General features: G+C 34.8%; 6 protein-coding genes and 1 long non-coding RNA gene across 21 annotated transcripts in view; 3 read left to right on the top strand and 4 right to left on the bottom strand.

The window, feature by feature from the left end:
• how (protein held out wings) overlaps nt 1-2,704 on the bottom strand; it is a 291,175-nt gene extending 288,471 nt beyond the window's left edge. For all 7 annotated transcript variants that reach the window (XM_085945046.1, XM_085945051.1, XM_085945048.1 and 4 more), the window contains exon 1: nt 2,393-2,704. In XM_085945046.1, coding sequence (XP_085801172.1) covers nt 2,393-2,519 — 127 coding nt within the window. In that variant the 5' untranslated portion in view covers nt 2,520-2,704. The remainder of the gene's footprint in view (nt 1-2,392) is intronic.
• A 63,801-nt stretch (nt 2,705-66,505) lies between these two features.
• On the bottom strand, nt 66,506-70,968 carry LOC147073413 (uncharacterized). The gene is made up of 3 exons (XR_015070451.1): nt 69,943-70,968; nt 69,200-69,356; nt 66,506-68,918 (listed from the first exon to the last, which is right to left on the bottom strand). It is a non-coding gene; the product is annotated as an uncharacterized LOC147073413 (long non-coding RNA).
• A 9,646-nt stretch (nt 70,969-80,614) lies between these two features.
• pit (probable ATP-dependent RNA helicase pitchoune) lies at nt 80,615-134,879 on the bottom strand. Its single transcript, XM_085945334.1, has 12 exons — nt 134,708-134,879; nt 134,521-134,625; nt 129,763-129,909; nt 128,206-128,466; nt 124,308-124,457; nt 123,343-123,507; nt 122,572-122,713; nt 121,015-121,174; nt 117,905-118,057; nt 116,272-116,442; nt 85,416-85,593; nt 80,615-81,048 (listed from the first exon to the last, which is right to left on the bottom strand). The coding sequence occupies exons 1-12, from the start codon at nt 134,805-134,807 to the stop codon at nt 80,873-80,875; spliced, it is 1,908 nt and encodes a 635-aa protein (XP_085801460.1). The 5' UTR covers nt 134,808-134,879; the 3' UTR covers nt 80,615-80,872.
• Nucleotides 134,880-153,199: 18,320 nt separating this feature from the next.
• On the top strand, nt 153,200-223,635 carry LOC147073411 (cadherin-AgCad1-like). The gene is made up of 32 exons (XM_085945646.1): nt 153,200-153,278; nt 154,494-154,634; nt 157,396-157,667; nt 158,209-158,442; nt 162,573-162,771; nt 164,354-164,430; nt 165,688-165,885; nt 167,470-167,643; nt 171,505-171,701; nt 174,530-174,752; nt 176,025-176,194; nt 177,343-177,521; nt 179,958-180,132; nt 181,356-181,542; nt 185,038-185,176; nt 187,213-187,401; nt 190,758-190,879; nt 193,133-193,357; nt 194,326-194,451; nt 196,621-196,738; nt 198,943-199,040; nt 202,649-202,781; nt 204,225-204,332; nt 205,403-205,590; nt 206,896-206,994; nt 208,729-208,921; nt 211,722-211,831; nt 213,811-213,968; nt 215,623-215,832; nt 218,407-218,571; nt 218,720-218,810; nt 223,084-223,635. The coding sequence occupies exons 1-32, from the start codon at nt 153,200-153,202 to the stop codon at nt 223,138-223,140; spliced, it is 5,034 nt and encodes a 1,677-aa protein (XP_085801772.1). The 3' UTR covers nt 223,141-223,635.
• Nucleotides 223,016-239,326, top strand: LOC147073410 (potassium/sodium hyperpolarization-activated cyclic nucleotide-gated channel 1-like). 7 transcript variants are annotated; one of them, XM_085945040.1, is made up of 11 exons: nt 223,016-225,466; nt 227,882-228,080; nt 229,124-229,351; nt 233,757-233,931; nt 234,721-234,943; nt 235,064-235,162; nt 235,495-235,568; nt 235,661-235,778; nt 235,998-236,218; nt 237,066-237,193; nt 238,321-239,220. In XM_085945040.1, exons 2-11 carry the CDS (start codon nt 227,956-227,958, stop codon nt 238,460-238,462), a joined length of 1,533 nt encoding a protein of 510 aa, XP_085801166.1. In that variant the 5' UTR covers nt 223,016-225,466; nt 227,882-227,955; the 3' UTR covers nt 238,463-239,220. The 7 variants fall into 7 exon arrangements, with proteins under 7 accessions (XP_085801166.1, XP_085801167.1, XP_085801169.1 ...); XM_085945041.1 differs by having other exon boundaries at nt 223,016-225,474; XM_085945043.1 differs by lacking the exon at nt 237,066-237,193 and having other exon boundaries at nt 223,016-225,474; nt 238,321-239,326.
• Nucleotides 239,327-240,444: 1,118 nt separating this feature from the next.
• kud (oligosaccharyltransferase subunit 5 kud) lies at nt 240,445-241,483 on the bottom strand. The gene is made up of 2 exons (XM_085945057.1): nt 241,404-241,483; nt 240,445-241,317 (listed from the first exon to the last, which is right to left on the bottom strand). Exons 1-2 carry the CDS (start codon nt 241,407-241,409, stop codon nt 241,078-241,080), a joined length of 246 nt encoding a protein of 81 aa, XP_085801183.1. The 5' UTR covers nt 241,410-241,483; the 3' UTR covers nt 240,445-241,077.
• Nucleotides 241,484-255,674: 14,191 nt separating this feature from the next.
• Tace (ADAM 17-like protease Tace) lies at nt 255,675-287,949 on the top strand. Of its 3 annotated transcripts, XR_015070428.1 has the most exons (16): nt 255,675-255,835; nt 255,929-256,168; nt 259,378-259,499; nt 261,501-261,639; nt 264,382-264,641; nt 267,879-267,938; nt 268,754-268,888; nt 269,819-269,972; nt 274,472-274,707; nt 276,938-277,076; nt 277,262-277,331; nt 281,447-281,685; nt 282,337-282,452; nt 282,528-282,793; nt 283,855-284,151; nt 287,416-287,949. XR_015070428.1 is itself a non-coding variant. In XM_085945036.1 (15 exons), exons 1-15 carry the CDS (start codon nt 255,778-255,780, stop codon nt 287,636-287,638), a joined length of 2,262 nt encoding a protein of 753 aa, XP_085801162.1. In that variant the 5' UTR covers nt 255,675-255,777; the 3' UTR covers nt 287,639-287,949. The 3 variants fall into 3 exon arrangements, 2 of the variants coding, with proteins under 2 accessions (XP_085801162.1, XP_085801161.1); XM_085945036.1 differs by lacking the exons at nt 269,819-269,972; nt 283,855-284,151 and adding an exon at nt 271,587-271,725 and having other exon boundaries at nt 287,596-287,949; XM_085945035.1 differs by lacking the exon at nt 283,855-284,151 and having other exon boundaries at nt 287,596-287,949.
• Nucleotides 287,950-288,358: the final 409 nt, after the last annotated feature.

Raw genomic sequence — 288,358 nt, 5'->3', positions numbered from 1 at the left:
TCATTGGATTACTCATCCTAGATTTTAGAAGGCATTTTCAAAAGTATTTGCTAGACACAGTGTTCATAATTTTCGAATACATAGTTCATCCCATCCATCTTAATTCTATTACAAAAAATAGTTATTAAAATTTCAATACGTGGTCAGGTAGGAAACAGAGCTGATTAGGTATATTTTTCGGCATGTACGTATTCGAAAAGCATTAAAAAAACTAGCTTGTAGGTATAGTTAGGTATGTTCATTATGTTCAAATAAATTTCCTAACTTATGTACCTGTTTCTACATAAGTATATACGATCTTCTCTAAAGTCTAAATCCAAATAATCACTGAAACTAATGTTATCATTAACAAGTAAGTACCTAAGCTAGGTAGGTACCTACATCAAATTGAATTCTGAACCAGTACACAACCATCTACAGTAAGTATCTACCAACTTATTCACTTTCCTGTAGATACATAGTCATACCTATCGAAAGAAAGTTTGTACCAATGACAAGATTAATGCGATTTTTTGTGTTCCCTGGTTTCTACGGCTCATATGTATTTGGACATCGCAATTCTTCGCCTAAATTCCTTCTCTCAGCTACATGAGTCATTGACGCTTGAGCCCAAGTAAATGAAATCTTCACTCATTCCAAAGGGTTGTTTAGTCTCGGTTTGATCGACAATCATTAACTTCGCCTTAGATTCGCCCAGGAAGGCACAATACAGCGCTTGTTTGTTCAATCAGCCCAAGGAGATCGCACATACTAGTAGCTTAGTACTTATAAATAAGATAAATCCAGGTAAATGGGAATAAATGTATCAGTAATAGTAAATAATAAATAAAAGTAAACGCGAAGATATCGACATTTTTATTGTTAAATAGCTACCTAATAGTATTTAGTTACAGTAAGTAGGTAAATACATCGACAGCTAAGTAAATATTATATTTATTTAGAGACCATAGTGACAACTTACTGATTTCACCAGAGGTAACTAGTTGATAGGTAGATGAACTCCTCCCCCCTTATGTATGTCAATATGATTAATAGATAAGAGATAACAAAACCAACTAGTGCACCTAAACTACCTATATATTATACAATATGATATGATAAGTGATATCTAGATAACACACACTTATAAATTTTGTCCACTGTACTTATATGCCGGATACGTAAGTGGATTTATATAGATATCAATATAATCCATTATCTATTCGTAATATAATAATTTGTTTTATCTACATGATGCAGTAGTGGGTAGTGGTGTACTCACAATAATTCATGATGGGGTGAAATTAATTAATAATATTTATTGAAATGCTAGATATTTTGTAAAAGCTTACATGTATATTAGGTAAATTAGGTTATACCACTTTCATCGTGTTATTGTCAGGATCTACTTACGATTTTTATATTATCAGTTATCTAACAAAGAAAACAGCTGTTAAAACAAATCTAAATACATATATACCTACAAAGGTATTTCTGGCATTTTGAGTTGAAAATAAGTACATTCACAGTTTCATTTGACAAAAACTTTATTATGGTCGTATCGAAAGTAACTAGGTATAAATAGGTACCTACTTACCTAATTATTATAACATTAATGGTCAAGATTTCAATTTAGAAAGAATGCAATTATTTACTAGTAAGTAGTAGCTAGATTGTATTAAACTCAAATTCTTCAATAGTTCATTACATTGATTAAAATGGCTTTCCTGCAAACATTTTCTGACTCCTATTGTAATGATTGTTGTACCTATGTAATTAATATAATGTTGATAATATTTAGCTCACACGTGATAAGAAGTATTGCTTTTATTCACAGCCAATACTTATTTACCTACCAGGAGTTCGAATGAAAGTTTAATCAAATTGAAAGTATATAGGTACTTAAGTAAGTATAGGTAGGTCATGGAATGTGATAAATATAAAGGGATATATTGACCATTCCGTGATCCGTCGATGTATCAGTGGGTAAAAAGAGTACATAATAATCCGCGGCGCGTGATATCTATCGGTAGGTATTATATACAAGCGAAGTTGAATGTTTACTGCCGACTGCCGCGGTACGCCTCACTTCGGCCGAGATCGAAATAACATCGCAAGAAAAATAGTAAAAGTATCGCGGCGTCACGCCCCAAAACCCGGGACACAATAATTTATACAAAACGCTTTGTTTATAAACCCGATTCTAAACATTATCGGCTTTGGCGAGAATTTATTTACACGGACGAGTGTCCGTCTGGCCGGGCCGACTTGACGATTTGTGCCGCTAAAACTGGGTGCGTTGGAATGCTATGCTACGCTCTGCCATAACCTCAAACGGCCAACTGGTAACTCCGCGGTTGACAGCTCTCTGCGGACGCGACTTTCGGTGAATTTGACAGTCGCTGATGCCTACCTTCGTCTAGGAGTCTCTCCATGTGCATGAAGACATTGGGAAATGCAGCCAGTTGCTTCCTGTCCTTTAGCAATTGGGCCAGGTAGTCCGCTATACTTTGGGTCGTCGGATTGTTATTATCACACATTTTGGCCGATTCAACAACCGTATTGCACGTTAAAATTATCGAGTATTAATGTTTTAAGTATTCACACCCACGCCGCGTTAATGGAACGGACCCGAGAGGTTTTAATAACTCTAATAAATACGATTAAGTTTTGTTAGAATTTGTTACACAACACGAGCGAACACTGGTGAGTTTGAAGCACTACTACTGGTTCTCAACTTTTGTTCGTATTGGAAGTATGACAAGAGGTCGGTCGCGTTTCTCAGTGCGCGCGCACGCTTCTCCGCGATGATGTGGGTGTAATAATTATAGATATGGGCGTCTCCCTCTCACTCGTTCTGCGCAGGCGGGCGGCGCGAGCTCTCGGCCGCAGCGGGCAATGCGCAACAGATGAATTTTATTAGGGCCTGTTTACATTCTGCAGGATATGTTGCAAAGCGCAACCGGAATTTAATTAAATATTGTTCTCGACTCATTTTTAGTTACCTAATAATTTCGTAAATATACCAGCGATGGCCGAGTGGTAACATACCCGCTCGGTAAGTCCAGTATCTCAGGTTCGAATTCCAGTTCTGGCAAAATCCACATGTTGTGTTTTAACGTGTCTTTGAACCTAGAGCATGGACCCAGCAGGTCGATGTGAGTGGCTAGCATCTAATATCTCGTAAAAAATCTGTTACGAAACCTCTTCGTGAGGCGGCCAAGATCCACACCGGATTGTAGAGCCAATAAAAAAACCACCAAGTTCCTATGAAACCAAAATTGATGAATCGCCCTTTCTAAAAGCATAATGAAATTATGTTAGGCACCTACGAATATACCGGTGGCGTACGTTACCTACATAATAAGTATATTCCGTGGATGTAACGCATGCCTAAATAATTCTAAGAAACATGCCGATTTATTAATAAGCACCTTCGGCCTGTTAACACGTTTCGGTAACAGAATTCAAGGGATATAACAAAGGCCTGAACAAAAGCGAACCATAAGTGCGAATGTGAAAGCATTCGGCACGCTTATATCTCCGCAATATACCTACGTTAGGGTAAGATAGAATTTCGACGGCTAAATTAAATATTTCTTGGAAACGTCGCCGGTAAATATTAATTTGAATGATATCATTCATTTAAAAACTGCGAGCATGTGTTGCTGAAATTTATTGTTTTTTTGGTTAAATATAAAGTTAGTGGTAATTATTTTTAGTTAATTTGGTAAAAAATATCTTTAACTATGTTGTGTTTAAATTTGGTAGCCGTACTGAGAAGCAACATGATGGTATAACGTTTCATAGTTAAGTTAATATTAATAAAATTGACGTTCTACTGTTCGTTATACGCGAGAAACACGGCTTCATTTTGAGGAACAATATCCACTTTCTTTACACTATTACTCTGAGGATATAACCATTTTTAATAAAAATTTACTCTACGCACGCCATCAATGTGGTTGGTTGGTGGTGACAAGCTTTCGTGATCCTAATTTATACTTAGTAAGTTTTAGTTAATTTACTATAGAATCAATTTATCTACTTGTAGGTGTTTTTTATTATATTAGGACCATTCATCGATATATGTTTTTTATTATTAGTAAATAATTTAGTGAGGCAGTAGATAAGTATAGTGTTAATGGACCTTTAGAATTTTTCATAATGAAATTTAATTCAAAAATAGAATTTTGATGCACATAGACATGGCGGAACTCACTTGGTACCTAAGAATAAACATATAAATTGTTTTTGCACCAAAATTTGTAAAGGAACACAAAACCCGATATAGGACTATGCTATAGAATAATATAGGTACTTATTTACCTACTTCTTTCTTTTATTTTCTTTTTTAACACTAAAACGGACCTAGAGACTCAATGACATTAGTATATTTAGTAATAAAAGTGAAACAATCACAAATACCCAGGCTTTAAGAAAATCACATACTTAAATATAATATTATTGTGTTCTCACTGGGCACCCTGATGAAAAGCCAGCGTCTTACGCCCTGCACCATGACACTGTAGACCAGTGGTCGGCAACCTACTACCCGCGGGTAATTGAATTACCCACTACAACATTTTGAGTTACCCGCTAAGAAAATATGATATTATTTTTTTCAAATTATTATTTGTATAAAATTATTTATTTATTGAAAATACCAATAAATAGACAAATACATTTAAAGATCTTCGCCAGCATCTTGAAAACATAGAACACGATCACATGAATGCAATATCATCATGCTGGGCGTCATTACCACAAAAATTTTCATGCTTAAAAAAATTGCATTTGCTCTATTATCAGCATTTGGTTCAACATAACATTCTTGTGAGCAAACATTTTCTCAAATGAAATGTGTCCAGAATACTCTGCGAAATCGATTAACACGAGAGAATCTTGATTCCTGTGTTCGACTTAAGACAACTGCATATTTGCCAAATGTTGAAAAACCTCAAAAAAATCAAAACCAAGGAAGCCACTAAAAAAATATTATAGGTATTATACCTATATTATGTATGTTTTTAAAAAAAAAATATTTACACATACATATGCAAATATAGATTTGTATATATTATTTTTTTTATAAAAATTAAAGTATTTTTTAAAAATAATAAAAATTTGTTTCAAACTTTTACCCACTAAACAAATAAATTTTTCAAAATTGATTTTTTTACCCAGTCTCTCAAAAGGTTGCCAACCACTGCTGTAGACTGTTGTATGTAAAAATACCTATAAACCTCCCGACTATGCCTACCCAACTCACCGTCAGCAGTGGCGGTTTTAGGACGTGGAGGCCCGACGCTCTGATTGATTTTGAGGACACTACAAAAAAATTAAATAAAAGCCATGAATTAACATTCCAATAAACCTACTAAAAATATCAATCTACCTCTTTCTTAGAATCACGTCATGCAACTAAAAATAATTATTAGCTATTAAAGATGACAATGATGCAATGCTGCCACATAATATCTAATACCTATTACTGGCTTATTTCTTAGTGTAGGTAGGTACATATATATTTGAGACCTCCACGTATCTACCTAAAACTATCACTGTTGTGTAGGTTAAACAATAAAATAACTACATAGGTACCTAACGAATTTGCTGACAATTTGAAACTAAATAATTACAAGATAAAAAGAACTTTTAATATACGAGGGTGGGTCAATAATTCCTTAGAAAAAAGCATTTAAAACAGTTTTTTTTTTATTTTTTTTTTCTCAACATAATCTCCTTGGAGCTCAATACACTTGGTTAGACGTTTCTCAATTTTTTTTAAACCGTCAGAAAAATAAGTTTTCGGAAGGTCCTCAAAATAAGCATTTGTCCGATCGATGACTTCTTCATTTGAAAAAAAACGTTGTCCACTTAGCCATTTTTTTAAGTTTGGGAAAAGGAAAAAGTCACTGGGGGCTAAATCTGGCGAATACGGTGGGTGGTCGACCAATTCGAACTTCAATTCTTCAATTTTAGCCATTGATCGTAAACATGTGTGAACACGGGCATTGTCCTGATGAAAGAGGATTTTTTTCCTGTTTAAATGAGGCCGTTTTTCTTCAATTTTGTTTTTTAGCTGGTCCAATAAAGATGCATAATAATCCCCTGTTATTGTTTTTCCTTTTTCCAAATAGTCAACAAAAATAATTCCACGTGCATCCCAAAATACAGTAGCCATAACCTTACCAGCTGATTTTACGGTTTTCGCCTTCTTTGGACATGGTTCGCCTTTCGCAATCCACTGCTTTGACTGTTCTTTCGTCTCGGGAGTATAGTGGTGTATCCATGTTTCATCTACAGTCACAAAGCGACGAAAAAATTCATCCGGATTGCGTTGCATGAGCGACAACAGGGCTTTAGAGGCCACCACCCTATTGCGTTTATTGTCGACTGTGAGCAAACGCGGCACCCATCTTGCAGAATTTTTTTTCATGCCCAATTTGTCATGTAACATAGAAATGACGCTACCTTTTGTGATCCCTGTAACCTCAATTATCTCACTCAACTTTAATCTTCGGTCACTTAACACCATATCGTGGATTTTATTGATCATTTCTGGTGTAGTCACCTCTACAGGACGCCCTGAGCGTGGTTCATCCTTTGTTGATGTACGACCACGTTTAAATTCATTTAACCAGTTATAAATAGTTGCAAGTGAAGGAGCAGATGTGCCGTGAACTAAATCCAACTCATTTTTTATTTCCTTTGCTGTTAACCCTTTTATATTAAAATGTTTAATAACAGCTCTAAACTCAATTTTCTCCATTTTTGTAAACAAGCAATTTTTTTTAAATGTACGAGAAACACACAACAACCTGACCAATCTGATTGAAACTTCGCAGCATACTGAATCGGTAGTGCCGCTGCATGAAAACAAACCGCTTACAGTACTAGTCGCGCCACCTGTCGGCTTTTCTAAGGACTTATTGACCCACCCTCGTACCTACAACATTTTTAAATATTCTGTTGAATTATTATGCTCAAGATGCTCAAACTTGTACTTGATATGAAGTAAATAAAAAACAAACAAACAGACAAATAAAATACTGAAATGTTATTTTGACATTTCATTTATATTTCCATAGTAATGCAAGTATATATTAATAATTTAGTTGCTAGGACCACCCCCTTAGCAACCAATAATAGTCTTTTACTTTTTACGGATTTTTCTGAAATAACTTTCCATACAAAACAGAATTAACTGAAAATGAACTCAATTCTGCTTAAAGATGGCTAAACGTATTAAAAGAATGCATTGGCATCGTGTTCTGATAGGTATATTCTAAAAGTTTCAAATGTCTCTAGCTAGTCGGGAAGTTAGTTAAAAATCGATTGCAAGATTTGTACTGGACAAACAACCACCGGACAAACAAGAATACGAGCTAATAAAAACGTTGTAAAATGAAAGAGTGTGGCACTTTTCCGAGGGACGACACTGATATAGGCCTTCGTTTGACATGATTTATCCGTAGTAGTATTCCGTTTTATTAATCTTAAAAAGTTATTGGAAATTGCCATACACTGTCAACGCTTCTCAACTTCGCTCGTTATATTATACTGGTCAGTGCTCGAAATGGAAAATTTCACGAACAGGAACGCTGTATAATTTTCCGAAACTAAGTACTTATGCTAATCCTTTCTTTACGTACGTACGTACTTTTGATATGAAAATGCAACAATAAACTTTAAACTTCTTACGTAGATCTATATTGGGCAGGTTGGTAAGGATTGTCAGCGCCGCAGGCGAAATAATCTTGTTTTAACAAAGTATACCGTCAAAAATTGTATTATTCTTTATTCTTACTTTATCCACCACTATAACCAGTGCATGATACCTCTACCACCACTCGTCACTGATTATAACTTAATATATTACTGTCTCATTTGGGATAGATAAGTTTGTAATTAATTAGTCATAACAAACAACATATCCACATAAGTACCTTATAGATTCAAATTAAAAATTTATTTACGTACTTATAGAAAACTTTACAAATTCCATTTAAATACGAGCACAGAATATCAAACATCAAGAAATAGTATTTAGTGTTTAAAAAATAAAGAAATAGTATTAGAAAAAACAGTAAGTGCCTACCTATACCAAGAATTTATAAAACAACGTTCACATAAACTCGTTCTCACGCAGGTGGAATATACGATTATCCGAAGCGATTTGGTTGAACATAGTTATTTCCTGCCCAATTATCATTAGCAATTATTGCACCTTGGCAGAACAAACAACTTAGATTATCAAGAAAGTTATAAAATAATATATAATAAAATCAATACTAAGTACCAATAATGGCAGAGTTCTCATTTGTACTGGGTAGATATAAGTTGGAAAAAGTACGTAGCCTAAATACCTAGTTCTCTTTTTACTTTCAGAATACAGTATGTAAGCATACGTCTTGAGAAATCAATCGGATAAAACCATGGATAGTATCCACTATCCACACAGCTTTAAAGGATTCTCAAAGATTTATTTTGAACCTTCTCCACTATAAGGGGGCATAAGGCCGTACCTACTTTTAAAAAAAGTTTCAAGTCATCCAAACAACGTTAACATAGCATTATTTGTAATTAAATTACCAATTGTGTAATTTTCATTTATATAAGATTATACATGACGGAAGGTGAAAGTCAGGTTGCTAAGCGCGATTCTTATAGAATAATATAAAATTGTCATTAATTAGTACCTACTATATTCAACATTATAAGGACTAATATTGTATTGTATGCATGTTAGGTTACAATGGTGATGCTTTGGTTACCATTATTGTAATATACATCTACCACCGTATTTATTTAATAATTTATGACTTAATACCACCTAAAATAATTAGATGTCCGCACTGGATACATAGGTACCTAATTTGTTAGTACCTACTTATTCTAAACGATTTAATCTATGTTGTTTGTCCTTCCCTACTCACATTATTATTGCCATGGAAATGATAATAGGTACCTACATACAATAGAGATATTATGATAGTCGTACATTTTTATTGCAGGATATTCCTATTTTTTTTTAAACAAATTTATAAACAAAAAATAAGTAAAAGTTCTCTACACACTACCTATGTATTATTTCTATTATTTTTAAAGTCACAAGCTACAATGCATGTAATAATAATCGTAATACAATAGGAACGTCCCAAATAAATAAACTCTGCAGAAGGCTATTCAATATTTTCTGCCCAAACCGTCAATGGCCCAAACACATTTTTGTAGAAAAAATCATATTATTCATTGTAAAAATTGGGTTTTACGACTTATCATAAATATTTTTTTAACACGAGTCAAGTTGTTGAGATGATAATAATTATTGAATCACAGAACAGATGTTGCCACTGTATTGTCCACCGGAAAGAATTCCTAATGTTTTAGCAGATTTACACGAAGTACCTACTACGTAATTAAGCCTTCATTATTTTTATAAATATCCACAAAATTATCAAATTGTGCGTGTGGCCAGAATTATCTTAAATCAGTTTGGATACCAGCGACAATAGTATATATGTATATAATATGTAATAATATAATTATGTAAAAATGGCGAATTTGTATCCCACGGGAAAGTACTTATTAAAAACGATAATTGTAAGGGTGATTATCCACTTAGTGTTACGAATAAAAAGCGAATTTAACATAATAGACTTTTTTAAATATTATATTATAAAGCCTATTATAAGGACAGTATTCATCCACAGGTAATTAATAAATAAATGTCAAAGGCAGGGACGGCTCTTGTATAGGAGCAAAGGTGCACTGATCTCCCAAATTATTACGTAACTATGTAATAATAAGTACGTATTCAAATACCTACATATTGTATGAATTAATTATTGTAAAATATCTTTAATTTGTCGCCCGTCTGCACGCATAAAATGCGCGTAATTTCTGGCGGCCTGCATGTATGCGTACGTACGTCCTTCGTAGTATTAATTGTGCAGGAGAGAAATCGAACCGCCTGGCGATGATTTTTTTTTCACGCTGCCGATAATGTGGGCTCAGTTGTGATCTTTTTTTATTTCCGAACGTGCAATATTTACCTCACTTGGGACACTGTGCCTCCCAATCTGAGCTTACGAGCGCAGACGACATTTCACGACAATGCTGTGTTTGACTGGCGCGAATAATAACAACTCACAAACGCTTTTGAAGTCGGTACAAGATTCCCGCGTAATATTTCAAATTATTATATTATGATTTCGTACGTTATGAGGTAAATGCTACGTTGTTTGCCATATAATATTGAATCGATCAAAATATCGATTAGAGTGATATTGTGTTCATTAAGGTAGGTGTAGCAATCTCAACATACAAATACCAATTTTATAATTATTTTACCTTTAAAAATTAAATAATTTTATTATGCCTAGAGCAAAGTAAACTTGTAAGTAAGTAATTGATAAACTATTAATAACCTTTACATAATATAATATACATACTACAATTTTTTACGTACCTACTTATACTACTCTAAGAGAAGTAGTTATTTAACAAAAGCGTTACATTGTAACAATTTCTACAATATTAGGTATTTCAATAGTGTATGTGGAGTATGAGCGTTATTTTGAACGTAAAAGAGGATAAAATATTTTTTAAGAAGATGAACAAAGCAATTTTCCAATGTCAATTATTGAAGAAAAGAAATATAAATTATTCTATCAAATACAATATTCGTGTTACCGAAGTATTTTTCATTTTGAATACGTCTTTCAAATCAGTCCCATTTGGAGTGCAATTCTGGAGTTGAGGTGTACAAAGTATTAGCAATTTTTTAACAGATAGTAACTATATCCCGTTGAAAAATCACCGATCCATAGTATTTATCAAAATGATACAGCGCGTAGGTAGGTATATGCGGAGAATGTGGGATGCAAATAACCGAAAGGGGAGTATATGTATTATATATTTAAGCATAAGCCTACCTCCACTCTGAAGGCTATTGCCGATTTTTTTCAATACCACAAAAACGAAAATGCATGTCTTTGCATGCACTCCCTAATTTTATGATCACCGGCCGCCACTGGTCAAAGGTTAAAAATCCTCCTCCTGTAAAATATTATTTTGGTTAATTCGCCCATTTTACAATACACCGACGATATAAAGGTATTCCTATCGCCTGCTGAGAATTTCAACCAACTTTTAAGAGAACAAATTGTTGTTAAAAAATATGTTCAACACAAAGTTAAAATTAAAACACAAAACTTACCAGAAGCAACAAAATTCACTTACAAAAAAGTATACTCATCATAACCTATGGCAAATAAATGAATGAATGTAGTAGTTATATCACAAGATTTATTGTACTATAGTCGCAATTCAACAATAATGTAAATTACAAAACAAATGTTTTAAAGATCGTAAAAATAGGGGTCATAAACTTTTTTTAACAAAAGTCAATTGTTGAGATGAATACCATCTGTTGCCACGTCAATGGTTATTGGAGTGAATTCCTAATGTAATGTGATTTTAGCAGATTTACACGAATTACCTACTAGTTTATTATACCTTCATTATTTTTATAAATAACCACTCAATATCATTTTTTTAAATGATCAAATTGTGTAGGTATGTGGCCAGCGTTACGTTACCTGCGACAAAATATTTTTCAATAGTTTCGGTTAACACGTTTCGCCTGATGACATTTTTGACCCACTTTTAGAACAATTTTTTATTAAAAAATCAAGTTAAACACACAGTTAAAATTAAAACACAAAACTTACTAGAATGTAGCAAAAAAAACACCAAACTAATAATATAAACAATTTTGTTTAGAAACGTATTTATATCTTAAATAATACAAAATATTTTAAAAGGCAACTAATAGGAATATTATAGCGTAATTGCACGAGTCAAATTATCAAACTTTTTTGTATTAATTTATCCACCGAAAACACAATTCATTCACCCGAAAATAAATGGCGAAGTAATATTTTTTGTCACTCCGAATAAAATAATATAATAAATTAGTAGGCAAGTAAATTAACAATGCGCAATAGTCAAAGGAAAGGCAAGATTGTATTGAGATTTGAAATGTTTCATCCTTTAGAAATTATTAAACAATGTATAATTTATTTTTTAAGAGTTTTCAAATAGTGTCAGCAAGGCACATTTTTTTGGGTAATAAAGTAATTTACGCTTGCAGCTGGTTGTTTCTTGTTATTTAGACAATGCATTTAGGCATGGACATATCGACACAAAATAAGAAGGTTGAAAGAAATTTAGGGATGTCATAATTTTTATTTTTAACCCTTGCACGCCCGGCATAACATAACTTCGTTAATTTTTAATTTTGAGAAAAACTTTAAAAGATACATTCATATATAATTATCTCAATCTAACGAACCGCAACGCAATTTTAAATGAATCCACGAGCCGGAACGGTATATTTTGGAATTCCACGAACCACAACGGCGCTCCGGTGCGTTCCTGTCCATTCCGAGCGCTGATACTGGTTCTCAGGGTGGATACTCCACTCATTCGCAGTAAGCTACAAAAATAAGCTCCGAGTACTGTTGATCGTATTTGGATTTGATAATTTTCTAATTCAAGGATACCTATTACATTACGCATTACGTATTATTAACGTGACCATTTATTTTTCCCCCAAACCGGGACACCTAAAAAAAGGTAGGTACTTATCCATTTTAGGCGCCTCACATTTTCATACAATACAATTAACAAGATAGTAATGTTTTTTCATGTCATATTAGATTACCTATTTTATTTATTTATTTGAAGTTTATCGGTAGGTATGTTTGAATAGGCGCTTACAACGCTTGAGTTCCTACATATTATTTTATTTATTAATGAAAAGTACACACAGGTATGGAATACATGAAAATTTATCTGATGTTATATTTTTCCGAAGAAAAAATTTAGTATGTGTTGACTTCAAAAACGAATGAAAAGCTTGGCAGGATTTTTTCGAATTGACTTTTATAATTAACATTGCTTTAAGGACATCTACTTTCAACTGTGTTTTTTCACTCGTCTACGACTTATTCATAAGAGGAAAGAAAGACCCTTTCTACTGGTGCATTAGTACCGGGCAGACATAAAATATATTCAATAATTATACGAAAATTTTTGTGATCCTAATTATAGGCGAGAAAGTGTTTGAAAAACTCCACCCAACGACTTTCGGTTGAAACATTCCCAGTGTTTCATTCAGACACTTCTGGGGTGTAATGTAATTAGAAAAAAGTGAATACTCTTCAAATATTTCTGTATCTCGGTCGCAAGTTTCTTTCTTTTCGAAAACGGGACATTTTGGCATCCCGAAGTTGTTGTGTTCAGGGACACCGAGACACGCCGCCTGAAAACGGGACGTCTGGTCACATTAAGTAAGCTACAAATAAGCTCCCAGTGTTGATCGTATTTGGATTTGATACTTTTCTAATTCAAAGATACCTATTACATTACGCATTATTAGCATAATATTACGAGTAAGTTCCTACCTAAGTACCTACCTACGTAAATTATCCCGTCGTATTCGTTTACGCTAATAATATGCCTTTATTGCTTTATAGTTATATTAAATCTATGCTTATATGATAATATAAAGGATTCTGAATGACTATTTTTTTATAAAAATGAAATAATAAACAAACCTCAATATTCACGCAATCACACGAATAAATCGAGCCATGTCTCAGCTCCCGTTGCATCGAGACAATATCAACATTTGTATGCCTTCAACTTATACTCGCATGACGTGACAGTAGCGAAACTAAAAACGTATGGTCACAATATTCAAGTTTTCGCCTACTTCTAAAATTTTACCGTCATACAAAATCACCGCGATAACAGGTCGTGACAAAATAAGAAATAATTATGATTTAACTTTTATTTATTAAATTACTATTTTAGGAATTATTTAATATTAACCACAGATATTTGAATATTTTTGATGTGACATATTATACAGGTTTTAAAACAAGCATTGCTTTCTCTGTCTATGTATTGGGTAGGTATAGCTTTCATTCTGTTTAGTATATCTTGTCGAAATACGAAGGTCCCTCCCGCTGGAGTGAACAAGCTAAGGAATCCATCCTTGGAAATGCTGGTTATAAACGTCTATAAAAGTCTAAGATACGATTGGCAAAATATAGCGTCTATTGTGTACTGACCATTGCATGTCGTAACCCTCGCCAATGAGGATATTCTATGTACTAAAGAAGAAACATAATAATATTTTGTTTTGTACTTCCGTATTGGCATTGATTTAAATAAAAGTACTGGAACACGTCATATTTTTATGTTCTTACCTGCCCTCCCCACATTTTATTTAAGTACTTATCTGATTATTCTTAAAAATAAAATCTGGATCAGGACTATTGCAAAAACGTTGGTTTTTTTTTGCGTTGGTTTTCAAATCAACGCAAGACGAATTTTTCATGTAGCCTGTCTATTGTCTCTTGAATCCTTTGATTGAGTTGTCGAATAGGACAGCGTCATCGGCGTATTCCAGGTCGCACAGCTTCACCGCGGGGGTGGCATATTGTATCCCTCTGTTAGGTGGGATTGACATTCGTAGTATGAGGTCAAAGAGGGTGATGACGAGAAACGGAGCAAGGACACAACCCTGGCCGACTCCGGTATTGACCCCGAACCATTCCGTAACAGTATCACCACAGTGACACAGCATTCGCTATTTACTAGAACTAAAGCTTGTGTTTTATTTCGTTTTTCTTTTTCGTTTCTTGAGAATCGACAATTCCCGAATTATAAGACGGTAAGTATACTTATTCCTTCTCAAGAACCAAATTTAACAATTGATTTTATTATCTAGCTTACTTGAGCTTTTATAATTTTCATATTTCTATTCAGACGTAGGATGTAGGCGTAGGGCTTTTGTTCGACATCGGAAAGTTTATTAGATCACAGTCATCTATCGATATTCGATGTCAGTAGCGATAAGCTACTTTGTAATATCCCTAATTTAACGAACAATACAAATTACGTATTGAAAACTCGTCATCACTCAAGTGTTGCAGATTCCAGAAGTTACTAATTTATCTTCACGTAGATAAAATAAATATGACGTACCTAAATAAATAATTAGTTAGCAATCTGTTGCAAACAGTAATGAGTTGGTAGCGCGTCATACTCTGAGTGACTCTCTTGAGATCTGACCCATCTGGTAAACACATTTTCTACACTCGTCTCCCTACACATGTGGGTCTGCTAGCCTATTGCGGATCGCAATACATTTTATTATGTAATCCTACTGTATGTACCTACCTACGACACGATGGGATGCCGTAACGTGATATATTCTTAACACATGAGTAGGTAGGTACAATATTAGGTATTCACTATTTCGGAATAGTTTACTCGGAAATAAATAAATAAACTTGAGTCTCAGATTTTAGTAGGTAGGTATCTACTTGAACCGTGTTCATAAAAATATGTAGGACCGTTAATTACAATATGCCTACCTAAGCACCTACTACCAAAACTTACAGGTCTAATTTTGAGAGAAAAGTAAAAATAAAAACGGAGTGGGATGTAAGTACCTACCTACCTACCTAGTTGGTCCTGTCCTTGGTCGTGTCCGGAAACTTGTACGTATGCAGTTCGCCGTATCACACTTCACCTTGAAATGTTGTATCGGAAATATATGGTCGTATATTAAAGACCGTCCAATCTCTTTCTTCAATTCATGTCTAAATAAAACACGGTTCTTGTCAGTTTACACTTTACAGGAAGCCAGCAGCAAACAGAATTTGAAAATAGCCGATATACTGTTACGTGCGGTTAGGTTAGATTTTCATGAATTTTGCCAAAATCAGCTATGAAAATTGAATTAATGTTCATATTGAATCTAATAAAAATGGAGACCGTATAGTAGGTACTAGGTATATGGTCATCTCTTTCCGATAGAAAGCTCACGGCGAACTGTGCCACGGTGAAATGTTTTACGTATAATTTACATCTAACCGTCCTTGGTTGGACTGGTCGCCCATGATTGCCGAGGTGCACGTAAACCAAGGTCTTGGGAGTTTGCACACCTCTGAAGGGCGCATGACGTTTCTTGGGTTATATAAAACTATTGATTAATTATGTCGTAATGAGATAGGACGCACATGACTAAATTGGTAAATCGCATTGTCGCGAATCCAGTGGATTTTTATAGGTATCTGAGGTTTTTCAAACTATGTATGTTTAATGTTATATATAACTACTCTCCAACTGCATAATATCTACTCAATAAATTATTTCTCTATTTCTATCAATGACCTGACAATATACCTTCCTACTTAGGTGGGCTTTGACTTCGAACTAGGTAAGTACCTACTTAGGTACTAACCTAGTTAGTTTTTTCGATCGTTGTATTTCATAAATAGTTGCCTAAGTATATTATCATTGAATTTTTATTCGTGCACAAGAACACGGCCTTCATGCAGTAGTGAAATTTTAATTTATATAGTTTTACAGTGTGTGTGTCTATATAAATTCCAAAAAAACTATATTATTTTTAAAGTGTCATCAGCGCGGAGAGATCGTTAGTAATTTCCATGTTTGGTTTAAATTGCCTCTTCCTTGTCATTTCAAATACGAAATGATATTTTATTGAATGTTAATAGAATCATTATAAACAAACAATCTCCAAACTTTTCCGCCAAATTTACCAGCGTAAAAATTACAATATTGTACCTATTTTTCTATAATCTAAGACTGTACCAATAAAATACGTTCGTACTTATATTGAAATAATAATATATTTTTATAACAAATATCTTAATAGGTAGATAATTAAATTTCTAGCTTTATGTTATTTGAAATTATTGCACACAGAACTATTTAACTTAGGTATCAAACAAAATGACAAAATAACAAAAAACCGCGCGGCTTAAGCGTTGGACCATAAAGCCGTGGGTCCCAGGTTCGAATCCTGGGTCTGGCAAGTACACATATTGTTTTTCTGTATTATTTGTGTGTGTCAGGGTATGGACCTAATAGGTGGAGCAAGTGGCTGACATCCATTTCTCGTAAAAAACAAAATCTGTCAATACAAACCTCAACTCTGTGGAGACCCATATGATCCTATCAGGATCGGACATGGTCGAAAAGAAAATAAGAACAAAATTATTATAAAGATTAGGGACTTATCATCTTTATTTAATTAATGACAGCTGTAATCGTATACTTTTGTCAACATATACCTACTATCACTTCCCTCCATTTTGAATGTGAAAACAAACTGTCACTTTTATTTTCTAGTATCTGGTTTATTTTCGTCTGGATTCGGGATGAAGGTGGATAATTAACACACCGGAATTGTTTCGGAAACGACGAGGTTTATTTGATGATAATATATACTAGATTACTACATTTTATATAATTTATTTTTTTGGATGACGAAATATGCGTAGCGCGCGCTAACAGTGTTTTCTGCGTGCTGTCAAGGAAGCTTCTCCCCGCCAAAAAAAACCGTCACACTTGCGAGCTGTGCACAAAATGCGGCGTTGCCATACGTATTTTTTTTTTTGACAATGTTGCCGGTCAGATATTTATTAGACAGATATTAAACATTATTTAATTATTTTCGCAATCAGCCGTTATTATTTGTTGGCTTCGATACCGATTCGGGCCTCTCAAGATACACAAAGACATCTCCAAATGGGGACCATACGGGGGTGTCATACTACATAGGTTGCCACCGTAGATAGGTATATAGTATCTACCACCCTCTTTCCTGAATGGTTGCTGTAACAAACTATGTATCATTATGTAGGTATTTACGGTTTTGAACTAATTTAGTCTTGGCGGAAGGGTGATGACATGTACCTATTATGTGTGGTGTTGCGGAGTGGTAGCCCTGCGATATTCTAAAAATATGTACGTTATAAATAATACAGAAATATTATTGAAATAAAGTTAACCAAGATTACCCTGTTACAAATTCACAATAAATACATCATATTATTGCATGGTACTTTTTGGACTATTTATAAGGATGCTGCGCATCTACAGCATATTCCGCACGCCACTGGTATCTACCAAGATAATATTATATTTCTTCCGATGGCACTACGTCTCTATTTGAGCTCTGTCCTCCAGCCGGCATGATCCTCTGCCCCTTCGCTAGTAATCGATGATATGAAAATAATCTCGAATGCCACTTCACTCCCTCCTCCCAACGTATCCGTGGCTATCAGGCCGTGGCTGTATAAATAAAATATGACGGGTGGAAAGTCAAGTTATCCTTCACCCTGAGTTACAGACAAGTACCATTTTAGTAAGTAATAGTTCAACCCTTGCAGTTTTATGAAGTTTCAAGTACTGGTACATGCAGTAAGTACCTAGGTACACTCTTACCATTGTACACCATTTTACACACATGTACATACGTATATTGACCGCAGATTTTTTTCAGACGTGTCGAACAGTGCAGTTGCTTTCAATAGCCAACAACTAGCTTCTGTACCTAGGTACTACAATTTTATGAAGATCCGAATTCGTAATAAATGTAGTATTATGCCTATATCTTATATTATAATATTGTCTATATTCTTCAGTTTGTTTTATTGTGTTAACTGTCAATTCATGGTGGAACTGCATTGTTTTATTGATTAATTTAATAAAACGCATACGCGATGTTGAAAATGTCCCTTTGAGGCGGACGCAACCGGTCCAAATTTATCAAATAATAAAAGTAGAATACTTAAGTACTAAAAAAATTACGTTTCATTAAACCTAAAGAGTCACTAAGCCCGCCGGATCGACGATCTCATAAAGTTCGATGTATGTAGGTAAGTACGAGCGAAGAACTAGGAACTGGGGGAGTGGAAGGAGCTGGGGAAGGTCTACGTCAAACAGTGGATTAAGCCCAGATGAAGTTGATGATAATACGATTATGGAAACTTCGCACTAGATGAGCACTGCATTTTCGGCACAATTAGAGGTGACTTTTGTAGACGGTAAAAAACACTTGGCCACGGTGGCCGCGCGGCTTAAGCGTTGGACTATCACGCCGTGGGTCCCAGGTTCGAATCCTGGGTCTGGCAAGTACAAATATTGTTTTTCAATTTGTGTGTGAGTCAGGCTATGGACCTAATAGGTTGAGCAAGTGGCTGACAACCATTTCTCGTAAAAACAAAATCTGTTAATATAAACCTCTACTCTGTGGAGGCCCATATGATCCTATTAGGACCGGACATGGTCGAAAGAAGAAAAGAATATTATATTATATCCGTGACTGTATGTTTTATGAGTGAATATTGCAATAATTCTGAAGAACTATGTATAACTAGAGTGCCTAGACTTAGAATCAGTTTCTTTTATATTGTATTATGTCTTCTGCCGATCTATTCGCGCATACCCGAGGATTGACTTTGTCCAGCATTGACTTGAATAACTGTAAATATGTCTTTTCTATTTTGGGCACCAAGGAAATGAATGTTTGAGAAGCCTTGTATGCTATTGAATTAAATTAACTTAAATAAATAGCGGAGAGATCGCAACAAAGACAGAGCAGTGTTGAAACATTGAAAGATCAGCCACAAACCGCGCGAGGTGAGGATGGCCTTATAGGGAGTGTCGTAGGCAGCCCGGAATCATTGCCGGGGCCCACGCGGCAAGTCCGCCCCCTGTTTGAGGCTCAACTGCCTCTACTGCCTACTGCCCACTCTGTTTACTTCACGCTGCAACAAATGGAACCAGGCTAGAACTGAATTTCATTAATAAAATAATATTGTACTTAGTTCGATCAGAGTCGATCGTTATGACTGCTAACTTACTCTTCTTCTGTAAGTGCCGTCTCCTCTACGAAGGTTTGCAATCATCAAAACGATATAAGTACACTAGTACACATTTAAGACCGCTTACCGGAATGACGCAGTTGTATTGGTATTGACTATATAATATATTTTAAATATATAGGTACCTACTATTGAAAATATATAGTAGAAGAGTTGGGTTTCAGGAATTTCCCGACGTAAATTCTCGAGAATTAATTAATTGAAAAAACGATTTTCCATATGAAAAAGGTGGACAGAAAACACAAAACGTTCAAAGACTGGTCGGGGCATTAAACACAATCAACCAACGTCGACTCAAAATGAGGGCAATTTTTGCAACATCAGGGAATTTTGTGTCTCAAAAGCGTAGGCGATTGACAGTCAGTGTTTTTTGAAATTCTATTTTAATAAGTAATGTTTTGAATTATTTTTGTTTTCCTACTTCGATTTTGTTACTACATGAATAAAAAAAAAATTGGAATTTGTCTGCTTTTAGGATTTTTAGAGGTTTTTTTTTTAAATTTCCCGATATCTCGAGAATTCTTTTCTGGAAATCCCGAATCTCGAGAATTCAAAATTTCATCATTTCTTGTAATCCCGAATCTTGAGATTGAGATTTTCTCGGGAAATACCCAACTCTAGATAGTAGTATGAAATCTTATTCAATCAATAAGTAGGTATATTCGCCTTCAGCCGGGACCTCTGATTCGTAGAGTTCTCGTTTGTATAACGCAAATGGGGAAAATGACGCTCTAATCAATCTGAAATTTTTCTAATCGTTTCTTTGTTGTATGTTTTCAGATAGAAATATGACATCCATCTACTTTCTAAATTGCATTACTTCACTACTGCATGTATTTCTATCTCCGTATTTCGCCACGCCGCCTCCTCTGGGCTTTATCACAAATATTGATATAATCATATATTGATTAAAAATATTGATATATATATATATAAACGTCATAATTTAATTGCGACTATAGCGCGAAATATATTATGGTGCATGTCACGGACCATCACGTGACGTCACAGTAAGCTGCTGCTACGGGGAATAAACGTGTAAAATGTCGTTTTTCTAGGTGTTGAGCACGTTTCGTAGCACATTTTGAACCTTTGAACTTAAACGAACATTGTCAGTTGATAAAATTTGCCGAAATCACCATATCAAAAATGAGGTCACCTCACGTTCAACCGCACCGCATAGACACCTGCATGATGTTTTGAACGTTTTTATCATTTTCGACATGTCTACACTTTTTAGAATCATGTCAAAATCACGTTTTTTGTTTTTAGTGGTTGGCACTATGTATTTTCTTTAAGAATATTGTTTACGTATAATGCTGTTGCCATGGGTCTGGTGGTTTGGTTCACCACAGCTTCGATCTCATCCCAATCCGAAGAACTAGTTGAGCTACTACTTTCCATCATCGAATTTACAGAGATAGTGAACGTTCAAAATATTCTGCGGAATGACGAAACCATAGACTAAATTTATTGTCATGACTTGACACCACGTGATAGTACGCGACATGAATCTCAATTCGATCACAACTGAAATAGGGATAATATGATATGAATATGATGATAAATGCGAACCTTTTATTAGTTTTATTTGTAAAATTTGTATTGTTTTTATCTTAATTCTTAATTCAATCCTGCGCACATCTCGCGCGTTCTGATATAATCTGCGCATGTCTCCGCTCTATTCAACAGACTAATGAGGCGTACGTCACAAGTCAAAAGTTGCTTTACCCAAACGCTTTTCATACACGCGAGTCGCGACACGTCCATTTAATTGAAGTATTAGACACAAATAATTGTTTCGACTTGTAAACGAATTTGTTTTCAGCTAATCTCCGCCTAATTGTGTCTTAGGGCTATGGCACGAAAGTTTAATCTGATATTTAACTGCCTTTTTACCTCGGTACATTACATAGGCGTCTATAATAAAGTAAACCCATGTGTTTTACCTTTCTACATAATGTTTGTCTGTATAAATGCAATAATTTGTCCTTCGTTACGGTTTGATTGTTAATTGCATTAGCAGCTGTTTATGTAGGTAGGTACATAGGTATCTACCGCATGCGTTTATCTATTTTGAACACATTAATAGTAGGTAGATATTTTAATCATAAGATCACCGCAGATGAATTACATTAAGTATATATATAACATAAGTATATAACTTGACGGGCCCCTCGGCTAATATGCCTACATATTTGGGGTATAAATATTATTTTTGTTCAGTAAAATGCTCAAATTCAAGTTTTATAGATATGGCTGTTGTAGGACTTTTTTTTAGGTTACCTACTACAGCCTACCCACCTTCAACAGGCACCCTTCACTACTGCCATAAAGAGAAGACTTTGCATGTTGAGTACTGGTGCCCAGAGATGATATACCTAAAATTAACACGAGTAGACTATCCTTCATGTAACCTTGCCATAGTACACAGTGACAAGGATTTGTGTGTATACGCAACCGTATAAATGTTTTAGTAAAAGCCGGGCACTCGATTGGTTTACACAAGTACGCCGTATAATTGTATTAGTAAATTCCAAACATTCGATTGGTTAATTCACGCTTTCATTCAAAAACATCTATTCCAAATGGCAAGGTTACGTGACAGAGAGTCTACCTCATGAGCCCCACATCCTGAAGCGGGCCCTTAGGCTAAGATGTTTGGCGGGCCCCCCTACCTATCGCTAAGGTTAAAGGCAGTGTGACGCGGTGCAGTAGCGTTTTCCAAATGGTGTACATGGTAAAATTAAGGTGTATTTTTAGCGATTTTCTGTATTTTTAATGTACATCCATTAAAATACAGTTAAAAATTGCATTGTACAAAGAATATTTTTAATTATTAATATCAATGTAGTAAAATAGCACCGTAGGCGACTTTTTTTACTATTAGAGCAAATTTGTGATCCATGTTTATCTCACTTATCCGGTCGACTCGTCACGCCGGGCCCTTCCTGAGCCCGGCCCGCCAGGTTAGAGCCCTGTCAGCCCCTTGTGGGGGCCATGGTCTACCTACACCCTGTACTACCCCCACCACCTTGGAAAATGGCGGACGAATTTTAGTTTTCATTCATCCTTCATTGACGGCCGAAAATATCTGATATAGGTATTTCCAATAACAAGAACAATAGAAATACACATTTTTAATAAAAATATTTTTTATCCTATCCGCAAGGGTTTCCTATATAGTTGTTGGATAGGAAAGAACGTACAAGCGGATGATTGAGACAAGACACTTTTTAATTCCCTGTGAATCTCGTGCATTCTTACTTTAAATGGCTGAAAAATTGAAAAAGTTCGCTGCCGTTTTCCAAGATGGCGGCGGTATCATTTGTTTGAAACTAGTGGTATCCATAATACGCAAAGCCTGTCTTTTATGGAAAATTATTTTCGGGTAAAATGTTTATTGTAAAAATATTCCAAGATGGCTGCCGTATAAGAGTGTTAATTTAAGTTAACTATGAAATGTGTCAAAGCCTCATTATAAGGGGAATTATTTCCAGGTAAAAGTACAACACTATCTGACCTGCTAGCTAAACTCACGGGACGCCACTGTGATATTATAATAATTCCAATGCGGTTACCTACTGCTATAGTGCGGATTTCAAATTTTTTTTTGATATTCAATAAACATGATTTGCCACATTGTATTCTCAGATTTTCCTCTCATAATTTATATCATTGGAAAGTATTTTTCAAACTTTGTGGGTTACCAGTCAATCGTTCATCTCCGAATTATTGACAATGAATCGGTTTACATGTCATAATATTCATATATTATGTACCTACCAACATATATTTTAAAATATCAACCGTGATGTACTTAAAATTAGTTATAAGGTGTAACAAAAATATGTGTACCGTATAACTTGACACTTTATCCTTTTTTTAAATAGTGACAACACAAACATAGACCAATCCAAACCAACCGCCCCGCATCACACTCGGTGTTAATCGAGCGCATCACGAGGCCTTACGTTTGAAGTGTAGCATCAGCAGTTTTTTTTACATTTGGCAATGTCTCAGGAGTAGACAACTAAGACTGAGGTCTCCACGCTCTCAATTCAGCTTTGACTGAATTTACTGATTGACGTAGCTACTTAATTTAATAAGAATGTGCCATGAGAGAGAAAGGCACGGAGAATTAACATACCTACACAAATGAATTTCATGGTAGGTATATATAATATTATATACCTAATACCAAAAACAAAGCTAAAACAATACGGACATACAAAAACTATGTGAAGAGATCTTCATATCCCCAATGAGACGCCTGCAATTTTTTTAAATGCTAAAAAATTGGCTTTTGTGGCGACCAGGTCGGACGGCCCGATGGGGTCAACAGCTGTTGAACCGACTGAGCATCTCTTCCTTCTCGGAGGACATTCTCGGACATTGCCAGAGGATGTGACTTGTATCCTATTGTTATGGACAAGTTGGTCGGGTGACGAATGAAATAGCAATGATGGAGGCAACTATGTGCGAAAACATCTTCTTGGCTAAGTTTCTAGGCGCTGTTGTTTACTTAATAAGAGGAGCTTGTTAGTTTATAATGGAAGGCGTTTAAAAATGGGCGGAGCATGTTAGTTCACAGTTTTAACACGTAGCCAAGAAGATGTTTTCGCACAGTACTAACATACCGATCAAACAATAACACACGTATTATATTAATTGGCCTCGATTATTCGCTTATATTTTTAAATCTGAGAATATTACCTAGGTATGTAGTTTGCGTAGAAGGTATTTATAAATATTTCGTTTTATCTGTTTCGATTGTAGGCGATGGTTTGAATCGATTTTTAGGTCTGCGGATAATAAATTCCATGTGTGTTCCTATACCATCTTCTTGAATTTAATGCAATAAAAGTTGATGGAATCTTTATTCATAGAATAATAAGATACTCGTACATTGTACAATTCATTGTATAACTATTCAACTGTCTGCATAATGCAACGGGCATTGCTTCAATTTGTCTGCGTCTATCAACATCAAAGAGATGCTGACAGGACAATCCAATATAGCACAGTATTGTAATTTATAGCCCTGTACATAACTATTATTATACTTACACAATATGGCAGTAGGAACGTATGTAGGTACCTGCATAATAACGTGGTCATTGGTCAATTTATGATAAATGTAAAATCGGCTATTTCTTTAACTATCGATATAATATCTAGTATTTAAATTTAACCAAACACCAATAATTACATGTTGTTTTTTAATATATAGTTCATCCAGAGAATGGGTTGGATGAATGGCTATTCTTCATAATTTTATATTGATATAACCTCAACTCTGTAGAGACGCAAGAGAGCGAAAATAGTAATGTACATACTTCTTAAATCGCATAAATTAAATTAGGTAGATATGTATAATATGTAAAATAAAATGATGACATATTTTTCTTCATTAATTCGATTGAGTTTGTCTGGCTCTAAAGTAGGCGTATCCAATCCGCGGCAAGAAAGATTTTTCTTTTATTTAAATAATCGTATTTTTGAATTTAAAAACAAAAGCTGTCTAAGAGATTCTGGAGAGAATTCTTAATGTTCAGCGGAAAAACTGATGGTACGTAGAAAAAAGTAGTCGTCTTGTTTTTTTTTGGGTGGAATTTAAAAAAAATGAGTTAAAATGTTTTGGCAGAAAAACCTAAAACGGCTGAACCTCAAACGGCTAAAGGCTTTAACTTACCTTAGCGGCTCAATTCCGCTAAGGTAAGTTAAAAGATTGGACATCTGTGCTCGAGAGTCATGACTCTAAAATAGGACAACAAATTTAATTTAATCCTTCATCTGAAAGCAAATGTGAATACATATGGTGAATACAAAATGGATAAAACAAATTATATTTTTAGGTATAATAAAAATTACTAAACGGTCCTTGAAATAATATAGTGCCTAGGTGAGTTGTCAGAACAAAATTTATGATTTTAATCGAGTAGTATCTAAATCTAAGTGTACCTATACATATTTTAGAATATTATGAATCTACAGCCCACATCACTATAAGCCCACATGTTATTGACATAAATATTATCATTATTTCTAATGTAATAAATACCTGAAACTAATATAAGTAAATATTGTTTTGAATGTTTAATAAATGTACCTTAATTATTCTAATTATTAAGTAACATTCATTGGCACTGATTAAAACCATTCAGTGATTCGAAATCTAGACATGCCTACTAAGTAAACACACAGTTTTCCGCACATACATAATATTATATTGGGCTGTTCACAAATAGTTTGGGTTGGGTTACAATTAGAGAGAATTATATGAACTGTTTCTGTTACAATGCTTGATGGCGATGCCAAAACGTTGTTCGACTAGTTGAATTGGTAGACATGGAAAATTTGCATTCTGTAAATTATTGCATTAAAAAATGTCGGCTACAAACAATGTAACGGCCTGTTTGGATATTTCGTTAAAATGTAAATTTACACTTAACTGTTGTTTGCGATTTTTTGTGATAAACTTAATTTCACGAAATATGTTTAGAATATTTGCAATACCACATATCATACATACTACTTCATAAGCTGCTCGCAATGATTCCATTACTTAAATGTCCTAAATAGTTACATATAGTACCTATATATGTAGCAAAAATGATTTTTTCAAACAGAATCACTACAAAATAATCACCGCACGACACTGATATTCACATATAATGATATAAACATGTAGGGCCGTTGGTTCATCGACGCTTTTGTGTCTTTTCCCATATCGAATCTTCAGTCGTAGCCGCACGAGTAAAGTGTCGTCTCACCAAGAAACCTGTGAAAGGAACATAACCATGGGAGCATCAGGGAACACAATATTTTTTATCTATTCTGTGGGGGCATAATATGACAATACAGGCCCCAATTCTAAGTCTAGCCGCTAGAGTCTAGCACTACGGAACAGTATCTTTCCAATGGTTGTAGCTTGTCTTTCTTTCGTAGAAGAAGAAGTTCCGAATATGATCATAGATGATATGGGAGTATATTATGTTTGTCTATCTAATCGTCAATCAAAACAGACATTTAAAAAACATCCAGCGTTTCTATAAAAATGACCGTCATCTTATTTACATCACACTCTTAGGAGCCATCCCTTATTTAAAATATATAATAATATATTTCATAATAATTATTGTCATACCGGGTAGTCCCAGAAGTATCCGACCTGACTTATAGATAGCAGTTGTTGTTTGAAAATAATGACCATGATAGAAAGTACCAACCTTATAAAGCCTAAGTTTGAAGTTTGACGACGCTACGTTGTTCAGTAATTATTTGTCAGCCATCAACAGTGAACGCTCTCAGTGAATTTGTAAACATGGAAAAAATTAGTCATAGTTATGTGATACAATACTTTCATTTGAAAAGCTTCAGTCTAACCAATATCAAAGCGGCGCTAGATTCTACTCTCGGGGTGTCTGCTCCTTTGTTTACAATAGTAACATATTGGGTGGCTGAGTTTAAACGAGCTCGGACGAGCTGTCAAGACGAACATCGCAGTGGTCGACCAAATGAGGTGACCACGCCAGAAATTGTGACGAAAATCCACAAAATGGTATTGGATGAACATCGAATGAAATTGCGCGAGCTAGCAGACATGGTAGGCATTTCAAAAAGTGCTGTACATCACATATTGACTGAGAATTTGGACATCATGAGAAAGCTGTGCGCAAGCTGGGTGCCGCGATTACTCGCAATGGAACAAAAACAGCATCGTAAGGATGTTTCAATCGAGTGTTTCGAAGCAATAAAGCAGAGTTTTTGCATCTATTCATAACCATGGATGAAACATGGGTCATCACTTCACACCTGAGACGAAGGAACAGTCAAAACAATCGGCTGAAAGGGGAGAATCGGCTCCAAAGAAGGCGAAGACAGTTGCAAGCAAGGTTATGGCGTCAGTTTTTTGGGATGCGCGAGGGGTAATTTTCATTGATTATCTTCAGAAAGGAAAATCAATCAACGGCATGTATTATGCAAACTTTTTGCAGCGTTTGAGTGATGAAATCAAGAAAAAACAACCGCATTTGGCGAAAACGAAAGTTTCGATTCATCAGGACAATTCATCAGTTCACACATCCGTTATCGCGATGACCAAAATCAATGAGTTAAAGTTCGAATTGCTTCCTCACGCACCCTATTCGCCAGATTTAGTCCTCTCGGATTATTTTCTGTTTCCAAACTTGAAAAAATGGCTCGGTGGTAAAAAATTTGCCAACAATGAAGAGATGGAGTCTGCGGTCGATGGCTATTTTGAGGAGCTCGACGATTCTCACAGGGTAGGGTATAAACAGTGTATCGAAGTTATTGAACATCGCTGGGAAAAGTGTATCGACCTAAAAGAAGACTACGTAGAGAAATAAAAATATTTTTTCCCATTTTTATGTGTTTTCTTTGTTAGGTCAGGTACTTCTGGGACTACCCTCGTAAAACATGTCAGCTGACAAATTATAAAAAAACACATCATTTTTACACGGCGGCCATCTTCGATATTTCGCCACATGGACTTGAAAACAACATTTAGAGCCTTTTTGCGATGTCATAATCCCCGAAACCATATAATTGAATAATTAATCAATAATTTGAATTTGATGGGGACATTAAACAGGAAACATGGCTGACATTTTGTTGTGCGGATGAATTTCAGGTGGTTTACCTTGATGTAGGTACCTATTACCAAGCTTGGTGCTCTCCTCAAAAAGTGCAGTTTCCCGGTAAAAAAAAAACAGTGCTTGTACGAGCGGCTGGTAAGTACAACATTGTGCCTAATTTTGATTTATGACTAGGATATCCCGGACGAGACGATTTTAAATGTGCGACAAGGATAAAAACTGACCTCGACCATCGCTGTTCCATGAAACTGCCGCTTTATTATTTGAGTGTAAAGTGTAAATATTATTACCGTATTTGAATAAATAAATTCTATAATATGGTCCATTCTGTATCACTTCCACTTTTAATCGGTTTAGTGCGTTATTAACTTATCACCTTCGGTGCTATTGCAAGCGGCCATTCGCAACGCTTGCCATCAAAAGGTGTACAAGTTTAGTTACTCAATGAACCTGGTATTAATTATTATTATACTATTTGAAGTATCGAGACTATACATCACCAGCTACCAACGCAAATCTCCCACACATAACCTACAAATCTATTCAGCCGTGTAAATTATACGACAGCCATTAAATATATAAGTAGAAGGGAAGTAATATAAACATACACTCCAATATATAAACGTAATATATAGGTTGGTACTATTATTGAAAGCAGGGGTGTGTATTTTAATTTATTGAAAAATCCTTATTTTTTGAATTCATGAACGTGGTATTACCAAAACAGTTTTGTATGTATTTACTGTAAGCTGTAAGTGTAAGCCAAAACATACAGTCCTACACGATATACATACATATTACTTTGTAGGTTGAATGTATGTACGAAATATCATCAACATCATAAGTGGCACAACAATCCAGGGTAGTTCCTAGCCTCTTTCTCCATCTCCCCTTATCCTGGACCAGTGTCTTCCAGGTGTCTGTGCCGGCTGCTCTATTATCCCAACCACCGGCAATTGACTTCCGACAGTTCGGCCTGTTATCCAGGATGCCCCCAGGTGTTTGAGCACTGTCCATTCTTGCTACATGGCCCTCCCATCGGCCCGAGTCGACAAAGTTTAATGAATGCTGATATACATTCCTCTAGGTAGAGCTCCTGCTTATCCCGAATACCTACGCCGATCTTCTCCTTCCAGTATGAACCCATATATCCGATATGTATGTGCGAATTGTAGATAATTATTATATAAATAAGTGGAAACGCAAATTACACTTCTTATGATAAATAAATTAGCCTTAATGCAATGGATGTAAACCATTTATTATTGATAATCACTCAGTAATCAACTAATCGCCAATTTAAATAAAGATAAGTAGGCACATATTATATAAATACCTACATACAATAATATATATTACTTAACGGCCCACATGCTCACATGGAGCTTTTATGGAATTTTCAGAGCATAACCCTGGACATTCTTTAAACGTTGTAGATAATCTATTTATATAAATTTGAAGCCTTATTATCCTTTATATTTATTTTAAACATTTGATGACTGCATAAAGTATTTTTATTACATAAAATAGTATTCTTTTAAACCTCTCGCTCTAATATTTTAGAATATAGTCATATTTCAGTACATCCATGTGCAGTGGTGTTAAGATTTTTTTATATTTATTAATTATTAAACGCATTTACAAAACTATTAGTAATATTAATGTTAACATTATATAGTGAAATATCTACGATACAAAATTATATTTTATAATCTTTGTGATCCCAAACTTGACAAGAATTAGGCATTTTATTATTCAAAAAATGGGCACGATTAAGTCATTTGAAGATAATTCTAAAGACACTGATTATAAGCTAAACATTCTACGAATAATGATTGTTTTATAATAATTATTGCCCTAAGAATAAGGTAGTATTTTTTTGAAATACGCTATTTCTATTGGCATTTCCCAGTGGCTAAGCTACAACATACGGCCGTAGCCATAAATTGACAAACGATAAATGAAGTAGGGAGTAAGATCATGTTAACGCGCGTGTTTTAACATGTACCTAACCGATTTTTTTAAAATATATACCTATAAAATCACATTACGAATAAGTACATACGCGTATGCTTATATCACTAATATGACCGAATGCTTCAATTTTAAAGATACGAGCATTAATTTGATATTATAAGTATTATGTCTTTTGACACTTCTAATATTATTATTGAAAATGGGGTAAAATTGCTAGGTACCTATTGTCTGTAGTGTAATCTTGGCAGTGCAATGAAAAAGTTATGAAATATTAAGAAACCTTAGAACCTAGTACCAACTGATATGAAAGTAAGCAGGGCAATTTTATTGTATCTTCGTTTTAGAATTGTAGATGGTTCAATATGGCGTAGGTACTTTCCCTTATAGGTAGCTACATATTATAATAAATATTATTAAAGTCAACAATCTGCACCTCTTTTGAAAACTCTAAATTAGAGAGACGCATACACGCGTAGATCCACTTATGTACTTTTCCTACTCTATGCAGAAAACTGTATTGTTGCAACAGTGGCGCACCCAGGGGGGGAGCCAAGGGGCCCTGGCACCCCCCAAAAAAGAAAATTATCAGAATGATTTTAAACATTGAAATTGAAAGCCAATAAACTATACCTTTGAGCTTAGACAAATAAAAACACGGCAAAAAAATGATTTGTAATAATTCTCCAGCACCATTTTTAGAAAAATTTCTTAGATTTTAATTTCTAACACAAAAATTTCGAAACACTAATGTCAAGTTTTTTTAGAAACCCAATCCCTAATGGAACTGTCAAAAAATTCTCGGTGTCCACCCGAATACCGGAGTGGTGTAGGTCATGGCTGGGGAGGGCTGACAGGGCTCTAGCCTGAGGGCCCGGGCTGTGGGGGGCCCGGCGTGTCGGGTTGACCAGATAAGTGAGATAAACACACATCATAAATTAGCTTTAATAGTAAAAAAAAGTCGCCTGCGGCGCTATTATACTTCATGGCCATGAATATTTTCAATTACTTATATAATTGTGCAATATATTTTTTGATTATTATGTGTCGGTACTCGACAGCTCCATTATTAAAGTAGATGTATTAAAAATCGCCAATAATTCACTGTATAAGTACCTACCCTTAATTTGAACTAAAACACAATATGAAAAACGTTAATGTAGTGTTTCACACTGCCTTTAATCTTAGCGGTAGGTAGAGGGACTCCAAATATCCTAGCCTGAGGGCCCGTTTCAGGATGTTGGGACCATGGTGTAGGTACACCGAGTGCAATAGACAAAAGACCGATAAACGAGAAATTAGGCTGTGAAGAAGAAAAAGAGCTTATAGGACTAATTTACATTCTCTTCCTTGGCCCCCCCCCAATATTAAATCCTGGGTGCGCCACTGTGTTGCAATATCCCATTAACAATGTAACACCCTGCTATACCTTGCCTGCGGTTGCTAATAAATAAGTTATATTGGAGCGAGGTGTTATTGGTTTAAAATAAATAATAACCATGGCTTTGTAAACGAGGGGATGTGCTTGAATAAATAAATCTTGTAAACACGAAGGCTCTGTGTAATTTACTCACATAATATAGGGTGCATAGTAAATACCTACGTTTCTTTGTATATACGTACCTGTCTACATTATAATTAAAAACTTTAAAGAGAATATCGCTAATCCTTAAACCAAATTTACCTACTATGCTTTAGGACATTTTAGGTAGACAAAAGTTGTTAAATATCTCGGGGATATGACATTTAGACGTTTATTATTTGTGTTAGAATAAATATAAAAAGAATACAGTAGATTAATTATTAGTTATTACATATTATCTTGGTCGATGTTTGCTATTCGCCATTTTTTGATAGTAGGTAACTATTAAATTGTATACAGTGTAGCAATTTTATATAATACTAATGGACGTAAGTATATAATAGTTACTTACGTCTTACAATCAATGGTAATTATTCTTGTACTTATATTTATTTAATACGCCGTGCCACTTGACTTTGTTCCACAGGATTTTCATTACGACTACGGACAACCTTCACAAATTGAATACAGAACTTTTGTGGTAAGGGGACATTGATTTATGTCAAACAAAAAGTAAATTTGTTTGTTATATGAATGTTTGATTGAGTGTGATTATGATAACTCTTTTGCATTTTATTGAAAAAATAAAACTACAAATTATCTGTGAAATATGTTCATTTTACCTATTGTTTATCATGTCATATTATGGAATTATGTATATACCTAGTATCTACAAACGTACATATCACTGTTACTATTTATACACAGATAGGTCATTATGTACAAGGTGAATGCATAAGACAGGGACCTGTAAAAGTGTTCAACAATAAATACATTAAAATTGTTTTGAAAAACCTCAGCAGCATACACATTAGAAAAAAATACAAAAAAAAATAGTTCGATCCTTTGTATCTATAGTCTATGTTCGATCCAGTCGAATAATTTAATTAAACATATTTATGTTCTATTCAAAACCATTACATAACAACATTACCTATATATTGTCATTAATTACAATTTAGCATTCTTAAAGCCAGATAAATTTGTTTATTTGCTATAAAAAGATATTCCTAGGTACAATTCACAAAAATATATTATGGTCTATTTTTTTATATCTATCAAGTAGGTACCTGCCCAGTGACAGGTTTAAGAGCGTGGAGACCCGATGAACTGACTGATTCTGAGGCCCCACGAAAAAAAACTACTAACCTACCTACCAGCTCAGTAAAATATCAATGTACCTATCTCTTTCCTATAATGAATTCTGTAACTAAAAATAACTATGGCATAGAAATATTTTTGGCTTAGTTTTTTGTGTAAAAGTAACTACATACGTGTCTGTTAGAGTGATTATTTTTATAAGCTTCTTTGATGGGTATTTTGTTATGCTTTGGATAACATTGTAAAGGTAGGTACCCAATTTGTGAGAATTGCGCATATTTTTAAGATTTTGGTGCTTACCTATAATTTAATCATTTTATGACTGATTTGAACTGTTTTGAGACCTCATTTTATTTTTTCTGACGAATCGATGGCGTCACCTGCGTCAGAGGAAATCGCCGCACTAGGTACCTACCTACCATTTATCGATTAGGTATATCTATCCTAAAAATAAATAATGACAGTAATTTTTTTTTCAATTATGAAAATCGTAGGTATTACATAAATAATAATAAATTTTCTTTACGATATGTAATAAATATCATAATACATATATGTCATATACATGCCAAAAAAATCTCTCTGGTTTTATTAATACAATGAATCATTTTTATTTTCTAAAAACTCATTTTATTACAGTATCAAATAGGTAGGTATTAACTATAAATGAAATTATTATTTAGGAAGTGAAATATGGTGATTTTTAGTAGAAAAAATATTACTTATATGGATTTGCAAGTGGGCACATTATTTTTGTTATGAATGAATGAATTTCGTCATAATGCGAAGGCTTTGAGTTTTTCTCTATACATAATGAGGCGACAATGTTGTTCGTTCCGTTCACTTTTCAAAAGCTTATCTACCTAACTGTGCTATGAACTGTTGGTTAATTGTATGCAAAAGTTTTACGTGATATTATAGTCCTACACACTATGGCTAAATAAACTAGTTAACTATTACGTTTATAAGGTAATCACGTGACCATAATTTGAATGAATTTACTCCGGAGAATTTGTAATTCGATATCCATTGACGGGCCAAAAGTGCGAGGACGAGAAGTCATCAGCTTTGTCTATGCTCTGCTACTGACCAACGGATGATTAATCAACGGCTTAGTAAAAAAGTCGAACTTTGACAGTAATGTTGTGATAGGTTGTTTACATAAGAGATAGGAGGCAGGATTTTCATAAAATAATATAGGTGTGAACACAACATAGATTTAACGTTGTTTTTTAAGAATAAATTGAAGGTTCCACCGAACAACGATCGCATCTTCAGTTAAGTATAGAACAATGTTATCCCTGTGAACGTTTTAATAAGGTAAGGTAGGGTAAGTGTAAACGTGAGGCAAGTGAAAACTCACCCTGATTATTATATTTAAAAAAGTTATTTAGTGGTTCCATCCATGCCCCCCACAAAGAGGGGCTGACAGGGCTATAGCCTGGGGGCCCGGGCTCAGGAAGGGCCCGGCGTGGCGAATCGACCAGATAAGTGATTTAAACATACATCACAAATTCTCTCAAATAGTAAAAAATGTCACATGCGGCGCTATTTATATTCAATATTATTATTATTTAAAATTGTGTGGTTGTACGATACAATTTTTAATTGTGTATCGATACTCGACAACTACATAAGTCAAATAGATGAATTCAAATAAACGAAAAACACTAAAACACATTAATTTTACTGCGTACACCATTTTTTGGAAAACGCTTCTGTAGAGCGTCACACTGCCTTTATCTTTGGCGATAGGTAGGGGGCCTGTCAAAGATCCTAGCCTGGGAGCCCGCTTTAGGATGTGGGGGCCATGGTTCCATCTGTTACAATCTGTTGAAAACGCTCACACCATTCAAGTGTATCGATAGAACAGAAAGCTGCCCAGTCGGTTCCTGACGAATAAGCATTATTGTGGTTGGACCTTTTGACGAATCAACACATAATTGACAGCGTCCTTTTCAACAATTCGAATTTATTTAAAATCTAAACTCAGGTTAGTTGAAACTATTTTTATTGTATATAAGTTGAGTCTATTTGTAGTCTAAAAGTAAGAACAGGATATTCAATCCATTTTTACTAGCATAAACAAGTGGGTTTACACTTCCCTCCCATAATATGTCATGTGAGGCAAGTGAAAAGGTAAAAGGATAGAAGAGGAAGATTAACGACCCAAGTCTAAAAAATGTGTTATTTATTAAAATATTTACATGTTTTACAATTTATTGTTAAATAAGTAAGTGCTTAACTTTGTTTAACCTTATATTCACTAAATAAGTATATATTTTTAAGAATATTGATGTTTTACGATTTCTATTTTTTACCACACAAAACAGTTTGTAACTTTGGTGTTTGTGAATGTATTTTCAAAAATTTAAATATACTTTAAAGTTTACAATCTGCTATATTTAATACACTTGCCTACTTTTTCATAAATGCTATTCATGGCCCCCACAAGGGGGGCTGACAGGGCTCAGGAAGGGCCCGGCATGACGAGTCGATCAGATAAGTGAGATAAACACAGATCACAAATTTGCTCTTATCCTAAAAAAAAGTCGCCAGAGGTGCTATTTTACTTCAGTGATATTAATAATAAAATATTTTTAGTTGTACGATGCAATTTTTAATTGTGTGCCGACACCCGACAACTTCATAATTCAAATGGATTTACAAAAATACAAATAATCGCTAAAAATTCACTTTTATCAAACTGCCTTTACCCTTAGCGATAGGTAGGGGGCCCGCCAAACATCCTAGCCTTGGGGGCCCGCTTCAGGATGTGGTGGCCATGATGCTTTTATTAAGAGAATATCAAATGAGTTTACTCTTACCACACTAGTGTGGGCAAGTGTGAACGCAATACCCTTGTGCCAATAAAAAATCATTTTTATTGAATGGATTCGCATATAAAAATTATGATTATAAGAAATTGTTGCGAATAATATGTTTACATAATGGTAAAAAAATAAACATATTATATAAATCACAAAATTGAATATGAAAAAGCATTCACACTTGCCCTGCCTTATCTTATATCGAAAAGGTTTATCCTTCACTCCTCCTTGTAGATAGTGCTGTAAGGTTTTGAAAACTTTATTGAAGAACAACGATTAGCAGAACAAAGAAGACAGTGGCATAAATCAATTTAAAAAAGGAAGATAAACATCGAAGATGCCGGGAAACCATATATTTGCAAAAGGGGAGCCTCAGTTACAGGGAAGGAAACAAGATCCAAATGAAATGAGCAGAACAATGCTAAACGTATTTTGACATTTAAGACACAAGAAAAAAATATAATATAATATAAAATAAAATATGATAATATATGATTTGATAGACATGTGCTAATATCTGCAACCAAACCATGTTCGACTCTATCAAAATTTGACTGACCAGTAGTTTTAAAAACTTTTACTAACCTAACCCAACCGAACCTAAAGTAACCCAAACTAACAAATAATCCAGTATATCGGGTATTTTCAAAATGTATTTTCCGCCGTATTCCGTATAACCGAACAGTACAGTTATTTGTTTTATTTATTGTTATACGATTATTTGATTTATTTTTCATAATGTACATTGATATTCTGTTTTCTATAAAAAGTCTTTCAGCGCTAAAGGCGCGCAACCATTGCTTGGACATTATATATAATTAACATGATATTTAAATGTGGTAATTAACTAGTAATTATCTGGTCAGCAGTGAATATCAATAAATAAAAAATATTACTTTCCTGTATTTTTTTTTCTGATTAAACGTTTTTCTTCATTCCTCAAATTTATTGTAATGTGCCCCTTGGTCCTTATCGTTGTTCAGGGGTGCCTTCAATTTTATAAATTCAAATTTAAAAAATCTATTTAAATCTCTAATTCTGTATACTTATATAAAATGTATGTAATTTAATAAACTAATCAATAAAATAATTGAACAAATTACATATTTTTTTCGATCCGGATGATTGTGTATCAGTTTGAACTCACGTAGTGGCTAATGTATGAATTCTGACGACTCTGCGTGTAAAATATCAAACACGTTTGACATATTATTATGTAGGTGTAACGAGCATGCTCAGAGTTCTCCAAATTTGGGATGCTCAACGAAAAAAAGTCAGAATACTGTAAATCGTTTGACTTGCGTGCCAATGGAGCAGGGGCACTAAGGCTTTCCCAAAGAAGTAGGTACATGTAACATGTTAAAACGTTTACATTTACATTACATGAATGTATTTTTTAACATTACAACAGGCCTTGTCTGCCAATGACAGTGGCGTAGTGTAACAGTAATGTAGTAGTAAAACTGCATTAATCAAATACCCAGTCTTAGAGAAAATCACATGATTTATAATCTCACCGGGAATCGAACTCGAAAGTCAACGAATATTAATATCGTAGAATTAAGAAAATAGATGGGTTAGTTGGTTTTAAAATTTTAGTTAAATCCTGAACAAAAAAACACGGATAGATTTTAATTTTATTTTTTGAAGTACTGTACTACATTAAAACTTTGTTGAAAATATCTAATTTTTAATTATGAAAGTTGATAATGAAAATGTTACGATAATTTGCCAGTAGATGATTTTCTATACAGAAACGTGATCAATTTACACTAATTTACAGTCTCTGAAAGCATGCGTATTGGTGGTAAATGTACGAAGCAGCGCATCCGTAGGTAGATTTCGTAGTCTGATACTGATGCAATGTAATATATTGTTAATTACAATGTAATTAACGATATATTTTTTATTAAAGTAGGCTCTAAAATAATCGCCTTGTAAGGACTGTTTGTCACTGTTCGCTACACAGTGATTACGTGAGATCTTATAAGAGAGCCGCATGGCTGCTTCTAAGTTTAGACGTGTCAGCTGGCTTCGATATTTGTTTTTATGAAGTGCATTACACTGAATGATCTATCACAGTTTACGGTAGTAGAAAAAAATGTCAATATTAATAAAGTAATTGTTGCCAATTCTATGAATTGACTTTATTCTCAGAAACCAATGACATTAATATGGACGAATCACCTGGGGAAAAAAATGACACTCACTTTATTGTCGGGTCTGCCGAATGGCATAATCTGTTCTAACGCCATTACAATAAAGGTGATATTGCTATAAATTCCTGATGCTTTTTGTTGGATCTGCCGGATGGTTCGGTTCGAACGCGTTCGCTCAAATGAACATTGACATTAGAAACGATGCTCTAACGCCATTACAATAAAGGTCATATTGCTATAAATTCCCGATGCGTGATATCGCATAATGGAATTGCGTGACGTCTACCTATACATGCGAATGCGCGAATTTACTTGCTAGCTACTGTATTGAGTGCGTCGTCCATTAATAATGTCATTGTCAGAAACGGACTATTTCACAAATGATCTCGTCACGAAACACACTATGAATCATTTTTGAGCATGGAAAGAAATTTAAAACAAGTCATATGTAATCAGCCAATTTCATAATTTTATAAATACATTTGTGTAGTAGCCGATATTCGATACATCATACTAAAAATCATATATATATTTTTGTACGTTTTGCTCTTTAGCAGTTTATTTAGCGCTACATAAGTATTATTAAATTTATGAGCGATTCTGCTGCTGTTCGGGTATCTGGCATCCGTCAACGATTTCGCAAGTTCTACCATTCACAAAAACAGCTCACAGAGTTTACAATTTTACATTCTGAACATTTCATTCAGTCAACTGAACCGACTTGTTGCACAACCTGATCGTAAAATAGTCTCCTCGCCATTGACTGACAAGCTACCTGTGCTTACCTGTGATCTGATGTCATAGTAATAAAATAATAATTTGAGTTTGCCAACTTCACGACATCAACTTGACATTGACTAGGTATTATCCTTTCTGAACTATATTATAATATATATAGGACAGGGATTGGCAATTGTAAGGATCGTGACATCTGTAGCTCGGATAATCTGACGAGGATGCGATCCCACACTTGAAGCCCTTCTCCCAAATATAAAAATATTTTTATAGGAATACATAAGACATGGAAAAATATGAAAGAACTATCTGTTTTCATCAAAATATTTATAGTAGGTAATTATATCAAAAGATTTCTCATATTTTTACATGCTTATTAAAAAATATAAAAATATTTCAAAAATAATGTTGTATGTTATAAACGTAAGCACTTTAGTTAACTTTAAGTAGTTTGATATCATGAAAGAAAATTGCACATAATGCGATTTTTGTATCTACTATCGATGTAAATAGGTAATTCGTGAAAAAAATACGCTTTCTCAGTCAATTTCCTAACGCATTGTGCTTCACAAAGAATAGAATTTTGGCTGATTTTTTATTCTTCAATAATTATGTTAAGGCAATAACGATTCCACTATGAAGATATTGCTTTTAGATGTACTTGTATAAAACTGTGATCTATCAGTCCTAAGTCCGAGATTAATATCCAAAATGGGAATATCATTATGTATCTCTGTTTTTCGTTAATCCGCGTCTCAAATAATACGATGCATTTTAGTTACATAATAAGATCTTTTTTTATATATTACTCGTAATATGTATAAATTAATGGCCCCACCAAACCGCAGCCCCACACAAGTCTTAATCGTGCTTATCACAATTCACATTACCCTACGTTTGGATGTGCAGCAATTACTTTTTATGACTGGGAATGTCTCAGAAACAGTTACTCAAGACTGAAGTCACCATGTGCTCAAGTGTGCCTTGACTGAGTTTATCCATATGAGAGGGGAGCCAGTGACGTCCCGTAGAGGTAGGCAGATTGAGCGTCGCTTGGGGGCGGCAGTTACTTGAAGGGCGGCAAATCGAGTAGAATCATTCGGTATATATAGAAATAGCTACATAAACTTAGTAATTACGAAAATATTTTATATATTTAGTGGTATACATGTTGTTGGTAATGTATCCATACAACACACTTCTTAGATATTGGAGTCTCATGAAAGGATGATAAAAAATACACTGTATAAACAAATGAGGCGGCATTTCGGCACTGCTTAGGGGCGGCATTTTGTCAGGGACGTCACCGAGGGGAGCATGTAGAAGCAAAATTAAAAATTGTTATAAGTAAAAAAAAGTTAATACTATCAAAACTGCCGACCAATCTAAGTGAAGAGATCTTCACGTTCGCAGTATGACGCCGCGAATGCAACAAAATAAACCCTTGAGTTTACCAGGTCGGACGGTTCTATGGGCCCAACAGCTGGGACCTATTTGAGTAGCTCTTCGCTTTCCATACACATTGCAGGACATTCCCAGAGAATATGGTTTGTATCCTATATTTAGCCACAACGAGAACGTGTTGGACGAGTGACGAGACTCATAGACATAGAGCTTGCCAGAGAAGCCACCATATCTAGTCAATAATTGGTTTAATGATCTGAAATCAAAGCGGTTATCTCCTTTGACCTTTTAGTTTTAATATTTGGAAAGAACATAACATTATGTGTGCCCGCCTCTAGTGAAGGTATAACACGTCTTTCTGCCAGGTCTTCAACGCTGCATTCAGCGTTATTAGACGTATAGGCGACTTCTTCATAGATAGTTTTTCACGAGCCGGCGAAATCGCAAGTAACAAATTGAGGATAGTCAGTCTAATGGCCATAGTTGAATCCGTACATAGTACCTACGTATATATCGTTCACTTCCTGGTTTCCTTGCATTGTCACATTTAGTGGCATGTACCTACCTATATAAATTGGGTAGAACAGTTTATAACGGAAGAAGAAGAACTATAACTTATAATTACATTATTTTTTATTAGCATAAGACTGTATTACAAGTATTACCTATTTGTATCCCAAGTTCAACTTGTAGCGCCATTGGCAAACTATTTCAGGTGATTGGATCGTAAATTATTTAAATCTGAAGTGACTTGGCTAATCGTGAGCTTCAAGAGCTTTATTTACGATGTAAATAATGTATTATACACGACAAGGGTATAAAATTGTATTTAATTTAATGTCAATTGAACTTTGTTGGTAGGTACATATAACTCACCTGCATGTGAAGCTGTCGAAGATATCAATAAGGGAGAGGTAAATAATATAACCACGTAATCGTGACAATGGCGTAACATTAAAATATAATAGGAAAATAAACGTATAATATGATTTTTTTAACAAATAGCCAACCTGTGAAGTATCTATGTACTTATATAATTTTTATTTAACAGTTTTCGTATAAGAATTAATTGCCAATACGTAAAACCAAATCACGTTTCACGTGAATTACCTACTATTTTCGGGAGCTTTATTATCTGCTTCATACTAAATATGTATTATAATTTTCTAATTTAATAGGTATCAGACAGCATCTAATTCTTATGCATTTACTTCATGTATATACAAACCTACCTATTTCAAATGTATTGCATACTTGACTCTGGTAGCATGAATAAAATACAATCAATTATTAAAAATTACACGCATTAGGTGTTAATTAATAATAATATCAAAAAAACTGTGTAGAATCTTGGTGCATCAGTGACTACTTATAAATTTAAACGGTCGTGAAAAATCATGGACACAAAAAATAATTCATTTGAATCCTAATTTAAAACAGGTCTATGATACTTGGTAATTACTAACCAACTAAGTATTAAAACTTTTTTTGTATTAAGTGTTTTTATTATAGTCTTTTTAAGGAATATTTCTGTTAATTGGAAATAAATTAAAAAGTAATATCATGATACTAAGCTTCTATTCGTGCCGTATGAATCATTTCATGACCGGAAAACCGATTTGATACAGACATTAAAATATTTTTATATTTTCAAACTTAAAACATATTTCATTGGAAACAACTTGTTAGAAGAGTGTTTGGACTAATATTCCTAATTAAAAAATAATTACAAGATAAAAAGAAATTTTTATATACCTACAACGTTTTTAAATTTTCTGTTGAATCATATAAACTTGACTCGACTAGCTTAAACGATCAAAAAATTTTGTACTTGATAGAAATAATACTGAAATGTCATTTTGACATTCATGTTGATTTCCATAGTAACGCACGTATATATTAATAATTTAGTTGCTAGGACCCTAGACCAATAATGGTGTCGAAATAACTTGTCATACAAAACAGAATTAACTGAAAATGAATTCAATTCTACTTAAAGATGGCTAAAAGTATTAAAAAAATGCATTGGCATCGTGTTCTGATATATTCTAAAAGTTTCAAATGTCTAGCTAGTCGGGAAGTTAGTTAAAAATCGATTGCAAGATTTGTACCGAACAAACAACCGCCGGACAAATAAGAATACGAGCTAAGAAAAACGTTGTAATAATTAAAACTACAAATAATTTTTCTAAATAATATCTACCTACTTTCCTACCTATATAAAATCAGAACACATTTGGTCCAACCATAAGGAAAATTATTCTAAAGCAGTAAAAACGTGATATGAGCAATATAAAAGTGATACACATTGTTTTTAATCATGTGCTAATTTTGCCCACGATGTCCTGGTTGTTAGAGCGGTCGTCTGTGAACCCGTAGGTCGCCTGTTCGATCCCGGACCTGACAACAATCCATGCTGATTTTTCAGTGTGTGTTTGATCCAGTGCAAGATCCTAATCATTTGTGCTATGTGCTAACAACCATTCTTCGTTAAAAGGCATGTTAGGCCCATATACCTAGGTATTCTGTTTAGGAGCGAATATTGGAATTTACTTATTCTACCCACCGTGTTCATGACTAGAATTCAGCAGCATATGGTTGCTAGTGACTATGTATGTACCTATAGTAGATACATACATACATAATTTATCATTAGGTACTTACCTAATTGTTCTTACGTACATAGACGTTTGTTGATGCTTTTCTTGTAGATGGGTCCTTCTAGAACAGGGATGGCGAACCTATGGCACGCGAGATGATTTTGCGTGGCACGCGAATGTTTCATATTTAAAAAATGTTTTTTTTTTATATAAAAAAGTTCTACAAACAAATATATGAGTGGTACTTACTTATATAATATAATATTAAAAAAATAATGACGACATAGCCATGTGTATTTTCTTCGGTTTTTCATATTGCGTTTACCAATCGATCAAAATTCATGCATAAATGACAAATCGCATTGTATAAAAAATAGCAGGCAAATCCTTTTCAAGAACAATCATTATGCTTAATGTAAAATAATATACAATATTTCATAGGTCGGTCCTTATGATTGGACAATTAAAAATAAAAATATTCAATCAACAAACCTTATGAAATTAATTATCAGCAGTCATTCAAAGATAACTGCTTGTTATTTTGCCTCAAAAATAACCTCTAAAAATGGAAAACGGTTCAATGATGGAGAATATAAGATGAAAGAAGAGTGGTTTAAATGCTTCCGCGATCTCTTTGAGAATTTTGAAAACATGGAACAAAATATTCGAAGAATAAAAGATATGCCTTCGGGTAGAAATAGAAAGATAGAGTATCAAGAACTCAATTGTAATTTTTAAGCTATTTTAATAAAATTCTTAAAAAACTATTTTTTTTAGAAAACTTTAAAAAAAGCTTTTATTTCGCCATAAAAAACTGCTTGGCACGTCAAACAGCGAAAAATATTATTTGGGAAATTTTGGCACGCGTACGTAAAAAGGTTCGCCAACCCTGTTCTAGAATAATCCCGATGGGACGATTTACTGTTTTTTTATGAATAAAATATTTTTAATTTACGACATAGTTCATCTTCTGTGATTTTTATATTATTCTAAATGTTGATCCCCGAACAATTATTATAAAATAATTTAAGTATAATAAATGGTAAACAATTCTATCGATATGTCGGTAGGTACATACTTAGTTAGTATCATAATATGGGAACGGAAAAAATCGATTTTATGGTTGATTATTGATTTGAATTTATAGCAAGTAGGTGCTTTGAAATAAACAAAAAATATGAATATGGCATCACCGGATATCGTAGGAGTCGTTTGAAATCAATTTTTGAAGCTGTGAAATAATTTAAATAATTACTAGGTACCTATAATCTACAATAATCGGTATGTACCTACAATGTGGCGAAACAATAATTGAAACGGCAAAATATAAGCCAGGAATGTACTCAAAAGAATTACATCAAAATCTCTTTTTTGATCGATTGTGGACATGTCAATATTGTGAAGACAACATTCGATAATTAATATGTTTAGTTAGGTACTAATGTTTATTGTATATATTATGCCTATGTCTCTATGTGTAAGTATATGCTGTACATATTAATACTAATTTTTACGTACCTACTTATATTTTAATGGCAGAACCATAATTGGCTTGAAATGTTCAAACAATTACCAATTTAAATACTTATTGAATAAAATCGGAGATACGGTACATTGCTAACAATGGGATAAGTGCAGGGGAGTGGCTGACGGAAAATGTCTCTATCGCGTAAGTAATCGTAGATACGGGCTTAATAAGTTATGCAAGACATAATTTCCGCCATTGACGTGACCGGAAAATTTTACTGTGAGAATTACAAATCTTATATGCGTAGGATGTTCATTAATAATTTATATATTTCAGTACCTACACAAAAAAAAATGAGCGCCGTGAAACAAATCCGTGCATGATGTGCAACAAGGCATGCAGCATACGGGTCCTCGCGTGGTTACATGTAAATTGTACGTAAAACATTTCACCGTGGCACAGTTCGCCGTGATCGTTTTTATCGGAAAGAGATTTCATAAATGAATTCAAGAATGAAAACCTAACCTAACCTAACAAATAATCCAGTAAGTATGTCGGCTATTTTCAACATTTGTTTGCTGCTGGCTTCTTGTGAAGTGTAAACCGACAAGAACCGTGTTTTATTTAGACAATTGAATACTACTAGTACTATACGACCCAAAGAGGTTGGACGGTCTTTAATATACGGCCATATATTTCCGATGAAACATTTAATTTTTAAGTTTCCGGACACGTACACGCGTACGCCTTTATTAATAAACTGATCGATTTAGAATTTAGAAGACCGCTGCGACCGTGTTAAAATGTCTTACCACGGAAGGGAAGAAGTCAAAGTTCATATAGTGCAGGATCCCATAGACTTTTCGTATACATAATATGCGGAACGCATTCTGACAATTGGAATAGGTTTTTGGGGTCACAAAGATATATAATGTCGATGTTGCCAGGCGATATTAGTGGTCAATTTTTTTTTATCGGGGTTTTAATTTTTTTTTCTTATAATCCACCAAAAATTGTTCTGAGTTCTTCAATAAAACTAAGACCGAATCAGGAATTGATGAATTGAATTGATGAATTGAATGCAACAATTGTACCATGCCATCGGCATGGTCGTAGAACGGTTCATCCCATTTGAAAAAATAAAAATAGCGGGTAGTGCAATGTGTTCAAAATTATCGATTCTTAGGATCCTCCTTGGCTTAAATTATTTTATTTAGTAATATTTTTGTATAGAATCACCCAGATTGGTTTCTTTACCATATATATGCATATGACATTAGTTTTAGTATAATGGTCAATCCAGAAACAGTATAGGTTGCACATATAGGTAGGTGAATAAATGAAATAACGAAAACCACTAACCACACTAAGTGCACTTTATTAAAAAAAAGAAACAAGTCAAGTGTTCAAACTGCTTTAAGTATCATGATCACAGTTTTTACAAACACTACTTACAGATTTGCACAATGATAAAGATGTCAAAGCCGATTTCTTATAACTACATGATAATGTACGGCAGTTAGAATTACATTTGCATGGTCTAACTAAATAATTTGGTAGAGGTTCATTCGTCATTATTTGTATTGGATACAAATTATTTTCTCGTAACTCACAGCCAAGTTGTAGAAAATCAACAGGCTCAAATAATGGATCAGATGAGCTTTTCCATAAATAAATTTGTGCTAAAGCCCTTAAACAATGTAAATACTTATATTTAAATTCTTATTAATATGTAAGTCTTGGAGATTGTCCCTTAGATGTGGTGGATTAATTACAAAGATTCTTTTGTGAGCCCTCAAAATAAATTACAGCTTGTTGAATTTATTTGAAAAAATCCTCCCACATTTGCAAAAATCAACGAAGAAAGTGAGCTGTACATTTGTGGTGTATTTGACGACCCCACACAATGGTTTACATTGCAGGGATCAATTTTCACTGACGCCATTGATTTAAAATCAAAATCATTTAGAAGCAGACTCTAGATTCTAGAATGTTCTGTCATATATTTCATGCTGTAAAAATGCAAAATTTGGAGATTATCACAGTCCCGATACAGATGTTTTAATCTTAGGCATTTATTTCTGGAATAAACTTGAAACGATTGGTTGCCGTGGATTATAGTTTGAGGGATCTCAGAAGAAATCCCGTGTTTTAGGACGCATTTGGCAGCTGAATCTCTTGGCGAACATATTTGTAATATTTTGCCAGCATTACATTCTTTAACCGGCTGTGGCACCACTCGTCGCATATGTACAAAAAACAAGCTTTAACCATCTCGTCAATGAGTTTTGTTCAGGATGCACTTTCAGCGTTAGGAAATGTATTGTTGGAGACCACAGCAGTTTCAAGACCTGGAAAAAGTTTGCACTTACTTATTATGTAAACAAAAAACAAAAGCGGATGAACTTCGATATACATTTATTTCCCAAAATATTGGATTTAGTTTAAATTTGTCAAGAGTGATATGAACATATGATTCATTGTATTTACACTGTTTATAGGCTTCAGCACAAGTTTATTTATGAAAAAGCTTATCTGATCCACTATTTGAGCCTGTTGATTTCCTACAACTTGGCTGTGAGTTACGAGAAAATAATTTGTATCCAAGACAAATAATGACGAATGAACCTCTACCAAATTATTTAGTTAGACCATGCAAATGTAATTCTAACTGCCGTACATTATCATGTAGTTATAAGAAATCGGCTTTGACATCTATATCATTGTGCAAATCTGTAAGTAGTGTTTGTAAAAACTATGATCATGATACTTAAAGCAGTTTGAACACTTGACTTGTTTCTTTTTTTTAATAAAGTGCACTTAGTGTGGTTAGTGGTTTTCGTTATTTCATTTATTCACCTACCTATATGTGCAACCTATACTGTTTCTGGATTGACCATTATACTAAAACTAATGTCATATGCATATATATGGTAAAGAAACCAATCTGGGTGATTCTATACAAAAATATTACTAAATAAAATAATTTAAGCCAAGGAGGATCCTAAGAATCGATATTTTTGAACACATTGCACTACCCGCTATTTTTATTTGTTCAAATGGGACGAACCGTTCTACGACCATGCTGATGGCATGGTACAATTATTACATTTTCAATCAATTCCTGATTCGGTGGTTTTATTGAAGAACTCAGAACAATTTTTGGTGGATTATAAGAAAAAAAATTAAAACCTCAATAAAAAAAAATGACCACTAATATCGCCTGGCAACATCGACATTATATATCTCTGTGACCCCAAAAACCTATTCCAATTGTCAGAATGCGTTCCGCATATTATGTATACGAAAAGTCTATGGGATCCTGCACTAATAAGCGTATTTTGGTAATTTATAGAGAATCTGTTCAATCAAGTGGGGTAGAGGGGCTATTGAAGACGACTGTCATACTTGTCAACATCCGAAAAAAAATGCATGAAAGTTGAAAGCTTAATTTATTCAGATAGGTGACAGAAGGTTTCTATAACTGATAGAATGTGCATATTCGAAGATAATTTATGAACAATTTGGAGATTTTGGTATATACAAGGTCAGTGGGTGATAAGTCACACGGATGTTGACACAATTAATGGAAGATACCAGGTGCCTATGCTGCCAGGAGAATTTGGAGTCTGGACAAAGTTTTTACCGAATATAACATGAAGTTATTTTTTAGCCTGTAAGAAGCATTTATGGAATATTCGAGCTCCAAGAAAAACAAAGCTGTATCTCTCTATCCTGCCTGGAAAACGGATAAACGCCGGAGGAACTGACCGATGATGATGGGAGATGACTTGTCTGGAGACAGCATCTTGGGGCATTCAAACATTCTCTTCTGTGTCAGCCCTCGATCTTTTCACCGAAATACATTATTGGTTTTCCTCTTGGACCAGGGAGGAAAGTAATTATTTGGAAAGGCTCATTGTGTGAAAGTGAAAACATCAAGGGTCAAAATGGAAAAGAGTGTCGCCTACGCGGTGGTCTGACCAAGTAAAGGAAGTTATGAGCCTGTCAATAACTTTCAGCTATGTATAAGGCGGATATAAGGATTATTTATTATTTATATTGAGACAGAACTGGGACATTTTATAGGAGTCACACTACTACACCCTATCATATTACAGCATCGGAACATACGGAAATTTCAAGGTTACACCATTCCCTCGGTTAATCTCCACATATATATATATTTTTGTTTTTACTTTTTATTTAGTAAATGTCGATAAATAGTATAAAATCTAAAGTAATGAATGGAATCATTCTTCCAGTCGGTGTGAAACGTCACTGTTTCTTAATATACTTAGGTGAGTATATTTAAATTGATTTAATAGTCAACCACCATCAGATTAGAGTTTGTTTATAATAATTTACAATCAATAGTCATTATTTATTATTACTTCTTCAATCTTGATAAAGAATGTTGAAGAATCACTTAACTACTATTAGGTATGTAGGTACGTCTATTAGATATTACGAGGAATGATTTATGTAAGGGAATAAAATTAATATAGGTACCTAGGTAAAAGTCTATTATTGGCACTAGAAGGGAAAAGGAGTGGACTATGTAGATGTAGAAGAAGTGTAGAAGAAGACACATCAATATCATCCCTTAAAGAGATGGAGGGAGCTTACGACAAACAGAGGAGAGTAGAGACATTTCGTGGAGGTGGACAAGACATCTATTAAAATTAGTACCGATGATGTAGATCTAATAGTACGGAAGTACCTATACTTTCTCCATGAAGTATTTATATATTGATCAACTTTATTATAAAATGGTATTTTCTCTTAGGTACCTACTCATTTAGGTTTCAAAGACTTCATGTAGGTAACGTTTTTGCAAGATAAACTAGGTACTTACATAAAACCGAAGGAAATTTGGAAGGCTTTCACTCGGCACTGGTATGGGAGATATGATAATTGGAAATGTTGGAGGTACCAATATGTTATGTATCTTTAATGACTTAACTATTAACATAATATTGGACTCGTAGTTTATAAGTAGGAGAGTAGATAAACACGACATATCTACATGTACATATGTATGCCCAATCACGACTAGCAATGCCCTTAGGGGATTTCGTCCAATTACATGATTATAGAAAATTAGCATATAGTGATAATTTATAATGGTATTTTTTTGCAAATTGCATCACTGGGTTGGGTTACAGTCAAATTAGGCTTAGTTAGGTATTGAAAAGAATTAATTTAGTGTGTTCATTACATAATTTTATAGAGACAGCCACTTGGTCCTGTTTAACCTAACAGGTCCATACTATGGATCCAAATACACATCGAGAAAAACAACATGTAGAGTATAATATACTGCATATTATGCTGTATAACTTTGCACTCTGACTTTAGGATATCTTCTATATATTCTAAAAATATTTTTATTACATACCTATATTATATATTTGTTTATTTATTACTACACATATTAATACAAGTGAATATCATTTGATCTAATTTTATGCGATGTAATCAGGTAAAGAGGCGTATCAGTGTAGTAAAAAGTGTAAAAAAAAGTGTAAAAAAGTGCAAATTTATAAAACGTATAGGTACTTTACGTAATGTTTTGCCAGGCCTGTATTCGAAACCGGGATCCACGACATTATAGACCGACACGTTACCGCTCGGCCATCGTTATATGGATTATCTAATAAGAGTACCAACTGCTAATACTTATAATACGATGGTTCAAAAATGGAATTCAACCTTTCTTCTATTATACACTTATCTAGGTACGTATTACATACAAAGTAGGTATTTAAATTATATACGTAGCAATTGGGTATGTAGGTACGGTAGCCGGGTGTAGTTAGATGTCGTAAGGGCTGGTGGATTTTGCTTCTCGGTGACGCCAAGATTGCCCTGATCTGAATTGTGGAGAAAAGGGTAAAGATGGGGTAGACCAATATTTATTATAAAAAATTGAAATAACAAATTCATCAATTGCAAAATAGTTGTAAAACAGTTTATGCCTGAATTCACTCCATTTTTGTTTAATAGTAGCATAACCACAAAATAATATCGGTATCAACTTTTCTTTTGTACAGGAAACGCCATCGAGATAATTCAGTTTTTCTTTTGAAACACTTTGAAATTACAATTTTTCTTGAGATTGATTTATTAAATTAATATTAGATAGGTACATTATATATTGTGACTGATCATTTTGTGATAAGTAATTAGGATAGTGTTAAATTATTTTATTTATTATGTTAGTTTGTAATACAATGGCCAGGTAAGCACATAAATACGTGGGAAATTAGCAGGTAAATTGGTGGGTAGTAGGTACATGTGCTGTATCTTTTTGTTCAAGAAAAATATGAACGGTAATTCACCAATATGAATAACTTTGGTATTATAGCTATTATGAAACTGAGCAGGCGTTTCACATAATGATATTAGATCACCTGAAGTCACGGTTGACTATCGATATGTGTGATACCATTGTTATATGATGAATATAAAATAACACTCATTGGAATGGATGCATCATGATTGCGAGAAATACTTTGTTAGAAAATCATCCATTAACTTAAACTCTATTCAATCTCTTCTTGGAAAAGCATCCTCAATACGCGAATTATTCACAATAGTAACGATTTACCATAATATGAAGTTTCCGTTAAGTGCTTTATTTAATTGTATACCTATATATAACGGTAGGTAAGTATTTAGTAAGTATGTCATCTAGCTCTAGTTAATAGTAGGTGAGAAAGTATATATCTAATTACATTAATAAATTATATATCGTACCTGGCAGGTATATTATTGAATTCCTTTACACTACTATTACTAATATCAATAACATTAATTAAAATAAAACACAATAGGTATCTACTGAATATGTACTTCAGTATAATGTATTTTAAATAATACAATGTCTGTACCAAGAATTGACAATTAATATAATTTTAAATGGTCAATCACATTGTTCTTACTTTGAAACACTGGTAAATATTTCACAATTTATGTTGAAAATACTACATACAATGGTAAATATTGCAAATAGGTAAAATATAAACCTACTTACCTATTCAAGTATGTGGTGGTAGAAACTACGTTTAGGTGCAATTCCATTTATATTATTTTATGATTTTAAATTGAATGTAAATGTAAATACCCACGGTGGCCGCGCGGCTAAAGCGTCGTGGGTCCCAGGTTCGAGTCCTGGGTCAGGCAAATACACATATTGTTTTTTAATTTGTGTGAGTCGGAGTATGGATCTAATAGGTTGAGCAATAGGCTGACATTCATTTCTCGTAAAGACAAAAAATCTGTTAATAGGTACAAACCTCTACTCTGTGGAGGCCCATATGATATTATTAGGATCGAACATGGTCAAAAAATGATTACATTTACGTTGTATTATATTTTATCTAATGTTAATTTAAGTAGATAATAGATATTATGCTTTTATATTATAAAGTTCTCATGACAATTATCCAATTCAAACACCACTGTTTCACAGTGGCTCTATCAAATAATTTAAATTATCTTTCAATGGTTGTGTCAAAAAAAAGGATGAATGAGATGTTTTCCACGTGTATCATCTACCTACTTAATTATTAATGACGTAGGTAACCCAGTTATGTCCCGTGGGGGTAGGCAGATTGGGCGTCGCTTGGGGGCGGCAAATCGAGGAAAATGATTTGGAATATATAGAAATAGCTACATAAACTTAGTAATAGCGAAAATATCTTTCCATAAAAAAATTCAGCTCACTGGTTTTGTCGGGTTCGCGATATCTAGTTTACTTCTGTTGCCCTTCTACGTCCTTGGTGACCAGAAACTACACGTGCAGATTTGCGAATAATTAGTCTGATATTTTGTTAGTAACCATACAACACATTTCTTAGATATTGGACTGATGAAAGGATGATAAAAATAATGTATACAAAATGAGGCGGCATTTTATCTAGGGATGTCACTGAGGTAACCTGAACCACAAGACCGGGATGGCCTTCCAGAGAGTTGTATGGCTGGCGATGGATGAGGTCTAAAAATAAGGGCACTTGAATAGTCTATGACGCATTTTTATGGGGTCGTTGCCTATGCTGCTAGTGTACATATCTGTAGTGGCCAATGACTTCTCGCCTTCTCAGCAGTATTTCGACAGTGTAAGAATTAGCAAATCATTTAAACTATCGCACAATAGTCGCATCTATAGTCAGCATATTCTACACGTGTGACATCGAAGTGCAATAATCCAGAGACCAGCAGATTTCTTAATTGCAAACTTCATCAGCAATGACTCGCAATTTACCGAATATTCATGCATATAATTAGCATGTCATAGTTGATTAGTTGCTCAGTCTAAATACCTATTAGTATCAATCATAATCTCCGTCCGATCTGTAAGCTTTGTGTAAGTCGCTCCTGTCTCAAGAGTTCGGACCTCGGCACAATATCATAATTCATAAGTATTGTAACATAACGCTCTTGTAACATACTCTAGTACCAACTGTTTACGCTGCAACTAAAACTCGCTCCTGCATCCATCGGAGCAACCACCACCAAAATCTCAACTTCTCATCTCTCCTCCAAACGACTCTCCATCTACACCTCTTGGTCATCCCCAAACACAGCGGTCTCGCCCCTCAACAACGAGAGACCCAAAATATCCATAAAAATATTTAAGATTAGATCTCTTCTTCAAGTGGGCCGCGCTGTGCGCTCTTGTCATTCACCAAAACCCAATCCTGTCAGGGATTCTCTCTCTTGACCTGCAAACACCTAGACGTACGCCGTGCATAGGCGATGCTTCTCCAAGGCAATAAGTTGTTGTTTAGTGATACCACTGAGGAAGCGGACAGTACAATAACGCTGGATACGGCGTCGAAGACCTGGAATGAATCTTCCAAGGGCAGGTAACACTTGTTTTTTTGCCAAATGTGCAATGAAGGTAATTAGATTGACTACTGGCTACCACGGTCACGGCGGGTTCGAACCGGACCGGACCAACATGTCCATGTGGCGGAGAACTACAGGATGCAAACCACATCCACTGGGAATATCCGTGAATGTGCTCCGAGAGGAAAGCGATGCTTAAGTCGGTCCATATAGCTGTTGGGCCTATTGGGCCGTCCGACCTATTCGCCACAATGGCCTATTTTGTTACGTTTAAACGTTTTACGTTTGCGTCTTATTGTGGACGTTCTCTTCACATAGTTTTGTATGTCCGTATTGCTTTAGCTTAGTTTTTTGTACTAAATATATGTATATTTATTAATTAGAATCATTCATTTTTGTTAGTTCACCGTTCTCCTTTCTCTCATGGGCAGTTTTTATTAGATAGGTAGTATCAGCAAACTTAAGACAAAGCACACGTGAGTGAGTCAACCTGGGAATCTGCTCCTGAAACATTCCCGGGCGTAAAAAACTGCTGATGCTCCACATCCAAACGTAGGACCTCGTAATAAACTAGATTAAGACCGAGTGTGCCGAGCATGGTGTGGAGTGGGTTGGTTTGGAGAGGACTGTGTTTGTGTTGTTATAGATATATTTATTAACAATAATAACATACAAAATCAGAGATCTTTGTTCAAAAATAAGTAAATGAGTACCTAGGTATTAGTATTTTAGTTAAAACAGCTGTTAGAAACTATTATTAAATTTATCATAAACATGAAAATTCTTCGCAATATCACTAATTGTATTTTATTATTCTATCAATAAATTACTATTTCTATAAATCACAATTATGTCAATTTTATGGTCTCCGATGAGACTGAATAAAATGGTTTCGTACAACGAAGCGCATAATAATATTCTCTATTCTACATTCTGTCACGGGCAATAAGAAATAGCTCGGTAGTACACCTTCATAATAAACTTATGAAACCTGTGGGTTGAGGTTCAGGGCTGGTGTGGGAGGTACCTACCTGTTATTACGTGTGCCTAAGATTGAATAAAAATCAGCGATGGGAAACTTGTACATGGCCAAAGATAAAGAGAAGTAAGAAAAGTAGGTACTTAACTGAAAAAGAGAATTTGAATTTTGTTTCATTTTCAGTATTTTACTGATATAGGTATTTCACTAAAAATAAAACATGCACTAAAATAATTACAAGATAAAAAGAACTTTTTATTGAAATTTTCTGTTGAATCATATAAACTTGACAATTCTATGTATTAATAATTTAGGACAAATAAGGCAATTGTCAACAAATCATTTTTTTGCTATTTTGCAACAAAAAAACAATTATAGAATACTGAAATGTCATTTTGATTTCCATAGTAACGCACGTATATATTAATAAATTAGTTGCTAGGACCACCCCCTTCGCAACCAATAATAGTGGATTGGATTACGGATTTCTTCCGAAATAAATTTTCATACAAAACAGAATTAACTGAAAATGAATTCAATTCTACTTAAAGATGGCTAAAAGTATTAAAGGAATGCATTGTCACCGTGTTCTGATATATTCTAAAAGTTTCAAATGTCTAGCTAGTCGGGAAGTTAGTTAAAAATAGATTGCAAGATTTGTACTGGATAAACAACCACCGGACAAACAGAATACGAGCTAAGAAAAACGTGGTAATAAGTCATGTCAAACCGCGAGTCGAACTTGCGCTAAAAATCTACGGCTTCATTTTAATCAAATTTCGTATCTAATACACAGCCAGTATAGAATCCCCCGTGCGTGAAATGACGTGTAGGTAGGTAGGTACATATTATTATCGACCATGTCCGATCCTAATAAGATCATATGTGCCTCCAGAGAGTGGAGGTTTGTATTAAGAGATTTTGTTTTTACGAGAAATAGATGTCAGCCACTTGCTCAACTACAGAACAGATAATACATAGAATACCGATAGGCTATGTTCAATACGCCACATGCTGATGCAGGGTTTTGAATGTGTGAGTGTCCTACGAAAATGAAACACGCATTATGCACGTGCAATAGTGTGTGTAATACACCAATATTAAATGAGCGTAAATGCATAAACCGAGAGCAGTTTTCAGTGTTCGACGTATAACGTATTCTTGACACGTGCTTAAATTTATTCCGTATTCTTCCTTACTCGAGATCGGTTGCCTGTTTTTGCTTACCCGTTAGGTATTTCAGTTCCCATTATTTTCCCTGTGCTCAACCTATTAGGTCCATACTCTGACTCATACACAAATTGAAAAATAATATGTGTACTTGTCAGACCCAGGATTCGAACCTAGTGATATAATACGTATTATGATTTCAATTTTTCACACTGTCCAATATTTCTGGTAAAAATGATAGGCTAAAATACCCACAGCATCCGAGCACGCTTCTAGCATCGTGTTTTTTTACAAAACGTATGTATGTTTTATATGCATGAATTAGGTACCTACTCCAAATATATCGGACCCTGCCTCGCTGGATCTCTTATTGTGTTGGTTTATATTTTATTTTATACGGTAGGACAAGTCCATCTAGGTAATTAGAATAACAATCAATTTACAATACGTATGTACCTACTTAGGTAGGTACACGTTGATGCCATTGGTAGTAAGCAAATTAAATAATTGTCGTACAGTATAATATAATTAAGTTATTATTTAAATAGGTAACAAAACAATATTTCTCCTAGTATATCGTCTTGACCACTGATAAATACTAAACTATGCACGTTACTCTGCTTGTCAGAAGTACCTAAGTTCCTATCTTATTTTAAATATTATTAGGTATGTACCTACCCTAAAAACGATCTGAAAAATATTTGAATTGTTAATCATACAATAGACGTCAAAGATCGAGATAGAGGTGGGGGACGAAATATGTTTAATCTTCTATACGGAGCTTTATGTGGTTTCCTTATAAAAGTCGCTAAAGCAAGTTCCAATAATTAGTTGTAATTGATTTGCATGCAAAAAAAGAGGTTGCAGAGGTCCTTTTTTGGCTAATATTCATATAATATGTACTGTACTCTCAATAGAAGAATGCTTTCAATAACATCGTTCAGTGGGATGTATTGCAGTGAATGTAAATTCAATGTATTTTTTTAATAAGTGACAGATATCGCTAGATCGATTTGTTTCATTCATTGTTTTTAATATGTACCATAGAGATAAAACACAAACAAAATATGAAATTTTGAGGGCAAAAATAAAATAATAATTTCTATCTTAATAAAAAAAATGACCACCGCTGATTTTATCTTAGTGGCGTTTCTGTAATATTTGAGTGTGGGAGTCCTAGAAACATATTATTTTTGTTCGTTGTAACTTTTTTTTATTTAAGTATTCTGGTGCAATAGCAAAACAAATTAAAATTATATGTACTTATTATAAACTCATTAAAGCTTGGGTGTTCATAATAACAAAATTAACTTGCGACCAATTAACACATTGGGAATAATCAATGCCGAGATTGGTCTAAGTATAATTGTACTTATATCAACTCTGTTGAAACCGTTTAATTTAATTCAATAACTGAAGGTAGGTACCTACATAATATTTTTTTAAACAGAATAAGTAGGTAGTTATGTAAAATAATTTCATTTTTTTTCAGGTAACGATCTGAATGGCTGGCTGATGTTTTCGCTGCCCCAACCCTGACGAGCAGTTGGAAACAATCAGAGATCAGTTAATTCTCGGAGACTTAAAGTGCTTTCAGATCACTCGGATTGTTGCCAATCAGCGGTCAAAGTGACAGATGGCATAATAAAAACACGAACTATAAGAAAGTCAATGCTGCAATTTTAAATTATTACATTTTACATTTAATGTACACCGTTTAGGTTTAGACTGTTTAGAGGGTTCATTTATTATATATATTTAATACTAACGTTACAAAGAAAACATACAGTTTTACAGGTTGACACAAAACAAACTGTCAAGAAAATTTTATTCTGGGAGTTTTTTTTTTGCATCATATACCTATTGTTATATATGTGAAAAATCCAATGGCGTCTCTAGATAAAGTGTCGCCTTTAGGCAGATTTAAAATTCTGCCCCCTTTCCTTGTTCATGTAAATTTGCTAGGTTAGGTTATTTATTTTCGACTATCAGACAAGTGTAACAATTAATCTCTTTTAAAAAAATACATATAGGTACATCATTTACTGATTTTTTATTTGCTGTTTACTTCAATAAATTCAATTTAATTTATTTACTGACATTTTCACAAAAAATGCTCTCAAACAGCGGTGGTTTTAGCCTCAGGTACTTGGAAGGTCTGAGATACACTGAGAGGTTTGGAGGCTCTCTTGTGAAAATGTTGCCTTTGCGATAAACCGCCATTGAGTATTACAATACAAAAAATAGTAAACATTACCAGGATTTTTTATGCTTTCAGTATTCTTTTAACTATGATCACTTTCTAACGAAGCGACTGCATCATCTGGATCATGAAGAACACCCGCTGCTCTCAAAAATTGTAAAATTCGTATTCGGTCCTTCGTGTGCCGCCCTTTATAATATGCCGCTCCTAAGCAACACATAACTGCCTACCTCCACGGAACGTCACTGGAAAAAATCATTTTATTCATATCGGCTAAATGACCACCCCCTTTTTGCGCTTAAACATATTGTGCTCTTCTCACACCGTTCTTCGTGGTATATGGTAGGTATAAGAGCTTTGGAAGATATTGATTACAGTCTCAATTATGTTTTCTTTTAGTTTGACTTTAGAGCCTCCATGATTTGAAGGTAGTGTGAACTATTATATATTACTCTAATTGGTGATTGTCGCTGATTAGAAAAGTTAAAATAAAATGGTGTAGGTACCTACATATATTATACCCAAGTCCGAGACCGTCAGTGTAGTAATGTAACTAATAAAGTGAGTAAGTAATGAAATTTAACAGAGTTTTCACCATACGGTACCTGCTTTTACGGTATACTTAAACAAATCTAATGAAAATGATTTTCCCGTTTCTATAAAAACAATAACATCAGGCATAAAAAATCCAAAATAATGTAGGTATACAGTCCAGCAGTTTTGTACGTTTTCATAATTAAATTATACAAGGGCTACTTAACTATTACCAAAAAAATATAGACCTGAATATACAAGCCAGCTTGTGAGTGGGTCGATTGTTTGGGCCCCGCATCAGTTGAAATACGACCTTATGGTGGAGCGACTTCAAAAGATTTTTTTTTAAAGAATCCTTCAGTTGAGGTTATAATATGGATACTATCCGAGGCTTTATCCAATTGGCTTTCTCTTAGGTATGCTTACATAATGTAGTTTAAACACTAAAAGATATTTATATTTGGCTACGCATTTTTCCGACTTATACGCGGTGTATATGAGAACTCTGCCATTCTTGGTAGTATTGACTTGTGTGTGCCTGATAACTGTCTTAGAAATCGAGAGTATCAGTTATTTGTTCTCCCAAGGTGCAGAACTAATCTGCCACTGGTGGTGCCAATTAGGAGTGTATTAACTCTGTTGAACCAAATCATTTCGGATGTTGATATATTCTATCTATGTGAGGATCAGTATACTAAGGTGCATTGTTTTATAAATTTTTAAAATAGGGTCTACTTAGCTCATTCGGTGTACTTATATTTATTTAAGTGTTAATGTTTATTATTTATACTGTTTTTATAATACTGCACATTATATTTCTTTGTTATTTAAACTGTTTTAATAATATTTCTTTGTTTTTTAAATGTCACGTTGTGAACGTCTCTAATTTATAATTTGTTAAGTTCACTATATGTAAAAATAAATAAATTAATTTGAATAACTAAAAAACGATATGATTTTTTTACGCCAACGTGTATAAAACACTAGTCATCTATAAATTACACAATTTTCAAGTTACTAATTTTCAAACTTCAGTAAATAATTTTGGATACGCCACAAATAATAATAGCTATGTTAAACGGCAAACCACTTTGTGATAATAATACGTAGCGGGGATAAATGTAATTAAGTTGTCATCAAAAATAATGAATTAGAATAATATTCGATTCAATTCTAAAAAAAACACCACCCTTGCATAACACTACTATAAGATAAATTTTACAAAAATGCGATATATAACCTAGTAAAATTTGTAGCATTCATATGATAGTATTATCAACTTTAAGAAAATTAAATTATTGCCTACGTTCAGTGCCGTCCCGTGTTGGTAGGCGGGTTATGCGTCGTATATGGACGGCACATTATAAAGGGTGGCGAATGAAGGAACGAATACAAATATTACAACTTTTAAAAGTAATGGCGATTTTCTATGAACTAAACGATGCTATCGCTTAACTAGAAAGTCCCTATCGATATATTAGTATAAAAAATAATCGAAACATAAAAATTCCTGCAAAAATATCCATTATTGTACGTATTGTATGTAATACATAATACTGTAATGGCGGTTTATCGCACAGGCAAAACATTCACAAGGGTACCTCAAACCATCACTGTTTGAGAGTAGGTTTCGTGGAAAATTTTGAGCTGGCAACTGGGCGGCAGCTACCCTTTTCGCAGCCCTGTCTAATCGTCTAAACTCTTTTCATGAGAATTTATGGACTATTGATTTCATGACTGCAAAATGAAAATATCCAAAATACTCTCAATTGAAATAAGTACACAATATGATATAAAAAAGTCTCAATATCTAAGTTTAACTTTATGACAGTCAGACAATAAAACCCATGAAACATAAAACGTCTCGAATGTCCTCAAATATTACCAATACTGAATGCGCGATTTGTTTACGTGACAAACTGTACTGTATGTTATTATATAGATGTAACTAATGAAAATTACATAATATGCTACGCGTGTTTACATTTATCTCTTATTTTTCCACACTATATATTTGAACCTTGTTACAACCTCACTCAGACCGACATAGTCCATCAATTATGTACGGGGTTGACCAGCTTTTCATTTACCTTCATGCTTACTGAAAAATAGTTGATGTTTAGATATATTGTGGGCAATGATACATTGTTATTATTGAGATATAAAATTAATTGATGCAAATAAATCAGATTTCTACATAAAATAGGTACCTGGGTGCCTACTGATGCTTTGAGGAGTCAGATCGAAAATAACTACGGTTTTGCGTGGTTATTTGTCACGACTTCTGGTACCCACATAATAAGATCCACACATGGTGGTACTATATCTATTAGAAATCATTTTATAACACAAGGTAGATGAGACATATTATTATGCTGCAATAAGAATGGGACAAATTTATGAAAGGGTAAGAAAGAAAAGTCTATAAATAATCTTTATTTACTTTAAATCCTCATCAGGCATCTCCAAACTATTTCCATTGCTCTTAGTTCTGTGTTACCATACACTTCCATAAAATAGGCATCTATTCAATTTAGTGACTTCTAGCTCTCAGACGTATTCTACCTTTTGCGTAGGTACCACCAAAATATGTATCATCGCATACTCTTGTTTCCGATATACGATAAAATATGTACTCGATCAGTATAAACATTACGCCCCAATCAAGGGGTTGAAATAATAGATGGTATTTTTTAAATAAATTATTTCAATTCACCAAAACGACTCGAATGCATACTTTTCCAAAAAACGAAGCCTGACATTCGTATGGGTCTTCTACGCAGTTCAAATTTTAAAAACGTTATTTTGAAGTCGATGGCAAAAGAAAATACCGTTGCTGTCACTCGTATTATGCCCTGAAAAAATTTTAATTAAATTATACGTGCGTAATAAAATAATTGGGAAAATTTGCAAAACATTCTTATAGGATTTAGAAGACATATCGGCCATTTAAATGACTCTATTAATTAATAATTGTAGAAAAATAATACTTTTACATACCTACACGACAAGACATATTCCTTGGTAGTGGTAGGAAAAATGATTAAGTGGGAAACAATTTAATAGTGCGTCCTTGGGCAATATTGTTATGCTATTTTAAATTATAAATGCTAGCTTGAATTTTTCCTAATAATTAAGAAGATTTTGAATATTCTTTCATATAGGTATTCTTGGATGGGTGTTCCACCTAGTTGATGAATGAAATAACAATGACATCATTTACAACCATGATGAAGATCATAAAAAGAAAACTACTTGGAGGTGTTGTTGCAAAGTTACTGAATTTGAGTTACGATGTATGGATTTAGTATCTGATCGTTTAAATATTATCAATATTCTTCTCATATTGAAGGGTAGCTATTTTATGGTAGTTGCACCTTTAACCTAGACAGGTGAATCCAAGATCATTAGAACAAAGACTGACCTTTGAGGGATACATCAAACCTTTTTGCTTCATAGCCTTCTGATGATAGTCTTTTTACACAATTACCCATCAATAAATAATGCATTAATGACTGCTTGAACATAAACAATACGTTTTAATGGTGATGCAGTCGTGACAGATTAATTTTTTAACGTTTTTCACCATCGCGCCTAGATGGCTTGATTGATGATTGATCTGTGAACTGAACACCGATTGGCTGAAAATATAAATGGAATTATCTCGATATTGAAATCGCCAGCCAATAGAAAAGCTGATTCTGAAATAATATTGCAGTATTTTTGCGTGGTAGGCAAACCATGCGACTCCTAATTCGATGTTGTGATTATCTTTTGTTTAGATGTTGTTTTTTTTGTTATATTCGGAGCAAGGAGCGAGCCAAAAACGTTTAGCGAGTGGGCTGGATAGAAAAAGAATCGTTTTCAATATCGCAAACAGAGACGAAGTGGATTGATAATATGCTTAAATGCCATTTCCACTGTGAAACTGTTGGCAAACATGAGAAAAGTGTATAATTTTATGCATTCGTTTGAATCTAATAACCTACATACAGAAAATAATGATTGTAGGTATTTGTACCATATTATTAATTTTATTATAATTAATCGGTTCAAATGGTGTTTCCGTGCTACGCAAAACTATATAGCTACTCGATTATATATAATGTTGACAAGAAAACCACTTTGTTAATTTTACAATTTCGATTTGAATATTCGAAAAATGGGGTCGTTTTACTATTTATTTAGTTAGAAAACAGAATTAGCTGTTGCCAGGTGGGTTAAAGGTTAAATATTATATTGCTGTCACTTTTAGCATCCACAACTAGACTTTTTTCGACCATGACCGATACTAAAAAGATCATAATATGGGCCAGTGGAAGTTTGTATTAACAGATTTTTTTTTGACGAGAAATGGATGTCAGCCACTTGCTCAACCTATTAGGTCCATACTCTGACTCATACAAAAAATTAAAACAATATGTGTACTTGCCAGACCCAGGATTGGAACCTGGGACCCACGACGCTATACGGCGACGCTTAAGCCGCGCGACCATCGTGGGCGTAAGAAATTTTAGATACATAAAAAAATCTCCATCGAATAATAAATCTGAGGAAATTTATAAGATTGTAAAATAGTAGTGTACTTTTTCAATAGTAGTAGATATAGACCAGGGATGGGCATACATGAGGTCAACTAGAGCTACATTCTGGATGTGCATATATATAAAGAGCCACACCACAGTCACGTTCTCACGTAGTATCTATTAAATACACAAATTCAAATTTAATTACATTTCTACACACATCTTAATTGCTATATAAAGTATAAAAATTCATATAGGTATAAGAAAATAAAAAATGGGAAAGAAAACACAAAATAATTACTTAGTTCAAAAATTATTTAATAAAAATAAAACATAATAGAAAGTTTATTTATCATTTTTTGCTATATATCTAAAATTTTGTGTAAAATTTGTTACAGCCGTTCGCAGCAAATCTGTCAAATAATCTTTTAGCTGTGAACGATGTTTTGATTTTACAAACTTCATAGATGGGTATAACGATTCACAAATATTATATTATGTTGTACTGATAATGGAAAATAATCGGCAAGCAGCCTTCTTTAAATTAGGACATTTGAAATCTGGCACAAGCTTCCAAAATTCAATTATGGTATTTAACTTGTGCTAGAAAATACCTAAGTATATTTTTATCAAAAAATATTGGGAGCCGCACTTAACCCAACAAAGATCCGCATTTCCCCACGTCTGATATAGACAATGTATTCTACGGTGAAGTGTTCAACGAAGAACTCGTCATTTGATTAAATGATACACGAACTCATGTTTCACGTACTGCGGCGCACGAATAAGTGTCCCACGATGAACTGCATACGTACAACTTACATATAACCATATTTTATACCTATTCCTACACTCAATTTTCCATTAACAAAATTTTTAATCTCTAATGCTGCGAATAAGTGTCATGCGGTGAACTGTTTACGTACAAATTTCCGGATACGATAAAATATCATAATATCTATGTAAATGTTACAATTTATAGAATACTGTATGAACCTATCACTTGGATTAAGGCATAGTCATACAACCCTCAATTTCCTCATCGACACACGATTTTACGAGAGAATTTTCGTCGCCACTCCGCCCCTGATTCCAATATCTAGAATGTTCTCGTAATTTATTATCTCTTAAATAAACGTCTTATTATTGTTCGACAAAATCATGAAAATAATCGTTCCCCAAGATGCCAAGGCCAGCATCAGCCAATAAATTTACAATTAATATTTTTTTCTATAAATGCAGTCTTAATTAAATGAATAAAACCCTCCCACTTGTTATTATTTATAACATTCGTTTTGTAGCGATATATGACTGGTTAGTGGTTAATCAACATGTCTTGTCTTTAAAACTGCGGATACATACATAAACGAATCACTATCAAAATCCTTGTTGTTTCATAATATTATACTTACATACAAACTTTTAATAGTCTAGGTCAGTGGTCGGCAAACTCATTAGTCAACAGAGCCAAATATCAATAGTACAACGATTGAGATTTCTTTTGAGAGCCAAATTTCTTAAACTTAAATTATATATGTAGGTACACTGTTTATTAACTTTAGTTAAAGTTTTAAGTCTTAATTAAGCTATAAGCACACTGAATAAAACTTGATAGCATACGTAATAATGATCTAAAGTATTGATACAAATTAAATTGTACGTAAGGTATCCATAAAATTAAATCATGATAATGACTGACAAACACTCAATGTGAATAATGGTCTTGAATCTCCTTGGAAAGTTTGGGTGAGTCAGGTTTGTATTTTGTTGTTTTTAATTTTAAGTACGATTCCAGATTCTCATACATGTAATAATAAGACGACTTCTCAATTTACTATGATTTCCTCTCTAGAAATCTCTTTACTAACCACAAAACTTGCTATATTAACATTATTGGAAGATTGTATTCAGTAATTAAATACAGAACTTGATTTTTCTTGACTCTTCTAAAGATCCTCAACTGCTTTCATTCTTGCATCACCGACAGGATATTTAGTGAGAAATGACACGTGTTTGTTATAAAGTGTCTCTATAAATTTGAATGCGCCAAATTTTTCCGACAAATAATACAGGTCGGTAGGCCATTTAAGTTTTGAATAAAGTCCCGGTCCATTCAACTTTAAATTCACGGTTTTCGTCTTCCATTTTTCTTTGCTTCTTCTTTGTAGCCATGTCAAATAGGGGACAGGGCATTTGTGGTGGAGCCGCACTCAAGGGGCCAAATAATCGCATATGGCTCGCGATCCGCGGTTTGCCGACTACTGGTCTAGGTATACTGGAATCTTTCTACAGTGGCACCGTAGACCGTAGTACGGCAAAATCGTGTTGCAGTTGTATTGCTTATATCACAGACTATACCTTTCCTACTTAATTAACTAAAAATATTTACCACTGACTTTATGTTTAACACAAAAAATAGCAAATTTAGCAACACGAACAACACGCTACGTGAAGCGATTCAGCACAATTTGCCGGCGATATTTTTGGAAACCAACTTAAAAATATGTAGACCTTTTATCTTACTCTAGCGCGTGTCGCAGACTCGCTCACTCGCACTCGTGCATCGTTTTTGTTCAGGCCTTGGCTTATATAGTTAGAAGTGCGTGGTAAATTTAATAATTTTATCACAACATATTATATGTATCTACATAGGTACCTAATACCGGGAACTCAGAAATAATGGGAACTGAAATTCCTAACGGGTAAGGAGTAGCAGGTAACCGATCTCGAGTAAGGAATAATCCGGGATAAACTTAAACACGTGTCAAGAATACGTCATACCTACGTCGAATACTGACAACTGCTCTCGGTTTATGCATTGACGCTAATTTAATATTGGTGTATTACACACACTATTGCACGTGTATAACGCGTGTTTAATTTTCGTAGGACACTCACACATTACACGAAACCTTGCATCAAAATGTAGTGTATTGAATATTGCCTATCGGAATTCTATTTATTATCTGTTCTGTGTTCCTGACAATAACGCAAATTTACACATATGTTTTTACTACCCACATATTGACAAAATCATATATTTTTTTAAAATTAATTAACATTAATTCGAACGTCGTCTGGGCTTCCTATAGCCGAGTTAGGTGACAAGGCAACGCTCACTACTGGGAACTATATTTATATTATACACATTATATACATGATAAGATACTTTATTGTTTAAGAATTTCCTTATATGTCCTTACTGCATCAATTGTCGATAATATAATATCCATATTATTTACGACGATCGCATCGTCATGGCGTGAATTCCCTTATATGGATTCTTCTAAAATGCAGATTTCAACGGATCTTAGAAAGTAGAGACGTTGGCAAGATAGTAAGGCCAACAATAAGCGAAGGTACATTGTCATTATTTTAAACAGATAAAACTTTAATCAGTTTAATTTCGACTAAGATAGTACCTAGGTATATCATTCAATAAAATATGTAACTTACGAGTTAAAACTAATTATTTTTTATGCTACACTACGGTAGCCTCATATCATATTTGCGCATACAAAAACCTTTTCCACTTCATCACTGTAGGTAGTATGTCGATCACTCTTGTAGTATCGTTGGAATGTGAGGGGTTTAGCCACGTCGGTAAGCTCTGCACGGTGATAAGGTCAACACCAACAAATGATAATACATTTAATGGTATTTGTATTGTACCTACCAGCAGTGGCGAAGGGTGGAGGTAGGCCATGGAGATCTAACATAAATAGTGCACAATGAACTTTGTCAGACACACTTATTTGATTTCATTGAACTAAGAATACTAATTGCAAATGGTGTTGGTTAGTTTTTACAATTCAATTAAACCCTAACCAAACCAAAATAATGGAGGTAAACTGTGGAGTTCCGACAAAAATAGTGTACATTTTGTCAATCATGCTTATTTGATTTCATTAAGGCGAATTCTTTGCCTCAATTTACGATCAAATGTGACTTCAACGCCATCTAAAGGCATCTACAGGCATCTACCATGAATTTCTAAAAATGTGTTACTAAAAACTTTCGTCGATCGCCACCAGATGGCAATAAAATATAAAATTAAATATTGTGTGTCGCCATATATTAAAAATCATAAGCTTGATAAAAATGCATTTAAATTTATTATATATTTACTTACCTATGTAAAAATATTTACAATTAATATTTTCCCCATAAAATATTTACAATTCTAACATATCTATTTGATTTGATTTAAAGTGTTTATGATTTTTACATTTTGTTTACCGTAGTTTTTTTTACAGTGGCAATACAAGGGTATCCTGTCCAGTCAATGAACCAGATTTTTTTACGTTGTCAATACGAATTAATATAAATATTTTTCTACAGTAAAATTCATTTATAGTAGTAAATGAACATTTAAGTACAAATGTTTATAAGATTGAGTTTAATCTTGTACAATTGACAATTACATCGAATTTCTACTAGAGGTGGAATAAAAGAATGATATGAAATGAATAGCAAAACAAATGCCATTCGAATTATTATTAAACAAAATAAGGAATATACAGTTGTACTTGGTTATTACTAGGAAGGTTGGACCGGCTGAATGTGCTCGTTATAAGCGGTACTCGTTATATCAGAGAATAGGTATTTTTATTGTCGGCGAAAACAACAATTAGACACTTAACTAGTGTCATAAACGTAATCTGTCCCCGGCGGCATCCTGTCCGATCGGATTTTATTGCTTAGGGTCGAAATGTCTTTAAACGATCAACACATTACCAGTATTTTAGCTCGGTATATCCGATAAGTATCTCGTTATAACAGTGAATAAAAATGTACGGAGAAAATCATATACCAAATGTCAACGACTGTTTCCTCATTACATCCGAGATCTCGCTATGTCCGAGATTGTAATAACCGAGTTCGACTGTAGTTATAATTATGACAATGTCGATATTATATAGACATCCCAATTCATTTCGTTTCAACCATGTCCGATCCTAATGTACTATATATGCTACCAGGTCACACTGCAGATGAATATTACCTACTCTATAAACTTAGGGAAGGTAAAGAAAACAACTTGTCATAGGAATGGTCAATTTTAATAGAACATTACACAATAAAAACAATACAAAAACATTATAAATAGGATAATTAAATATATTTACACTTAAAATTAGTTAAAATTATGAAATAAAACCCTAAATATCTACTTTAAAATTGCTTTGAGCTGCATCCTATACTGTGTGATACAGCTCAAAGCAAAATTTTGTGCACACGTATATATTGCATTTTATGCAAATATAACTGGTGCGGGACTTGCATCCAGGGTATCTGCACACGGATGCTGAATGGTGGCCAACGCTGTCCAAACGTACCTCAGCGATCGGTTGGGGGAAAACCGTTCTCCTGCGAGCTGGTGGCTCTGTGTCTACCTGCGATGTCGACATGTTTCTTGGCCGACCTCGTGCTGGCAGTGTTAAAATGTTGGCTACCCGATCTTCATACCGAATCATAGCTTTCGCTAATCTGATTCAGTACGACAACAGTCCCATAATATCCTTTCGGGGTACATTTTCTAGTTTACAATTCCGCATATACATTAGCCAACAGTTTACTACCGCCAAGACCACAAAGTGGTTAAAAACCCTCACAGGCCTTATCGTTTTTTTAATTTCTTAATCACATCGCCGATTCTATTACTTCTGACAGTTCCAGTTAAGAATATTTTGTCTTGAAGTAACGAATCGGCGAGCTTCAAACTAGTGAAAAACGATCAGTATAGACAATGCAGGAGGATTGGGGAGAGTCCGGCAGAGTAACTTGACCACACTTGCGCCCAGACCGAACTGCTTCATATCTCCATCTGATACCGTTCCCTTCCCTACATATATGTGAAAATCTATCACTAATCCATCTCTGGCCGCGAGAACAAAATTTTTAAGGCCTACAGGATTTGGCTTGTTAAGCACAAATTGCCTGTGTCTACAGCGGCCAGTGAACGGCATCATTTGCTCGTCGATGGAGTTATGAGCAGGTCTGGGCAAAGTATGGCATTTTTTTAGAACCTCACTTAAAAAGGGACTAATCTTCCAAAGTTTATCAGTGTTATCTGCAAAATGAAAGTGATTCCGCAGTTCGAAGTACCCGTCTCTGGGCATTGCTTGATTAATGATTGGAATGCTTAGATCATAAACACCAGTACATTCGAGTCTGCGGAAACCTTAATGTACCCATCATAATTTGGATGACGGTGAATACGAATTTCGAATTCGTATTCACCGACCACAAGTCCCTTTTTTGTGCTGAATATAAATTTGTCTGCTCAGCTATTTTTTCGAAGAGAGCGAGGTTGAAGTATTCGAAAAAGGAGCTGAGTACATTGTCAGCAACATGCCCTCTCGCCAACAAATCTTCCTCCAATTCCGGACCAGCATTCGGCATACTGAAACAATAGGAAAAAAATATTATTACATAATCCATATTTCCTCATTAATTCAAGTATTTAGCAGTAAAAATACAAATAATGATGGGCAATAATATGTTTTGATTGAAGTTTACTATTCAAACCATCAACTCCTCATTCGAGACAATCGCTACATCATGTGTACAAGATGTAATGAATTCTTGTTTTTATGCCAAAGCATGTAATGAAAATGAATCTAATGTATGACTGGATGGTATATAAAACCAATAAATATATTATTAAGAAAATTGTAAACCTACCATTTTGTGAGCCAGGGAAGAACCCTGGATTGTGATGTCGAAGGTTGTAAATGTCGAATGTAAATGTCGTCGCTGTTGTCGGACTCGTAACCGTCGCCGACTTCGCAGTCACTGTCGTCCAATATTTCGTCGAGTTCATCAGTATTAAAAGATTTATCTATATGTAAACAAAAAAACATAACCTCATTATATTCATATACTCGTGTTAAACTTATCACTGTAGATAACGTTTTCAATTTACGATTATGTTGTATTAAAAACACGGACACGTGTTTGAAAGCACATAAAATATTTGATTATAATCAATATGGTTACATTGTACAGCATTGTGAATAATTATAATGATGATTATGAGATACATTTTCGAGACAAGTTTCAGTAATTTTGAATGAAATTAAAATTTAATTTTATTAAATTCGGTTCTACAATCATATTATGCGAATGAAAGAAATTCACTATCTATTAGATAATTTACAAAACGTACAAGATAGGCTCGATGACATTTGTCATAAACATAACCTCAAACTGACGTAAAGTATTTATAATTTTACGAAAACGATGAGTATACGCCTAAAATAATATATATTGATGATAAATGCATGATGGTGATTGAAAATACAGTATATGTAACTCTTTTAAATAATTTTTGAATGTTTGTTTGACAATCAAAACTGCATGACATAGTTTGTCATTTTGATGTACGATAATAATATTATTTATTATACACTGAAAAGTTTACTTACTTGACAAAAATGTTACTGATGAGAAGTATCTTATCTATGCTGATGAGTCGATTCCTTCCTGTTTTCAAACAATATAATAATGGCAAAAAAATAAAGAAGAATTGTTATAAACCCGATATTCGATGTCTGTTATCTATGTATTCGATCGAGAGCACGAATGCTACCATATGTTAAAATGCGAGATTTGTTTATTTTGTTGATTATTTTTATCATAAATAATGATAAAAAACAGTTGTAATTTAAGCAAATACTAATTGCAAATAATTCGCAGTTTCAAATTTTGAATATAGGCAGGTTCCTACGTATATTAAGTAAATATTGTAATTTTAATTATAAAGTTATTTTTATTCATATGGCAATTTCGCGTCGAAGTTTTACCACAAACTGATCCTAGCCAAAATGAAGCAGAAAAATGTTATTTTGTCTTGTCTATGTGTGAGTTTCATTTTCAATGTCATGTTGTTGCATGTGTGTGTATTTTGTATATGTGTATTGTTTCGAAATAGTTCCACGGTGGCAGCACCGGACAGCCAAACATCGGTTGAATTTGGGCAATTATTATGGTTTCGATTTCTATCGATTCGTTAATATACAAAAATACAAGATTAAATTCAAATTACTGCCGTAAAAATTAATAAATAATATTTTTAATAGAAACGCTAAACGTTTTTCGCGATAAATTGCGTCTAAGCCGAGGTTTTTCGATTTTAATTGCGTGCTTTCTAACCTCTAAATCGATGTTTTTTAAATTTGAAAAACAAGATATAAGGATATAATAAATTCCAATTTTCGTTTAGCGTTTCCCTGGGTAATAGATTTACGTACATTTTTATCGTAATTTTGATAATAAATCTTATGTCATTCATTCTTACCACCCGATAGAAATGTACCGAATTTGACACGTATTTTTGATATATAGAACTCCATGATACTTCTTAATTTTTTATTTTATTTTTCTCATTACTTTTGAATATATATTTACCGATTAATAAACTTTTCTAGCTATTTTTCGATAACAACTTTACCTAGAGACATCACCTTAAACTAAGAATACAAATTTCAGATTTTTTTAAAACAATTGACTAAGCCCTGCCTAACCAAGACATAATAGATAGGTACCTAATGACAAAATTTCAGATATTTTTTATTTATTAATATCTAAAATTATGCCATTAAATAGTACATAATTTTAGATATTTAATAGATAGAAGAATCATTTTTATCTATTGTGGTGTGGTTTGGGCAGGGCTTAGTGAATTAAAAAAAAACTAACCATTACAATCTATAATTTGTAGTCGAAGTTCAAGAAAAACAAATAAGTATGACAGACAAAGTTTAGTGTGCACTATTTGTGTTAGATCTCCACAGTCTACTTGAGAACTTAATTTTTTACGACTAGTTTATAGTCATTTTCGTCAGATGGCGTCAGGAATTAATGGAATTATTTGTTCAAGTTTCCAATTCAATACTTATTGTAAATAAAATAACACAACATTGAATGCATTTGAATCAAAAATGTATCGATTTCATCTGATAGTGTAAATAAAATTATCATTTTTATCGTCGATAGATACCTACCTACATTTATATTACAGTCGACGCCGGTGGTAGACGCGTATTAAATTACATGGTTTACAATAGAGATGTTCAATATCTTTAGCCTTTATGTAGTTTCGTACAAAATAACACCTATAGGCTATGTATCTATCTAGAGAACATAATAATATAGTACCTATCTACTTATTCGAGAGTATTTTATTTAAATATGACTATCTGAGATCACGTCGCAGTCACAGTCACTTTAAATAATAAGTTATAAATATTCAGCCACCATTAATATTGGACAGTAAGTATGTAGGTAGTTTATTTTAAAACATTGCTTTATTTATACTATAAATATACCACATAAGCGTGAAGTTTGAGTTTTGACAGAAAACATATCGTAGTTACAGGGACGCCGAGCGAGAGAAAACGATGCAATAGGTTTCATGTAAGAGCAGTTGGAAATAATAACGATAACAATAATTAAAGTTATGTAATTCGTGCGCAGTAGAAGAAACCGCAATCTGCGCAATTTCAAGGTCAAGTTGTTAAACTATAGTGATGCAAAGGCCCAGGACTGGCCAGATTAGTAGATACCTACTAGATATCTACAATACCTATAAGTTGTATTCTTTAATCACTATGTATAAAGGTAGGTAAGGTACTGAGGTCATTCAAGCATACAGCGTAGCTTTGATAACAAATTACGGTACTGTTCGGTTATGAAGAATACAGCGGAAAACACATTTTGAAAATAGCCGATAAACTGGATTAGGGATATAGGGAAAATAGCCGATAAACGGGATAGGTATCCGATAATTATTCGAGATTGGTTTTGCGTGATTCTCGGGAATATAATATTGTTTTGATGTCACCTTACTTCCGGGGAGATGTATAATTAATTCTTCAGAATAATATGGGGATAAATAACTCAATCCGTGCCACTGCCAGCATATTGATTGGCAATATTAAATAACTGACCGCAGTTACGAATTCTTTGATATCCATTTCCCGTAGTGTTCAATTATTGAAAACTCAGTAAATAGCTGACGGCAATTATAATTTCTGCAATATCCTTTTTGCCACATAGTCAGCCATATTCAATGAGCCCAAACTCTATATAAAATAGCTGACTCAATTATAAAAGTTATTTCCTAAATATTATTTTGATTGTGAGTAGGTACGTCGATAAATAGCGGATCACAAATTGATTGTACATATCATTCGACTTTAAGTTCCCGGTCTGTTAGTATCTCAGTCCCTGTATCAGTCCGCTCAGCATTTCATCTACCGAGTCTCGGACCTCGGAACAGAATCATAATATGTATTGTAACATAACTCTTGTAACATACTCTTGTACCGGCTGTTTACTCTGCAATAAAAAAAATATAAAAATATATAAATACAAACCTGACAGATAAATAATATAAAATTATTAGCTTCGTTTCATGGTAGCTTGCCTGTAAATTATGTGAAAGGTTGTTTTTTCAGGACTGTAATTAATATTAAAATCGCCTATATCAACAGTAATAATAGTCATCAGTGCAATAACGATTTGATTAATGTTTGCTAATATTGGTACAATATGGCTAAAAAGTATCACTTACAATAGTTATATAGTAGATATATTTATGTTTACCATATTTTATGCCTTTGAACTGTTTTCCGATCAGGTTCAGGGGACATTATTTAGCTTTCTTTAAAAAAAAATTAAACGTTTGAATGACTTTTTCTCTAAAGAAAATTATCCGCCTAGATAAAACCAAACATTCCTCAGGGACCGATGGATGGCACCCTTCAAGTAGTGAGTGTGTAGCATATTGAAATTATTGCCTAAGTAGCTCATCGGCTTATATTCGGTGTGCTATCAAATAATATGTAGATATTTAATAATATTCTCGAGTTGATTGAGAAACTGGGGTACGTACTTGTTAAATTTCAAACTGGGACATAGATAGCTCATGCTGTACATACATTAATATTACCTGGATAATTATACCTGAAATAACTTTCTTTAACAATATTAAATCCAGCATTTCGTTTTACCACTGTCAAGAGAAAGTACCTACTGCCACTAATCTAGTTAAATCGATAGTTATTTCGGATATAAATTTCGTGCTATTAATGATGAAGTCATTTTTCATAATTTGTACCTATGTATTATGGCATAATGGAAAAATCACTGTAATGTTATAATACTCTTTGTTCTAAATAAATAACAATATTGTCAAGACAATAATTTACCTATAATATATTTAGAAATGGTAAGTACCTACTAGGTGCAACATACCTACATGTCGATACCTTGGTCATACAGTGAAACAACCTTGTTCAAGATAATGGCGTTTGAAAAATTTGCACAAATTCTCATTTCATAGCCTTGATTTTTTAAATAAATGTGCTTATTTTTTATTTAGTTCAAATGCTTAGCAACACACAATGACATTTTACAAGTTTTACAATAATGAACACAGACAAACCCAGGAAGGGTTATTCGACTTTGACACGTTGAAGAAATTTTTGATTTTTTTTCGTTGAATTATAAAAAAGACCTTTCTACATCGGATATTAACTCAAAACATTGAAATTTAGAGTTTTTTCCCTGTATTAATTGGGTAGGTACCTATCGATATTTTTCAACTAAAAAAAACAATTTGACGGAATTTAATATTATAGTGCGTGTAGTAGTGAGGCAAATTAATGCTATCTCAATATTATTCCTTGGCCAATCTGAAGAACGTGTTTCACAAAAACTGAGCTAATATTTTTCTGCCACTCTGTAAATAGTTGGGTACCGATGCATAAAAAATATTAGTAGGTAGGCTACTTATAATTTAATCATAAGCTGAGCGAAGTGCAGTTGCAATAGTGACTGTGGCCATCTGGCTGGACGGTCCTCCTCATTCGTGTTTTATTCGTAAATTATTTATTGGTCTTTCTATTAACGTAATTAATGTGATTTATCAGCCATCAGCGATCTATTGCATTCAGCTTCTATGTAGCGACCAATTCAATTAACTACATACGTTTTATGTGGTTAGTAGTTAGGTAGGTACTTTACTTTATGGAATAGCCAGACAGTTAACTCAATCATGCCTAGACTCAATTATGTAGAGATTTCGGTAAGCTTTTTAATATTTAAAAAATAATAATACCATCGACCGAGAGTAGGTACTTGATAAATTTAGAATTTATACCTACATAGCGTGATTCATGATGGTCGTTTGTCCGTACTGTTAATTTCAAATGACTCGAAAAACTCAGCTACACTCGACGATACAAAATCGATATACATACATTTCTATTGTATATACACCTAAATAAAATTTTGTCATGGAACGATAACTCAATCCTTTTCTTCTTAAATTATGAGTGTTTCACTACTACTACAAGTCTAATGTATTTTGGCCTCGTGGTATGGTGTAGTATTAAAAAATAAAGGAAACGTACATTGCATGGATGGTGTAGCGCCTGTCGAACGGATTTTTGTTCAGCGTTGCCAACTTGAGTTTTTCTTGTCAGATCTAGCATTTTTCGCTAGGCATCTAGCTTATAACCTTTTTATTAGCATTTTTGATGCCTTCAACAGATTTAATTGTGCTGAAAATAAGCTAGATGTTTAGTTTATTTATTCAGATATTTATATAGGTAGGTCGGTACTTGAGAAATAAAACAATAGGAGTATTCTTGGCATTATCGCCTGTACACGTGCATGGATTTACCGCTGACAGTAAGTATTATGGTGGTCATAACAAGAAAATGTACATGTAAACATGTATTATCCTGCAGTTGCAAGATTGCATGCATGAATAAAAAAAGTTCGGAAGCTTCTGAATTACTTACTGTCAGTAGTAAATCCATGCACGTGTAAACGGGGTATTATAGTGATATGTATCAGATATTACAATTTAATATGTGCTTAGGTATATGGCATCGGATTGACGATTGTCGGGGATTCCACTCTCTGGTATTACCTAATTATTAATTATCGTAGGTTACATTAATTAATATTTTTTTTGTCAATTTTGAAATGAGTTTCTGGAAAAATGTGGTGTGATTTTTATATGTATACCCATTTTTTCAATTTTTGTTTCGATCAGCAAATCTACCTCTTGAAATTTTATTTTCTCAAAATCTAGCGTTTTTTCCAGCCAAAATACATGTTTTCGTACCCGATTTGGCATGTTTTGATACCGACAGTTGGCAACACCGTTATTGTTGTAGACAGAACTTGGATGTCCGAGGTTTTGATGGACGGATGGTATCAATACCAACGCAAGTGCCCGGAGCAGGATTAGCCAACCACATTGGTGAACCACCTTGTCGAATGATATCGCAGGTCTTTACTTCAATCTCGTGATAGAGTGTATACATACAGAAATAAATCCTCACTAATCAAAACAGAATTCATAACTTGAAACATAAAAATACTTACGGAGTTTCGAAAAACACAGGATTAGCGAAAAGTTGATAGACCTCGTAGAAGAAGGATGAAAAATACTGACACCGAAGTCGGAGAAAGGCTGGTTTGGATGGAGTCCAGTGGTCCTCAAACTGTGTTCCGCGGCACTCTGAGGGGGTTCCGCGAGTCAAAATAAAAATTCGACAAATAGACATAGACTTCGACAAATTGTGTAAAAAAGAATGCAAGCACACCCCAGTCACTAAATATAATGCAAGGGTAGGAGACAGCTGGGATACGAGTTGATCTACTAGTGAGTGAATTACATTAATTATTATATGTTAATTTTTTTTAATAATAAATACAATAATTTTCTTTAACTGTCTTTACATAAAGTAATTACAACACATTCATCTACTTTGAATATAATTTTAAGATATATTTTTCTAAGGATGGGATGGGGTTCCCCAAAAAAACTTATAATTCTAAGGGTTCCGTGAGTCGACAAAGTTTGAAGACCACTGGTATAGACCTAACTAGACGGAGGACAATTTTGGAGAACACCAAAAGCCATAATTGAGTCGTAACGTCGAGGAAGACTAAAACTGTGCAGCCTTCCAGGATTTCATTGGTTGGAAGAAAAGACAATCTAACTAGGTGAAAGACCTCCATTTTATCATAGCGAGGGTATACTGACAGAACGTATTATTTCAGTTTTTGCTGTTTTTCTGTTTTAACCCTTTGGCTGCTACGATGTTGTGCAAAATCCGGTCGAGGATTGCTACCAATAATTGTCGATAAATTAAAGTATTGTATTATTTTTAGACACCTCACCGCTCTAATTGATTCTGCGAAATCGGAATATTATGAAAACACGTTTCGTAATTAATTTATCGTTTTGAATAGATAACGAGGCAAGTAATTGACATATCTCTTTCTCGCTCTATCATACGGGCGATTGCGAGAGCGAGCGAAATGCACGATCTGCGCACAGAGTTTTGATTTTTATCAGTTATTGGAAACAATCCGTTATGCCACACGAGGGATAATACAAAGTAGTGGAATTAGGAAACTACCCGGCAGAAAAGAAAAAAATTTTCATGGTGGCCTCGTTAAAAAATCGCGTACAATATGCGTGATTTGTGAAAAAGGTTTTCATGGTGTTTGTTTATTGGAACATTTAAAATATGTATTGCAAATGATTTTATTTGATTATTTTTTTATAAATGAAACTGTTTTTATATAGCACAAATCCACTGTACTTCAAACACTGAGTTGAGTAAAAGTCTTTTCCATTATTTGAAATGCATAAAATAAAATAAAACACTGTCCTTCAACCAGGAATTTGACTGTAAACAAATTTTTATATGGTAAACTGAAATTTGTATTTGTTTTTATTGTAAAAAGGGTGATGCCATGAAAAAAAACACAATAGTTATAAGTTCTAAGCCTACCCAGTCATAAAACATTTATGAATCGGATTATATTTCACAACAATAAAACTAAATAGATAAACAATGTTTCGTACCACTGGTGCAGTAGTATGTTCCCAAATTAACTTAACATTTCAGGCATCAAAAGCAAAACGACGATCGTTGTTAGCATTTCTGGCCATTATCAAAAACAACGATATAACGTTGTGTAGCATTCTAAGGGTTAAATGCCAAAATGTATACAATTTTACGCCCTACGTCCTGGTAAAACGCACAAAGGCATAAGATATAATAGTGAGAAAATAGAAACATTATTAAATCATATTGCTATTTTTTTATTCTGATAGAAAGCATGATAATGACCTAATGCGTTCTGCGTATACAAAATACAGGACTTGTAACATGTCATATATTGTGTTTGCCATAAAGGTTAGTCTTTATAATGTAGAAAAAATGTTTTTAAATCATAAAAAAATCTACGTGGGAGAACGCCTTGAAAAAAAATTAAAGTCCTTTTTGCGATTATCTCAGAACTTGTTTTAATGAGTTAATGCTTTCTGTCAGTATACTCTCGATAGATACCTATTTTAAATTGAAACCAAGAATTTAAGTAATGTTACAACATGATCTTAAGAGGTTTAATTAAAAATACTTACCAAGCAAACTGCAGTAGCTACAAAAATACGCCTTATCATTTTTTGTGCGTTGTAAGTTGTTTCTAGTTAGTTAGCTATCTAGCTGGGCGGTGAATTATTATGGAATACAGATTTACGACAAAATAGCTTTGGAGATACAAAACACAAACTCGTATCTGAACGTTTTTTTTTACTGTTATGTACAAATGAAGACGTTAAATATATAGCCGAAACTAAATTGAGATAGTTTTAATTAGTATCATTAATACTTGCCTAAGTGGATTTATTTTTCGGATAAAGCTATCTGGGAAATGGAGTGTATACATTTAAAGTAGAATGATCTGGTTAAGTTACTACCAAAGACAATTTCACTGAGCCCATACACAGTTAACCCTATTTCGTATGGCTAACACTGTCGTTAATCATTCCTGTGGGTTTATTCTATACACAAGGCGGCTATCGAAGGCTAACGTGACAGATATTATCACTTTACCATATATATGTATGTATTGAGGTGTTAGCCGTCTAAACTGTTTATTTCCCTCAAAAAGTTAACACAGCCAAGAGAGGGACTGTTAAAACCAGAGCGTTGGAGCAGACCCTTTTTTGAGTTACTCTGCTCCAGGATCTAATACTTGCTCCAGCTCCGCTCCGGGTTAAAAGTTTTAATAGGTGCTAGTATGTATACAAATGCTAAAAATTATAAAAATAAGGAGTTTTGAAATATGGTTTATTATTCGTACTTTTCATTATTAATTCTAACTAAGTGCTAACACCGCGATGGGCGCGTTTGGAGCCGTTGGCCATTAGATACAATTAACGTGTTATTTAAATGTGGTTTATAAATAAATAAATAAATAAGTAATTAAAAGGTGGCAAAAAAATCGTGGCTTAAGAACCTCCGTGATTGGTACGAGTGCAGCTCCACTAAACTGTTCCGGGTAGCAGACGACAAAGATAAGATCGCCTTGATGGTGGCCGACCTCCGCTAGGGGATGGCACAATAAGAATAATTAAAAGGTTAGCAGTGATTGTGTTATTAAACAAAATTACCAGCAGCAAATCGTCTTTCATTATCTGCCTCTTCTTTAAAAAAAGTGAGATTATTCGTCACTCGGCAGTGTTGCCTTATTTCAAATAATTCCAGTGTTGCAAAGTGTCAAACAATATAATATTTTCATTCAATTTTAGGACGAAAATTTAATATTAAAAAAAACATCCGGAGCAGTGGAGTACTACAAATTTTCGGTGCTCCGGCTCCGGGTAGAACCCCATTGCTCCACTGCTCCGTGCTCCGCTCCAACGCTCTGGTTAAACTTAGCACTTTTTGTCAATTTAGGGACGGTTAACTTATTGTACCAATTAACTGCCTCAATACATAAATATGATAAACTACCGTCGATAGCCGCATTGTGTATAGAATAGCTTCGCTAAATTACATACACATTTAAGTAATGTTAAATGTCTCTTATGTTCAAGTAATCCCAAAACCCATATAGCATATCACATAGTTCTACATTCATAATCATGAAAAATGCATTGAAGAAATCCAATGCCAAGGATCAAAGTAAGTAATTAAATTGTCATTCTTATTTGTAAGTAAGTACAGGATAATCTTTCTAATTATCTATTTCATTATTTATTTAGTAATATTTTTAAATACTATTTAAAACCTCATTCATATAAGGTTGAGTAGGTACCTACTGATTAAATATTGGGAAAAAATGCCCACCATTCCATTTTTGACTATAAATGGGCTACTGTTGAAAATAATGTTGGGAGCCCCTGCAACGTTAAAAAGTATCAATACTTTTCTTTAGATAGTTTTTTTCAAATTCATTTATTAACTCCATTTTTCATTTAGAACGCCTTCTTATGGGGATACCTAGGTACTACCCATAATTCGCACCCTCGCAACTAAACCGCCACAAGTTCAAATTTACGTGTTTTGAGTTAATTACTACGTTTCATTGTCTATCGTTCATAGGATATTTACCGTACCGAAAATTTCATATTTCTAAGTCATCAAATTCAAGCCAAAACTTCATTCAATATCTAAACATATTTCAAAAACACAGTACAAAAGTGCGAAAGGTAAAAACTTCAAAGCTGATTTTCTGTTTGACGATTTTTGGATTGTGGAAGTTTAGTTGCGAGGGTGCGATATGGTCCTTAGGGATTGCAATAGCGGTATTTCAAAACCTGTATCCCAATATTTTTCGATACCGAAATACCGGTCTTAAAAATCAGACAACACCGATATATTCAATATTGCCTGATTTTAATGTAATTTTTCAAGTCAGTTATATTAATTACAGCAGAATATATTTTTTGCCAGATATTTTCGTGCACACATATCCTTTAGGGAACATATTCCACAGGTTAAGTACCAAACTATAAATATATGCCAGTAAAGAGAAGGTAAGGAAATAATACGATTCTAATGGATTCAAGCTCTGTACTATTCCATTTAAGTCGTTTCTCGCGACCCGGGTTTCGCCTTTCGGCATCTTCAGGCATCGTGTACAATCACCAAAGGCAAACACACTCTTAACTCTAGTTAGAGTCGAATCCATTAGAATTTAAATTCAAATTCCATCAAGTACATTCGGTCTAAAGTATTAATATTAAAATAATACGATTTTATGAATAAAAAAAAGTTTTCAATAAAATAAAACAGATTTAATGTCAATTTTTTCTTTACAATATAAATCAATTATACACTTCAGAAAAACATAGTGCCTTTCGACAATTTGGACAATATTTTTTTCGTACTTACCACCAAACTATGAATAATTAATGTAAACGAAGATACACACACATTAAACCTTGTTTTAAATAATGGCATTTGATATAATATTATAATATTTTTGTGTATCAACATTCCGATTGAATTAAATTAGTTATGCATTTCATCATCATCTGGTAAACTGCCTCCTGTCCCCTCTCCCGACGGACCCTGGCTTCGGCTGACGGTAAACCCTGGTACGGTCATCTCGCCCGCCGGCTGTAGGCCTGTTCAAGTTCTTGAACTGTCCGTAACCGCCGCCGCCCGTGCGTTTGCGAGGCCTGTCGTCCTTCTTGCCTGTCACACCTGTGCCGCGTTAAAAGTCAAGGAAAAAACACCAACACAAATTTAATGGGCTACTGTTCAAGTCGAAAGCGCAAAGTTGTGATTTTCATGTAGACAACAATGAAAACCTGGTTGTATGGATGTACTTAAATACAATGATTTATTAGAATAATATTTGTCATGATTCTGGTTCTCTTAAGGCCATACCTCAGTTGAGACACGGTCTAAAAAGATTGTCGCTTGGCGATGCGCGGATTGCGGGTCGCGGGTGCAAATGAGGCATGTCAAACCAAATACAATTTGTCTTATAAATCCAACATGTGTCCATTTAATGTTCTGTTTATTGTTTTATCAGTAACAATAATAATATATTCATTGACATGTTTTCTTTTTAAAGTAAATGGGTAACGTTTTAAGTCATCTTTACACGATTTAAGAATTATTACGGCCGTCGCCATCACGAAGCAAAATTACGTGTTTTCAGCTCTACATTCTCTCTCCGAATGGGAGCGAGTGCAAAATTTCGTCGCGCCTATGGTTGAAAATTATTTGCCGTTCAGTGTTGCCATATTTTTCTATGCTGATTATAGTACAAAGGCGTAAAAATTATAGTATTTCTGTAAAAAAAAATATAGTACAGGAACATTTTTCGGCTCGAATCCTTTAAAATTATAGTATTTTGGCATATTTGGCGTAAAATAATAGTATTTTACATTTTTTACAGAATCAAAATTATAGTATTGTACTATAATTATAGTACGGTTGGCAACACTGTTGCCGTTTCACTGATGAATCACCTTAAGGGCCCGCTGAAGAGCCCGCCGTTCAAATATAATTCAGTATAAAAAGGACCTCGGCGTCGTAACTACGTCAATTTAAATCGATCTTTTCGCAAAAATCACTAATCATCGGAGATTTTATTTCAAGAAATATTATTATTATTACTGATAATATCTGCCACGCGGAGAATTATTATTATTTTATGAACACCTGCGAGATGAAGCCGATCAGAAAACAGGGCTGTCAAAATAATATTAAGCATTCATATTTTTTAAATGTTAATTTCATCATGGTTTTTAATCAAACCTGTGCAAGTACGTACTGATAACTTGGGTGGATTTTGTAGCAAACATACTATTGATATATATACGGGTATATTATTATTATAACCCAATTCAAATTGAACATAGGTTGATACTCAAATACTATTATAGTATGTTTATGATTTCGAGAAAATAATACGATGGTATAATTAATCCATATCCATTATTTGAAAACATTACATTCGCACTTTGCACAAAATTACAAACACATTCGAAGTTTGCCGCACACGTACAAACCACGTGATATTTGTTTACGCAAAATCGTCGCTTTTCAAAATGGCGAATTTGATTACCAGATTTTACTGCGATGAATCAGTATGTTCCTTTTTGTCTTTTTTTATTCGTAGGTTTGTTTACTATGTACACCGAGAAATTTCCATTTATAAACTCGGAAACGATTTTTACAGAAGAGTTTTGGAATATAATGCAACCAAAACTGGAAAAAATTCTATCATGGGTGTTGACTTCCTGAATTAGCTAACCCCAGGTTCATGCCACTACGTGAACCACAGTGGATATTAAGCCATTTCCACACTGGCAACAAGTTGCTGGCAACCTCATTAAATTTTACGATACTTACCATAATTGCTTAAGAAATTTTACAATAATTATCGTAAAATCTAACGAGGTTGCCAGCAAATTAACTTGTTGCCAGTGTGGACCCGGCATTAGATGCACAAAACTTAAATAATATATATTATAAATAAAAATTTAAAATTATAAATATATATTATGATTTATGTCTTCGACAGCCCTGATGAAATAAATGTGAAATATGAGTCGGATCAGTCACAGAGCAAATTTATTAACACAAACAACTTTGACACGACCTTTTTATATTAACTAGTAGACCAGATATTATGGACCACATGTTAAAAAATCATATTTTCAATTCTCAAGGCCAATTCTGTAGAACGTCCTCTTAAGTATGCCCCTACATCGAATAATATGGGTTTAGGACAATTCGGCGCCGGGACAACTGGGCGCTACGCAATCGAATGAAATTCGAAAATAAATAGACGTTCGTGAATTATAGGTAAGTACCTACATTTAAAATATATATTTAATACTTATAAGTACCTATACGTATTATTATATTATTTAATACTCGGTGATAATTTAAATATGCACATGAAAATAATGATTAAATTGTACATATGTTCAAGTTCAAATGAGAAGAGAGTTCTTTTATTTTCATATGAAGCGTCAAGCATAATAATTCTCAATCCGCAATAAAAAAATATTATTTTAAGAGCAAAACCAATTTTAGTAGTAGATAGAAACTTCTTAAACCTTCTCGTCTACTTTCTACATCAAATCGTAACGAATGTATATTTATTTCATTAATAAACGTCATCCCATTCGACAGTGCGTCGCCCACTTGTCCCTGCGTCCAGTTGTCCCAGTGTCAATAATATAGGTACCTACTATCCGATCGGATCTAGTGTCTAGTACCTATTAAACCGGAAGTTGGGTTGCAAAGTCCAATAATTATATATTTATCAGTCGCTATTTTTTATATTTTCGAGATAGTTTTCTTATAATTATTATGAGTTTAAGGTTATTTTAATTCGCCATTCACTTTTTATAACTGTTAATTAATATTTTTGTAAAAAAAAAAGTTTTTTTTTAAATTCAAGAGAATAATAGATACTTATTATAAAAGATTTAAGAATGTAAGATTATTTTTATTGAAAATACTTAAGTAAACCTACACATTATGAAAAACCTAAAAAACATACCGGTTAGAAAACCAGGTTCTGTATGTAATTCACATGTATTTTCAATGTGTACCTATTTGGATCCAAATCATCATGGAGAGAATGGCTGACAACTCATTAAGAAACCTGCACATCTATTCTGTACACAAGGCTGCTATCGGCGGCGATCGAGAGTATTTTATCATATTTATGTATTATATCTAAACTGTGAAAACTGTCTATCTCGCTCTGGAAGTTAGCACAGCCAAGAGAGATGCTGTTAAAACATAGCAATTTTTGACAGTTCAGACGGCTAACTTATTGTAATAATTAACGGCCTCAATACATAAATATGATAAACTACCTTCGATAGCCGCCGATAGCAGCCTTGTGTATAGAATAGATGCGCTGGAGTCTGGGGATGTGACCAAGAAACACCGGATTGGTTATGTTATAACGTTATAAGTATGTATAATCAAACATGATTATTTCGTCGGTGTAGGTGTAGAATGTAGACGCAGAGTAAGGAAGATATCATTAAGATTAAGAGGCCATCCATGGACTGAAACCGTATGCGGTTTAGATCCGTGTGCAATACTAAACTTATGATTTCCGTTAATGAAAATATATTTTCACCAAATTTGTAAGTGTAAGTACCTATATGGTATAAACGGATACGATCAGATGCTTATAATATACTTTGTGGAAATATATTTCCATGATTAGTATTACACACGGCTCGAAACCGCATACGGTTTCAGTCCATGGATGGCCTATAAATAACAAAGTGATTTCTTTCAGTACCTACGGTAAAATTTATAAATACGAGATAATGATTTTAAAGGACCCAATTATTTTAACACATACCCAGTGACTCTTTTCATGCTTGGAACTGCCATGGAGAATACTAACAAAAGCAATAAGAAAAAATGAGGTTTAACTAAATGCGCACCTTAAAAAATGCGACCTTAGAAAGGCAAAGGGGCGTAACCATATTTTGTTTCAAAATATGTAGGTTTCATTGATAATAAGTAATAACGCTGTACATACAAGTTGTGTCTATATGATGAAAGTAGTAAATGCCGACTGATTATCTAAATTTAGTCAATAATTTAAAAAAAAAACAAGTAACGTGGGAAAAACGCTTAACCATTATTTTTGTTGTTTTTTTTTTAAAATTAAGTAACTAAATAAAAATAATGTCAGATTAGGGATATAAAAACAAAATTATTAATTATCATGCCCTTTAAGATTATGTCTATTTATATTTTAAGTTTTCCCGAAAACCATAACAAAAACGTTTCTCCTATAAAATTTGATTTGTGTGGATTATGCCCTTTTTCCTTTCCAAGGTCGATATGTAAAGTGATTTTGTTGAATCTATCCAGTTCACATCGTCAAAGCTGTTTTTTTATAATATCTACATATTATGCACGTTTATATATTGCAATATAGATAGATGATGCAGAGTCCAATCGATTATGCGAACGGCTAACAACAAATCCCAGTAATAATTCTGATAAAAATACATTTTGGTAACAGTTTCGGTTGTATAGGTTGGTATTGAAGCTGTTGAAAAGGATACGCAAGTCGATAGCAGGCGGCGTGCTGAAGCCGAAAGATTTGCCGACCTTCATGAGGTCCAGGGTGTCCACGTCAAAGATGGTCTTGAGTGCGTGGGAGTCGTAGGCTCTGGTGTAACTCTTGAACGCCTCCTTCGCTGACATATGCAGGAAGTAGTTCTTGGAGATTAGTTTCTCCAACTGAGGGAAGAAGAAAATGATAAGGATTTTATATTATATTAACTGGACAAAACAGAATATCAAAACAGTAAACAGAACGGTGACAAAACAGAACATGAAGAAACAGAACAGCCAGTGGAAAAATAAAACATTCATTTTTGTCGTATCTATTTATTAATTAAAATAATATAGGTACTTGTAAAACTTAAGTAATATATCTACCTATAATCACTGCATGTTGGCTATTTGGCGTAAAAACTTCAATTTATCTGCTTGATTTTGATAATCACCCACAACTAGAGTTGGGTTTCGCGAATTTCCCGACGGGAATTCTCGAGAAATTTTGGGGATTTTAAATCCCGATCTCGAGAATTCTTTTCTGGAATTCCCGAATCTCGAGAATTCAAAATTTCATCATTTCAGGAAATCCCGAATCTCGAGATTGTGATTTTCTCGGGAAATACCCAACTCTATCCCCAACACACCGCTCATTATTTCGTTGTACCTAGACACCCGAGAATTTGAACATAATATGATTAAGACGAGATACACCTACCTAGCTTGCCGGCAACACCGAGTCCCGTTTAATTGAGGCTTTCCACCGATTAGGAATGCAGAAATTATACAATTTGATTTTTTAACAGCGTATTGAAAACCAGTGTTAAAAATCTATTCCTACAACATAATATTGTAGTGATATGACAATTTCAATATTAAATATTATATTTTTCCCGAAATGTCATAGATCTGTTTTATCACCGTTCTGTTTATATGGAACCACATTCGAAAATACATTCGAAATAATATGTTACTGCTTACAATATAATGATTTAATAATAAAATCAATATCAAACGTAACGTAATTGATATTTCAACGGATGTTAGGTGGTTTACAATAAAAGGGTCGACTTTATGTCTGATATGGGTATTATGACTAATACAGATCGGAATGCGTTTGCTATAGAATAAAATGGTTTGAGAATTTTGCCGGTACGTGCTATATAGAACTAATATCGCTATTATAGAACATGATACTATGTTGCACTTGGCCCTGCATCATATTTCAGTACGTAACAGTGTTACTCATGGTCATGTGTTACCATATTTTTGATGCTGATTAATGATTATAGATAGTATCAAAGCGTAAAAAAATATAGTAGGTATTTCTGAAAACGATATAGGTACAAGAATGTTTTTTGCCTTACATCTTAAAGAATTATAGTGTTGTACTATAATTATAGTACGGTTGGCAACACTGGCACATATATAATATACAAATTTGTATCCGGAAAATTGTACGTATGCAGTTCGCCGCATCACACTTCACCGTGAAATGTTGTATCGGAAATATATGGCCGTATATTAAAGACTGTCCAACCTCTTTGGGTCGTGTAGTACTGATATAAAATTCATGTCTAAATAAAACACGGTTTTTGTCGGTTTATATGAAGCAAGCAGCACACAAATTTTGAAAATAGCCGATATAGTACCGAATTATTTATTAGGTTAGGTTTTCATTCTTGAATTTTGCCAAAATCAGCTATGAAAATTGAATTAATGTTCATATTGAGTCTAATTTACATGTAACCATACAATTCAGATTAAACTATGTACCTACTTTATAGAATAAAATGAAATTCATGCATAAAATTAAAATATTTTTTAAATGAATGTAGTAGGTACTTATGTGTTAGTAAACGTGTTAGATAGGTAATTTTGTTGTAAATTCACATGTTACTTTTTCAAGAAATATAAAATAGAGTTTTCCCTACACCTACTGCACGCATTTTCAGTCATACTTATCCGTTATGGTTGAATTATGAATACGTCATATTACAGATGGTATTCGTTAGTTTTTTTTAAATTCATTCACCAAGCTATGATAGATAATAATCAAAAAATATTCTTGTACCTACTTATCTATAAAATATCCAAAATTATTATCTTTAATGGCATATATTTAGGTAGGTAATAGATAGACGAATATTTTTTGAAAATAAAAGCAGAAAACGCTGGGCTGCAAATAAACCAGTCAAAAACTAAGTATATGGTCAGCACTAGGGATTCCAATCCCGGGATCCCAAGCTATTTTCGATACCTATGAATCCCGGGATTGATAAAAATAGTCCCAAAACTTTCGGGATTGATTTTTTTTATCAATTTTTATGGAAAATAAAATACAAACGAAAATATAACAGAAAAAATACTTTTAACAAATAACTACATTAGAAATAAACTGGGTTTGAATGAAGTTTGATTTATACCCATGTGTAAGTTGCCGATTCATTTTATGTTTTCACATAAATTAATAAAAATGAGAAAGATTAGGTCAAACAATGCTTCGCACTATTAACAAAGTAATTCCACCATGATCTCATACGTTTTACGGCAGTTTCATATTTGGCTTAATAATTAGATTTATGAAGTGGAAAGGCCATAAGTACACCTTTTATTATTTTAAATCTCGCTAACCTATTCATCAAGTCTTTACTATCAGAAACAGCAATCTCATATTTAATTCACATTATTATTTATATTACAATATTATTTACTCCATTAAACTTATGTATTTCCAAGATTGAACGTATACAAAATTAACAATAAATGTCTTAAATAGTATAAATTATACTAGATTTATTTTTGACCGATTTTATCAATTTTATTTGTAAATATAAAATTTTTATACTAACAATGGAAAAAATGCCAATCTCGGGACCAGTCCCGGGATTCCGGGATTGTCAAATTGTAATCCCGAAATCCCGGGATCAGAATTTTGGCTCGGGATTGGATTCCCTAGTCAGCACACGCGATCAGGTACCGCTGCAGAATATAGACATAGGACAGCATGCATATGAAGGGATGGACAAGTTCACGTATCTCGGATCCAGCCTAAATACCCAAAATAAGACAGCAGAGGAGATAAAAATCCGCCTTATCTCCGGGAATAAATGCTGGCATGCCTGCAAGCAACTGGTGGGGTCGAAAATTCTAGGCCGAAGAAGTAAACTTCTAATTTATAAAACAATTATAAGGCCAGTGGTCACTTATGGTTATGAGACTTGGTGCTTAACTCAAAACGAGGAAAACAAATTAGCTGTCTTCGAGCGCAAAATACTCCGCAAAATCTTTGGACTCACGTTGGAAAATGGGAACCTCAGAATAAAAATGAACCACGAGTTGGAAGAGCTGATTGAACAGCAAACGATCATAAGATACTGTAGGAAGACCCGGTAACTGGAGAAGTGTGGCGAGAGACCGGAGTGAGTGGAGAGCGGTTGTGGAGGAGGCCAAATCCCACCCCGGGATGTAGCGCCGTGGAAGAAGAAGAAGATATTTTTTGATTATTATCAGTAATGGCTTGGCTTACGCAGCGTTTAATTGCATTTTTAAAACTAACCAACACTAACTGCAATTTTATAGTCAACTGAAAATAAATACTGACGTATGACTGATAAAGTTTAGTGTGCACTATGCATGTTGGATCTTAATAGCCTACATTCACCCTTCGCCACTATATGACGTATAGAGAGTTATATATTACAGGTATAAGATGCAGGGTTTCGCAAGGAAACTATCCATTGCTTGGTCGGTACCGAAATTCCTCATCAATTCGCCAGTTTTCGTCAGGGAAAACGACAGCATCGTTCTCATTGTACAATGTACATAATATTATGTAGTTGTATAATGGTAATGAATCAAGAGTTGTCTGCGGCACAGGAGGGCAGGCGCGACCGCCGACGCCACGTGGGCGTCAGAAGGCTGCGGCGGGCGGGCGCCGCTCGCACGTGGGCGCGAATACCTGTTTGCTTCCAGGAGAAACTCGCGCGCCACTACTGATCAACAAAATCACGCACTTCACTCGATCTCTGCTCTGGTCTGTGCAGCCAGATTGCGTGTATCAGCGCTTCTCAACGCGAATTCTTCATTTATTTTGTATTTCCTCATGCAGGCACTCGGAATATATAGTAGCAACTGGTACATCTATTACACTGGACTAAACACACGAAATTAACTGTTCTAATTAACACCAAGGCTCTCAAGTATTTGCGAAATGATCTGTTATCCACCGTTGACCCAAACCGTGTACTCATCACTGTAAAATGCACTACTTATATGTTTTCTTAAATCTTGATTTCCGTCTACTAAATACAAGGAATCCTCATTATCTGAGTTCCCGCAGTTACGAATTTGCAGGAATATTAAAAAAATCTATAAAAACACTTTCACTTTCAAACTTCCAATCCCACACTCCTACGTTATTTCTGTATTGCTCACGTGTCTTTTTCTTTTCTAAACGTGTCCTAATTAAACCCATTTACTAAGTAAGTACCTAATTTGGTCCCCGTTTTACGCGGATTCGCTTTGAGGTATTTTTGCGGTCCTAATTAACTCTCAGATAACGAGAACACCTGTATATTATACGAATCAAAGTTTATTTTCGTTATTTTCATGTTGAAGAAAATATTCATCGGATTACTTCTTTTCAAGTGCAAGCATAGAGTTTTAAAAGTCATGTTACGGTAAACATCGATACCTACTGGATCCTTAGTATAGCTCCTACATATTAAGGTATTTAATTAAGAAAGCTACAATTAAAATAATAAACTAATCAGCAGACGGTCAAATCGCCTTAAACATAATAGGTATGTAAGTAGGTATAATATTATGTACTTTGACCTGAATTCTTGATTGTAAGTAATATTTCTTTACATTATTATATTATGTATTATAGACTGACAATACAATAATTCAAACTCATACTGACTTAAAAATAATTTCGATAAATCTATTTCGGCACGATGTTTGAGAAACGCTGTGTTATACTGTTACTTCTTCAAGTGATTGTACACGTTTTTGTTAGTCCGTTTGTCAGCTGGGAGGACGGTACAGATTGATTTCTCCATTATTCCAAGCCGACACTGTGAGAGTGAAATTGGCGAGCCACCTGTTTCAAATTTTCATCAAAACGAAAGGATGCGTCAGAAAATGGATACAGAAACGTGTCTGGTTTAGATAATTGCGATGAAATTACAGAAATCCATGTAAATTGAAAGGACTTTTGAAAAGGGAAATAGATATATATGTAACTTCCTATATTTGTACGCACCCGTTCTACTTTCTAAAGTTTTGAAATGTAGGTAGGAAGGAATATTTTAATCCTTGCTAAAAATTAATTGATTATTGGTGTATTGTATTGCTAAGAATTCTATAGACGCCAAAGTGGAAAAATACCGCCGCTCTGAAAAACATAAACGTGAAAGAACAGCTCTAAAACATGTGTCCAAGTTCTTTGGTCACATAGACAATGGGGAAACCATAATTTGGAAAGACTCATCGTCGGAGAGTTGATGTGAAAGGGGGAGGTCGCCTACACCCTGGAAATACCAAGTGAATGATGCTACAGGTTCCTCAGCACATTCAACTGTGCGGATAGCAGAATACAGGGAACAGTGGGGTCATAAAAAGGACATTTGAAAAGAGAACGGACGAAAATTAATTATCAACTTCTTTGAAAAATGAAACTAAGTAACAGATGTTTTGGCTAATAAATTTAGGATATATGAGCATCTGATATGGCCTTGTTGAATGATTTGAGAATGCGACATTTTTATTTTGGACATACGTATGGATACAATAACACCTAAGATATGTAGGTACCTACTAGAAAAATCTTTCAAAAAAAAAATCGACGTCCGATGGGACTTGAACCCGTATCTACTAGATTCGCGCCAATGTGTTATACTAATTAAGCCACAAAAGTCCCAACTAATTATAACGAAATTAACTAGCAGTTTATAGGTAGATAACATAGCATGCTTATCAAATTTCGTTAATTTCAAGGCATCAATTTAAGTAAAAAAAACTTTGGTAGGAGCACCTAGTTTATTTTTGTTTTGAATTAAAAAAATATATAGCGGGTATTTCTCACTATTTTATGTAGAACCAAAGTTACAGTACAATAACATAAGTATATTACGGTTGGCAACACTGATGGCGTTCCAGATAGCAAAGGATTCATATGATATTTTTACATAGGTATTGTGAAAGTAAGGAATGTATGTGTCATTCGAAACCACAAAGTCAGAAGTGGTCGATAAAACCAAAATGTAATGCAGTTCTTATGGTTGCAGTCTAGGAAGTGCATTCTCGTTCGCGTGCCGAATGCAAACCGGTTTAAAAGGACAAGTCGGAATGATACGAGACACAAAACAACGCGACTGAACGGTAATAATGAGAAAGATTTATGATAATACTTATATTCATCATCAGTTGCTAATTCGCCGCTATCCAAATAACCAAATGACTGTTATTGCAAGGGATGGTTTCCAATCCTGGTGTCCTAAAGAATTTGAATTTACATGCGCCTATCAATTACCTACGTCGTCGCAGCCATGATCTATTCTGGGTCAGAACCGTTTCCTCGTGTCAAGCCTATTTTCGAAATTTTAGTAAGTATGTTTTTGTTTTCAAAATTTTCTTTTTCTTTATAAAATTGTACCTATGTTTTTTTATTATAGGTATAATATTTTCTTCTCTCTTGTGAGGGTAATATTTGTAAAATTGGACATAGTTATGCAGAAAGTAGCCAGTCCACAAAAAATAAAAAAATACAGATCAGATGCGAGAAGGGTTTCTCTACATTCTGCTGAAAATAGCCAAGCCGCAAAAAAAATATTCTTGAAATAAAATACTATTTACAATTTGACATTTAATAATCATGCTGTTACTAAAGTGCCATTATCTCAGCTCGACATTATTGTGGACTGGCTACATTCTGCATAACTACGTTCAATTGTAAATCTCATGCTGTGAACATCTGAATTTAGATTTGTTATGTCCACAATGTTTTGTTCTCTTAAATAAATAAACATGCCCATGCAATTGCTCTCATTCAATTACATTATAGTACTCGTACCTACATGAAGCTAGTTATTATGGTTACATGTAAATTGTACGTATTACATTTCACCGTAGCACAGTTCCCCGTGAGGTTTCTTATCGGAAAGAGATGACCGTATATCATACGGTATCTCTATAGTCAAAGCTGATTTTGGCAAAATTCATGAAAACCTAACCTAACCTAATAAATAATCCAGTATATTATCAGCTATTTACAAAATTTGTTTGCCGCTGGCTTCCTGTAAACCAACAAGAACCGTGTTTTATTTAGACATGAATTTTATCTCAGTACGATATACGACCCAAAGAGCTTGGATGGCCTTTAAAAACGACCATATATTTCCGATACAACATTTAACGGCAAAGTGTGATACGGCGAACTGCATACGTACAAATTTCCGGACACGAGTTATTATATTGAAAGAATATAAGTGTTTTATATATATAATTAGCAGGGTGGCCGTCATATCGAAAGAAAATGTATTGATACTTGCCGGTATCTAACGACGTTCGTTCGCAAAGGATTTTTGTCTCAAAATATCAGTACAGATCAGGGAACTCAGAAATAATGGGAACTGAAATACATAACGGGTAAGGCGATAGCAGGTAACCGACTCGAGTAAGGAAGAATCCGGAATAAATTTAAACACGTGTCAAGAATACGTTATACGTCGAATACTGAAAACTGCTCTCGGTTTATGCATTTACGCTCATTTAATGTTGGTGTATTACACACACCATTGCACGTGCATAATGCGTGCTTCATTTTCGTAGGACACTCACACATACAAAATCCTGCTTCACCATGCGGCGTATTGAATATGGCCCATCGGTATTATATTTATTATCTGTTCTGTGGGACAGATACTTTTTTAACGACCCTAGGCTTGCCTGTTGATAATCAAACAGTCTATCAAACTAAACATGGCTACCCTCATTTCCTGCTCCACGTTCGAGCAATAATTGTTTTTATTTACAGCTAACGCCGAAAACCCATCTTCGCAGAGTTACGTGTCATAAATAATATAACCGGAATTCGTTGTGCAATTTGCACCCATCAAATGACATATTATAAAACTGGGCAGATTTCAAAACTCAACCAGTTTCATGCATAATTTCTGCAGTAGGTAAAACAGATGAGCAGTATTTTGGATTAAATTTTTTCATTACAAAATGCCATGAGACCCAATGATAGTAATGCAGTTGGTGAATACAGGAGAAAGAATCACAAAACACCATGGTTTTGAGAAAATCACATAAATATAATTATAGTGACCTCACCGAGATGAAAGGCCCCTACTTTGTGCACTTGACTATGATTGACTAGTACTAGACCACCATTGAAACAGTGCACCACCATTGAATTAACATTATCTGGAATTATTAAAACAACCACGAATATAATATTATTAGTAGGTATCTATCAGCTCATCCGAAACCAGATATGATTTATTATCCAGGTTTATTGAACAAAATGTAATTATGTAGTTTTGGACTCTAAAACTGGAAATTGGCGATAGAAAGTCTTTATTCTAAAAGGCAAATTCTGATAGTAGTGCTAGTTATTGAGTAACTTCTAATGCAATGTGGTGACCTGTTCGCAGTACCTACATGAAGATTTTCGATTACGTATTTCGTTCATATTAATTAACGTAATACTTTTTTTTTATCCAAAATGAAACAATCGTGATTTGTAACAAACAATTTAGAAGTATAAGCAATAACTACCACTACGAACGAAATTCACAGTTTCGTGCCATGGCCTGAATATAGAAAGCTTTGGGTAAGTATAAATCCGTGTCGCTCGTGTGGTTGTGGTACAAAAGTGCGTGTCCGGAAACTTGTACGTATGCAGTTCGCCGTATCACACTTCATCGTGAAATGTTGTATCGGAAATATAATATATGAGCGTATATTAAAGACCGTCCAACCTCTTTGGGTCGTACAGTCCTGATATAAAATTCATGTCTAAATAAGACACGGTTCTTGTCGGTTTACACTTTACAGGAAGCCGGCAGCAGATAAATTTTGAAAATAGCCGATATACATACTGGATTATTTGTTAGGTTAGGTTCTCATTCATCAATTCATGAATTTTGCCAAAATCAGCTATGAAAATTGAATTAATGTTCATATTAAATCAAATAGAATTGGAGACCGTATAGTACCTATACGGTCATCTTTTTCCGATAGAAAGCTCATGGCGAACTGTGCCACGGTGTAATGTTTTACGTACAATTTACAATATTTACATACATGTAACCATAAAAGTGGACACAGATGAAGAAGAAAGGAATCGAGACCAAGACATTATTTCATAATATTATTTGAGTTGTCAGATGACAAAAAAGGCAACACCAAAATTATAAATGAGTTCAAAATGTTACACGTCTAATTTGGTGTAAGAAACATATTATAATATACGAGTTGCCCATTTATTATACAGCTAGATTTGAATTTGATATGCACCGGAAAGCATCAATTAAAATAGTCACTGTGTTGCACGTGCGTTCAAATCACAGACGAAATTTGAAGAGATTGTATGAAATGGTTGGTTAATCAATTTTACACTCCATTAAAGTAGGTACGACTTTAAAATTACTTATCTCAGTGGCGAAGGCTGTATACTGCACGGAGGTAAGAATATTACACGCTTATCAGTGACGTCCCGTGGGGGTAGGCAGATTGAGCGTCGCTTGGGATCGGCAGTTACTCGAAGGGTTACTCGGCAAATCAAGGAGAATCATTTGGAACATATAAAAATAGCTACCCAAACTTAGTAATAATGAAAATATCTTTCTATTGAAAAAATCAGCTCACTGGTTTTATCGGGTTCGCGATATCTAGTTTACTTCCGTTGCCCTTCGACGTCCTTGATGACCAGAAACGACACGTGCAGATTTTCGAATAATTAGTCTGATATTTTGTTAGTAATGTATCCATACAACACATTTCTTAGATATTTGACTCATGAAAGGATGATAAAAATACTGTATAAAAAAAATGATGCGGCTTTTTGGCGCTGGCTAGGGGCGGCATTTTATCTTGGGACGCCACTGACGCTTACACAGTGATTGATGGGTAAATAATTCAGTGGCGAAGACTCCATACGAGGCGATTATTTAAAGCCTTCTTCTTCTTCGGCCATATCCGCCCCTTAGCATTAGCAAATGGACACAACGCGGCGCCTCCAAGAAACCCTGTCGCTCGCCAGTCTTCTTGCTTCATTCCAGGTCAAACCAGTATCCCATAGCTCCGACGTATACACTCTATAGATAGTATTTAGCGGCTTTCCAGGACGCCGGAATCCGGTCGGCTTGAAGACCTGGCAAGCGAGGCTGAGGTTCTCTTCTGGCAACCGCAGCACGTGGCCGAGCCAGGTCCAACGTCACCTCTTCACTCTCAGCTAGATGAGAGGCTGCTTGGTGCGTTCTCTTATCTCCTTGTTGCTCCTAAATACCGCACACCTCTCTATTCTCGAAGCTCAGTATACGGTAGCTCTGAGCCTTCGTAAGGTGCCATGATTCGCTACCGTAAAGCAGCACCGTCAGAATGCAATCGTCGAAAAATATTTTTAATTGCATATTGACGTATTTATAAATAATCACTTGATTTAATTTGCCAACGACACCTGTCGTATATGTATGAATGTATTGCAAATATATACAGATTACAGAACAATCTGTCACTATTATAATGCCCACGACATGTAAATATTTTTGTGTAATCTTTCATATTTCTTCAAAGAGCGGAGCTAATGTTAATTTTATTTAGTATAAGTAGGTACTTATGTGTATCTAGTACGTCATGAATTGTTTATGGACGGTAAATGAAGGAACGAATGCGATCATTACACATTTTGAAATCAATTACGGTTTTTCATGAAGCACAACGTTGCGATCGCTTCATTACAAAGTACAGAGATCATAGTTTTAAAAAAATCATAGGGGGGCTTCAACCTTGCCAGAGCCTCAGACCTCTACGTACCTAAAACCACCGTTGTTTGGAATCGGTTCAGTGAAAATGCTCTAATCCTCCGTAGAAAGTGATGCCCGTGTCCGGAAACTTGTACGTATGCAATTCGCCGCCCGGTGAAATGTTGATCGTAGCCGTATATTAAATACCGTCCAACCTCTTTGGGTCGTATAATACTGACATAAAATTCATGTCTAAATAAAACACGGTTCTTGTCAGTTTACACTTTACAGGAAGCCAGCAGCAAACAAATTTTGAAAATAGCCGATACATATACATACTGGATTATTTGTTAAGTTAGGTTAGGTTAGGTCTTCACTGTTGAATTCATGAATTTCGCCAAAATTAGCTATGAAAATTGAATTAATGTTCATATTGAATCTAATAAAATTGGTCATCTTTTTCCGATAAGAAAGCTCATGGTGAAATGTTTTACGTACAATTTGTAACCGATGATGCCATGTGTAACTATGTATTTTTTTTCAAGACTTTTGTTGAATTTTGTCTGTTTCAGATGGCCGAAAATAAATGAGTACCTACCTCATAAAAAATATGGGTATTTGAATACAATTTGAGACTAAAGATAAACGGGTACTGTATTCTAAGTTTGCTCAAGGGCGGTACTTTGCCTTGGGACGACACCTAGTAATTGTATGGGTTGTGTATTTACCATAAAATGTGAATGTGCATAGTGTCTGAAGATACCAAAACTCGACTCGCTAAACACTATTCAAAAGGGATATGTAGTGAAAAAATTAAATCAATTAGACTAATTAGAGCATACTAGTTTGTTAAGCCCGGGCCAAGTTATGTGCTCTCGTATGTGATACACTTCTGCATATTAAATATTTATATTAATACTAGAGAGAAATTCCCCTCAATCTTGCACCAACGCTGAAGATATGCTCGCCGGAAATAGAAATGCAGCGCGCGGTGATTTAAGTGCGGCGCGAAGGTACAGAACCGGAAGTGCGGTTTATATTCGTTGAGGTGGCCGCCGTTAACGCGCGGAAGGTGATGACATCTAGCGGTGGCACGAATTATTATTCTCTTTGCGGTACGAATTTGGATTGTGACAGTGACAGTATGTACTAATTGAGACGAAAAAACTTACCACGTGGTGTAATTTTTTAACATTACGCATGTTTCCTTCTTACAATTAAAATACACGACATGGAAAATGCTGAATTTGGTTAGGTAGGTATATTAATAAACTTTTTGTTTTTACGAGAGATTGGTGTAAGCCGCTTTCTATTTAGGTCCAAACTCTGGGTTAAGACACAAAAACAATTTACCAGACCCGATTCAGACATGGGGACCATGGCCGCCACAAGGGGGAGGCTGACGTGGGTCTAGCCTGGGTGCCCGGGCTCAGGGGGGCCGACGTGACGGATCGACCAGATAACTGAGATCGTCACAAATTTGCACTAATAGTAAAAAAAGTCGAGAATAGTGGTTGTGCGATGCAATTTTTAATTATTAGATGATAATATTCGACAACTCCATATTTCAAGTGGATTTAGGTATTCACAAACACAAAAAATCGCAAAAATTCACTGAATATCCATAATTATACTTCGAACATCATTTGGAAAACGCTACTATGGAGGTTTAGTGATCGGTTGGGGGCCCGCCAACGATCCTAGTCTGGGGGCCCGCTTCAGGATGTGGGGACCATGAATTATCACTCGACACGTTGATTGACCATCGAGGGTGTTGTGTATAATATCTATCTTAATTGATTTCCAAATAGTAACTAACAACTCAAATGTTTTATTTCACGATAACGTTTGCTATAACTCGCAGATGAGCACCCGTGTTTATCGCTAGACTAAAAGTGTGGAGTGTCTGGTTATGGGGTATGTACGCGGAAAAATACGGAAGTAGTAGGCGGGTAAATTTGGAATATTTTATAAACCCCGCCTCCTCCCTAAAATTCTAAAGGTCTACCACCGCCAAAAGAGGTGCTGTTAAAACATAGCACTTATTGTAATTGTTACAATACGTGCTAATACTTCGATACAAACCTACCATAGATAGCTGCCGTAGCGGCCGAAAGCAGTCTTGTGTATAGAATAGACCCGCATAAAGTAAAAACAGTGAAGTTACGCGAATATGGTCAGGTAGAGTTGGGTATTTCTCGAGAAAATCTCAATCTAGAGATTCCGGAATTCCAGAAAAGAATTCTCGAGATATCGGGAAATTTAAAAAAAAAACCTGTAAAAATCCTAAAATCAGTGTAAAAACAGACAAATTCCAAAAAAATGTTTTTTTTTTAAATTATGTAAGAAGACAAACAAAATAGAAGTCGGAAAACAAAAATAATTCAAAACAATGCTTATTAAAATAGAATTATAAAAAAACACAGACTGTCAATCGCTGCGTCTGACAATCGCGAATTTTTGAAACACAAAATTCCCTGATGTTGCAAAAATTGCGCTCATTTTGAGTCGACGTTGGCTTAATTAATTGTGTTTAATGCACCGACATATGGTATAAGACATATGTCTTTGATCGTTTTGTGTTTCTGTCCACTTTTTTCATATAGAAACTAGTAAGTCTTCTTACATAATTTAAAAAAAAACATATTTTTGGGAATTTGTCTGTTTTTACACTTTTCTGGAAATCCCGAATCTCGAATTGGGATTTTCTCGGGAAATACCCAACTCTAGTAACAGGTAAAGACTGCGGACTACGGTAAAGATGTAGTGCTTTGGTGTAGTGCATACCTAAGTACAGTAGGCACATTCCCGATATGGTTGAGACGCCGCGAAGCGCTGTCGCGTGGTATCTATCTTCCTCACAGCAGCAGCAGGTGCTGCGTGAGAAATACCCGCGACATTTTACTTTGTATGAAAACTTTAGGGTCATCAACTATGCTTTGCCGAAAATAAATATATTTGGGGCGATAACAAAAACAAAAAGAACTGATTCAGCATTATGTTGTATTTTAGATAGATTGTAGTTATGAACTGAGAAGTAAGTAGTCGATGGAATTCGAACATACATCTTCCGTGTGAGCGCTCATAACACTACCGAGCCTTATTAGGTACTTACCTAATAATAATAGTAACCACATTTTTAAATTAAATCAAGATAGTAACTTTAATGTAAGATACTTTAGCCCACTGGTACCTACTCATGTGCGGCCACCAGCGCTTTACAGAATAATATTTCAAAAAATTATTTTTCACGGTTGAAAAATAATTTTAGTCGAAGTTATACGTTGAACAAGAATCATGTCAATTCAAAGAATTGGCAACAATTGCTTTATTAATATTGTCGATTTTTCCTACTACTGCATACTGTGAAAGATCATTCAGTGTAATGCAAACAAATATCGAAGCCAGTTGACAGATGTAAACTGGCCAGCAGCCATGGGGCTCGCATTGGAAAAAAGGAGCATTGAGGAATTTCCATTTTCATTATTTTTAAATAAATAGATATGTACTAAAATGTTTAAATGTCTTTTATTAGATGGACCACTTTTTTTTAGTAAATAAAATTTTAGTTTTAATTTTTTCAATCACAACAAAAGTGAAAAAAAACGCCTAATTATTGTCAGATTTGGGTTGACATAAATATTTTACTATACGTAGGTATAATGTTAACAACAATTTTACTGGTGGTTTTATAAATGCGTTGGAAAATTAATAAATATATAAATAATAACCCCATTGCACATGGATGTACTGAAATTTGACTATATTCTACTGATGGGTTTCTGTATAACAATGGAATTTTCATGGTACCTATATATTTTTTGTATTCACAATTAGACTGTTATGTCTATAAGTTATAATGCAAGAATTAAGAAGTATTAAACAAAATACTATACAAAATAATAGTTTTTAGTTTGCGTTAGTGGTCCGCCAAATATTTTTCGTATTTTAACCGGTCCGCATGTGTAAAAAAGTTGGGAAACACTCGAGTCTAGACAACGAAGGTATACTCAGTATCGAATAAAAATAATTAATAGTTATAAACGACTATAAGACGTCAAAACTAAATATGCAATAGTAAAGTATATTCCGTAACACGTGTTTTAAGACGGTACTTCAGTGAAACGGCAAATAATTTTCAACTATATGTGCGACGAAATTTCTGACTGGCTGGCAATCGGAGAGCGAAAGTCGAGCTGTGAACACGTCAATATGTTTTATGATGGCGACGGGGGAATTAATTCTTAAATCGTGTAATGATGACTAAAAAACGTTACCCATTTACTTGAAAAAGAAAACATGTCAATGAATATATTATTATTATTACTAATAGAACAATAAACATAACATTAAATGGACGGATGTTGACTTATGACAAATTATGTTTTGTTCTGCATGCATCATTTGCAGAATCTTCGCGTCACGTAGTCACGATCGTTTTAGACTGTGCCCCAGCTGAAGTATAGCCTTAATTTATCCCACATTTTTCGACACTCGAGTCGTAATTTTTTACAACCACACCAAGGAGGTAATGCAATTCCTTGTGTTATCTGGTTATAACTATATTGCATCTGCTGGGTGTAACGTTGTAGTATCGATTATAATGGAAAGTATGTTACAATACACACAAATGAAACAACGTGATATTTTTACCCGCAAAGTTAACAACATAAAGTTCTATACTACGAGGGTGGGTCAATAATTCCTTAGAAAAAAGCATTAAAACAGTTTTTATTTTTGTATTTTTTTTTATTTCTCAACATAATCTCCTTGGAGCTCAATACACTTGGTTAGACGTTTCTCAATTTTTTTTAAACCGTCAGAAAAATAAGTTATCGGAAGGTCCTCAAAATAAGCATTTGTCCGATCGATGACTTCTTCATTTGAAAAAAAAACGTTGTCCACTTAGCCATTTTTTTAAGTTTGGGAAAAGGAAAAAGTCACTGGGGGCTAAATCTGGCGAATACGGTGGGTGGTCGACCAATTCGAACTTCAATTCTTCAATTTTAGCCATTGATCGTAAACATGTGTGAACACGGGCATTGTCCTGATGAAAGAGGATTTTTTTCCTGTTTAAATGAGGCCATTTTTCTTCAATTTCGTTTTTTAGCTGGTCCAATAAAGATGCATAATAATCCCCTGTTATTGTTTTTCCTTTTTCCAAATAGTCAACGAAAATAATTTTACGTGCATCCCAAAATACAGTAGCCATAACCTTACCAGCTGATTTTACGGTTTTCGCCTTCTTTGGACATGGTTTGTCTTCGCAATCCACTGCTTTGACTGTTCTTTCGTCTCGGGAGTATAGTGGTGTATCCATGTTTCATCTACAGTCACAAAGCGACGAAAAAATTCATCCGGATTGCGTTGCATGAGCGACAACAGGGCTTTAGAGGCCACCACCCTTTTGCGTTTATTGTCGACTGTGAGCAAACGCGGCACCCATCTTGCAGAAATATTTTTCATGCCCAATTTGTCATGTAAAATAGAAATGACGCTACCTTTTGAGATCCCTGTAACCTCAATTATCTCACTCAATTTTAATCTTCGGTCACTTAACACCATATCGTGGATTTTATTGATCATTTCTGGTGTAGTCACCTCTACAGGACGTCCTGAGCGTGGTTCATCCTTTGTTGATGTACGACCACGTTTAAATTCATTTAGCCAGTTATAAATAGTTGCAAGTGAAGGAGCAGATATGCCGTGAACTAAATCCAACTCATTTTTTATTTCCTTTGCTGTTAACCCTTTTATATTAAAATGTTTAATAACAGCTCTAAACTCAATTTTCTCCATTTTCCATTTTTCCATTTTCCACAAGCATTTTTTTTTTTAAATGTACGAAAAACACACAAAAACCCGACCAATCTGATTGAAACTTCGCAGCATACTGAATCGGTAGTGCCGCTGCATGAAAACAAACCGCTTACAGTACTAGTCGCGCCACTTGTCGGCTTTTCTAAGGACTTATTGACCCACCCTCGTATTATAATCATTTTCATTTATTTAAACAGTTCGAAAGTTAAAAGGTGACAACCCTGCTATGGATGAAAACTACCGGCACGAACTTTGAGATCAACACGGAAATGGACAGAAAATTTGCACGTCACGTGACATTACACCTAAAAGTTACGATGTGGGCAGTCTTATCTAGTTGGACGAATTTTCAACGCATGCTGCGCCCCTTTGTAACTATATTATGTTCTGTCACATTACACCCACTGCAATTATTAAGAGCGTACATAAGTGAAACGGCAAATAATTTTCAACAGTAGGTGGAACGAAATTTCGCAGTCGTCGCCAATCGGAGACTGACAGCGAGGTGTGAGCACGTCAATTTGTTTTGTGATGGCGTCGGAGGAATATATTCTTAAATCGTGTAAAGATGACTAAAAAACGTTCCGCATGTACTTGAAAAAGAGAACATGTCAATGAATATACTACTATTATTACGAATATAATAATAAACATAACATTAAAAAGACGCATGTAGAATTTTTATGACAAATTTTATTTCGTTCGGCTCGCGTCATTTGCACAATCCGCGCATCGCCTAGTCACGATATTTGTAGACCATGCCTCAGCTGAAGTATAGCCTTAAATATTTATTTGGATAATATCAACACCACAGTTTTTTTATTTGTACTTATAAATTTTAAAATAGATATCGACGAAAATTCCATCTACTTGATTTATTGCAAATTACCACAGTGTTTCGGTTAATTTTTCTTTATGCAAGTGTTTTCGTACAATTAATTACACGTAATCTATACCTACATATTTATATTATGAAGCGGAAGGATGTGACCTCGACTATTGTCAGGCCGGGGTACTGAATTGCGAATTACTATGGTAGTGCTAGTTATTGATTATATTCGAATGCGATGCGGAACCTATCGTAGTAAATGAAGATAATTTTGCAACACTCATCATTTTACCGTAGGTATTGCATTGAAGAATAAACAACAACTATCACTACGATCGAAGGGTCGTATGTATACCTAATAGTTTTATCTAATTATATAGTTACTTAAGTGTTTTAATTTTTAATACAAAAGATTCTTTATTTTAGCTCGAGAATTCGTTAGAAGGACATTAGAAGAAAAGACAACGATTTTTTTTTTAATCTCAATCTAGATTCTAGTGTTACCTACATGCGATTCCTATCCGAAGGAATTGAATGCGGAAATTAAATAAATTTAAATTTCGAACAAAACGAACTTTGGGAGCATTGCCAAAATAAACGAAGCCGAAACAACAATTTTTATTTTCACAGAAATGCATTGTGTGTCTATCTTACATCACAACATTGAAAAGAATCAAACAAACTAATACCAAGAGCATTAAATTCACGCCGGTTTGCTTTTTTTTGTTTCGTTTTACTTTCTTTGGCAGTGGGCCAAAAATATTCGTTTATTTTTAAAAGCAGGGGTAATCAACATTTATTAATGTGTGTAAAATGTAAAGCACATGGCCTGTTAGTCGTGCAAATCGCTCCAGTGCCAAGAAAGAGCAGCATGATAATTATATTATTTAGTTAAAATCAAATTAATGTTAAGTTATTATTAATCTATTTAGGTTGTTTGGATAAACGGAATACTTATGCCAAAAAGGCGAATCTCCAAAATATAATAGATATGTACCCACTTTACAGGATGAAAATGTAGGTACGACAGTAGGGCAAAGGAATTGGAAATAAGGACGATGGAGGATTGACACTAAGTTGTTTTAGGTCCATGCCTAATATGACCAGACGTCCCGTTTTCAACGGGACAGTCCCGTTTTCAGGCGGCACAGCTTCGGGACGCCAAAATGTCCCGTTTTCGAAAATAGAGAAACTCGCAGTAGAAATTAAAAAAAAACGCGAAAAATCAAAATCTTGGCAGTATAATCCAGTACTCAACGCCAGATATACTTAAGAAAATTTGTTTTTCGGAAAAATATAACACCTGATAAATTTTCATGTATTCATTCCTGTATGTAGTTTTGTATTACATTAATAAATAAAATAATAACATGAACTATGAAAAATATGTGAGGAAAATATGGGGGAAATGAGAACATTCACCGCCATCTTTTGGAACATTACTATCTTGCATTATCAATGCTATCTTGTCAATAATTGTATTGTATGAAAGTGTGAGACGCCTAAAACGGACAAATATGTACCTATCTTGTTTTAGGTGTCTCGGTTTGGGGGAAAACGTTATCCATGCCACAAAATTTAATTATTTATAGGTAACTTATAACCTTTTAAGTTCCACGGGCATTTTATTCGCAAAAAAATTACGATTATTTGTTGGAAAATTTTAAAGCTGTTTTAAATACGTTGGAGTTTTTCCCGTCAGGTTTTGAAAAGGAGGATAATTATTTTTATAGTGAAAAGGATAAAACGTTTTCCTTTTGGATACCATAATATGGTTAATATTAATTGGAGCAATCTATTGTATTAACTTGAGTTAGGTATTACGCGGGTCTCGTGGTTGTGGGACGAGGCCGCTGGTTTGGGAGTGGAGCAGGAGGAGTAGATGAAGAGTCGTCAGGAGAAGAGATGAGAAGTCAATATTTGGTGGGGGTAGCTCCGATGGATGCAGGAGTTAGTTTTATTTGCAGTGTGAACAGTCGGTATAAGAGTATGTTACAATACTTATGTTATATTGTCACTTATGTTATAGGAGCGACTTACACGAAGCTTACTGATCGGACGGAGATTATGATTGATACTAATAGGTATTTAGACTGAGCAACTAATCAACTATGACCTGCTAATTATATGCATGAATATTCGGTAAATTGTGAGTCATTGTTGATGAAGTTTGCAATTGAGAAATCTACTGGCCTCTGCATTATTGCACGTCGATGTCACGCATGTAGATTATGCTGACTGTAGATGCGACTAGAGTTGGGTTTCAGGAATTCCCAGATCTCGAGAATCTTTTCTCGGGAATCGGGATTTCTTTATTATCAAATATTAATTGAAAAACGATTTTCTATATGAAAAAAATGGACAGAAAATAAGAGAAAATAATAAGAAAGACTGATTTATCGCGATTATCAGATGCAGCCATTGACAGTCTGTGTTTTTTGAAATTCAATTTTAATAAGTAATGTTTTCAATTATTTTTGTTTTCCAACTTCTATTTTGTTTGTCTTCTTACTTTAAAAAAAAAAAACATTTTTTTTTGGAATTTGTCTGTTTTTTCACTGATTTTAGGATTTTTACAGGTTTTTTTTTAAAATTTTCTCGATATCTCGAGAATTCTTTTCTGGAAATCTCGAATCTCGAGAATTCAATATGTCATCATTTCGGGAAATCCCGAATCTCGAGATTGAGAATTTCTCGGGAAATACCCAACTCTAGATGCGACGATTGTGCGATAGTTTAAATGATTTGCTAATTCTTACACTGTCGAAATAATGCTGAGAAGCCACGAAGTCATTGACCACTACAGGTAAACCTTCACTAATCTGTGAATTTACAATTCAAAATAATAATTTCACTAGGTATTAAGTAATAAATAACATTCATGTAAGTACCTATTATATCATTAGGATTATGAGATCCCTACTACAATGTCACAACGAAGGAAAAGGGAATTAACACTTTTTGAGATGGCTGGGTGTCAGTAGCATAAAAGTTTGACAACAGCTGAGAGCCGGAAAAAAACAGTTTAGTCTAAAAAGTTGAATGGTAATAATTGGCGTCTACATAAATAATGCCTCCACGCGCCAAACAATGGATGTAGAGATTAACGTGGCTGAGAAAAAATATTTTTGTTCCAGACGTTTCTGTATTTTAAATTTTATTTTTACTAATCACCTGCCATATTGATCGACGCTTCAAAGCGGTCAGACGAGCGGATACACGCTTTTAATTGGCCGAATTTACGAAAATATTTTTCATACGGGTTCTGCAACTTTTAAGACTTTGGTACCTAGCGTTTCGACAACTACGCGCCAACCATTGACATCCATAGACTTAATACGATCCTTAAGGGCCCACATGCCCAACGAAGGTCAAAATGGAGATTTTATAGTATTTTCAAAGCATTAGCCTGAACATTCCTTGAACGTTGTAGATAATCTATTTATTTAATTTTGAAGCCTTATTATCCTTTATATTTATTTTAATCATTTAATGACTGCATAAAGTATTTTTATTATGTACATAAAATAGTATTCTTTTAAACCTTTCGATCTAATGTTTTAGAATATACCTAGTCATATTTCAGTACACCCATGTGCAGTGGTGTAAAGATTTTTTATATTTATTAATTTTTAAACGCATTTATAAAACCATTAGTAAAATTTATGTTGACATTATTATAGTGAAATATTTACGATAAAAAATTATATTTATAATCTCTGTGATCCCAAATTTTACAAGAATTAGGCATTTTATTATTCAAAAAATAGGCAAGATTACCACATTTGAAGATAAATCTAAAGATACTGATTATAAGCTATGTCTTTGACCGTTCAAATGTGATAAAACATCCTACGAATAATAATTGTTTTATAATAATTATTGACGTAAGAATAAGGTAGTATTTTTTTGAAAGAAGACATTTCCCAGTGGTTAAGCTTTTAAAAAAAGCTCTTGACTCTCCATTAGCATTATTATTATGCGTGTTTCACTTTGCATCATATGATTTTTTTAAATACTTGTCATTTAAGATAATAAAAATGTTAATAAAACTTTTTTTTGATTCGATACAATACCAGGTATTTTCTTTCGATATGATATCCCTATCTGTGCTTCTTAATATATTGCCATACACAGTCTGCCGCCATACGAGTGGATAAATAATAATTAAGCACTGCACTAACGGCTATTTCAAAGAATAAATTCAAAAAAGAATAATATTTTATTGAAAGTTTTCTTTATTTATTTTTTACGTAAAAACATCACTATTTATTGAACAGGGAAGAGGATATGAGTGATTTCAAAATGCAGTCATTGTTCAAACCATAGAAAGAAATATCATAGCAATCGAGCATATTTACTCTTTATCCAGTAATTTAAAAAAAAAGCTTATTGGAAACCTCATAAGGACACCAGATAATCGACCCATACTATTCAAGAATGCTACGCACTAACGAGACGTAGAGTATGCAATGATCACATAACAGGTAGGTACATGCATTTGTTCAACGGGCTCAATGCGATGATGGCATGCGATCATTGCACAAATAACTGTTGCTCAGTCGTGTATTAAACTTCCTAAAAATGCATCAGTAGCCTGATGCTGAGTACCTCCGCTACACAGAAGTATATTGGAACATGTATATGTCAGAGAGCGATTGTGTCACCTAGAGATAGTCGTCAAAGTTTATATACGTTAATTTTGTCACTCATAGCACGCAACGGAGTGGCGCAGCGGTAGCGTGCTGGGCCCATAACCCAGAGGTCTGTAGATCGAAACCACGATCTGTTAGTTTTTTTTTTTTTATCGAAGCAGGTCTTGATAAATTAAAATATATATTAATAATAAATTACTTAATAATTTAAGAAACACTAATAATAAAATTTCACAACTAATTCTCAGTTGTGTGATTCGCAATTATTATAATATTATAAAATAAAATCGTCACTATTGAAGTTTCATGCTGTGGCGCAAAGCTAGCACACTCGGCTGGTAACCAAAAAATCATTGGTTCAAATCCAGCCGAGTACGTTATTTTTTCATGTAAAAAAAAAGCGGCCACCCATCCAAGTGTCCGCACCAGATATTGCTTAACTTCGGTGATCGGACGAGAACGTTTAACCACTCGGCTGGTAACATTCTGCGTAACTCTATGCACACGATTTCAATATCATGGCCTATAAGACATATACATGTAAAAATTAGCGAAACCAGTAAAAAATATTATTTCATTATACTACGATGCATGTGAGCACGATTTAGCACTATATTATTTTTGGGCAGTGTGGAAACATAGTCGCCAAAATCTTCAGCAACATACAGATACCGCATAAGTAGGGTTTGGCAAGGTACTCTGTATGGTAGAGATTGAAATGAGGTTGCCAAAAGCAACGTCGATGTGTGCCGTGACAACTTTCCTGCCTGATCGTGTAATAAGTAGAGAATATAATTCTTAAAGTCTTTAAGTATGGCCAAATCATCAGATAGAATATAAAAATCTAACATTTTTTTTTTCAAGAACATACAAGTTAAAAGGTAGACATTATTTGCAAGAAGGCTGCTTGAGTCAGTATTTAGTAAGAGCATTCGCCCAGTAAAGCCGCGTTGACATGGTCCAAGTACGATCCAAGTAGGTACACTTGGACCGAGTGCCATCCAAGTACACTCGTATGAGACATTTTCATACTAATTATTCCTATCCAAGCTACTTGGACTGCGTCCTACTCATCCAAGTTAGCTTGGATAGGAATAATTAGTATGAAGCTGTCACTTGGATGGCACTTGTTCCAAATGTACTTGGATCGTACTTGGACCGTGTCAACGCAGCTTAAATGTCTGAAACCTCTTTTGATCTAAGTATGTTTCTGAGAGTATAATGAGAGAATATGTAAATCAATAGTCACAATGTTGTAATGCAGTGATTTTTTTATCTTTTTAATTGGCGGTACCCTTGGTGCACTTGGTAAAATCTTGGGGAACCTCTGCCTGGATGACATATAAGCGGACTCAAATTGCCGCCCATTACTATCTGTAGCTTAAAATTTTATGTTAACTATTTCATTACTTTCCATGAAATCTACTGTCAAAAGTTGTTACTCGTATCATAGCGCATGTACACGTGCATGGATTTACTTGCAGCAATAGTGTGTATTCTAAACTATCGAGATAATAACTGTTTACACGTAAAAGTGCTGACTGTCTTGCCAATGTTATTTTATAGTACTATGTGACAGGTCGTGAAAATCGGTTAACCTCAAAATGAGTGCGCGGTGTAGTCCGTATTTTTTCCAACAGGTTCACAACTATCGTTCTAATGTGCAGGCGCAGATATCACACAAATTCCAACTGTCGCGTGAAAATTCGGAAGCTTCCGAACTTTTTTGATTCATGCATGCAATCTTGCAATTTGCATGATAATACATTTCTTGTTATGGCCGCAATAATACGTACTGTCAGCAGTAACTCCATGCACGTGTAAACGGGGTATAACTTCCTTAATTTGCCGTCCACTTATAATGCACTATCCTTAATGACCTAATCAGTCGCACGATGGCCGCGCGGCTTAAGCGTCGAGGGTCCCAGGTTCGAAAGTACACATATTGTTTTTCAATTTGTGCAAGAGTCACAGTATGAGCCTAATAGGTTGAGCAATTGGCTGATATACATTTCTCGTAAATACAAAATATGGTAATACAAATCTTCACTCTGTGGGGGCCCATATGATCCTATTAATATCGGACATGTTCGGAAAATAACATATTATGATCTACATACCTGCACTGGATGTCACTGGTGATTGTTGGTAAATGAAGATTAATTAAAAAAATTGCAAAAAAATATTTATTTACTACACTTTTGATAAAATAGTTGGAACTGTGTTGGAAGTTAAAATAATTGCATTTAAAGTTTTGTCTTTTCCGTTTACCGTTACCAGTGGGTCTATTCTATACTTATCGAACACTAAATTGATAAATAGTATCAAACTTAGGGTAGGTTTGTATCAAAATATTAGCACTTATTGTAACAATTACACGAAGCCGGTTTTTATTGTTGCAATAAGTGCGATATTTTAACAGCAGCAAGATAGGTGCTGTTAAAATATAGCACTTATTGCAACAATAAAAACCGGCTTCGTGTAATTGTTACAATAAGTGCTAATATTTTGATACAAACCTACCCTAAGTTTGATAATATTTTTCACTTTATCACTTTAGCGGTCGATAAGCATAGAATAGACCCACAGCACCATTTCATATATTTTACATACATTATATACATATATTTTAGGCTGTTGTAATATAGTTTTACCAGCAGTCATACCTACTTTTCACTAGCATATTTTTTTGGGTTGCAATTAAGTGCACATAAAATTAGACCACAATCATTTAAGTAAAACTAGTTACCTACATAATATTGTATGGAAGTTAAAATGATGGCACATAAATAAAATTATCTCACATTTAAAGTTATCCATCAAGTATGCAAGATAATGTTTGAATGTGGTAAGGGAAGGTCTACATACAGCTGTGGATTATCTACAACTTATGACATCATAATATATACATGTTACGTAAACAAAAACATATTGTTTGCAGAATATGCAAACCACAGATCAAGATAGAATTTGAGATGATTTCGACATGAATAATATTTCAATGATGTCATAAAGTGCATCATTATTTCTAGCGCGGCACACTAAACTGTTCCATATAAACTGAATCGAGGTTTATTATCTGACCATAACTAAATGCCGTAACATCATTAATTTTATGCTGCAATAAGTAATGCACTCTTTGTATTTGTTGACAATGAAAAAGTCTACAAACTAAACTATGACAACTTCAATGAAATCATGCATTGTACACACCAGTGGCGAACGGTGGAGGTAGGCTGTGGAGATCTGACATAAATAGTGCACACTAAACTTCTTATTAGTCAGTATTACTTACTTGTTTTCATTGAACTAAGAACACAGATTGCAGATGGTATTTGTTAGTTTATTAAATTCAATAAAGCCCTGCATAAGCAAATCATAAGAGATAAAAAATATTCTTCAAAATTAAATCATACATAATTTAAGATATTTTATAGTTAGAAGAATATTTTGGTACAGTTCGGTTATGAGGAGTACAACGGCAAACACATTTTGAAAATAGCCGATATACTGGATTATTTGTTAGGTTAACCTAATCAAACCTAACCTAACCCAACCTAACAAATAATCCAGTATATCGGGTATTTTCAAAATGTGTTTTCCGCTGTATTCCTCATAACCGAACTGTACCAATATTTTTTATCAATTATGGTTTGGTTGAGGCAGGGCTTAATCGAATTTTAAAAACCATCTGCAATTTGTATTCTTCGTTAAATGAAATCAAATAAGTATGACTGATAAAGTCTGCGTTATTCTTGTCGGATCTCCACAGTGTACCTCTAATATTATGGTTTGGTCTAAGCAGGGTTCAATTGAATTTTAAAAACTTGCCAATACCATCTGCAATTTGTGTTCTTAGTTCAATGAAAACATATAAGTATGACTTACAAAGTTTAGTGTGCACCATTTATGTTGGATCTCCACAGCCTACCTCCACTATTCCCACTGATACATACAAAATAATAATTGTTAGTCAGTGTATAGGATTGAATATAATATATACCAATGCTCCTCAACCTGTGGGCCGCAAGACGATGCTAGATGTACCGTGGTGCATTGGTTAAAAAAACGCATATAATTTTGTATATTATACAATACATACTTAACCTGGTGGTCGCGGCAATTTTAGTATGATACCACCACTCATCCACTAGTCATTTTGTCAAACGATTAACGAATGCATCACTATCATAAACATTATAAAATCAATAGCCCTAAATTCGCGAATTTTTTGAATACTTTTGAATACCGCAGAAATGGGATCGGAATATGGCTCCTTATTGTCTTACACCAGGGGGGGGGCAAACTTTTTGGATGGAGGGCCAAATTCAAGAATTCAAAATTAGCGGCGGGCCGCAAGTAAAATACCATTTTTAGATATACACTATTTATTGACACGAAAAATAAACATGACGAAAAAATAATGAGAAGAATGAAACTGTTATTACATTTTTGAATATTTTTTTTTTAATTCAGGTGTTAATTTTGTACTTGATATTCTCAAAACTGCTTGTAAACGGGCATCGGAGATATTTGATCGTAAAGATTTTTTATTGAGGTTCATGATCGAAAATGTTTGTTCACATATATAGGTTGATCCAAAAATAATGAACATTTTTTTGCATAATCTTTAAGTTGGTCGAATTTGTCTGAATTAAGGGCATTGTAAAATTTGGAGATTTCTTCACGACGATGCAATTCTCTTAAATCAGTGTCACACCGCAGATCAATAATCTCAAGTTGTAGCTCTGTCGGCACACTATCAGTATCTATTGAAATCGGTGTTCAACATAGAAAATAGTGGTTACATAGTGTGAGACGAGACGCAAGGAAGACGTATTGAGATAATACATTTACGAAACAACAAATTCTTCAAATTTTAATCCATTGACAATATTTTTTAAAAAATTATAAAAAAGTTATTCGTAATCAGAAGTACAATTAATGATGGAGGGCCGCAAAAAATACCCGGCGGGCCACATGCGGTTTGCCCCCCCCTGTCTTACACTGAAGTAAGTTAGCTAGCCTGAGGCAAAGTTTTTGCTAGATTGTTTGAGCTTCGCCACGAGGTGCGTACGTCTCTTCTAAATCAAAACATGCCCGAATTACACCAGCTCCTCGAAGATAATCACTGGATTGCCAAACTTGCGTACGTGGCTGATATATTTGAGCACCTCAACGAACTTAATAAAAAAATACAAGGTCGGAATGAAAATATATCGACATGCTCCGATAAATTCGAACTTTGGCAGGAGTTAAGGCTGGGAGCTCTACAAATGTACCAAAGGACCTATCAGACCACAATTGAAAACAAGCAATTAATTTTGGATTCGGCTCAAAAACATTCGCGGACACAACATCTATAGACGTCGTATTTTTTGGGATGTGATATGACAAGACGTCCATAGACGTCTTGTACTGTGGAACGGAATACGACACGACGTTTATAGAAGCCATATTTTGGATTAAAACAATATGTTCCCTGCTACTTGTGTCACGGTGTGAACATATTTCCATAGATAGTGTTGTATCTTAAGACTCATTTCTATAAATATATTATCTAAATCGAAAATTTTAATGTGTCCACCAACATGTATTAGCTAACATGAATCCGCGAATGTGCGAAACGTGAACTTTGCAGCAAAAGAAATGTGATCATTACTTTCATACAATCAATACGGAGCATTACGACTGATTCGTTGAGTTGAAGAACGGCGGGATGCTAAAACTGAACTTCGCCAATGTTCCATTGAATGTTTTCTGGATTTCGGTTAATAAAGAATATTCCGACAAGGCTATCGCATTTCTGCTTCTATTTTCTATGACATGTCTATATGAGCAAAGTTTTTCAACTGTAGTTCTAATTAAAAATGATAAGCGGTCGTGCTTGAAGGGTCTTGACCAAGAACTTCGGGTTGCTCTTTCAAATATCAAGCCAAATATAAAACTTTTATCTTCATTGAAACAAGCTCAGGTTTCACATTAATTAGTTATTATTGTATAATAACTATGTTATTATATTATATTGGTAATACAAATACATTTCAATATGTGCTTTTAGTTCTTACTCGTATGTTATGTATATTGAATTATTTATCAAATAAAAAATCATAAATTAATGTAGTTTTGGTGTATAAACTTTTGTATATATATTTGTACCTGTGGTGTGCCATGGAATTCCGGGAAGACTTTTGGTGTGCCGCGTGCGAGAAAAGGTTGCTAAGCACTGGTATATGCATAAAAAAATTCATTCAAGCAATAAGTCATAAGCAATAAGGCTTTCCAATATGTGGGTCAGCTCGCTTACCGCAATAGTGCATTACAACCACAGTAAACAATAGTGAGGGGCGCCGCAAGCTGAGCGCACTGATGAGTGATCACAATGTTATATCCCATTGCTGCAGCTGATTGTGGCTCAAAAATAATGCTTCCTTTCACAATATAAAATTGTTTTAAAAAAGAACTTTTCTCATCTTATAGTGGAACTAAAATTAAACCTTGAACATGGGCAGATGTGATTTCTTCTAGCACTCATAAATTACAGAGTGTACTTCACTATTTGTTACGGTTTCTATTCTCGACTTCACTTATGTCAAGTCTAATGCATTTCTTTCTCACACTCGGTGCCGCTCTTGTTTTCTTTTTCGTGTGTTCATTTAAAATTAGAAGTAGATAGGTTGTAATAACATTTTTTGAAACTAAAAATTATTTGGGGTGTCATTTTAATTAGAGGATTTGAGAAACTACTTGGATAACAGCAGGGTCACCGATCTCACTAATTGGTATTTTTAAGAGCGACCTGAAGTAATATTTAAACGAAAAGGGTGCCATAAGACTGGAAAGTTTGAAAATCGCTGTAATAATCCCTGATGTTATAACTTTTGTTTGACATGTCATGTTCTCATAGAATAGATAAGTCTAACTTCAAGAAGGCGATGACCTACTATATATCCGGTATCTACACTGGCAGTAATCTACCACACTCTTCCATATTGTCATTCTTCAGCTTGAACAAAAGTATTATAATATTATGCTGACACTCGTTTTGGTTTTCTTTTAAGCAATCATTGCATTCAGGGTCGAATTATTCTTTTACTGTGCAGAGCTTATTATGTGATGGTGAGGGAAAACTACACCTCAGTTTAAAGCGAGCGATTTCACATCATCTCAATCTCTCACTCCTGCGACAAGCTGTGTGTGCACGAATACAAATCAAGTGACCGGGTTTCTTCATATTTAATATATTATTACAACTGAATGTACACGCATTTTACATTTTCACTTATATTCAATTCCTATGGAATATGGTGCGATCCACCATAATCCATCCCGCGATTGACATGCCTGACATAGAAGAATAGTATTCACAATTGTAAAAAATATTGGTAAGCTATTTAAGAACGTTGCAAGTAGAGCTTCCAAACCGGTTATAACCGAAACCGGGTAACCGCGGGTTTTTAAATTAACCGATAACTGGGTAATTTCATACGGTTAACCGCTCTTCTTAGTACCTACATAAGTATATGAACCAAAGAGACAAATATTTGTAAAATCTATTTCAGGAACGTTACCAACATTAATTACGTTATTACGTATCGTTCAAATGGATTATCTACTTATTCTTATTAGTAGGTAATTGTTTGGGTGAAATTTCCAAGAATAAAAATTATACCCTTTAAAGGATTACGCGTAAATACAGCTGAAGGGGTATCTACAACTTTCTTGGGAAGTTGAGTGCACGTGTTTTATGGATACATATTTTTACCTATATAAAATATACATAAGTACTGTTTTTGAATTTCATATTTTAGAAAGCTTAGTGTTCATTTTAAAACCATTAGAAATTTGTACTAACTAAACTACTATCCAACAAGAAGATTTAGGCACAAGCCGGAAGTCGCTGTCGTCGACTAAATAGGAGGAGTCTTAGTAGTTCACAGTTTTAACTCGTGGACAACTCGTCGCTAACCGGAAGGCGCTTCCATCGAAGTGCAGTTAAAAATGGGAGGGGCTTGTTAGTTCACAGTTTTAACACGTAGCCAAGAAGATCTTGTTGGACAGTAACACAACAATTTTAACGGCAGAGGGAGTATTTCATTTTCTATTTGAGCAACTGAAAAAAATGAGAATCCGCTACACGACTAAGCTATGAATTGACAAATATTTTAACGAATATTAGAATTGACGAAATACACGTTTATTTTCATTATTGAAATATTTACCCCCAAGAGTATTAACAATTTAATTCAAATATATACGTCAAAATCTTCTTATAGTTCTTTGATGACAGTTCGACCAACAGCTAGTGAACCGAGTGTTTTCTGCATTGTCATATATTGCGTACAATATATTAATTAATTTAAAACAACCAACCAGGGCTAGTGTAGTGAGTGTAAAGTACAGCATGTATACACACTCATTTACTATGGTCGGCCTTGCATGCACGGGTTTGTAGAGTGCGTAAATGCGCATATGGCATATATCCGGTTAATAGTGCTAGTCAAGTAATAGTCAACAACTAATCAGCTATGTATGCGGGGCAACAATCCATCTTTGCGCTACGTCAGAGTAGACATACCTGTAGCTGAATATCTGCTATCTTGGACCATGAAAATTCAAACTCGTTGAGCGGGACCTTGGCGTGTTTAAGGTAACGCAGGAATCCGAGTTCTTCTGGCCGGAGAATGAGGAGAGCATGTCCGGATCCACCCAAACCACGTGCTGTTCGGCCAACACGGTGAATGTATTCCTAAACAAAATAAAGGAGGTATTTGTAATAAAATCTATGATACTTGGAACGTTTCAATATGAAATAGGTATGAAACACCTCAGAAACATACATATTTGAAAAAAAATATTAGTGCCGGGCGGGACATAAACCCGCATCCATCAGATTAATTTCATCATGATTAGGTATGGTGCAGATGGATAAATTGGTAAAGCACATTGGCCGGAATTCGATGGTGAGAGTTCGGGTCCGACACGGCATCAATATTTTTTCTAATTGGTATGTTTCTGATGTGTTCCGAATTATATGAAGTCCATGAGTCTTTTTCTTCAGCTTCACTTTCATATTTTTAGGCTATGTCTAGAAGAGGTTTATTTTAGTGTCGTTGGTTGTAAGCCGGCTGTCACATCAAAACTCGTCTCGCCTGCAACATGTCGAAATCGTTATTCACAAAACACACGTTGCCAAATGGAACTCCGCAGATTGGTCGAATGCGACTTTTTAGTTTAAAACAAAAATCTACTGTTGCAATCGACAAGTTCTATGCTTCTTGGGCTGCAAGTCAAAGATGTCAGGACACATACGAATTGGTCATTCCTATACTGGCTCGCCGCATCCAAATATCTATACGCTACGAAGGTTACGTGCAATTGTTGCTAGGTAGATGTGCGCGGTCTTCATATGCAACACCGAATCGACGTTCTTGGAAAGTTTGATTTATGGCTGTGTGGCAGACGAGGCGAGTTTATTATGTGAGAGTCGGCTAAGACATTTCCTTGTCATGCTCTCTGTAGAAAGTAAAAACCACAAAAACCATTTTAATGTATAAATATTACTCAATAGGTTTATTCCAGAGGTATTAAATAAAAAGAGGGGCAAGGAATCGGCTTTCTCATACAACTAAATGAAGCAGGCCAAAAATAGCCAACAACTTACAAGAAATAGCGACGCGATAAAAAAAATGCAGGGCATCACGGAGGATTTACTTTGGTCATTATAACGTAGCCATATAATATAATGTTAACGTGGAAATTTTGCCGCAAATTGATTACCAGCCTGCCTCAACATACTTTTTCACCATACCAGCCTGCTTCACCATACTTTCATATAACCTGCCGCCCCTAGGTTTATTCTTTAAAGCATTGTGAATGATTTGACATTTGATAATGCTGGTTTCTGTTCTGTACCTGAAAGTCATATCCTGGCCGAACCACAACCAAATGATGTGTAATTATAAGATATCAGCTCATGCTTTCGAGGTTTTTACTTTGAGCAATGTTCGTTGTCAGCTAAACAAATCTCTTTTAAACGCATTTGCGTTAATATGCCTTACACTTTGATACATCTCTTTAGAAAGGCCTCTGCAATGAGCCTGAAATCTAGAGGAAAGACGGATGAAACACGACGACCAAAGTGACAGATGACATAATTAAAGTAATCTTAATAATTACCTACAAATATTTAATAGTGTTATGTTTCCTACCTTGGGATCATCTGGGGGGTCGAACTGAACGATCCAATCAACGGCGGGAATGTCCAAGCCTCTCGCAGCTACATCTGTGCAAAGTAGGATACCACTCTCCGCATTACAGAACTGGAAAAATGTTGTAGTACGCTTGGTCTGCTGCTGTTTACCCTGTATTGAAATAACGGCAGTTAAGTATATTATGGTAAAAAATAATAAAGTAAGGTTAGTTTTTAGCTATTCATTAAACCCCCAGAATGTAGATATATTATAGAGCAAGAGTCAGAAAACTTTTTTTTGGTGAGGGGTCAAATTGCAAATGTTTTAGGTTCTGCAGGCCATAAGGCAAACTCGACGATTTTTATGTACAGACTTTCAATAATCCGCCGCTCGATTATCCGACAACTACTATAATCCGCCGTTATTTTTACTAGTTGAAAGCACAAAATCAAGCTCTATAATTCGCCGGTATTTGATTGTCAAATTCAGTAGTCCGTCGCGTACAAGTATACAACGCAAATGAGACTGGTTTATTTTGCAAACTTCTCCTTCGTAAAACGTATGTTCATCGTGAAGAAAGTAGTGTACCAGGGAGAAAAGTGCCCAAGGACCGCATCACAATGCTATGTTCCAATGCAACCGGGACACACAAAATAAAGCTTTTGGTCATGGGGAAAGCCAGGAATCCTAAGCCATTCAAGAATATCTACCTCACTGAACAACTGGTTGAGTCAAGTGATTTACTGTTTAATATTCAGTTAATAAATATGTATAATTTAGTAAATACTTGATTTTGTAATTTGCTAGTACAAATTTCTTAGAAAAACTATTTTTACGAAATACCTGTTATAATTTTTACCATATTTTGTATGCACGCCGTTTTCACTAATTGGACACTTGTCTGGTTTTTGGGGTGGCGGATTACTGAGAGAGTACTGTATTAGAAGTGTACAGACGAGACAAAAAAAAACAAAATGTTAATTAATAATAAGTAGACCACAATTATTGTTTGAAATACAGCTCGACTAATAACAATGAAATTGCTTTTTTACTGATAACATTTCTCTGGCATCCAGTGCAGAGAGCACAGTATCTCGGAGCTCCGGGTTCGATTGCCAGTGAGGTCACAAAACATTTTTGTGATTTAATTAAAGCCTGGGTGTTTATTGCTTTATTTCTACCACTGCAATACTCTGTTTCACTACACTACTGTCATTGGGCTGCATGGTCTGTTGAAATATTAAAAAGAAAATAATAATATCAAATTGGGGTTCAAGTTCTCATCAAAATTAATTTTGAATGTTTATTTATTAATGTCGACCTGTATTAAGATTTCACATATTTGTAAATTCCATTCCTAAGATTCTGGGACGAACAAAAAAATGGGGGGCCGATTTTTCAATAAGCAACCGATATTAGCCACTTGCTTAACCTGCTAGGGCCACGCTCTTGATCCAAATACATTATGTAAATTGGCCAGACGTGGGAATTGAACCTGTGATTCTCAGCTTCATAAGAAATGTTATTTTTTTCAGTACATATTATAAAGCCTCTTTGTAAAATTGTAGGTGAAAATGGCCGCCTCTAAAAAGGTTTTGTGTTTCAAGCATTATGATCGATTACGGAAATTTTCATGTCTATCTATATTATCGCACTTCATGCCATGCAATATAAATTTAGAGGAAACTTTAGTTGACATAAACCAAGTATGACAGTAAATAATGGAGAAAAGGGATTGTAGTGACTATGGGGAGGCTTTTATGTAGCAGTGTATTGATATACCAGTAACAATATGCTGACAAAATCAAAAAGAGGAACGTAAGTGCTAGCGGGTGCTTTAATGGTTTCAATAGGCACCATAAGTCCTTCAGACTATCAAAAAACACAAAAGTCCACCTACATAAAACACGGTTGAGATATGGAATATTAACTGTCAGTGATTCCCAAAAGTTACAGGTGTTTGAGCACAGAATCTTGTAAAAGATCTTTGGTCCAATCAATCAGTATTATCACATCTAGAAGTCCTTCGATAATGACATTGTTAGATTTTTAAAAACAAGTATAAATGATTGGTTTGCGTTGAAATGTGTTGGTTCGAAAATCAACGGAAAGAAAACCAACGTTTTATGCAATAGCACCTGTCCTGATCCCGATTTAGATTAACGAGGGGCAAAACATTCGAGAGTGTCGACAGCTTCAAATATCTGCGGGTACACATTACGGGAGATGGTATTTTGCAGAGAGCTCGCTATCCGAATGGGAATGGCTGGAGCAACATTCAACTCGCAGAGTATCTGGGACTCATGATTGTACTCGGTCAAAACCAAATACCGCCTATTCGACGTTTGCATTCTGACGGTGCTGCTTTACAGTAGCAAATCATGGCACCTTACGAAGGCTCAGAGCAACCGTATACTGAGTTTCCAAAACAGATGTTTGCGACGGATACTGGGTGTGACTTTAGGAGCAATGAGGAGATAAGAGAACGCACCAAGCATCCTCTCATCACGTTGAGAGTGAAAAAGCGATGTTGGACATGGCTCGGCCACGTACTGCGGATGCCAGAAGAGAACCTCAACCTGGCTTGTCTGTTCTTCAAGTCAACCGGATTTCGGTGTCCTGGTAGACCGCTAAATACTATCTATAGAGTGTATACGGCGGAGCTACAGGATGCTGGTTTGACCTGGAACGAAGACTGGCGAGCGACAGGGATTCTTGGAGGTACCTCGTGGTGTCCATACGCTCCATCTAAGGGGCGGATATGGCCGAAGAAGAATAAATGAACAGGCACCGAAAAAGCGTATCATGTCGAACGGTCCAGAAGAAAATAGGAGAGCGGTTTGGTGGCCTACAAAGAGACTTGTGACTGTTTGGTCTACTGGATAAAGTAGAGCAGAAGACAGTGCAGAGTGGAAGAATCCTCTTGAGGTGACAGAGGTTCTCCCAGGCTGTATTGCCAGGGAAGTATTAGTATACGATACTGATGGCGGCCACTATGTTTTTAAGTCAGTTAAAAAATAAAATTTACAGTTTTACATTGAGTTAACACACACAACCAGGGCAGTACATAATGTGTGGGGGCAGACCATACCGATATATGTAATAGCTAAATAGAAATTGACACTCACATGGATCGATAGTACTGGAAGATCAATGTAATTGAAGAGTTCATTGTGGTACTTGACGGACATGCAGCTGGAAAAGAAGACCATCACTTTCTTGCGACGGTTTTTCTTCAGGAATGTGAAAAGCACTAACATCCTCTTCTCTGATGGGCACACTATATAACTGGAAAACAATAGCACCATAAAATACTATATTAATAATTTAGTTGACACAAGAAACAAAATTAAATTCTTAGAAATGTTTCATCAGATATCCGTTCTAGATAAAATCAATTAGCGACTCAACAAAAGTATGAATGTAACATAGCATAGTAATATGCCTGTCTCAATAAATACAAAAGGAGTTCTGCCTTCATATTCGCCTTATTTTCATCATATCAAAACTTATAATACAAGTTAATGTTTTGTTAAAGAAGTAGTAGAAGTGTCAAGTTAAAGATTGGGTTCGTATTTTCCTCTTTCTTGAACTCTTTCCAAAACGTGTATTTTCCATACACACTGAAAGGTAGTTACTAGGTAGTAAAAAAATATTTCTTTAAAGCTTTACACGTAGTACTCTTCAGAACTTATTTCTATTTTTTATTTTAATTATGTAACTTTATAAAATACACGACAAACAGACGAATGGTCAGCCTCCCTCTCTTCGCATATCATGCTGCCCTGCAGAGCTATTCTTAATTGTAATTCACGGTAATGCTTTTCATTATTTTTATTGGTCCAAATTAACACGGAAGCAATTCCATACACAAAGCGATTATCTACCATAATTGGTAATTCGTAACATGGCGGAAATTTAAATTGGTACATCTGACGTGTGAAACTCTGTCAAATTCGGGTATACTCGTGCAGGTGTATCTGGTGGTTTTTCCACCCGAACCCAGAAAGTTTGTATTGAAACGTCAAACAAGAATTGAACATATCAACGTAACCTACAATTTTATTAGTCATATCATTTTTTTTTCTAGATGCCTTTACATTTACTATCAAGGTTTCCTTCAGGACTTTGGCACGCAAACTACTCTACTTGATGCTAGTCAAATGAAAATTGTGCCGGCTGAGAAATATGCCTTATTGAAAACTATTCTTCTACCCGCATCGGGCATTGCTAATTTTAATTCGGCCAGGGCCTATGAAACCGCCTTGCAAAAACCCTATTGCAGTATATTGTATTAAAAAAATATGTTACTACTCGCCACTCGATATTTGACAGTTTCCGGTGAACTATAAATTGAGGCGGCGACCATGACCCGTAACATAGATTATTTTTTCAAAATAATCACATCTTGTATCTTAATTTGTAATATGTAATTGACGCATATACTACCTCACTCTGAAAGTCAACACAGCCAAGAGGTGGGTATTAAATGACAGCACTTTTGACAGTTAACTTCTTGTGATAATTAATTATGAATACATAAAGTGATATTTTAGAATAGCCTCGCTGATAGTTCTAGATATTTCTAGATGTTTCATCTCACATTAGTTTCCTTCAGGCAATTTTATGCTACCGCGACTGAAATTTTTAACATCGAAAATTGTTTGTTCAGAAATATTACATACCCTTGTTCAAGTCCTGAGACAGTAGCGGTTTCTCTGTGGTCATCTACTCCAACATATATCGGTTCCTTCTTCAAGGCAAGATTTGTTAAATTTTTTGTCTTTTCTGTCTGGGTGGCACTGAATAACATGGTTTGCCGACGTTCTAAAAAAGAAAAAGTCATATTTAGATTGTTTACAATTACTGATCCAAAAGCTACATATTATATACTTACATAATATCAGTCCCGCTGTTGGACTGTGTGCCTGTACATGTGCATTGATTTACTGGCACCAATAGTGTGTAAATTCAACTATCATGATAATACTAATTTTATACACATAAAAGTGCTGACTATTGCGCCAATCTCATTCTTCAAGTGTAAGCGAGACGTGTTTTTATTTTATGTTATTTGACTGGTTGTGAAAAATTGTCAAACATGCTCTGTGCGGCGTAGTTCGTATTTTTTCCGACAGGAACTATCATTCTAATGCACAGGCGCAGATATCGCACAAATTCCAACTATCGCGTGAAAATTCAGAAGCTTCTGAACTTTTTTGATTCATGCATGCGATCTTACAACTTGCACGATAATATGTGTTTACATGTACATTTTCTTGTTATGGCTTCGATAATACATACTGTCTGCGGTAAATTAATGCACATGTAAATGGGGTATAGCGGTTCTACAATGTTCCAATGATTGATATAATATAAAGACGCTGCACATCCACTTTTAATATTTTGCCCCCCCCCCCACCAATGAGAATAAATTTGAAGGTTAATGTTCTTACTTGGTAAGAGATTGATAATCTGTTTGAGCTCCTCTTCGAATCCAATGTCCAATATTCTGTCTGCCTCGTCAATAATCAAGCACTGCAGGTTTTTGTAGAGGAAGTCGGGTGTGTTCTGCAAGTGATCCAATAGACGTCCCGGTGTTGCCACAATTATATTCACTCCTGAAACAATAATTTATAATTACCACATGAATGATACCGATTAATTACAAAAGCACCACATTTATACAGGTTCGTAAAAATACTGTTGCAACTTTGAATCTCTATTTACAAAATTTAACCTAACCTAAAATAATATATTTGTCCAGGGCAAATTTTTGATACAGAAGAGCCAAATACCAACAGCACAACGATTTAGATCTTTTATTATAGTGCCTGTACATGTGCAAGGATTTATTTGCAGCAATAGTGTGTATATTAAACTATCGCGATAATAACTGTTTACATGTAAAAGTGCTGACTGTCTCGCCAATCTCATTCTTCAAGAGTAAACGAGACGCGTTGTTGTCATTTTACAGTACTATTTGACAGGTTGTGAAAATCGGTTAACCTCAAAATGAGTCTGTGTTCGTTGTTTTACCGGTAGGTTGGCCACTATTGTTCTACTGCACAGGTATCGAACAAATCCCAACTGTCACGTGAAAATTCAGAAGCTTCCGAACTTTTTAGATTCATGCATGCAATCTTGCAACTTGTGAGCATCCTAATATCTATACGTTTGCAGGTTACGTGCGACTATTGCTAGGTAGATCTGCGCGGTCTTCATATGCAACACAGGATTGACGTACTTGGAAGGTTTGATTTATGGCTATGCGACAGACGAGGTGAGTTTAGATGTGAGAGCCAGCTACAACAGATGCCATTCTCAATATATATTGTGGTTAGGTGTATAAATGGGAAGGCTATGTTGTACAACAATAACCACGTGTAATAAAGAAAATGTGGATAGTTGAATTGCGAACCTTTTGATAATTTTTGCTGTTCAGTAGCTCTGCTAGCACCTCCCATAATTAGTCCATAAGTGTGATGGTGATATTTCATGAGTTCTTTCAGAACACCAAACGTCTGCATTGACAATTCTCGTGTTGGGGAAATAATAATACATCCGGTTCCTGAAAACAAGGTACATTTTGTATTTAATTGTCAAAACAGTTATTGTCAGGGTCTGTTGTAGTTACATAAAATATATATTTTAAACACTCATGAAATATGAAACAGAGCTTGACACGTCTTGTCAGTAAGATAGCCGCAGCGCAAAAAACGACTCCACTGAACGGAAATTGTCTGGTAATTTACTATAATAATGTCTGACTGCTCTAAATAAAATTTTAATAATTCAATATTAATTCAATGCGCTGGTGTATGGCCACAATGACGCATCTATATAAATGGTGTTTTTTTAAAGGTTTGTTTTTCAAATTCAATCAACATTTTTTTCAGTGACAGCCAATTTGACAGCTGATTTGTGCTCAGTTTCGTTTGCCATTTCACCATGACTAGACTTACGCCAGAACAATGCTTGCTAATTGTGCAAATTTATTTTGAAAATCGTGGTTCACTTCACGAAACTTACCGTGCGCTACGTCAATTTTATGGTCGACATAATCGTCCATCCGAGCAAGTAATTCAAGTAGCCATGGCGCGCCATAATCATTTTATTGAAGGAAACATTTGAATAGCGCATAATTTCGCGTTATGGACCTGTGAATTGGTCTCCAAACTCATGTGATCATGGATTATTTTATGTGGGATATATGAAGTCGCTAGTCTACGTCGATACACCAGAGACAGCTTGGAAGACAACATTCGCCGCGTTATTGCGATATATATAATATACGACCCCAGCTGCTCAAAAAGTGGTCGAAAATTAACTTCCAGATAGCGCTCTCTTCCAGCCAACTGCGGTGTGGCACCCATATGCTCGAAATCATATTTAACCCTTTTACTCCCAAGGGGCCGATATTTCGGCCCACCATACCTATGCGAAAACTCCATCTGGGCCGATCCATCGGCCGAAAGTTTGGAACCAAATTTACGATTTATTCCAAATTTTTTCCCGTCATATTTCGTCTCATGTAGAGGAAGCATTATATTCACTGTGTGTTGGGTGGTGAGTAACATTTATTTTAGTGTCTGCATTGTTTATAATTATGCCATACCCTAATAACTCACAAGTCATAATTGCTCTGCTGTCGAACTTGAGACCAAAGAGGGTCATAAAAATAATAAAACATTATTTTTATGACACATTTTAAATTCTGATATTTCTTTTAGTTGTGTTATGATTCATATATCACATTACAAAATGAATTTTGTAATTTTTGAACTAACAATGGATGCCACTGTATTTTTGGTAAGATGGTGAAAAAATACATGAATATAAATATTATTATAAATAATTTAGTGCTTTGAGACTTATTTTTTGAAATGACTTCATTCCATATCAGTTAGTCTTCGATACTGTATCGAATTCTCTTGCGATTTCGTGAATTGAATAATATTCTTGAATACCTTGACACTATACGATTTTTTTTGATTACTTTATAAAAATTCTATTTCATAGAGAAATAATAATATGTTTATTTTTTTTTCTGTTACTACATAAGGATAGATTATATTATCAAATTTGATATATCAATTATAAATAAAAAAATGTTATCACACTTGTTTTGTTGTTCAAACATAGTTTTATCCGTTCATTTCTAAATAAATATTGATACATTATTTTTTTCTTTTGTTTTATTGATGTAAACTATCAATATTATTACTTATTATTGCTTTATACACCATTGAGAACACACAAAAAAAGTTTCAAATTTTTAAAACATGTGTAGAATTAGTTATTTAAAAAAAACTAAATCGACGATTTTTTGTCAAAAAACGCTTGGGAGTTTTCGCACATGCTAGGCTAAATCAGCTGGGAGTAAAAGAGTTAAACACTAATGGTATAAAATTATCTTTCCAATAAAGCCAATACCACAGCTATTGCCCCAATTTTTATGTGTTTTATTTTATTTTAAAGTTCTATACCTAAAAAAACACCTTTTACTTCTGAGGACTTTCTTCGGGTGATAACAAAATTCATTGTATAATTCGTAGGGAATATTTCACACCAATGTGTATAAATTCTCCACTGAATGTAATCTTGGAAAGGAAAAAAACTCTGACCTACGACGATGGGGTTGTTATCATTTCTCATGATATAAACATTGTTTTTGAAAGGTTCCTACCTCAGCTAGCGATAGCGGTCAAAAATATTTTCAAGAAGATAATACGGGGAAGTTCACATCGATTCAAGATAATGTCGGTGTTTTGGGAGAATTAACCAAAAATGCTTTTTTACAAGAGGAAGATTTTTAACTTTTGTTATTTATTTATTAATTACCTGTGGATGATTATAAATGTTCAACAAGTTTATAATAAACCTTAGAAAGAATACTGTCTTTATAATATAATATCAACCAGCTGCTAAAAATCAGGAACTGGAAAGATGTGCGGAGGACCGTTCCGGCTGGAGGACGGCGGTGGAGGAGGCCAGGGCTCGACTTGAGCTGTAGCGCCATCGAAGAAGAATGTCACATTCGCTTTTTATCAGTAACACTAAGTGGATATTCGCCCTTACGATTATCGTTTATAAGTACTTTCCTGTGTAGATACAAAGTCATTTTTACACAATAAAGTTAGTGAGGTACATATTGTTTTTTCATTAAAATCTCAATTTAGCCAAAATGGTTGATTCCCCCTTTTTACAAAATACCGACGAATTATATTCTGAGCTGAAATCTCCGTTTTGGCAAAGGAAGAGTGTAATAATTGAGCTATCTTCCGACTGTACATAAAACAAAATTTACTCATCAGGATTTCCGGTGCCAAACACCGTAAGGAAAACTAAGTATCACTCAAAACTCAATGTGGAACAGGAAATTAATGCATAGAAAGTATTTTACCCGTTAGATACCTACTGCTAGGACTCGAAATGGACCAGAGTCGCATGGAAAAAATAATTTGAGTGCCTGCGCTAAGCCTAATAACAAAATATGGGATAATAATAAAAAATCTAACACACTTATTTCTATAAAATATACATAAAATTAGATATATACAGTCGAACTTGGTTATTACAATCACGGAAATATCGAGATCGTAATAAGGAAACATTCGTTGACGATTTCATGATTTTTACGTTTATGATTTGCTCCGTACATTTATTCACTTTTATAACGAGCAACTTCTCGGGTATACCGAGCAAAACTGTTAATGTGTCTATCGTTTAAAAACAAAATTTTCGACCCTAAGCAATAAAATCCGGCCGGGCAGTTAACTAGACCGATGCCACCGGGATCGGATTAGGTTTATGATACTAGTGAAGTGTCCAAGTACCTAATTGGTGTTTTCGCCGACAACATTGAAAAAATATCAACACATGGTTGAAATTGCATGTAAAAAATCCAAGCTTTGTGAAGTCAACAGGTAGTTTTGTAGTTTATGAATGCCATGCATGTTTCGGGGATTTTTACGATGATTTTCGAATTTTTTATGTTCCATGCTTTAAATAGATCATGGCGCGATAAATGTTATATAACAATATCACGAGTAATGCGTATAACGAGCAAATTCAGTCAGTCCCATCTTCCTCTTAATAACCAAGTTTGACTGTATAATGTCAATATTTTCGGAAAATTATCAAGCAGTCCAGTTCGTAAAATTTTCCATTTCGAGTGTTGTCGACTGCAAATTACATACCTAGTTCGAAAATGATTATTATGAAAAAAAAAAAACCCTCTTTTCATCACGATTAATCCGTTATCTGGGTAATAAGACCTAATTAATTTTTGAGTCGATTGTAGTATATTTTCTTACCATTTCTGGGCATGAACTTGAGTTTGTTGATTAGCTCAATGGCGGGTATAAGAAAAGCGAGGGTCTTTCCGGAGCCAGTCTGCGCCGCTCCCACCAGATCGCGGCCCTCCAGGAGAGCAGGAATTGACCGCGCCTGGATCTCCGTCATGGTAGTAAACTCCATGTCTTTGATTCCCATGAGGGTTGCCTCGCACACTTTGCCTTCCAGCGAAGAGAATTGCGTGTCGGACAATATGCCGAGACTTATGCTTGAACCTGGTACTGTGAGGAGAATGGACAATAATTAATTAACCATTTCCCGACGGGAATTCTCGAGATTTTCCATCCCGAATCTCGAGAATTGAAATTTTTAACATTTCAGGATTTCTTTATTATCAAATATTAATTGAAAAAACGATTTTCTATATGAAAAAAGTGGACAGAAAACACAAAACGTTCTAAGACTGATCGGGGCATTTAACACAATTAAGCCAACATCTACTCAAAACGAGCACAATTTTTGCAACATCAGGGAATTATGTGTCTCAAAAGCGTACGCGATTGTCAGACGCAGCGGGTTGACAGTCTGTGTTTTTTGAAATTCCATTTTAATAAGTAATGTTTTTAATTGTTTTTGTTTTCCTACTTTTATTTTGTTTGTCTTCTTACACAAATATAAAAAAAAACATATTTTTTTGGAATTTGTCTGTTTTTACACTGATTTTAGGATTTTTACAGTTTTTTTTTTAAATTTTCCCATATCTCGAGAATTCCCGAGAATTCTTTTCTGGAAATCCCGAATCTCGAGAATTCAAAATTTGAGGAAATCGCGAATCTCGAGATTGAGATTTTCTCGGGAAATACCCAACTCTTAACTATTAGTATTATGTAATAATTTATTGTGGAATAAATACGATAAATTAAAAGAAGATAATACTAACATAAGTGTTTGTTAATTATTAAGAAAACGTTTTAACAATGTGCTAAAAATAACTTATGTGCAAAAGTAGAATTTCAAATGTGGATTAAACAAAGATGTTGAATCTTATTCCAGATGGACCCTTCCGCGATTTCCCTATAAAAATCTCTGAAGTTAGTTCCAGTTTGATATAAGTGCCATTTTTGTATGCAAAAATATAGAAGTACAAAATATGTTTATTTACGTGAGAGTTTGATTGAAAATTAATACTGTACTTTTTTGCCTCATTGCAATCGATTTGGCTCTATACAAGAATTTTCTCTTCATTATATACACCAAAACCTGATTACTCCCAACGTAAAAGGAGTTGTAACTAATAACCGATAATCGGAAGATATATTTTAATAATCATTTACAAACAGTTTTACAACTAGACTGTTTAAAGCTCATCTTTGAAAACAATGACCCGGTCGACCTCATACAAGATGGAGGGATTGTCGAGTTGGATTTAAAGACCTTGGACATCTTAAACTGGAGGGATGCCGGTTTGAACAGACCTAGATGGAGGCAGATGCGTAGGAGGCCAAGACCCACATAAGGTTGTATCCCCAAGAAGAAGAATTAATTGAGATTTGTGATGGCGACTGCATGATACTCACATTTCTTTCCAAGGTCTTCAGTGTGCTCTCCTTTACCGGTGACTTTGGTGTCATCATCTTCATGGTCAATCTGCTCCTCGTCTGGTTCCTCATTGTCTGATTCCTCTGATATACTTTTTGACTTCTTACGCTTCTTTCTACGCTTTGCTAAAAATATTACAAAAATATTTATTGAAAACAATGTCTTTTATATTGAAAATATGTCAGTACATGTGTTAAAGAAATGATACCGGATTATTTCAATTCTACAAAAACTGTAAGGGCTAAAGCACACAGCGCGTGGCACGATAGACACAAAAAGCATATGCCGTTTAAACCCTCTGCCCACATCGCACGGCTTCTTGCAGTGTGCTCCACAACTTTTAAAGTCATACGTTTTTCATGGTACTCCTTGACGACCTTAATATTGGAAGCGGCATTGGATATGTCAAACATATGGCCCATTTTTTTACATTTCATAAAGGACGGCATCTCTCGCAACAAAAATCTTTCAATATAAAAATCCATATCACTAGCAGTGAAACCACGAATCTCGGGATTGAAAAGTTTCAATTGTAAATCCTTGACAAATTGTCATCCAGTTTGTCTGTCCAAGAATATCAGCAAGCAGTCTTCTCCAACCAGAAAAAGCACCAGCATAATTTTAAACGGAAAAAAAGAGAATCCGAACCTATGTTTCTTCTATCTATGCTCTTCTTGAGTCGTGACTGCCAAAAGGGCAATTTTTTAACGAACCACTATCGAAGTTATTGAAGCGGCCGCTTCGATTTTGTGTGAGAAATTTTATTTCTGCTTCGATATTGACAACCGCATCTGAAAGTGGCGGACGCTTTTGAGTTTCACATGCTTCGGCGCTGGAGATTGTCTGTTTAAATTTTGTGGAAAGGCTTTATTATTTATTGTTTTTTGTCCTACATATTATCGTTGGAATGTGATTTTGTGTTTAAATTCTCATTTGTTTATTGTGATTTTGTAATATAGAGACATACATATTATTTTATTAATATTAGATTTGTAAAATACATCAGGAGTTCTCTTTTGATTCTCTATTGATCTTCTATTTACCATTGCAATATCAATATTACGTACAAAAGGTAATATTACGTATACGTACATAATTGTCGTAATTACGAGGGGAGTTCCATAAGTCCACGGATTCGTGGTGCAAGTAGCAAGTATTGGGGTTAAAATTATTTTTTTATTGTTAGGTAATCCTTTTTAGGTATACTTGTGCAATTTCAAATTGATTGTTCCATTAAGTCGCTTCCAATATTCAAAAGAACAAATGAAAGTCTATGATATTTTAAAAAATGTCAAATATTGAGGTCTGTGCAGTAATTAAATTCCTCACAAAACAGGGAAAAAGTGTAGAAACCATTCAAATTGAAATGAAATTTGTTTATGGCACTCTTTGTTGTGGTAAAACCATGATTTTACCTTCTATTTTCAAGTATTTATTTTAAATAAATAAATATCTATATTCAAGTTTCGAATCAAAAATAAATGACGGAAGGTTAAGACGTGACTGCTATTTTTAGAATTATGTCGAGCATAATCATCACCGTTATTTCTACCGCGATTCCGTCGCCAACTTCATACATGTCTGCATATTTGTTCCAAACTTATAAGCGCTACAGGACAAGCTTACACTCTATGTTGTTTTTTTTTTATTGTCGATGACTATCTTTTTAAGCAAATAATAAATAATGTGATTCAAAAAAAGTAACTATTGTGTTCGATCACATATAATTTATAAATTGTTATTAAAAATAAATATTGTATTTCGTGAATATTATTTAGGTTACTTCAGTCATATTGACATTTCATGTCATATTGACATTTCAAAGACGGTGATAAAGTTTTATTTTATACTACAAAATTCAGTGTATTACTGTGTTTTGAATGTGGATAAATTATCTCATATTGTACCGAAATCATTCATCAGTGCTTTAATTATATTATTTATTAAATTGTCTAGTGTTCCGATTGAAGTTGAAAATTGTTGTGCGATCATTCCCGAGTTTGACGTTTCTTCAAAAATAAAAATTATCAAAGCTTGACCGTCCAAGGGTTCATTTAGATTTGAATACAGCAAAAAAACTTATATTAGACATTTTCACAACAATTTATATGATAAATATTCGTTTTTAACTGGCAGTTATACATTAAACAAACTTTTTTATTGGCCATGCGTATTGTTTGCTAAAGAATAGTCTGTGTGGAATTCTACTGGCATAAGTGATTTAAATAATTTGATAAATTCAGCGGTGAAACATATGACCAGTGTGTCGTTGTCATTAGTGTGCACCAATTCATCAGTAGTAATATCGTAAGTATTATCTTCTTATTTCCTGTAAGTTACCTGACAAGTGTGCTTTTTTTCTCTGATCTCCACAGCTTACCTCTTTCCAAAAGTCATCCTTCGCCACTGGATCTCGCAACTAGTGATTATAACCTGTTTCCAAATTTGAAGATAGACTTACGTTGAAAACATTTTGATGATGAATAAATACAGGCAGCCGTAAACGAGCATTTTGAAGGCAAATCAGAAAATATTTTTATGAAGGTTTCGAAAGAATTGGCCCAACCATCCGCCTCAGCCTTAATCCCACAAGTTGGCTTCTGACCGGGTAAATCATGCACCGGACAAGTTCTCAACCTCGTCCAACACATCGAAGATGTATTCAACAAGGGACTGGTAAACGGAGCTGTCTTCATAGACAACCGAGTACGATACAGTTAACCATAGAATCCTGCTGAGTAAACTTTACAACCTCCTGAATATCTTCAAAATAACAAGAGTGATTGAAAAACTTCTAGCCAACCGAAGATTTTTTGTAACTCTGAACGGGAAACGCAGCCGTTGGCGGCAATAATGGAATGGCCTTCCACGGGGTAGAGTCCTGGCACCCATACTGTTCAAAGTTTATACTAATGATCAGCCAATCAGAGTCAACACAAAACACTTCCTTTATGGAGACGACCTAGCTAAAGACATACTACGACCTCAATCAACTTAAGTCAAATCCAGGTAAAACACAGGTAACATAACAGCGTTCCATCTCCGAAACAAGGATGCAGGGAAATTGCATGATGTCGTTTGGGATGGGGTGCATATAGAACCCACAAACAGCCCAAAATATCTGGATATCACATAAGTTCGGACGCTGTCCTATAAACAACACTGCATTAATGCCAAAATGAAGACAGCGGCAAGGAGCAGTATCTTGAGAAAACTAAGCGGCAATACGTGGGGAGCTCAACCGCATACACTCAGGGTCTCAGCCTTTGCACTAGGCAACTCGGTGGCCGACTACACCTGTCCAGTATGGCACAAGTCTGCGCACACGAGACATGTGGACACTGCGTTTAACGAAACCTGCCAGATCCTAAACTGCAGCCCGAGTTGAAAAGGCAGCCCAAGAGAGGGACCCGCGACACGTCATGTATGGGTATCAAATATTCAAAACAAGGCTAAAATCCAGAAAAAGCTTTATGGCGACAACTATACCTCTGACCGTCCCACCCGAAGAAGATAGATTATCCGTATGGGAGGCGAACCTAGCCTTTGAGGGTCTCGAAGATTGGGTAAAGCCAGCGGAGCATCTCCCACCTGGAGCTAGTCTCAGGTACCGTACATGGGAAACCCTAAACAGACTGAGAATATGGCAAGAATAGAATAATACAATATGGTGAAGTGGTCCGATAACCAAACACCATTACGGGAAATTAAAATAAATTCTGTGTTTATCTTCAATCATTTCGTCAGCACTAAGACTATCTGTGTTATTCTGAGACAACATTGTAAGTAAGTTTTGCGTCAGCATTACTTTCAGAAGTACGAGTGAAACGTCTTGGTAAAATCAAAATATTCATTAGAGTAGTCAAATGATACAGTGCTCTAGCAAAATGTTTTCTAAATGCGTAAAGAAGACCATCACTAATACAAGGTACTATGTGATGTTATCAGAATGAGAAATCATAGGTATGTATCATCATACCCTTTTTGAGGTAAAAAACTTCAACGCTTATTCATTGAAATGTGAATTTCGGACTGTCATTACAAGTTGTGGTAAGTGTGCCGCAGATGCCCGCATGAGTTTTTACCAAACCCAACCTAACCTAACATAACCTAAAACGCCAGCTAGACGGCAGCGACTAGCCTACGTGATATATACTTTTACAACGCTTTTCGTTTTCCTGTCCATATGCACGAGCTTCCCGATACAAAGCGGCTTGCGCATGTAAGATTGTCGTAAAACATGAGTGTCTAGCCGGCGCTTTACCTAATATTATTATAATCTTAGTGTGTGATAACGATGCATCGAAATGTGTGAAAATTTCAGATTTTAAATTAACAATTATTGGATTGAAACGCATCTGCGCCGATAGAAAAAGGTATTTAATATAATTGTCTACATGAAATAAACTTTTTTCGTAAAAAAAAATAATATAAAAGCTCATAAGACATAATTACCCAAGTTCTTTTGACGATATCTTTACCATTTTTTTTTTGGATAAATACACAGTTTAATACGTCGCTTTTATAGTCGTTGTCATTTGCGACTTAAAAACAAACCAAATCTTAGCATAACCTATTGAGTTAGATTTTGGAAATTTGAAAGTAAAGGTTCTAGATATTTATCCTACGGAAACGAACGAAACCTGTATAATTAGAATTAGAGTATATTTACAGAATATAATGTGGACATAGAATGACATTTCAATACGGAGGAAAGTTAAAAAAAAATTACTCACAACTGCCGTCAACGTCTTCACTTCCACGCTTTAATGATTCTTTGACGCTTTCTTGTGTTACTAATTGAACTTCAGATTCATTTTTCACTTTCTCTGTTTTAATATCTGAAATAATTCATAAACGAAACATTAAACAGTATCACTATTAGGTTATGAGTTACATGTAAACAATATAAGGTAAACGTACCATTTTCCTCTTTCTCAGCTTCTTTCTTCTGTAGAAACATAAGCTTCTTTTTCTCACGATTTTTTATTTTACGCATAAGAACCTTTTCCGGCACAGACATTTTGAGTTTTTAAAAACTACGACAGCGTGTTTAAATGTCAATTCATAACCAAACACGTGCGTACTCGTAAAGAAATGGCGGGCCAGAGTTTCTCAAATTCTCGGTTATTTTTTTTCTGAGAAACAAAAAAGATGGCAACACTGTTATACCTATAAACGTTGGTCTTTCATCTGGGAGACCGGGTTCGACCCAGAGAAAACACAATATATTTTTGTGATTTCTTTTTGTGAATATGCGTGGGACGTAATCGGTAGGTATTCATTTCTAAAAGAACTTATCTATTTGTGAAAAATTAAAGACCTACATTTTTATTAATTAGGTAAGTGACAAAGAGATTGGACTCCTCCTTTGGTAAGTGCGTACCTTTATTGTTTCTTTTTAATTTTTCAAAAGCTGCTAGTTGTCATAATTATTTAGTTTGAAAAAATCATCGCTAGATGTCGTGTATTATACCCCGTTTACACGTGCATGGATGTACTGTGCACGGTAAGAAAATGTATGGGGAAATATGTATTATCTTGCAGTGTTGGCAAATTGTGATGATTTATTGCACGCAAGTAAGATTATTTTCGATCTGTGCCTGCGCAGAAGAGCGATGGAGAGCGAGATAGCGATAGAGAACATGCCGGTAAAAAAACGAACTAGGTAAACATTTTGAGCTCCAATTTTCAATGCGATCTGTCAGATAGTAGTATAAAATGACAACATCGCGTCTCGCTTACTCCTGAAGAATGATATTGGAGAGACAGTCAGCACTTTTAGGTGTAAACAGTTATTGTCATGACTGTTTATTATGAGCACAATTACCGACAGTAATTCCATGCATGTGTACAGGCGCTATTATATTGATTCTGAATCGCATGCGGGATGTCGAATTGCGGCAATTACATGATCGTCGCTGATCGTCACTTTAATAGCAGTGACGTCAGCATCAGCGATCCTAACACCAACCCCTGGGGTTGTTGTGGCGTGGCTGCTGGTGGCGTCACCGCTGGTCAGTGCAGTGTTGTCAACCGTACTATAATTATAGTATTTGTACTATGGTTAACATGGTTGTTTATTATCGTAGTATATTTTTGGGTTTCCAGCGTGTGTTACATCATCTCTTGATAATGGCCTCTGCAACGAGCCCGAAACGTCCAGTAAAGAAGGACACACGGTGGAAACCCAAAAATCTACTACGATATGTAAAAAGTACAAAAATTTCGATATTTCTATTCGATAAATTGGTGCAAAGTATTATAATTTTGCAATATAAGAAGATTTGGAAAACTTGCTCGAATTGCTTGAAAAACATAAAAAATCCATTGACTTTGGTTTAAAATTAAAGTTCTTCAATTCTTCGGTAACCATTTTTGGTCGGAAGAGGTACTTAAAAAAGGGTCTCGGAGTTTCTCAAATTCTCCGTTATTTTATTTCTGAGAAACAAAAAAACCTATACATTTTCAAGAGATGACAACGCGTACTATATTTTTCCCCCAAATACTATAATTTTAGAGGTTCTGTACTATAATTCCACTTTGAAAAGATGGCAACACTGCCTGCGGCAAAATTTTTCTACTAAAAAAACGAGCCGACTCAGTGTTGCCAACCGTACTATAATTATAGTACAATACTATAATTTTGATTCCGCTAAAAATGTAAAATACTATAATTTTACGCCAAATATGCCAAAATTCTATAATTTTAAATGATTCAAGACAAAAAATGTTCCTATACTATATTTTTTATAGAAATACTATAATTTTTACGCCTTTGTACTATAATCAGCATTGAAAACTGGCCGACTATGAAAAACTGGTAACCTACGGTCCGCGGCAAAACATCTCTAGTCTAAATTGAGAAACGGAAATCTACCGATATTATGTCGAATTTACTGAATTTTTTTCCAAATTCTACTGAAATTTTAAATTTTGACAAACACTGCCCGTGGCTGTCAAATTTTGGTGTGGCAATTGTAGAAAATATTTTAAGGATTGCCAGGATGTAAATATTAAAAATTAAGCTAGCCGCAGCGCTATCAGAATATAAAATATTATATCATGGTAAAAATAATTGCAGAGAAGAATAAAAAAATAATTCCAATAAATAAGCGACTGACATAAAGATCAAAATATATTATTATTAATCTACAATGGAGTCAATCACTTTTATATTATCATTAAATAGATGTTCATAAATAAATTAAAAGAGTTTTTTTTCTCGACCATGTCCGATCCTAATAGGATCATATTATGGGCCTCCACAGAGTAGAAGGTTTGTATTAACGATTTTGTTTTTTACGAGAAATGGATGTCAGCCACTTGCTCAAGCTAGGTCCATACCCTGACTTACACACCAATTGAAAAACAATATGTGTACTTGCCACACCCAGGATTCGAACCTGAGAGCCACAGCGTGGTAGTCCAACGCTTAAGCCGCGCGGTCACCGTGGGTGTTACTAGAGTTTAAAGTTTTTCTTACAAATAAAATAGGTAGGTACTGAGATATCCCGGGTCTTGTGGCTAGCTCGGGATGTTGATAGGACCCGGGATTCACAAAAATTAAATAATAAATAGAAATAGGTAGCAGTAAAATGAAAAGGTCTTGATTATTTCGTTCAGAGAACGTGGTTTTTATATTTTGGCTATATCGACACACCATCAATTCACAATATTATTCTTACACATTTCCGTCACTTAATATTACTGCTTAACAGGGCTCGAAATGGATCGGAACGCACCGGAGAGCCGTTCCGGTTCGTGTAATCAATAAAATTATCGCTCCGCCTCGTGGAAAAAATAATTTTACCGTCTGAGCTAGATAAGCCAAATAACAAAAAATCCAACACGCTTATTTTTTTATAAAATATAAGTACCTACATAAAATTTGATAACTATGTTAATTATCCACAGAAAATTTTCGAGCGCTCCAATTCGTAAACTTTTCCATTTCGAGCGCTGCTGCTTAATCTCTAATCGCTTTAACTTTAAACTTAATTCTCTATATCCGTTTCTCTAACTATTTTTTTTTCACGCCCATGCGTGGTTATAAAATTATATTCAAATATCATTTAAAGCAACTTTTCCTATGCCACGAAGCGGATAAAAAATAAACAATTAAAGTTGTAAAAACATCATAATATATTTGAATAAAAATATATGGTGATTCCATGGCCCCACATCCTGAAGCGGGCCCCCAGTCCAGTATCTTTGTCGGCCCCCCTACCTATCACTAAGGTTAAAGGCAGTGTGACGCTCTATAGTAGCGTTTTTCAAATGGCGTTCGAGGTCAAATAAAATTAAGGGTAGGTACCAATGAATGTATCAACAAACATTAACCAAACACAATCACATATTTTAAAATGGTAAGACGCCTTAAGGAAATTAGCGCCGCAGGCGATTTTTTTAACGATTAGAGCAATTATGTGATGTGCGTTTATCTCACTTATCTGGTCGATTTCCCAGGCTAGAGCCCTGTCACCCCCCTTTGTGGGAGCCATGGTGATTTCCAAAGTTCAGTTCAATTTTCGTCTGGAAAATCGTCTCGATTCCTTTTCTTAGTGTTAGAGTCTATGGCTGAATATCTTCCACTGAGTAACCACCGATCAACGTATTTTGAGTATCAAAGTATCAAAAAGTGTCAAAGGTGGTCCGACGAGTTTGATGAATTAAGTGCTGAAACTGTTTTGGTCTTCAACGAAGCTCTTATTGGGATCATCAATTAGAATTATTATTTATTTGCTAGAATTCGCGTTCAAATTCACTGGAAGAAATGGTAATAGAATTCAATGCATAATATATCAAACGCGATAGTTTTTTAGGATACGTCTTTTCATATTACGAGATGATTCAGAAATATTAACTTGTACCATGTAAGCGTAAACATTGTTTCGTCTAATTGCTTTTGACAAATACCATGTAAAAAGGTGCCGGAACGTCGTTCCACCGCATTACATCACAAAAAAGGCAGAGCTCGAAATGGACCAGAGTGAACCGGAGCGCCGTTCCGGTTCATAAAATCCCCAAAATTATCGTTTTGTCTCGTGGAAAAATTAATTTGACCTTTTGTGCTAGATAGGCCAAATAACAAAAAATCAAATACACTTTTTTTGGAAAATACACAAAATTAGATAACAATGTTAATATTTTCGTAAAATTATCGAGCGCTCCGCTTTGTAAATTTTTCCATTTCGAGCACTGAAAAAGTCATAGTAACATGTAACATCCAATGATGTAACTGCCAGTGGCGAAGGGTGGGGGCAGGCTGTTAAGATCCGGCATAAATCGCTACAATTTACAGATCGTTTTGATTAGTTTTTAAAATTCAATTACAACTATAATAGATAATAGTAAAAAAATACTCATCCATCTATAAAATATCTAAAATTATACCATTAAATCATACATTATTTCAGATATTTTATAGATAGAATAATATTTTGTATCTATTACAATTTGGTTTAGGCAGGGCTTAATGAATTTAAAAAATATAACCAACAACATATTGTGCAACATGTATTCTTAATTCAACGAAAATAAATAAGTATGAATAAAAAAGTGTGCACTATTTTGTCGAATCGCCCATAACATACCAAAACTATTATGATTTGGTTTAGGCAAGGCTTAATTGATTTATAAAAAACTAACGAATACCATCTGTAGGGTGTAGTCTTAGTTCAATAAAAACAAATTCGTATGATTAACAAAGTTTAATGTGCATTATTTATATCGGATACAGCAGCGCTCGAAATGAAAAAGTTTACGATCCGGAGTGCTCGACAATTTTCTGAAGATATTTACATAGTTAAAAATTTTATGTGTACTTCATAAAAATAAATGTGTTCCATTTTCTACTATATGGCCTATCTAGCTCAGACGGTCAAAATATTTTTTCCACGAGACGGAGCGATAATTTTATCGATGTCACGAACCAGAACGGCGCTTCGGTGCGTTCCGGTCCATTTCGGGCTCTGGGATACAGCCTACCTCTACCCCTAGTGACGGACGTCCCTAGACAAAATTCCGCCCTAGGCAGCGCCAAAATGCCGCCCCATTTTTATACAGTATTTTTATCATCCTTAAAAGTTTCATGATCCCAATATTTAAGAAATGTGTTGAATGGATACATAACTAACAAAATATATACTCACCACTAAATCCAATTTAAATGCCATCCCTACTTCAATTAACAATATTGCGAGTCCACGGTTTCAGATGCATTTAAAAATACACCAGACAACTTTCAAAAGTCGCGAGTGGCTGGCAAAAATATTTGGATAAATTAATTATTAGGTAAGTAGGTACCTATGTTTTTTTCTTTCTTTTTTTCGACCATGTCCGATCCTAATAGGATCATATGGGCCTCCACAGAGTAGAGGTTTGTATTAACAGATTTTGTTTTTACGAGAAATGGATGTCAGCCATTTGCTCAACCTATTAGGTCCATACCCTGTCACACACAAATTGAAAATCAATATGTGTACTTGCCAGACCCAGGGGACTCGAACCTGGGACCCACGGCATGATAGTCCAACGCTTAAGCCGCGCGCCCACAGTGTACCCACCTATAATTCGCTAATCTGCACGTGTCATTGCTGATCATCAAGGACTAGACATCGCGAACGCGACAAAAATACAGTCGTGTTAAACCTTTTATGGTAATTAATACATTTTGTTTCCAAACCATTGAGCTGAATTTTTAAATGGAGAGACGTTTTCGTAATTAGGTACTAAGTTTAGGTACCTATTTCTATAATATAAGTATTTAATACTAATGATTTTCTTCGATTTTCCGCTCTTCGAGTAACTGCTGCCACCAAGCGATGCTCAATCTGCCTACCCCCACGGGATGTCACTGACCCTTCGCCACTGGTAATTACATAATATGATACTCCACGAACAGAATATATTTTAATAATAACATTTTTTTGAGTTTAAATCTTTTTATTTTTTAGATATTCATTGATGCAAGTGTGTTATTCTGCCGCTAGATGCCACTACTTACTAGTACGTTATTCGCCTTATCAGTGTCTAATCTAATCAATAAGTTTGTTGTCATCATACATTTCTCTGATCAATGGCAATGATCAATACTGATTAGTGATTAGTAACGTTTTAATTCAATGTAATAACATATTATCTGACGATAACTTGCACTACATAGGCTAGGGACAGTGGAGAAGAAAAAAACAATATTTAGAGACAATGAGTTGATATAGAATATAAATAATTTAGAGATATAATATCATAATAATAAAAATATCATAGATACGATGAGGCTATAATATTTGTATAAAGAAAAAAACAATGTGTGCTTCAAAAACCGACAAGGGATGTGTCACCCTCCCCCCTCCTAGAATCTTTTATTACTGCCTAGGCACGCACTTATCAATAATAATTAATATATGGCAATAAACACAGGGTCGCATTTGTCATCATTGTCATCATCACACGTAAGAAAATTAAAATTAAAAGAAAAAACAAAAAAACATATTTTGAAGTAGGTAAGAAAATGAGGATCAAAATTTTTTGTTGCATTAAAATTTTACCTACCTATATAGATAATTCGATGGATTTTCTTGACATACCATATCGGCACGTTATGGCATTATTAAGACGATACATCAGTGAAACGGCAAATAATTTTCAACTATAGGCGCGACGAAATTTTGGACTCGCTGGCATTTGGAGAGCGAACGTCGAGGTGTCAATACGTCAATTTGTTTCGTGATGGTGACGGGGGCATTAATTCTTAAATCGTGTAAAGATGACTAAAAACGTTACCCATTTACTTGAATAAAAAAACATGTCAATGAATATATTATTATTGTTACTAATAGAACATGGTGTGTAAAATTCCCACCTCCGCTCCCGTTATGTATATGCAGCCACGTCATACGCGGCCGGCTAACATAACCCTTACGTGTGCCAGATCAAAGAATTTAACCCCTCATTTTGTACCGAGCAGAGACGCACGGGACTGGTGATGCAACCTTGCACCGAAGTGCGAATGCATGATGTTAATTTATATGGCAACTATCAGAGTGACTTTAATTTGAAGAGTCGCAAGGGGAGTCGAGAGTCTCCCGCCCCCCGTACGCTCTGGCGAATTTAGTAAAGGCCGCAAAATTGGCCTCGGTTGCCACCATGTCTGCGTGTCCTATTGGAAACATGAATGTATCATGTCAATGAATATATCATTATTGTTACTAATAGAACAATAAACAGAACATTAAATGGACGCATGTTGGATTTATATGACAAATTATATTTCGTTCGGCATGCGTCATTTGCACCCGCGACCCTCAATCCGCGCATCACCTAGCCACGATCTTTTTAGACCATGCCTCAACTGAGGTACAGCCCTAATTTTTCAGTGGGTATGAAATATGAATTCAGACTTTAGTTAGAGAATGTATCTTAAGAAAGGTGGGGAGGAGTTCAACAATCATTATTGTTGTGGAGACATGTTTATTTCTCAAAGACAGTCACAGTGTGATACAATCATTATTCTATAAATTATGAATGTAAATTGTGAATGTTTAAAAATTAAACTCCAGCAACCCGCCTTAAATGAACCCATACATGGAAAGGTAAAACTGAACAAACGAAACTGCTTCAGTTTGGCCCGTGACGTATTGAACGTCAGTTCTGTTCTGGTTGATCTATTGCAAGGAGTGAACGCGCATGTGGATGAGACTGAACTAATGTGTTAGGTACACCGCCTTAGCACTGATACAAGGGGGGGAAAACAAAAAGAGAACAATATGGGAGAAAAATATCTATACACGAAGTTGAGTCCAGGGTCTCTTCTTGGTCTTTCAGAAATATGAGTTCATTATATTACCTACCATAGTTTAGGTTTATAAACTTGATCAGCAGACGCACCCGTTGCCATAGACGCTTGAATTTTTTTAAAAATTCTTTTCTGAATAAACTACCTACGTACTTAAATTGTTTATATTTTTTGTGATTGTATCACGATTAACTGTGAGTTCAATCGTCAAACCTTTATTCAAAAGCAAATTATAATAATCGTTACGCTTTCTTTTATTGTACTTAGTAGTATTTTAATTTTATGAACCACAATGGTTCTAGTGTAACTCAACGGATTCTAAAAAAAAGTTCTAGTGTTTTAGATAACTCAATGGATTCTAATAAAAAGTCTTTGGACCACGACCCCATTTTGTTAAACACACAACGTAATCAATAATATCGCGCACAAGTCCCACACGGCTGCTGCTCGAGCACCGACTGAAGGGATTTGCTACACCAGCGCCATCTTTAGATTACCTGAGTCTATTAATATTACAGTGGAATAGGTTGATGAAAACGTACGCGATTCATTCAGCCACCGCCATCTTTAGATTAATAAAGCCTGAGCATATCTTTTTGCACATGCAACGAGTGGCCTACTGTTCAGCTGTCAAAATCAGATCCCAGATTGCTTGATTGATTCGCAAAAATTATCAATATATTAACTATCAGTGTTATTTATAAATAATATATATTCCTGTTATTCATCAGCTGTCAAAGTCAGACTAGTCCTTCACACAAAAACCGGTGGTAATATCGATTTCCAAAATAGCATTGATCTATGCATTACATTTGTAGAAGGTGTGTTAATCTATCCAAATCAATCCATTCCCTGTGTGATCACGACAGACGCGTCAGTATGAGCACTCTATGGAACAATGACAGGCAATGGCGGGTCATCCATAGACAACAACGGGAGGGGCGGAAAAAGTAAGACCAGTCGTTGTGAATGTATCGTTTTTCTACTTGAGTCGGAAATGGCCACACACAATCCGGTCAGTCCATCCGGTCAGGCGGATCTAATTGAATCGCTTCAGTCGCTCCGGCCGCCGTATACGCATAGACCTCGAGGCCAAAATACCCACACATGCTACGGATTTCTGAAGGTAAAACTGATCATGTATGGGGCCCTTAAGAGTGAAGCCCGATCCGTCCGACTGATTATCAGCTTAACGCAAATTTTGTCATTAAAATTTATAAAATAAAACTGAAGATTATTTCACTTAATCGCAGTTACATCCAACTCCTGGTTATGAGACCGTCAGAAACTGCTTCGGAAGCTGTAAAACACTTTACAAGCTTACACCATGACAATTAATAATATTTTATACTCCTCGCCTCACCTGCAGTTGCGTTTTCAGCCCTATGGTAGATCCAGGACTGATTAGATATCGTATATTATTCATATCTATAAATAATAATTCTAATATCAGATAAAGTATACTGGTAGGTGTTTCGAAAAGGGCGTTGGTAAGTACTAATTTATTTATTATAAAAGTTGTTTTAATGTTTATGCTATGCTACAGCAAGTTGTTGGATTGTGTCCAGGTTCAGAAGTAGGTAAGTAGGGTGCAGTCCAAAATTTAAGAAAATGTAATAAAAAAACTGTAAATAAGTGGAAACCATCCATTATTTAAAATGTTTTCTACTCTAATTGTTTATATTTGTAAAATACCTACGCATGTACCTACCTACCTATATAATACCTTCCTTGGAATCTAGGACAAGCTGTGGTTGTTTTAAAATATTACCTGTCTTCTATAGTATATCTATAGATAGGTCCTCTATAATACCGCTATTCCTTTTTTAAAAATACAGTAATAGAAGGTTACGTTGATTGATTTTTTTAAATTTATGTGATTGCGAAAAATACGCATCTTTGGCACTTTTTGACGAACTGACCGCCTCATCTGTTTTTGTCTGCGCGATAAACCTCCATTAGGTACTCGTATTACAAAACAAAATTAGGATAGGTTGCCAGGATTTTTTATGCTTCTTAGAAACCCGTTAATGCTCTCAAGTGTTGTAATATTCGTATTCGTTCCTACATTTTTCGCCACCTCTAAGCATCGCATGTCCTGTGTACCCCCACGGCACGTCACTGGATAACCAGTCTGGGTTATCATGGGCATGGCTCCCACAAGGGGAGGCTGACAGGACTCTAGCCTGGGGCCCAAGCATAGCGGGGGGAGGGGCGGCATAGCAGGTTGACCAGTTAGGTGAGATAAACACACCACAAATTTGCTATAATACTATAAAAAGTCGCCTGCAGCGCTATTTGACGAGTAGAATTTTTATTAATAATTTATTTTTAGAGTTTCCTGACTAATAAAAATGACTATTTATCTAATATGGCAAAGGGTTGCATATTAATTGGTTTTATCACAAATAGTGGTCGTGATCAGTGCTTCATAATATGATGCCTATTAACATTGATGAAATACTATTAAGTACCCACAATTCAAGTGAATTTATTTAAAAATATCAAAAATTATTTAAAAATACACCGAATACTATTGTACATAGAACCCTGGAGTTCCACGGAATACCAATTGGGGAAAACTACTGCAGAATATTGCATTGCCCTTAACATTAGCGTTAGGTTAGGGGGCCGCCAAACATCGTGGCCTGGGAACCCGCTTCAGGATGTGGGGGCCATGCATGGGTGGTCAACAGCTAATATTCGGAAAATGAGAATTAATTACGAACATCATCATTAATATTATTGTAAACATACATATTACATTTATGTTTCATCAGTGTCCTTCCCCCTAATATTATATAGCCAGTTAGGCCGGTATACTATAAAAGATCTTTTATAAAATGTTGCAGGATAAAAAAAAATTACAAAGAATTTTAGTAAATCTCATATTTAATATTGGATTATTTATATTAAGTACGTCATATTTACGTGACTTTTAGGCGATTAATAAATTTGTTAATACTCGTAGCATGCTTTCAAGTCCATTAATCTCATTTTTACTTAAGTAAAATCGTAGTTTTTTATACGCGCGTAGCCAAAGTAAAAAGGCAATATAATCCATAATCAATTCAGAATAATAATTGTATCACTAATCGCTTCTTTTGCTTTGTTATACCCTGATTATTATGCTTTATGTGAATCAAAATTATTGTGTACCTATAACATAATAGGTATTGATAAGAACTGTTTGAATAAGTGCTGGAGTGTGTTCCTGCCTGGAAAAGTTCCAGGTCACTGACCAGTACACTCTGGTCCAGCTACAACAATGCTTCCAATTACTTTCTCCTTGTTTACCATTTTTTTCCCGTTGCAAAACGTGAAATTCTGAAACGGAATGCATATTTTATATATTTGACACCATTAAATAGTTTTCCGTATCTGCGCATCTATTTCTATACACATGACTGCTATCGGCTGCTATCGAGGGTAGGTAGGTTTTCATAGTTTTGTATTGAAGTATTATAATTTTTACAATAAGTTAGTTGTAATTGTTACAATAAGTGCTATGTTTTAACATCATCTCTCTTGGCTGTGTTTGACTGTTTAGAGTTTTAGACGGATAAACTACCCTCGATAACCGCCGGTAGCTGCCGATAGCAGTCTTTTGTATAGAATAGATTCCCTGGTAACATAATTGGCCGCAATATAGGTATAAACATGGCCCCCACAAAGAGGGGGCTGACAGGGCGCTAGCCTGGGGGCCCGGGCTGAAGAAGGACCGGGCGTGGCGAGTCAACCAGATAGGTGATATAAACATACATCACAAAATATCTCTAATAGTAAAAAAAGTCGCCTGCGGCGCTATTTTTCTTTAATAATATTATTATTTTAAATTATGTTGTTGTACGATACAATTTTTAATTATGTATCGATGAAGATGTTGAACACATCCTCTGGGATTGCCCGCTTATGGAACTCGAACGAGCGGAGCTGTTTGCCAGGGTCCGTCCTCACACGGGCCCAATTGGTCATGGAGATCTGATAGCAACCGAGGCCAACTTTGCAGCATTCGAGAAATTTGCAGCGTCGTATGGGGAGCGGGATAGTCCCGACTCTTCTGTAGACTCATCCATTTCAATTCGTGACACTCAGTATGCGGGTACACAAAGCGCTTAACGTCAGCGGATAGCAGAGCCAGTCAAAAAATTTTTTTTTTCTTTTACACGTTTAAAGCGTCATAGAAAGCGGCCGTGCATATTCACGGCTGTGAATATATGATGGGCGGTGGTGGGCACTTTAACGTAGTCTATTCGACAACTCCATAATTCAAATGGATGTACCTATTAAAATATACAAAAAAAAACATTAAATATACACATTAATTTTAGCGCATACACCATTTGGAAAACGCTACTGTAGAGTGTCACTCTGCCTTTATATTTAGCGATAGGTAGGGGGGGGGGCAAAAATCCTAGCCAGGGGGCTCGCTTCAGGATGTGGGGGCCATGGGTATAAATATAATATTTTCGTAAGTATATAATATCTATATCGTAACTTTAATTCACTACATACTAGCTTCTATTATAAATGATTCGAATGCTAACATAAGTTTGCTGCGTTAAGCCCTATCCACATTGCTGGCAATGTGGACACGGCATTAGGTTCACCATCGAAGTTTTTTTTTTTTTTTTTTGACCATGTCCGATCCTAATAGGATCATATGGGCCTCCACAGAGTGGAGGTTTGTATTGACAGATTTTGTTTTTTACGAGAAATGGATGTCAGCCACTTGCTCAACCTATTAGGTCCATACCCTGACACACAAATTGAAAAACAATATGTGTACTTGCCAGACCCAGGATTCGAACCTGGGACCCACGGCTTTATAGTCCAACGCTTATGCCGCGCGTACTAATTTATAAAGGTTTGTTCTCAGGTCTCGAATGATTTTGTTAATTATTTTTAATTACGTAATTAGATATTATTTTGTTTGTCTTTCAGAATGCCTTGCTTCAAAAGTCACCGCATGCCATTGGTATATTTTGACAAAAATAAAAATAATATGCCCTTTCCTTAATAAGATACTAGGTATTTATTATTCAATCACATTATCACCATAATATCTTATTAATTTGTGTTATCTTTGGTCGATTTTTTGCTATAACCTATCGAGCTGTCTATTGCCTACCAGTGAGCTTATCGCAGTGCTGTGAATGCAAAACCAGTGTGAATAATCAAAACGTACCTGTGTAAAAAAAAAATTTTGTGATTAGTGACATCGTTTTTTTTATTGTGTGTAGTTAAAATAATATTGTGCAATCATACAGGTATGCAATCCTATGTACCTACAATATGTACTGAATTCGATTTTCAAAAACTATTCGTATAACCGGTTTTACTCTAAACATTAAATACCTGCTCTTTTTCAATTCCACTTAGCAAATAGTTATGAAATTATTTTCTTTTTAATATTGATATTATAGTAAAGCACCCAACGTAAGTGATATCCCGTGTGGGTAAGCAGATCATTCACTGTTTAGGGGCGGCTCATTATAATGGTCAATAAATTATAAAATAAAATGAAAAATATGAGGAATGATAATAATATATATTTTTTATGGAAGGTGGTTTTATTAATAATGGTAATCTTTAAACTCTAAGTTCAAGAGGTTTTCAAAATGTATACATATAAACCTTGTGTATACGTATTCAATATTGAATATGTGTCAATAATGTCATCAATAAGTATGATTAATACCGGATGCTACCTATATGATAGTAATATCATTACCTTGATTACGTACAGAGTCCATTGGCGGAATATGAAAATCCATTCGCATAACGTACTTGTTAGAATTAATTTGCATACGTCATAGATTGGTAGTTTAAAGGTTAAGTGCATTCACCCGGATAATGAAAGATGTGACTTCGAATTCTTCTCGCGACTATTTTTTTTCGGATTTTTTCTAATGCGTATGTGTCTGAGGTTTTCAAAAATGATTATTTTTCATTATGACGATACATCAGTGAAATGGCAAATAATTTTCAACTATAGCCGCGACGAAATTTTGGACTCGCTGGCATTCGGAGAGCGAACGTCGAGCCGGGAACACGTCAATTTGTTTCGTGATGGCGACGGGGGTATTAATTCTTAAATCGTGTAAAGATGACTAAAAACGTTACCCATTTACTTGAAGAAAAAAACATTTCCATGAATATATTATTATCAATGATTATTATTGTTACTAATAGAACATACGTTAAAGTGCCCACCACCACCCGTCATATATGCACAACCGTGGATATGCACGGCCGCTTTCTATGACGCTTTAAACGTGTCTGAAAGAAGTGATTTTAAGTGCTCATTCCGTCCCGAGACGAAGCCGCACGGGAGTGATGCTGCAACCATGCACCGTAGTGCTTAAAGAAGAAAGTTAATGTTACTAATAGAACAATAAACAGAACATTAAATGGACGCATGTTGGATTTATATGAAAAATTATATTTGGTTCGGCATGCGTCATTTGCACCCGCAATCCGCGCTTCGCCTGGCCACGATCTTTTTAGACCATGCCTCAACCGAGGTATAGCCTTAATGAGAATTTAACTTTCATAAATATTTTGTATATATATTAATTACATGCATGCTAGGTATGTATATTTGTTAAGATGTAAAAATTTTAAAACTAGTTATAGTGTGTATTTTATACTTTTACCTGCATGTAGGTACGAGATGATTCATTTAGGAATTTTAAAATATGACACAATATTATTAGGTACAAGATAATTTATTTAAACAATACTAGTAATAAGAATAAATAATTGTTATTAATCTTATCTGTTGGTATTAAAAAAGAAAACGGACTCTACGGGTGACGATTATTGATACCATCAGTAATGTTAACATTATTAAGAGATAGCAAATAATGTTAATATGACATTTATTTAAATAAATGCGTCTTTTTTAATTCAAAAATAAAGACAAAAATTTTAGTGAGCCCTGGCACTGCATAATCGCATAATATGATTTTTATTTTGATACTATATTGTCTGTCGTTGACCCGTTGAAACTTCTTATGTGACAAATTTTCCAATCAAAAACGACGAGAGATAAAATCTGCATAATAAGCACAAATATTGCGTAAATAATTAAATAATGTTTGTGAATAATTTCCTAGATGAAATTTAGATTATATACTAGCATTCTAAACGTGTTATTGTATGTGACGTAAATGTAACCTTTATATGAGTATTTCAATAAACCTGGTAATACTGGGGAGGGGGTTCCTGTAAAAGCAACGAATATATGAAATAACGTATGCAACCAATAATTACATAAGTATTGAAAATGATTCATAATATTATGTTACGTGTTAGACTACACCTCAGATTTTGAAGTGGATATACCTAAATACAAATAAATTGTTTTTGTCTTGACAATGGTGTTAAAACCGAAATAACTATCGACTTAAAAAAAACTATAATATAGGTAATTTAAATTATCATTTGTAAAATGGAATTTTACCAAGTAAATGCTGATTCAATAATGGATATAAATAATTAAATTTGTCTAACAGAAAACATCACATTTCGCAGGTACCTATTTAGACGGTTATGCAAAAGCATTGTTTTCTTTTTAATACTTAGGTATATTATTTAATAAATAAATAATATAGTGTTATTTTCTTTCTTCCACTTGCACTGCATGGACACTAATTGCTACACTACACTTGAGACTACGCACATACTAACTAGTCTCGACTGTAACACGTCGAATTTATGCTGCTTTTTGCGGTCAGTCATTCGTTTCGGCTAGCCGCGTGACGACACTATCCCGGCATGGTCCCGCCTGTGTGCGCGGAAGAGGAATGCATCATTGCAGGCAGTCTTGACGTAATACCGTGTCACAGTCGAGGCGATTTTGTATGTGCGACCGGCAAGGCCCCCACATCTTGATGCGGGCCCCCAGGTTAGGATTTTTGGCGGGCCCTCCTACCTATCGCTAAAGATAAAGGAAGTGTGACCCTCTATAGTAGCGTTTTCCAAATGGCGTACGCGGTAAACGTCCATTCGAATAAAATTATGGGGTTGTCGAGTGATATTATTTATATTTATTATATATTATGGTGAATTGAAACACAATTAAAAATAGTATCGTACTACCACATAATTTGAAATAATAACATTATTGAAGAAAAATAGGGCTTTTTATTTTTAGCTAGATGTTTTTTTTATTATCAGAGAGAATTTGTGATGTATGTTTATATCACGTATCTGGTTATCACTTATCGCCACGCCGGGGCCGTTCCTGAGCCCTTGTCCCAGGCTATAGCCCTGTCAGCCCCCCCTTTGTGGGGGCCATGGCTACCAGACTAAAAGTTGATTGCGGTCCATAGGTCTGAAAATGTTGCCTATGTGAAAATGAAAAAAAATCCTAAATAAATTCTTTTTTTTTCAGAACCGGAAAATGGGGATGGAGACCCGAATTGGATTTACTTTAGCTATAATTTTTACCATTGCGGGCTTGAGTGTTGATAGTAAAGGTAATTATTTAATTTTTTATCATTAACCTTTCGCGTTCTCTGATTACGCATTTTTTTTTAATTTGTATATTAAAAATGACATACATAATATATTATAGCATTTCTTAGAATCATCGACAACATAGAAAAGAATGATGAAGAAATATTTATATAGCTATGTATCGTGTATGTTGTCAAAACGGGAATTTACCTTTTAAATCATTGTCTTTTCGTAAAATTATACTTAAACATACAACATTCGCTTGAGATTTTATTGTATTGACTAGGGAATCCAATCCTGAGCCAAAATTCTGATCCCGGGATTACAATTTGACAATCCCGGGACTGGTCCCGGGATTGCCATTTTTTTTCCATTGTTAATATAAAAATTTTATATTTACAAATAACATTGATAAAATCGGTCAAAAATAAATCTAGTATAATTTATACTATTTAAGACATTTATTGTTAATATTGTAAACGCTCAATCTTGGACATACATAAGTTTAATGGAGTAAATAATATTGTAATATAAATAATAATGTGAATTTAATATGAGATTGCTGTTTCTGATAGTAAAGACTTAATGAATGGGTTAGCGAGATTTAAAATAGTAAAGCAAATCATAGTATACTTATGGCCTTTCTTTCCACTTCATAAATCTAATTAGTCAGCCAAATATGAAACTGCCGTAAAACGTATGAGATCATGGTGGAATTACTTCGTTAATAGTGCGAAGCATTGTATTTTTCAATCTTTCTCATTTTTATTAATTTATGTGAAAAAATAAAATGAATCGGCAACTTACACATGGGTATAAATCAAACTTCATTCAAATTCAGTTTATTTCTAATGTAGTTATTTGTTATTAAAAGTATTTTTCTGTTATATTTTCGTCTTTATATTATTTTCCATAAAAATTGATAAAAAATCAATTCCGAAAGTTTCGGGATTATGTTTATCAATCCCGGGATTCATAGGTATCGAAAATAGCTCGGGATCCCGGGATTGGAATCCCTAGTATTGACCATAGAGGTATTATATTGACAGACAAGTAGGTAGTCATAGTCGGAGCGGCGCCGATCGAGAGAAAGCGATGCAATAAGCTTGATAGGTATATCAATATAATGTATATTGTATAGTGAAGTTGACAATAGGAACCAGTAGCGAAGGGTGGAGGTAGGCTGTTAAGATCCGCCATATATTTAGTGCACATTAAACTTTGTTAGTCATACGTATTTGTTTGTATTTAAGACTACAATTATTTACAGATGGTATTGGTTAGTTTTTTTTAAATCAATTTAACCCTGCCTAAACTAAAACCATAATAGTTTTGGTATATTTTGGGCGATACGACAAAAATGTGCACACTTTTTCATTCACACTTATTTGCTTTCGTTAGATTAAGACTACATATTACACATACTGTTAGATCATTTGTTATATTCCTTAAGTCCTGCCTAAACCAAACTATAATTATAATATATGGAAAATATTATTCTATAATAATATTCAAAGTTATGTATGATTTAATTGCATAATTTTAGATATTTTATAGATATACGAGTATTTCTTGACTATTATCTATTATCGCTTGGTTTTCGCAGGGTTAGTTGAATTTTAAAAACTAACCAACACCATCTGTAAATAAAATTGTAGTCTTACTTCAAAGAAAACAAATACGTATGACTGACAAAGTTTAGTGTACACTATTTATGGCGGATCTTAACAACCTACTTCCACCCTAAAGTAACAATAATAACATTCGCCATTTTTAATTATCACGCACTAGAATAAATAGACACCCATGGCGGCCGCGCGGCTTAAGCGTTGGGTTCCAGGTTCAAATCCTGGGGCTGGCAAGTACACATATTGTTTTTCAATTTGTGTGTGACAGGGTATGGACCTAATAGGTTGAGCAAGTGGCTGACATCCATTTCTCGTAAAAAACAAAATCTGTTAATACAAACCTCTACTCTGTGGAGGCCCATATGATCCTATTAGGATCGGACATGGTCGTAAAAAAAAATATATATTGAGTGCCTACCATACCAATACGTGTGCCGACCATTCATTGATGATTTGTATTATTATACATCTTGAATATTTATCAAAAAAAATCGCCACCCCTGCCATAAGTGAAAGTGCATAATGCCTGAAGATTCCAAAAGGCGGACCGGAATCAGTAAAAACGGTTCCAATGAAATAAGTAGCACAAAACTTAAACTAGGTAATTGTCAGTGGCGAAGAGTAAGGCATAAAGCCCATCAAGACAGACGAGCGGGCGCAGTCGGCGTAAGAAGCGTATATTCATTACCATAATCACACGCCTCTTGCCGCGCATTACCCTTCACCTATGTAATAAGGGGCCCAAGAAGCACAAAATAATTATTATTACAGCGTCTCTCATAACAAAGCAATAAAAATATTATATTATTTCTCGGGGCTTGTAATTAAATATCGGACACGCAATAACTAAACAAAGCGTACACTGTTCTTAATAATGGCTTTTCGCCCGTCTTATCGACGACACTTCGAGGAGCGTGATTTTGCTTGCTGTGTTCAATGAATGGACTCCGTTGTATTTTCGTTAAATCGTATCGCTGATAAGCGAAAAACGGTGACTCATGCGGCACGCGGGCACAAGGCGTCGTCAAATCCAGTGGGCGCTGGCGTATTTGATTACGTTGTATTTTTGACGATTTACGCGCCACTTGTAGAAATTTTGCGCGAGTGCCCCACTCGCTGCGTCAATGGGCTTTATGCCTAAGAGGTATGCTGTTAATATTCGACATACATAGTGGACACTAAACTCTGTCAGTCATACTTATTTCTTTTCATTTAACTAATAATACAATTTACGGATGGTGCTGGTTAGATTTTAAAATTCAATTTAACCTTGCCTAACCCAAACCATAATAAATAATTAAAGTATGCTAAGGGCGATCCGACAAAAATAGTGCACACTTTTCAGTAATATTTATTTGTTTTTGTTGAATTAAGAATACATTATTACAGCTGATGTTCGTTAGTTTTCTAAAATTCATTAGGATCTGCCACACCAAACCATTATCGATAAATTTATTTTTCTATCTATAAAATATCTAAAATTATGTATGATTTAGTAAATTTTAGGTATACAAACGAATATTTTTTGACAATTATCTATTGTGACTTGGATTAGGCAGGTGATAATTGAATTTAAAAAACTAACTAACTCTATCTACACATTGTAGGCTTAGTTCAATGAAAACATATACGTTTGACTGGCAAAGTGTAAGTGTGCACTATTTATGTCTGATATTAACAGCCTACTTCCACCCTTCACCACTGGTAATTATAATTAAAATTCATATTAAACATAAGCCTTAAAATTCACCTCAAAACTTGAGATTTTCAAATATAAATTCATACTTACATTGATACTAACACTTGTTTTGTACAGAATGGGAGCTTCCACCGTTTCTGCCGGGCCCCCCGAGACCTGACGTTAATTTCACTGAATATATACCGGACAGAGGCCAACTTATTGGCATGGAAGAAGAGATCATTGGAGACGTCATCATAGCCAAATTCAATTACAAAGGTTAGTAGGTATTTCAAAATATTCATTTGCACTACTTACCCACAATAATATTATGCTTATCTATCTTACGATGGCCGCGCGGCTTAAGCGTCGACCTATAGCGTTGTGCGTCCCAGGTTCGAATACTGGGTCTGACAAGTACACATATTGTTTTTCAATTAATTTCTGTGTGAGTTGGAGTATGGACCTAATAGGTTAAGCAAGTGGCTGACATCCATTTCTCGTAAAAACAAAATCTGTTAATATAAACCTCTACTATGTGGAGGCCCATATGATTTTATTAGGATCGGACATGGTCGAAAAAAAAAGTAGTAGATAGGTACCCATTCAAAAAAGTTAGATATAGCTTTGATTGTTACTAACTTCTAAGAAACACACATACGAAAGATGGGAGGAAATGTATTTCTTTTTCATCTTCTTCATATTATATGTCCGCTCCTTCTGTGGAGCATTATCGACCTGTGATCGACACTATGAGCCACCTCCAAAAAATTGCTCACCAGTCTTTCTGCATTTTCTATGGTTATGCTGGCAATCCACAGTTCGAATGTATTCCTGCGATGTATCTATAGTCTAAGATTCGTACACATTGTGGATTTAGCGGCATTTCAGGAGGCCAATTTCTGAACGAAGCACCACGACACCCGTCGCGCGTAGAGTTGGCTTTCGAGAATTTCCCGACGGGAATTCTCGAGAAATTTTCGGGATTTTCCATCCCGAATCTCGAGAATGAAAAATTTTAACATTTCGGGATATTCATCAAATATTAATTGAAAAACCGATTTTCCATATGGAAAAAGTGGACAGAAAACACAAAATTCAAGGACTGATCGGAGCATTTAACAAAATTAAGTCAATGTCGAATCAAAATGAGCGCAATTTTCGCAACATCAGGGAATTTTGTGTCTCAAAAGCGTACGCGATTGTCAGACGCAGCGATTGACAGTCTGTGTTTTTTGAAATACTATTTTAATAAGTAATGTTTTAAATTATTTTTGTTTTCCTACTTCTATTTTGTTTGTCTTCTTACATAAATAGAAAAAAATCATATTTTTTGGAATTTGTTTTTACACAGATTTTAGGATTTTTACAAGTTTTTTTGAAATTTCCCGTTTTCTCGAGAATTCTTTTCTGCAAATCCCGAATCTCGGGAATTCAAAATTTCATCATTTCGGGAAATCCTAGCTCTAGTCGCGCGGTCTACTTCGAACCGCTTTGATTAAAATACGTGAAATTTTTAGTTTTAAAGGCGTTTATAGCTTCGAATGGTATCGAGGCATGAACAAAAACGAACCATAAGTGCGAATGAGTAAGCGTTCGGCACGCATCCGCTCTATGCGTTAGAGTAAGATAGAATTTTTACCACTGAAAATTGACAATTGACGGAACTTTTGGTCGATTTCATGGAATTAAAGTACTTAAGACGGTACTTCAGTGAAACGGCAAATAATTTTCAACTATAGGTGCGACGAAATTTGGACTCGCTGGCATTCGGAGAGCAAACATCGAGCTGTGAACACGTCAATTTGTTTCGTGATGGCGACGGGGGTATTATTTCTTAAAACGTGTAAAGATGACTAAAAACGTTACCCATTTACTTGAAAAAGAAAACATGTCAATGAATTTATTATTATTGTTACTAATAGAACAATAAACAGAACATTAAATGGACGCATGTTGGACTTATATGACAAATTATATTTCATTCGGCACGCGTCATTTGCACAATCCGGGTATCGCCTAGCCACGATCTTTTTAGACCATGCCTCAACTGAGGTATAGCCTTAACATTTTTATCTATTTTGGTAATGACATCATATTTAATCAGTACTTACCCGTTAACTTTGCATTATTAAACGATTCATTGTTAAAGTACTTATCTAGCAAATTAATCCTTAAAGAAGCTAGTTACGTCTCCAATATTACAGAATTCAATACAAGAATGTGAACGGAATTTCCGTCGTATTTTACAAACAAACATGTGTGTTTCTGTATTGCAAAATCACAATAAATACTTAAATGAAAATTTAAACACAAAATAACACGTTCAACGGCAATAGTTATGTAAAAGACAACAGCTGTCGACTGAGACGAATGTCGGAACGTAAAGGCTGTTTATCTATTACATTATCATGTAATGTAAGTAACCAAACGACTGTGTTTAGGAAAAATGGTGTAACCCTCAATTTTTCGAAAAGTGCTTTTATTAGATATTAAAAATGTATACAACTAAATACACGTTCTATAAAAACGAAGTAAGCCGCAAATGCGGAATTATCAACTAAATTCAGGTTTCAATTGAGCTTTAATTAAGTTTTAATTTAAGGAAAAAAGCATTTACCCTCAATTTTAATGATTTTTTTGTGATAACTTTAATTATTATTAGATCGAAAATATAAAACACCAAATCATCAATCATCATGCACCCAATGTCTGTGCTTATTTTTTTTTTAATATTAAACTAAAATCATTAAAAAAAAAACCTTTTTTGCCCCTCATGTAAAATTTGTTCTGTGAGAGTTACGCCCTTTTTCCTAAACACGGTCGAATAATAATATTATGTCAAACCGACGACCGCGAGTTAACGTTAAAAAAAGACGATGAAACCTTCGGAAGGCCGAAGTTTTACAGAGGTTCTCAAAATATGGAATCGAGGGTTCGTTCTTGTTCTAAAATAATCAAGGTGCTCTCAACATTTCATGAATCGATTCCGGTTTCATTTCCAGATGTGGTTTAAACAAAAGTGTGTCCTACTTTTCAGGTAAAACCGTACCTAAAATTCAAAGATTTACTAACGGACTGGAAAGATACCTCGGTCCCAAGATCACAAAGCTACAAGAGGCTGGGGACGACAAAGAGTATTGGTACATTGTGATTACGAAAAAGCAAGACTATGAGACGCCTACCATGCAGAGATATAACTTCATTCTGGAAATTGAAGACGTTGACGTGTATGAAGTTGAGATTTTTCTGGAAATTATTAATATTGATGACAATCCGCCAGTCATTGTTGCCCCAACCTGTCAAGTTCCGGTACGTAATTATTATCTGTTACTAGGTAGTACCTACTTACTTAATAATATTGTAATTTTGACATGTATTAGCAAGAACCGAATTTATACAAGAAACAGCGCAAGGGTTTTAAAAATAATGCACTCGATTCCAAAGTTCCACCAAAGACCATAATTTTGGGAAACTATTTATGGCGAGTGAATAATACTAATGAATTGTAAACACATCTTTTGGCAAGTAAATTTTGCTTTTCAGTCAACCAGTATAGGGTTTTAATTGAATATGAAATCTGAAAACATTCCTAATTCACCCCGTTTTATCGGTAGATTTTATTGCTTAGGGTCGAAATGTTTTTAAACAATCAACACATTAACAGTTTTAAGAAAATTTTTGACGATATTTTAGCTCGGTATATCCGATAAGGATCTCGTTATGAAAGTGAATAAATGTATGGAAAAAATCATAAACTAAAAAGTGAACGAATGTTTCATCGTTACATCCGAGATCTCGCTATATCCGTGATCGTAATAATCGGGTTCGACTGTATATTATTTTCTTGCAGGAACTATATTTAGGTAGGACTAACTGTACCTATGAAGTCTCGGATGCAGATGGAAGGATAAGCATTGACGTGATGACTTTTAGAATAGAAGGACGGGATGACGAGGACAAGAAATTCAAAATCATTGAAGACCGCTCTGAGTCAAATGGCTACAATATGAAAATACATTTGGATACTGTCCAGGAGCTGGAATATGTCAAAAGTCAGATTCATATCTTCCTTGTTATAGCAAAGGTATTTAAAATTTTTATATATTTAATTCATAGTTAAGGTCAGTTATAGCCTGTTATACATTATGTAATACGAAAACAGTGGCGGTTTATCCATGAAAATTGTGGCCAGCAGACTCGCAGATCGAGCAAAGGCAGTGTGATGTTCTAAAGTAGTATTATTTTTCCACAAGGTAAAATTAAGGGCGTTCCGTGTATTTTCAGCGATTTTTTGTATTTATAAATAAATCCATTTGATATATTGAATATTATTGTCGCCACTAGGCATCATCTTATGAAGCACTGATCTCGACCCCTTTTTGTGGTAGCCAAGTAACATGTGACCCGTCGCCATATTTGATAAAGTAGCCATTTGTGTCAGTAAGGAAACACACTTATCATTGAATTATATCAATCCTAATATCACATTGAATTACATCATACAATATTGCTGACAACTGCAGGCGACTTTTTTTGCTATTAGAGCAAGTTTATGGTGTCTGTTTGGGCCCCTCTAAGCCCAAGCCTTCAGGCTAGAGCCCTGCCAGCCCACCCCTTGTGGGGGCCATGCTACCAGATACAACGATCATCGTGAAATTTTTTTATTATAAGTAAAGCAACAAATTAAATTTAGACAGGTAACGAGTTGCTGATTAGAGTATTGTTTATGTTTTGTATTATTATTGTCTGTTAAAATAATGTTATAAAGTCAGGCAGGCTTCATTATGTAAACGTCAAATTTGTGTTGTTATGTCAAACACAACACAGGACACGCTAGCGCATATAACTCGAGCGAGCACTCATGGAAGTTGACGCGATCGCACCCAAACAAATAGGAATTATCCCAATTCGCTCACGACTGCTCACGATTCCAGGGAACTTTACTTAGGATATAAGCGTATTTCATGAGGGATGCCTGACGGTTCTTTAAGCGTCTACTCCCGCAATATCTAGTGCCTATCTGTGCGGGCGCTTGATTGTTGTTAGTTGAAGGGACCCGGCCTCGGTGGCTTCGCGACCGAGCGAGGCCGGGTTGGAGATCTCAGTGAGATGATCTGGATGATGATTGAAAAGTAAAGCAAACTTCACGCAGGCGTCCGTCGAATTCTTCGCACACCTCTTGCTGCTTTGGCTCGTATTCTTCACTTCCGGTCGTTGCCATAGCCTGGAAGAGCTCCGAGTATCGCCGCTCGGAGCTCTGCTTCTTGGCGGTTGGCAGGGTTGGGCTGGGTCCTGATTCTTGCGTGTGGTCTGGAGGCTTACTTCTTTTTCAAGAAGTAGGCGCGTTGAGAGGTCTCTCGGCAGTAGTCTTTGTCTGTTTTGGGCGTCTTTGTCTTCTTATTTTTCTTTTTCTTTGGTTTTTGGTCGGGTATCGGTGATGCAGGGTCTGGACGGTTGTTGGTTGCATCGTGTTGTGGTGTAGCGTTTTTGGACGAGAGGGCAGTGTGTTCTGCTACGTCGAGCTTGTACACTATCTCGTTGTAGTCTGTCGGCTGGTATTCATTTTCGGAGTCTTGGTCGGGAATTGGTACATCTGAAGTCTTGCTTGATTCATTTAGGCGGTGGTTAAGTGCCTCTGAGAATTCGCCCAGGAAGAAGTGTGTTTTTTCATCATCCTTGCAGTTCTGTTGTTTTCTGAGTCCTTCAGTTTCTATGAGGTCGGATCTTAGGATGCTTTCGGAGTGTTCGGTGCGATTTAGGAGGTCTTGGATTCCTTCGCGGATTGAGCGTTTATGTTCGGAGTCGAGTTTTTCTTTATGGAGTTTGTTGATCAGCTTGTCCCTTTCCTCGGTATAGACCAGTTTTGGTGGTCTAGGATCGGAAACGGGGGACTTGATTCGTGCTTTTTCCGGGGACTTCCGGCTGATGGTCTGCTGAGGTTCATCAGGTAAGTCATCTTGTGAGTGGTCGTTGTCACTCTGATCGGACAGTTGGTCGTTCTCGTCTTCTGATTCAGTGTCGGTTTCGGGGTCGTCCGATGTCTTTTCTATGAGTTCATCGGGAGTCGGGGTCTCAGGTGCTGTGGTTATTGCCGGTTGTGTTTCCGGGGTTCCGGGTTCGGCCTCAGTGAAGGAGACATCGACTTCCGTCGAGGTCTCCTTGTGGAGTCGAACGTCTGGGATTAAAGCTTGTGTCTGGGTCTGGGAAGACGTCGTTGCATTGCCTTGGTTTGTGTTGCGGTGAGGGATGGCGGTGGTGGTGGTGATCTTCCTCGGTGTTTCGATTGTTATGCTTCGGTGAAGTGCGTGTTTCAGTGCGTGTATGTGCCTCCCTCTGTCATTGTCCAGCCTTGGATGTCGGCCCCTGCCCCGCGTCATTCTCCGGACGCTGATGATCGGGAGGCCTCTCCGAAGAAGATCGTTTGTGATGTCTTCAGTGTGCGTGCCGATATGGAAGCCCCTGATAACGACCGATAGATGGTCGATATCGTGTCCTGAATGGGTGGCTGGGTGTGCCTCTTTGATCGGCGCGCTGTTGTGATGTGATGATGTGTGATGGTGAGGAGTGGCCCTTGTCCAAGTATGCGGTGATGGTCGTCTTGGCGGGTTGATGTTTTTCCTCCAGGTAGGAGGACGGCGGGCGGGAGGGTCTGCGGGTAACGTCGACTGGGCCTGCTCTTGATATGCCGTCAAGAGCAGGAAGTGCAGCGTCATGAGGTCCCTCAATTTGGTGGGCCGGAATGCGGCGAGTCTGCATATTTCAATTTGTATATGCTCCATCTTGTCGTGGCGGATGATCGGATTCACTTGCGGTGGTAAGCAGAATGGATAATTTGCTCGGTCGGCTGGTAGCGGCAAAAAAGTAGGTAATACTTTGCTGGTCGGCAGGCGGCGGCAAAAAGTAGGTAATTCTTTGCGGGTCGGCAGGTAGCGGCAAAAAAGTAGGTAACTTTGTTGCTGGCTGTCAGGATGTAGCAAAGTAGGTATTTGCTATGTCGGCTGGTTCTGCAGGTAGATTGAAGGTCTGGATTCGGTTGAATATCTCAGCTGGAGTCGGAGCGCACGGAAAGGCGACTGCTCGCGACGGGTGCTAGACCGCAAGTGTTTGTCCAGGGAACGACTCAAAAGTGACTTTTAACGATCGGGGCGATCGTGGCAGACGGTCGGGCCAGACGGATCGCCCTCTGCCAATGTAATTTGAGCTTTTTAGGCAGTCAGTTAGTCCGAATGTAGGTACCTACTGCATGAAAACGTTGATATTTTACTAAATTAAAAAAGTTTAAAATTTAAAAAAAAATTACATTTATAGTGAACATTACATATTATTAATTTAAGACGTTCACAATAATATGACATTTAGAAGCAAATAAATATTAATGAAACTGTATTATATAAAAGAGAAATAGATCAGCATTAAACAGTACAAAAGTGTAAATACAAAAAAATATAAATCAAGTCATTACAAGGAAGTACATCGAATGAGCTAAGCAGACCCTATTTTAAGAATTTATAAAACAATGCCCACCTATATAATACTCATCCTCACGCAGGTGGAATATGTCAATATCCGAAGTGATTTGGTTGAACAGAGGTATAAGTTCCTACCGAGATCGGACATCGGAACAGTATAATAAGTATTGTAACATAACTACTGTAACATACTCTTGTACTGACTGTTTACCCTGCAGATAAAACTCGCTCCTCCATCCATTGGAGCAACCACCAAATCTCGACGTCTCATCTATTCTTCTGACGACCTCTCAGTGACGCCCCTAGACAAAATGTCGCCTCTGGGCAGCGCCAAGATGCCGCCCTATTTTTTATACAGTATTTTTTATCACCTGTGCACGTGTCGTTACTGGTCACTATGGACATCGAAGGGCAACGGAAGTAAACTAGATTTCGCGAACTCGACAAAAAAAATACAGTCCTGCTTAAACCTTTTATGTTACTTAATACATTTTGTTCCAATCAGTGAGCTGATTTTTTTAACGGAAAGATATTTTCGTTATTACTAAGTTTAAGTAGCTATTTCTATATATACGAAATGATTCTCCTCGATTTTCTACCCTTCGACTAACTGCCGCCCCCAAGCGACGCTCAATCTGCCTACCCCCACGGGACGTCACTGCGACCTTTTCATACATCACACCATGACTCCCACAGTAATGACCCCCACATACATAATAATCTTACGATTATTTTTGTACCATAGGACTCACTACCAAATTACGGAAACGCTACTGCAGTCGTACAGGTAATTGACGTCCCCAACATGCCACCACTATGGAAGAATATATTTGCCACACAAAGATTTGACGAAAAAACCCACCAAACCTTCACAGTTATGGCAATAGATGGTGATACTGGAATCGACAAGCCAATCAAATATGCCCTTTATAAGCCGGATAAGTGTGAGTTTATAATACAATTACTATTTAATATTTCGCGTAGATATCTGATGTCTCGCAATTACATCTACATTCTATCAATACCACCATCCCAGTGAAACAACCTGCTTCTCAACTGAAACAAGGGTGTTTCAGTTGAGAAGCAGGAATATATTGGTACTTTGCTTAGATTAAGGTATAATCAGGTACCTACCTTATTTGATCACAGATTTATTTGTAGCATCTTATTTTATGCCGCTCTGAAATAAGCGTAAATATTTTGTAATACTAATCATAATTTACATTTCGACAAGCAATTATAATTAATAACCACAGAACAGATTAATAAGATATAAATATAAAAGCCAAGGGTTTGAAGCAATGACGGTCAGGCCATAAAACTCAAGTAAAACAAAGCGCACCAACTGTCCTCAAATATTGTATGCGCGTTACATTTACGTGACAAACTTTAATTCAAATTCAATTTTTTTTACATTCCGTGAACATTACAAATTTAAGACGTTCACAACATGACATTGAAAAACAAAGAAACAAAGAAAAATATATATTTATGCAATATCACAAAAACAGTATGACAAGTAAAGTAAAAGGTACACAATTATAAAAAAAACATATAAATTATAAAGCATGGAACCACATCAAATGAGCTAAGTGGACCCTATTTTAAAAATTTATAAAACAACGTCCACCTATCTATAGTCTATCCTCATCCTCACGTAGGTGGAATTTATCAACATGTTGAACAGAGTTATTGCCCTCCCAATTGGCATCACCAATGGCAGTTTAGTTCTGCTCCTCGGGAGAACAAACAACTGATGCTCCCGATAATGCACAGATTGACGCGACACCAATGGTTATACGGGCTCAAATCCCGTCGAGCGTCGTATTTTTTCAAATATGATTTTTTCTAGTGGGTATAATATCTGAGATGTTTTCAAGTTATGTATGTTCAATATATGGAATGTTACATTCTCAAAATTTTGCGAATTAATTATTCGTTGAATAAAAGAAATAGTTTTAATGCAAATTATTATTATTATAAAGGCATAACATAGAAACGTAAAACTAGACTGTTATAATAGATTGGCTTGAAAATCAAAATTCTGACCTCTTGTACCGTATAATGTTACGTACAAAATGATGACTAGGTATATTGTTAACATACCTGTATTCATTTTTAATTTTATAACTTATTTTAATAGTGAAATGTGAAACACTTATTAGATATTTTATTCTCATAAATACAATGTTATTAATTAAGACATATTTTTGCTGACACTTTTTGGGTTTTGAGAAAATCTAACATTTCTTTCTGTCATCTAGCTTATTTTCATACTCTATCGGGCATATTTATGCTAATGACATAGGTACTAAAAACGTTTCGAAATCGCTATCATCTATTGTAAATTATTGTAATACAAATAGTTCGTATCGATAGATTTTAGCGGTTATCTCTTTACTTAATTATTGAGTGGAGGTACATAATATGAAGAGTGTTTTTATAACATATAATATGTGCTGAATATATTATAAGATTCTGTTATGTAATGAATACACATTAAAACGCACCTACATTTTTTTGCAGATGACTTTTTCCATATTGGGGAAGATACGGGTATTTTGACGGTCGATCCAATCAACAGAGATGCTTTGAAAATGGAGGTAACTATTTTTGCATTAAATAACCCAGTGTGATTGTTCGACTAAATCTGTCAGTATATTATGTAAATATTGCTAAAGGCAGTGGCGACGGGTGGAGGTAGCATGCTAAGATTCGACATAAATAGTGCACACTAAACTTTTTCAGCCATACTTATTGTTGTCATTGAACTACGAATACAATTTGCAGATGGTGCTGGTTAGTTTTTAAAATTCAATTAAACCCTGCCTATAGAGATTTTTTTTGCTCTTATACCAAGTTTGTGATGTGTGTTAATTATTAATCTCACTTATCTGGACGTCCCGTCAAGCCGGTCCTCCCTGTACACGACGTGTATAGTGACTTATGATTATTATATTTTATCTACTTTATTGTCACTTATCCAGCGCCTGTACACGTGCATGGATTTACTGGCAGCAGTAGTAGTGGCAAACCTGCCGGCAAAAAAACAAACTACGAATGAATTTTCAGGTTGACCGATTTTCACTACCTGTCAAATAGTACGAAATAGTACCATTAAATGACAACATCGCGTCTCGCTTACTCTTAAATAATGAATTGGAGAGACAGTCAGCACTTTTACGTGTAAACAGTAGTAAAGTTATTGTCACGATAGTTTAAAATACTCACTATTGCTGCCAGTAAAGCCATGCACGTGTACAGGCGCTATTAGTCTATTTACTTTGTCACGACTTCCCACAAAAGTCAACATTTATTTGTATTACCTTAGCCTGAAACTTAAACAGTAATAATTACAAGATAAAAAGAACTTTTTATATACAACGTTTTTAAATTATCTGTTGAATTATATTGCTCAATATGCTCAAACTTGTACTTGATATGAAGTAAATAAAAAACAAACAAACAAACAAATATAGAATACTGAAATGTCATTTTGACAATTCATTTTGATTTCCATAGTAACGCTCGTATATATTAATAATTTAGTTGCTAGACCACCCCCTTAGCAACCAATAATAGTCTTTTACTTTTTACGGATTTTTCTGAAATAACTTTCCATACAAAACAGAATTAACTGAAAATGAATTCAATTCTGCTTAAAGATGGCTAAAAATATTAAAAGAATGCATTGGCATCGTGTTCTGATGTATTCTAAAAGTTTCAAATGTCTAGCTAGTCGGGAAGTTAGTTAAAAATCGATTGCAAGATTTGTACTGGACAAACAACCACCGGACAAATAAGAATACGAGCTAAGAAAAACGTTGTAAAATAAGATACATTTATTGCCTTTTTCGCAGGTGTTTTCATTTGACATTACCGCATACAAATTCGACAACAGATCTTGGGAAACAAATTTCACTGTGGTGATAATAGTCGACGATATCAACGATAATATGCCTGTATTCAACAACGAATCCTACAGTCTGTCAATAATGGAAGAGACTTACATGTCTCTGGATTTCACGCCGCTCATAAAAGCAAACGACATTGACTTGGTAATATAATTTTTGATCACATTATTATTATTGTATTGATTGTGGAGCTGAGCGACAACTGTAGTTTCAATGGCAACACTATATATGTCATTGCCGCAATGTCGCCACTAGTTTAATGGTGATATCCCACAGAACAGATTAATAAATAGAATTCCGATAGGCTATTCTCCAGTACACAACTTGTTCAACGCGTGCGTGGTAACTGTGCTCCTGTATGGCTGTCAGACATGGCATCTTTTCATCTCGGCTTTTGAGATTTGAGAATCGATGTCTCCGCTGAATCTGAGGGGTACATTGGTACGACCGCGTTACAAACACTCGAGTCCGTGAGCGGACACATCAGCCCTCGGTGATTGAGGTAATCACGAAGAGACGCTTTACGTGGCTGGGACATGTGTTCCGGATGCCGCCAGACAGTGCGATACTTCGCATCCACGTGCCCCAAGGGTTCCTCCCGCACCCTGCAGCAGTGCTACAAAAGTGCACTACGCGCTGCAGGTGACATACTTTTAGAGAACTGTGCACCTCGAGAAGTCAAACACAAATGCCAAAACTTAGGGGTGTTGACGTTCGAAAGCAGAAATCACTTGTAACGGTGATGGAGGAGGTAGCGAGTTCATATTTTTGCCTCGTAGCCAGTGTTTCACAAGCATAGTGAACCAAGTCCATTCTGATTATTTTTGAGTAAGCTAGGTTCAAACATAATATTTGAGTATTTCTAATTGTGCAAGGGTATGATTGCAATTCTGAAGTGTTATTTTGAGTACATTTAAGTTATTATTATGTAAGGGAAATCATACCGAATAAGAAATACTCAAATATTATGTTTGAACCTAGCTTACTCAAAAATAACCAGAATGGACTTGGTTCACTATGCTTGTGAATCACTCATGGTGGTCGATCTAGCATTTTGAAGCATTTTGAAGTAGACGTGCATCGTTCATGTACGACTGGGGCTGAACTTAAATCAGTCGTATATCCGCCATGACTAATTCACGACGTCATGGCTGAAAAGCCACGAGCATACTTCGTGAATACTCTAAAGACAGAAGTTAGTCAAATATATGCAATCGATGAGATGGAGAAGTGACCTGTAAAGTCAAGAATGAAGAGAAATATCGTTCACGGTGACCGGTTTAAAGTCAGGGATGGTGAAGTGACTTGTAAATTTGTTGTGTCTCAAATGACCTCATCAATCAGCACGAGACTTGACGTGGCTCATTTACCATGACTATTAGGTTGTACCCACTGATAGTAAATTCCTCGAGTAGGGCGATAAATAAACCATTAAGTACGGATCTCAAGATTAGTGATAAAGTAAAAAAAAAACTGATAATTTTAGAGGGAGTTGATACAATGCTAGATATTATAAACTTATCAAATCTCGAGTCAATATAAATAAAAAGGATTTCTAGTTATACATATTTTTATTTTATATAAAAGTCTATTAGTTAAAAACTACATTAAAACTATGAATTAACTATGCAAAAATATATTTGAATGGTATAAAATAACCATCAAATTACCCCCACCATCACAATCTATCAGATACAAATTTTTTCTATACATTTTTCATGCTTCCAGGGTGAAAACGCTCAATATACTCTTAAACTAGAGAGTGTGAGTCCAAAAGAAGCTGCCGATGCATTTTTGATCATTCCAGAACAAGGATACCAAGAGCAGGAGTTCAAAATAACAATAGTGAACGCGACCAAACTGGATTTCGACAATATTCCATGGCAAACTGTAAAATTTAAGGTGTGTATTGTAGACCTTTTCATACTTTTCGGTTATAACATAATGTTATCTCATTTGTCACCATAATTCAAAAATAGACAATACATCGTTATGCCTTGAGATGGTTCTAGATTCTAGAACGATTACCCCCTGGGTTATAACCCCCGGGACATTACCACCCGCCCGTCAATAATCCCACGGAAAATAACCGCCCGTGAAAAAATCCCTGGGTCTACAGTTTATGTTAGGAAGCAGATATACGGAACTGCAGTTAGCGTGCGTAGACGCAGGTCTTACTTGATTCCAAATGTATCTGATGAGAATCTACAATTGAATTTTTTTACCTGCATCGACGCACGCCAACTGCAGTATAGTGTGTATGCGTCTTTAGGGGTAGTCAGACCGATACCGTGTTCTCGCTTTGTGAGTTCAGAGTTTCCTTTGTGGGTGGGAGGGTACGATCGTTCCCTCTTATGCCGTTTGAGCATCTGGACATCATCGATTTTATTTTCTTTAATAAAATCATTTGATTCCGTTGACAGTGTCCCATTGAAGCAGATGAAACCGGTCCCGATAATTGTTAAACTATGTAGAATAAGTTATATATATTGTGTTTTATAATATTAATACTATCGACCGAAAGTACTTGATGGAATTTGAATTTAAATTCTGTACTATTGCATTTGAGTCGTTTTTTGCGACCCGGGTTTCGCCTTTCGGCATCTTCAGGCGCTGTGTATACTCACCAAAATGCAAACACATTTATCAGTACAACGAACACTATTAACTCTAACTTATATAATAAATCAATACAATGAAGTAGGTAAAAACTTATCACCTACCTACCTATTAAGTCAATTTATTGTATTTATTAATACAATGTATTTCCACTTTGAATAATTGACAGTTAATACCATTAAGGCTTCAGCTGGGGCATGGTCTAAAGCGATCGTGACGACGCGACGCGAAGATTGTGCAAATGACGCGTGCAGAACAAAACATAATTTGTCATAAAAAGTCAACATGCGTCCATTTAATGTTATGTTTATTGTTTTACTACTGATAATAATAATATATTCATTGACATGTTTTCTTTTTCAACTAAATGGGTAACGGTTTTTAGTCATCTCTACACGATTTAAGAATCAATTCCTTGGCGTCGCCATCATAAAACAAATTGACGTGTTCACAGCTCGACTTTCGCTCTCCGATTGCCAGTCAGTCTGAAATTTCGTCGCAACTATAGTTGAAAATTATTTGCAGTTTCACTTTGTATGCTTTTAAACTATGTACTACATATTGTGTTAGTTTTAATTAACAGGTACTACCTATCGCGTGTTATTTAGTTTAACCTTGGGGGTAGTTTGGTATCTGGTTCTTCACAATGTAGTCACGAGGGCGGACTTTCTAATGAAGTGACAGCATCATCTACTAACTACTTTATGGAAATCCGCTACTGCTCATAGTGTAACATATGACCTGCTTACCCCTGCGGAACATTACTGGGTGCGAGAACGAAGCCTTGTGGTCAGTGACGTCCAAAGACAAAATGCCGCCCTAGGCAGCACCAAAATACTTCCCCATTTTTTATACCGTATGTTTATCATCCTTTCATGACACCAATATCTAAGACATGTGTTGTATGGATACATTACTAACAAGACCTATACCACTGAATCTAATTTAAATGCCATCTCTGCTTCAATAGACAAATATTGCGAGTCCACGGTTTCTGATAGGTGGATTTTATAATACATGTAACAACTTCCAAAAGTCGCGAGTGACTGGTAAAAATATTTTGATAAATTTTAAATTAGGTAAGTATATTCTTCTTCTTTGCCCATATCCGCCCCTTAACTGGAGCATATGGACACCACGCGGCGCCTCCAAGAATCCCTGTCGCTCGGCAGTCTTCTTGCTTCGTTCCAGGTCAAACCAGCATCCCGTAGCTCCGCCGTATATACTCTGTAGATTGTATTTAGCGGCCTTCCAGGACGCCGGAATCCGGTTGGCTTGAAGAACAGGCGAGCCAGATTAAAGTTTTTTCTTCTTGCATCCGCAGCACGTGGCCGAGCCAGGTCCAACGTCGCCTCAACGTGATGAGAGGCTGCTTGGTACGTTCTCTTATCTCCTCGTTGCTCCTAAAGTCATACCACCGCACACCCAGTATTCGTCGCAAACATCTGTTTTCGACGCTCAGTATACGGTTGCTCTGAGCCTTCGTAAGGTGCCATGATTCGCTACCGTAAAGCAGCACTGTCAGAATGCAAGCGTCGAATAGGCGGCATTTGGTTTTGACCGAGTACAATCGTGAGTCCCAGACATTTCGCATCGAGTTGAATGTTGCTCCAGCCATTCCCATTCGGATAGCGAGCTCTTTCAGCAAAATGCCGTCTCCCGTGATGTGTACCCCCAGGTACTTGAAGCTGTCGACGCTCTCGATGTTTTGTCCATAGCTAATCAGAGGGAAATCTGGATCAGGATAGGTACTATTGCACAAGACGTTGGTTTTCTTCGCGTTGATTTTCAAACCAACGCGAGAGGAGTTGTCATGCAACCTGTCGATTGTCTCTTGGATGCCCTAGATTGAGTTGTCGAATAGGACAGCATCATCGGCGTATTCCAGGTCGCATAGCTTCACCATGGGGGTAACAGGTATGCCTCGGTCGGGTGGTATAGACTTCCGTAGTATGAAGTCAAAGAGAATGATAAAGAGACACGGTGCAAGGACACAACCCTGTCTGACTCCGGTCGTGACCCCGAACCGTTCCGTGACAGTGTCTTCAATTCTGACACAGCATTCGCTATTCTCGTGCAGGCTTTTGATTATGGCAATGATCTTGGGAGGGATGCCGTATGCTCCCAGTATCATCCAGAGGGAGGGGCGGTGCGGACTGTCGAAAGCCTTCTCATAATCCACAACGCATCAAGCCATCGGACTGTTCAACTCATGGCTCTATTGGAGAAGACATCGAAGGTTGTGGATTTGGTCTGCATACGCTCGACCAGGTAGAAACCCGGCTTGGCTTTTCCTGAGGACGTGCATTATTGGGTCCCTTATTCTCATCAAAATGATGTTTGCCAAAATCTTTCCCGGAACACTGAGTAGCGTAATGCCTCGGTAATTGTCGCAGCCTAGAGGGTCACCTTTTTTAAGAAGTGTGATGATTTCACCGTTCACCCAGTCCCTTGGGCAGCGCTCTTCTTCCCACACCTTTGTCATCAGATGAAACATAGGGTGCAGGATTGCGCTCAAGCTGTACTTGAGGAATTCAGGATGAAGCCCGTCTTCCCCCGGTGCCTTTCCGTTCTTGAGCCTTTTCATAGCCGATTTTATCTCGGTGTGCGTGTATATGTGCGTAAGTATATACCTACATATAATTCAAATGTAATTCACAAATCTGCGCATGTCATTGTTGATCATCAAGGACGCGATGTCCAAGAACAACGGAAGTAAACTAGACATCGCGAACTCGACAAAAAAAATACAATCCTGTTAAACCTTTTATGGTAATTAATATACTTTATTTCCAACCAGTGAGCTGATTTTTTAATAGAAAGATATTTCCTTTATTACTAAGTTTAGGTAGCTGTTTCTATATACCTATACCCAATGATTCTCCTCGATTTGCCGCCCTTCTGGTAACTGCCGCCCCCAAGCGACGCTAAATCTGCCTACCCCTACGGGACGCCACTGCTTGTTGTACTCCGACGCTGACTGGCATGTTATTGGTTTGTTTTGAATTTATCTACAAAGTGTCTGCGCCTAAAGTCCGCGTATTTTGGGAGTAGCAAACAGTTTTAATATACTATTCGGCACTTTTAAGGATCTGTGTCATGTGTTAAAATCATTCATTTGAAAAAATGTTTTGTTAATTCAAGATGATCGCAACTGAAAAAAAATTGCCCGAGACCCACATCGGTACAGCGACGGTGATTATCAACCTCATCAATTGGAATGACGAGAAGCCTATCTTCACACATGATCAGTACGATGCAACGTTCAACGAAACCGTAGAAAAAGGATATTACGTTGCTACAGTTCTTGCCACCGACAGGGATATTGGGGATCACGTTGTGTAAGTTTTTAATATAATCTAACATTCTTCTTCTTAGCCTTGCACGCAGACACTGACACCAACCGCCATGGTACTAATCATGCTGCTGTGGCGAAGGGAGACTTTTGGAAAGAGTTAGGCTGTGGAGATCAGAGAAAAAGAACACACTTGTTAGGCAACGTTCCCTCTGATTTTTATTTTGTGTGTGCTGATCACGAAAGCATCTGAGCAGTGTCACTCGTCACTCGGTGCGGTAAATTTACACCCCCCCCCCCCACAAACACACACATACAGTTTTTCATTAAAACTTACATTTATAAGGTATTTATTTATTAATTTCGTAATTAACCTACAAAATTAGCATTATTTGCAAAGATTTAATAGCTGCATTAATGGATTCGACAAATTCGAACTAATTTTTACTTCGCCAGCTTTTGGGAATATCTGTATATTTAGGATACATGATTATGAATATATTGTACATAAAGCATAGAAGCATTTATTTATATAGCCAATAGTACATTAACAATTAGGTACACGTTGACTAGATCGCAACTAGTTTTTTTGCGCTCAGCGATCTCAATCTTATTCCTTCGTTATTCGCGTGTTTCCGTCATTATCTTCAAATGTCCACCTCCTTTCAAATTTTTCAATTTCGTAATAGCATCCCTGTGTAATAGCATCCCCAAAAAGACTTAAATGCCATTTTAAAAGATACAACCTCCATTCAATCCACTTCTTTCCAGACGTGAATTCTCCTTGCATATTTGCTGCGGAGATATGATGCATTTGATACAATCATCTGTTTCCGAATAAACAAATATATCACCAATTCTTACTTTTGGCGAATGCATTGAATATGACATTTCTGTTTCGACGATTTCAGAAACCCATTACAATTTAAATTTATCGCAGGATTTCTTCTTAATGATCGCATTTGAAATGTCACATCCACTCCTTTTTGACATTTTTATGGGATAAATTTTCTATAATTAATAAGTAATAATAATAATAATTGTACTGTATTTATGTAACTGTGCAAGCAATCGTATTGTTCACTTGAATTATTACGTACACTGAACACACCTGCAGTTATTACTAAAATCTGGCAATGGAAACATTCTTTTACAATATTTTTGTGTGAGGACTGTGCGGGGAATGAAAACATGTGTGCGGTCACATTTTGGTATGTGTGCGCACACGCGCACACCTTACAGGGAACATTATTGTTAGGTACGGGAAATAAGAAGATAATACGATATTACTACGGATGAATAGGTACTTACTCACTAATGATAACGACACACTAATACGATGGAATTTTAAAAACTCACTGATGTTGGTCTGGACTAGACATAACAAGTTAATATTTTGTAGCAGTCATGTTATATCTTCAAGTATAAGTTTCGTTTTAGTAATTTGTAGATATTTTGTATAATTATGTTGCTCCCTATCTGCCAGTGGCGAAGGATGGAGGTAGGCTGTTAAGATCCGACATAAATAGTGCACAATAAACTTTGTCAGTCTATTTGCAGTATTTTTTTCATTGAACTAAGTTTACAACTTACAGATGGTATTGGTTAGTTTTTTAAAATTCAATTAAACACTGCGAAAACCATGCCATAATAGATAATAGTCAAAAAATAATCTTCTATATTATAATATAAAAAATATAAAATAATGCCGTTAAACTGATTAAACCATACCTACATAATTTTGGATATTTTATAAATAGAATCATATTTTTTATCTACTATGGTTTGGTTTAAGCCGGGCTTAATGAGTTTTAAAAAAAACTAACCACCATTATGACGTGTAATATGACTCATATTTATTTGTATTCATTGTACTAAGAATACAAATTGAGGATGGTGCTGGTTAGTTTTTAAAATTCAATTAAACCCCGCCTAAGCCTAACCATAATAGATTAGGTATGCAATGGGCGATCCTACAAAATAGTGCACACTTTTTCAGTCATACTTATTTGTTTTTGTTTAATTAAGAATAAGTACTGTGACACCCCCGTATGGTCCCCATTTGGGGATGGAGAGGCCCGAATCGGTATCAAATCCAACAAATAGTAAAGCGCTGATTACGAAAATAAATAATAATAATAGAGCCGAGCCGGCAATGCCGTAGATTATGACCGTTGAAATATTGCAACGTCTCCGTTTTTCGACAACGGCTCTGAAAGCGAAACACAAGATGGCGGGTAATATGTTGCAACAGCCAAACAGTAAACACGCGAATTTCGTCTTCCGAAAATAAATTATTAAAAATGTAACTATTATATAATATTAACTTAAATATACCTTGCCGTTTCCAAAACAATTTCGGTGTGTTATTTGTTCACCTCCACATCCCGAATCCAGACGAAAAACCAGACAACAAAATAAAAGTGACAGCTTGTGTTTTCACTTACCAAAATGGAGGGAGATGACAGTACATATTATTACAGATGGTGTTGACTAGTTTTTTTTAAATTAATTAAGCCCAATCATTAATCGATAAAAAATATTATAATAAATATATAATAAATATGTATAGTTTAATGGCATAATTTTAGATATTTCATAGGTACACGAATATTTTTTAACGACTATATATTATGACTTGGATTTGGCAGGGTTTAATTGAATTTTAAAACCTAACTACATTTATTGTAGTCTTAGTTCAATGAAAACAAATATGTTTGACTGACAATGTTTAGCATGCACTATTTATGTTGGATATTAACAGACTACTTCCAACCTTCGCCACTACTACACATGCATGGCAAAATTGTGCTAAGGCATATTATTCTGATAAAGGTTTGTGAATTTGACCCGTTGAATGCTGGATTTTTTCAGACATTCTCTTGCTGGGAGTGCATCGAACTATTTCATCATCAACAGTACCACTGGAGTAATAACCGTTAAGGACAACGACGTTTTTGATTACCAAAGACAGAGTGAAATTATTGTACAGGTGAAGGCTGAGGATACCCTCTTCGACCCACCATACCACATGGTGTATGCTCAGCTAAATGTCACGCTAAAGGATGTCAATAATAAGCAACCGACAATCCGTATGGTCAGTACTATGATATCATTACGTCATTGTTCATTTAATTTTCATTTATTACTGTGTGTATCTCAGAGTGATGATATAGTGTGTACAGGGGCCTTATGTTAGAACTTGCGAGCTGTAGTCGCCCGGTCGACATGACGTCATATGACACCATTGTGACGTATTACCGGAGTGATAATAGCATTCGATAAAATAACGCTACTAAAATAGTGGCGTTATCCATTGTCCCCATACAAAAATAGGTGTTTCAGCATAATAATATCTATGGTGAGCCGTGTGCGTTGGACGGCTTGCCTCGAGCGTGTATTGGCTGACGTCACAATTACGTCATGTCATCGGGTGACTTCATATCACTAGTTAGAACATAGGGCTGCAGACCTTTGTCGCGAGAATACATTATTTTCCCCGCATAGCCAACGAACGACCAACGAGCGTGTCACGAACGATTTCTCGAACACCTTTCACCAAACGGCGATCTGTCACTGCGTTCTCGCCGCACGCATGTCAACCCTTTCGCTTTAGGAATTGTAGAAGCCAGCTGGCAAAAAATGCCCTGCGCGGGCTAGAGGTGGGTACGCTGCGACGTATCGTCGTAGTGGTTTCCGACCTACACTAAACAAATAAATGATTAATAACGTATTTAGCTTATCTGAAACCATTTTTTGTGAGTGATACTTTTAATATTATTATATATTAAATTGACATATTGTAAGGAATAATGATTCGTAAATTGAATATAATAGCGGCATGACTTCGAAAAGAGACCCATAGATGGCGCGGCTAATTGACTGGACACCGCAAGCACTATGTAGACGGATGAGGATTTAACTCTATGTTGACTCCGTAATTGATATGTCTCACAGATCTCGCACAGTCGTACAGTCAGTTAGTTTAATCTGATTGGCTCTGACCCTTTTGATCATACATATTCTCTATTTTGAGACTAAGCACCTTACATTATCGAAATTCGTTTCTAGTGATAAGTGTGGTATCTAGTTATCAAATGTGATACCTACATAAACTGAACTAATCCTTTGGCAAGTTGATCTGGTTATTTGGTCGAGCGAGTCATCTTATCTTGTTAATCTAATTTCGTGTACCGTTTGAAGTATTCTGTGTTATTATTGATTAAATCTCTGTGAACTCTTAATAAATACTAAACCGGAAGTGTTTGTATTTTATAATCAAAACATACTATAACTGTTGACCAACGTGTGACCAAAGTGTTTCTAAGTTATAAATAAATAAAACCATCTTATAAATATAAATTTTCAGCCTAAAAAAACACCTAGTGTAGAAGAAAATGTTCCAGATGGATTTCTGATAACAGATGAGATTTTTGGCGAAGACGTTGATTCAACGGCAAACATTTTATTCTCAATCGATTGGAAAACTAGTTATGCTACAAAACAAGGGCGGCCTGTGAACGAGAATGAATATGTGGGGTAAGATTTATTTTATTGCAACAAATCTATTTTTCCACAATTTGTACGCAAGGATTGAAAATCTAAGCCACACTACTAAGTTAGATTTTTATTCGTAAAAAAATCTGATTAACATTTCGAGTTCGAGTCGAGAGTTTCGACATTCAATACATAATATCAGGGAGCATATAAATCACTTTTCTTAAATGAAATTAAAATATTTTCTATCAGTAAAGAAGAATATGTTAACCACTTATTTCTTTTTAAAAATACAACGCAACCATAAAAAGTATTCCCAAAAAGGTAAAGAAAATATTTGCTGCAGGATTTTTGCAACCTCGCAATAAAATTATATAGCAATAAAAACACTAGGTACAATTATTGGCTTTTTAACAATTTATACATATTTTTAATGAAGTCGGGTTAAAGACGTGGAAATGGAGTAAGCTAAAGCCCCGTTTACATGATTCACTTTTGACAATCATAGCGGAGGAATCATCCCCAGCGTGAACGTATATTCATCAACGGATCATCGAAAGTGATCAACTGGAATCAAAAGTGAATGCAGTTCAACTGGTTCTACTTTTTGATCATTTTGTGTTCACTGTGGATGATTCCAAAAGTTCTGCGCTCTGCGCTCCTGAGTACTGTCATCATAATATATTATTATTGCATTTATTTTTTGTTTACATGTGTCACTGAAAGCGAAATATTCAATTCATTCCAAAATGGCGTCAAAATAGTTTCGTCTGCATAAATAAATTTATGTCATTTCGAATATTAATTCATATACATATTTAATTCAATGATACAATAATTAGCAATTAATATTAAGGTTGGCATAGTGTATGTATCATCAATGAACTTGATCAAATTGAAAGAATGGGACGAACGGTAGGTACCAATCCATATAACTTTAAGAACAGAAGTCTCAGAAGTCACATAACCTACATATTATGATGTACTTCATCTGAAAAAGCTTGAAAAAGCATAAAAAAATCCTGCCAATATAATTATTGCTATTTTTGAACACTCAATGGTAGTTTATGGCAAAGGCTTTCAAAAATGTCCACGGCTAAAGAGGTCCTTCAAACTTATTAGGTCACTTGACCTACGTAAAACTGCCACAGTCAGAATGGATGAATTAAAAATGTTTATCTATTTTACAGATGTGTTGAAATTCAGACATTTTATCCGGACGAAGCCGTGAAAGGAGTGGCGAAGGGTCATCTCGTAGCGAAGGAGATACGGCCTAATGTTACCATCGACTTTGAAATGTTTGAAGTGCTTTATTTAACAATAGTATTGACAGACAGTATGCAGGAAATAGGAGACAACTCTACTGAAGGTAGTAAACTACTCTGCCATTAGATAATAGGTGTATGGTGAAGTTAGGCAAGTACCTCATGGCCCTCACATCCTGAAGCGGGCCCCCAAGCCTGAATCTTTTTGGGCCCCTCTATGTATCGCTCTCAACACTCAACAGTAGTGTTTTCCAAATAGTGTTCGAGATAAAATTAAAGGAATTCGGTGTATTTTTAATGCTTATTTGTATTTTTTAACACATTTACTTGATTTATGGAGTTGTCGACACACAAACAAAACAAAAACTGAATTGCACAACCTCATATTTAAAAAAAATAATAACCCTGAAGGAAAATAGCGCCCGCATGCAACTTTTTTTTGCTATTACAGCAAATTTGTGATGTGTGTTGAACTCATTTATCTGGTCGACCCGCCACGACAGCCCCTCCTGAACTCGGGCCCTCAGGCTAGAGCCCTATCAGCCCTCCCTTGTGGGTATTGATTATCAATGCTTGTGGGGGCCATGAGTTACCTACTCTGAAAAGACTATCCCTTAATTTAAGAGGAAACTTGATTAAAACACAAAAAAATCGCAGGGTTTCAAGGCACTGTTTCTCTAAACAACACCAGCTTATGAATAAAACAAAATATGGTTGTGTCGGATAGTTTTAAATATCAAATAAATAAAAGTGTAAAATGACTGATTTAAAAAAAATGTACCTATTAGTAGGTATACCGTAATAATTACATGTATATTTAGATTTTTTTTAATATTCATTCGCTTTTTAATTAAATACATTAAGTTATCGAGACATTCTCAGTTACTATCTGATCGCATTACTTTATATTTTTATACACGCCAGATACCTATCTTGCGTGGACAAAACATGGCTCGAGTGCCAATGAGGCCTTCCCACGTGAGTCATCGATTCCGTATTTCGTTTGCTATGCTTAAAAATAATTAGTTCAGTATTTGAGTCGTACAGTATCAAAAGTAGAACTGTCGCAAATATATCATGTGCCAAATTATTCTTGTAACCATAATATACAACTAGCAATATATATTCGAATCAAAATCATATCTGTGTGGTATAAAATTGTGATGGAAAATAGGGCTTGGTATCAAAATTAGAACTGTTCAATACTTTGAAAACAAAAGTAGAACTGTTGAATTTCTAATTTCTAAATGTAGAAACATATTTCATGCTATTATAACACTAAAAAACCCAACAAAACGTTTTTCGTAATTTTCTCGAAATGATGAATAACGCACAGATCTACTTTTGATACTATACGACTCATTTGTAGGGATGTATCATGGTCCATGAATGTTTTTTTTATTCGCCAGGTGAAATTTTTATATTATTTTATAGGAAACTATTGGTGAAAATATTGAAGAAGCAACCGGTAACTTTAATATAAAAGTTTTAACAGTGGATATTAGGTAATTGAATGAACTTCTCCATAAAGATTTGAAGTGGAAACCATCTACGACCACGTCTTTCAACTGTTTTAAAAAAATTCTACATCTCCATGACAGCAGATTTTCCAAACCAGTCGATCCATCTGCATAGATATAAAAAATAAAATATTTTGCAGTAGGTACTGACTCTGTCATCTTGAAGGAGAAACTACCTTATAACTCCTATTTATTCCTGTTAATGTTTGTCCGTTTCTTCCCTTATACCAGGGGTATTAAATCTTTTTATACTAACTGCCCACTTTTGTATTTCTGTTAGTAGTAAAATTTTCTAACCGCTCACCGGTTCCACAGTAATGGTGATTTATAAAGTAGGGAAGTAACTTTACTTTCCACATATTTGGATATAAGACAGGCATTTTTTTTATTATGCCATAGGTTTTCATATCCACCACTATCGAATTTATTTTTAATTTCTTCATCATATTATTTAATTTCTAACAGTTCTTCTTGGCAGGTTGTATCAGCCTCTTCAATATTTGCGGTGAAAGGATTTTTCACCCAGTCATACACCTTCAATTTCAAAATATCTTCAAATCGTTCTTCCATTTCCAATTTAAGTTCGTTGAGGTGGCTACTGAATCTGTCAATATCCTTTGGCGCTACATCATCTCTTATAGATGACAATTCAGGAAAGTGATGAAATTCTCTTTTCAAAAGATTATAACGAAGTAGTTCAAGTTTGTCAATATTCTATACTTATTCTATTATATATACATATTTTCTTAAGTTTAAATTGTCACAGTGAATTTTATGAAATCATAATGAAAATGTTTTTAAAACCCCTACTGTCCACCATGAAAGCTGGAACGCCTATAGTGGGCGATAGGGACCAATTTGACTACCTCTGCCTTAGACCAACGACAAGGGTTAATGAGCTCTTCGTAAATAGGTATATAAACGCAAGTACTACAACGATAAAAAGTCGTTTGTTCTTGGTGCCTCATATTATACCTAGATAATAGAATGAACTAATATTGATTTTCGTGGTTTTTTCAGGTACCCTGACTCTAATTATCATCGATCTGAATGACAATGCTCCACAATGGGTGAACGGAAGTTTGGAAACCGACCGCGTGGCGCGAGAGGCAGCTGAGGAGGGTGTGGTTGTAGGATCCATCCTCGCCACAGACATTGATGGGCCGATGTTCAATCAAATTTCATATTATATGGAGTAAGTAGGGGAGACCTGGTTAAATGTATGTGAATTCACAGACAGAGTATTTAGAAGATTTTGTTTTGAGCATGTAAGTGGGTAGGTGGGTAGGTAATGCAATGATTCATAGAGGTTTTGTAAAACATAATAAAAATGATAGCAAATGTATTTTTAAGTTTTAAAAACAATGCATGTATCTGACAGTGATTTCCTTTCGCTTTAAAGATTAGCACAATAATTTACCTGAACTAGTTTTTATAATTTTGTAAGTGATAATATTATGTTAGTTATAATAATTAATAATTATAGATTGAAACGTAAAACAAAAATATTATAATTCAAAGAATATTATCAGTAGGAAAGATCAGATAAGTATCGTATTGAATTCTGAAGAGAAAATGTCTAATTTGCCGCTCGGTAACATGGTGGCTCTTGACTCTATGACAATTAAGTTGTGATTATATTGAGAAGCACGTCGCGTACTGTCACGGCGACACATTTAGTCTATGGTTTCGTCATTTTGCATAATATTTTGAACGATCACCATCTCTCTAAATTCAATGATGGAGGGTGCCAACTCAAATGTATTAAGATTTTGAATTAAGTATTATTCATGTTAATTTCAATCAATTTGAATAGTTTCTACGTGTGCGTATGTTAAAATTACTTGCGATATTACATACATAATATTTAGAACAGAACGTTCACTGAGTCATGCAGGTGTCGATGCAATGCGGTTCAACGTGAGGTGACCTGATTATTGTTCTGGTGATTTCGACAGATTTTGCTAACTGACCATGTTCGTTTAAATGTTCAAAATGTGCTACGGGATGGGTTCATCAAAAATTAAATTCGCCTAAAAAGAATGCTAGTAAAATAACAAAAACTCTTATTATTGGTTATAGAAATAAAGTTTACGAAATGTCATTAATATTATGTTTTAGCATGCATTCGTATTAACTTTTAAGAGAAATATGCACCTAACTCATATTTTTTTCTTATAACCCAGGAAATTTCCACGAGACAGAGTGGTTGTTTCTAAGCTTCTTTTTCGACTTTAGAGCACTATAAATATTGGCAAACAGGTGAAGTAGGAAAACTTCAGATGAATAATAGAACAATCGAATCATTCTTTTGATGCCAGATGGAATGTGATTACTCAAAGAATTATTTTCCTCTTATGGCTATGTAGAAACGAGGTAACGAACTAACTGTAAAATGATTCCTAATTCTGTTCACAGACCACGAAATGGTACTCCTCCGGATTTATTAAAAATCGACAGGAAAACTGGACAAATAGAAGTACAGAATGATCGAGCTATCGATGCTGACATCCCACCTAGGTACTTCTTGTATTACGACGTCACTGCATCCGATTGCCTGCCCGATAACGACACCGAAATTAACTGCTTTAATACAGGTGGCGAGGTACGAATATGATTATTATTTTCAATATGATCAGTAATCACTAATCAGTGATCACTGATCACATATGACAATGTTCAGATACATTCATGCTGTTGTGGCTAGGGATTACAATACCGGCATTTCAAAACTGGTATCCCAGTATTTTTCGATACCGAAATATTGATATTTAAAAGAGATTTTTACATATTATATTTTTTGGAGTGAATACCAATACCAAAATACTGGTGGTTGGGCCATTTATGTTCCCATTCCACTCCTTATCTCCTCACCCACCTCCTAATCCCCAGTGTTATTGTTACCACATAACCAATAAGCAATTACGGATCATGAGAGACGGTGTTACAAGGAACATGCAGTTGCAACTCGACAGCGGGCGTGTGCGGGCTTCTAATAGCTTTCCGTCGCTGAAGTGATTGACTCAAAAGATACAGACTCATTCAGAATCTATCATCATCATTCATACACCCTCACATATAATCCATAAAACTGTGTCACAAAGTGCGGGAGTGTACGAACCGGGTGACCCAAAACAACTATACCGCGAGAGCGAAAGTTGAAACCAGACCACGGAGCCATCATACAATATCATCACAAAGGTCAGTGTCTACCACTCTGTTCTATCACCCCCACCCCTAGATCCGACCTCCTCACCTTCCCTCAAAATAATTACAGTCCACTTAAAAAGCTCAACCAACTGGTATTGGTATTTTCATTCGGTATTGCAATCTCTATAATTATGGCACCATAAGCATAACTCACTGCAAATAATAAATAATTTAAACACGTAATTCCATTGTCTGATACTTGAAAATCAGATAAGTACATGATAATATAGAAGATTATTCACAAGAAATTTTGGAAAATAATGCTGATCAATGATTTTATTATTTATTCCAGCGCATCTTATACACAAGACTGCTTTTGGTCGCTATCTAGAGTAGGAAAGTATTCAAGTATTAGCATTATTATAACAATTACAATAAGTTAGTTGTAATTGTTACAACTTTTGTGTTGTTGTAACTGTTGTGTAATTGTAAGTGTTAATATTTCGATACTTGCCTACCCTATTATAAAGCAGTCTTGTCTATAGAATATTATGCGCTGGTAGAGATATTAACAGTACATTTAGACATTAAGTACTTCGATTTCGTATTTATTTTGAGTTTCATTTTTTGATTTTTTAAAGCAAAATTCAACGTATGCTACTTAGACAAGTAGTAGGTACCTACATTTGGTGCAATAAAGCATTTTGAAATGACTTGTCAAATAGTTGGATAATATTAAATTATAAAGATCGTAAGTGACTTCAAAATGTTCTTCAGACAGATGGGCACGGACATGAAAATACTAATTTTGGTTAGAGATTTTTAGAATGAGACATATTGTTTCGTTTGTACATATTTCTCTAATAAGATAAGATGTGATATTATAAAGGTAGCGTCCGTGAATTTGAGTTTAGACTATTATAACTAGATGGACCTTTATGAACTTTATGAATATATGAACATGAAGTATTGTATCACTTTTTCAGACATTTCTGGAATGTGTTTATTTTGGTTGAATTGGTAGCCACAGAAAAAATATCTTTTTTGTGATTTTTTTAAAATCATATCCGATACTAAAGATCTACCATCATAAATTGGCATTTCAGCGAGGGCGCTAGTATGACATTGAGAATATTACTATAACTAACAAAAAAATGGTAATTTATAATTTTTTATTGGTAGTAGATTTCTGTACAAATATTATGCAATCCATAATTCGAGAAACATGTTGTAAAATTAAATGGCATTTGTAACAAATTTATCCTCGATAGACAATTTTAGTTTCAAATTCAACCGGCTGCCAACTTACGATGGTAGATCTTTAATGCGTCAATGACATTGGGCTACTTTACAAGCTGTTGGCGAATTTAAAAGCGGGCGATTCAGCTATTGTGATGATGACACACAAAATTTTCCATTCGCTGAGAAGCCAACAAGCTAGCGACTAATTTGACAGAACGTAGTTCGTTTTTTTACCGGGAGGTTGCTACTACGCTCTACTGCGCAGACGCAGTAGGCCCACACGCCGGCGTGTAGCGTGTAAAGCCGGCGCTCCATTGGCACGCAACTACACATTAGAAAATGAGAAATTTATAAATTATTTTTTTATTTGTATTTATGAAATTCATAAAAGAAAACGTAAAACTTGTGTTGTTTTCATTGGTCTATTATTTTATGCAAGTCTACATATAAACAACACAAAATTGTAGGATTATCGGAAGACATTTCGATAATCGCAACTTTTGACTTTTGGCAGCTCGACTTTTTTATTCGCTGGCATAAAGTTGACCGGCTTTCAACTTTTCTCGGTAGATTGTTTACAATCTGCTTGTTAGATTGTTCGATGATGACACTGAACGACTTTGGAGGCAGATTGTATATTCGCCAACAAGCAGGTCGTAAAGTAGCTCAATGTCATTGACGCTTATGAATGAATAATATTAGCCTCCACAGGGTTTATTTTTACGAAAAATGGATGATAGCGACTTGCTCAACATATAGGGTCCATACTCTAGTCAAAATATATATTGAAAAAGAGCATATGAATTTGCCAGACTCGGGATCCAGGAGAGAATTCACAGATAGCATGAGGTCATCCTTGAAAATGTTACAACTATATTGGGAACATTTTATTCAGCGTATTAGCGAAGTGAGTCGGAGAGTTTGTGAACGTAGAACTACGTTTATCAGCGATTGTGGTTCTGGTCGAAATTGGTGAAAAACAAGTTTTCTGATTTAGTGTTAATTGAATGAATTTATAAAATATAAGGTTAACATCAGGATCATCTGAGATCTCACAGAGTTAGTCGGCTCTCACATCTAAACTCGCCTCGTGTGCCGCACAGCCATAAATCAAACGAACGGCGATCCAGTGTTGCTTGTGAAGACCGCGCACATCTACCTAGCGACAGTCGCGTGTAGCATTCGAAACGTATAGATAGATATTTGAATCGGCGAGCTGGTATAGCAATGATCAATTCGTAGGTGTTTGTATGCGACCTGGCGTCTTCGACTCGGAGCACGAGAAGCATACGATTGCAACAGCAGATGTTTTTTTCAAACGAAACAGTCGCATTCGACCAAACTGCGGAGCTCCATTTGGCAACGTGTGTTTTGCGAATTACGATGACGTCACATCGACGTATTCGAGGCGTTGTAGGCGAGATGACTTTTGATGTGCGAGCTGGCTTATGCGTAAAAAATGGCCGCAGGAACGCTGTCGTTGAGACATGTTTTTTTCCCACTCTAGCGAACCTTGAATGTTCGACCGGTTTCGCTATGTTAATGTTTTCAAAAGACATAAGCGACTGACTTGATGAATTGACGAAGCGAAAAATTTATTTTGGATATCATTACCGAGTGGTTCTTTATGCCTAAAATACCCACCTTATTTAAAATTGATTAGGGTAATAATACAATCATGCTGTAATCCTCACCCTTTCACTTTCAGATGGTAATCAGCGTGATTGATACAAACAATAAAACACCATTTACTCTGGATGGCGAATTCAATAACACAAGAGAAATTTATGAGAACGCAACCAATGAGGAAATTGTAGAAGTGCTATCAAAGGACATCGACAGAGATCGTAAGCAACATTTTAATATTATTACTTATTAGTATTAACAATAAATATAGGCACCAAATAAGACGTGTAATTCTCGTTGACTTATCTGAGCTTTTAATGGTAGTGCCTGCAACCAATGACATTAATAATAATAATTAATAATGTCATTGCCTGCAACGAATCCAGTCGTCAGAATCGGTTATATGTAAATTGTACGTAAAACATTTCACCGTGGCATAGTTCGCCGTGAGCTTTCTTATCGGAAAGAGATGACCGTATATTATACGGTCTTCAATATTATTAGATTTAATATGAACATTAATTCAATTTTCATAGCTGATTTTGGCAAATTTCATGAATTCAAGAATAAAAACCTAACCTAACATTACAAATAATCCAGTATAAATCAGCTATTTTCAAAATTTATTTGTTGCTGGTTTCCTGTAAAGTGTAAACCGACAAGAACCGTATTTTATTTAGACATGAATTTTATGTCAGTACTATACGGTCCAAAGAGGTTGGACGGTCTTTAATATACGGCCATATATTTCCGATACAGCATTTCACAGTGAAGTGTGATACGGCATACTGCATACGTACAAGTTTCCGGACACGGTCAGATTCCCTCCGAGGAACGAAACAAATACAAATTATTTAATAATAATGACCATGTCCGATCCTAATAAGTGTTGAGGTTTGTATTAACAGATTTCTGTTTTTACGAGAAATGGATGTCAGCCACTTGCTCAACCTATTAGGTCCATACTGTGGCTCAAACACAAATTGAAAAATAATATGTGTATTTGCCAGATCCAGGATTCGAAACTGGGACCCACGACGTTATAGGCCGACGCTTAAGCCGCGCGGTCATCATGGGCGTGGGCTTACAAATTATTTAGGCGAAGAGAATATAATACTTCTTCTTCTTTGTCAAAACCTCATGACTGAAAATCATGAGCCGGATGATTTGGCTGTCGAATAGCTTTCTTAAAAGGTCTCCCCACTCCCCCCAGCATTCTACGGCATGCATGATCACGTGACTCTCGTGAATTAGTGAAATCATCAGGAGCATCCGATGTTTGCTGTAATATTCAGTCACGGTATGTCTCAAAGATAAGACCGCGCGGACGAGACAAACGGACACTAACGATTCTAATAATTATAACCGTTAGGGCACGTGCATTCGATAGCCGCTTATCAGTGTGATATGTTGCAATAACTCGTAGGTGAGTACCGGTGTATATAGCTGCAGGCTAGGTGTTCAGCCGGAAAAATACGTGGGCCCACGGGGTAAATGCGGAAGTCAATAACATCTGCTAAAATTTGTTAAGAAAGCAATAAATATTAATGATCATGAGCAATTTTTCTGTGTGCGCACGTTATTAATAAATTGTTATGTATTAGTGGAGTAATAATAAAACCCAACGTTTTACCTAAGTAGACTTCACTTCATAACTTTGCGCTCCGGCTCTAGGATGACAATGGTGTTATTTTAAAAATATTTTTTTTACATAAATGCTTACTCGTAGGTATTATCTATTTATTTATTTATTACTACATATTATATTATTAATACAAGTGAACATCATTTGATCTAATTATATGCGAGGTAATCAGACAAAGATGCGTAGGTACCTACCTATCAGTGTAGTAAAAAGTGCAAAGTTATACAAAGTGTACACTTTCCCTAACTACATTATGTTGATATGAAAATAAATAATTTATATTAAATTATCAAGTTATCAAACATGCCAACACTTTTATCGATAGTCATACAATGAGAAAAGAATCCGTAATCTCTTTGACGATTACGTGTTTACGGATTGTTTATCACTGTTTTATATTTAAAGTTAAAGTGTGTTTAATCCCACTTAAATTTAAATCCATTAGAATTTGAATTCAAATGCCATCAAGTACCTTCGGTCGATAGTATCGATTGAATTTATTCTGTGATCATAATTTCACATCAATTTAATGATCACAAACATCCTTTCTTTAGCATAAAAACATTAAAAAGTGTAGTACATACTTACACAATTATAAAATTATAATTTCAGCTATGTACCATGATATCGCTTTCTCAATCAACACCAAGGAACATCCTACATTGAAGAACTTGTTCTCTGTGAAGAAAAATGGATTAGTCTACGTTGACTTGAAAGAAGGAGAAGTGTTGGACAGAGACCACGGCGTGACATTTCACATTATTTATCTCAATCTCCAAGATAACTTTAACCAGGAAGGCGGTGAGTTGATTGATATACTTACTACTATCTTCACATTAAACTTTTTTACACACTGTACAGCAACTTAATCCGGCTGGTGTAGACCCGATCCTCTTTTTGCACGGAGGGATACGCTCCAAATACTACCGCGCAAAATAAATCCTTGTTAAAAAAGATAGGGTGACCATACAAAAATGGTAGATAGGATCATTTACTTAAAATCAACTCAAAATACAAAATTCTTGAACACAAAAATAAATCGAATTTATTTTATATTTATACACAAAAATATATATACTTACATAAAAATACATAGTTTTCGATTTAAATTAAATTTAGCACAGATAAATATATCCATTCAGTGTCGCTGCTTGACAATAAACGTGGCTATTTACTGCTGTTTTTCGCTGGAGAAAAATTACTCATTGCTGAAAATATTTCATGACGCTGACGCCGAAGCACGCGTTTCGTATCGAACCCGAAGTGACTGACTAGTGACGCCATGAATGTGCGTATGTATGTCTAGGCGGCATCCGGTGACAACATATGTATGCACCAGTGGCGTGCGGTCCATTGCAATTCAATTTTTTGATAAAATATGTACATACATAATATGTATTTTTATTCTTATATTTTTAAGCCATGTTAAAGCAAAAAAATGTATAAATAAAAAATAATCGGTACTTTTTCTAAACCGTGTTATTTCGAAATCGTGCAAAGAAAAGCCGTGCAAAAAGAGGATCGGGTGTACACAGTTTCTTTAGAAGGTGGATTACTTTGATTCCTTGCAGTATTCGAGTCAGCCGGTTAACCACGCAGAAAGTCGATAGAGTATAATAATATGCTTCATAACTTTGCACTCCGGCTCTAGGATGTAATATATTATTCTAAAAATATTTTTTTTTACATATATTATCTGTCTATTAATTTATTACTACTGTGTCGAACTCAGGATTCACAAAAAAAATTAGGTTAAATGAAAAGTCTTTTTCTTTTGTTTTGGTTATAATTTATATTTTCAGTGATTTTCTTTTCTACATACTTAATGCTAATAATTGAAACAATAGTTTATTTTTGGCGCCGAGTACACGAATTTGACTTGCGTCCACTCGCAACTCGTGTTTCTTCCGACTGCCTCATTAAATGTTTAAAAATTCTCGCGTGAGAGTACAGTCACTACAAAAGAACTTTCATGCTAACTCTCTTCCACTCTTACATCTTTTACACCCATCTCTTTCAAACTCATAAAACAAAATCATACATAGATTTACAAACTATTCCTATTACTAAATTAATTACAATTTTAATGGTATAAATCTTAATATTACACTTAAAGCAATTAGTTTGAAATTTTATATCTAGGTACATACTATAATTAGCAATCTAAATCTAACATATTCCTTTTTATCCAGATAGCCAAGTGATACGTCATAAGTCTTTCATATTCTGTTAATTGACTATGTGACCAAGCTGCACGCTTAGGCCTAGAAAACTTTATTCCGGCTCCCCATTGAAGACGGGAAGTCCAGGAGTATGTCACTACATATATTAATACAAGAAAATATCATATTTTGATCTAATTTTATGCGAGGTAATCAGGCAAAGAGACGTATCAAAGAATGTATCAAATCGTATATGACGTATCAAAGGACGTAGTAAAGAATGCAAAAAAGTGCAAAGTTAAAAAATGTATACCTACTCTACCTGGCACAAATACGCGACTATGGAAATTTCAATAATAACAAAATAAAAATCGACGGTTCACACTTATTTTTCAATAGCTAAATCTTCGCATACTCACTCAATTAGGTATGTAAAAAGAACCACGTGCATAAAAGTGGACGACAGCGTGTCCAAACAAAAAGTTTCAATACTGTCGCGTGTTCGAACACACAATAATGTTGTTTTATATCGAAACTAGATTCGATAATTATTTACCTGCAATCCCATTGGATGTAAAAATAAAGCAAGTAGGTACATATTTAATTATTTTCACAGACTGCCGTAGATCACTCTTTAGTGTTTAGATCAGCCTTTTTTGAGCCATGCTCCACTTCAACAATCTCCTTATCAAAATTTCATAGTTAGAGACCGACAAGTTTACCTTACTGTTTTTAATTTAACTTTCGTAGTAAGTACCTATGTATATTAGGTGTATTAGATTGACAACTCGGAAGAAAATTAGTGCAATCCTTGTGCTTGATGTGAGCTGCAAGGAGTTTTTATGTAAGGTACTAATTTGGTCGATTTTAATCTTAAATCTCCACAGTTTGTGATATCAAAACGATTTCTTGTTTTCAGTAACAAATCATTTTGAGTGGTAATGCGCCGCATTCAAATAAATATTATGATGGGAATGGCCACAGTAATTTTCTCAGAAAGTCATGGTTGCAATATCAAAAAAATATATTCGAAAAATGTATCAAATGTGATTTGTTTTTTGCCCCCCTGCTTAGAGATAACCATTTAGGTATATAAAGATTTTTTTATGTATTAGGACAGTCGCACATTGCGACGGCTAGACGTTATCACAAGTTGTAGATCAATGCTGGAACATTTTGGACATGTGCATACACGTAACTTACCCGGAGCGGAACTGGAAAGACAGGCGTGCGATAGGTACACGCTAGTTTTGTCGCCTGATTGCCACAATATGTCCAAACTGCCCTAGCATTAAACATTTAACCTGTGACTTCTTCGTAATATGAGCGACTAGACTAAAACATACAATTCTTTATATGGCTCTCGGTGAAGATCTTTCCTACAATAAGTGATCGGTACTCGTACCGTGTAGTGTACCTACAGACAGATTAAGAGACTTACTTTATTTTGTCTCAAAACTCGCAAAGTACAATAAAATTTTACTCATTCCTAGTATGTCCACTTTTTTATTACATTATAAATATTTGTATCATGTATTTTTTTTTCAAATAATCAATACACTCACACACACTATTGCATGTGCATAATGCGTGTTTCATTTTCGTAGGATACGCACACATTCAAAATACTGCATCAAAATGCATCAAATCGAGTATTGCCTATCGGAATTCTATTTATTATCTGTTCTGTGTGCTCTGTATGTATCTCAACACGACGTGCAACATAGAGTCTACGTGACGCTGCAACATCAGTATTTCATATCGCATCGGGTGTTTCTTGTAAAAAAAATGTGACCTGAGCGCATATTAAAAAAGATACCTACATAAATATATTTCGTATTTTTTGGGTATCATGAAAAAAATACTACCCTACATTAATGGCGCTGTGAAAGTTACAAACCACTTATAATATACCCACTGTAAACTTAATCACGTATGATGGTTTACCTGTCCTGTAGCTTTATATTCGTAGCCTTGACTCTCTTCAAATTTCAGACAGAAACCAAAGGACTAATACCACGGAAGTAACGGTGATACTATTGGACGTCAATGACAATGCACCTGAACTACCCCCACCAGACACATACCATTGGAAAATGTCGGAAAACACGAAAAAGGTATTTTAGTAGTAGATACCCGCTTTATGCCAACACATAGAAGAAATTTGCAGTTTTCTCTAAAATGACCTTAGCTATTGATTTTCAAACTTTTAAAATCTCATGGCGCCCTTTAGGACTAAAGGCTTTTACATGGGGTCCCAAAAATAGCATCAATGGAATGGGTGAGCCTGCTTGTTTTCCATCTAGTTTCTCAAATATCGGAATCAATTAGACACAGATAACTATTGACAGAGTGTTGCCCTTAAGTATGCTCAAAGTGCCGCATCATAGTATGTTTGGTTGCATGTAAATTGTACGTAAAACATTTCACCGTGGCACAGTTCACCGTGAGCTTTCTATCGGAAAGAAATGACCGTATTTACTATACGGTCTCCAGTTGCACTGGATTCAATATGAACATTAATTCAATTTTGATGGCTGATTTTGGCAAAATTCATGAATTCAAGAATGAAAGCCTAACCTAACCTAACAAAAAATCCAATATATCGGCTATTTTCAAATTTTTTTTGCTACTGGCTTCCTGTAAAGTGTAAACCGACAAGAACCGTGTTTTATTTAGACATGAATTTTATGTCAGTACCTACTATACGACCCAAAGAGGTTGGACTGTCTTTAATATAGGGCCATGTATTTCCGATACAACATTTCACCGTGAAGTGTAATACTGCAAACTGCATACGTACAAGTTTCCGGACACGGGTATTTTTAAGCCTCATCTTCACTAGGGGACAAAATGTATCTCAACACGACGTAGAGTCTACGTGATGCAGCAACATTGCGCACTGTCCCCGAACGGTGCACGCAACATAGTGCGGCATTTATACGTGACGCAGGACATGTTGCATGCTCTAGCTTCGCGAGCAAGCGCAACAAGAATGCCGCAGGAGCAACCTCCCAAGACTTTGATTGGCATGTACAAAAGAGTGCATGATTTATATATTGATATAAAATTATTACGGTCAATCCGTGATGACAAAGGATCTTCTCGTTCGCCGTAAAATACCGCAAACTTTTTGAAAGCTGAGAAACTTTCCCTCATAAATACCAAGTCGCAATGGCCGAACGGTCCTACTGAGGGTCGGACCGAGTTGAGAAGCTCTTCCCTTCAGTGCTATAGTGCTAAATAAAAATAGCTCTGGGAGCGCTCATTATCTATAATATTTTAATAACCTTGGCGGACGTGCTCAGCGTGGGTCAAAATGGAGCTTTTTTTCTATTTTCAAAGCATGATCCTGGGCATACCTTAAACGTTGTAGATAATATATGTATATACTTTTGAAGCCTTATTATCCTTTATATTTATTTTAAACATTTGATGACTGCATAAAGTGTTTTTATTACATAAAATAGTATTCTTTTAAACGTCTCGCTCTAATGTTTTAGAATATAGTCATATTTCAGTACGTCCATGTGAAGTGGTGTAAATTTTTTTTATATTTATTAATTTTTAAAAGCATTTATAAAACCATCAGTATAATTTATATCGACATTATTATACTGAAATATTTACGATAAAAAATTATATTGATAATCTCTGTGATTCCAAATTTGACAAGAATTAGGCATTTTATTATTCAAAAAATGGGCAAGATTAACACATTTGAAGATAATTCTAAAGATACTGATTATAAGCTATGTCTTTGACCATTCAATCGTGATAAACATCCTACGAATAATGATTGCTTTATAATAATTATTGACCTAAGAATAAGGTAGTGTTTTTTTTAAATACGCCATTTCTCTTGCTATTCCCCAGTGGTTAAGCTACAACATACGGCCGTAGCCATAAATTGACATACTATAATTGAAGTAGGGAGTAAAATGATGTTAACGCGCGTGTTTGAACATATACCTAACCAATTTTTTTAACGGTTTTTTGGAACAAGTTTATTATGCCACACGTACTGAGTATGGGTAGTAGCATGCCGAGACTTGAGTACACAAACTTGTGACAGTATTTCCATATCTCCTCTAGTTCACAGTGACTGAATGGTAAGTTGGTTTTGACAGTGTACTTTGCTACATACCAGGTGTTGGAAGTCAAAACCATTGTTTAAAAGTGCAAGGTAATATAGAAGAGTATCGGTGGCAGTATTGCGATTATTATTCATTCAGAAAACGGAATACTTCCGATGCTATATAATAATCATTATATTGTTGGTGCTGGATAACTAAAACTTGACAAACTTTCATGGGTAGCTCGTTATATTATGTGATTACTGTGGTTGTAAAAATTAAATATGATTTCAGGGCGTCGAGTTTAGTCCAGTGGTGTATGCTCCAGATATTGACGAACCTGACAACGACAACTCTCGAGTCCAGTATGCCATCCTGGACTTGACTTCCACGAGTCAAAATACCAACGAGCCTCCCGAGAAGCTGTTCGACATATTAAGCCCTAACAATAAAACTGGCACACTCATTAGTGGACATGACCTCAAAGGATATTGGGGGTCGTATGACATACTGATCGAAGTAAGTTATTAAATTAATTTGATACCTATTCAAGGTCACCATTTCCTTGACAAAACTGAGAAAAGACCCTCTCGCCTGCCGTAAAATGTCACAAACTTTTGAAAGGCGGCTGAAAATTTTTTCCAAGTAGATACCAAGTCACAATGGCCGACCGGTCCAACTGAAGCCCTGAACAACTTGAGAAGCTCTTCCTTTTCATCCGAAATATGGGGACACTCCCAGAGGATGTGATCGGCATCCTGCAATTCGCCACATAGGCACGTCGGGGATTCTATTAGGCCAAGCTGACAGAGGTCGGAGGCAGAATCACCGTGTCCGGTTAAGATCTTAGAAATCCAATGGTCTGCAATCTGGTTATCTCCATGCGCCATTTTATATTTGGAAAAAAACAACAACATCGTCTGCCCTTAGAAGAGGAGGGTCCATCGCCCCCTGCCATGCACGCAGCGCGGCCGTTAGGTCCATAGGAACACACACATTGAAAAATAACATGAGATTTTTTGCTAGACCCGGGATTCGAACCCGGTACCCATGACATTATAGGTTGACACGTTAGCCGCTCGGCCATCGTAAGTAATCTATCATTAATGTCAAAAATATATGTTTTTTTTATTTGTTTCTTTATTAAAAAAAATAATTAAAAGGGCCCGTAAGCATTGTTACAATGCTTACGGGCCCTTTTAATTAATTTTGTAATTAACGTGTTAATTTGCATTTGAAAAGTAATTAGCAAAACACAATTTTGTGCGGCCCGTAAGCTATGGGTTAAACACCACAGCAGGCCGTGAAGCCCAATAATAGTGGTAAAACTCCCAGGCTTGAGGAATTTATATATTAGATTATGTAAATATATTTTGACCTCACCGGGAATCGAACCCAGAACTCCGGGATGGAAGGCCAGCGCGTTACGCACTGCACCACGAGATATTTATAATACCTAATTTAATTAAATTAAATTTTTCTTACAGGCCTATGATTTAGGACACCCCAGGCAATCCAGTAACGAGACATACAAAATTACAGTCAATCCGTATAATTACGTGACACCCAAATTTACATATCCCGTCGACAAACAGGAAATTCAATTAGCCAAGGTAAGATAAATAACTCACAATGACTTTCATTAGGTAGGTACTTGGTGTAGATTGTAGATCAATCTATTATCCTGTATTTTTATATACCTACAACATAAAAACAAAACAATCTTTTACAAAGTTGTATATTATAATCTGAACTAGTTAAAACTATAGACATAATTATTGATGGGAAGTACATGTATAAGTATAGTATAATATAATAATAGTTTAAAGCAAAAAAGAGTTTGATATAACTATATAAGGTATGTATATAAGGTATATAAGGCTGTATGAAATAATTAAAGATATTTTTACATGGCCTATCTACCTCAGACAGTCAAATTGTTTTTCCACGAAATCATTTTGAGCACTGTATGTATTTAAATAATTTTAAGGGACGATTTTTCTTGTGACGTATCAAAGGGTCGCCGGAAAATGGCACAGAATCAAATTTCATAGAAAAGTAAATTTTTAACATTATCTTTTAAATTACCAAATTTCTTGATAATGTGCTCGATTCAACCTGTACATTAGTATCATGTGTGTGTAATACATCAAAGTGAAAATCTAAAATAATCGATATTGAGTTTATGAATTTTTTCGATGGTTTTCCAAGAGATTTTAGGACAATATTCTTCTTATTGTGCCATCCCCTAGCGGAGGTCGGCCACCATCAAGGCGATCTTATCTTTTTCGTCTGCTACCCGAAACAGTGGAGCTGCACTCGTATCAATCACGGAGGTTCTTAAGCCACAAAATGCGGCGCCATCCTCTACTACGCTTCCCATTGACGTTTCCTTGAATGACAAGTTGGGGAATGGTGTATTTTTGTCCTCTCATAATGTGGCCGAGGTACTGTAGTTTCCTGGTTTTGATACTACGTAGAACTTCTCGGTCCTTCCCCATTCGATTGAGAACTTCAACATTTCGTCGCTATAAGATTGGTTTGCCGAATATCCGTTTTTGTCGAAATCGACGTTTTAATGCAGAATGTTTTTTTGTATCTAAATGAACCAGAACAATCCTTTTATTTAAATTACTTAGTATGGTAATGAATACATCATTCATATGCTGTAAAACAACAATTTAAATATCTCCATGTATTTAAATATTGGATTATGAAATTTGTTTTTCGTCTCCTGAACATTTGGTCTATTCGGGAAACCAATCCTACAGCGACGATTTGTCACCCGGTCAGTCCAAGAAATTTTGAGGATGCGTCTATACAGTCACATCTCAAAAGCTTCAAGTCTCCGTGACAATATTATAAGAGATAAAAATCCTATTAAATTATTGGATACAAAATTCAATGTCATAGACTCGCCGTCATTGGACTATACATACCTACAAAAAATACAAAAAGTTCATACCTATTCCGATTCTGTATAGGTATAAACTTTTTCTATTAGGACACTTAATGATAATACTATACTCACAACTTACAGTTATTTGAGATCTGTTGTTATAATTCATATAAATATTCAAAATACTGGTTTTTTGAAAAAAATACATTATGTACATTAGATTGACAATTTTAGTTCTTTATGCGGTCTTGTTGTAGGGGGATGAGACCGCTGTAGGAGTGAACCGGAATAGAGAGGAGAGTCGGATCGGAGGTTGCTTCGATGAATGGAGGAGCGAGTTTTTATTGCAGCGTAAACAGTCGGTATAAGAGTTGCGTTACTGGTTCGAGGTCCGAGGCGCGGTAGATGAGATGCTGTGCTGAGTTATATGGAGACTGACATGGAGATTACTGATCGGACTAGATTAAGATTAGCACTAAGACTACTGAACTGACCATGCTTAAGGTTGATACTTAAATTGAGACTGACTAAGACATCAACTATGACCCGCTATTTATACACTGCGAATATTCATTTCGGTAAATTGCGAGTCATTGTTGATATAATTTGCATTTGGGAAATCTGCTGGCCTCTGCATTATTGCAACTTCGAGCGTTTCCAGTGTAGCATGTCACACGTATAGGATATTCTTAATCCGATAGTCCGATAGTTAAATGACTTACTAATTCTTACGTTGTTAAAATAATGCTGATAAGGCCCAAGGTCATTGACCGCTACAGTTCTAAATTTTACCGGTGGACGATATAGTTTGCTACATCTTTATTCCATTTGTTATTTCTTTCTATACCTGTGCTATTTTTTACTATGGATAATATTACTTTAGGAATATGCATTGAACGGGGATCTGTACTATACGAACAAGACTGCATTCAATAATATACATGCTGAAGATCCAGATGGTTTGGAAGCAGGTGTGGTCCATTTTGAAATTATAGGACCAGGTAAAATATTAAATTTTCTTATTCTTTGTAGGGACGTTGTGTCCATATATATTTTTCAATTGGGAAACTGGTATTTGGGGAGGTAACTTGTCTCATAATTGAGACATATTTATATATTAAGGTTCGTATCATCTATATGCGGATCCAATTGGCCACCTTGCATGTATTGAATCTTAAATGTATTAATAATTATAGTAATGCCATAAGTCACGAAGATTATTCACAAATGACAATCCATTGAGATTTTAAATATCTGTACCATCGACCATATAGAATTATTACTTGGTGATCAATGGTATTTTCCATGGTACATATAGAATATACATCTATTTCCATGGTACATATAGAATTATTATTAGGCGATCAATGGTATTTTCCACGTATTTAAAAAGTGTATGTTTCTGGGCAATACTAAATAAATCATGATTCAAAATCCATGATCTAAATCATTCCAGGGGTATTCAACCTTTTTATACCTACCGCCCACTTTTGTATATCTTAGTAGTAAAATTTTCTAACCGCCCACCGGTTCCACAGTAATGGTGATTTATAAAGTAGGGAAGTAACTTTACTTTATAACATTTATAAAACAGAGTTACAGCAAGTTAAAGCATATAATAATAATTACTTACCAAATACTTTATGGCAGACTTTCGCTAAGTTTGGCAGAATAAATCTTTATAAAACAACTTACTGTAGTTAACGGCCCACATGCTCAGCGTTCGTCAAAATGGAACTTTTATGCTATTTTCATTACCTAACCGTTTTTTTTTTTTTTTTTTTAACGGTACATGTTCAAACACGCGCGTTACCATGATCTTACTCCCTACTTCATTTATCGTTTGTCAATTTATGGCTACGGCCGTATGTTGTTGCTTAGCCACTGGGTTTCAAAAAAATACTACCTTATTCTTAGGTCAATAATTATTATAAAGCAAACATTATTCGTAGAATGTTTATCACATTTGAATGGTCAAAGACATAGCTTACAATCAGTATCTTAAAAATTATCTTTAAATGTGTAAATCTGGCCCATTTTTTGAATAATAAAATGCCTAATTCTTGTCAAATTTAGGATCAGAGATTATCAATATATTTTTTTATTGGAAATATTTCACTATAATAATGTCGACATAAATTTTACTAATGGTTTTATAAATGCTTTTAAAAATTAATAAACATAAAAAATCTTAACACCACTTCACATGGACGTACTGAAATATGACTATATTCTAAAACATTAGAGCGAGAGGTTTTAAAGAATACTATTTTATGTAATAAAAATACTCTATGCAGTCATCAAATGTTTAAAATAAATATAAAGGATAATAAGGCTTCAAAATTATGTAAATAGATTATCTACAACGTTTAAGGAATGTCCAGGATCAAGCTTTGAAAATAGCATAAAAGCTCCATTTTTGACGTACGCTGAGCATGACCCCCCTTAAATCTATCTTTTTATTTATACTTTGTATACATATTATAACCATGAAGTTTAATGAAATTACATTTAATTAAATAAATTCTTAATGAGATCCCTGAGTTGCGAAACTAAATACTTACTGGATATCATCATTTTTTTTTAATTTTGCCATATGTTTTCATATACCACTATCGAATTTATGTTTACTTTCTTCATCATATTTAATTTCGAACAGTTCTTCTTGGCAAGTTCTATCAGCCTCTTCAATATTTGCGGTAAAAGGATTTTTCATTCAGCCATACACCTTCAATTTCAAAATACTTACGTAACGTGAACCAAACTTATGCGAAGGCGATACAAATAGTAATTTTATAAAATTCAAATTGTCACGGGGAATTTTATGAACACATAATGAAAATGTTTTTAAAACCCCTACCGCCCACCATGAAAGCTGGAACGCCCACTAGTGGGCGATAGGGACCAGGTTGACTACCCCTGATCTAAACCAACTTTACCTAAATATTATATAAAATCATTTCAGATTTAAATAACCAGATATATATACCTACTATGTCAATATGAAATTGTGTACCTATCAATAGTTTTTGTTATAATAAAAAGTTTTTTTTTAAATTTAAATATGTACACAACGGAGTTGGCAATATCATACATATAGCAACTCATCTCGACTCGCTGAAGAATTTTATTATTTATGGTAAAATAAATTATGACAATCGTGTTTGAGCCTCTGTTTTAGTAAAAAGTTTTTTTGATTTTCCAGAGCTTGCAATAGAATATTTCGAAATTGGAAATTTGACTGACAACCGTGGAAAACTGGGCCTTAAAAAGAAAATTGACGACAAAATGGAAACCGTGGAAGTAAGTAATTAGCATTGTTTTATATTATATAAACTCTGCATACCCTAAAATGCTGAGGTGTAAAGATGCAGTCGACACTAGGTTTTCAAAGTACATAATAAAAATAGAATAATTAGGTACTTATATTATATTGAAGATGAATAAGTACCATTACATTTATATTATATTGAACATACATAATTTTCTCAGAAATGTTTTCAAAATTATGTATGTTCAATAATTAGAATGCTACATTCTTTATTCGTTGAATAAAAAAAAAATAGTTAATCATATTAGATTTTAGGTAAAGTAAACCAATATATATGTTTGTATCCAAGTATTATAATTGTTACAAACAGTCAAAACTGTCTATCTCACTCTAAAATTTAGCACACCCAAGAGAGGTGCTGTTAAAACATAGCACTTATTGTAACAATTACAACTAACTTATTGTAATTGTTACAATAAGTGATATACAAAACTACCTTCGATAGCTGCAGATAGCAGTCTTGTGTATAGAATAGATGCACTGGAGCCTAACGGAGAAACAAGAGAAGGCTGTTCAAGTAGCTATTCAAAAATAAAGTTTTCCGAAAATTACCCACTTGGACGCGGACTGGTTAAATAACCAAAGAACGTACGTACGAACGGTGAGCTCTTGGAGGAATGTAAGCCCAATATAGTTTGAGGGCGCAAAAACTCAGATGAGTAATCACATTGTTAGATTTGATAAATCTAGATCTTTCTATTTGGTTTATGGAGTAACTTCAGTAGGTGGTGGACCTCGGAGGAGATAGGCGCACAGCATCAAGACGCAAAGAGACAGAGAGTCACAGACTGAAGAGAGAGAGAGATAGATCTCAGGGCAGAGGTCCTGGAGAATGGTTGTGCAGTTGGCCATAGACTTGAATAGTCTGTAGCGTCAGCTTAATTAAGTACCTAAGTAATATCAACCATTCTATCCGCTGTATCACGAATTGCGATTCGCGAGTCGTAGGATCGGCAACCCTTTTTACGTACGCGTGCCAAAATTTCCCAAATATTATTTTTCGACTGTCTGACGTGCCGAGCAGTTTTACATACGGGAAAAAAATGAAAAAATAGTTTTTAAGAATGCTATTTAAAAAAGTTTAAAAATTACAGTTAAGTTCTTGAGATTCTATTTTTCATCGTGTTTCTAGCAAAGGGCATATCTTTTACTCTTTGAATAATTTTGTTTTCAAAATTTTCGAAGAAATCATGGAAGCATTTCAACCACACATTCCAAATCACTAAACGGTTTTCCATTTTAGCGATTATGTTTGAGGCAAAATAACAAGCAGCTGTTTATATTTCAATGACTGCCGATAAATTTCATCAGAAAAATTCATTGCAAATCGATCAAAATCAGGGTATCGAGGCGCAGCTTCCCCGTCACCTGATGAGGGCAGTGCGATAATATTATGTGACGTATAAAGCCTAAGGACCAACCTTGCAATTATATATTTACAGTAAACGTAATGCCATTCTTGAAGAATATTTGCCTGCTATTTTTTATTCAATGCGATCTGTCATTTATGCAAGAATTTCGTCGTTTCCATTTGTGCATTCATTGGTAAATTTTATTCGCTAAACTAATATTAAAAATCGAAGAAAACACGCATGGCTATGTCATTGTTTTTTAATATTATATGGGTGTACATTTATTCGAAAAACGTTTTTGTATTTTTTTTAAATTACTTAGGAACTTTTTTTTCAGTTCAAAATAAAACATTCACATGCCATACGTTCGCCATCACTGCCCCAGTGTGTCGTAAATATTTAGCTATACTTACTCGAAAACATTCATTCTTCAGTCGATAAATAATCTGATACGACAGGCGGGGAATGGGCAGAGGACTCTCACTACATGACAATGCCAGCCCTCGTCATCGGGTTTTGTTGTCCCCAATGTTCACATTGCATAATTATAATTACTGCAAATCTTTGAAGACATTTAATATTGCATGCGAAATTTTATTTCATAGCTATTTCTGATTTCGTTTAGGTTATTTTTACCACGTTTTTCTTAGCTCGTATTCTTGTTTGTCCGGTGGTTGTTTATCCAGTACAAATCTTGCAATCGATTTTTAACTAACTTCCCGACTAGTAGTAGTAGAATATATCAGAACACGATGCCAATGCATTCTTTTAATACATTTAGTTATCTTTAAGTAGAATTGAATTCATTTTCAGTTAATTCTGTTTTGTATGAAAAGTTATTTCGGAAGAAATCCGTAATCCAATCCACTATTATTGGTTGTTAAGGGGGTGGTCCGAGCAATTAAATTATTAATATATACGTGCGTTACTATGGAAATCAAAATGACATTTCAGTATTCTATATTTGTTTGTTTGTTGCAAAATAGCAAACAAATGATTTGTTGACAATTGCCTTATTTGTCCAAAATTATTAATACATAGAATTGTCAAGTTTATATGATTCAACAGAAAATTTAAAAACGTGGTATATAAATAGTTCTTTTTATCTTGTAATTATTTACTAAATATGACATGGGAAGATGAAAACATTGCGGTTCATCTACCTGTATTAAACGTAGGGGATTATGATTCTGATCTTAGTAACGCTATAGCACTAGCAGATATGATTGCTGAATTAAATGAATCCAAATGAATCGAAAGAAATTTTACGGTGCTTACGCTGCGTGTTTGGTGTCGCAATAGTGGACATAACATCGGTGGTGTGTCGCTTTTAGAAAAAGCTTTTGAACCCCCAATATAAAAGATATACCTTTTTATATTTAATTATAAAATATATTAACATATAATTAATAATCTTTCTTTGAACAAGGAAATAAGATATGGAGTAGTATGCAGGTAGTACGTGCCTTGGTTGATTGGGCTTCAGTGGCGAAGGGTGGAGGTAGGCTGTTAAGATCTAACATAAATAGTGCACAATAAACTTTCAGTCATTCGTATTTGTTTTCATTGAACTCAGTCTACAATGTACAAACGGCGATGGTTAGTTTTTTAAAATTCAATTAAACACTGCGAAACCAAGCCATAATAGATAATAGTCAAAAATAATCGTCTATCTATAAAATATTTAAAATTATGCAATTAAATCATACATAACTTTGGATATTTTATAGATAGCATAATATTTTTTTATCTACTGTGGTTTGGTTCAAGCAGGGCTTAATGAATTTTAAAAAACTAACCAACAACATGTGTAATATATATTCTTAATCGTTAATATAAAACAAATAATTATGAATGAAAAAGTGTGCAATATTTTGTCGAATCGGTCTTACATAACATATCCAAACTGTTATGGTTTGGTTTCGGTAAGGTTTAATAGGTTTTTAAAAACTAACTAACGCCATCAGTAAATTGTTCTCTTAGTCCAATAAGACAAATACGAATGACTGACAAAGTTTAATGTGCACCGTTTATGTCGGATCTTAACAGCCTATCTCCACCCTTCGCTACCGTTGTTGTTGCTACTGTAACGATGTGGGGATGGTCCCTACGAACCCTTAAGGTAGAGCCGTCTCTGCTTGGGCCAAAGAGTGTTTTAAACTGCCACTGCGAGTTATAGCCATTTATTTAAAAACTACAATCATTTTGATTAATTGTGTTGCTTTCAGATAACAATAAAGGCAACCGATGAAGGCACTGATCCGGAACCATTATATGCTGAGATAACATTTACTTTGATATTCATTGCTACTACTGGAGATCCAGTTTTTGACATCAAAGAGGAAAAAACATTCTTTACGGGTAATATTATAACAATTACAATTTGATAAAATCGATATTAAATTATATTTTTTATTCTATAGTTACCGAATACAAACAACATTTAAGAATGTTAGATTCTTATTATCAAAAATACATGATTTCTAAAAATTAGAAGAATTAAGAATAAAAAATACAAAAAATCGCTAAAATACCCTATGGCTAAGGCCACATAGGCAGGTGCCTTGCTTGGTGGCTATGTGCTAGGTGACATAATATCCTAGCGAACGGACGCACACTATACTATTGCTTCGTGATTATTTAGTCACCTAGTGAGTCTCCCGGCGAACAAATGTGTTGGTTATTTTTATTGTGTCAACTAGTGATTTTGCAAGATGGTGGATGTTTGTTCAGTATGACAAACGTCAAACACCGTATATTTTGAGGGTATGAATAATGACGCATGTGATGAATTGACATTTTATGCACCCAACAAGTTCGAATTTGAGACTATCGAAATTTTAAACTTAAATTCTCTGTGAGAAGTAGCTTTATGGTTAGTTTTGAGAGTGACATATCGTTGTTGACTTGAGCGCTCCCAAATGTCAAATGAATTTGTACCTAAGCACGTAGTGTGCAATGTGACAGTAGTGTTTTTAGTAGATAAGCATAGCACCTAGCTCAGCACTAGCGAAGCACCTACCTATGTGGCCAAGGCCTTAATTTTACCTCGAACACTATTTTGAATACACATCTATAGATCGTCACACTGCCTTTAACCTTAGCTACAGGTAGGGGGAAGCCGGAGATTATAGCCTGAGGGGCCGCTTCAAGATGTGGGGCCATGATGGGCATAGTCGAAATTTTAAACATCTACATAGATGTCGTTTACTTGCTCGCAGTGTGCATAATGTAGATGCGAACAAATAAGTCAATTTTCAATATGTGTGGTACTAAACCAGGGAACTCAGAAATAATGGGAACTGAAATACATAACAGGTAAGGCGATAGCAGGTAACCGACTCGAGTAAGGAAGCATCCGGGTTAAACTTACACACGTGTCAAGAATACGTTCTACATCGAATACTGAAAACTGCTCTCGGTTTATGCATTTACGCTCATTTAATGTTGGTGTATTACACATACCATTGCACGTGCATAATCGTGCTTCATTTTCATAGGACACTCACACATTCAAAACCCTGCATCAATATGCGGCGTATTGAATATAGCCTATCGGTATTCTATTTATTATCTGTTCTGTGTACTAAACCTTATTTACAAACGATAAAAAAATCAGACATACCTATTGTGATACTTTGCCACCGATATTTTTGTTAGACTATGATGTCCAAAAAAATGTAACGGATTAACATTACTTTTTTGGTTTGGTGTTTAAATAACTTAAATTTATGTAAGATTTAAGTATGCTAGTTACAATCATGGACTAAAAATACTGAAAATTAAAAAACTTTTTGTCAATAGAACTGGAGACGGGAGTGAATGAAATACGGCAGTTGAAGAAAGCTAAAGATCCAAAAAATAATTCCTGTCCCGGATGTTTCGCAATATACTACTACATCTATGGTAATGGTAAGTATTAAAAAAAAATAATAAGTACCTACTCAAAAAACTAACCTTTCGAAGTGGTCAAACAATTATTAAAAGATGTCAAGTCAAGAGTAATCATTTGTCATTGAATCAATAGGTACAAACATATTGTTGAATAATGATTAATAGTATATACGGCATCGTCATAATATACGAGAGGTTTTCTTTGTACATTGCATCATTGTCGAGTGTTGTCACAACAATTTACTAAACATTAAGTACATGAAGTATGATATTTTTTATTTAATTCTGAATTTATCAATATGGAAATTATATAATCAATATAAACAAAAAGAATTTCGAGTCAAAACTATGATTTATATAAAACATCTCTAATTTATTCGAAAGAACCTATTACAATACATTTTAAAGGCAAAAACACTAGTCAATTCAATTAAAATTCAAATTATTTATTTACATAGGTATTATAGTAAACTTTACAAATTCAAGACATTCACAACATAACATGAAAAAACAATGAAATAGAAGCAGTATAAAAAGACTATAAATAAAAATATATAAAGTAGGTATACGGAAGTACGCCAACTGAGCTAAGTAGACCCTATTTTAAGAATTTATAAAACAACGTCCACCTAAACTCATCGATATGTATGACATATCAATATGCGAAGCGATTTGGTTGAACAGAGTTACCACTCTTCCAATGGGCAATACCAATGGCAGGTTAGTTCTACACCTTGGAAGAACAAATAACTGATGCTCCCGATTTCTAAGGTAGTTACTACGCGTGCTAAAATTTCCCAAATATTATTTTTCGACTGTCTGACGTGCCGAGCAGTTTTTCATGGGGAAAAATAGTTTTTAAAAATCCTATTTAAAAATAATGATGTTCTAGATACCACTCACGGAACATATCACTTTTTTCGATTACGCCATACATTTTGGTCTACCAATTTTGAAACTGTCTGCCAGAATTACTACTTCTACTAACTAGCTTCACCCAGTTTTTGTTTCTTATTACCTATTCTACCACATAGTTTCATGGAATGTGTCAAAAATATCTAATTACTTGTGTTATTAATTGCCAACAGAACCATCTGATAAAGAGGCTAAGAAGAAATTCAAAATAGAGAACAAAGAGAAAAATACGTTATCTCCGATGGGACCACTGGACCGGAATGATGCTGCTCAATATGTCATCCATATAGTGGCTTCAAACTCGGCCACAGAACCAGGATCTATTCCAAACCCTGGATCAATAATAACTATTATCGTTGATGTAAGTATGGTTGTTTTATTTTACAACGTTTTCCATGGAGTGCATGAGGCGCTCTTTTCGTCAGGAAGCCTCTCAAGTTAAAGCTTCGAACATCTCAGGCGGATGTGTATTTTCGACAATGCATAAATGGACACTAAATATCACAGAGACTAGCTGAGCCAGTCCAACCCTTCTCTTTTCTCTTTAAACTCTTTCTTTAAGAACCACAGTGCATGATTGTTACATCAGTCCCGTGCGGCTCCATATCGGGATAACAGATTGAGCAAGTAAAATCTTTTCTTTCATACACGTTTTAAGCACCATGGAAGGTGGCCTTGCATATCCATGGCTGTACATAATATTATGACGGGTGGATATGGGGAACCTAAAATCAATCGATACGTTAAAAAATTCCATTTTAACATTTTTAAGATACGTGTTGATTAATTGAAACACATTAAAATGAAAGTTATCACTGATTTTTAATCGCATTGCACCAAAGATAAAAAATGCGCTTATAAAAAAATCATAAAAAATATTTGTAAAATAATAAAATGTGTTGTAAGTTATCGTTTCTCAAAGAGCGCCAACATTCGTGTGCCTTAGCCATGGCCCCCACATCCTGAAGCGGGCCCTCAGGCTAGGATCTTTGGCGGGCCCCCGACCTATCGCTAAGGTTAAAAGCAGTGTGACACACTACATTAACGTTTTACAAATTGTGATTTAGGTCAAATTAAGGTTACTTAGGTACTTATTAGTAGGTTCTATAATATTATATTATGGTAAAATTCAGTGCTCGAAATGGAAAATTTTATGAACCGGAGCGCTTGTAAATTTTCCGAAATATTTATGTAAATAGATTATGTATTGTATAAAAATAGGTAGGTATATAAGATTTGTTTGGTCTCATACCTGCCAATAGGAATAGCAGTCTTTAAACTTGTGGCATGCAAAATGAGATTATAATCTTCTCGGCGTCGCAGACGTAGATCGAGGCTTACATCATATACATAATAAACATATATTTTTTTAATGTTATTCTGACAAAAATATATAAAGTGAATTAATTGTATTACTTTTTAATTATTAATTGAGATGGAGCGATAATCTTGGGGATTTCAGGAGTTGCGCTCCGGTGAGTTCCGGTTCATTTCGAGCGCTGGACTAAGTTTATAGAACTGGAGCAGACGGTATCGGATTCAACCAAAATGTAACTCAGTCTATTGTAAATTTGAAACAGTATAATTATTATGATAGATATTTTGATATGATGTGTGTATGTAAGAATATTACATCTTATACCTAAGTTAATTTTGAAATTTTCAGGTGAAGGAATTGAACCCTAAGCCAAGATTTGACCCGACATTATATACTGGAGGAATCAGTATCACAGATAAAATAGGGAAAACCATGTTCTCTTTAAGGGTGAGTGTAATTTTATTAAAATATTAATATCGCCAATCTATTGATTGATATTCAAAATTTTAATAATATCGCGGCTTACTTTCATTCTGATAAACTTCATCCATTCGGTTTTGATTTGCGTGACCGTTAACTTTTTCAACAAAAAAATACGACAACAAGCGACCCATTTTGCCCCGATTGCTACCTCAAATGCGGAAGTGTACGATTCAGATGGCTGTCAAACATTAACTCGGATCTGATTGAAAATTTGACAGAAGTTATTTAAGGAATCTTATTTGCCGGCAGTAATTTTACTTGATGAATTGTGACATCATTTCATAGAAATTTCACAAACTTTTAAAAGTAGGTACTTACTTACTTTCGTATTGCAGAAAGATTTTTTTTGAGAAGAGCGCCGTGAACTGAAAAGATTTAAAAAGCTTCGTCGGTTATCCCAACGAGGGTTTTGCGAGAGTTCAAAAGCTGGCTCTGTATTACGAGAGCCTACCCGGATGAAAACTAGCGATCTCCACTTTTTGACCATAAACAACCACGGCAAAATAGTTGTCTATGGTCAAAAAGTGGGGACCATTTTCACCTCTTTTAAAGAGTAATAAAAGAGAAGTTAAAGAGTAAATAATAATTAATTCAAATGCAAATGCAAATGAGCAAGTTTTATTTTTTATAAATTTAAATGAATACGGATACGGAATACTCACTATGGATATATTTTATAAAATCACTAAAAGGCATTCATGCCATTTTCACTCATATATGTACCTTATTTATTGAAAAATGGGAGTCTGAATAATCTGAAATAATAACAATTGTTTAGTTAACACCGCTAAATTTTTTATAAATATTGTTATAAGGTTATTTTGAACATTGTTCCTTATTTTCGCCTTTTTAGAGCGTTTCTACATGAAGAAGCACAGGTGTCTTCGTGTCAAAGGTTACATTATATTTATTTAAATTTTATGAAATGCATTGGCAAACTCTATTATGCTATTACTGATAAAATGGCGAATTTTATGAATTTAAATAATTGAATGTAAAATGATTTATATATTTTGCCGTGGTTGTCTATGGTCAAAAAGTGGAGATTGCTAGTTTTATCCGGGTGAGCCCTCGTAACTTTTGCTTGGTTCTTTCATTATTGAAAAAGTGTATGTATAAATAAACAGTAATAGTTAATCGGGAATTGTTACAAATTATCATGTCCAGAAAATTGTACATAATATATACAGTTGGCCTTATGAAAGCTCATCGTGTGCTATTCTATTTGAAATTGATGGCCTTATAGCTCCGGGATAAAATTCATGTCTAAATCAAAACCAGAAAACTACAGTACCTCAGCCACAACCAAGTCGACAAGACAAAAGTACAGCATTCCACATATTGTCATCCAAGGAAAGATCAACAGTGAGCGTAGCAGAGGACGACACCGCATTTTGTGGCATAATAACCTCCGTTATCGGTACGAGTACAGCTCCACTGAATGGTTTCGGGTAGCAAATGATAAGGCTTAGATCGCTCTGGTGGTGGCCGACCTCTGTTAGGGGGATTTATTCACCTATCGAAGTTAGCACAGAATAAATATTGTGACTGACTTCAAACGTAGGTACACTATTCTATTCTTACAACGTTGTCCATCGGTTACCATCCTTCCATCCATTACCAATAGTAAAGAGTAGTTTTCTCTATAGTATTTTATTACAACATGATAGAATATAACCAACTTTATGATTTTGACAGGCGACACACTCGGAGAATCTGGAAATTACATATGGTATCATAAAGGACTCGATGGTATGCGACGCCACCTTGGAGGGAGTCAAGAATTTAGCATTTATACTCGACAGTCAATCGGGCGAAATGCAACTGAACTTTGAACCAAAAAGCTCTATGAAGGGGATGTTTGAATTTAACGTTTCTGCTACTGACTCAGGTAAATTACAGCGCCCATACTAAAGTTATGTGGAATTGGTAATTCCAATGGTAGCGCTAGTTATTGGTTAAACGCAATGTGGCAAATTACCATTTGCAGTAACTAAATGAAAATTTTCAATTTAGTATTTTTTCGTATTATCAGTTTTTTTTTTAAATTTTCTTCTTCGGTGATGAATGTCCTTCCCGGCAGTGGGGTAGTTGCCTCGGGCGCAGAAGTGGAGTTTCGTTGAACGTGTGAACATAAAAATTGACAATTTTCGAATGTCCATAACAAGTGATATTTAACTGCGACTGGAACTTGACGTTACTGGTGAATGAAACGTTTTTCAGAAGATTCGTAAATTAATGTGTGCATATTTTAACGAAAGGCAATTATAATAACAAAAGTGTCATTGTACATATAAGGTCAAAACTTCTTAACCCGGAGTGTGTCTTTGTCGTAAAGGTTTTTTTCAGGAAGCCGCTAAATATTTCAGTTGGTACCTGCTTGGAAAAAAATATAGTAATATCTTTATATTTTTTTCAAATATTTTGTGCAAAATCCGCCCATTCAAATGACACTGTACCTTACTAGATATATTTAGAGTTCTCCAAATTAACGAAAAATAAAAATAATATGTAAATCAGGTAAGTAATCGTGTTTAGTGAAATCGATATCAAGAGAATGGCAATTTGATATTGGCGTGTAGTAAATTATTCACCAAACATCAGTGCCGTGTCCCCAGATCTCGTTAAATTTTAAGAATAGAAAGAGATGTTTCATACTGAAATAATCAAAATATGGGAAAAACGATCCTTCTTAGAATTACGATAAACATTATGTTTATTGTTGATTGTTTACGATTTTTATAAATGGAACATATTGTATTGGTAATTTAAAATGACATGTTTTTGTCATTTGCTGATGAATAGAAACTCTTCTTGGAAATTTTCACCTTGGACAATATTGTCAGCAGCTTCAACTTGATATAGACAATAACAAATATGTATATTAGATTGGGGCAGATGTAACAAACTTGACTTCAATTTTAATAAATAATGTAATCTTTTGTGGTTTACTAGAATTTCAATGGTATTGTTTTTCCAATGATCGATTATGGCAGAGTTCTCTCATGAATATTATCTGAAAGATATCTTGGCATTACATTTGATAGTAAACTGGTTTAGTGGGCATAATGGTTACAATTTTTGTTAAAAGACGGTATAAATGTTGGGTTTCATCTTTACTAGTGACTTGGGAGGAACTCACGTGTATGAAGTCCTCGGATCTGGCTTGTTGGTGTGTGAGAGTGATACATTGTATGGTTTTGATATCGTACATAGTATTGAATTAAATAACACAGATTTTTATTTTATAATTCCGCGCAGAATTATGTTTTATTACATTAAAGCATGGACAAGCACCGGTCTTATTACAATTTCATTGAAAGGGGTCTTAGATTAGGCATGACACTGACGTTATTTTTGGGGTTGATCTCACGGTTTTCACTTTTATTAGGTTTCAATATATCGTTGACGGGTCACTTTTAAGGCTGGTTAGATGAATTATTATTAACACAATTATGATAAGGGGTGTACCGACTTATAATGTTGGAACTCGTGGAGTTTGTGTGGGCAGACCCTTGCCACGCGGGCGACGGGCCGCCTCACACTTTCACATTTTTCACTTTCAGAAATGGACTGTCTTTCCTTTGATTTTTCGAAAGGACCCGATAAGGGGGCAATATGAGAGGTGCGGGGCGGGTTACTTATTAAAGTTTTGAAACCTTGACTGTAAATTTTGGCTCGGTGTCTCCCCGGTTGGAGTCCTTCCCAAGAAATTCTCGGTTTGAAAAGACGCCGAGAAAGCGCCTTCGTTTCGCAGCATATTTTTTTATTTTGTTTGTAGTTCAGGGCTTTTCAACTTTTGTCAGGGGTATTGATATACGATTTTTGATATGAAATCGGGGACATTCTTTGTTTTCGGATGTTACTATATTAAACAAATCACTTCAGATATTGATACATTTCATCTGCGTGAGAATGAGTTTAGGCATACGCTATTTTAAGAACTCTTAAAATAGGGTCTTCTTAGATCATTTGGTGTATTTCCTGATACTTTATTTATTCTTCATACTCATTCTAATAATGCTTCTATTTCTTTGTTATTTCATATCATGTTGTGAACGTCTTGAATTTGTAATCTTTAAAGTTCACTAATATAATATGAAGCGCCTAGTTTCAAAAGCCCCTAAAACGGTTTTTGAAAATTTTTGAGTTAGATATGTAGTTAGATGGATATTTTTGTGACCTATATGATGGCCAAAGATTGAACTTTAAAAAACGCCAAAATTCGTCAATACCTATGATCAAAAATTAGGGTAAATTTCAAAACCCGCTAAAATGGTTGGGTGTGCTTTTCAAATTTCGCTAAAATGGAGAATAAGAAATACAGAAAGTTCACAGATTTAATAGATGTGATTTTTCCTCATTTTTCTCAAAACTACCTAAAATCGTTTTTCTCATTTTTCTCAGTACTACCTAAAATCGTTTTAGGGGCTTTTGAAACTAGGCGCTTCATATGTAAATAAATAGATTTAAATTTTAATTGTTAATTAATGATAAGAGAAAAGACGGTGTATCATAATGACATAAGTATACCTATTTATCGTCATCTTTCCTAGAAAGTCTATAATAATATTGTTAAGACTCGGCGCCCAATGCGGCACCGGAGTCCTTAAGACCGGGTGTGTTGCGGGGCACATTGGTTTGGTGGGGTAATTATCTTAAATGTTGTTTTATAAGCTTTTCAATTTTAGCGAGTAAATTGGATGAAGCAGAAGTGAAAATATACCTGATATCAGATGAGAACAGGATTTCCTTCAGATTTGACAATGTTGACACGGATATTGAAAAAGGAACGATTACTGTGAGTGTTAATGTTTCATCATTTTAAATTTAATTAAGTACATATTTATTATCTGACAAGGGCGCGTTCCTGCTCCACAGACCGCATTCACGAATTAGTTTCCTATGAGCCCAAAAGAGAGCGGAGGTAAACATTCTTGTGATACCTAACTACCTACACATAGAGACATTATCCTAGTATGAACAAAATAGAAACAATAATTAGTTAGATTGGTTTGAATAAAACAATAGTTTAACACTATTTATATAAAATTTAAAACACTTTCACAAGAGGGGATCCAAACCTGTCACAGCCTCAGACCTCCCATGTACTTTAAAACAGTGTTCTTCAACGTTTTAACACCCACGGCCCGGTGAACATAGGAGAAATATTTTGCGGACCGGTATTAGCCAGAAATAATAATCACTATAGATAGAATTTTATTTATTAAATCTTATGTTTTAAAATTACAACTTTTGGTTAGTGCCACATCGACTACTGCTTCTTTGAAAGCAAATTTGATATACGTGGTTGCAGCATTGTTTCTCAGAGACGAAGCGCTGCATTAACATCCATTCGATTTCTGTTCGGTTTTTATTACTGACATAGATGAAAAATTCTTTTCTTCGTATAAATAGGAAGTCGAAAAAATTACCAATAATCCAAAATTGAGACAATGATTGCATTTTAATAAAAAATAATTTTCATAAAAAGGGATTATTAATCCAGAGGTTAGAGGTCCGCCTATACATAGATCTTAATTTTCAGAGAAATGTTTATTAAAGTTTTCAGCTAACGCTTTTGAATGTTGGCTTATGATGCTGAATATGACTTTCTGGTTAATATCAGCAAAAATTCTCCCAGCATTTCATCTAGTGCGAATTCCCCGAATCGTGTAGCTATATAGTCGGTTGATAGCATGGTGAAAGCTTTCGCGGACCGGTAATAAATTATTCCGGACCACCAATTGAAGAACACTGCTTTAAAAGGGAGTTTGAGAGTATGTTTAATGGAAATGGTAGATGATGTGTAGGTATTTAAATTTTTTAAAGATTTTTGTTGCATTTGTCTATGTACTAACCTAACCTAACAAATTTGCATACAATTTAAGACATAAACATGAAAGGGGGTGGCATTCTCAGTTTGCATAAGGACGGCATTTTGCCAAGGTATGTCACTGGGTTGTTCAAATTACTGACGAAAGTATCGATTGAGCATTTGGTTTTGTAAAATTTTCCATATTCAATAGTACCTACTAGAGGTGAGTTATAAATACTGTCACCAGTTTGCGTACTCAAGTCTCGGCATGTACTACCCATACGATAAGAACTTGTTCGAAGTTCGAACGCAAGCGATGAGATCATCGCCGCGACTCGCTAGTTGGTACTGTTGGTAGATTTTCAACACTATTGACATTAAATGCGTGGGAGCGAGATAGCATAATACACGTATGTCTAGCCGTACTATTATAATACTCAACTGTCATTGCTCTCCCTTTCTCCTTAGTAGTAAAGTTGGTACAGTGAAGGACAGAAATGGTGACAAGTTCATTTTATAGTAATAATATGGAGTTAGTTTTAGTTCCAGTTGAGTATGAGACTTACGAGTTAACATCAGTCTCAAGTCCTGGAATTGGTAGTAGTGCTCGAGTTCTGATAAGTATTTACGCGTTTATCTGGTTTTGTCATGTCGAGTTTCTCGATTTTTTAGTGTTATAATTGGAACTTATAAACTGAATTCAAATTTAATGCGTGATTGTGTAAATGGATAAAAATTATAATATAAACGATTTATGTAAAAATGGCTTCTAAAAAGTCAAGTACGCTAAACGCTCTAATCCCAAATACTAGTAAGTGTTTTGGAACAAGTTTCGATACAAAGTATTCTTTTATACCGGTAGTAAGTATACTTAGTATTAAAAATCGACCAGTTTTCCCACCTCTATTGCCTTAATTGTTATATTTAATAAGTACCTACACTTATTTTTTTCCATTTGACAGATAGCAAATACATTCACTAAGTATTTTGGATATCACTGCAACATTGACTATGTTATAAAGGCAAACGACGATGATGGAGTGGCTGTTGATAATCAAACCGACGTGAAGACGCATTTTATTGACAAAAATGTCGCCATCGACGCAAATGTTATTGAGGTGTAAGTTTATCTGCCTTTTGTTATTGGATAATTTTAGATTGTTAGATTATTCCTTATAATATGCATGCTACTGGGGACATCTAGTGATGAAATGATGATTTTACTGATTGTCTACATTTATTTTTTAAGTGTTTTAAACAATCACAACCATAAAATGTTAAAATGAAAAATTAAGTGAAAGATAAACTTATAGCGCCAGTACACGTGCATGGATTTACTGGCAGCAATAGTGCTTATTTTAAACTATCGTGACAATAACTGTTTACACGTAAAAGTGCTGACTGTCTCTCCAATCTCATTCTTCAAGAGTAAGCGAGACACGGTGTTGTCAATTTATGGTGCTATTTTGTATTATTTGACAGGTAATGAAAATCGGTCAACCTGAAAATTCATTCGTAGTTAATTTTTTTTGCCGGCAGGTTCGCCGCTATCGTTCTACTGTGCAGGCGCAGATCGAAATAATCCTACTGTCGCATGAAAATTCAGAAGCTTCCAAACTTTTTTGATTCATGCATGCAATCTTGCCAACTGCAGGATAATACATGTTTATCCATACATTCTCTTACTGTCAACAGTAAATCCATGCACGTGTAAACGGGGTATTACAGTATAAAAAAAACTGTTCCATTTTATTATTACTTATAATTATATTGTTACATTTATTATCAAAATGTAATTCTTCGGATGTACTGGAAAGTTTTTAATTAATTTATTGTTTTACTCAACTCGATTCAATATAAATGATAGTAAACATTTGAACCCCGTCCAAAAAACAAATCTGCTGTAGTAATCTCAAAAAAATTTGATGAAATATTGAACAGAACACAACATGCCCATGTCACATAGGTCAAAGAGTCAAAGAGAGGATAGGTGAATTTCTTCATGGAGTGGTTGTGTGGAAACAGTAACAAAATTCTGAATGGTCTGTTATGTGTATGCATGAGTTTCACATATATGTTTTACATATGTATCTTTATTTCATTGTTGTGCCACCTTTACTTCATTGACTCCACATGAAGTTATGAGCTATTCTAAATGTGCTATTAAAATTCATTCTTCATTATTGATAGCAATAATTGATTACGTGAGCTCTAAAAAACTTAACATTATCTACATAATCATAATACACGCAGAGACGTTTACAGATCAGATAACCATGATAGCACTAATTAGTATCATTGCAAATTTATCTATGAATTTAAAAAACACTTATTTTTAATATTTTTTGATAGATAGCCTACATAGGTATTGATTAATTAAAATAGTGAATTTTTAATTAACTGTATTAAATTTCAAGTTTCGTAATTCCGTCACTAGATGGTCCTAGTAGCGATATTGTAGCATGTAACTTCTAATCTATCCTGAGGTGATTCTACACCATTAGTTAACAAGACTTTCAGAAAAATACCAGTTAGGCTCATTTAGTGTTAACACCGCGACTTGCGCGTATGGAGTACTTGGCCATTTGATATAATTAGCGTGTTATTCAAATGTGGTAATTAAAAGGTCAGCAGTGATTGTGTTAAACTGACATTCAAACGTCAAATGGGATCAATTCAAAATTTAATGAGGCACTGGATTTTTTTTCTGCAGACAGCACAGGTGAGTCTATAATTTTTAAGAGTCTAATTTGATATTCATGATTTTTTTAAAGGAAAAAGAATGATATGAGCATGATGAGATTACTCCGCGATGAGCTACGAGAAAAAGCCTATTATCTTGAAGACATTTGGACGAATAACCATGGCAACTCGAACATACAGTCGTTGGAAAAAATACTACAGATAGTATTAATCGTTGTATCGACTGTGCTGGGTAGTTTATGCATTGTGCTTCTAGTGGTGTACTGCCTGAGAACAAGAAGGTTTGCAAATAATATTTTATTTTGTATAATCTCGATCAAATAATGATATTATTTACACACAATAAATTGAATGTGCCGGTTGAAAAGGGTACCTATGAAATTAATGTTCCCTATAATTTTCTGTTGTATGTGTGTACCTACATTTTTTTGGATGTATGAAGATCTTGTGTATTAAAAATAGAAAGATATTAAAAAAAGACTGAATTGAGCTGGTGACATAATATGTAGTTCTAAGATACGTGAAAACTTTATTCATACTTTTAATTTTACTAGTGTGGCTTTATACCAAAAAGAATAACGTTTACCAATTTTTTTTTTTTTTTTTAGGTTTTTTTGGTTTACAAATTTTATTTAGGTTTTAAGGTTATGGAATCAATCAATTTTTCATGTGCACTCTTTCAAAAGTGTCATCGTAATCTTTAGTACCTACTCGAATTATAGTGCCTTTCATTTCTTTCCACTACAGTGGAACCCTGATCTACCGTTTTCGCATAAATTATTTTCCCGCACAGATCGTTCATTTTTTAAAGTCCCGCCAAACGCCCATAAGAACAATATTAAATAATCCCGCATTAACCGTTTTCCGATTTATCGTTTTCCTCGATCTATTGTCTAAATATTATGGTCACATCACAAATATTATCCTCATTGACCGTTTTTTTGTTGAATATTTTTCATTTCGCTTTCGTAGAAATGTTTATGATACCTACAGACCATTCAGTTGCGTCGCTTTGTTTGTACAGGTCGGTCGGTGCTCAGGCTTAGCTCGCATCTCATATCACAAATTTTTATAAGTTGCAACTAAAATGCCCCCCATAAAGAAAACTAGAACTAGCTGAGAAACTGGAAATAATTCGAAAACATCCAGGAGAAAAACAAGTTTTTTTAAAAAAAAAAAAATTATGTATCCCGCATTTATCGTTTTTTTTAGGTTCCCTTGAAAACCGTAGAATCGGGGTTTCACTATATTCATTCTTGGTGGAACGACATGAAAGGTTCAAAATATTTACCTCTCCACAATTATTAATATAATTATCTATCTTATGAATATTTTCAATTGATTAATTTAATGTAATAATATAATAGTTACGGAATAAGTATGATAAAAAAATCAGTAGTATCGAAGGCAACTAATGTTATTTTAGAATGTTTTTATTAGTTCGTATTCTTGTTTGTTCAGTACTAGCCCGGACATAATCTTGGATTAGTACCTACCTACATAAATTGAAAACAGGTAGGTAGGGGCCATGTTGGTTGTTTTGCGAGATTCTTTTGACTGGACCATCCATACGGATGCGGTTGTATTTGTTCGGGATATTTTGACGGAATAATTAGTGAAAATGGAAAAATTCGAAATTTTCGCGTAATTTATATGTAAAAACAATAAAAAATACATAAAAAATCATTTAATTAAATTACTCAAAGGTGTGCATTTAAAAAATGTGGGTAACAAATATTTGGTGTTAAAATTTGACGGCCACTCAAAATTAAATTTCTAGCTTAATATAAGAGATAAAAATTTGAAAAATGGTGTTAAAAGTTTAAATAAGTAAACAAAATCGTATAAATTTAACAAAAAAATTTTATGGCAAATTTACTGGTTCAAGTATCAAGTCACTAAATTTTAAAAAATAATATCTCACGATATAATCTCGAAAACAAAAAAGCACGTGCACAAACGTAAGCCAATAATAGACAAACTGATGACCTAATAAAAAGTTAAAAAAGTTTGTTGGGTGGTTCTACTTAACGTTCATCAAATATTTCATATCGAATACCTCACGCACTATATGAGAAAAAAAAAGTATGCAGCACTAGCTATGTGATAAGAGATTTCATTAAAAAATATTTTTTTAAACCCACCCAGTCAGGTTTTGCATACAAACTTAAAAATTAAATAGCGCACTGAATATAGGTGAAAAAGCAAAACAAAGTCATGCACTAACGTTCACTATCAACGCACATGTGTTTATAATAATTTAAATTTAAGAAAAAACCCAAGTTTAGTGACACAAGTATCCAGCATTTAGCTCGGTCACCCAAATTTGAATTCGAATAACCCCCTTAATGTGCGTGCACAAACGTGCAGTAGCGAGTAGGCAGATTACGTCAGTACTTCCCGACTAGCTAGACATTTGAAACTTTTAGAATATATCAGAACACGATGCCAATGCTCTTTTAATACTTTTAGCCATCTTTAAGTAGAATTGAATTCATTTTCAGTTAATTCTGTTTTGTATGAAAAGTTATTTCGGAAGAAATCCGTAATCCAATCCACTGTTATTGTTTGCTAAGGGGGTGGTCCTAGCAACTAAATTATTAATATATACATGCGTTACTATGGAAATCAAAATGACATTTCAGTATTCTATATTTGTTTGTTTGTTGCAAAATAATTATTTGTTGATGCCTTATTTGTCCTAAATTATTAATACATAGAATTGTCAAGTTTATATGATTGAACAGAAAATTTAAAAACGTGGTAAGTATATAAAAAGTTCTTTTTATCTTGTAATTATTTTTGTAAGTCAGTTTATAATCTAATGTCAAAATACTCTTTTTCTTGGTTTCTAGTCTAAATCGACAATTAAAAGCATTGTCGACAGTTAAATTTGGATCTCAAGATTCCGGCCTGAACAGAATGGGCGTGGCCGTTCCGGGGACCAACAAACACGCGTTGGAAGGATCCAATCCTGTGTATAATGAAGAGATGAAAGCTCCAGACTTTGACACAATAAGGTTAGCATCTCAATTATTATATTTAATTGCGCACAACCAATAATACACTCCATTTAGGTGGACGGTAATAGAAAATCAAATACAAAGACAACTTAACGTTAATAATTTTCTAATAATAATGACATGTTCATTTTATTTTAAATTTCAGTAATGCTTCAGGAGATTCAGAATTAATTGGAGTTGAAAACAGTCCACAGTTTGCTTATGATAACGTAGGATATTCAAAGGATAAGCCAAAGGTAAGGATGCAGCTGATACTAGGAAAAGTATAAGCAAATACTTTTAATCAGATTATTTTTGAGAAGTAAAAAATGTCATATTTTTGACATGAGTTGTGGCAATACCCATTGTTACACCCCCGAATGGTCCCCATATGGGAATGTCTCCTCTGGGGGTCTAGAGAGGCCCGAACCATTTTCTAACCGACGCATAGTAATGGTTGATTACGAAAAAAAATAACTAAATACGTGGCAACGTTGTTTGTACCCACTTTAACTATTTTCCCGCGCAGGAGACTCTCTTAGACATCCAGATTGTAAACGTGTACATTTCGACCTCTGCAAAATTATATAAAATTATGTAAATTGTAACCAAATAGTATTAAGCAAATCGAAAAATAAAAAATCGCCGTTTTCGACCATTCTTTTGTAATTATTGAAGGTGTGATGTAATGGGGACTTTCATATAGTAGCATACTTAATTGGTTACTATGATAATATGTTCGGTAAAGTACCGATTGACCGGTACGAATTGAAGAATTAATTATTATGTGTTATTTGTTGTATGAATTATTATAGAATGTTCCTTAGACGCATTAATGCATAAAGCATAATATAACATATTTTCATAAGTATTGCATATGTCCATTAGAATGGTTTCACATTGAGGATTGACATATCTGCTACCGATATTAGTGGTTTTACTAACATGTGTTCACGCGGGGATACGCGTATGTGATACATATCATTTTTTCGCGCCCCATACATCTTTTGAAGAGCCAATGATCAATGTGCACAGAGCAATTTATTATTAAGTGACACAAACCATGGCGCAGTATTTCATCAAGAGAAAGACTTTCATTTACTTTGATGTCAGAATATTACTTCAAAAGAGTCAGTTTTATTTTATTATTTTTCTATTCTAAAAATTAATTTTATAAATATTCTGGTCAACTCTTGTCTCGCAATTCATGCAAATTCTGTGTCACACAAATGAATTTGTCATTGTCATAAACGATAGACATACTGAACTGGCGTGAATCAAAAACAGACAATATCATAGTATCTCCAGTGTGAATAGCAAATATTCCTGCTGTATTTGCGGAATCCAGATGGCTGGGGTTCCTAGGCAAGTCGAATTCTGTACCACGACAGTATGAAAGGCTCCATTTGTTTTATTGTAAGCTCATTTTGTCATAAAGGTTATTGGATATCCAATATATCCAATTGGCCACGCAGATTTGATATATTGGATGCCAACTTTGTGGCATTTGAGAAATTTGCAGCGTCGTATGGGGAGCGGGATAGTCCCGGCTCTCTCTGTAGACTCATCCATTTCAGCACTACGGTGCATGGTTGTAGCATCAGTCCCGAGACGAAATGAGCACTTAAAATCACTTTTTTCAGACATGTTTATAGCATCATGAAAGGCGGCCATGCATATCGACGGCTGTACATACATGACAGGTGGTGGTGGGAACTTAGGTAGGTTATCGGATACGTGAATTCTCCATGTGAAACTACTATCATGCGCTTTTTCCACGGTTTTCCGAATCGATCATCCAATATGACTGTCTGACGTGGTAGCCTTTACATTTGTATCGCTGCATGAACAAAAGTCATCTGAGATCCATCATTCCGCCGTCTGAGAATTTCACTATGTCGGATCGACCTCTTATCGAGCTGAATCAGCGGCATCAAATACACGTTATTGAAAAATATTTAATTACGATATAAATATTTACATCCAAGAAACTTGTAGAAAGCGAGCCACATTTTTGTCAGACAATACAACGAATGAGGATAAGGATAACATTTTGAGGAAAACTGTAAAATATGCTATAATTTTACGCCAAATATGATAAAAATACTATTTTTTGAAGGATTCAAAACTAAAAGTGTTCCATGTACCATAGTTTTTCATAATAATTACTAGCTGACCCGGCAAACGTTGTTCTACCATATAAATTATTTCTAGTGAATATTTTGGTTGTTAAATAAAAAATAACGAATGTATCGTAAGTGTGTGGGGATGGGATATATGACAGAAAGAGGAATAGAGCGCTGTAGACGATGACCGCCGATAAAAACAAAAAAACATCAACCATTCATTTTCTCAATTCAAAATGAGTAATGATGTTCATAATGAATGAATTACCTGTGACAGGATCTCGTCGTTCAATGTTTATGCAATATCCGTCTTGTCCCTTCCAGAAAATTAGCGGCTATTGGAGAGCGTCATATGAACGGTGTGTGGCAGCGATGAACTCCAGATTATTGTTTCTTCTTCGAATTACGATTTCTCACGTCGATGTGGGGTCGCCAACCATGATTCCAGCAATGTCGTCAACAACAGGCGCATTGAATCGACGCACGTGCTCTCCAGCTGGTGTTTTATCAGGATTGATGACAATAGCGTGATTGTCACTTTACAATTCGTGCATGTGTGCTTTGAAGAATTTCAATAATTCATTGTGCTCATTCAACAGGGCGTACAGTTCGCCGACGATGCGCCTGGCATTAGGCGAATTGAGGCTATTGTAGCCGCAACGTGCATCCACACGATTGATGTCCTCACCGCCCATGAAGTAGATTTGTAAAAAATTATGTGGTTCGCTTGGCATTGGCAGCAATGAGCCTTCTTTGTGGTATACTTGGCCTTTGATTTTGAACGTAGAATGGAATTGTTGACCCTATTTCTGTTGCTCCTAACGAAGTCATTTGGAAGCATGAATTGAATGTGCGAATGGACTTCAGGAACAGGTTTGAATCTGGAACCGTGCCGATGAGCAAGCCGTTCAATGGTTCTGGTGGTATCTCAATTTCTGGTAGTTGCACTTTTCCTGATGCGCAACACATCCCGGCTGACTCATGTTTGAATTTGAGCGCATGACAATGGGGACATTCTTTGTCCATAGCACCAATCAGCACTTTCGGATGAGCGGAATATTCAATATCTGGCTCGTACTCGAATGCAAGACGAAGGAACGAAGCGGATGTAAATGTTCGATGTACTTGTTGGCGTTGTCGGTCATTTGCTCTGCGTGTGTTAACTACGAACCGGCGCGTTTGGCTCCGTTCCAATTGTCGTTGTTGATTTCGTTTAGCTCGTGCCTCTTGTGATTGGGATGCACGCAATTGCGACATGCTTACACGCACGTTTTTGTTATCTTGTTGGATTTGTTCGTCTGTTCTTTCTGCTCTACTATTTCGCATGTTTGTTGCTTTATTCGTTCGACGGCCCAAATGGCCCCCCTTGCGTCTTGATGGCATTGTGCACTGTAATACACGCACATAAAAATAGATAAATTAAAATAAATCGTACAAAATTTTGCACGCACTGCGTTGTGATATGCCGAATGAAATGTCAAAATGACGCGACGCTTCTCTTGAATTCTTCTCGGACGTAGCGCCATCTGTCATTCAACAACATAAATAATTTCGTTCTGTTTGAAATACGAACGACGGTTAAATTTGTTCATACAAAAATAATAAAACCGCGATTAAAAAATGGGAGGGTGGGGGTAGGAGAGTGAAAATTTGGGGTTAAAAATTTTCTGGATAGAGATACCCTAATCACCTAGCGGTATGAAATATACTTGTTGACCTATTCTCATATCTAACAAATATACATAACAAAATTCATAAAAATCGGTCGAGCCATTTCGGAGGAGTTCGACCACAAACATCGTGACATGAGATTTTTATATATATAGAGATTATATTTTCATACTATACCTAGTATAGAAAAAGATGACAACACTGATGGGCATAATATACCGTATGGGTAGGGATGTAATACTTGGTATTGGTATCTTGAATTTATTTCTGAAAAAAAATCGCTAAATCAATAATGCTATAGAAAGAAAGTATCGATACACTGGTTTTTCGTGACGGGCGCAATCGAAATATGTTGTCCGTCATCCGAATGGAAATGTCTGTCGTCATAACTCAGATCGGATGGTGGATGGTGGAAAACGCCATTATGGTGTTGCAGTGTCATGTAGAAACATTGCTTTGAGGATATTTCTGCCAATTGTGCTTAAATTATGCAGTATTGTGGAAAAGAACAAAGAGTTCCAATCGCACATTATCACCATGTAAACTTTGACGGTTGAGTGTTTTTGTAAATTATAGAAAATAATGAACTCCTATAATAATTGTGCAATATTCGGCTGGTAGCCAACATACATTGAATAGAATAATGTAATATATCTTAAGGTTATATCCACCACCTTAAAAAATTTATGAAGAATTGAAATAATGAGCAAAATGATGTTTTTATTTTTTCCAGTCTCCCCCAAATATGAGAAAGGTGACGGTTTATGGTGTTAACGAACATGGTGCTTAATCAAGGGACAAACAGTATTTTTGGACATATTATACTATATTCACTGAGAACATTATTGAAATAGTTAACTAATATTAACATAAAAATTGTATTCAAATGCTTCTGTAGTTATACATCTTTTTGTCTTATGAGTAGCAGACATAATCTTTATTTTATGTAATTAATTATGTTTTATTTTAATGGTTTATGTAATTGAATCAGTATTATTATATTTATTTGTTAAACCAGTGATAATGTTGTGAGATTCTTAATGAAGTTAACAAACTGTATTTGATTATTTATATATATGCTAGGGTTAGTATATAAACTATTGCAGTTAAGAATGTGTTGATAACATGCAGACAATTAAATTGAGTAAAATATAAACTAAATCGTAATCATTACAACTCAGACGGATAGGTAGGTACCTCATAAAAATCAAATTATTTATCCACCCAATACTTATTTAAAAAGAAATTTCTAATAAAGAGATTAATTATTATTGAGCAATGTTCCAAATACAAAAAAAGAAAACATTTCCTGATTTTCTTTTATTTGTTTTGACAGTTCTTATAAAATATTTCGATGCATTTTATGTTGCGGATGTCAAATGCAGGGTAAAATAATAAATAACAATGAGTTATTATGAAAATAAGCATTCATGTGTCCTAAATTTGGGTAAGTACAAAATCATATTGTAAAAAATAATAATTTAAGTTTAAAGTTGTAAGTAGCGGATGATTGTATTCAAATTCAACCCAAATTTACTTGCGATAATACTATTGTATTCAAAATACCAAAGATACCTCGGATTGGGGAAGGGGGGCACACGATGGCCGGCCGGAAGAGAGTGGCGGAGAAGCCCAAAGTCAGAATTGAGCTGTTCCACTGTCAAAAAATAATTTAAAACAGTCGCCTACTTTTTAAAAGTTTGCATAGGTAATGTTACGCTTGAATTCTTTCGGTCATTTGAATGGTAGCTCATAAATGCTGCATTTTAAGGAAGGCTTTGAACAGGTAGACATTTGATGGAGAACATTAGAACATTAATGATTATTTAGAGATCAGTTAACTGTACATAGCAGTTCAATATCAGTTAATATTATACTATATATATAAATTATATGGCACTATGCTGACAAATGTTCTGGCCCCTATCAGAGAGATTATTGTGTGATAAAACTTGGTAATTTTTATCGTTTTCTTGTAATTTCTTATCACTGAAATTGCTATTATAATTAAAATATACTGGCTAAGCAAAACAAGTCGCTTAAATGTGCGTTTTGACTGATTCGGTCATTTGAGTCACAATTTAAGAAATTCGTCAATTCCTTGAAATTACCAATTATTTTCCCACCCATGTCCACTATTGTAGCTACACAAAACCGTACAATAAGTGTGTATCGATAAATAATATTCTAAGTCAATTTTACATGAAAAATGTAATTACTTATAAGTAGGTATACGCAAAGCATTCAGGAAAAAAATAATATTCAATATATTAATCTACAACAGCTTCTTTATTATAAAATAAAATATTTCCTTTGATAATGATTGTTTGCCGAACAGCTATTGTTGGAGTGTGCTCACAGTATGACACATTGGATGTTACTAATAAGAAATGCATAGTGTCGCGACGTGTATAGCCGTTGTTAGAGGAAACAAAGGAGTGATTATCTTGCATCTCTTTCAATACGGATTTTTACACTATCTAATGGAAATATGTTCACACTGTGCCACAAGTAGACAGGGAACATATTGTTTTAATCCAAAATACGACTTCTATAAACGTTGTATCGTATTCCCTTCTACAGTACAGGACGTCAATGGATATTCTGTCATATCACATATCATCACATTTCACAGAATACAACGTTTATAGACGTTGTGTTCGCAAATGTGTTAAAACAATTCGTCGTTGCGCCTGCAAAATCCGACAAACATTTTTTTTGCGTTTTTACATTTTTACGCTATGTGATAGAATAAGACGCGACGGACGGGCCTGTAAAACCCGTTTTCTAATATCAACGCTAGTTTAGAAAAATGCAAAATAAGCTATGATTTTCACTTAAAAATGGCTTGCAAAATACGCTATGAATATTCCGATCACATATCGCATTTTAAAGTTAAAAAAAGTTACTATTAATTGCGCCTGTTAATGACACATGACGGAGTTTGCACTGACCTTTGCTTCAGAATGCACCTTTTACTACCAGCGCTAGTGCACATAGCGGATTATTTACGTTTGTCGATAAATAATATTTAAGCAATAAAAAAGTGTAAAATTACATTCCATTGCACAATCATTTGTGTTTACTTAAAGAAGACTGTTAATTTTAAAAGCCCGGTAAGTAGGTAGGTTATACAACTTTACTGTTTATTATAATCTAATGTAACTTTCTTGATGTGCTATAATAAAATTGTTTAATTATTTATCCATCCTACTCTGGATATTTTCATTTCCCCTTCACTCGATAATTATTACTTATTTATATGTCAAATTTTGGCTGGAAAGATAAAGGTTTGTTCGATACAGACTATTGGATTGGTTAAAGATGTTTTACGCATAGAATTAATATCATTAAATTATGCAATTATCATTTTTTACCCGGGGCAAAATCCGCTATGTCTAAAATACCCGTTAATTTAAATCCGCTATGTGCTGCCTCAACCACAAAACGGATTAAAAGACCCAAATAAAACAAGCTATGTGCCTTTTACCCACAAAAAAAAAAATATTACGACTAAAGTGTTAAATATTGTATTATAAAATATCATTTATACTGAATCCGAAGTAATTATCTCATTTTCAGTTTATTTGCTTTGTAAAAAACGTGAGGCATTGTTGAGTAAATCAGTTTTTTCCTTCTCCTGAAAAGTTGTGTTTTATTACATAGCGGATTTTGTAAGCACGATAGCCATCTAACAGACCTATATATTATATTATTATTATCACCTGCCCCAAAACAAATTAATAAACAATGTACAGACCTACAAACTTATTTGAAGAATGGATGGGGAGCCACAGTCGAAAACTACCCAATCAAGAATCGCAACTGGACAGAATCTGACATTCGAATGACGTTTTCAAAATGATGTCCATATGGTACGAGGGTGGGTCAATAAGTCCTTAGAAAAGCCGACAGGTGGCGCGACTAGTACTGTAAGCGGTTTGTTTTCATGCAGCGGCACTACCGATTCAGTATGCTGCGAAGTTTCAATCAGATTGGTCGGGTTGTTGTGTGTTTCTCGTACATTTAAAAAAAAAAAAATTGCTTGTTTACAAAAATGGAGAAAATTGAGTTTAGAGCTGTTATTAAACATTTTAATATAAAAGGGTTAACAGCAAAGGACATAAAAAATGAGTTGGATTTAGTTCACGGCATATCTGCTCCTTCACTTGCAACTATTTATAACTGGTTAAATGAATTTAAACGTGGTCGTACATCAACAAAGGATGAACCACGCTCAGGACGTCCTGTAGAGGTGACTACACCAGAAATGATCAATAAAATCCACGATATGGTGTTAAGTGACCGAAGATTAAAGTTGAGTGAGATAATTGAGGTTACAGGGATCTCAAAAGGTAGCGTCATTTCTATTTTACATAACAAATTGGGCATGAAAAAAATTTCTGCAAGATGGGTGCCGCGTTTGCTCACAGTCGACAATAAACGCAATAGGGTGGTGGCCTCTAAAGCCCTGTTGTCGCTCATGCAACGCAATCCGGATGAATTTTTTCGTCGCTTTGTGACTGTAGATGAAACATGGATACACCACTATACTCCCGAGACGAAAGAACAGTCAAAGCAGTGGATTGCGAAAGGCAAACCATGTCCAAAGAAGGCGAAAACCGTAAAATCAGCTGGTAAGGTTATGGCTACTGTATTTTGGGATGCACGTGGAATTATTTTCGTTGACTATTTGGAAAAAGGAAAAACAATAACAGGGGATTATTATGCATCTTTATTGGACCAGCTAAAAAACAAAATTGAAGAAAAACGGCCTCATTTAAACAGGAAAAAAATCCTCTTTCATCAGGACAATGCCCGTGTTCACACATGTTTACGATCAATGGCTAAAATTGAAGAATTGAAGTTCGAATTGGTCGACCACCCACCGTATTCGCCAGATTTAGCCCCCAGTGACTTTTTCCTTTTCCCAAACTTAAAAAAATGGCTAAGTGGACAACGTTTTTTTTCAAATGAAGAAGTCATCGATCGGACAATTGCTTATTTTGAGGACCTTCCGAAAACTTATTTTTCTGACGGTTTAAAAAAAATTGAGAAACGTCTAACCAAGTGTATTGAGCTCCAAGGAGATTATGTTGAGAAATAAAAAAAAAATACAAAAATAAAAACTGTTTTAATGCTTTTTTCTAAGGAATTATTGACCCACCCTCGTAGTTCGTAGTTCCATTTTTGACCGTTCTTCAGATAAGTTTGTAGGACTGTATATAGACGGTTTTCAAACATTTGCATGAAAATATTGTGTTTATAAATACATGACATTGTAATGTAAACGGATGTAACTGATGGAAAATAATATGTGCAAATGCAGAAACAAGTATCCAAATGTGGAAATGTTTACAGGAATATGAAATTTTTACTCGTTCATAGGAAGTAACAATGCGTGGTCTCGTGGAGCATTGTTTGTATAATTTGTTTGCGGGTTGGTGTATATAGATCTGTACTAGGCAGAAACCGAGTAAAAATAGTTTGGCTAAAGTTTATTAAGTTAACATCAATGTTTTTCATGTCAGATAACAAGAATGCAGTATTTGGACAAAGGCTTCCTTTGAAGGATCGTATAATTCGCAGAATCAAAGAATCACTGATGGTATCTAAAAAGAATCCGAGCACTAGATTCTATCTAAAGAGTGACGCTTCAATAAAAAAAGAACGACTCCGCCATATGGAATCAAAAACCACTGTTTGGATTCATCCACTTAGTGCATTTAGGTAAAATGATTGCATTTCTTTTAGATAAAGAGAAAGGTAGAAGGCAGCAGAGGAGTAGATAAAAGTATGTTGTCTTGGATATATAAGCAAAATCAGAGGTTGATTCAACATGTAAGATGTTGAGGAATCAATATGACTGGTACAGAATAAGGAGATAAAAAATATTGATCTTGGCTGTATCTCATAATCAGTTTCATGCTATGAAGTTGTGGGATGCGGGTTTGATCCCGCAGTTAGCGAAAAAGCATGTTGTTTTATAATATGAGTTTGATTCAGTACAAGGATGGGTTATGGGCTAATGGGATGGCCGATTAGCCAAGAACTATCCCACTTAAGAAAATCTGTTAATACAATCTCCATTCAATGCCTATGTGCTCTTCTTATGGATGAAAATGGTATTACTATTTACTTAGTGTATTGTGGAACAAACACAATTAGAAGATTGCTTGCTTGTTTTTTAAATGTGAATAGATATGCACTTTTATGTAACAAAGGTATTCCAATCGCGGGGGATACGGTCACGATAAGCAAAATTTTGCCATCAACGGGGATTTAATATTTATTAATTGATTGGTATACAATTGTAAAAATATGAAAACTGCAAAATATTTTACTTAACTCATGTAAGCTTTACTTAATTTAATGTCTACTTTACTAGTGTTTTAATTGTAAATGCATGCACCACGGATAAAGTATACCTAGTATTATTTTTTTTTACTATTGAAATGGCAACATACCTTTTGTGTACATTAATATTATTTACAAAACTCTCCATCTGTTAAATGCTTGCAAATTATTCTTTCTTTTTTGTTTGGTGTTTGCATAAATAATTGGTACCAATACTATCTTTTTTTGGCTGAAACTATATTTACCTACTATTATTGCGAAATGTAACTATTTGACAACGACTATCAGTTTTGTTTCAATGTTGCGCCACCTGTTTATTGTTTAGGTTTAGTTATCTTGACCTCGAGCTGAAAAAGAAAATTGATTAGCGAAGCCGATGCTATCTTTTTGATGAACGTTTTGCATAAATCTTTCAGATGGTACTGGGAATCATTCCTTTCTTTGCTGTACATGGCGTATTTCATCTCCTCTCCTTTGAGGCTTTGCTTCGGCGTCCAAGAGAAAGTGCTGAAAGCGGAGAATATAGACAATGTACAGCTGGCCATGGACATTATTTTTTTAGTGGACGTAGCAATTTCTTTTAATACGGGATACACCACAGAGACCACAAAAACAATTGAGATAGAGAAGAAGAATATTGTTAAGTATGCCACAACAATCTTTTGTGTTTAATATGTTTTTCCCAATTCATGCATACTATGCCCACTATAATAAAATGACATTAATTCACGAGCATTGGTCGTTAACCATCGCTAATAATGGTTACATGTAAGTTGTACGTATGCAGTTCTTCGTGGGACACTTATTCGTGCGCCGCAGTACGTGAAACATGAGTTCGTATAACATTTTATCAAATGACGAGTTCTTCGTTGAACATTTCACCGTGGAATACGTATTCTACAACATGTGGCGCTAGTTTGCTGTTCCAATTAGATTCAATACGAATTTTATGAGATGTCTTTATTGGTTTTAAATAATTTAATGTTGAAACTACATAAATAATATACCTATACGATGTGATTGTATTTATAATCTACTTACCTACCTATTTTCTAATGTGTGTTCCTTGTATTACGATGGTTTTATTACGTATTTTTAAGTGTTTTATTTAGACATTGGTATTGTCAGTTACTGAAATAGATAATTATATTTTTTAAATATGATTAATAAATAATATTATATTTATAATTCCCTGTGTAATATATTAGTATTAGCTAGTATTAGTATATTAGTAAGTAATTAGTATATTATTATATATATAGTAATTAGTTTATTAGTAAGTAACAGCTATTTATTGGTGGTATTTGGTAAAATATTATATTAGGAGATTATCTTTATTATTATAATATTATGGTTTCAAATGTTTTATTCAGAATCCTATAATCTTACCATAACATTTGAATAAAAAAATGACATGAAAAATGTTCTCTTATTGCATTAATATGTATATTTATATTTGTATATAAAAACAGATCAAATGTTTCTTATACACATAAATTTTGCATGTGCACAATGGACATGTCGATTTGAAACCTTTTTTAAGTAGGCATTATTGAAAATACAAAGATGGCAATACCTACCTACTTTAATTTAAAAAATAAATGTATATAGGTACACAGATATGTAGATAAATGCTGTTATTTGATTCATTTAGGATATTATTGATTTTTATAGATAAGTACGTAGTACCTACTTTAATTTTAAATATTTGTGCCCGAGTTGGGGGAGCGGTCGTTTATGAAGAGTTTATGAGAATACACGTTGTTTTTTAAAATGTGTCTAATGTGGCTTATTGCGTTTTATTTTAATTAACTTTCAAATATGTTAAAATTTTATTATAGTATTATAAAAAATGTGTGTTCTTATTATTTTTCTTGATTATTATTTAAAATAATATTATGGACAATGTTGGTTTGAAACTTTATGTAAATGGATATTATTGAAAATACGAACTTAAAAATAAATATACCTACTTATATAGATGACTGCATTTATTGAATTCATTTTTGGATATGATTGATCTTTGCAACTTTATAGATAGGTACTACTACATAGGTACTTTAACTTTAGCATATCCTGATAATACAGGTATGGTATCCGACTTGGCAGAGCGGTTCCATATAAAAAAGTGGGTTCAATCCCGTGACTGGATAAAAAATACATGTTGTTTTTTTAATGTGTGTTAATCCAACGTGAGACCAACACTTATTGTAACAATTATTACAATAAGGTGTTTGTAATTGTTGCAATAAATGCTATATTTTAACAGCAGCAAGATAGGTGCTGTTAAAATATAGCATACAAACCTACCCTAAGTTTGATAATCATCATCATCAGCCTGAATCTATTCAATGCTGGATGAAAGCCTCTTCAAGCTGCTTCCACTTCTCTCGGTCCTGTGCGTTGCTTTGCCACGTACTTCCGCATAACTTGATCATTTCATCGATCCAGTGGCCTCTAGGTCTACCTTGCGGACGTTTTGTACTTCTTGGATACCACTGGACATGGCTCCCACAAAGGGAGGGCTGACAGGGCTCTAGCCTGGGGGCCTGGGCTCAGGAAGGGCCCGGCGTGGCGAATCGACCAGATAAGTGATTTAAACACATCACAAATTCTCTCGAATAGTAAAAAAAGACAAATAGATGAATTCAAATATACAAAAACACTAAATATACACATTAATTTTACCGCGTACACCATTTGGAAAAGAGCATCACACTGTTCTTATCTTTAGCGATAGGTAGGGGGCCCGTGAAATATCTGAAGGTACATTTATTTATAAACCCTAATGCCGGATATTAGGTATGTTACAGTGGCCAAATATTTTTTGTGCACACAATAATAGAAGCACGTGAAAGTTAAAGGACATACCTAAACAATAAACTGACCCTAATTTCTATACAAAATCATTACCATCTGGATACGTCTTTTGTCATTTTTATGAAATGCAGTCTCAGAAGATTCCACCAAAATACAACGGATTTGTAATTGATTTTTTAATTATATTTAGGACATGTTGGTAGGTACTGCATACTTTACATATATAAAGATCGATATTATCCTAAATGAATTAAATAACAGCATTTATCTATATAGCTAGGTAAATACATTTACTTTTTTAAATTAAAGTAGGTATTGTATTTTCAATAATACCTACTTACAATAAGTTTTAATTCAATTAGTCCACTGTCCGGAGCAAAATTATGTGTAGGAGAAACATTTGATTTATTTTATTTATACTTATACCTAAGAGAATATTTTTCATATACTTACCTACTTAATATATTTTTTTGGTACTGTTCGGTTATACGAAATACAGCGGAAAACAGATTTCGAAAATACCCGATATACTGGATTATTTGTTAATTTGGGTTAGTTTAGGTTAGGTTAGGTTGGGTCAGGTTAGGTTAACCTAACAAATAATCCAGTTTATCGGCTATTTTCAAAATGTGTTTTCCTCTGTATTCCGTATAACCTAACAGTACCCATTTTAAATATCTATAGGTCATACCATAGAACTGATTAATAAGATAGAAATGCGAAAGCCAGTTACCATCGATCAAGAATTTGAAGCCAGCATCGCAAGAAATACTAAGCCCGTTTAGTGTCTTCAAATATTGCCAATATTGAATGCGCGTTTTGTTTATGTTAGAAACTTTAATGCATATTATGATATTGTTGTTTTAATTTAATAAAACGCATTTTTTGTAGTACTTATTCCACTTTTAATTAGGACCGGTTTCGTCCGCCTCAGAGGGACATTTTCAACTGAATACATTTTTTTTAAACAATATTTATCAAACAAATTCCAAAGCGACAGAAATAATATAACAACAACAATGCAGTTCCACCATGAATTGACAGTTAACAAAATAAAACATATCATGATACTTACATAATGTAAATGACATATTCTTTATCACGTGGCTATTGACTATACTACTACTACTTTACTTGTATTAAAAACAACATAAAAAAACTATAGTGCATATTATTATTTAAATTATCAATTAATGACTTTGAAAGGCATTAAAGAATCGTTTGCACTGGAAAAAATGACATATCGACATAACCACTTCTTTTACGAAGGTAAATAAATATAATATTTTTTATTTACAATTTTGAAGTAAATAATGCTATTTCGGTAACATATAATATTCATGTAAAATTATAACACTTAAACCATCGGAGTATATGGGAAAGACGGAAGAAAATAAGTAGGTAACTAAATTAGAAATACTTTCATATTGTAATTATATTTATGTAGTTTCAACATTAAATTATTTAAAACCAATAAAGACATCTCATAAAATTCGTATTGAATCTAATTGGAACAGCAAACCAGCGCCACATGTTGTAGAATACGTATTCCATGGTGAAATGTATTCCACGGTGAAATGTTCAACGAAGAACTCGTCATTTGATTAAATGTTGCACGAACTCATGTTTCACGTACTGCGGCACACGAATAAGTGTTCTACGTTGAACTGTTTACGTACAAATTTCCGGATACGGCTAATAATAATTGTCCTATGGCTTGAATCCAAATATTTAAAAAATATTAACACAAAATTACTACTAATGCAATCGGGATTTGTACCCAGGACTCTTCGTATGATATATTGCTACAATTCACTCTCAATTTACTGGGGTAGATAAGAAAATCTATTATGAGTATAATCAGTTTCCCAGCTAATTGAAAGCATTAATATAAATATTCAAAACTATGCAATTATCAAAATTTTCTTATTCAATTTTACTGTTTATACTGAATGCTTACAGATTATAATCGCACTGATAGGAGATGAGCCATTCGTAAAAATATGATATTAATATCACTTAGCACCTTTTCATAATGTCAAAACTGAAGATTATTTATTTTTCATCACTGATAATGTGTGGCTGTTTAAGACGCTTCTAGGAAATTGAGAGTCCTGTATAGGTAACACAGGCATGCTTTCATGTCTGTGCCTGTATTGTGCAGATTCCTAGCTGCGGAAACAGCCTTTTAATTAATATTACTAATGATATGATGTAAATTTATTTCAGGTATTATTTATCAGGGTTTTTTGCGGTAGACCTGTTTTCTTCATTTCCGTTTGATTATATAGTTGTGAGTCTCTTCAAGGAGGCTGTAATGTTATATATTATCATTCAATTGAAAACCGTCGTGAAGTTTCTGAGGTACACTACATTTTTGACCTACTTCGCAAGTTTTATTGAGGTAAGATGACAACGTGATTAAATCTGCGAATGTATAATTCTAATTTACCAGTCTTTGGCTCACAATGTTTTCCTTTTATTGAAGTGAAACATTTTGTTTACTAGCAGTACACGAAAATTCATTTACACACCAATTCTGACCTTATACATTTTATTGCTTCAATGTTTTAAACCAGATTCATACTAGACCTACGTGTCGTTTCGTGATGCATCAGAAGCACATCGGAAGCCTTTATTTTATATGAAGGCGTGCACACTATCTTGACATCCTCTGTCGTGACGCAAACTGCTCCGACTCCGATCGCATCAGTGCCCCCACCGCTGCTCTGACGCGACACTCTAGTGTGGACGCTGTCTTATTGTTGACTGTCAAATTAAATTTTCATTGATTTACCAAGAACTTTTTTTTCATGAATATTGAAGAAAACTGTTATTGTAGATGCAAACCGATATTAAAAAAAAATGTTTGTGCTAGTTTTAATGGATGGCAATATGAAATTATTATATATATTATTTAAGGTGGCAGTATAGTCGAAAATTAATTAAGTATTATTTCGAGTAAAAATACCAATTGTATTAAAACAATATTATGCAATTTACTGTGGGTGGAACAAATAATCTACATCTCCATGGCAAGTAAAACAAAAAGTTTCACTTCCGTCACATTCATGAAATCTAAATCAAATAATATCTGTTATAAATAAAGACAAAATATGGATAAAACTATCTGAACGGTAGTACAAAAGAATTGTGTATTAATTATAATTATTTTGTGTAAAATAACTTTCAGGGTATATCGCCGAAGAATCAGACTATGCGATTTCGTGGAGTGTTGGTTACTTTTCTAATAATAACTCATCTTGCCGTTTGCCTTCACAATTTAGTCGGTACTGTCAGCATGAATCTGAAAATCCGCGACCCGCTGCTGTGGCATCAGAGGATGAATTTGACCAGTGACGATGGCTATATACGTTACCACTACGGATTCATATTTACCATGTCCAATTACGGGAGTGAGAATTTGAATTTTTAACATTTATAATCAAAACTAAAAGTGCTCACTGTTTGATAAATTAGACAAAATTTAATAAGTCATATCTTTATGTCGAAATAAAAAAAAACTATTCTCAAAGGTTCGGGCTATGGCAGACTTCCTCCGAAGCACGTCGGAGAGCTAATTATATTTGTGTTGATCATGCTGGTTATCAATATTTACAAACTCTATCTCTGCGGTAAGCACCCTTAATTAATAGCAGTAATAATATAATTGCAACCCCAGTAATTTTACTAAAGATTTGTTATAATGGTGTGATTTTACTTATGTGATGATAGCAATGACCGCATTGAATGAAGCCATTTTTACTTGTGTCTTGATCGCACTGAAAGCTTTGAACAAATCCATGTACCTATCTAGTATAGGATCATCGCATAAGCAAAATCACCATTTGAATGTAAATTTTTAATTTAGTTGTTAGTAATATTGGTACCTACATTAAAAATATCCGAATTATTCATGGATACACCATTAACTTTTCGGGTAATTTTTCTAATCATAATTTGACAGTATTCTTAGTGGAAGAAGTGATGGGGAAAACGAGTGCTACAAATCAAAACTTGGCTATGATGAATCAAATAGAGGTAATTGAATGTATATATTATTTATACAATAAAGCAATATTAAAATGCAATGGTCTATTAAATAAAATATGAAATGAATGACATAATTTCAGGAATACATGAGACACAAACAATTACCCTTGACAACCCAGAAGAAGTTTCTTGACTATTACGATTTTCGGTTTCAAAATAAGTACTTTCGTGAAGGTCCATTGATGGATATATTGTCCAGTAAGTGATCATCATTATGTTATAAAATACAATTTTAACGATATTTATGCTAATCAGAAAGACATCAGAATCAACAGGATAATCAAAAATGACAGTTCGAGATTAATTAATGCAGAGTGAACTTATTAATAATATACATGTAGTCAAATAATTATGAATGTCTTTGTAAAGGAGTCAAACTCGTAGTGTAATAACGGCAAACAAATTTGCTCTCTACAGATCATCTGTGTGCCGAAATGCTGTTGTACACGTGTAGAAACTTGGTAATGAGTGATATATTTAAAAATATTCAAAAAGATGTGGTCGGCGCCATATTGGGGCGGATGCGGTACGAGGTGTACTTGCCCAATGATGTCATCATCAGAGCGGGTTCCATCGGCGATTGCATGTACTTTATTTCCAGTGGGACAGTCGCCATTTACACTCCGACCGGAAGAGAGGTACTTATTATTTTATTTGGAGATTACTTCAAATTTATTGGAATAGAACAATAGATGATTGGTGTGATATATGAATAACTTTTCAGGAATAAAAATTTCCATAAACAAAAGTTAGGTGTTTAGTTAGTTAGGATGATATTTGAGTACCTACATTCAAAGTATACACGTATACTCAAAGAAATATCAATCTCAACCTCGCTTCTATATTTCAAATAAAGCTATTTTTAAAATGGCTCAACAATTTCTAGTGAAGCTATTATTTACTCTTCAAAAAGATTTCCCAACAGCTCTTTAATGAGATGTATTGAGCCATTTGCACAACTGTTGGGTCACATGGTCCGAACACACATTGAAAAAAACGACATATGAATTCACCAGATGCAGGATTCGAAAACACAACCTATTGATTGTGAATTACGACATTTTGCCACGCAACCATAGTGCTTTATGTAATGCATCTTCTTTATTAACCATGTCCGCTCCTAAGTTGGATAAGATTAAAAAACACCGATGATAACAGTATATAAATGTACATACACTGTCGTCACGGATGTGTTGCTTTCTCTGGACTTTGACTCATTATTTCGATTGCGCTATGTAGAAAGATCTCAATTCACGTGTTATCAAAAAGCCATGGACATTTTTAACTTCATTTATTGAGTAACAATTTAACCGCATGACATAGTAATGTAAATCAAAATACGGATACATGTCCTTCAAATTATATACTGGTTTTATTTTCAAGTGGGACCATTGGACATAACAAATAAGGCATAAGGCAAGGGAATTGCATGCCAACTATGAAAAATAGGCTTTGCGATATAATATGAGATTTTTATTTATACAGGTATGTCATTTGGACGATGGAGACTATTTTGGGGAAACCGCTTTGATTATGAAGGATTCAAAAAGAATTGCAACAGTTATGGCCTTAGAAATGACTGAAGTGTATTGTCTTGACCTAAAAGATTACCGGTAAACAAAATTTAATTTAAATACAATATCAATCTAACTCGGAAAAGAAGTATGTGAACGCTTCCACTTTAGTGTCTGTATTCCAATGGCGAAGGGTGTCTGTTGAAGTGGGTAGGCTGTGGTAGATAACTGAAAAAAAATGCTAGAACAGCCATATTTACAGTACTTATTTCAATTTTTAAACTCTTTTTCATCTTCAGTATTTTACCTTTTCATAATAGATATTGAAAAGAAGACAACATGCCACAGAACAGATAATAAATAGAATACCGATAGGCTATGTTCAATACACCACATGTTGATGCAGGGTTTTGAATGTGAGTGTCCTACGAAAATGAAACACACATTATGCACGTGCAATAGTGTGTAATACACCAATATTAAATGAGCGTAAATGCATAAACCGAGAGCAGTTTTCAGTATTCGACGCATAACGTATTCTTGACACGTGTTTAAATTTATTCTGTATTCTTCCTTACTCGAGATCGGTTGCCTGCTTCTGCTTACCTGTTAGGTATTTCAGTTCCCATTATTTCTGAGTTCCCTGCAACATGCACTAAAATAGACATTAAAGAAAAGTAATACCCGACCGCGATTCGAACTCGGGCTATAAAATTGTGCCATCACGGCAGTCGGGTGTTTAGACAGCGAGACTGTTTCGGCATCGGCCTGGTGCACCGAAAAGAATGTATATTTTTGGCTCGGCCATTAGGCTTAAATACCTACAGTCTCAGGTCACGTGATGGTATGACACTGTGTGTGTTTTTTTACAATATGTGAATAATCGTATGAGTTGTTTGTGTGAAATGTATCAAATTAATTAAAGTCTTTGTTGGATTGTACCGGTGACGTTGATGAAATAGCTGCATAGGTATTAGTGCCAATAGCTACATGTCCGTCTAATTTAACAAGCCGGCAGTGAATTTATATTATACACATACAAACAGATGTCGTTGGTAAATTATATCACTTATATAGAATATAAAATAATAAAGTTAATAGACAATGAAAAATTATTTTTCTTAAGGTGGGCTTTAAATAATCGCTTAGTATGGAGTCTTAGACGCTGCTATATTCGGAAGATTTTCATTCGATGAATACAATTTTTGAATGTTTTTTAATTTCAGAGAACTCGTTGTGACCAATCCAGAACTTTTGAGGAGAATGGAGACATTGTCAACATCAAGAATAAACAAGACTATATTGCTGGAAGAAGCCCATAGGAAGGCGAGAGGAAACACTCTCGGCAGTACATTGTTATGTGAATAATTTATGCGACAGTGGTATAATAATAATAATATAGCCATTGATCGATTTAATGTCAGCTATTAATTAATATACTTATTATTTACGTATTACTGTTAAGCCAGATCTACCTAAGCTTCATTTATACTGTTATGTCGGTCTAATGTTGTTTTTCTTTTAAAATTAACTACTTCGTCACGCATGTGTCATACGTGATTTGTGGATGTTAACTAAAAACATAAATAAATTTGACAATATTGTCAAATTAAATTTGTGTGGACGAGGCCTTCTTCTTCTCCGGCACAACGGCTCTGGCCACCGTTAGCAAAATCCACTACTCGTCGAGGTTTATTGTACACCATCAAGTATGTGAGACCGTTTAGGATTAAAAGTCATTAACACAATTTTTCAGTAAATGTCCACTTGTTCATGATAAGCAAAGACGTTGAAGAAACCCTTCTCTAGAAAGAGCCTAAGTATTTGAAAGTGAGCTGAACAAAGAACCACACATAACTAAAATGTTTATATTAGCTGCAAGTGCAAGCAGGGAAAGTATTGATACCATAATATCAAAACAGCAAGCCCAGTCATATTGTGGATATGCCTACTCAAAATTTTAAGAGGATATTTCGAATGTAGACATTAAAATAACATGAAAAAATAGTCACACCGTGAATATAAAATCATAGCAAGTGCAAACAACTTAGTTTGGAGTTTAAAGATTTCATTTACCTAGTAAAGAAAAATAAGAGTTTATAAAATGAAATGACAATATGTACCTATTTGGTTTATTATGAACATTATGCAAATGCCATATTCTTTTATTAATCTCCATATTTTTCCATGTAACGTATCAAAATTACAACACTGAAAAATTTTCACTTACTCAAATTCAAATTTTATTTATTTTTACATAAAGTGAACATTACAAATTATTAATTTAAGACGTCACTCATGGTGACATAATATACACAACAGAGCAAGATGTTTAAGAACCTTCAGTGTGTCTAATGCGTCAATTACATTGAGCTACTTTACGAGCTGCTTATTGGCGAATTTACAATCTGCCTGTAGAGTCGCCCAGTATCATCATTGAACAAGCTAACAAGCAGATTGTAAACAATCTACCGAGAAAAGTTGAAAGCCGGTAAACTTTACACGCTACACGCCGGCGTGTAGGCCTACTGCGTCTGCGCAGTAGCAACCTCCCGGTGAAAAAACGAAGTACGTTCTGTCAAAATAGTCGCTGGCTTGTAGATTCTCAGCGAATGGAAAGTTTTGTGTGTCATCATCACAATCGCAGTAGCTGAATCGCCCGCTATTAAATTCGCCAACAAACAGCTCGTAAAGTAGCTCAATGTAATTGACGCATTATAAAGTGGCCAGGGACTGTATATATCACTATAGCTCCTGTGAAAGGATAAACTGAATCAATTGTATACTATACTATACTATTCAGTTAGACTAAGAGGAACACTGAGTCAAATATTGCATATCATACATATTATGAAACATCAAACATAACATGCAATAATAATATGTCAAGATAGGTGCCGAATACGGCGACATGTTTTAATGTGCCAACATACAAAAAACATTTTTACTGTGTCTACCAATTCCAACACCCGAATGGCCTAATTCGCAGAGTGGCCGTCTTCGTATAAGTACAAAGCTGCAAGTCACAGGTTTAAACCTGCAGCTAATCGAAAAAATGCATGTTGTTTTTCACTGTGTATTAAATTTCATCTGGTCCAATGAGACTCAATAGATCGCGCGAATGAGTAACAACTTACTATTCTTCATAAAAAAACTGTTAATACAAATTCCACTCTGAAGGGCGGAGGCCCATACGCTTCACTTATGATCGAACATGATAATTTACTTTTTTACCACTTCAACCAAACTAAAAACATTCTAGAACTGCAGTAATACTAGGTAGTAGTTCAAATGCTCCCTTTAGTTATAATCCAAACTCTTTGGTTATAAACCAAAATAAAACATCAATAATGTGTACACTTTAACTTATATTTAGGTTACAAATTTCTTATTACAAAAACACTATTAAAACATGCACATTTGGAATTCTCAGAGAACTGTACGATGTTTAAATTGAAAATTCAATTTGTAGCGGAATCAAATAACTTTGTTCATTAATTACCTACCTCCAATAAATATTAAATCAAATATTTGTTAATGGAACATGATTTTTATTAAATAAGTAGGTGTTATTTTTAAAAAAATGTTAAATATAGGTAGGTATTTCAGAATTTTACAATATTGTGACAGTATGATCAAGTAACCAAATTGTTTGCAAATATTGCATAAATTGAAATGGGCCAGAAATACATCAACCACTTAATAATGACTGTTTCAATGAATCCTGCCAATACAACCGATTGCATGATTAATAATCGGGCTAAAGACGGTAATCTTTCAAATAATATTGGTCAAGTCATGGATGCAAGACCTAATATAAGTGACATTAATAGCAAAGATAAGTGGTAGGTATTTTAAAGCCCCTCACAATCATTTCGTAAAATAAATCACATCAATGAATCTGGTGGAAAAGGGTGAACAAAATAATGTATTGCGTCCGTAATCACTCACACTCATTTTCATACTCGTACGTGCGATACCAGCTATACAAATATCCCGACCCAGAGTAAGAGAAACAGGATTCCAAAGCCGGAGAATATCGCAGCGACTAGTGATACGAGCAGCTCTTTGAACACGTCTCTTGATTTTTTGGTACTCGTGACTTCGTACACGAAGAACCATGCAGTGAAGAAGATGCCGATGCCCAGCAAAACAATTGTGAGGTGAGGGAAGACTGCAGGATTCACTGGGGACACGTAGCGTGTCATCGTTTCAATGTCGAGCTGCGAAACAATAAAATGACTCTGAATGATAATGCACTCACATGATATATGACATAGTATTCGTTGTAAAACATTTTGTAACTTACTGCCATTTTACGGTAGGAATGTGATAATTAGTGAGATTTACTGATGTGATAAACAGAATCGTGTCAAAAATCTGTCAAGTGACACGCCGACGCCGGTTAATAAAAATATTAAAAATTAAATGAATGTGGTCAGACGAATAAAAACTATGGAAAGTCTCTATGGCTATTTATACATTCTAAATAATGATGGTTCAATGTATATATTTTTAAATCCTGTTACATCTTAATACAGCCTTCGCACAAAAGTGTTAATATTGTTATACATAATTTTGCAATTAGAAATGATTACCAGTTAATTTAATTATTAGCCTTAGAAACAGTACATATTCTATATTTACTTTAATTTATTTACGTTCGATATAACCCAAGATTAGGGAAGGATTTCTTAAAAATCTTTTATATTTGATTATTTAAAATACACGATTTTTATCTATATCTTGAAAATCGTGATAAAATGAGAACAGACACAATATAATCATTGAAACCCTGTTATTTTTTCGTGGCTTAAAATCCGTGTCATTTTTCTCACACGAAAAGTTATGTATTTAGTGGATATATTGTATGAAAATAGTGTAAATTGAATGACTGTAAAGTAATCACTGATATTATGATAGATTTTCATTCATTAAATTAAGTTTCTTTGCTCCAAAATTATTATGGTATCTGGGACAAATACCAATACGTTTTTTATACGTTACACATACGAATACAACTTTCTTTAAGTGACAGTTTGCATGTTTAGTTGACAATTTTTTCTGTACTGAAAAACTCTCCAACACCCAAACACAGTAATTTAAACGTTTCAAATAGTATCAAACATATGATTACCTAAATTCTTTCACTTTATATACTATTGTATAAATAAAAAGTGGCACATATATTATATATCATGTTAAACTAGTGGTACTGGGGTTTGTAATTACAATCTTACTGACCAGGTAAAATACATAATATACTAATTGATTTAACTTTTAAATTATTCCATTTGAATATTTTTTAGCAACCTTGGTTTTGCTTTTCGGCATCTTTATACACTATACACGTAATGTGGCAAATATACAACTGAAAAAAGCTGGAATAACTTTCTACTGTACTAAATTTATCAGTAAATAATTGGAGGGCATTGGAGAATCTTAGGTTAGTTAGGATTTACATTTAAATATTAACTGTTTCTCTCTTCTCCGCCATTCCCTAATGGCCGGCTGAGGATCGTGACCACTCTAAAGTGCAGTCATCTTCTGAGCGAACAAGACTCTCCACCTCTCTCGGTCATATGCATCTCTCAGGACAAAGTGAACGCTGCCCTCAGTAAGCTCTCCAGTCTCCACAGGTTATCTGGTCCGCGTTGAATAATATATCCAAAAAAACAACATAATGTGTCTCAGATATTTTATCGAGAACCATTTCTTTATCTGGATTCTCTGGATGATATAAAATGAAATTGCTAATTCCAAAAAGCGATAAGTCCAAATTTGGTCAAAATCGAGAAAAAATACGCACGTATTCTTTGTATAATTTTACACAATATGTATAGATCTATAAATTCCAAAACGCGACATAACCTTACGAAAGTCTCGATTTATTACAAAAAGCGCCAAGTCCGTGTTCCATATTATTTAAAGCTTGGTTGATTTCGCGCGTGTATAAGTCAATCAATAAGGGAACGTTTAATATTGAAAAGGGCGTCTTCCATGCTGTAGCATCTGGTAAAATCATGACAGTGCCACGGAAATATGTGCCTTATGCGGAGTAAATTAAAAAATGAATTACAAAAAGCGCTACGTCAAATTTTGTTTTGCCTATATTTATTACATTTAGGAGTTTATCAGCTGAAACAAAATGCCATTTGGTTCTAATTTCGACATAGAATACAACGGAAAAAATAATATCACGTTAAAACAAATAATTGAAGCTTGAAACATAAAAACGTTGTTTCCCGAAAATATTGAATTGTGGACTTGTCGCTTTTTGTAATTAGACGCCTCAAATAAATTATGTAATTACCTACCTACTATTACTAGACTTGTAAACACGTGCTGATTAATCTTATAATTTTTAAATAATATTTTTTCTATCCTTTGAGTAAAGTCGTATTTTTTGTTCTTTATATAGCACTATTATAGGTATGCTGAAACTATATTTTGTTTGGTACATACCTATATAAATGATATCAGCTAAAGAGTAGCAAAAGCAAAATATTGTGCCGGATGAAAAAAAAAATGGAGAATTTTATTGGCAATAAATAATTGGTGATGGTGAAGAAAGCTGTCTCAATTATTTTCGTAATAATAATTCGTATTGTACAATGGGGAATATATGTTCGCACAATTGAATAGACTGTTTTCACAAAGCGCTGACAACATTTAAGAAGATGTTCGTCACATCGGAAATGGATGATATTCACAAATCAACTACAACTGTCAAATGATCGATTTGCACTATGGAAAAAGTAATCTTCACGTATCAATATACTATCGTCACTAATTAATCGAAAATGAATACAAACACTAATAAAAATAGGTGTAAGATTTTCAACAATATTTTGGCAAAACATAAGTAGGTATGTATTATATACTGTCATCTCCCTCCATTTACGAAAGTGAAAAGATGCTGTGGCGGCCGGTGGTCTTGAGAATAGCATTTTTACCTTATATAAAAAGAAGATCTTCTTCTTACACCCTGTCACGACCCAGCACTGGGGCATAGGGCAAGCTCAAGTTCGCGCCACTTCCCTCGGTCCATCGCCAACTCTTGCGCCTCCCGCCATGTCAGACCTGCAGCACGTAGGTCGCTTTTGCGGCACCGCTGCAGGGTGAGGGAGGGCCGGCCATAACGACGGAACCCTTGAGGCTGTGCCATAAGGGTTCGAAGTGTCACACTCTTTGGCGGCAGTGTCCTAGCCACATAAGGTCGTAAAGTGTCTTTTCATGATTACCTCAATCACCGAAGGCTGCCGTGTTCTCTTACCGACTTCTCAGAAGATAAATTAAATATGGCTTTGTTTATTTATACTATTTCTCAAAAAAGTTTTTGAACAGCTAGAATGATTTAATATCAATAAAGAAATATAAATGTCACAGTTTATGGCTTTACGCTCCGAGTGAACAGTGCGTCTGCCAAATAAATAACCGCTGGTGTGTTTTTTTAAATTTTTTGAATGTATTTGAGTGGTTTAGAAATAAACGCGACAATTTGTATTTTCGTAAAATGTTGGCGATTCATTAAATATGTTAACTGTAAAATTGTTAAAAATTAACTCGCCAACATTGTTATAAAACAGAAACTGGCGTTTTTGTTTCTAGAGTCCTTCGTTTCGTGCGTCGATCTAAAAGTGTGTAAAAAATCGCTTTGCGCTCATGAACGGATTATTGTTCATAATACTGCTACATGTTCTACTTCGCGAAGTGAGTGATACACGTATGAATAACAATGAAAAGTTGAGCGATGTCTTCAAAAATGCAGGTAGTGCGTGGCACTTGCATGGTATTAGATGAGCCGCCGCTGGCTGTCACTTGTATTTTTTAAGGTTATTCGTCTGGGTTCGTGATAACACACCGGAATTGTGGTCAGAAACGACGAGATTTATTTACGTTAATACTAATGGTTACATTTTTATAATTTATTTTATGGGTAGCGTGAGTTAATAATGTTTACTATTTGGCAGAATTTATATCCCGCTCTCAGCGAGAAGCCCCATTTTTCGACATCGCTTTCAGCGACCTCTTCCGCCGAAAGCGGTCTACAATGGCGACGTTACAGATATTTTTGAAACGGCCGCGATTTACAGCATTGTCGGCTTTATTGGTATTTATTTTCGCAATCAACCCTTATTATTTGTCGGCTTGATACCAATTCAGGTTCTCCAGATCCACAGAGACATCCCCAAATGAAGACCATTTGAGAGTGTGACAAACACACCTCTCTAGAAATGCTCGAACTGGGATCGGGCCGACTAAGGCCATCCTCCCACGGCGCAACTGAAATCTGATGGAACTAGTTTGTGAAGGAACTCATAAACTGACCAATGTGATGCTTCGCACACGGCGCTACTGAAACCCAGTTGAAATAATAATCACATAACCTCAAACTGTCAAACTCAACTATCAACCGTGTTGTACAAAAACTGACAACACGCGCGCTGCAGCGTTTACATACGGTTATGTTGATTTTCCAATTAATATTTAACCAATTTTGGTAAGAAAATATGATTTTTCACCGAAATCTAATGATGTTGGTACCACTGTTTTACGGTGACTGGAAACTTCAGAGACCGCGCGACTAGCATGTCGCATCTCTTCGCGACCGTTTTGAAGCTGAGAGATTCCAGTCTCGCCGTCGGCGAGCCGCCATTGAAATACATTAGCTAGATACTGGCTGGAATTTTAGTTTCAGTTCCGACGGACATAAGTTGCGCCGTGGGAGGATGGCCTAAGGGTTGATTACGATAGCGTGTGTAACTGTACAGTGCGGCGGCTTGATAAGGGGTGGTTGCACCTTTACGCGTTGAAGGATCGAAGCCATCCCGGAACGTCGGCGGTCGGAGAGACTCGGATGTCAGCACTAGTAGCATAGTGGTTCTCGGTCCCCCAGGCCTACCATAAGGCTGCTGAGAGAGAAGGGCGTCACGCCCAGCTTTCTCAACACTCTCGGACAGTAGGCGACCGGAGAGACTCGGATGTCAGCACTACATCGCTTCGTGGGCGTAGTGGTTCTCGGTCCCCCGGGTCTACCGTACGGGCGGGTGCTGAGAGATGGCGTCGCACCCAGCCCTCCCAACAGCGACCGTCCGAAAATCGAATGATCCCCACGAAAATGCACACCGGCGTACTACCTGACCCCTTTTCGCTCGTCACTCGCTATCGTATTACACGCACTGCACTGACATTATAACTAATACAATTGTGGGTGGGAATTAATCGCACAATGCAATAATCAAAATTCACAAAAAAAAAATAACTTTAACATTTGGAAAATAGTTTTCACATATATTAAATGATTTCACAAATAAATAGATGAAATCACATAAAATAGTTTGTTTCACAAAACAAAAATCATAAATCACTCATTGTAAATATAAATTCACTCAATTTTGACAACTGCACACATTTGTAAAATTGTTTTCACCGATAAATAATATATCGCACAAAGAAAAGGTAGAAATTCACAAATGTCAAACTAATAATTGTAGCAATACAATTTTATTAGAAGGCAATCGCAAAAATCTCAATAAAAAGTCAATATAATTAATGTTTAACGCAGTAATATAAATATGTATATATATTATTTGACGTAAATCTACAACCAACTATCACCACCTAGGTATACTTATCTTTTTCGGTTCATCGATATAAATTTTGGTAAATGTGGCGCAGATGCCGTCATGAGATTGTATAAGTATCTTCTTTGAACTAAACCTAATCCACCCTAACCTATTCTAACGTAACCTAACCTAATATAACTTAACCTAACCTAACCTGACCTGACCTGACCTGACCTAACCTAACCTAACCCAACCTAACCTAACCTAACCTAACCTAACCTAACCTAACCTAACCTAACCTAACCTAACCTAACCTAACCTAACCTACCCCAACCTAATATTACCTAATATAATCTTAGTTTGTGATAATGAAGTAAGTATCAAAATCTATGAGCATTTTAAATTAACAATTATTGGATCGAAAAGCCTATGCGCCGACAGAAAAAGGTATTTATTATAATTGTCTACATGGAATAAACTGTTTTCGTAAAAAAAAAATCATAAAATCTCATGACGGCATCTGCGGCACAATTAACTAAGTTTTAATTAACGTCACTTTTTAAATAGGTATTTATAGTATTATTTGAATCTGAAAGCAGGTACCTAATACATACTTATGTTTTGCTAAAATATTGTTTAAAATCATTAATCCTAATTTTCATAGTATTTATATTCTTTTGCGATTAATTGGGTTACAATAGTATATTGATACGTGAAGACTACTTTTTCCTTAGTGCAAATCGATCATTTGATTGTTGTAGTTGATTTGTGAATATCATCCATTTCCGATGTGACGAACATCTTTTTAAATGTTGTCAGCGCTTTGTGAAAACAGTCTATTCAATTGTGCGAATATATATTCCCCATATGAATATAACTAAATTTAACACATAAAATGGCTTTAGAGTTTATAAAATTAATGTTAAACATACATCAGGGCCCGAAATGGACCGGAGCGCCATTCCGCCTCATACAACCGCTCCGGGTTGTAAAATTTTAGTTTGTTAGTTTAATAATAGTAAAATTTTAGTTAGTCAGACACTTTTTTAAATAGTCAAAAATGTAGTAATACAAAAATGAAAAAAACATATATTAAAATAAACACGGTTTCACTATTTATAGTATATTCATTTTTAAATTAATTTGTTTTTCATGTGATGAATGTGCTTGTTTATTAGCACAATCAATTTCAATAGTAGTCAATCCATATTCATCATCGTTCATCGACAAATGGATTATGGGACCCACATCCTAAAGAGGATCTTTGGCGGACCCACCTACCTATCGCTGAGGTTAAGGGCAGTGTGGTACTCTAAAGTAGTGTTTCCTAAATTATACACGGGAGTTATCATTTATGTAAGTATATCAATATTCATATAGGTACGAGTATCACATCAAATTGGGCACAACCACATATTTAAAATATTTAATACCCCTGAATGAAGCAGCGCCGCAGGCGACTTTTTTACTATTAATAAAATAATGTGAAAAGTGCATTAGCAAACCAAGAACTCAGTAAATAGATTTTTGTTTGCTTCAATATAACTGGCGCAGAAATCATTTAAAAGTGGAAACATGGCGAACTTATTTTTTTTGTAATCTTGATTTCCAAAGCTCCAATTTTTTATGAATGCATTCACTTTGTCTTTTAAAATCAGTGAATGCATTAGTGGTCGTTGCATTGATTTATTCACACTTTTTTTAAATTTCATCAAGTTTAACAACAAAATTATCATTCCTAAACAAATTTGCTTCAAGTTTAAACATTATGATTTGACCCTTTTATTTCATTTTTTTACGAGATAGGTAGCTAGCGCGCTTCACAATAGTATAGAAGTGAGGTATTATAAAATTAGACTCCACATTTTCAAACAGGTTTACAAACAACCTTTTATAGGACTGTTTTTTATGTAGTTTATAACTAGCGACCGCTTTATAAACCTTGTATTTGCAAACTGCAAACCTGTGTCTACATTAATAATTATCTAAAAATTTTCGCGCCTCCCTTTGCAACACTCCGCGCCTCCCCATGGAGGCGCGCTTCGTGGTTTGAAAATCGCTGATGTAGGTAATTATAATAAATAGATTTTTCTGTTGGCGCATAGGTTTTTCGATCCAATAATTGTGAATTTAAAATTTTCATACATTTTGATGCATCATTATCACAAACTAAGATTATATTAGGTAATATTAGGTTGGGGTAGGTTAGGTTAGGTTCAGTTATGTTATGTTAGGTTACCTAGGTTAGGTTTGGTTTGGTCTGAAAAGAACGTTATAAATTTCATGACGGCATCTGCGGCACATTTACCAAAACTTATATCGATAAACCGAAAAATATATACCTAGGTGGTGTTATTTGGTTGTAGATTTACATAAAATAATATAGGTATAAAGGATAGCAGCATGAATATAATATACCTATTTATATTACTGCGTTAAACATCGCGCAGCTTAAGCGTTGGACTATAACGCCGTGGGTCCCGGGTTTGAATCCTGGGTCTGGCAAGTACACATATTATTTTTCAATTTGTGTCTGTCAGGGTATGGACTTAATAGGTTGAGCAAGTGGCTGACATCCATTTCTCGTAAAAAAAACAAAAATCTTTTAATACAAACCTCTACTCTGTGGAGGCCCATATGATCCTATTAGGATCGGACATGGTCGGAAAAAAAACTTATATTGACACCTAAGCATCAGTTTTGCGACTGCCTTCTAATAAATTGTATTCCCGCTACAATTATTACTTTGACATTTGTGAATTTTTACCTTTTCTTTGTGCGATATATTATTTATCGGTAAAAACAATTTTACCAATGTGTGTAGTTGTCAAAATTGAGTGAACTTATATTATTCGAATTTGACTTTGAAGTCCTTGAGATAGGGTTTGCTCTTCCTTCTTCGCGTGAGGTGTTATACTACTAATTTAATTTCCTGTTTCTTTTCGTTGGTCATACCCCCCTTTTTATTTACTAGTCATACCTTTAGTTTTTTTTATGTAGGGAGTTTGGGACCCTTTTGTCTTCATTCTGGATTTGACTTTCTTATTGTTTAGATGTAGCGTTTGACATTTCATTTCTAACTATCAAAAAAAATTATCTTGGACGAACGTTAAGTGATAGTTAAGTGAACGTTAAGTGACCAGTGATTATGGCGCAACATCTGAATAACCGTAAGGAGGATATTATAAAAGCAATGGACACCAGACGGCGAAGCAGAAATGCTGCAGGAGGAAAAGTTCAACGTACGGGCGTCGATTAAGATGCTGATGTTTGAGGTATCCTCGTTACGTACCTTATTTCATCAGGGGGACCGGCAAGGAGTGGCACAACGCCCAAAAACAATCCTTGGCGGCCCCTATGGTCGTAGAGTTAGGTGTAAATGACGAGTTGCGTCGGTACGACCACACGTCATCAACTGACCATCTGACGGAGAGGACCATCGCGGCCCTCCGGAATGCGATGTTTTCCCAACGGGACAGCTTCTGGAAGGGTATGCAAGGGTTAGTGGATTGGGCAATCAATCTTCAAAACACCATAACAGCGATGGGCCTGTACCAAAAAATCGAAGAGGATTTTGGGGACAACGCATAATAAATTTTGCAAGGACATGACTCAGATACTTACCGGGAAGCGCGCCGAGATTATACAAGCTCGGCGCCAGGTAATTTCGTCCTCAGTGAGGGATACCTTCACTCGGGAGGCACTATCAAGGATTTCTCCGAGCTCAGACTCCCGGAAGGTCCTCGAACTCACATTATGGCCTTTGTACTCCCAAGGGGCGACGTCCTGTGGGAAAAGAGTTCTCCATCGGAGATACGGGCTCCACCAGGGATACGTACTCTAAGCGGAGGTGACCGCATCTGGACGAGCAACAACATTGGCGGCCGCCTAAGAGACTTTCGGGGAGTCTGGATGGCGTAGTTTCCCCCCTTCCCAACATTGGTAAAAATAATAGCCGTAGCCCGCATACCTTTTGTGCGAACACCACTATTGGTAAGTCCTTCTTTACTTTACGGAAAGAATTTCAAACGCAACAATCAGCAGAGGTCACTCTCGAGATCGAGGACTTAAAGAACTCAGGGGTTATAGAAGAAGCGGGTCCAACCCCCAGTGTTCTCTCAACCCTGTTTCTGATTAAGAAACAAGACGGAACCCTATGCCCTGTTTTCAACCGAAAGCGTTTGAATGCGTTTCCAGCCGTCTTACAAAAAGAAGACTGGCTAGTGATAATAGATCTAAGCCAGGCGTACCTCCAGGTACCCATGGCTTCTCAACATCGTCGATTCGTTTGACTAGCCTACCGAGGGAACTCTTACAATTCACGTGTCTCCCGTTCGTGCTGTCAGCCGCTCCGATTATGTTTGCATCCCTGACCAATTGAGTCGCCAAACGCCTACGAAAGAATGGCTGAGAATATTCACTTACCTAGACGACTTCTTAGTAGCCAACCAATCCGAGAAAAAGTCTCGGTTCAGGTGGAATACAGGATAACGTTCCTACAGTATGTGGGGTGGTTTATAAATATAAAAAGATCCTGTCTGATCCCAAGCCAACAATGAGGGTTCCTGGACATCACGTGGGACACACACAACAAGCGGAGGTTTCTGTCACCGGAGAAGTGTGTAGCATTCCGGCACCATCTGCTAACGCAGGTACAAAAAGGCAGTTGGTCCCTCAGACAGGCACATATCCAATCCCTTCTGGGGCGATTCAACTTTACATCCCACCTCCACGAGGAAGGTTGTATTGCCGACGGCTACAACGCTCCAGTCGTCAATATGGCTGAGGTCCCATCCTCGCCAATTGATGACAATCCCAACACAGGCTCAATAGGACATCATGTGGTGGCTCTAGGCGATAGGATCCTCAGAGTTGACACAACGCAGGTACAAAAAGACAGTAGGTCCGTCAGACAAGCACATGTTCAATCCCTTCTGGGGCGACTTAGCTTCGCATCCTACCTTCACGAGGAAGGTTGCATTGCCGACGGCTACAAAGCTCCAGTCATCAATATTGTCGAGTTCCCATTCTCGCCAATAAGTGACAATCCCATCACAGGCCTAACAGGACATCATGTGGTGGCTCCAGGTGATATGATCCTCAGAGTTGACACACAGAACGACATTCAATCACTCCCTGACGACAGTCGCAGCCGACACAGGCTGGGAAGCTCAACTGAATGAACACCACCTATCAGGTATGTGGAAATAAGACCAGTTAGCATGGCAAGGCATTTCAACAGGAAGGAAATGTTTGCAATTCAATCTTGAGTACAAGAAATCATAGGATCAGATCTGCTTCTGCAGACAGACAACAAAACAGTGGTGACATACATCAACAACGAGGGTGGCACAAAATCTGTTAACCTCCTAAACCTATGCCGACAGATACTTACTAGTATTTACCAGTCGAGCCAACATCACGTTTACTGCACAATACCTCCGCAGAAATGACAACTGCGTGGCAGATCATCTCTCCCGCAGACAACTCTTTTCCGAAACACCCCCCTGTTTCAAAGATGGGGAGTTCCTGAGGTGGATTTATTCGCAAGCGAAACAGCACATGTCGTTGCAACATACGTCTCACGAGACGTTACAGACAGTGGCGCGCTGTTTCACGACGCATTCTTCCGAGTATAGGACTACAGACTGGCGTGGATATTTCCCCCACCAAACTTACTTCCACGAGTCCTAGTGCACCTGAACTCAGCAAAAGGGAAGTACATACTAGTGGCACCGAGCTGGAAACAATGCTTTTGGGGAGCGGACTTACGAGAAAGGGCGATAGTACCTCCTTATACAATACCTCACCTACATATGACACTAGTAGGTGCGGAGACCAACCGTCCACCTCCAAGGACCCAGGACCTCTCCCTTTAACTATGGATAATTTTGGGTGGGGTCAAATAACAACAAATTGAATGGTGGAAGAAAGGGCACTCCTTACTTCCAGATGGCGGCCTTCGACTCTAAAAACTTACAAACCAGCTTGGAACATGTGGAAGACAATGACATGGTCTAACACGAACCTAATGGATCATAATAGCCTTCAACTAATAGAATTGGCCAGATACCTAGGCTACTTGCACAACACGGAGGGTTTGTCGTACAATGTCGTGCATAAGTCAGCCATAGCCACATTTTGTAAACCGATTATCATTGGAGATATCAGCAGCAACGTGGTAGTACAACACAATATGTTAAAGGCAATTTCGGTACATAAAACCAAACCCGTCAAACCGCCGGTTTGGGATATAGTACGAGTGGTACCCAGATCATCTTAGGAAAACAACACCGGTGGAGTAAAACATAAACGAAACGTCTCGCAGGACAGCTACTCGGCTGCTTCTCGCATCGGGACGAAGGGTTCCTGACCTCACACTACTCAGTAATAGTAGAAAATGGATTAGTGGATAAAGGTGACCACATAATTGTATGGCCAATGTTTGGCGCAAAGACAGATACCGCCAAGCATCGTCAATCGGAATGGAAGCTAAGCGCTTCCACGTGTCAGAACATCGACCCAGTATTCAGGTTACGGAAACTCGTCTGCATGTCAAACCCAAGGAGAGAGGAAGGTGGGGATATTTTGGAATTATTTATATCTTCAAGAGGACCACCAAAACCAGCCGGGAATTGGATAAGGTCAGTACTGTTGGAAACAGGGGTACAAGAACCACCAGGCAGTGTCCGCTCAGTGGTGGCTTCCTTAAACTGTAAATATACCCAATAGATGATAATATCTTAAAGAGAGGTTACTGGCGTAGTCGTGAGTCGACATTTCACGACAACTACCAGAGAACGATGGATACACCACCATCAGAACGGGAAAAGAATCAATTAACTTCTCTATTCAACCCTATACATTGAACGTCACGATGGTCTATACCTCGTCAATGAATCATTGTCACATACAGGAATTTGGCATACTCAACACCAGGTGATAACAAACAGATATCTCAAGGACTTCAAAGTTAAATTCGAATAATGAAAGGAGTTTTACCTACCAATAAAAATCTTATTATTCATGTTGACTTTTAAGTCCTTGAGATAGGGTTTGCTCTTCCTTCTTCGCGTGAGGTGTTATTCTACTAATTTAATTTCCTTTTTCTTGTCGTTGGTCATTCCTCCCTTTTTATTTACTGGTCATACCCGCGCGTCCATTTTTTATGTAGGGAGTTTGGGACCCCTTTGTCTTCATTATGATATGGCTCAAGGAACCAGGTAGAAGTTATCTGGACTTCATAATCAACATGAATAATAAGAGTTTTATTGGTAGGTAAAACTTCTTTCATTATTCGAATTTGACTTTGAAGTCCCTAGCTTTCAAAAATACGAAATGAAGTTGGTCAGTTTTACCACCCATGAATTAATGGAAAAATTGCAGATAGTCAATTTTCATTCTTGGAATACCTACAGGTAAAACAAAAGTGAAGTATAGGTATTTTTCTTTAAATTTACTTTATTTTAAGTGTATTCTGAATAGAATGGCGAAAATAGAATATTTACATTTTTTTTATTTTTCTATGGAAAATATAGGTACCCAGTTGCTTTACATGAAAAAGTACAAAAGTCACAAAAATATAAGTAAGTACATTAAAATAAATTAATGTTAAAAAATACTCTGCTTCAGATTGAGAATCCATGTTTGGTTCTGGTGCCCTGTCTGGCATGTTATTTTCAATAAGGTATCTGTACCATCCATGATAATCACGAGGAATTGCTCCAGTATCACACAGCTTTACAAAATCTCTCTTTCTTAGCCTGGATATATTGAGTTCTTCTTTGAATAAGTATTTTAATGGGGGAACAAGTTGTGGCCGACCTCGCCCAAACACTGACAGGGTTTGAACGTCGTCGTTATAAGAATATTTTATGGAGAATGTGTCCTGGTCGGACATGCTCATATCGATTGTTCATTATTTTGGGAGCAAGTAATTTAAGATCTTCTTCGACCATATCAGCCCTTTAGTTAGAGCATATGGACACCAAGCGCCTCCAAATATCCCTGTCGCTCGCCAGTCTTCTTGCATTGTTCCAGGTCAAACCAGCATCTCGTAGCTCTGTCGTATACACTTTATAGATAGTATTTAGCGGCCTTCAATGACGCCTTGGAATTCTGGTCCACCGTTGCCTCTTCACTCTCAGCGTGATGAGAGGCTACTTAGTGCGATCTTTTATCTCCTCGTTGCTCATAAAGTCATACCACTGCACACCCAGTATCTGTCGCAAACATCTGTTTTCTAAGTTCAGTATACGGTTGCTCTGAGCATTCGTAAGGTGCCATGATTCGCTAAAGCAGCACCGTCAGAATGCAAGCGTCAAATAGGCGGCAGCCGGCATTAAATTTGGTTCTTAACTCATTCACTGCATATGGTATCACTATTTTTATTTTTATTTCGTTGGGATTGAGCTGCTCTAAAAATGTTTATGTTTATACAATGGATAAACAAATAGATTCCAACTCATCTCTGAATTGGTTTTGACACATTTCCGCCATTAATTTACTTCTACAGATCATTTTTTGAACGAATTCTATCACTTTACAATGAGAGAAAATTGATACCTACCTACGTCAAACGTTTCGTAAGAAATAGATGACTAAATTCACTACTACAGAATAACTACTACAAGGAAAACTGTCACATTCAAAAAGAAATGACCATGTGTCTAATAGTCAATTTTGCTTGGCAAAAAAGTGCCTTAATGCAGATAGTCATTTTGATAAATTCGAGATAATAATTATGTTTCCAGGCTGAAATTCAGTTGGTCATTTTTTCCAGACAACCATTATGTTAGTAAGATGTCAAATAGTCAATAAAACCAATTTCGTAAAAAATGCACTTGGTCACTTTCTCTTGTATGACGACGATATGTGAAAACAACTTTCCAAAACATACCTAGACTTTTCCAAAAAATGTTAAAGTTATTTTTTTTGGTGTGAATTTTGATTATGTGCGACCCTTGTACAATCATTAGATCATAGATAATATACGTAATGCTATATTATCTATGATCGCAAAGCTGTTAGCTGTCATATCGATTTGTTTCTCTTTTAGAAAACTTAAAAAAAAAATGTTACCGTAAATACTGCAGATAATCTAAACATCGCAAAATGTTGGCATTAAACATTATCGTATTTAGTTTATTTGTACTTTATATCCCTACAAGAGGTAAGTTCAATGAAATGGGAGTAATGAATTGTTTTCATTACATTTTAAATACTGCTTTATCAATCAAATAACGGCGATTCTCACAACTTCTAGGCTCTATACACAAAAACTTGAAATACTATGAGACACTACACGCGTCAAATCTGAATCACCACGTTGTCAAACGAGGAGCCACACCTTCTAAGCATCCATATAACACAATAAAAGAGGTTAAATTTAGGACTCTAGGAAGAGATTTCAGGCTAATACTCCATCCTCATCATGGTGTTCTACATTCCAACTTTAAGGCTTATGCGGTCGATGGCGATGGGCAGGAAACTACAATACATTTAGGTAAGATCGTACTCCGAAATGGTGAATTGAATAGGATCCATCCCATTAGGTTGGTATCTATTAAGAATTCCACTAGAAATGGTTGCTAGTCATTATCCCAGCCATGCAATTTATAAAAGATAGTTTAACCAAAATAACTATAAAGGTATATGTTCGTGCTACACAGGTTCGATTCCTACAGGGCAATTTCTGAATGAAGCACTATGACCGGTTGCACAAGCCTATTTCTACGGAAGTAGGTATGCGAAAAGTCAACCGCCACTGCCGACTACAGATGGTATTGAACTACATATGCTTTGCCGCTAGAGGTGCTGACGGAAAACGTCAGATATCTAATATCAACGTAATATCGTAGAAAGCTGTATGTACATCTATTGTGTTTTGTCTTTTACATAACTATTACCGTTGAAAGTGTTAATTTGTGTTTAAATCCTTTAAATTGAAGTATTTATTGTGATTTTGTAATACAGTAAAACAAGATGTTTGTTTGCAAAATACACGCTATCCTCCTTTTGCACGAGGGATACGTACCAAAGACTACCGTGCAAAACAAAACCGTGTAAAAAAAGATAAGGTGCCCATTCAAAAATGGTAGATAGGTTCCATTATTTAAAATCAACTCTAAATACGAAATTCTTGAACTCAAAAATAAATCGAATTTATTTATTAATTACACATAAAAATACATAGTTTTCGATTTAAATTAAATTTAGCATAGAGAAATATATTCATTCAGTGTCACTACTTAACAATAAACGTGCCCGTTTACTGCTGTTTTTCACTGGTGAAAAATCACTTCAAATGAAATCAAAAGAAAAATGATTGCTTGAAATATTTAATGACACTGACGCCAAAGCACCGGGCGCGTCTCTCGTATCGAACCCGAAGTGACTGACTAGTGGCGTCATGTATGTACGTATGAAGGGGAGACCGGAGATAATTGAAACACTTTAGGTTTTAGAATTTTTTTCTCCGTACATATTTCAAAATTCAATAATTTTAAGTAAGATATTGATGTCATATCTATTCTAGTTTCTGTGTTTATTTTTATATATGGTCTACAACCATGCATCAAAGAGATATTACAAAACCAGTGATGATTGTGAACGTGTTTCAATTGTCCCCGTGCCTGGGACAATTGAAACAGTACTTAGATTCTATGTCGTCTTTAGTGCTAATAATAAGAAAACAAATTTATTTAATTATGTTTTATTGTAAATTAAAGTGACATGAATTTTTTTTTAAATATTGTAACAACACAACAAGTAATATTAAAGTAAGTAGGTAGTTGGTAAGTAATAGTAACGAGACTAAAACGTAATAATAAAATATAAGTAGTAGTAAAAATTGATTCTGATAAGCAATTATTGTGATATGACGTATAGTTAAATTTTTGTTGAGTGCATGCCTCATGTGACCAACCATGACGATCGATGCACTGGACTAACAGTAGAAATATGTTTCTAACGTCCCCACCTTAGATTGTTTCTATTGTCCCCGCACCATTTTTTTTTAAAAACCATTAATTATTTTGTAAACAACGATCAATTGCAATAATTTAAGCTATTCCACCGAAAGTTAATAGACAAATAAATATATTAATATAATTGAAATCATCTGACTAATGTTTTCTTCAGTCACACTTTTTCGATAAATGCAAAATATTACTTTAATGGTGGGAATAACGTTTTTGCGAGGTATACAGGTCTGCTCTGGACTACGCTCGACGGACGACTACTAAGCGGCAGAAGCTCCCAATGACACTTAGTTTGGCAAACTCTCACGTGATTCGGACATGTAAATCGCCTGCTATAGCCGCTGTTTCTATCGTCCCTTGTTTCTATTGTCCCTGGTCTCCCCTACATATTTCTGGGCGGCATCCAGTGACAACCTATATATGCACCAGTGGCGTGCAGTGTGGTACGGTCCATTGCAACGCAATTTTTTGATAAATATGTACATACATACTTATTTTTATTCTTTTTAGTTTTTTAAACCGTGTTAAAGCAAAAAAATCAGTGTAAATAAAAAACAATCGGTACTTTTTAAACCGTGCAAAAAAACGCCGTGCAAAAAGAGGATCGGGTGTACAACGGAAAAGCCATATTGTAATATTGGATACGTAACTAGCTTATTTGAAGATTAATTAGCTATGTACTTCAACAATGAATGGTTTAATAATGCAACGTTAACGGGTAAGTACTGATTAAATATGAAGTCATTACCCAAATGGATAAAATGTTATTTAATTTCTATGAAATCGACAATTTTTGTTTATGGCTCGATGCCATTCGAAGCTCTGAATACACAATATTTACTTTAAAACTGAAAATTTTACGTGCTTCAGTCAAAGCGGTTTGGCAACGGGTTTCATTATGCTTCATTCAGGGATCGGGCTGCTGCTGGGTGTCTTACTTTTTTCAAAAATGATTTTTTCCATTGGTTATAATATATTTTCTCAGAAGTGCTTTCAGAATTATGTATGTTCAATAATTAGAATGTTACAACCTTGATGTGCTATGTGATGGTGTCTATTCACATAGCACATCAGATATATCAGATCATATCACACAGCCAGGCCATCTCAATTTGGAGGAACTGAATTGTGATAGATTTGTGTAAATACTCAAAATAAATAAAAGCAGAATATTTTTATGCACACAATCAATCTGTCATTTACTATATTTGTGTCGAATTTTAAATATTTATATGAATTTCGTATAATTTTCCATCCATTACACACAAGAGGTTAACACGCTTCTGATCACAGGTCACAGGTTCGAAATTCTCTAACTGGGTAAAATTAGCATCCAATAGTTGACTGAATGACTAAACTAAGAATACTCCTACAATATGGGTGTTGATGTGCTTTGTCTTAGAGAGAAAATCTGAAGTGGATTTGACCGTTTTGAAATCTAATAAGTTAAAAATTAAAACATTGCAAAAAAAGCTGCATTTTTTTGTAATTTGACATTTTTCTATTGGAAAAATTTGGGAATGTCTGAGGATAATAAAACTATTATCCGTGCTATGTAGAAATGTTCGTGGATTTTTTTAACAATGATTTAGAGAAAATGAAATATATACTATGTTCATATATTTTTTTTTATAATTTTTATAAATAAAAAAGCGAAACTCTATTCCTGAGCAGCAGGCAGTAAATCCGCTTCTGGTCAAATTGAGATTTATCATGTTAATTAACTATTTAGATCGTGACAATTTCTACACGGGCCGCGTGTTTGGTGAGACAACATCTGATGTTCGTGTTCACTTAGAGGACGGAGTGATGACGGCATCGATACATTTACCTGAAGAGACTTATCACATTGAGGTATTGACCGACTGTAAACATGACTATAACAAAGACAGCTCAAATCTTTCTCTTCCGCTTTTGTTTACTTCGCAATAGTTTCTTAAGGTTGTACCTCAGTTGATGCACGGTCTAAAAAGATCGTGGCTAGGCGATGCGCGGATTGTGGGTCGCGGGTGCAAATGACGCATGCCAAACGAAATATAATTTGTCATATAAATCCAACATACGTCCATTTTATGTTCTGTTTATTGTTCTATTAGTAACAATAATATATTCATTGACATGTTTTCTTTTTAAAGTAAATGGGTAACGTTTTTAGTCATCTTTACACGATTTAAGAATTAATACGCCCGTCGCCATCACGAAACAAAGTGACGTGTTTCCAGCTCGACGTTCTCTCTCAGAATGCGAGCGAGTCCAAAATTTCGTCGCGCCTATAGTTGAAAATTATTTGCCGTTTCACTGATGTATCCAATGACATTAATATGGACGAAGCATCTGGAAAAAAAAATGACACTCACTTTTTTGTCGTGTCTGCCGAATGGCATAATCTGTTCTAACGCCATTACAATAAAGGTGATATTGCTATAAATTCCCGATGCTTTTTGTTGGGTCTGCCGAATGGTTCGGTTCGAACGGTTCGCTCAAACGAACATTGATACTAGGAACACTGTTCTAACGCCATTACAATAAAGGTGATATTGCTATAAATTCCCGATGCGTGATATCGCATATTGGATATTGCGTGACGTCTACCTATGCACGTGCGAATGTCGCTATGAGTGAATTTACTTGCTAGCTACTGTACTGAGTGCGTCGTCCATTAATAATGTCATTGGATGTATCACCTTAAGTGAGATTTATGGTATTTTATACCTTATTATCCAGGGAAAATAGATGGTTATATAGGTTAGAAATTTACCCAATATAATATAAGATGTCGATTAATTCATAGAGAAGGATTGGCAGATGTATTGAAAATTTGGCTTGGCAGCGGCGCTTGTATTATTTTCGATTTCGATATATCGTGAGAGTATTGCCAGGATTGGAAGATACTCTTTCCCACTTCCTTAAATAAGTATATATTTTCGCAAATTTCAAATACAATGATAGACATTTTTTTCCAATAACTTAGGATAAATTTTATATGGCAACATTAAAATTTCAAGTGTGTTTTGTACCTCGCATCGCGGCAACTCTTTCGATACCTAAGGTTGTTGAAGGGCCGAATGAGCTTATTTTGTCTTTGTTCTTCTTCACAGTAGGAGATAAGATGACTTATAATCTTCCTGCTGTCACTTTTCAAAACTTTTGCCATTATTAACACGTCTAAATGACTGATACCGCGCACTTATAAGAAACGTCAAATGCTTTCAAGGTGAGGGGAATTAGTACTGAAATGCGAGAGGAGGGGATTCTAGTTCTTTCAAGCCACCGCACATTCACTTAAACCTTTTGCTCTCTAGTATCCTGCACATGCAATTATACTGTTGAAACTCATAAACGCACAAGTGATTTTTGTGTACTTACTTTACTTCATCGTTTTTTTTTTCACTTGCAATCAGATCATAATCTTGCTAAAGCTTGAATTGATATAAATACAAAGGATTTCAAGTTATATTCATTTATATTTTCTAGAAAAAATCGTCATTTTTAAATTAGTAGAAATAATATGTTTAAACTATGAATTTTTCATAAATTGTTATGTCATCTGCCAAAGAACCTATTAAACTATATTTTAATGACAAAAATATTTATAAAATAAGTAGAGTCCGTATTCTTTATGCTGGCGTGCGGTTTCCCCCCGCCTCAGCATCTTAACACTGCATTCCCTCTCGTTCCCTCCCATTAAAAACTGCAACAGTCGAATGCGATGATACAATGCTTTCTGTCTGCGTGCGACGTGACGTGAACGCCAGCATAAATAATACGGACTCTACTAAGTTCTGACAAAAATCTGCCTTTCAAAAAAATTCTTTGTACAAAATATTTATTTTTCATAACTACTTTTTTCAATAGCCCTCTTGGCGTCACATTCCTGATCTCAACAACAAATCAATGATTGCTTACAAAGCGTCCGACATCAAATTAACTTGGGAAGGACAAACTGATGAGGGAATTGCGCCGAGGACATGTGGCTATGTCAAAGAAGGAGAAGGTGAACCTTGCTTTTATTAGATATTTATTTAGAAAAAAAGTATTTTGCCAAAACAGCTATTAGCCAAATAAAAAATTATGTACAAAATTATAAACAGTCATGAAATGGATGAAAAAATACTTGATTATTGCTAATAACGAATTCATAACAAAAAAGAAGAATATAAATATCATATGTAATATTAAAGTAAAATAATAAATACAATTATAAATGTAACCAATTTATCATGTCCACAAACACAATGTAGTATAAAAAAGCAATCTTTACGGTACCATGAAATGAGTTAATCGCACAATACACAGCATCATGAAACATCACATCCATCCCGCGATGGGGTATCATGAAGACAGAGTTACGAGTGATATTGGTGGGAACGTGAAAATTAATACTTGCCAGTATAGACGGATTGTAAATGAACTCACGAAGAAGTAAAAGGAAATGCTTTAAAAGAGCAATCACTCTTCGTGTGGACAGGGATTGCATTGTTGGCATACTCAGAAGAAAAAAAGCTGAAAAATTGTTTTGGTTATCATTATAACAGTGATGAGGGGTAATGTACTGATAAATCCAGGGTTCCGGTCTAGCTCAGACAAAGTTCAATTCGAACCCTGGCATCACAATTTTTAGTTAGTAACTGGTAAACTGTCACTTTTTATCTTTAGTATGGTTTTTTTTTAGGATTTGGGCTGGGCAAAATAACGCACCGGAATTAGTTTTATAACGGCAGGGTATATTTACGTGGATTTTATATAATTATTACATTGTTTTATAATTTGTTTTACGGAGGACAAAATTTCGTGAGTTCATTGCTTGACTGTTTTCCGACACTGACGCCATCTTGAAATCCGCTTTCAACGGTTTTTTTCAAGGCGACGTTGCAATATCTCCAACGGTCAAATTATGGCATTGTTGCCATTCAACATATTATTTTCTAACAACTCTTTTTCTTCTCCTTGCACTATCTAACATTCCTCTCTCTCAATTACAATACAAGTTATTTTTCCCATTCATTCTTTATACATGGTATTGCAATTTATTGGCGTTTTGTCTACACATTCTACTGACATGTTTCATACATTATTGTTAGCGACAGTTGGTCACTTTTTATACTGTTTAAGGGGTGAAGCCCAATTTCATTCGTCGTCTCGCATGCTTTCTTACTTATTCACACCTGGTCTTCCACGAACCGTGTCCTCAGTCTCAAAGACACGGGCCGTGGGACTTATTTCTGGAAAGAAACGTCCCTGTGGGTGATCAAGGGTGCGGCTCGGTGCAGTTTATTTGACTACGAGGCAAAGGGCGTGTTCAGGCCACTCTACACCCATAGAAGGTACTCCAGGTATAAGACCCGAAGTCCGAGGTGGTGACAGTACCTACACTAATCTGTGTCGGTCACACTTTATTTGTTTTCATTGAAATAAGAATACAGTTTGCAGATGGTGCTGGTTAGTTTTTAAAACTCAATTAAACCCTGCCTTATCCAAACCATAATAGTTTAGGTATGCTATGGGCGATCCGATAAAAGTAGTGCAGACTTTTTTAGTCATACTTATTTGTTTTCATTGAATTAAGAAAACATATTACATATTACGGTGTTCATTAGTTTTTTTTAAATTCATTAAGCCCTGTCGAACCAAACCATAGCAAAAAAAAATATTCTTCTATCTATAAAATATTTAAAATTACGTATGCTTTAATGGTAAAATTTTAGATATTTTATAGATAAATGAATATTTTTCGACTATTATCTACTACGAATTGAATTATCTACTTGAATTAGGCAGGGTTTAATTGAATTTTAAAAACTAACTAACACTTTCTACACATTGTAGTCTTAGGTCAATGAAAACAAATACATTTGACTGACAAAGTTCAGTGTGCACTATTTGTGTCTTAACAGCCTACGTCCACCCTTCGCTACTGCATCATAATAGATATACAACATCACGCATCCATGTTTAGTTTATGCCACTGTACCACTGTGGGTGTAATATATATCTGTCAATCAAATAGCCTCCCAGGTAATTTAATGAAAAATTTGAAACCCAAGATTTTAACAGTACGATAGATTATAATATTTCTCATGTATTTTGAAATATTATGGAAGTGTTTTGCTGTCTTTAAAATTTGGACATAGAAGAGCTAATTTCTTTGATGACTTTGAATTTTTTTTCTAGCATACATATTTATATATACTGTCGAACAAGAACTTCTTGTCCACATGTTAAAACTGTGAACTAACACGCCCCTAAATTTATCATTTCATTTTACGCTTCCGTGGTGTACAGATCTATAAATTTACATAATTTGATGCTTTTTATAATAAAAATATGTCTAAAACAATCAAGAAAAATATTAAAATTATTATTAGTAAACTTTTTGTTTATACGAAGAAAAAAAGAAGACGTACCTAAAAATTGAGCCGATACATTATTTAAACACACGTTGCCGCCATGACATGTATGTCACTGAGCAGTCTTCTATATGCGACTACAGCGACTTCCGGTTATCAATGAGATCTTGATGTCGGACAGTAGACACATAATCCGTTAACTCTAAATACCTAAATTATTCACTTACCAACTTTTGGCAGCAACCCCACAATATCAAACTTGGAATTGCTAATAGCGGCATTTTTATTTACCCGTTGAACAGTATTGGATTGAAAAATGTGCAAATAATGTATACAGTAACATGAGTCTTTTAGCATATTATTATTATTATGTTTTATATACTTTGCAGAACTGGAATCTGATGATGATGATGATTTGGAAAGTGAACAAGAACAGTCAGAAAAGGATAAATATAAAGAAAGAGCGACTGAGGGTCCCGATGAGGAAAGTGGGCCGGAATTGCTGGCATTGAAGTCCAGGAAGAAAAGGCAGATCGATCAGTATGAATACACACCTACTAAGACAAGGTGTCCGCTCCTTTTGGTTGCAGATTATCGATTCTTCCAAGAAATGGGTGCCAGCAATACAAAAACAACTATTAATTACTTGGTAAGTCGGTTACAGTTTTTTTCTCTTGACTTTTGAAAGACCATAGACCAAGAACCATAAGTGGTTATTACTTCCTCAGCAAAAAGAATGACTTTACAATGTAATTTGAATTTGAAGTTATGTGTTGTATAAGTACTGATTTGTCAGATGTAAAAAATCACTTAGACAGATTTCAAAAGTCTTGTCATTATACCCCGTTGACACGTGCATGTATCTACTGTTGACAGTAAGTATTATCGCTGCCATAACGAGAAAATGTATGGGTAAACATGTATTATCCTGCAGTTGCAAGCTTGCATGCATGAATCAAAAAAGTTTGGAAGCCTCTGAATTTTAATGCGACAGTAGAGATTTTTTCGATCTGCACCTGTGCAGTAGAACGATAGTGGCGAATCTGCCTGCAAAAACGAACTATTCTCATTTTGAATTTTGATTTGAATTTGATTTGAAATTTGATAAAATGACAACATCACGTCTCGCTTACTATTGAAATTTACGTTATCACTGGCCTACTTCGTGCTTAGACGGAGATGGCAGACCGTGATAATGTCAAGGCCAAGAAGCGGGTGTGGGGTGGTAACAAAACACATGGTCGATTGACACAGGATTTATTGTACAGGAAATGAGAAGAAAAACAGAGTCGTGTAAGTCAAAATAAGTAGGGCTATCGAAGCGCAGGCTTGGGGCGCAGGCTCGGAGCGCAGGCCCAAGCAGGGCACTGGGCAAGAGGGCGCAGAGCATGTGGCTCAGGTTGAGACGCAGGCTCAGGCAGGGTACCGGGCACGAGGGCACAGAGCACGTGACCTCGACTAGGTTTTCCTTCTCCTTGGTCGCTGGCTCAAGGGGGAGCGCGAATAACAACCAATATGTCGAGCACGGCGGTGTGTAATGAAAACTTCACGTGTAGAAAAGGAATATTTCGGCACGGTTATTGAATGAAAAATACACAAGCACAAACAATATAGCGGGCACGGGTACGGCGTGTATGGCAAGGCTATAGAGAGATCCTTTCAGTGTGACGGTCCGGGGGGAAAGAGACTCGCTGGGCAGAGCAGGCGCGTTTTCTCTCCTTCTGACCTCTCTCTAATCGCGGCGCTGTCTCGGTGGATGTTCCGCAGCGCCATTTTTCGGATCTGCAACCAGCAGCGTCAAGTCTTGTTCGAGTATCCCATTGTTGGTCATAATATTATATTTAAAAAAAAATGGTTCAAGTATATGCTTGGCTGAAGTTGAAGTAGGCTGCGGCAGGCTGAGGGTTCTGGGAAACTTGCTGGCTCGGTCAGCCCTTTTGCGGTGGTCTCCTGTGGAAGACCCTCATCTGGTATCAACGTGTAAACAATTATTGTCACGATAGTTTCAAACACACACTATTGATGCCAGTAAATCTATGCTAATGCAACAAACAGCTCGTAAAGTAGCTCAATGTAATTGACGCATAAGCAACAATCTGCAACTTTACAGGAATACAATTTGAAAAAATAATTTTATTGGTTTCGTCATATATTTTTCACTAACCAAAAAATAGTAACTTTATCACTTAATAATTTTCTGATGTAATGACATTTAAACCAATCTAATCAATAAATATCATTTCAATGGAATAGATTCTTAGGTTTCCACCATGTATACTTCTTCCTTCTTTCCTCGACGTTTCGGGCTCGTTGTAGAGGCCATTATCAAGAGTTATAATTGTTATAATGAAGTGTAGTGTAGATGTATGAATGCAAATGTCGCTCTAAGAATGCCAAAAGGAATCCGATTAAGCTAAGAGCAAACGTTGCTCAGAGTCGGGGCTTTTTTTAACAAAAAAAGATGCCGGAACTCACTTCTTGCCAAACTTCTTACCTACTAAAGAAAATTATATTCAAATATCATTTAAAGCAACTTTTTCTATGCGACGAAAAGCATAAAAAATTAAACAAACGAACAAATACAAATAAACAGCTAAAGTTGTAAAAAATAAAATTGTAAAAACATATTTTACTTGAATGAAAGTATATAGGGATTTCCATGGCCCCCACATCCTGAAGCGGGCCCCCAGTCCAGGATCTTTTACCTATCACTAAGGTTAAAGGCAGCGTGACATTCTATAGTATCATTTTTCAAATGGTGTTCAAGGTAAAATTAAAGGTATTCAGTATATCAACAAACAACCAAAAAATGCAATTACACAACCACACATTTTGAAATGTTAATACGCCTGAAGGAAATTGCAGGCGATCTTTTTTACGATTAGAGCAAATTCGTGATGTGCGTTTATCTTACTTATCTGGTCGATCCCCCGGGCTAGAGCCCTGTCAGCCCCCCACTCCCTTAGTGTGGGGCCGAGGTGATTTCCAAAGTTCAGTCCAATTTTCGTCTGGCAAATCGTCTCGATTCCTTTTCTTAGTGTTAGAGTATGGCCAAATGTCTTCCACTGAGTAACCACCAATCAACGTATTTTGAAGGATCGTAAAGTGTCAAAGGTGGTCCGATGAGTTTGATGAACAAAAGTACCGAAACTGTGTTGGTCTTCAACGAAGCTCTTACTGGGGTAATAATTTGATTCATTTGTGAAAATTCACATGCACTTGAAGAAATGGTAATAGAATTCAATGCATATATCAAACGCGATAGTTTTTCAGGACATGTCTTTTCATATGACATGATTCAGGAAAATTGTCTTGTACTATGTAAGCGCGAACACTGTTTCGTCTAATCTAATTACGTTTGAAAAGTTAAAAATACCGTGAAAAAAGGTGGCGGAATGCCGTTCCACCGCGTTAGATGACAAAAACCAGAAGTACCGAATTTTGCTGACAGTGCCGGAAGCCATGACATTTTAAACCGTAACCCATCATTACTAATATTTTCAGGGTTTATATTGATTTCGATGGCCTCTTTACCAATCATGAGAAATATCCCTGATTCCTTTTGGCATTCTTAGAGCGACGTTTGCATTCATACGTCTACACTATAACGCATATCTCTTGATAATGGCCTCTGCAACGAGCCTGAAACGTCGAGGAAAGAAGGAAGAAATAAATACGGTGGAAACCCAAGAATCTATTACATTAAAAAAAACGGTGAAAGTCTCAAAAATTACATATTAATAGAATTTACATTTTAGGCTCGGTAGATGAAATCATTCATATCTTATCTGTTTTTATAGTGGTGCATATAAATATTATTCATACAGATTCTCATTCGACTACATATTATCTACAGTTAGGTAAATATATATTTTTTCTTTTTTAGATAAGTCTCATCGATCGAGTTCACAAAATTTACAATGACACGATATGGCAGGACCGACAGGTAAAAATATTTTTGAAATTATATGAAAGTAAAGCTAAAAGAAGGCTACTAAGACTAGTGATTAAATTAGCTGTACATCATTACACATTGCAGATTCATTTATCTGTCAAAAACTGTACGCATCTCGATACAATTTTATCATTCACACTTTACATTCACATTTTTTATAAATTGTTAAGTGTGCAAATGTTTTTACGATAAACCCTGCAATATGAATTTGATATGATGGATGGTATTATTTAATTTAATTAATGCATCCATTGATCATTGTGGACGGTGAAACATGGTCGATTTTTATCGAAATCAAAACATTCATATTATAATGTAAATGTAGTCTATGAAAGGACAGAGCCTGTCAATTGTTATACGAAGATACGAATCATCATTATTTAGAATTGTTAGATGAACAATATTCAGATGAATAGGTGTCACATGTTTATCACGGAATTGTCAATATAACCACCATTTTTCAATGTACAAGCTTATAGAATATTGTTTTTCTATGGCTACCGATTCAATCACAAAAAATATTGTGGAATCACCATCAAGTGTTGTACATAATACTAAAAGCTCATAAGACTAATAATTCTAGTTAGAAAAATTGTTCTCTTCAATTTTTGCTTCTGATGTCGATCAAATGACCACACTATTGTGCTTACAAGAATTCCTGTTGTTTGCACATCTTCCAGCTTCTTTTTCTTCTTCAGCATTCAGATGGTTCTGAGGCATATGTAGCATATGACTGAGCCAGGTCCAATATGGCGGTGCGACGAAAATTGTAACAACTTCGCAAATATTTTTTTTCTGTTTTGTAGGAACAGGATGGTTTCAAGGGTATGGGATTTGTAATCAAGAAAATAGTTGTCCATTCCGAACCGAGCCGGGTGCGTGGCGGAGAAGCTCACTACAACATGATCCGAGAAAAATGGGATGTCAGAAATTTATTAGAGGTAATCTAACTTATCCTATAATTGCATAAATAGGCTTAATTATGTAGATCTAAGATGTATTGTTTTATTTAAAACATTTAAATTTTTTTGGATTGAGTTTTTCTCAGCATTTGATCAAAAAACAATCGAGTGAACATTCATATGTATATAATATAATATAGTCATACTATCGATTAATGGATTATTAAGTGGAATCTTCAGTGAAAAGCAAAACATCCCAGGATTTTGAGATATTTTTTCACAGCAAATAAAATAAAAATACATTTCCGTGAACACAATAACTTAATATTTTTTTCACAATTTTGTTTAGTTATCAAATGTATAGAGGCTTTTTAAAAGCTGTATTAAGCGAAATATTAAAAATTTATTCAGAATATTCAAGAAATAAAAGTGATAATTATTTGTACCTAACCTATTGGTAACTAACTACCTATTTAGATTTTTTATTCACTCAGAAATTGAATTATGTATTGTGATATTATTAATTGCAATAATTAATAGCACCATTTTCTCCACTGTGGAATTATTGTGTAGACACACAGTCAGGGTACGTCTGTCAAAGAGGCAAAACAAATTTTTCCATTGTTTAATCAAAGACGTTATTATGAAATTTCAAAGATATTCCTAAAAATCTTATACTTCTACTTGAAAAAGAAAGTATTACAAATGATAGTTGTCCCAGCACGAAAGCAATGATAATACAAGTATGTTTAGTATGGATTTAATGAATCAAACATGATTATTTGACATCATAATGATTGCCTAAATTTTTTTCTTACATTCACATTTACACAACGGTGTTATTAAATTGAATTTACACCAATGTATTTTAATAAATCTATTTTCTCTATTTGTTTATCATTAAATTTGTACAATTATTATTGTTTTATGAAAGCCTTATGTGTGTCTACATTGAAATGTTGCATGCAGATGTTCTCTCGTAACACCGACAACAAAAACTACTGTCTCGCTCACTTGCACACTCACCAGACATTCTCGAGCGGCCGCAGCTCCGTTCTGGGCCTCGCATATATCGCCTCGCACCGACTCAAGTCCCACGGAGGCATCTGTTCCAACACCAACGGTCCATACCAATTATGCACATACTACATATTATTAATTTTATTAATCTTATGTCCTTAGAGTCTGTGGAAATCATGAAAATTAATCATTCATTTAATATAAACATTGTATTAAATGATAGCTTACATATTTTTATTGAAATCAGAATATGTATTATTGTAATTTTTAAAGATATAACAACACAATTCTTTTTGTTAATTATTTTTAGTTATGGTAACTTTTGCACATTTATAACATAACAAGATGGGTTTTCTTTTACAACATTGTTAATGTCATAACAATAATAATAATAAAATCATTTCCTCAAACAAACGAAAGAATTGAGCAATATCCGCGTGTTGGCTGAGCGTGTAGCCTCAGGCTATTGCTACGCGAAAATCGAGCCAGCTCGCAAGAAAATTAACGTTACACGAGGCAGCCGTGCGCGGCACCTTTGAGCATTGACAAACTGACAATGATTGGATCAGCCGCGGCAACGAATCTCAAATGTGGAAGAATACAGGATAAACTTAAACACGTGTCAAGAATATGTTATACGTTGAATACTGACAACTGCTCTCAGTTATGCATTGACACTCATTTAATATTGGTGTATTGAAGGTTGCAATACACACTATTGCACGTCCATAATGCGTGGTTCATTTTCGTAGGACACTCACACATTCAAAACCCTGCGTCAAAATGTAGTAGTGCATTTATTAATATATTCTGTGGGGCTATTATTGTGAGAAACGCCACAACTCGAATGCTAAGGTAACATTAAATTATTGTGTTGTTATTTCTTTTAACTGTTTCAATCATGTTTTTCCACTAAAAAATAACAACAAAGAAAATTAATACTACATACATACGTAGTAAAATAACAGCCTTGAAGGTGATTGGTGAAATATTTTTTTGATAATATTATAATATTATATTATAAGCTATATCTACGAAATGTAACCACAAATCAGACTGTATAACAATTTATTGGAAAGAAATCTATCTTATTTATGTGTTTGGTGTATTGACTCGAATATAAGGTAAAATGATGATGTAGTCATCAAAAGTTTCTTTGGCAACATTAATAATAACAATATTTATGTGAAATTAGAATGTATAAAAATTCATAATATATTAACAAATCAAACGACTTGTACAAAAGTGAGCTATGAATCGATAACACTATTATCATTCGAAGCGCGACAACCCGCGACAAGCGCGACAACCCAACTCCGTCTACCTTATTTATGGCCTACTTCTAGACTGTTCAACAATATTTTCTTTGACGATTCTTTGTCATTTATAACTTAGATAGTGCAGTTCTTAAAATTCTAACTGATTTAACTGCACTGGAATCTTTTACAGACCATAGAGCTCAGTATTCTGTCTCTTATTTCAATTGCTACCGTCTCTGATTGACCAATAGATTTGATTTAACGTCGAGGTTTCTGAGGCACAGGTGTGCATTTTCTTTTCAAGTATTGCGTAAAGCGTGCTTTTAATTCGTGAGATAGGCTGGAATGGTCAAGGGTAATTTTTAAAAATATACTTATGTTTGGGTCAATATATTACTCATTCCTACTAACAAATAATATTATTACCACTACTAACATACTTATTTATAATGGCATAGGTGTTTAGCCGGGAGTACTCGCACAAAGACTTCTGTCTCGCTCATTTGTTCACCGACTTAAAATTTGAAGGTGGTATTCTCGGTCTGGCGTATGTCGGTTCGCCTAGACGAAATTCCGTGGGTGGAATTTGTACACCAGGTGAAAAATAAATTAAACATACCTGTATTTCTGTCGATCAAATATTATTTTTGTTTTGTGAATGTCACCCGTTTTGTTCTATAATAATTGTAAAAATGCTTTTTAATTGTTATTAGACATCCATATTATGTTTTTTTCTCTTTATTTTCCAATGTGTTTTGGAAAATTTTATATGATTTAGTTGAAAACCCTCAAAATAGACTGATGAAATATAGAGAACTATAGAAACCTAAAATCCTTTAATGCACATTAAATCTCTATTTTATTTTATTTTATCCTTGTCGCAATACATAGTTAATTATATTCTTTTCATTTATTTATTCCAGCTTTTGGTGAAGGAATTTATTTTATAAATTGTGAGTTATATTTATTTCTGTTTTGTTTGTTATGTTTTAAATATAAGTATACCTACCCATACTCTACTTTATTAAATTATTTTTTGTATTAAAAAATCAGTTTTCCTATAACTATACTATTTCTTAAAATATAGTGTATTTAAAACAAGAATATAGTATTTTTTACTGATGTGATTAAGAAATAATTCCATTTGCACAAATATTATTTTATAACAAGTCATTTTATCCTGTACTTTGTATTTTTTGGACTGATCAACAGATCTAGTTCCATGACAGTAGGAACTAACCTCTACTATTTGGCAGAAGCATAGGCCATAGAACTTTTTAGTTAATGCGCAAAATAATATATTTTAAAGAATTTAGCAATATGTTTGACAATTTCAGATATTTTTATATTTATAACGAATTACAATAGAAATCAGTGTGTATGTATTTAGGTTATTCTTTTAAATCTAACAATGATAAAAAAGGTTATAGTATCTATACATAGGTTTTTATTGTAATTCATTGTGAATAGTAAAAATATTTGTTAATTTAATTGTTTCAAATGCATGACTTTTACGCATTGTCTACAGTCGCCTACAAGGTTTGGTTGTCTATGCTCTTGTTACAAAGGGGAGATCGCTTCTTATGGCGGTGGACTTAAATGGAACCTGCGCAGCTATTTTAACATATCATTTAACATCCAAAAAGAGTTACATGTGATAAATATATCACATTTATCACTTTACGTATTCAACCGGTTAATTATGTTAATAAGTTAACTGTCTGAACTGTCAAAAAGTGCTATCTTTTAACAGGCCCTCTCTTGGCTTTGTTAACTTTTAAAGCGAGATAGATTATGTCAATTTTACATATTAAGAAGCAAGATCTGACTCTTTTGAAATATAATTATATCACGGCTGCCGTCTTAATTGATAGTTCCCCGCGAGCTGTCAAATATCGTGTGGCTAGTAACAGTAGGTACAGTAAAACCTCGTTAGTAAGAACACTGATAATTCTAAATTCGCCGTAATTCGAAATTTTCCCGAAAAAAAAGTCCCTTGAACATTATTTTCATATAAAACCATACCTTTAATTCGAATTTCGTAATTCGAAATGATTTTAAAGTCCCTGGCATACAAAAATATTCAATAAATCATAATAAAGTACACTATTTCATGAGCCAGTCATTGAAAATAAAATTGTGACAGACTTTTTTTAAAAAACCAAAAATGACTTATTTTAAGAAGGTAATAAAAATAATCCTGACATTTTGTGACCCAATTCGGTAGGCACATCCATGATCGGAAACAAAATTAATGAAAATCAAAATTTTTTTTTTTTCAAAATTTTAATATTTTTCCTCCATACATTTCATAATTCATAATTCAATTTTTTTTTTCGATTTTCGGTCCCATGGAATTCGTATTAATAAGGTTTTACTGTAGTAACATAATATTTGTTTTATTGCAATTACAATTGTGCTGCAATCGCAATTGTAGGTTATGTTGATATGATGTCAGACGTTTCAATACAAAATTCTTAGGTTTGGGCGTATCCGCCAGCAAGAAAATACTCGAATTTAACCAACATGTCTACGAATTTACCAATTATTTTAGATAACCGCCTTGCGTATGGAATGCCTTCCGTGTTAATTTGGACCAATGAAAATAATGAAAACATGCTAAAGTAATAACTGTTAAGAATAGCTGCACTGGTCTGTTGACCAATTCCCTATTTTTTCTTTATGGGAATACATTTTGTTCTAATAATACAGACAAATTTTAATCGCCATCTAAAGACCACAATTTATTTTTACAACACATGGTTGAGCTGTTAAAACCTCCGATGTGACAAAATTAAATTTTTACAGGAGAGAGAAAAACTAATAACACATAATAAACGGTTTGCCGTCATTGAGTATTTGTAAATAACTCAGATGTGATTACTACTCAAATTGGAGGATATTATGGTATTATTAAAATGAAATACGCTAAATCGGAGGTTGTTCTAATTAATTATATTTTAATTTTGGTGGTTGCCAAAACATTGAGGTTTTTATTAATCTATGTAGTCTAATATAAATTAGCACCAAACATAACAAATCCTATTTTGACAAAATTGTCACATCTGAGGTTTTAAGGACCAGGCCTACTTGAGGACCTTAACAGATAGATAATTTCATTTCAAAATAACCAATAATATCAAATATTTTGTTTAATTCAAAGTAAGTTTAAGGAATATAAATAATTATAATATATAATAACTTTTTCTTCATATTAAGAAAAAATAAACAAAATAAATGTTTTTATATCAACAATTTGCTTTATGTTTTTTTTTTTTAATTTTCCTGTCAAATTAATGCCATGTTATTGATATTAATATTTTTCTGTAATGTGTGTACACAGAATACTTTAAGAACGGGTACACTCTATACTTGAACTCTGGACTGAGTTCGAGTCGCAATCATTACGGGCAGCGAGTGATAACTCGCGAGGCGGATCTTGTGACGGCTCATGAGTTTGGTCACAATTGGGGGTCGGAGCACGACCCGGACATACCCGAATGCTCTCCCTCCGCTAGCCAGGGCGGCAGCTACCTAATGTACACGTACAGCGTCAGCGGATACGACGTCAATAACAAGGTAAATTTATTTCATATTTTTTCAAGTGCATGGCATTGCAAAATAAAGTTTACGAAATTATTTATGTTGTGTAAAGAAATCGGAAGAATTGAGAATGTCAACATTACGTAGGTGGTAATAAGTTTCTTGGAGCATTATGGAATAGTACAAAACTCTCATGAATTATAATTTAAATTCAATTTCCATTAGGTATAATCAGTCAATAGCATTAATGTATTATGTATGTAGATATCACGGCATACTCTTCTAAATGAAATGTTTAACCCTTCTTACGCGGCAACTGACCTTAGACATCCGCGCGGCAGATGACTAAAGTCATTTCGATTTTCGTTTGCCTAGTACTGCTTTAGCCAGGAGCGAAAAATTCGAATATTGATTTAATTTATTCAAAAATCATCCTTCTCCTGACATCTGTCGATGTATAGCCTAAACTTTTGTTCTATCTAATTTAAATAAATATTTTTCGGGAGTGTGTCTCGGATTAAAAAAATATCACTCATCGGGTCACTTCAAATTTGCCGCGTATATTGGTCGGATCGCTAATCAGTGCATGTGCGCTGAAGACATTTTACTGACGTGTTTGTAACCATACGAGTTCGCGATATAAAATGTTTTTTTTTTTTTTGAATTATTAATAACCATGTCCTTGCTTTTTCGTACAAGGTGGTTGTTAGTAATTTTGAACAATCCAATCACAACACCCAGGCTTTGAGAAATACACATAAATATCCCAGGAATCGAACCCAGAAACTCTCGGGTGGAAGGCAAACGCCTTACACATTGCTCCACGAGAGCCGCCTGATATAATATGTTATATTGTTTTTTGGTGATTGAAAAACTATTTGGTGCGTAAACTGTTAAATTGAATATTTGAAAGTTACATTGATCAAAGTGAATTTAAAAAACATATTTACAAAAGGAATGCTTTTGGAGGTTGCATTCATTTGTCTAGCTGCTAGTATAATATTATTATCCTTGAGTTAATAGCTTCGGAAAATAATTTGAACAAGGTTTAATTTAAATATACGAGGCGATTTAATATTTCTCTTTGTTTATCATTGACTAAGATTCTTAAATACTATTTTCTTGTTATTCTTTTCGGTAAAACGGACAAAAATTATTTATTTACCCGAGTTATCAGTCATTTATTAAGAAAAGATACGTCAAGTGAATTGAATTAAGTGAATAAACATTTTCACACAATCGAAAATTTCTGTATCGGAAAAATTAAAAACATTTTGTGATAGCTACGTATATTTTGTTCGATTTTTTGTGATTGTGAGTTGAGTGAAAATCAGTACTACGATGATTCAGATACTTCCAGTGCCCCATCAGAAAGTGCTAATGCCGCGGCCAATAATTCAAATGTAAATAGTAATCAGTAGTAACGATCTGTCTTCGTGGACTACTGGGCCTTTCATACCGGTTTCACGAATTTGATGATTTCTTTTCTGGAGTCAGGCCGCACACAAATTTATCAGATAGCTCTAAAGAAATAGATTTTTTTGAACATTTTTTGTATTCAAATATTATAATGGACAGAATCGTAATCGAAACAAATAACTACCTATTATACAGAAGACATTGAAAGACAAGAACCGTCGCCGAAATCACGAATGCATAAGTTTCGGAAGTATTTAAGATATATAATATGTTCCAAGTGTAATGTGCCGTTATGTGTACACCCGTGTTTTAAACAATATCATGAAAAGTTTAATTATTGAAATTTTGAAGTGCTAAAAAAATATTATTACCTAGAACATTGGTGTTGATTTTATCTGTTCTGTTTAGTGTAGGTATAGCGTCATGATTAATTATCAAAACAAACTAATAATATTTAAAAGTGGGGTGTAAATAACTATTTATCAAAATTTATTAAGTGGTTTGGGTAGCCGGTAGACTTAATAATACTGTAGTGTTTATCATATGTCATCGACGCACTTGTTCAGCGCCGATTCGTCACTGTCATGGCGGCACTCGGGTAAGCCGGTTTCTTTTTCTATGAAGCAATCTTGTTCGTCATTTCTTATCAGATTTAGGCGACGAATGTTTATTTTTAGAGTCGCATAAAACTTGTCAACGATTTTTACCACTCTATTTGTGTATGCTTGACTGACATTAATTACGATTTATTGATGCTTGAAATCACAACGCGCACTGTTGTATTAAACCGGGATTCGTAACGCTTTGAAAGGGTTAAAATAGCAATAACAAATGTATTTATTTTCAGAGATTTTCACCGTGCAGTCTCCGTTCCATCAGGAAAGTTCTCCAAGCAAAATCTGGAAGGTGCTTTTCTGAGCCAGAAGAGAGTTTCTGTGGCAATTTAAGAGTAGAAGGTGATGAAGAATGTGACGCAGGATTGCTAGGTATTACATATTTACGAAGGAATGTAAACATTCTGGATTTTTTAAAATAAAACGGTCCAACCAACTGTCACAATGATTATATTTGCTACCGGGTTTGTTGCAATATTTAAAATTAACAAGTGAAATGCTTATTGATAGATTGATGTTATGCTAAATTTGTTACAAATTATAATTCTTATGCTTAGGTACTGAAGACAATGATGCTTGTTGCGATAAAAATTGCAAGCTGAGGAAAAACCAAGGAGCAGTTTGCAGGTATAAATATTGAGTATATAATTATGATACTCATTTAATCAAATAAAATAAAAGACAATATAATATAGTAGGTACCTTTTGTAGGGGGTCATCAACTAAATAGTAAAATAATAAAAAATATTGTCTATAACAGTGGTTTCCAAACTTTATGTTACTACGCCTCCCTTTTAAAAAAATCTAATCTTGGATCGCTGATCTATAATATTATGATCTAAAATTTAATAACAATTTTTTTTACCAGTATCTCTCTGTCAGAGTAACAGATTTGAAGATGCATCTTTTTCGGGTGAAATTTCATAAGGACGTTTTTATTTATTTTGTGTAAAATTTAGTCTGGGAAATCGATAATCGATTTACCGACCGAAAATCAGAGAATTCAGCTGAAAGTGGGAAAACAATGTTTTAGTATAAAGTTATTAAAAGTTAAATAAACAATATTACAAAAAGATTACAATATTACAGATTAAGAAAAGTTTATTTATTTATTTATTTATTTATTTATAAAAAAGAGTATTACGGCATTACAGCTTTTGGCCAATGCGCCATAATACATAATACATACAAATATATAAAAATATCTTAATTACAAATAACAACTAATATGACAAGAAAGTGGAAAAGACAGCATGTGTAAATATTAAAGAAATATGATAATATATACAATTATAAATTTATCCTATTTAAAACGTCTACAAACATTATATAATTAATAAAAAACAAATCAACCTTTATGGTGCCATCAAATAAGCTAATTGCACGATACACAGCATCATGAAACATAACATCTGTCCTGCGACGAGGTATCTTGAAGACCGTGGAGCTGCGAGTGATATTGGTGGGAACATGAAAATTAATATTTGCCAGTATATGCGGATTGTAAATGAACCCACGAAGAAGTAAAAAGAAATGCTTTAAAAGAACAATCACTCTTCGGGTAGACAGGGATTGCATTGATAGCATACCCAGAAGAAAACGAGTCGGGAAATTCATTTTATTGTCATTATCATAAGGAAAGAACCCGTATGTTCTTAAGTAGAGAAATCTAAGAAATCTATTGTGGACTCGATCCAGCTTAATTGTGTGCATGAACCTATTAGGACTCCAAATAATGCTGGCATATTCAAGAATACTCAACACAAATGATACGTATAATGTACGTAGCACTCGGACGTTTTCGAATGATTTTGAAACCCTCATAACAAAACCAAGCATTTTGCTAGATCTAGTACTGATGTTAAGAATATGCTGATTGAAAGTGAACTTTGTATCATACAATACTCCCAAATCTTTTATCTCCGTTACCCTACTCAATATTATACCAGACAATGTGTATGGGAACAATAAGGTGTGCCTTGAACGATTGAATGAAATAATATTACATTTGGAGGTAGCGAATTCAAGTTTATTTAAGATAGACCATTGCGAGATAGCATCTAGGTCAGACTGCAACATCGCACAGCATAATGGGGTTTCAATAGTTCGAAAAAGTTTAAGATCATCTGCGAATAGCAAACAAGAAGAATTGGTTATAACTTTGACAATATCATCAAAAAATATTAAAAACAAAATTGGGCCAAGATTTGAACCTTGAGGAACACCAGAGTTTGTTCTAAAAATCCGCGATTCATTCCCATGGTAATCAACAAATTGACGGCGATTTTTCAAATAAGAAGCAAAAAAACATATTATACTATATGACGCGCCAAATGTACAAAGCTTTTGTAATAAAATATCGTGATCAACACGATCAAATGCCTTGGAAATATCTGTGTACACAGAATCAACTTGAATTGACTTATCCATAGAATTTGAAATAAAATTATTATACACTATAAGATTTGTTACTGTGGATCGCCTAAGTCGAAAACCATGCTGCGAATCGGAGAGGCGAGAGTCTATTTGACGGTTGATGTTTATATGTAATATCGATTCAAATAATTTACATGGAGCCGAAAGAACTGCTATTGGCCTATAGTTAGAGATCTCTGATCTAGATCCCTTTTTATGAAGCGGCCTTAGGCGGGTTATTTTCCATGCATCAGGAAAAGTGCTGGATGCTATGATTAAATTAAATATATGTTTAAGCGGAAAGGATATATGTTCGTAACAGCCCTTAACCACATAAGGTTTGAAAAGACTAGTGCAATGTTTGACAGTAAACAAACAAAGGTTAGTGATGTGAAACCAACTAAAATGTTTGCTGATTTAAAAGTAAATGTAAACCTAGTGCAAAATGTGTAATTTGGAATCGCTTATGAGAAATAATATTTATAACCATTAGAAAAAATTATGACACCCAATAGCATTCGAACCTTCACCCTCCGGTATTTGCGCACATGTTTTGACCACTAAGCTGTACGTGTCCTATCTAATTGCGACAAAGTTAACTAATATTTTTTACAATTTTCTCTGAAGCACTTTCTAAATTGCGTTTCTTATTGACAATCGGCTTTTGTATTCTAAATCAATGTATTGAATTTTCAAAAAGATTTTTTTAGTGGTCATGTATTTCTCAGAAGTGTTTTCAAATTATGTACGAGGGTGGGTCAATAAGTCCTTAGAAAAGCCGACAGGTGGCGCGACTAGTACTGTAAGCGGTTTGTTTTTATGCAGCGGCACTACCGATTCAGTATGCTGCGAAGTTTCAATCAGATTGGTCGGGTTGTTGTGTGTTTCTCGTACATTTAAAAAAAAAATTTGCTTGTGGAAAATGGAAAAATGGAAAATGGAGAAAATTGAGTTTAGAGCTGTTATTAAACATTTTAATATAAAAGGGTTAACAGCAAAGGAAATAAAAAATGAGTTGGATTTAGTTCACGGCATATCTGCTCCTTCACTTACAACTATTTATAACTGGTTAAATGAATTTAAACGTGGTCGTACATCAACAAAGGATGAACCACGCTCAGGACGTCCTGTAGAGGTGACTACACCAGAAATGATCAATAAAATCCATGATATGGTGTTAAGTGACCGAAGATTAAAGTTGAGTGAGATAATTGAGGTTACAGGGATCTCAAAAGGTAGCGTCATTTCTATTTTACATGACAAATTGGGCATGAAAAATATTTCTGCAAGATGGGTGCCGCGTTTGCTCACAGTCGACAATAAACGCAATAGGGTGGTGGCCTCTAAAGCCCTGTTGTCGCTCATGCAACGCAATCCGGATGAATTTTTTCGTCGCTTTCTGACTGTAGATGAAACATGGATACACCACTATACTCCCGAGACGAAAGAACAGTCAAAGCAGTGGGTTGCGAAGGCAAACCATGTCCAAAGAAGGCGAAAACCGTAAAATCAGCTGGTAAGGTTATGGCTATTGTATTTTGGGATGCACGTGAAATTATTTTCGTTGACTATTTGGAAAAAGGAAAAACAATAACAGGGGATTATTATGCATCTTTATTGGACCAGCTAAAAAACAAAATTGAAGAAAAACGGCCTCATTTAAACAGGAAAAAAATCATCTTTCATCAGGACAATGCCCGTGTTCACACATGTTTACGATCAATGGCTAAAATTGAAGAATTGAAGTTCGAATTGGTCGACCACCCACCGTATTCGCCAGATTTAGCCCCCAGTGACTTTTTCCTTTTCCCAAACTTAAAAAAATGGCTAAGTGGACAACGTTTTTTTTCAAATGAAGAAGTCATCGATCGGACAAATGCTTATTTTGAGGACCTTCCGAAAACTTATTTTTCTGACGGTTTAAAAAAAATTGAGAAACGTCTAACCAAGTGTATTGAGCTCCAAGGAGATTATGTTGAGAAATAAAAAAAAAATACAAAAATAAAAACTGTTTTAATGCTTTTTTCTAAGGAATTATTGACCCACCCTCGTATGTTCAATAAAACAATGTTACATTCTTAAATCTCATGATTCTTTGAATAAAGAAAAATGGTTTATTCGCCTCCACCGTATTAAAATGCCTTTTTGTGCATCACTGGTTACATGGCAATCATAAAATGGGATGAGTTCAAAAAATGCTTGGGACATTACAAATACAAAAATGCAATTTTTACTGCTTTGTGATCAATCATTTGTTGATGATACTGTTAAACCGCACTAATCTTAATTGAAAAATAGAATTATGAACCTTTCAATATCTGTAACAGTGACAAAAACTCTCCGTGCTGTCTGGGCTGTGCATTTGTGTCGGCTGGCGCAGTTTGTCGCGAGGCGGCGTACGCTGCGTGTGAGAGAGAGGCAAGATGCTCGGGGATGGCTGCTGCCTGCCCTCGTGCCCCACCCGTGTCGGATGGTGCGGCATGCGCAGAGCGAGGTCGCTGTCGAAGGGGAAGATGCGTGCCTTATTGCGAGACGCAGGGCATGCAGAGCTGCATGTGTGACGTGGGTTAGTATTATTTCTATGTGGCAAAAAAAATATAAAATCACTACTTTTCTGTAGAGCCAAACAAAGATTGATTTTTGGACTGTATGTTTTTGTGTGAAATTTATTAATTGATTTGAGTAATTTGACTAATCGTTTTCCCCATTTATGCATATAATGTACATTGTGGTTAATTTGGCATTACTTATTTTTAACTGATTGTTAACTTTTATGAATCAACTCCCTTTTCCTTTTACACTGATTATTTATTAAATTCTATGAAAATATTATAGTCTTGACTTACTGGTGAAAAAAATGAGTATTTGTAAAGTGAACATAAATGTGATGCAATTGTCAGAATTTGTAAGTAATGAAATTTCAATATGAGAAACTAGCAGGCCGATAGTTCCTTCAAGTAACCTAATTTTAAAATTGAACTGCTCTCCATACAAAAATATCATAATATTTGAAATTTACCAAACATCTCTTTCTACTTTTGATAAGATTAAACTGTTGCTGTTAGTTTTGTGTTATCACTGGCTACCGTAAGAGTGTATTGCGATTCTTTTTCTTTGTTAATTAATCTTTTACTTCCATCCAAAAGGGAGAGCCTCTGCTTAAAATAAATGTCACTACATAATATAATGAAGATGTTTTATTGTTGTTTTTTTATAGTTGCCGACGCTTGCAAGAGGTGCTGCCGCATGAGTATGAACGAGACCTGCTTTCCTGTCGACCAGCAAGATATATTGCCTGACGGGACTCCGTGCATACAAGGATTTTGCAACAAGGTATGGATTGTTCAAGTGGATGTGTCATTCTAACTTTAATATGAATATATGTAAATGTAATTGTGTTTGATTCAGGGTCTATGCGAGAAGACAATCCAGGACGTAGTGGAGCGCTTCTGGGACATCATTGAAGACATAAACATCAACAAAGTGTTACTCTTCATCCGAGACAATATCGTAGGTACTGTTATCCTGGTCACGGCCATCATTTGGATCCCGGTGAGCTGCGTCATCAGCTATTTCGACAGGAGGAAGATGAGGGAGGACGACAAATATGACAACTGGATGAATAAAGCTGATCTGATACATCCATCGGATCCCAGGAAAATTATACGGATAAGGTGAATATTTCTATTATAAGGGACCTCATGTTTTGGCAACATTAAAAAATATAGATTCTTATTTCGTTAATTTTAGCACAGGTGTAAAATAGCTATATACCTACATAATATGTATTGTATTATGTTATTTATTTTCAATATTTTCTGTATCTTTCAAATCCTGTTTTAAAAGCTTGTGAGGATAAAATAATTCATACCACATTCATAATTTATTTTAATATTTATTCTTTCTTCTTTAACCATGTCTGCAATTAGTTTGTTATGCCTTTATTTGATGCGGATGTGGCCACTCCGAGCTGAGTCTATTGCTCTCAGTTCTGTGCGTTGCACTGACATGTACTTCCGCAAAACTTGACTATTTTGTCGATCCATCTAAGTCTATCTTTAAGATATTTTTTACCTCTTGTGTATAAAGCTATCAAAAAAGTTTTGATAATTTTGGCAGTCCAAAATTATCGGTAAATATCAGTATATTTAGCAATTATTTTCAGTAAACATCCCTTTCGAACAAGTATCATTTGATCCTGATATTTTCATGTAGATATAGATACTTTCTTTCGATACAATACCATTACCACGTATCGTTTTTTTTCTTCCGAAATTTGGGTAAGTATGGAATTTTTTTTTCTACGTGAAGGCGCAACCTATTCTGGTCGTAACATATTTTCTAATAATTGCTCTACGCATGCAGTCAGCTGAGTGAGACACATCTTCATGAGATAAAAGAATTTTATCAGTGGACAATCATTGTCGACCTATGTCATTCCAAGGATTGTCTGTTCTTCGACCTATCATTGGATATAATTTATACTATTGATCAAAGATCTCCAATTCACAAAAAAATTGTTCATTTTCCAAATAAATATGGATGACAAATATTTACAAAAACATCATAATTTTCACTTTTGCAATATAAGTACAATATAGAAATTAAAAACTTTATAGAGAATTTTGATAACAGTAGCTATAAATATTGTTCTGTATCGATTGCAAAGATAATATCTGACATTTTTCATTATAATTATGTATTATGACGTAATCTTTTTTTATCACTACAACAGGCCACGAGGGTACCAATTACAATAGTGAAACTCATCACAAGAACCCCCGGTATGTGAAGCTAGTACCTTGCACATCGGACTATGAGGGCCGCCCATCTTAATAGCTTGGCAGTTTGAAGAAGACTTTTTAGAGATGCATACAAATATTGAAAGAAAGTACAGTGATATCCGTTCTTGTTTTGGATTCATATACATGTGTATCTACATGAATTGGTTTTTTCATATTTAAAATTAGCAATAACTTCTTATTAGGATTTTGGCAAGTAGCCTGTGACTATTATTTTTTTTTATCTTAAGGCGAATTCTTTGCCTCAATTTACGATCAAATGTGACTTCAACGCCATCTAAAGGCATCTACAGGCATCTACCATGAATTTCTAAAAATGTGTTACTAAAAACTTTCGTCGATCGCAACCAGATGGCAATAAAATATAAAATAAAATATTGTGTGTCGCCACATATTAAAAATCATAAGCTTGATAAAAATGCATTTAAATTTATTATATATTTACTTACCTATGTAAAAATATTTACAATTAATATTTTCCCCATAAAATATTTACAATTCTAACATATCTATTTGATTTGATTTAAAGTGTTTATGATTTTTACATTTTGTTTACCGTAGTTTTTTTTACAGTGGCAATACAAGGGTATCCTGTCCAGTCAATGAACCAGATTTTTTTACGTTGTCAATACGAATTAATATAAATATTTTTCTACAGTAAAATTCATTTATAGTAGTAAATGAACATTTAAGTACAAATGTTTATAAGATTGAGTTTAATCTTGTACAATTGACAATTACATCGAATTTCTACTAGAGGTGGAATAAAAGAATGATATGAAATGAATAGCAAAACAAATGCCATTCGAATTATTATTAAACAAAATAAGGAATATACAGTTGTACTTGGTTATTACTAGGAAGGTTGGACCGGCTGAATGTGCTCGTTATAAGCGGTACTCGTTATATCAGAGAATAGGTATTTTTATTGTCGGCGAAAACAACAATTAGACACTTAACTAGTGTCATAAACGTAATCTGTCCCCGGCGGCATCCTGTCCGATCGGATTTTATTGCTTAGGGTCGAAATGTCTTTAAACGATCAACACATTACCAGTATTTTAGCTCGGTATATCCGATAAGTATCTCGTTATAACAGTGAATAAAAATGTACGGAGAAAATCATATACCAAATGTCAACGACTGTTTCCTCATTACATCCGAGATCTCGCTATGTCCGAGATTGTAATAACCGAGTTCGACTGTAGTTATAATTATGACAATGTCGATATTATATAGACATCCCAATTCATTTCGTTTCAACCATGTCCGATCCTAATGGGTTCATATGGGCCTCCACAGAGTGGACGGTTTGTATTAACTAACTAACTATATCTGAGATAAGAATAAAGTAAGACACGCAACGAATTGAATAAAAAAGAAGTTGGAGATAAGAAAAAACGTAAATAAACATGCGAACAAATCTTGATAAGCAAACCCAAGGACAAAATAAGTGACAAATTAAAAAAAAAATTGTAAAACGTAAGAAAAAAATTTAGAATTTGAAGTGCACCACTGATTACATAATATTCTAAGAAAAAGACAGAACGTTATTTCTTTGAAAAAATCTAATGTCGATTTTAAAGAACAGTGCAAGATAAAATAAAAGATAGTTGTATTTATTTTACCTATAAATGTGTAAGTGAAATGGATTTGGAGATATAAAAAGAAACCTTATTGGCCCAGTGGTTTCTAGGTGTGGACTTTTGTAATTCCCTGAAGATCTCGAATAAATAATTAAAAATTATCAACACCTATACCATATTCCTAGGTATCTACTATGATTGAAAAGTAGATCTTAATTTTTTGTATTTATGATTGCTTCATAAAAAAACAATATTTACGACTTTATGATGTAGCAGATAAATGAGCAACTAAATAGTGATCCAAATATTATGAAAAGTTCAACTATCAAAGCATCACGGCATAAAATTAGTAATACCACGGTTATACACAATTTATTGTACCTACCTATTGTTATAATTTTCTTAGTTCATTTAATCGTTTTTAATTTAATTTATTTTCAAATTCACCTCTTATGTGTTCATTCACTGAATTGTTTACCCTATATTTTATGGAGACTAATAATAACTTCTATTTTCTACATACTAAATTATCAACCTCCACTTTTTGACAGGACGGCATACAGTTATATAGGCACGTAGATAATAATTTTAAGGCCGTAGACAGGAATGAACGTTTGATGGCCCAAATATAGTACAATAGTATGTATGTAATTAAAATTAGGGTACAAGTCGGTTATCCTGGATACAGCGGCAAAGACATTTTGAAAATAGCCTATATACTGGATTATTTGTTAGGATTACCTAATCTAACTTAAACTAACCCAAACTAACAAATAATCCAGTATATCGGCTATTTTCAAAATGTGTTTGCCGCTGTATCCAGGATAAACATATAGAACAAAAGTTAGTGAAGTGGAAGTTTGTCGAGGCTGTTTTGATCGGGTTAATTTGTCTTTGAATAATATTGTGACTAGAAATTTTAACAATTCTTATTATTTTTAACATTGTATATTGTTCATAATTTTCGCGACTACCACGTGAATAGACGATTTTTTTTTTACTTATAACATTTTAAACACTTAACATAAATATGGATAAATTGTACAGTTACTAGACAAAGATTAAATTTGATGTGTGTCAGAAGTATCTTAGGCATTTTCGCTCGTATGCTTTCTTTATATTATTATGAAACTATATTTATTTTAAAATCGCTTTATAAAAGGTAGGTACGTCAAAACAGTAATAAATATCTGAAATAATTACACAACACTATTTCAGAAAGTGGAGGTTGATATATGTAGTCCATTGACATATGCTCCAATATCGCAAACAAAAATTATTGACAGCAGAATTAACACAGTTTTTGTCTTCGTACCTGGCGAACCTTTATTTTCAATGTATGTGTGTGTGTATGTATTTTTTAATCTATGCAAGTACTGTTTCAAAAATAGTTCGATTTATTTCCGCGTTAGCAGCATATGTCGATAAAGTCTTGTCAAATATTCATTTTATTTACAATCGATTCGTTAATATACAAAAATACAAGATTAAATTTAAATAACTAGCCTAAAAATTATTAAATAATATTTTTAATAGAAACGCTAATCGTTTTTTGCGATAAATTAAGTCTGAACCGAGATGTTTCGATTTTAATTGCATGCTTTCTAACCTCTAAATCGATGTTTTTTAAATTTGAAAAAAAAGATATAAGGATATAATAAATTCCAATTAACGTTTAGCGTTTCCCTAGGTAATAGATTTACGTACATTTTTATCGTAATTTTGATAATAAATCTTATGTCATTCATTCTTACCACCCGATAGAAATGTACCGAATTTGACACGTATTTTTGGTATATAGAACTCCACGATACATCTTAATTTTTTATTTTATTTTTCTCATTACTTTTGAATATATATCTACCGATTAATAAACTTTTCTAGCTATTTTTCGATAACAACTTTAAGGTGATTGCAATAAGAAACAAATTGATATATTATAACAATTATTGCAACTGTGAAATATTTATGAAGCTTTTAGAATAAAATTACTGGCCTTCCTTTTCACAAATGTCAACAATTTTGTTAAAGTAGGTAGTCATTCTTGAGGCCATAATAAGACAATTAACATTCTTGTTAATGTTTCAGGGTACCGAGGCAGAGAATTAACGTACCCAGTGCACAGATGTGAAGTAATTTTTGTTTCATTTTGTTATTTTACAAATTTAGTCATAATTCATAGTGAACAAATTAGTGTAAATAATGACCAAAGTAATCATTGTTGTTGAATAATTCCAAGTCATATTTTATTGTTTGACGGCTTCAGATTCAAAACTGTTGTGATAATTATGTATTAGTTAGCATTGACAAATTTTTCTAATAACAGTTACCATTACTAATAATTATTATTGTAGGTTGATTTTATTACCTTTGTGTTTATAGTGTATCAATGTAGTATTATTAATATCTCATAAATAAAACCATTATGTAATATTATTTTAAGACATTGTTTTATTTGTGCTAAGAAATACATAATTTGAAATAGAAGAATTTTAAACAAAATAATTCTTCTTTAGACATGTCAATTTATAATGGAAAATATGATTTCTAATACATTATTAATCTATTATAATATTCTAAAAACGACAATGTAGAAAGAGAAATATTATTTAAAAAATTGTGAGATTTAATTTCTTTATAAACATTACATTGATAGTTACAAATATATTAAGGTAAAACCGTAGAGGAGACTGCATTTATGCTTTAATACTAATAGTTATGAAGCAAAAGTAAAACGTGTTAGCATTGTTCATTGTTCCCAGGGCTTCGAACCATTTTTTTTTTGATTTAGTTTAAGTAAAAAAATATTTTCTACCATAATTTAGAACATTTTATGGTATTTGTATGATAG

This window comes from Rhyacophila brunnea, unplaced genomic scaffold (assembly GCF_057557595.1).
Source record: "Rhyacophila brunnea isolate RB1 unplaced genomic scaffold, BYU_Rbru_1.0 scaffold_18, whole genome shotgun sequence".
In the NCBI taxonomy this organism is placed as follows: Eukaryota; Metazoa; Arthropoda; class Insecta; order Trichoptera; family Rhyacophilidae; genus Rhyacophila; species Rhyacophila brunnea.
The sequence above is the reverse complement of the archived record's forward strand: the minus strand, read 5'-3'. Positions and strand labels throughout refer to the sequence as shown.

Excerpts from the sequence above, each read along its gene's own strand:
- LOC147073411 (XM_085945646.1), top strand. The coding sequence starts at position 153,200 with ATGCCTGAAGATTCCAAAAGGCGGACCGGAATCAGTAAAAACGGTTCC. Across the intron at positions 164,431-165,687 it reads GAGATGCTTTGAAAATGGAG|GTGTTTTCATTTGACATTAC; the intron begins GTAACTATTTTT and ends CCTTTTTCGCAG. Across the intron at positions 202,782-204,224 it reads GGAAAAAACATTCTTTACGG|AACTGGAGACGGGAGTGAAT; the intron begins GTAATATTATAA and ends TTTTGTCAATAG.
- LOC147073410 (XM_085945039.1), top strand. The coding sequence starts at position 227,866 with ATGTTTTTCATGTCAGATAACAAGAATGCAGTATTTGGACAAAGGCTT. Across the intron at positions 235,163-235,494 it reads TTACAAACTCTATCTCTGCG|TATTCTTAGTGGAAGAAGTG; the intron begins GTAAGCACCCTT and ends ATAATTTGACAG. Across the intron at positions 236,219-237,065 it reads ACACTCCGACCGGAAGAGAG|GTATGTCATTTGGACGATGG; the intron begins GTACTTATTATT and ends TTATTTATACAG.
- pit (XM_085945334.1), bottom strand. The coding sequence starts at position 134,807 with ATGTCTGTGCCGGAAAAGGTTCTTATGCGTAAAATAAAAAATCGTGAG. Across the intron at positions 129,910-134,520 it reads TGAAGACGTTGACGGCAGTT|CAAAGCGTAGAAAGAAGCGT; the intron begins GTGAGTAATTTT and ends TAATATTTTTAG. Across the intron at positions 128,467-129,762 it reads TGAAGACCTTGGAAAGAAAT|TACCAGGTTCAAGCATAAGT; the intron begins GTGAGTATCATG and ends TTCTCCTCACAG.
- Tace (XM_085945035.1), top strand. The coding sequence starts at position 255,778 with ATGTTGGCATTAAACATTATCGTATTTAGTTTATTTGTACTTTATATC. Across the intron at positions 255,836-255,928 it reads ACTTTATATCCCTACAAGAG|GCTCTATACACAAAAACTTG; the intron begins GTAAGTTCAATG and ends CACAACTTCTAG. Across the intron at positions 269,973-274,471 it reads CATCTGTTCCAACACCAACG|AATACTTTAAGAACGGGTAC; the intron begins GTCCATACCAAT and ends GTGTGTACACAG.